Below are 232215 nucleotides of genomic sequence, written 5' to 3'. Positions count from 1 at the left end.
GTATCATTGATTTTGTGAAGTGAGCGGATAGGGCGATGACCGTGAACCAGCAGTTGATTTACTTTGTATACCTAACTCAATGCACACTTACTTTGTCTCGACGCCCTTCCCTCCCACGGGCATATGGGAAATCTACGCCTCTGGATTAGTTGCCAACTACTGCACAGAGAAAATAATTTAGAAATTACTCAGAAGTAGTCTATTACTTCTATGTTGCTTTCCTCCTAACATATACAGTATATTGCATTGTAAGAATATAGTATGAATAAAATACGCTGCTCCCCTTCATACCCTAATGATATTCAAATGTCTCATTGACCATCTTCCTTTTTTTTTCTTTTTGAAAAATATGAGCCACGACCCTGAAGCTGGCTTGGTGTGCATGCTGGATAGATGGGCACAAGAGTCATGGTTTTCTATGAAAGATGATTTTAAATTTGCTACAGCTCAGAGAAGGCGCTCTCAATGAAGAGGTGAAGTGGCCATCGATATTGAGTCATAGTAGCGCTTGTTCAATTAGTTGAGGAGAAAAAAATACAGAGAAATTAACAAGTTGAAATCTGGTGCTCTGTGCTGTCCCAAGTGTTTCCCATTAAGCGTTTTCGTGCCAAGATATATATGTCTCAGCAAATAGAGAGGGCCAGGATTTGACTGTCCTAACAAAATGCAATCTTGAGACTGCTTGTGCGCTATGGCACGACCATTTAAGTCCTCAAAGCTGCATCATCTGTTATACTTTCTCCTCTACAAAATAAGTGAAATGCAATTCACTACAAAAAAAGAGCTACAAAGTATGGAAATTAATAAATTAGTTACAATACTGCCAAAAATGTGAGTAGAACTATGTGGAAGTTGTTATACACTCCTGAATGGAAATAAGTTATATGTAATCTGTGCAAGAGTTCCTTTTTTTTTTCATGTGGCAGGGGCTCCTACAGGCGATAGTGCCTGTTGACGAACGTTTTATTGTGATGATGGTGTGCAGTGCCATGCTCGGTATAAATCAAATGCAGCAACGCATGTAGTCTGCATTTAAACATATAACATCATTGGAAAAGACATTTTATGGTGTGTTTATCTTAGCCAGTACAATTAATCATACTTAATTTTCTCCGGCATAGCACATTTAACCAGCTTCAATTGGAAACTTCAGCTAGAGAAGCAATAATTTAACATTTATTTGCGTGCGCCCCCAGCAGCGGCCGCAAGGCGACATGGGAAGACAGAGTACTGGCTGCCGCGGCGGCCAACGTTGCTAGAGTTTGCGCATACAACGCGCAAGTCTGCGGTGATGCGAACGCGTTGTTTCTAGGGTAGCGAGTTTTATAGACCTGATTCAAACTATTTTCACAGAACATGCATGCTTGAAGCGTGTGGATCACAATCAGGTAGCACCTTTGGTTCCTTAATTGTACATGCCAGCGTAAATGCCCACTACATCAGAAACATTGCACGGTCGTGCATGTAGTGAGCAGTCAGTCACACCTGCGTTTGGCTGGTTGATATTTCTTTTTCTTATCCATTTACGGGTTAGGATTTCTTACCGCTGTGTTAATAATTCTTTCTCGGCAAAATCGCTGTCAAAATGTGGCCGCGTGATGCGCTGGAGGTTGTGTCGAAAAAAAATATAAATTTATAAATTAGCTTTTTTTTTAACTTTTTTTGTTTATTCTTACATCTGTTCATTATTACTATTTTGTTACGTTTGTAGGCGCTGCTATCGCTAACAGACAATTCACACACACTTTTTGTTCATAATGAGGCTTCGGGGTATCTCGATCGTGCTTAGGGCATTGTCGTTTGCTATAAATACCTCCTATAAAAGGCTCGTTCTCTGTTTGGTGTGAGTAGCACTTTAGGGGCCTGGCTTGTCGTCCATCCACTGTCTCACGGTCACGCAGTGGTCAATACAGGCCTTAAATAAGGCTAACGATGCTCAAAACAAGCGCAAAATAGTAACAAGGTCTAAAATAATATAAACTACAGAAATAGCCAAGAATTAATCGCAATAATTTACCTAAAATCGCGAAAAACACATCTGAAACATTTGGCTGAGACCCGCGCAGCAGAGGGCGCCACCGCCTCGGCAAGCGAGGCAAGTGCGCGATTGCCGAGTCGGTGGCAAGCGCGGGATTGTCAAAGGAATCGCTGAGTTGCCTGTGCTACGCACTTCCTCAGGTTTCGCGGTAGTGGAGCTCCATTAGGCGCTGGATTTAGAACTATACCAAGACCTACACAAGAACGGCGTTAGCGCGGGATTTAAAACTGCACAAAGACCTAAACAATAACTACATTAGCGCTATTTCGTGTTCTCGTGACAGACTCGAGATAATTCGTGTACGTCATGAGGCCATACGTTCGAATTGGCATATTGGACACTTTTTGATGTAACATATGAAAACAGACATCGGCAAAGTGAACTGAACACCCTTCAAAATTTACCACGTGCAAGCTAGCATTATTGAGACAGTGCGTTAATTTTCATTTCGCCACGGACGTATGGGCCCACCATATCTTGAAGCCGCGTCGACGTGTTGTGATGAGAAAATTCGCGCAAAATGGCGCGTCTTTATGTATCTCGTCTCTCTCTCTCTTTCCGTTCGATAGCGCGATCGATAGAGGACGTGTTTTCAGACTTGAGCATTATATGCTAGGCATGGGCGTCAGCAGGATTTTGTCTTAGGGGGGGGGGGGGGCTGCAAACCTGTGTTGCGTCGCATTAGGGGAGGGGGGAGCGCTGGTGTGGCTTGGGGTGGGGGCGGGGGCAAGTGCCCCTTTAGCACCCCCCTGCCGACGCCCATGCTTACAGGGCTCCTGAACTACCCCTCGTGCTTGAAAACACAGCGGAAAGCAGACGCTCCTGTGAACAGCTCAGCCAAATATACATAGCTTGCATTGACGTCACCATGGCCGCCATCTTGGGGGACCAGCGGGTTGAGACGCTCCGTGAGCTTTTGTTCGAACGCGTCGAGCAAGAAACGGTGACGGCTCGTCATCAGATTAGTGCCGGTGCACCCAAGCATCTTTCACACCAAAATCCCCGCGTTCCTTTGTGTTCCCCCTTGGCGCGGCTGGCGAACAAAAGAAAGCGGGGAGAGCACAAAAGAGCGGGTGGACCGAACACCTGGGTGTCCTCCTCTGCACTGACACACTCTAATGAGATAAAAAAGTCTCGGTGGCCGCCATGTTGGGGGACCAAGCGCAAAGAACTTGTCTCTGACGTCACGTGCAAGGCATGTATTGCAGTCGTGCGCGGCAAGGAGCGTTTAGAAGCGGAGCGCAAAGTTCTCAAGCGCGCTGTCTTCAGACAGAGGCCCGTCCTCAGTCTCTTCGGTGGGCGCGGCGACAGCTGTATGTCGTCATACGCAGATTATACTGCTATTGGCCAATATATAGTTTTCACATTACGTCACAGACGGTTCTTTGCGCTGGGTACCTCAACATGGTGGCCACCGTGACTTTAGTGTCAGTGCGTGGGAGGACACACGGTCGTTCGGTCCCCGCGTTCTTTTGTGCTCTCCCCGCTCTCTTCTGTTAGCCAGCCGCGCCAAGGGGGAGCACAAAGGAACGCGAGGGGGCACTGGCACTAATCTGATGTCACCGTTTCTTTCTCCGCGCGTTCGGGTAAGAGTTCACGCAGCATCTCAAGCATCTCAGCATCACGCGCGCCTAGTACTCCAAGATGGCGGCCACGGTGACGTACGTCAATGAAAATGACAAACCAAGAGCACCGTTTGGATCGGATGCGCTTCTTCCCAAGCTTAACTTGATCATCGGTAACACTAAGGCTGGACCAGAAAGACGCGTAACCAAATTTCGCGCACATCCCTAATTTATTGAAGCGCTCGTCAAAATGAGATTACACTCCGCTCTTCGAAAAGTCGTTGCGAATGAACCGTTGCAAACAAATCAGTATACTGTCAGTCACTTTTTTTCCCGATGTGCACGTTTCTAATCAGGGTTGCCAATGGTGGCTACTTTTCGCCAAATTGGCGAATTTGAGAGGCCCGTGGCGATCTAAAATTATGGATGGCGACATGGCGAATTTTTGGCGATTTTCAGCTTAGGTCTCCACTGAGTTATGCATCCTAAGCTCAGTGCCTTCCCAACGAATGAGCGGCACTATTCTCTGTATTTTTGTGGGTTTTGAGGTGCACATTGCGCGCCGTTCTGTATGTCCGTCCTGTAACTCGTGTGTATCTCCTCAATTCATCTAGATGCTTCTAACTCAATTCCTCTAGATTCATCTAGATGCTTCAGAGCTTTGCTAAAGTTTCACTTCTGAAGGGGCTAGATGGCGGGTTGGTCGTGTGTTCTGGCCATTTGTTCCGCCAAAGCTCCAACTATTCTGAATAGCTTGGCGACCTATTCACCGCTGCAGTATCCCCTAATCGAGCTCGTATAGCGAAGATGGGCGGATACGCGGGTGTTCGTGCAATAAAAAATTATTTGTTCAGGCATTTTCTACTGTTCTCGGTGGACGTTTGCAATGAAAACAATTGCTATATAACATTTTACAATGTCTACCTGTTCAATTTTAACGCACTGGATTGACACGGGTAGATATAAGTGATTACATATGAAAGGGACAGTGGCGTCCGGTATCATATAGTTCACATTGAAAGGCATAAGACTCACTAATGAACGATACCTGTAAGAATTCTGTCTTACTAATTTCAATAAACCTGTTAATCATTTTTTTCATATGAGGGGATGTAAAGCTGTCTACAAACAACGCCTTCGCGGCTTTCGCCTAAGGTTTACCACACCTTTACCTTTGAAACGAGCGGACAGGGATGGAAGGATATCATGAGCGTTTTATCCTTTCATACTTGTGCCTCCTCGCACATCTTGCGGCTAGTCGGAGAACCAGGTGCACCAAGCACTCCCATGGTGAAGGGGCGATGCGCCTGGCATTGAGAAATGTCAATATACTTTAAGGGCTTTGAATGGCACTGTATTCTACGGGGCTATACATCAGTGGAAATTCTTATTACTAGGATATGCCGCACATATCTAGAATGGCGACGTTTTTGGCGAAATTCGTAAAAAAATGGCGACTTTTGGCGACTTTCTGCTTGTCGTTTGGCGACATTTACTCGAAAGTCAGTGGCAACCCTGTTTCTAATGCATGTCTTTGTCCGTTATTTCGCGCGTCGTTTGCTTCTTTCGGTAAACGATGAAACGACGCGTTGCTGCCTTTCCTCCGTGATGAGAAGCGAATTTTGGCAGACAACAAAAGCCAATGGACATCGCTTTTTTTCTTTTTCCGGGCTTGTGCGTGGCGGCGTGGCAACAATTTAAGAACTATGCGTCTCAGCGCGACGCAATGTGAGTGCTTGTTTCGGTTCATACTTAAAACCCTGGATCTGTTGTTTCAAGGCGCGCCCGCTAGGCGGCGAGCATTCAGTTGGAAAAATACCGAGGGTAAGCGAGTACAAGTACCTCGGAGTATAGGTAAATGAGGGGGATAGATATATGGAGGTACAAGAGAAAGCATCGGTAGCAAAGGGAAAGAGGAATGCTGCAATTATGAAGCACAGAGCTTTATGGGGATACAATAGGTACGAGGTACTTCGAGGGCTGTGGAAGGGTGTGATGGTCCCGGGGCTTACATTTGGGAACTCAGTGGTGTGCATGAAGTCAGAGGTACAATCAGGAATGGATGTAAATCAAAGGACGGTGGGCCGCCTCGCGTTGGGCGCTCACGGGAAGACGACAAATGAGGCTGTAAAGGGTGATATGGGATGGACAGGCTTTGAAGTGAGGGAAGCTCAGAGCAAAATGAGATTCGAAGAGAGGCTGAGGAAAATGAAGAAGAGTAGATGGGCAGAGAAGGTTTTCAGGTATTTGTATAGAAAAAGCGTTGACACGCAGTGGAGAAAAAGAACTAGGAGGCTCACCAGTAAATATACGGCTAGCAGTGCGGGCGATATGGCAACAAGGAGCATTAAGCGGAAGGTCAGAGGGGCGGATAGGACTTATTGGATGACAGCGATGGAAAAGAAGCCGGCTCTGAGTAACTACCGAAAGGGAATAAACACCATTTCCCGCTAAAGGGGACAATGAGGCGATGCGAAGCCGGAGCACTTGCACGATCGCGTTCCGTTGGCGTTCGTTGGGCATGCTACCGACCTCGCGTCGTGGAACGCGAAGAGGAACGCTACGCGCGTCTTGTGTTCCTTCTAGCCTGGCCGTTAATTCTCACAGGGCGAGCGGGGAACGCGGTCGACAGGCGTGCGAGAGGGGGGCAGCGTAGGAGAGGAGATAGAGGGGGGGAGGGGACGCACATGCGCTGGTGCTCATCGCGGCGTTGCGCATGAGAGAATTTCGGCATGTCTAGCCCGCGTTTCAGAGAAAGAGTGGAAAGGGGGAGGGGAGAGGAGAAGTGGAGAGGGGAAGAGGACAGGAGGAATGGTGAGGGGGTGGAGAGGGTATGCGCATGCGCAGTAAGGGTGGTCACGCCGCACACCACCACCACCGGATTGAACTCCGCTTAAGATAAGATACTTCGCATCTAAAAAACGAAATAAGGAGGGAAAGGTTTTATGATAATTCAAGGGGAAGCGCTTTACTGTTTGAAGCAAGGTCGGGCTGCCCTAGCACGCGTAGCTATAAAGCGAGATTCGGTAATGAAGAACAATGTACATGTTGCGGGGGAACTCAGGAAACCATGGAACATGTACTGATTGAATGTGGCGATATTCACCCAGGTATACGTGTTGGCACGAGTCTACATGAAGCCTTGAGTTTTAGGGACAACAATGGAAAGCTGAACACGTCCGCGATAGAAATAAGTAAGAGACGGTTAGAGTATTGGTGGCAGAAAAGTAGAGATAAAGTACAAAAATAAATAATGGGGGAAATAAGGTCATTCTGCCTTAAGAGGCAGAGAGATGGACCGTGAATTTATATTTTTTTGGTATAATAACACAGATTTAATCAATGTAAACAAGGAAGTTTTTTTTTTCTTCGAGCCTGGTGGCAGACATGTCACCGCCCCATTATAAAGGGGACGCTCATAGCATCCATCCATCCATCCATCTTCTGGTGGGACTATATACCTGTGCGCCGACGCGCCGCGCCGCCGCCTGTTTTTGCTCACGCCGCTCGCGCCGCCGCCGAAGTTACGAGAGTGATCACGCCCCCGCTGCGCAATAATTGCGGCGCGCCGCCGTTAGTCTTTTCATGTAACCCGAACGGGGAATCGGGACATAAAATACATCACTTCACCGAGGAAGCTCTTCTCGATGCGTCCATGTCCTTCCATGGACTGTCCATTTCGACCGCCGCATATTGGCTGGAGTTCAGAGAGCAGCGCACCTTTGTTTCCGGTCCTTCTTCCGCAACGTCATTTTACGTCAAAAGCTAGCCTTCCCAGCTCTCGACACAAATGAGAGAGACTGAATGCGCTTCAACGCAACGAATGCAGCCACCAGAGATCCGCTTTTGGGCGCACATATCTCTGCGGCCGTGACCGAACTCTGATCGCGCTCGGCACCAAACTATAGGTTCATTGCGGCGGCCCGTCTAACGCACCTCTGAAGGTCGGTACGCACTCCCTGCATCGTTCTCAAACATCTGGGACACATTAATATATGCAAGTTCAGACTTGACAAGTTCCTGTTGCTGTACATTTCGTCCACTTTTTCTTACGCTGGGAATGTGCTGGCGGGTTTGGTTTGGTGCGTCGACGTGGTTAAGAGCGCGGTGACGTCACGGCTCGTCGTTTTTCGAGTAACTGTATGCTCTCTGCCGAGAGGATTTTCGACATCCCCTTTAGATCGACATATCGAGAATAGCTTCCCGGAAGTTAATTGCCGTATCTTTCCTCCAGAAGTGTCACGAGTATTGTCTGACCTCAACGCTGCGGCTTCCTCCAGCCTTAGAGGTCGACGACCCAACTCGGTGGATAACATATTCGTGCAATCTTGGACCTACTATACTGTGCATAGATAAATAAAGTAGATAAGTAATATATACATTGTGTCCCAGCTATCACGCAGCACGATTTAAAAAAAGAGGAACGGCGTTACGCGAATCAAACCTACAGCATATTGTTCCTAGTAGACTAGAGTAGCCACTGCTATTTTTTTCGTTAATGAGGTTTAATTAATTAGTCATAATTATATTTCTAACTCGACAAGTACTCGCCTAATAGTCAAAATGTCAATGAGGCGTATGTAGGCATGTTCAAATGGCATCTAACTGCGCTACTTTCAACAACGTGCTAATTGCGCGCTCATTTTTTCCGCTTGATCAAGAAAGCCCACGAAATATGAAAAGTGACACGTGACTAGAGTGTTGCGCGCGTTGGGAACCAGCGCCCTCAAACAGGCTCCCTATGAGGCAGACAGTATCAAGGAAAAAATGAAGAAAGAAAAAAAAACGCAACGCCCTATCTGCCACTCCCTGGCAACGCACCGCTTGGCTTTACAGAGTCAGGCCGTAATCAGAACACCTGCCGCGTTATCAATGAGAACTGTCGGCCGTGAGATATGGATGATTGCGGCGTACTATCGAACGGATTGAATCCCAGCGAAATTGCACGCATATCGCTGGCGCCCGACCTGTACCCTTGCCAAAATGCGGAACGCTGTCTTTCGCAACAGGCAACAGGCAAAGCGGTTGTTTGCAGTAAGCTTATTTGAGGGCGCTGGTTTCCTTTGCGGGTGGGAGCGTAGTCACGTGTTATTTTTCATAGTTAGCGGGCTTTCTTTATCAGCTGGGAAAAATGAGCGCGCAATTAGCACGTTGTTGAAAGTAGCGCAGTTAGATGCCATTTGAACATGCCTACATATGCCTCATTGAAATTTTGACAATTAGGCGAGTACTTCTCGAGTTAGAAATATAATTATGACTAATTAATTAAACCTCAATAACGAAAAAAATAGCAGTGGCTACTCTAGTGTACTAGGAACAATATGCTGTAGGTTTGATTCGCGTAACGCCGTTCCTCTTTCTTTAAATCGTGTTGCGTGGGGACACCCTGTATATTGTTGCGTTAGTACACTTTATTCCTTTCATTTATACTCGAGTAAATCGATAAATAAATATATAAGTAATGGCAATGATAAACTTAGAATAACAGACAGCTGAGCTAGTTGGTAGGTATTCATGTTAAAGTGACAGGATGTCCAAACACGGACACAAAAGAGAAGTCAAGAGAGTGAACAGTTATTTCTCACGTAGACCCACGTGCACCTGATTGATAGGTATCGCCTCTTGCCTGGGAATGCGCAGGTAAGTATTTGTGTCTACCTTCTTTTCCGCAGCTGTATGGTTTTGCAGTTGTTAGGGGCGTTTGTGGTGTTTTGTATGCTCTCTTGGGCCCATGTTTGCACGCCCTGCATTTTTAAAGGGCCTCAAAACAGCCTCTGCAAATACAAAAAAACGAGCCCGTTATTCTCTCTTGGCGTTTCTCGTCTTTTTGGCGCACTTCGTGACGCCAGAACGGTGATTTATTATGATTACATACTCTCTAGTGGTCCATATACGAGCAATATCAGTTTGGAATTGTCTCCTACCCTGCTTTTCCTTTTCTCGCCTGACCATCGTGCGCGATCAACTGATTTCGTTTCATTTTGTGCGATTTCGACTGCATAGGCATAGATAACAGGGTGTAGTCGACAAGCGCGAAATCCTGATAGGCTAAACGCTTAGGGCTGACATTGTGCGCGTGCATTACGAAGAAATAAGTGGCGAGGGGATATCGCTAGTAAAAAGGGTAGTGAAGGCGAGAACGAAACCAATGAAAAAAAAAAATCCACGCATATCGACGAAGTGAATGATGATGAGCGGGCGAAGCACTGCGGATCGTTCGGTAACCGTGAATCTCCCGTTTGTCGTTTTTGCCGTTTTGCCGCCGCTTCCCGTGCCCTCGCCTCCGGAGTAGTATATATAGCTTGTCGCCGGCGTTCCCGTTGAGCCGCCGCATGCCGCGCCTTACGTTCGTTTTCATCCATGGCAGAAAGAGAATGTGTGGTCCGGAATGCGCTTACATATACGCATTTGCACCGCAGCGTGCTCTCATGTATTTTCACTCCAGCGTGCACTGTGCTGTCATATGCTTGATTGATGGGCGCTTAATGTCGGTGTTTTTATGGTGTTTTGACCTTTTTATTTTCTGGCAGAAAGATAATGTGTGGTATAGAACGCATCTCCACAAATTCAGTGAATGATTACGAGATGGGCGAAGCTAGGTCCTAAGGTCCATAATGTCTACGTTGTAATCGCCGACTAGTATAAAGGGTTTCTGCTTGTAGGAGTTTTATATTGTTCTGTACAATTATGATTGATATTAGTGTATTAGTCAACCTTTGTTTTTGTGTCTCACATATGTTACCCGAGCGTTGCCCCATGTAATGTAAATTGAGTGGCATAAAGTGACATAAAGAGTCGATGACAAAGCTCGGTCCTAAGATCCATAATGTCTGCGTTGAAATCGCCAACTAGTATAAAGGGTTTGTGCTTATAGGTGTTTTATATTTTTCTTTCGCCATTATGATTGATATTAGTCGATTGTTAAACCTTTTTTACGGGATTTTACGCGGTGCTGTGCCGTGAACACGGAAAACACCACACACCGGACAAGCCTAGACCTATAAGGTGCCTCGCCCCTAAAACGCGCCAGATTATTTGCTTCTTCCAACGGACGAACGCTTTACAGCGGAGACAATGCAGCTCTCCAGGAAAAAGGCGAACCCGTATCCACGGTTTTTGTATATTTAAATTTTGACTGCCATAGCAATTATATGAGGGTCTCGTTCTGGCAGACTTGATGCCTTCAGGTGGTATGCGAGGGATTATTAGTCAGCTGCCAGCTCGTAAAAAGATCACGTGCTACGTTACGCCAGAAAGGCAGAAAAAGAGTGTTCCACACTCGCCGTCATGGCTACTGGCGGCACTGACTGACGCTCCCACGTTTAAATGCACACATGTACCCTATAAAGTGGACGGGGGGATGGCCGCCGCGGTAGCTCAGTTGGTAGAGCATCGGACGCGTTATTCGAAGGTCGCAGGTTCGGTCCCTGCCCGCGGCAAGCCATCTTTTCGTCCACTTTTCTTTCTTCACAATTATCTTACATTTATTACTAAAAACATCCCCTATACTTTCCTTGGCATTATTGTCTGTTAGTTCTCAATAATATTTTGTATAACAAAGAAAACGAGCCCTTGAAATTAACACTTCTTTCCTTCATAGCAATTATATGGACACTCTCGACAGGTTTACACTGTCGCCGTGATGTTCCGTATCAAGTCCAAATCGATAACACCGCTCCGCGTGTCGTATGTTGTACCCGCGAATAAATGCTGGTGAGCGCTGGCGAGGCCTAAACGCGGCTGAATTAGAGATGAAACAAGCTGGCCACTCCGTCGCACGGAGGACGCATGCGACGCATGCATCAGCCCTCGTGCGAGGGCTGCCGTCGATTGCTCCTCAACCAGAAAGGAAACGCCACGTCCGTCTTTCGCTGGTTGAAGGAGCATGAAGGAACACCGGGGGAGGCGGTTTGCGTGGCTCGAGCAGCAGCTGTGAACTTTGACTATAAGGGCGCGGTCGCGAGCGCTGGCGCGCCCGCTATCTCGGCAGACATATACCCTTCTACGCGGTGTGATCTCACAGCTTCGTGCTGTCATGCGCCAGCATGCGTGACCACTGATGCGACAAACTGCACGAAAACCGCTGCTCCCCCGGAAGCGGCCGTATTCCAATACACCAGCGTTTAGTATATATAGTTACGCGAGATCAAATAAAAACATGTTGCTATCGCATTCACAGCTTCGCCCTTTCGGTGACACAGTTTTTTTTTTCTAAATTCGAGGGTCAAATTTCTCTCCCCGCCAATCCGTTGGATCTAACACCCCCCCCCCCTTTCCACGCCATGCCGCCGCCGATCCGATGAACCTCGCGCCATTCACGCACCGCCGCCGGAGGTCGAAACACCGGCCCGGCGACTGTGGGACCGGCATAAAGGTCTAGGTGGGACTGCAAATACCGGACCATGATCGTCGCATGCTCGCACCAACATCTCATATGCAGAGTGGGGAGTTCCGTCATAATTTCTTTTTAAAATCATTTTTACACTAATATATATATGCCACATATATTGGTCACAGAATAATATCTTTTCCTCCTAATTTTCCTTGTTCCGTATTTAAAATGGAAAACATTAGACAATCTAAACACCTGGGTATGTATTCACAATTGCTCCTCTGGCGTAAGCGCCGTCCGCAACCGACCATGCTCGCGGCGATTGTCCCGTTATACTAAGCCGGTCGCTACAGGAATGGTGGTCACCCGAATGCCGGCAGAATATGAAATGACTTCTTGCGAATGATATCCATATAGTCTGTGGGTATCTAAACTTCGTGTGAAAGTGCGACGTTGTGGAAATTTTGCGTGCTTTCATTTGTAACCGTTGCACGCACGCGCTGAGAGCACAAAATTCGGGCGAGCGTCTTCTGTGCGCGCATATATATATATATATATATATATATATATATATATATATATATATATATATATATATATATATATATAATATATATATATATATATACAAAGATCGCTACGGCAACCAGCCCTTTAATACGATTACTAAAAAAACCCTACTTTTGGGTGATAACGACATATCGCTCCAGTAAATTAACCGGAACAAACGTGAACAGTAATACTTAACAAGGAGACAAGCGCAAGCGTCAATGTTATTGCAACATGTCCAAAATGGAAAGGAAATGTGCGAATTAAAATGTCTAGGAAACATACAAAGAGATGATGTACTTATAACACACACACAAAGAAAACAAAATCAAACCACGTTATTTACAATGGCAGAATAGTCAGAACACATCAACAAGAAAAACTTTGTGGCTGAGGACGAAAGATACGAACGCATTGAAACACACACACAAAAAAGGGAAGTAAATGCGCATATAACATCACCAGTAAACTAACACACACGCATAAATACGGGCAGGAAGCAATATACAGCGTGTGTCAGCGTCGCTACAATGTGGCATTACTTATAAGCATTGGATTGCAGTCAACTTGTGCTACGAGAGAGAGAGAGAAAAAACGTTATTTCTGTCCTTGCTGGGGTCAAGGGAGGCGGGGGCCGGGAGACTAGCCCTGCCGGAGCGCCTCTTCCTCAGGCGGCGGCCAGAAAATGAGTGGAACACGCGGGTGATTGACAGCCTCAATCTCAGATGGGTTCAAGCAACGATGCTTGACAAGATTCTGATGAGAGGCTTCAAGATTCTTTACAAAGACAGTGCGTGTAGTTTAGAGAATGGCTGTTTTATTCTATCAAAGCTTAAGTGGCATATGGTTGTGTACTTATGCCACTTCACACACACGCACACAACGAAAGAAAGAAAGAAAGAAAGAAAGAAAGAAAGAAAGAAAGAAAGAAAGAAAGAAAGAAAGAAAGAAAGAAAGAAAGAAAGAAAGAAAGAAAGAAAGAAAGAAAGAAAGAAAGAAAGAAAGAAAGAAAGAAGCAAAATTAGGCCATTTAGTACAAAGCAGAATACAGTCAGGAGACGCATACAAACAGAACACCCAACGGTACAGAACGAAGTATACAAATGCGGGTTGAATTACAGAAAATGAAATACACATATAACGTCACCAGGGCACACTTACTAAAGTTGCGCATGCTCGCGTGTGCGCTTCTATATCCACACTCGCCCTTAGGTAACCAGGTCAGTCTTATTTATTCTTAACTTAAGGACTTACTACTATACTGTGTTTTCAACAGACGGGTCGTTGTGTGCACGGTAAAACAGAACAAGGACATAAAAAAAAATCTTTGTTCGGGCGCTGTTTCCTATGATGTCCTTCATGTTGTGTTACGTCCTATATGACACGACTAAGAAGCTGTGTTTATGATGGGCGATTTCAGGGGTGATCTGACTCTTTTCCATTATCAGTGACATGACTGAAAAAAAAAAAGAGCTCTGCACGTAAACGAGTTTTTAATTAAATTTGGTCGTGTAGACCTTTCTGCATTTTTCTTCTTCTTCCTCACTTTTCTCCTAATCGGAGAAGGTTCCATTCTCCGTGAAAACTAGTTCACGTGCTCCCGTACAACATTTTGTTCAAGCAATATGTTAGACAACTCATTAAAGATAGCCATGTAATTTGCAAGCGTGCGAGTTTTTCTGACTGCTCAGCTTATGTTTAGAATTTTTTTTTTAAGTGTGACGTGACTGAAGCCTAGAGCGGATCACCGGGTGTAATCTCACGTCTTCATTCGGGACAATACTTGAAACAGACATTATACTAGCACGATGAATCTCAATGTGCAATTTGTCACCTATAGCGGAAAATTATGCTGCTCGAATTATTCACGGTGTACCAGCGCAACTATACGAAACTGAAGCTTGCCAGTGCTCAGTGCGCGTCAAATTCGTGGAATACAAGCGGGTAGACACCAGTTGTGCGGCAGTCCCCTAACCGCACGGCAGTTAACACACCGGCTGCTTTTTTTTTTTTTTTTCTGTAAAACTGTACGGCGTATCCTGGGACGTGGAATGCCAATAAATTTCTTAGTTCAATTTGAGTACGCATGTTTTTATGACGTGGTGTTGGATCGCGGCACGTGCCCTAATAAATTTAGGCATTATCAGTTCAAAGTAGCCGAGTGTTCATTTACAACTCTTAATATATTGAACGGAATGAGGCAAACCCCTACAGGGAAAAATGTAGCTCGGGCTTTTCAAGTTTCACGACAGAACCGCGGGGCCGTTGACGTCCGCACGGCATCGTTTTCACTAATACATGTATAATAACCTTTTTTCCCTGTATTTTGATTTGTGTATTAATTCCGGCTGATTTTGTACACGCAGAAAAATTTCCCAAAAGTGGACAGGTTGAATGCTTACGCACTTTCTAACATGATAGAATTCTTTATTGACACACAATTAATTAGAAACCACCAGACGGTGCCAAAATCCAATGACCCCATAGGATCTGGTACAGGAATTGAAAGCGGCAACATCGAAATCATATTCTTGTTTCTTGATTGCCAAGCCTCTGTTTGTGGCTTTACTGATTATTTTAGTGGTGTAATCCGTCAGTGCACGTGAATTTCTCATTAGTGTCCATTTAATTGTAAGCTAGCGAAATCTTAATTATAGCCGACCATAGGCGGAGAGTTTTCATTTTACCGGAGGGGGCGGGGGCCCGACTGCTCTTCTTCCACATTTCTCGTTTCTCTCTCACTCTCCCTATATATATACATATATATATATATATATATATATATATATATATATATATATATATATATATATATATATAGAGAGAGAGAGAGAGAGAGAGAGAGAGAGAGAGAGAGGAGTCCAACTTCCAAATTAAAGAATTTAATGTAACTTTAGTCTCTTAGGTGCCCGCAATACCATAATGAAGATCTGTAAGTGGAAGACCCCAGATTTATTTTTCAGTTTACACAAAGGCATCGATCCACCTCGTAACTCTTGGCTCGAAGCGAAAAAGGTCGCCTTCGTTGACTGCGTCGCGTAAAATCGATTCACGCAATGCGTGGGGTTAGACTTTACTTTGTTAAAACATGCGCCACACAGGAGACAGTAGGCTAACGCTATCACGGGAAGCTTTAATTATATACCAGTGAGTTCAATTCAAGATGGCCGAAAGTAATTCTGAGATGGTAGCAAATACCATTTGCTACCAGTACACCTTGTGCGAAGCTGCGGTTATGAATCTGGAGTTGCTCATTGGTGGCCGAACTTTTAGTAAAACCCTTTACTGATAAATCAAAACTGCGTACAATCTTTTCCCGGCAGTTTTGTAAGCAGGCATGTCGAAGGGTACCAATAAGTAGGCAACCAAGAAATTACCCGTTTTTTTTATTGGCGAGTAAGCTTGTGCGAAAGCGTTCCCTGACTGACTGTGTCGGGATTGCTTTGTATTCTCAGTATCATTTTTGTGTTCTCAAAACCATTCACTACGGGCTTCAAGACAATTAGAGCGCAGCTCTTAGGCGTCCGTTCCTGCGTTGAGCGGCATCGCCGTTGGCGTCGGCGGCATAACCGATAGCGCGAACGACGACGAAAGAGAGCGAACGCGGAGTTTGTTGATATCACGGGATAGTGGCCTCTAACCTCGCTTTCCACCTCTGTCGCGCGCGCTGGCCCCTCCGTCGGAGCTCGTGCGCATGCAGGGCTGGCACGTGCATTGCGGCTGGCTTCGCTTGTCGTAACGGCGCTGTGGGCGTTTCAGTTGGTTCGCGACAGCTGCGATGCACTGCGTAGCAATCGAGCGCTGGCAGTTTCTGTGGCAATATGTAACGAATGTTACATTGCTACAACTGCGGATAGTCAAAACTTCAAACAAAGCTGGCGTTGCCCGAACACAAGGCTGCGCTCAGCGAATTAGGCAGTATTGTAATCGTCGGTGAATTTTTTTAATTTCTAGTAGCTTAAGTCGTCGCTTCAGTTGTTCATCAGCAGAACCTATTCAGCACGTAAAAATCCCTTTGAGGGGCATTTTAGGGGCGAAGCTCCTTATGCCGTGGGTCTGTCCATCCTCCGTTTGTTTGTAGCGTTGTAGTAGCCACCTCTAGCTCGTGAGAAGCGCGTGTTCTGGTATGTAGTAGAAGAAGAAGACGACGTTGACGAGTGAGACTCTCGTGCGTGTTCGCCTGTGTGGCGTTCTTTCTTCCTTATTACGTCTCGTGTTTTCAACGACACCCGTAGACAACATTTCAGAAGTAACGCGCCATGAGGCTCCCTCTTGGCACGCTTTCTCTTTAGCTCGGAGTCGCCAGATGGAAGACAAGGCTGCGGAACGGAGGACACGGAAGGCGGCGGCAGCGCGCGCTCGCAGAAAGAATCCTGAGGTGAGAGCCCGCGAGGCCGAAGCTGCACGTCGACGCCTCGAAGCAGATTCCGCCGTTCGAGCCCGCGAGCCGAAGCTGCTGGACAAGATGCACGGCTGCGGCGAGAAGACCCCGCCGTTCGAGCCCGTGAGGCCGAAGCTGCTCGACAAGCTGCACGACTGCGGCGCGAAGACCCCGCCGTTCGAGCCCACGAGGCCGAAGCTGCTCGACAAGCTGCACGGCTGCGGCGCGAAGACCCCGCCGTTCGAGCCCGCGAGGCCGAAGCTGCACGGCTGCGGCGCGAATCGGATCTTCAAAATGTGAAGGACCGTGAAGCGGCGAGAAAGCGCGCGTACCGGCAGGCAGAGCCCGAGGCTGTGTGAGCACGTCAAGTGGCTGCAAAACGCATCAGGCGGGCTCTGCCCGAAGGCGCCGACGCGCGTTTCCAGCGGGACTTCCTTGATAACAGTTTCGGCCATAGTTGCGGTGTGTGCAACAGATTGTGGTTCTCAAACAATCTAGTCACAATATCTTCCATCAAGAAGAGCACGCTCGCGCCAATGCCATCGCCGTGCTGCAGCGCGAGTTCGCTTCGCCCCAGTCATCATCATTCACCACGTGGATATGCTGTGATTTTTTTCCATTGAATGTTTGACTTGTCACTGGCCCATGTGCCGAACTTTGAATGGCTGAAATGAAAAAGAAGTGGGCATAAAGGACCTCCTGTGAAATAGCTACCAGACAGGACGACCCGGGGACCTAAGCCAAGCTCTTAAAAAATACCCTGGGCCGGCGCCAGGGGGGGCTCAGCCCTCCCATGAGGCAGTCCGGGGGGGGCCCAAGCCCCCCAGCCCCCCCGTACTCTCCGCCTATGTAGCCGACCGCACGTAGTACTATGTAACGCAAGTAATGTCTGCCTCTTCACGTTATTGAGTTGAAGTGACAAGATTGCTCTATCTTCGAAGTATTTCCGTGACAGCATGAGAAACAAGTGGCACTTTCGTTCGTATGCATATTACACAATACTTATGCATAAATAGAAAAAGACAGCGCGAAAACCACGGGACACACAGGAAGGGAACGCACGCAGCGCTGATCAGCGCTGTGCGTTATCTTCCTGTGTGTCCTGTGGTTTTTGCGCTTTTTTTAATCATGTAGCCCAGCTCTCCGCACTTACGCATAATTTATAATCAAACGTATGAAAAGATGTGGCCGCGAATTCACAAGGCTTTTCTTTCGCAAGTGCTGTTTTCCATTGGCTGGCTGCCTTCGCTAATACAACTATGTCCGCCATTGCAATTGGCTCGCATTTGATTGTAACATTTTTTAGCGTAAGAACCTTTCTGTGTGTGTATGTGAGTGCGCACCCTGATTTGTTTTTTCATCGCAACCTTGAACCTTACGCTGAAAGGTAAAGCTGAGGAACAGAGGAGTTGATAGCTAGCAAACAATTCAATTTGAGTGAAGAAAAAGGACATCTTACTTATACTATTTGTTAAGCAAAATACAACACAAAAAGCATAAGTTAAAACAACGGCTTTTATAAGCGTAAAAGATCACCTTCGTGGATGAATTGAAAATCCGTAATAACCACATCAGCATATCGTGCAATGCGTTCTACAAATGACAAATATTACAATTTTTTTAGCATGAGGAAAAATCTTTTTAATAGTATACAGCGTCACATAAATGAGTCAGTATCACGGTAAATTCACGCTGTTTCAGGCAGCCTTAAAACGTTCTGCTTAAGATTTACGAATTTCCTCTTCGTGTTGCAAATATTTCCTATACGAAAATAAATACGTGCCTTTTTACGCACGTTGATTTCCTTGCAAGTCGTTTAGGCGTCCGTTATAAGCCATATGCTGCCGCGATCTTGGGTCCGTATTCACAGAAAAGTTATTACCTTAAACTTTTTCGTAAGATAAGCTTGATTCCAGCCAATCGTGGCGGTAGAGATATATTAGCGAAAGACAACCAGCCAATGGCAAACATCATACATGAACGAAAGGTTTTGTGAACCCGGCCCTCTTTCTTCCTCTCTTCCTGTCTCTCTTTGTTATGGAAATATCGCAGTACCGCGCATACATGCCACACGAGAGTCCGTACCAAGCAGAAGGCCCATGGTACGATGCTGCAGTACACAATTTCACTACGAGACACCAAGAGGCTCTGCGCGTCAAAAAGCTGACAGCTCCAACATTCAGTTATTTGTTGGCAGCCTTGGGTACAGCAAGTCGTGCATTACATCACACGCGGAATCGTTCCGTGTGAAGCCGTCTAGTTGCATTACCGGCTGACTTCCGTAGAACCTCATAGCTAAACGGCAAAGGCACGTTCTAATCGCAACCAGACGAAGACGGCATTGCGGGCGCGCACCGTGGCACGGGCAAGAAGAGCGTCCACGGATTCTGCAGGAGAAGCGTGCTCGATTGTGGCGCTTCAGCAGCCTAGGATGCACGAGAAGCACACGTGGTTCAGTGGCACAAATACTTCGTCACGTTGCCGTAACAGATTTCACACTTGACGGTGCAGCACCAGTGGAATTGGCAGTTGCACTTGTGCGGGGTGATCAACGTAACCTTCCTGACGTTATGACCGCAGCTATGGCACAAGTTGTAGCAGCTGTCGCGTTCCGTCCGGGACACACCCCTACCGGTCCTCCTGCGAAAGATAAATTGGTGATAAATTAGAGTCTTTTAGCAAGTTACGGAAATACGGTACGCAAATACGGTAAGGCAGTACGGTAGCGCTCCTCCTTTCCCGCTGGTTGTGCTTTGGCCGCTCAACGACTGGGAAAGGAGGAGCGGTACCGTACTGCCTTACCGTATTTGCGTACCGTATTTCCGTAACTTGCTAAAAGACTCTATTAACGTGAGTAACGAACGCGTTACCGGCCATGCAAAGCTTTGTTACGCCCACTTCGAGCTGTTTCCGTCACACGAGCATCTGCGAAGCGCGTAGCATTATGCGACAGCATTTTCCCCCTTGTATGCTGGCGTGTGCGCGTGCGTTCATGCCATTGATCCGCGTTCTCTGATATGGTGAGCCCAAGGGCCGTGCTATTTTATTGCGATAGCAATTATGGACAGTCTTGACGGGTTTCTGCCGTCGCCGTCATGTCCCGTATGAAGTCCAAACTGATAAGATCCCCCGCGCATCGTATGTTCTACCGCGGGTAAAAGCGCGCGAGCGGAGGCGACGAACGCGGCCAAAGCAGAGATCAAACGAGCCGGCCCATTTCCGTTGGTCGGAGGGTGCATGCGATAACATCACCCTCGGGAGGACTGCCGTCGAAGCAGACAGGAAAGGCCCCGCCCGTCTTTAACGAGCATGAAAAGACGAGGGGGGTGGGGTGTCGCGCGAGCAGCAACTTTGAACTTTGAATCTAAGGGCGCGGTCGCGATCGCTTGCGCGCGCGCTACCTCGACAGCCATCACAGCGGGCGGCTCATATACCCTTCTACGTCCTGCGCTCTCAACGTGAAGTGACTATGCGGAGAGCATCTCTCCCTGGAGAGGCCGTATTCTCTTACACCAGCGTTTTGTAGTTACGCGAGATCGGATACAAAACAGTTAGCTGCCAGCCTCACTTCGTATAACACTACAATTTGTTGCTATCGCATTCATTGCTTCGCCCTTGCGGTGAAACTGTGACTTTTTTCACTACCGCGGCCACGCTGACTTGTGTTGCGTCAGTCGTTCAGTCCTCAGGTGTGCGGGCTCTTTAGGGCTGTAAAAAAATGGGCGAAGCTTGCACTAAGCACTAAGCCACGCAAGCCTTGAAACAGCGAAGCTGTACGATTATGAAGACTAATCTGGTTGCTTCTAGGTTGTTTCTAGGCCTTAGCTAGGTGATGAGGGTTGTTTCTAGGTTGCTTCTAGGTCGTTGCTAGGCTTTAGCTAGGTGATACTAGGTTGTTTCTATGTTGATTCTCAGCTCAGAGAGGTTCGAGTTAAACCACACATAGTCACTGTGGGGAGACGTCTGTTCGGTGTCCAACGATACGGAATTACTATAGTCGGATACAACTTAAGAAGACAGGAGAGGCCCCGCCCAGACGACCGAAGCGCGGCAACCGATCGCCTCCGCGACTAAAGAAAGAGTCCCGCTCATGCACGCGCCGATGTTCTCCGAAGGCGGAGCCACCGGCCGTCCCGCTCATGACGTCAGTCCCGAGTGCGCGCCCATTGGTGCAGGCTTGTGTTCATCCGCCTTTGAGGAGGAAATGCCGCTGCCTTCTAAAGTTGTATTCGAGCATCTAACAGCTTTGGGCATGCATGGAGCAAAACGATGCGAGTGAAGCCAGGGCGCCGTAGATGGGAACAACAAGCTCGGGGAATTGCATAGCTCTCCCCGCGAGCAAGTATGCGGCGAGACAGCGCTCACAGCTCGGTTCATATGTTTATTCAACTTTGTGACAGCAAAGCTTCAGAAGACGCATTGATCCATCATCAGCTTAATTTAACGAACTAATGTTTTCAACTGCAACTGGTATAGTCCACGCACAGGCAGAAAATACTCGAGTGTGCATGCAGCCACGCGTAAGTGCACTACCACCGCGTCGGTCTTGGATGCGCAAGTGTTATGGCCTATAACACGTATGCAGCCGCTGACCGCATCTGGCAGGCGCTGAATTCGGCGTGTCACGCACACAGTACGTATACGACGGGACTACAGTGAGACAGCATGCTATCTACGTCGTCCACGTAGATAGCAACGAGCGCAGGGAAGCGCATAGAGGCGAGCCAACCTAATTTGAGCAGCAACGAGCTCCATACATATCTCTGCAGAACACTGCCGGACACTGGTCGGCGCAAGCTGAGGATTTTCCCGACAGGCACACGCGAGGTTCTTTCAGAAAAAAACAAACACAAAAAAACCGCATATGCTGCACGCACATGCGTATAGGGGGTCGGCCCACCTGTATGTGAGTATACTGACCCCTGGAACAGCCCTCTCACTCCACCCCGTGTTAGAAACTAAGGCAATACACCAAGTTTCGATCTATATAACAATACAATATAGCAACAAAACAAACGTGACGGCACATTACATGGGAAAAATATTGCCCAGAAACAGCCCCAGGACAACTGCGAATAAAAAATATTCATTCGTTGTGAATGCCAACGGAAACCTAGAAAATATGATCAGATGCCTTGTAAGGTTAAGTGCTGATTTGGCAGCCACGCAAGGCTTTAACGGATTGCTGCGAAGTGTCCACGACAAATTATAAGGCTGTAACAGGACAAGACGCATCGCATAAAAGAATATCGAAGAGTGCAAAGGCATGCAGTGATGCACACATGTCCTCGCTTGCTGAGGTTTTCTTTTTTTCTTACCGTTTCATCTTCATTTACACGACAATACAGCAGACCTAGATATCGTGTGTCTGCCACCTTGTCTGAAATGCAAAGCACAAGAAACTTGGTTGCTGCTGCGGAGACACTTTCGAAAGAGAATATACAGGGTCATTGAATAAAGGGGACAAATATGGGGCAATGGGCGGCCGTTGGATGGAGCTCACAGAAAATGGAAGCCTTCCTTAGACGTGTTTGAGGACTGCTTTATGTCTGCGCGCCTCTAACTAGGTTCCCCAGATCGTGTAAACGTATTAACCCGCTTCCTCTGTTTTAGTTCTCCGTGTTTATTCAGCAGCTACAGCGTTCCGAATATGCATGGACCCACTGTACGATACTGGAAGTAATGCATAAATCAAGCGACCTATCACCAAACCGGTGCCTACCGTGAGCACTCTCGGCCGTAGGTGCCACCGACGTCGAGGCTGCGATTAGGCCGGCAGTAGTCGCTCGAAGGCACGGCGTAAACCAGCACTTTCTTCACCTCGGGCCATTTAGGTGCGCCGCGGTTAGAGTGGACAAGGTGGGCCCGGTCATACGCTTTCCGTAGCCTCCGTCCGACGGCCGACATTTCGCCCAGCTTCATCCAGCAAGTCTTCATGGTGCACGTGCCCGAGGGGCCGTGGCATTTGCAAGTGCGCTGCGTCGTCTTGCGCACAGCCTGAAAAGAAGAGCGCATCTGTCAGGTGCGGGTGTCGCGCTTTGCGGCAAGGTATATTTTGCACGAGGCTTTCAATTCTGTGAACAGACATTTTGCGAAACATAAAAAAAAAACAAAAAAAAAACAATGTGGCTGGCCTTCGCGTTCTTGCGCCCAAAAATTTGTTGACCCCCACCCCCCAAGAAAATCTTTTGGTCAACTGTCTTTCCTGTTCTCGTGGTAGTGCGATACACTACCAATTGAGACGCCATGTTTTCATGAGTCGTGCACCAATGAAACGTGACGTATATTATATTCTTTTTCCGCATGGAAAATTGACTGTAAGTGTAATAAGCGTAATCATGGGCCTCCTCCATTTGGTGAAGCCCTATGTTCGGTCTCTGTATTCATTTGTTTATTTATTTATTTTTTACATTTATTTTTTACAGCAATTTTTATCGTCTGATAAAAGCTATTTATGCTTCACACCCAGAAGCGGGCTTCTCCTCACACAGACTCTTATTGTAAAGAAGCCCACCATTGAACGCCGTTCGATACGTTGGACGGGCTGTGTTGGACTTGTAAATATATACTCACTGAATACATGTGTTTCGGGAAGACTAAGCGAACCTAATCGCACTGGCGGTTGTGATAAGAAAAGGGGAGGTTGTTTTCATTAGAGCGCACGAATAAAATTTGAAATTCACTTTGCGTCACTCGTAGAATCCGATCAGTGCTAAACGCATGTCTACTTGATGGGAATAGCTTGAATACTAACAGCTTCGAGGCATTCTATAAAGCATGCTGGTGCATCAAGTAGTTCTTGTCCCGCAATAGCATGGGAAAGTCTTTGTGGGAAGGTAATATGAGTAGCGCACGTACAATTTCTCGACACGTTTGCGTACTCAGCATGTTCATACATACTTGATGCATTGACTGCCTTTAGCTACGCTGTTGCAATCAGCTAGCGCAAGTGATCTCAGCTCCTAACCGCAGCTGCGCAAGTGTGACTAAGTCATCACACCAACGCAAGCCCGCTGCGAAAGATATGCGACTAGTTTTCACTCTTTGCACTTTACCTAGTTTGAAGAACTGGTTTATTTTTTCTACCTTTACTTGACAAGAGAGTGGCACGGATGAAATTTAGGCTCTCAATGAAACATACACCACAAAGAAGTTTCCTGAACAGGAGCAATAATTATCGATAAGGTGCATAGCATGGTTAATTATTATCAGGCAGCGCGCTACTACGCAGCGTCGGTTCTGTCGACTGCCTTCACTTCCGTCGTCTCGCTGGCATCTCGCGTGTAAGGCGCGCCTCACATCTTCGACTCGGTCGACAGAGAATCGCCAGTAGACAGTCGCGGAGGCTTCTCATTGACCCTTTCATATTAGAGTAATTTCAAAACAGCTTGCTTTCTCGTAAATAAGCTTTCTCCTCTTAGTGTGACCTCGGACGCCTTGTGGATCCTTCGCATCAATCATCGGCCACCTTCGTTGTGCCTGCTGGATAGCAACTCCAAATACCGTGACTTGTATTTACTCGAACGTTTGCGTGTACCTTGACTAAAAAAAAACGGAGCGAACGATCCCGGAAGAGGGAAATAACTCAGCAGTGATGCCGTGCCTTGAGGGTGCTACTTGAGGGTCCATTTGGGGGTGCTATTAAAGCTTCCTGGCACCGTCCCACAGCGAGGCCACCGGAAAGCCATGATATATTAACGATACCAAGCGTGCATCTTTATAGCGTGTCCAACGAAGCTCTGTCCGTGACCATGCCGCGTTGCAAGTAGTGTATACCCTTCTGTAGCACGGCTCTGCCCAGTCAGGCATAAAACAGGACACGTATACCTCAATACGAGCTGTCAGTTTATGATGTAAAATCGGAGCATTTGCTACCGAAGTCTGTTTCATCTGATCGCTAATCTGTACGTTGGGACATTGCTGTTTGGCATGCCAAGTTTCAGCAGTGGTACCATTACAATAGTGCGATATGCAACCAACGAATTATCCTGTGCTAAGTCGAATAACAAAAAACTCGGCTCTTATATTTCTTCGTGTACTGATCAGTCGGTACAGTAACATAGTGAAAATACGCGTGCCCCTGAACTTACGCGTGCCTCAATATACAAATGAAACTGCATGGTGTTGAATGTTTAATAACTAAAGCCAAAACAAAGCGAAACAAATGAGCTGCTTTGACATCAATGCATAACCACGTAGTGCAAGCTGCGTCCAAGTCGCGACTGTGTCTCATTCATGGTCGAGCACTTACCGCTGTGCCAACTTTGTTGTTGTGCGTATGCATTGCGGCGTTTAGGTCTTTGTTGGCTCCAAACTTGTCGAGAAGGACGTGGCGCGAAAAATTTCCTGCGTGCTTGATATCCACGCTGCAGCCACCCCAGGACCATGCTGCACCTGCACAGAAGGCATGGAAACGCTATGATCACTTTCAGTCACTCAGTAAATCTCAAAGTGTCTTTCGATAGGCACATACATCGTCTTTCATGAAAGAGAGCTTTCTCTCTATATTGCCACCAAGTGAACCGGAAGGTTCACTCTCTATATTGCCATCAAGTGAACCAAGTGAACCGGAAGTGACTGAGGAAGGACGAGAGCACACGCGCACGCGTAAACTATGTTTGTACTTTGATATTTAAACATTTAAAAAACACTTGTGCTGCCGATTTTTAACCGACCTTTCAGCTTTGGCACGTGATACTGTAACATACACGACTGCCACTATTACTGTGTGCAGTGTTAATGCTTGAAACGCGCATCAACAAGAGGAAATTTGTCGCTTGAATGCGTGACAAATTTTGCTGGAGGTGGTGTGACAGGGGGGGGGGGGGGCATGTCTCGCGGTATAGACCCACCCAGCCTCGTGCAGGAGCTTACACCCGTATATACCGAGCCAGCCAGAGAATTCGTGCGCTGACCCCGGAACGTTGGGATGCTCCCTGGAGAGACAGAGATAGCTGCGAAAGGTATCTCTACGAAGTGCTAGCTTCTGCCCTTCAAACCCCTGTTTGGCTTCGGTATGACCGCACATTGTAAACTGACTTTATAACAATGAAGTTGTTGTTGCTGCTGTCGTCGTCGTCGTCGTCATCGTCGTCGTCGTCGTCGTCGTTGTTGTTGTTGTTGTTGTTGTCATAGGCGGAGAGTTTTCATTTTACCGGAGGGGGCGGGGGCCCGACTTGCTCTTCCACATTTCTCTCTTACTCTCCCTATATATATGTATATATATATATATATATATATATATATATATATATATATATATATATATATATATATATATATATATATATAGAGAGAGAGAGAGAGAGAGAGAGAGAGAGAGAGAGGGAGAGAGAGAGAGAGAGATAGTGAGAGAGAGGAGTCCAACTTCCAAACTGAAGAATTTAATGTAACTTTACTCTCTTAGGTGCCCGCGATATCATAATGAAGATCTGTAAGTGGAAGACCCTAGATTTATTTTTCAATTTACACAAAGACATCGATCCACCTCGTAACTCTTGGCTCGAAGCGAAAAAGGTCGCCTTCGTTGACTGCGTCTAGTAAAATCGATTCACGCAATGCGTGGGGTTAGGCTTTACTTTGTTAAAACATGCGCCACACAGGAGACAGTAGGCTAACGCTATCACGGGAAGCTTTAATTATATGCCAGTGAGTTCAATTCAAGATGTCCGAAAGTAATTCTGAGATGGTAGCAAATACCATTTGCTACCACTACGCCTGGTGCGAAGCTGCGGTTATGAATCTGGACGAGTAATGGAGTTGCTCATTGGTGGCCGAACATTTAGTAAAACCCTTTACTGATAAATCAAAAGTGCGTACAATCTTTTCTCGGCACTTTTATAAGCAGGCATGTCGAAGGGTACCAATATGTAGGCAACCAAGAAATTACCCGTTTTTTTTTATTGGCGAGTAAGCTTGTGCCAAAGCATTCACTGACTGGCTGTGTCGTGATTGCTTTGTATTCTCAGTATCATTTTTGTGTTCTCAGAACCATTCACTACGGGGTTCAAGACAATTAGAGCGCAGCTCTTAGACGTCCATTCCTGCATTGAGCGTCATCGCCGTTGGCGTCGGCTGCGTAACCGATAGGGCGAACGACGACGAAAGAGAGCGAACGCGGAGTCTGTCGATATCACGAGATACTGGCCTCTATCCTTGCTTTCTTCCTCTGTCACGCGCGCTGGCCCCTCCGTCGGAGCTCGTGCGCATGCAGGGCTGGCACATGCACTGCGGCTGGCTTCGCTTGTTGTAACGGGGCTGTGGGCGTTTCACTTGTTTCGCGACAGCTGCAATGCATAGAGTATATAGTGTGCATAGCACTCGAGCGCTGGCAGTTTCTGTGGCAATATGTAACGAATGTTGTAACGAACTGCGGATAGTCAAAACTTCAAACAAATCTGGTGTTGCCCGAACACGAGGCTGCGCTCAGCGAATTAGGCAGTATCGTAATCGCCGGTGAATTTTTTAATTTGTCGTAGGTTAAATTGTCGCTTCAGTTGTTCATTAGCACAACATATTCTGCACGTAGAAATCCGTTTGAGGGGCATTTTTCTACTGAATGTTTGACTTGTCACTGGCCCATGTGCCGAACTTTAAATGGCTGAAATGAAAAAGAAGCGGGCATAAAGAGCCTCCTGTGAAATAGCTGCCAGACAGGACGACCCGGGGACCTAAGCCAAGCTCTTAAAAATTACCCTGGGCCGGCGCCAGGGGGGGCTCAGCCCCCCCATGAGGCAGTCCGGGGGGGGGCCCAAGCCCCCCAGCCCCCCCGTACTCTCCGCCTATGGTTGTTGTTGTTGTTGTTGTTGTTGTTGTTGTTGTTGTTGTTGTTGTTGTTGTTGTGTCGGTCCTTTGGGCCCTCCTCTGCAGCACGTACACTGGAAACCCTTTGAAGCACTACGTCAGAATAGCACACGCTGCATTGGCCATGCGCGTGCGACGTGTGAGCGTTGGCTAAAACCCGCACGGGCGCGGCCCAGGCGGATACGCTACCCGATAAGAACGCAGCAGAGACGAGGCCGAGGGCTTTTCGATACTGGGGCCAGGTGATGCGTGGGTGGCGGCGCGACGCGTCTAGCGTTTCCTGCGGGAGTGATGCAGAGCGGGGAAAAACACGGGGTTCGCAGCGTCCGCTAAGCTAGTTGTTTGATTGTTTTCCATTTGAGAGTGAATTTGTTCGCATACCGCATTTTATTCTTTCGCGTTGCATGTTTTGTTGTTTAACCGCAAGACTGGGATGATTGTCTGTCGTGGTAACTTCTGTCCTTTGCTTGTACGTCTTTGTGCCTTGCAATTGCGGCGTTTGCATGGCTACTTCTGTTATTGAGTGCCGTAACGAAAGTATTCTGATATTGTCTTGCGTTGTGAATTAAAGCGGGCCTCGTTTCTAGCGTTGCTGGCTCTTCGTCGTGCGGACCGCGACTCATGTACCCCCCTGAGTGAAGGCAGAGGCCTGGCGTCCAACGTTGTTTTCTCTCCTTTATGCTCTTCACTGTTCTGGAATATGCTTCCATACCGCGGAGACCAGGCGCACAAAGAAACTGCTTCCATCTCTGCCAATGACAACGAATGGCCTCTGCCTTCGATTATTATTATTATTATTATTATTATTATTATTATTATTATTATTATTATTATTATTATTATTATTATTATTATTATTATTATTATTATTATTATTTAAGTCAGGTCCGTGATTGACCGTCAGCCTTTTCATGACGCCCTGTTCGAAGACGTGGAGGAATAGCGGACCGCATCAACTTCTTAGCAGCGTATGCAACCAATGTGACGACAAATGCAAAGTTATGTAAGGGCATTTCGGCCTCGAAAATGGTGCTCGCACCTGTTTAGAGAGCCTCACGCGGAACTTCCGACTTCGTATAACGTGAGCTCTGTCACCATCTCACAGAGACTTACTCCAGCCTCGTATCAACGGCAACGAATGTTGTGTATCCATTGTTGATTACACGCAAATAGTTGTCTTCGTCCCAGTGTATCGCCTTCTATCCTCTTTCCTCGTTCCTTAAGTTTTCTGCCCGCCTCAACCTCCACGACCGCCGCTCAGATGTCAGCAGAGCAAAGTGGACAGTCACATGTCGCTGTCCATGGTGAAGCAGAAGTTCCCTCGCTTCTATTTTCTTCGTTTGATTTTAGAAAATACACAGCCAATCACTATTACTATCCAGTTTTCCCAGTATGAAAGTATGAATGCCGAGTGTAGTATGACAGCAATAGTACAACTTATAAAAAAAAAATATTGAATTATGAGGTTATTCCATAGACAGTTCTACTCACCGTATGAAATCGCTCGAGGCCGCTTGTCGCATCTGCAGTTTTGTAGGCCTCGACTGCAGTTCCTGGCGAACATGTGTGTGATGGCTGCGTTAACCATGGCAACGACGAACGCAGACTCACGGGTTGCTGCATAGAGAGCAGCGCATTTCAGTACGATGCTGCAGTCACTCTTTCAACACTAACTGAATATATTCTACGAGTCGTGTCTATGACACATAAGCTAGATATAGTATGCAGCTACAAAAATACAACACAGGGAAGGGTGGGGAAGGGCGGGCAGGCAGTAGTAGATATTTCCATAATGTACGTGTCATTTCTCCATTGAATGTTTACACATTAGCTTAGAGTCGGCGATATTTTCAGCATCCATGACGTATACCCCGTATATGCAGGGTGTTTCACGCAACAAGAACCAATTAAGGATTTTTTTAAAAAGCGGTTAATCGCAGCTAAATGAAACCAACGACATATGGTTCGCGGTCGTTTAACGCTCATTATGGTATTTTTATATTTCGCTCAGTTAGGTAATTAACTAAGATGAATTATGCAATTTTTTTTATTCAATTTAGGGCCTAGTGTGTTTCGTTACGTTGTAGAGGGCATTGCAAAGCGAGGCAACGTATACATGCTGCGTGGCGATTTTTTCCCGCGTTTAAAGAAAGCCCGAGCAATATGAAATAAAACCACGTGACTGCGCAAATGCGCTGCGGTATTCGCAGCGAGATCGGGCTACAGGTGGCAGCACCGTCGCCGCGCTAGTGTGGATAGGCGGTTGTCGGCGCGTATACAAACGCACACAACAGCGCTTCGTTGTGAGCGATTGGACCCGATTTCCGGCAATCAAAATGCGTTGGCTGCAGCTTTCTGGTAATATCTGTGCTCTTCATTCCCGAATTAATGCACGAAGCACGCCGAAAGTTACTATTACTAGTGAGAGAAGCGCATCCTGCCAACGAACGGGTTGCTCGCCTTCGGCAACAGTCGGCGTTTTCGCAATGAATGATGTTTTCTTGTTTTATTTGTACATGTGTTCCACTTACTGCACACTGCAATAGCGTGACTGAATTAAGTATTTACTTCTTGTTCATCTGGATACCCCCCAGCAAAAACAAAGCCCGTATTCCTGCACGATGACTTCCAATAGCACTTTGTGCACTGCGTGCTAAAATATTCATCCGCATTTCTCATTCAGTTCTCCATGAAATGTAGGACAGTTGATAGGTTTACTGAGGAAAGCTACGTGGCTGACAGCGCTTTAGCGCTACGGAGACGTTTAACACGCACACGCTCGTTTTTATTCCCGTAAGAGTACACAAAGGTACTCTTACGGAACAGCACGGAACTTTCTTCGATTGATTACTTGCACGACAGTAATGGAACAAAGGCCCGATTATTTCACTGGACCAAAGTACGTTTTTCATGCGAATAATGTCCGCCGCATTCCATCAGTTTATAACAACGGAACACAAACGCTCAAGATAATGTAAAGAAAAAAAAAAAGATGTGGCTTCGCGTGAAATTACTACGACATAAATGTGAAGTACGCCGCTTAATTGAATTTTGACCGTCAGGGTTTTTTAACGCGTACCCTAATCTAAGTAAACGGGTATTTTTGTATAAATTTCGCCACAAGTTAAAATTGCGCAAGGCAACTCAGTTTTGCGATTTCCGCGGCATTCCATTTTCTGTTCTTTTTAGGGAACAATTTAAGTACCGAAGTGTCAGAGATGACTTGACAGAAATATTTCTCTGTAGTGGGACACAACTAAAGCTCGTTGCGTAACCTATAAACGACAGTCCCGAAGTTATACACCTAACCACAACGCGCAAGTGCATGAGAGCCTTTTTTTTTTTTTTACCACCGAGCCGCTAAAAGGCTATACTCACATGAGCTTAAATACATCTCATCTTTAGGACAACGCCAAGTGCACTTTGCAATGCGCTTAAACCACAGAGCAGTACCTACACTGATATAACTCTCGTGAACGGAGGGTGCGACGACCACACACAGCACTCTCGACAAGTGCACTCACTGATCTTATTACAGTACATATACAGCCGATCAATGCCAAATGCTTCTTTAACCGCACGTACGTATGCCTAACACGATATAAAGTTGCACTAACGCAACGGAACAAACCGAATTTTGAGGACCTGCATGACGTACGCGCACATGCAAACACAACGTGGCTAGCAGACGACACATGGAGCAATCCACACTAGGCGCGGTTCAGCCAGAAGCCGCCAGGCGGCGACTCTGCTCGATCTCGCGTTGTCAACCGCACTTGGAGCGAAACAACCGTGCGCGGGAACGATCAACTTGTCACTTATTATAAGAGACGACGACGCTTCCTTGTCGTGTGCAACCGTCAAAAATGCGGACGCGCTGTTGAGCCGATGCCTTGAGCCGCGGCCACTCATTTCGCCACAGTCCGCGCACACCAGGGGCGTAGCCAAGGGGGGGGGGGGTTGGGGGGGGTTCAAACCCCCCCCGAAATTTTTCAGTTTTGCTTGCGTATATAGGCACGCACACATACAAACGCACGCACGAACATACATAAAGTATGGTGGAACCCCCTCCCCCCCCCCGCCGAAAAAATTTCTGGCTACGCCCCTGGCACACACGGCTCTTTCGCTCGAAGCATGGTTGATAGCGCTGCAATACGGGGCGCATGAGCGCAATCCAGTTGCTTTATTTCACATTTCGCGGGCTTCCTTTGAACGCCAGATAAAATTACCACGCAGCACGTATGCAGCCACAAGAAAGTGGATCGGTCGTTTTGGAATGCCCTTTACGACCTAACGATGTGCACTTGGCCCTAAAGTGAATACTAAAAGTTGTTCTTGGTTAATTAACAAATTAAGTGCAATATAAAATACCCTAACGAACGCCAGATGACGGCAAACCATATGTCCTTGGTTTCATTTAGTTGCGGTTAACCACATCCTTTTTAATTAATTCCTCCGCTATTGTTACGTTGAAACACCCTGTACAAATAAAAATGCCCTTCGATAGCAAGCTTTCCGGCAACTGTTAACGTTAAAAAAAATAAGGCTTTACTTTATCTTAGATGAAGCATTCTGTAACCTAATGAGATCAAGAAAGCCAGACTTGCAAGCGTTGTTGGGCGCAATAATTTATTACGCGCTTTGTTTAAATTCCCACACAGAGAGTAGCCTGTGACGTTACAGATGCCTTGGCAGCGCATAGAAGCTCACATATAGGAGACCCTGCCACCGATGGCGCCATATTGTGTCAACCGAGCCGTATGGCGCCCTGCTTTGTATACAAGTAAACAAAGTATATTCATACATAGAAGAACACCGCGCACACAAATATGAACTTTAAAATCATAAAACCAAGCAGATGCTAATTGGCGTTGAAATTTCAAATCTGACCTTCAGCAACACTTGAGCGGTTCCCCTTGCCTAACGGATAATTTTACGTTTGATCTGCATGGCCATGATAAAAATGTAGAAATACGGAAATAGATGTTTATTAGGATCACATTCAGCATTCAGGTATAAACATGCGCATTAATGTTTACATAAAGAAGTTAATGTAATCAGTTTAATTAGTGGACACATCTCTTTGGTTTCCCTTTCAAATGATGTACCGCCTGGGTGTGTAATTGACCTGCAGTGATTTAATTAAAGCATTTTAGGAGGCTATAATTAGGTGTTCAAATTAAGCGCGCGCGAACACGCACACACATGCAATGAGAGATGGAGAGAACTTGTGTGTGTATTTTGTGATGGCAACTGAGTACTTGTCAAGAACGAGCGCACACTTACCACACAAACACAAACATGGTAAGCCTGCATTCGTCCTTGACAAAAAATGCCACGCCACCATCGAAAAAAAACATGGTTGATCCCTCTGTCACAGGAATTGGTATAACACGAAAGTGAAACATGTCCTCACAGACGTTGTTGAGCGTTTGTTGCGCATTGTTTCGGCACAAGGTCGAAGGAATTAATGCTATAGCAGCAAATTGCAATGTCACGCGAAGAACGGCAAGTAGCTCGAAACTCGCTGCTTGAGCAGAAAGGACGCACGGGAAGAACATACACAGGATGAGCGCGAACTAACAACTGTCACAGCTCGACATTTAAAGCGCGCTGCTCAAACGCAAAGGAGGACGCACGAAACGAACACACAAGTATACACAAGATGAGCGCGAACTGCCACAGTTGTAACTTATTTGTGTGTGAGCAGCGCGCTCCTTTCGCAATAGGGGCCGCTGCAGTGAGTGAACTGACCTTCGTGCTCCCTGTAACTACCACGCAAACTTGCGGTGAGAGTACAAGACGTATAAAACACCCCCCATCAGGAGATAAGCGCGCGCGCACGAGCGACCGCGCCCTGTAGAGGCGCGCACGCATCGCAACGCGCGGGGCGACGACCTTTAAAGCGCGCCCTTCGCGCCATCTCGCTAGTGAGAACGAAAACATGCTGAAGTGCCACCGATCTCTGAGTACCGCCAACGGTAAACGGTGTGTATAAATAGCTTGCCGTTAGTATGCTGAAGAACGTGCCTTCTGTGGCCTAGTCGGTTCGCACCGCACGCTGCGGAGCGAGGGGTCGTTGGTTAGACTCCCGGTGACGGAACTTTTTCTTCTAGTTTTTTTTTGCCATCTGTTAGTGTATATCCGTCATATCCGTGACGGAAATACGTCACTGGAGTCGTGGTGGACCCCGGTATAAAACACTTTCGTGTTAAAATTGTGCGTGACGATGGTTTGATACTGATGTTCGGTCAGAAATTGCAACGTTTTCGTCATTTTTTACCCAAATTCCAATAGACCTTTTTCAAGCCCACGAGCGCCACCAACGGGCGCGCAACCTCTCATGGGAAAAGTGTGTACGCCGCAGCAGCCGCGAGCGCGCGGGCCTCACGCTCTAGCTTTCCCACCTGTGCTGTGCCAGCACTTCTCAAATCAAGTGGATTTGGCAAGGAGCAACGAATTACTGCTCAATTAAATCCCGAACTTCTGTGTTTAGTTGCGACGGCCTCTCTGCGATTTCCATCTGTCTAGCGTTTCCGCATGCTAGCTGGGCAACTCCGAAGCGTCCTTTTTTTTTAAATTTTTTTTGGCGCCGGTATGCCCTACGGCATAACTTAAGTTAAAGAATAAAAAGTTATGGCAGCTTCGCACTAGTGGTGCCAGGCCTGAAGGAAGAGCGCAGCTGGGTGGCCTTCCTTGTTCCTCTTTACTTTTTGCTCTCTTTCTATCTTTATTTCTCTTTCTTCCCTTTCTCTCTCTCTCTCTCTCTCTTTATTTCTCTCTTTCTTTCTCTTTCTGTCTTGCTCTCTGTTTTTTCTATCTCTTTTTCATGTCTGATTCTTTCTAACTCTGTCTCTTTCTATGTCTTTCTATCTTTCTATCTCTTTTGCTCTACTTCTTTATCTGCCTTTCTTTGTTTCTCTTTATTTCTCTCTATTTTTTTCTTCCTCTTTATTTCTATCAATTTCTTTCTCTCTCTTTTTCACGTGTTCGTTTTCGTTTGACACTCGCACCTGCTGTACACGGTTCATGATGATGATAGTTTTTTGCGACGGAGTATAAGTTACCGACAGCTTAAATAGCTTCGGTGTTAAAGGTGTACTTCCAATTCTTTTATACTCACCTAAGGTATTTAAATGATGAGCAGATAATAATATGCTGCAGATCTCAAACCTAACAACACGCGCTAAAATGTGCCGACGATCGCCATTTCTGAAGGCATAGGAAGCCGCGCCTTGAGTGATTGGCACTCGCTTTCGGCGTACAAACTGAAAAGAGTGAATATCGTGGGTACAGCGCAACATCATTAGGAAAAAAACGACACACAGGATGTTCCTACTGATGTTGCGCTGTACCCACGATATTCAGCATGAACCAACTCGCCCAAATCAAGCTCTTGTTGCTGAAAAGAGTGCAACTCTGGTTTTGAAGTTAAGAATAACATTCGCTGTACGCATTTGTGGCACACGTTTATAATTACACCATGCTGTTTAAGTTTGGTTGGGTGCAGGACATGCGAGCAGCGAGTGAAACCGTTCGGAAACTGAACCTGGAAGTCTTCCGTGATTGGCGATGACGTCGAACGCACTTTCCGGGCAGGTCCAACGGTCCCACTGGAACTGGGACTGGCATTCATCTAGCGCCTCCCGCATGCCGTCGTCAATGTTTCCCAGCAACGCGCGCCCGACCTGTCAAACAGATGAACATTGTAATCTTCGTCCATGGAAAAGAAGGAGAGAAGAAAAAATACAGAGTGAAGCAATGTTTCTTTGCCTTTCTTTTCTTTTCAGAATTAGCCAGGAACGACGTATAGGGGAAAAATCACGTAAGAAAGTTTTCGTAACAATACCCTCGTGCGGGAGGGTAATGAACAGCAGAAAATTATGGTCAACTACGGCGAAGAGGAGGAGGAGGGGAAGTCCGGAAGGCCAACCAGGCGCCCGTCCGGTTTGCTACCCTACCCTGGCCGAAGCGGATTAAGGGAGGAAAAGAAAGAAAGAAGGTCGCTATCAGGGTAGAATACGCGTGTCTGTTCATTACACGCCTACAATCAATCACTAAGCCCGGTCAATTATAAAAACAGTAGCAATGGCCGCATCGCTTTGCTGGCCTGCGACGCTTATAAGGCCATAATCCGAAGATCTCCTCTGAAAATGATCTGCGGTCTAGTTGGTTCAACGCAGTGCGAAGGATCATCGCATTGGGTGACAAAGCGACCACAAAAACACGATACAGTGAAACCTCGGTGATTCGATCACAGCTCATACGAATTGCGGGGTGATACGAATTTTTCGTTGGTCCCGGCCAAGACCCATTGGCCTGCAATGTAATGGAGTTTGGTTGTTGCGAACCGATTTTCACCCCGCGACGTTTGATACGAACGTACGCTACCGCCCAGTTACGAAGAGGTGCTGTCCGCGCTGTCGCGGAAGACACGTTTGAGCGCGGGAACGCAAGCGTGGGCATGAGCGCCGCACCACCAAATCGTCAGAATCACGGTGTAAGAAAAACATTTTTCTTAGGTCAGAATAAACCTTCAAAGACGCGTCACGGTCTCCGATATTGTGTGGACGAATCTTTGAGGCTCTTATGTGCCTCCGTGTGTTTTCGCTTTTAGGTTACAGGATTGCAGAGGACATTGGCGCCATGTTGTTTTTTTTTCTTACTTGTCGACGCGGGCTGCTGTCGTTGTACTGTGTTTACACGTGCCTGCCTCGTACATCAGACATCCCATGAAAGGTGGACGAGGACCGAAAGAAAGCGAGGACGGAGTTGGCGAAGGAGTCAGGCCTCACAAAGTGAACTTGCGCGATCGTTGAGGTCGCACTTGTGCGGTCACGGCCGTAAATCTCCCAAAAAACATCCCCAACACCTACGCGATAACAAAATCATAACACAGGACCGTGGTTCTGTAATTTTGTGTCCTTGATCCATCGCGTCAAAGCGCTTCTTTTGTTACTTTCGCTGCAGTATTCTGGTGTCATGCAAAAAAGCATACTAAAATTTGGAAGGGGCTACTGCTGTCGCGGGTCACAACGCACCTGGTTCATTAGTTAAATACGCGCGTACGGGCCGTATATTTATGAGTGCTGGTATGATTGCCGACATCTAAAAACTTAACTGGCAATCACTCAGGGTTCTTCCTGACGTTTCTGCGGCCCTGAAGAACAATAAATCAAAATGTACGCCAGCTTCTTTTTGTCGCATGCTAATTTTCCATGGTTTCTGGTGATACGAATTTCGGATGATACGAATATTTTTGGTGTTCCCGTGAGATTCGTATCACCGAGGTTACACTGTATGTGTTTACAGGGGTCACATCTGGAGGCGTCCGACATTCTATTGCGAAACAAGTATGCTTTCATGCAGGCCACTACTACTCAGAGCCGGCGCAGTAAAGTTGCGTCACGGTGGGAGATGTGCAATGGATTTTGCAGCTTCCTCGATTTTAGGTAGACGAGAGTTGCCGACAGGTTGCTCCACAAGGTTTGCGACATTGTGTCAGGAAGTGAATGAAGGCCCCTCGCAGCGTCTGTTCACGACAAGGAAAAAAAAGAAGCTAGAGCTTCCGAGAAAAAGTATATATAATCCCTAAATTATGGTCTCAAGTGAACAATATTCTCAGGAGGATACCGCGTTTGGGTCGAACTAAAAGGCTTCCAAGCGGTTTTCAAGGGCTAATCCGGTCGGTTTTGTCCCAGCGGGGAGCATATGCGCGCACACCACAAAGGTGACAGCGTTTTACGCCCAAGGTGGCCGTGCAACGATCTGCATTGAAGGTTTGCGCTTGTGTCTGTGGATGACACACTCGTTGGTGTTGTCTGCCTGGATTCGAATGCTCCGGTTATGTCGCCTCCCGCATCCTCTCTTTTCTATGTAGCAAGTGGCGTTGTGTGCAAGATAGCAAACATGTTGCTTTTGTCGGGCATATGCTCCTCAGCGTTCCAGGCCGTCTACTTAAAACACGTTGACAGATAACCGGTGCACATTACAGATCACACGCCACAAAGCCAAACTTCCTGCTTTGAAGTAAAAGTGTGCGAGGCGTAATTGCAGGCCTTGGAATTAATTCACAAAGCTTTACGTGCACCTTAGAGTTGAGCGCGTGTACAAAACTGCAAAGCGAGACGAACACACTCTTTCTGGAGTTCAAAAGCATTGTGATATCTGCGTGCAACGTACCCTTGATCCAGGGAGCACATGGTTCTTTACGGACCTGCGAGCGAATAAAATACCGGATATTAATTACGCACAATCCCTTGCGCATCCACTTCTCATGTGACACTTCTTTTAGTCTTTACCATTTCTCTCGAGCTACATCAGCAAGTTATAGAAACATTGAGTTCGGTTGCAGCAACAGCATATCATATATGACATAAGTTTACCTCATTTATATAGGACAGCTGGGCAACCTGCTGGATAGAAGAGAAAAATGAGAGCCTACCAACTCATACGGCAACATGATGACACGTCTGAAGTTACTGTAATCAGCGGAAACAAGCTTGTAATACACAAACAAATTGACCGCTCCATGAGTCCCCTCGAGGCTTTTGCTTGTGTCATTAGCTCGCCGTTTATGCTTTCGTTCTGTCACCGTTAATTAACGCTGCATGAGCGTGATTCGGAAACTTAGTACTATTCGCACAGTAAATAAAATATCATGAAATAATATGTACGACAACTTTTCTCTCGTCTTCGTGATTCGTTCACAGCTCTCCGCTCGCCTGCTGGAGACAGACACCCATTTCGCTTCGAAAGTGCCAAATGCACGAGTTCGGTGGCAACACGAGCGCACCCGTACCTTAACCAGTCTTATGTGTCCCTTCGGCCTCCATAAAAATTCCTCTGAATCGAATTATTTATTACTGTACCCAAAAAAACCTCTTGCATTCTAATTTGGTACACGATTAGAAAAACAGAGTGCACAATAAAAAGAAGAAGAAATATATACTTAACTCAGATAAGTGGGTGTGTGCTTTTTTTTTTTAATAGTTGCATCAGATATGAAAATGTTAGCATTGTGTCATGTCAGCACGCTCTACATGCTGACATAATATAATGCCAACACTTTCACGCTAGCATGTGGGGCATTTCAATAATTAATGTCTTTGTCAGGAGCGAACCCCGTTCTAAAACCTCAGTTGCTGTCCGTATCGTTCTAAATTTACATTTTGTATATACGCTAACAGAAGGTCGCACGGACAGTTCTTACTTTGGGACCTAAGCCTGTATAACATTTATTCTGTAATGAATAATTGAAACCAGTGAATAAACTTCAACCTGAACTGTCCGCATGCATAGGACGTTGGCATTTAATAAGGAATACGTAGTTACATTGACTTATAAATACATTAAAAAGCATAGGCCCTAAAACCGGGTGCACCGTGGCTCGCAATGATACGGTTCAGCTAAACACCCCGATACACGAATAGAATTTTTACGTTGACATAGGTAGTCCTAAAGAATGAAACAAAGAGTGGCTCTAATGTTGTATATTTATTTATCTATGCACCAGGAATAGAGGAATCATCGCATGAAAGCTTTAAAAAAATATCAATGTAAAGACAATCTGAACACTGTCCAGCAATAACCGGTACAACATTATTACACGATGTTGGTTCGTGTAACTTGTCCACGCATAAAGCCATGCTAGTGCGGTTAAATTATGCAGTCGACATTATAGAATCGAATGCTTGCTTTACACAACTTGAAAAATTCTGGTCAATGGCAAAAGCGGTGACACCGATCAGCTGTTCCGAACTGCCCCACTGTCACCACACATGCACTGGAACGACAACGGCAGTTTTCCACATTTCCGGAAACAAGGGCTGTTTTAACGATAAGCTCAAAAACAAATACGCACACCCTTTTTTGACGAAAGCTAAATAAGCTTTCTGCTTTAGTAGCCGCGTAACTGTCATCACCTATGGTAAAACCACCCTCCTTATAGTATATTGGAAATGCTTTTTCGGCAATAAAAGTATACCATCGCACATGTCAATCGCGACTGGCGTAAATAATAAATGAACAGGGTAAAAACAATACAGTTCGAAGAGAGGCGAACCAATCACCAAAGCTTGTCACGTCAACGATGCGCGCAATAAATTATTTATATTCATTCGCGTACTTCCCGAATTGCTCCGGTCAGCTCGAAAAGCTGTGAGGCAAGTAGTACATATTGCATTCATGTTATTTTTAAAGTTTATTAGCACGTAATAAAAGAGGATGGCGCCTTTAGGTGGTCTCATCGCCGGCAAGAAAAATACTATCACGGAGTTTGTCACAAAATGTACGTTTCACAAATGAATCACAAAATACAGACAGTTCGCATAAACGCGAAACATGAGAACAGGACCCCACAAAAAATAAACATGTATCTTTATCCTATATACATAAAAATCTTAGGTAAAGGCCCTACGCTATAAGTTCCCTGGGTTGGCGTCCCTCATAATTAAATAGTGGTTGTGGGACGTAAAACCACCAGCAACTAATATTATTAAGTTCTCTGGGCACATATTAGCAAAAATTTCTTACGATGGAACTGTTCGTAAAAGAAAATTCCAGCCGATCCGGATGCCTTACATATAATTAGGAATGCCTCCTGGACAATGGCAACGCGTGCTTACGAGCGAAAGGTTTAACCACAATTGTAGCGCACGCAAAAAAAAAAAAAAAAACATGGGCCGAATTCACAAAACATCCCTTTCGTAAGAGCATTTTCTCATCGGTCACTCGGTCAATGATATGTCCCGCAGCGTGATTGGCTAGAATATTCTTTTACGAAAATTTTTAGCGTAAGAATTTGTTGTGAATACGGGCCCATGAGTTCAGTTGGGCTACCAAGTAGAACTAAACCGAATCGGTATTTCGGTAATCCTGGAACGCGTGCACCAAGTAATATAGGCGTAGAACGCTTATTATACTTGATGCACACGTATATGGCAATTTGACGTTCCTTTACGACGAAAACTGAGCGAAAAAAAGGGCACAATGGCAGGTGCCTCCCTGGTACCCGTTTTTCTCGCGCAGTTTCCTTCGTAACGGAACACTCCCAGCGCGCAGTTCTTCTGAATTGACGTTCCTGTTGGCTTTGAGGTAAAATTGCGGGGTCGGTATATACTTACTGCACAATCAAAAGGGCTCGGTGCAATCTTTGCTACTCTTGATATTAAAATGTAAATATTGGCGTGGTTTCTGGTCATCAAGTGCACAAGTGAACTAGCGCGATCCAAACAAAACGGTACATCGCTCTAGATAACTATATATACATGTTCAACTCTTAACGAAAAATCACATCTACGCCACACAATTCTGTTTCCGAAAGGGAATCACTCGGCCATATTTACTTCATCCATTAGGCTAAAACCGAAAGGCCAATATCTAGAGCGTTTCAACATGGAGAGAAACACGTTATCACAATCTGAGGCCCCGCCCCATCCTCACAAGAGCACATGGCCTGACATGCACCAAGCCACGTGCTCATGCAAGTTCGGTGCACAGCAGGATGACAAAAACTAAAACAACCGGGTCTGTGTTTACAAGGCAGTTCATATGCTGTTGATTGCTTCGCCAAAATATGGGCATCAGTAAAACGTGATAGCTCGCTGACAATCGAAGGAAACAAGCGGCAAGGGCTGTTTACCATTGGCCAACCTCCCTCGCTAATAATATGTCCGACGTTCCGACTGGCTAGCATCTGCTCGAACGATTTGAGCGTACGAGCGTTCTTGTGAATGCGGGCCGAAAAGTTTAGTAGAACTCAGCCCACAATCTGCTACACGAGATGCCGCACGCGCATGCTCCGAGAAGAATGCGCGCGCGCACCTGAAACTTTGGTCAGCTCAGCACGCTTCGTTGTAGTGGATCGCCGTGGTGCATAAAGTACTCCCACAGAGTTCAGTATAGAAGGGAAAACTGGGCTAGTTTGTCTACGCTAAGCGTGGTCTTAAGTAGCGGCCCTAATAAATAAAACACAATAACTAAGAAGGGCGACAGAGCAACAAACAACACTCGACAAGTTCCCATGTGAGTTTGCCGAGTCTTGTTCGAGTTAATCATACGAAACAAACTCTGAGGGGAACCTGAGGCAGCCGTCAGTATGCTCTGAAACTAGGGGTAATTTCGGCTCCGGCTAAACAACTTTTAGAACTTTTATTTTATTTATTTTTTATTATTCCAAGATATTTTGTCAAACCCATACGCAACTTTTGTCGTAGCCACACTTTTTTTAGTAAATGTATGTAGGAGAGGCTGGTGTCTATGTGTTGCACCGGCTACTCCTCTTACATGATAGTTACCGTAAAATTTTCAACAATCGCAAAACTAGACAAATAAACACATTAAAGGGACACTAAAAAGAAAAACTATTTTTTTTTTTCATATTTGTAAATTACTCTTTCACGATTTCAAAATCACCAGGCTTGCCGCGAGAAGACGCTTGGTAAACGAGAAAACGCGCAAAAAGAAAATGAAGGTGGCGACGCTTCCTTGAACTTCCCGCACCAAACGCCGTGACGTCATATTTTGACTACATCTACTCAGTCCTACGTAGTGCCTAATCAGTAAAATGAAGTGAATTGTACTCTCAGGGGTCTGCAGACTTATCACACCAAGTTTCACGAAATTTCGTTGCGCCAATGTTGCTAAAATACGAAAGCACACTTACGTCACGCGTCGAGGTTTTCGGCGCGAGATTTAAAAATCAAAACTTGACCTTAATTTTCTTCTCTAAACCTACGGTGGTGAAATTAATGGCATTAGATTTCTCAGAGTATGATTTCTCAATCTAAACCGATTTATTGTTTTAGTTTAGTGTCCCTTCAACGAATGGGCGTTCACACACTCGGTATTGCAATATGTGTTCAGGCAACAGGCGAGTTCACACAGCATAAATGTCGAAATGCAACGGAAGAGTTCACCAAGATGTTCACACATTAGACACCGATCACTTGCAAATTGTCTCCTAATTGCCGCGCAGTAAATATAACAGTCATGTTCGCAGAAACGAATGCTGCATAAAAACGAAAGTACGAGAAACATGTAACCAAAGGTACCTATTTATTATTAACAATGATTTCTCTAGGTGTACAGAACTCTTAAACGAATTCCACGCTGCCGCCAGTCTGACTTTGCTCTGTTACCGAAACTGGGCTCGTGTTCACAAAAACGTCTTACGCTAAAAATTTTCGTGCGAGAATATTTCAGCCAATCACGATGCGGGACATATCATTAGCGAAGCCCGCTGACCAATGGCAAAAACGCACTTACGAAAGAGAAGTTTCGCGAATTCGGCCCCTGTTCTTTTCCATCAAAAACAAATATTTGAAATTGAGTTTGTCTATTGCTATTTCCAAGATGGACTGAGCCTTTGAAGACCATTATTTTCACTACAGTAGTCGTTAAAAGCTCAACCACTTGAACGGACACGAGAAAAGAGGACAGTTATAAAAAAAAAACTCAATGCTGCACTTACCAGGCGGCGGTCTTGTTGAGCACGAGGAACATGAAGGGTATCGAGAGCACGTACGTTATGACTTCCATGACTCGGATGTCCCACTACCGTCTCAGCTCCAGCTCGTGCCGAATCTTCGAAGACCTGACACTCAAATGAGCGTCCCGTGAAACTTAAACAGCTGTACGAACAGGTCCGCGGCGCCACATTGGCTCAGGCGAAACGGTGACGCACAGGTTCACCCCAGTTGACTGAAACATCTGGAAACAATTGAACCAGAGAAGGCCGGAAACAGTGTCGAAGAGGCAGGTCTCTTCGCCTGTGGCTATTACTGGGCCTCCCTTGCTTAGGTAGCGCTGGGTGGTCTTGTGAAGGACCCAGGCGAACGTACAAAAGAAGAGTGCTCCTTTCCTCACTCAGAGACGTCTGGAGGACGGGGAAAGGGGAGGAGGAAGAGAGGGAGTTTTACACAGACGCGTGTATGCACGGCGAGGCGCATCCATTTAAATATCACCCAGTCGAGTAGCCGTACTCCTCGCCACGGCGGATGGTGGTAGTCCAGGCGACAATCATGCTTCACCATTGCCAGTGAAGAATGACGCTGCCAGTGAAGAGTAATGTGCCATCATTCTGTAAGTCATGTGTGCACATGCACACATGCGTTCCTACACCGAGTTTGAAAAACGATGCAGAACAGTAGTGTTGTATACAGTCGCACTTGACACGCGACATTGACGAAAAATGGCACTTCTCGCATCTGTTACAGTGGAAGAAGTAGAGATAGCGCAACAGTATAAATGACTTTGCTAGCAGCGCTTGACCACACTTTCCTTTACTTTTTAGTCACCTGGCTATTGGTCTTTGTTTTATTTAGATACTCGTTATTCGAAGAAAAAAAAAGATCTTGTCAAATCCAAATTTCATGGCAGCGACATCAGAGGCCGAATTCGCAAATCTTTCACTGCGTAAGTGTGCTCGCAGTTGTCAAGCCGGCGTCGTTAACGATATGCCCAGCGTCGTGATTGGCTGAAAACTTCTATTACGAACAATTATAGTGTAAGACGTTCTTTGTGAACATAGGCACAGGTGTCTAATAATAATGATGCGAAGCAAATGCTTCAACTGGAGAGAAATTAAATATTCCATATCAAAAGATCGTCAGTATTTTTATTATTAGTTTACATTTTCTAGGGAAAACAGCGATGTGCGACCTGCAGAAGGTGCGCAATGATTTTTTTTTTTCAATAATAATAACGCAATAATATCTAGGGTCTTACGCGCGAAAACCACGATATGATTATGAGACATGCCGTAGTGGATCGCTCCAGAAATTTGGGCCATCTGGTGTTCTTTTACGCGCTCTGACATCGCACAGCACACGGGCCTCTAGCATTTTGTCTCCATCGAATTTCGTTGTCTTCGATGAAATTAATACAAATTTTATCACGTTTATATAAAATTTTATCAAATTTATAACGCAGAACAGTGGTCATGTAATATATACGCTAAAAGTTTTAAAAAAATATTGTTTTACATTTACTTTTTCCGGTCCGGTTGCTAACTAATTTTGCCGGCAGCGAGTAATGAAACATAGATAAAATAGAAATTTCTAGTGAAATTCCTATTCTTTAGCCTAGCACAGGCCGACCTCCCTGCCTTCCAATAAATGATCTCTTTCCCTATCTGGTGAAATAAAGAATTCGTAACCGGGAAATAGGCTTTCGGATACTACACGAAGTCGATAGCACGTATATCCTTTCGCAAACTGATTTCCGTGCATGTTGAATTATCGGCTTGATAAAACTATATTGTTTTTTTATGACTTGTGCTTTTATGAGCGAGCAGTTTATCCATGCCATACTGGCAAAACCACCGACTAACTGCGATAACTGCGGCCGTATAGAGAGACAGTGGTACAGATGTTACTTGAATGGCCCGCGTACCGCGACGAGATTCTGCCTTGAGCGTCAAATTAACACGTCCTGTCGCGCTGCGCTAGGTAGGTAGGAAAAACCTTATTAAGGCTTTATATGGCTCATCAGTAGAAAAATCCGGCGTCCGGCGATGTCGTGAACACGAATAGTTACAAAATTCTCGTGAAGTTCCGATGTAATGATTCCAAATGATTAGCAGTACAAATTAAAGTTAATCAAAGTACATTCAAGTGAATCAAGAGTTAATACACGCACATTAAAGTTAATCAAGTGAATCAAGAATTATTGAAGTGCATTTAACAATACCTCGTCGAGCATATGCTCTCGCCTGTGACCTTCTTAGCGTTAGCTAAAGGGAGCCGGTCACTTTAGTCAGCGTTAGGTGGGATCATTAGGTATGGTTTCTTCAGGCGGGGCAGATGGCTGTCAGACGATGCGTGCCTTTTGGGGAATGCTAGGTCCTACGTCCTGACCTTCAAAACTGTGGTGGGCTTTGGATCTATAGATCACATACCTCCAGGGCCGTAACTAAGGGGGGGGGGGGAGTTCTGACACCCCCCCGAAATTTTTTCATGCTTTACCTTGTCGGGTAATACTAAAATACTTCCACGCCTTCACAGCGACCACCAGTTGTCATAGCCGTTCTACACAGAAACACCCCCCGAAAAAAATTCCTGGGTACGGCCGTGCATACCTCCCACAAATTGTTTTTTTTTGGGGGGGGGGGGGATTTAGCCAACGCTGACTTCTTGTTAAAGCAAGGCACGAACTCTTGATGATCGTGTCACCTATAAATATCATTGTTCTGTTTACTCACCTTTCTTTTTTTCTCTTTATCTCTGCACGGAATTTTCTTTATTCTTCCTGCCTCTCACTACGCGGTCATACGCACGCCGCCAAAAAGGTATGTGTCATAAAACAGAGGATTTATTTGAAAAGTTGAACCGCCTAGGCTTTGGACCTAAAAAGAAAGCAACTAAAGCAGGTGAATGATGAATATTTAACTTAATTGGCAGGTAAAGTGAAATCAAACCCCAAGAAGCACGGCACTCTGTTAATTAAAAATAATGAAAAGGATACGGTCATCCCGATCGCAGTAAACAACGATGAGGCTTCAAGAAATGACCCGCGTAAAGCTGGATGTTTTAGCGCATATTTTCAGTCCGCTTTTCTGTGCCAATGTGGGCATCAACAGCACAAGGCGATACTGATAATACGGCAGTCGTGCAACTATTCCGGAAATGAGTGAGCTTGAGGTAGCAGAAGAGGTCAGCGGGAATATATTGCATAAACTGAATCCCCATTCTGCTCATGACCCCGATGGCATACGGAACCACACTGAAACGTTGGGTCGATAATATTGCTCCTTTCTTGGTTGTACTCTATCACCTCATTGCGGCAGAGAAAGCTGTTCCCTCGAGAATGGAAAATGGCCAACATTGCGCCCATACATAAAGGTGGTGATCGAGTACGGCTATGTAAATACAGACCGATATCGCTAACTTCAGTGTGTTATAAGATACTTATACACATCACCTATTCTTGCTTTTTAGAGTATATTCAAATAATATCTTTCGTCCATCCATCCACCCATGGTTTTCGCGTAGGGCTTTCCTGTACAGAGCCGTTAATGTTTAGATAAAAGTGTACAACTAGATGCAGTTTTTTAGAAGCTTTTAGTGTATGAATACATTACCTCCTTTTTTGCAAGTTATCCCATCTGGGAATTCCGGAATCTGTTGGCATAGTTGAAAGAGTATCTGGTCGAACGCCAAAAGTGTGTGGTCGTAAATGCTACGGCCTCATCATCCGCAGATCCGGTGTACGCACGGCGGTTCTGGGTCCCCTGCTGTTTCTTATATATTTCGTCAATGCTCACACGAGCCCTCCTGAAGTACTTGAAGGCAACAGCATTGAACGACCGCCTGTGAAACCGTGCACTGTGTGTGTGTGTGTGTGTGTGTGTGTGTGTGTGTGTGTGTGTGTGTGTGTGTGTGTGTGTGTGTGTGTGTGTGTGTGTGTGTGTGTGTGTGTGTGTGTGTATGTGTTGAAATGTGCCTCTCCTTCTCTCTCTCTCTCTCTCTTTTACTCCCTTATTCCCCTCCCCAGGTATAGGGCAGTACTAAACGTTTAGTCTAGTTAACCTCCTTACCTTTCCTATATACCTTCTCTCTCTTTCTCTCTCTCTCTCGTCAATGATTTTTAACAGCGGAGCTGTTGAAGCCGAGCATTGTCCGTGACGGGTGAACAGCAAGGATCATCATCTTGAACCGGCACACGGTCTCGTCGTCCTCTTCATATTCTGCTTCGCTCCCAGAACAAATGGGCCGATTTGCCCGGCGTGGGATGCAATAACTCTGATGGGCGAGAGAGCGAGTACAGAGAAAAGAAAGAAAGAAGGTAAGAGAGAAAAATTCTTGGCGAGGCAGAGCTCGAACACGCGTACCCACGATCCGTAGGCGAGCGCCCTAACCACTCGTCTATCCACGCACACTAGCGAATCATAGCATAGCCTTGTATAGCATAGTATAGCAAGAGGGTGGGAAAGGGAAGCGAGGGTGTGGAGGAGGGGAGAGAGTAAAGCGTAGCATAGAAAGAATGAGAAAGAGAGAGATAGAAAGGCAGAAAGAAAAAGAGAGAGAGACAACGATACAAAGAAAGAGGAAGCAACCGAAAAATAGAGAGAGAGAAAGGGAAAAAGAGAAAGAAAGATAGAAAGAGCAAAAAAGAGATAGATGGAGAGAGAGATAAACAGAAGTAAACAACGACAAAAAAGACAGAGAAACTGAGACAAGAGAGAAAAAGGAATAGAGAAAGAAACTAAAGAGGAACAAAGAAGGCCGCCCAGCGCCGCACTTTTATTTATTTATTTTATTTATTTATTGAGTACTGCAGACCAAGGACTGGTCCAAGCAGGACAGGTACATGAGGCAGGATATAATCAAAAACACATGTGATAACATAAGAATATATCACGAGAAATGGAATCGAAACACCTACTAACAGAACGCATAAAAGGTAACATGGCAAAAGCATTACATTAAATGGATACATAACACAAATTAACAGTGTATGTTTTAGCTCTAAGCAACAGCAAATTGTCTAAGATCAGTTAGGCAGTTCCACTCTGATACGGTACGCGGAAAAAAGGAAAACTGAAACGGGGTTAAAGAATGGGCGTGATGATGGCGTGTATGCCTAGTGGACAGAGGAGATACATATGCATGCGGGTCAAGGGCTAACTTATGATTAACAAAAAGATATAGAAAGTTAAGCCGGTTTCTTTTTCGCCGTAATTCAAGTGTTTCGATGTTGTTAGCAGTCATGAGTTCAGTCGGCGAGTCCGTAATTTTAAACTTAGAATAAGCAAACCTAACAGCTTTTCTTTGTACTGCTTCCAGTTTTCTAATGCTACATTTAGTAAAGGCTTCCTTCAGGCTTGGCACCACCAGTGCGAAGCGGCCTTAATTTTTTCAAATGGTCTGAAAATACGCATTAAGACTCTATGCCGGCGATTGTTTATTGTATTATCCGGCGAAATGGGTTAATGGCATTGCTAATAATAATAATCTCTGGGGTTTTACTTGACAAGACCACGATATTATTATGAGGCACGCCTTAATGGAGGGCTCTGGATGATTTGATATATACTGAGTATCAAGACATGTACTAACTATCAACGGATCCTTCTGGATGATTCTTTAACGTGCACTGACATCGCGTAGTATACGGGCCTCTACAGCATTTCCGCTCCATCGAAATGCGACCGCCGCGGCCGGGATCGTCCTTCGGGTCAGCAGCCGAGCACAGCTATACTGTGCCACTTACAGTCCGAGCTCCGAAAAGTTTAATCTTGGTGCGACGACTTGGACATGAACTTAAACGTAGCAAAATGTTTTCACGTTAAATTTACGAAGAATAAAACAAAACAATTATTCTTATGTCCTTAAATCTTATCCCTTAAAACTGGCTGATCATTTCAAATACCTCGGTATTACATTCACTTCTACATTATACTGAACGTATCAGTAACGCTTTTCTTTGGGCCAGTTGTTGCACTGTTGAACACATAACAGGGCAGCGCTGCCCTGTTAAGTGTTCATGAACATGTCACGTTGGTTACTTGCTGTCAAAGCTTCTAAATTGCTTCATTTTCTCGAAGAAATTTCAAACATGCTTCGAAAAAGTTGAAGGGAACATTGCGTTTAACGAATATTATGCTGAGATAAGTTAGAAAGGGTACAGAAACAGCCTGCAGATTTGTAACCGGTCATTATGACTTCATATTATAAGTAGCTCGCAGATTAACAACTGCGGTCTCGTCGACGACCTTAAAGGCTTAAGTTTCTCTTCAGCATTTATAATGCGCAAGCGGAAATACATAAACACAGGTATATTGAGCAACCATTACATGTATCAGCAAAGCGTGACCAAAAAAAAAAAAAAAATCGGGAGTACAAATGTCGCCTTGCTGTATTCAAGTGCCCATTATTTACTCATACAGTATATTAGTCCTAAAAAATGAGCTCCCTGTGGAGATATTTTTGATGCCTCGCTTCATAGTGCAATTGAGTCTGTTAAGAGACATATCCATTTCTGGCTGCACTTTTTCCTGATTCTATTCTATTGCGCCGATGCTTTTCTCTTTTGGCGCTTGTAATCTTTCTTCAAAGATATTTTTATATAAATTGTTTTAAATGTGCTTGACCCTGGTTGCCGATCTCCATGCCTTTTTTTAGTCCCCTACAACAATGTCTTTGAGCGATATACTATCATTAATTAATTAATTAAACACACACTACGAAGCTTTACTAAAAGTCTTTACAGTGAAACTGAAAATTGAAGAGGAACGAAACGACACGAGCGCTTGGGAATTGTGTGTCTTCAACTTACTTTGTACACGCTGGAAGTAAAGCTGAAATTGTTCGGACTTTCCGATATAACAGCGGTCCTAAGTAGACAGCCGCAGATAACGCCACAGCTGCTATTAATTTAACGACTCAGATAAAGGCAACAGCGTAGTTTTGCCCCATAAAAAAATTAGACGCATATCTCAGACTCGCTAAAGCATGCCAAACAACCTGCTCTCCCGGAGTTTAATCACTTCAGCGCTCTTTAACGCATATTTGCAGTTTTAACAATAAAATACTGGCATTTTTCGTGCCAAAACTAATATGATCACGATCGAGGCGCGCCACAGTAGAGGAATGCGGGTTAATTTTGACTACACGAGGTTCTGTAACGCGCGCCTGAATATAAGTACAAACGTTCTTGCATTTTGCTCCTATATCGATACAACCGGAAATAGAAACAGCGACCTTGGTAGCGCTGCGCAATGGCCATGTGAAACATTTGGCCCGGAATCACATACAAAAAGAATCTTATGCGACATTTTTTTTCGTAAAAGCAAATTAAGGCCACTCGTGATACTGGACATAATATTTGGACAGGCGAGCGGTCAATTACAAACTCCACTTATGAACTGAATATGACAATTGATCTCTAGCGAAATAGCTATAATTACTGCATTACAAAAACCTGCAATCAAAACGCGTAACGCACGTTTCCAATTATAAACATTTACACTGACCATTACATTCAGTAAAGTTATCTGAGAAGTAGTCCTCAAACATGCAACCGCAAGTTTCAAAAAAGAAAGCATCCTACGCATACTAAGAACTCGCGCCCGCAGTGCTTAAATCCCATAGGAAAATAGTAAATTCTGCGCAGCAAGGCAGAACTTTACTCCACCAGACTGACTAGACATGAAGACCACAACACGCAAGAAAGAAAGTTTCATTACCTGAAAGCATTACACCACTTAAATAATCACATCCCATATCCCCAAGAATACGAACGCGAAGTACCGCCAAGGCAGAAAAGCTAGAGCCCGGGCGCTTCAGAAACGCTACAAAAGTAACCAGACTGTCTCCTACACCGACGCCTACGGACCGCTCGACAATTGTTACGCCATATTGGCAACAGAACAACCTTAGCCACATCCATAAAGAACCCACCAGTCAGCACGGCCGAAACGCCTGCGATCGTTATGGCATTCAAGAATAGGGGTGCGCGAATGGTGAATTTTAGAACTGAATTGAATACGAATCGAATAGCGATGAGAGAGAGAGAAATGAACTTTATTTTTGACCAGGCTCTTGGTACTTGAGCCCTAAGGTGGGTGGCCTCCTCAGTCCAGGTAGCCATGGCTCGCTGCCGCCGCCCGAGCCCTGTTCACCAATCGTAGCGGTTGTCAGGGTCTTGCGTCACCAGCAGAGCCTCCCACTGGTCTTCTAGTTCTTTCTCTATGTCTGAAATTCAATCGAATATGAATGGATACGACTCGAAAAAAATGTTCACAAGCTTTGAGAAAGGAATGTTAAGATTGCTTTGAACAGACAAAAAAATATCACAGTTATGCAAACAGAGGTAAGCTCGTATAGCAGCGACTAGAGCCTTCGAGATATCTTGTAACCTTGGGTTAAAATACAGCAGTGACTACAGTATTTAGAAAGGTAGTTTGTCCCCAGCTTTTAAATAAAACTGAGACATAAAAATTAAACAATGTTCAATTGAACATCACACATACAGCGAAATATGCAACGAAACAGACAAACCAGTTATCGGAGAATTGGCCTTAGCATCAAAAGCAGGTAAACATTGTTGTTCAGTGCTGTGTCCGCAAGAACAATTTACACAAACGCAGCACTTGCGTATTTTGTTATTCATGTGAACGTGTACAAATATTACGCTTCTGAAGCTGAGCGCAGCCATATTCACCCTTTTCATTTATTAGAAAATGAAGACGGGAGCTGCCTAATGCAAAGCAGCTGCAGCGTAGTAAAATCTTTACACTATGACTCCTAACACAGTAAAAGGAACACATAAATAAATTTACAGAAAAGAACACGCAAGTACCTGTTTTCAATGATAACGCAAAACAAAATAAACTTAAGTATACCACCTACATAATATTCTGATGTATCGCTAAGTGCCCAACCAACAAAGCCACCCATCTCGTGATGACGATGGTAGACTGATGAAACTTACGCTTCGGCAACATTGGGGCCGAATTTTACGGGACTACCGCAAAAGCGTAGGCCGCATGCAACTTCGTAATTCAGTGATTAAAACAACAAAAATGACCCCTCGCTGGTTCCATGTTTCGGTTTTTCGGAATTTTCTCGTCGGTGCTGATTATCAAAAAAAAAAAAGTATTCAATATTTAGGATATGCGCTATTCGATTCGAGTATCGAATCAAATAGAACACTATTCTATTCGTTATTGGAAATTTTCTAATATTCGCACACCCTTAATCAAATCCCCAGAACAAAAGGGAGAATTGGCTTTCATCGTCATTGACTCTAAATTCGCTTGCCGGCAGTTTCCAGGCTCCAGGGCAATTTCAGGACGGCATTAAGAATCGTAAACACAAAACTACCCGCGCACACAGTTCTAGAGGGTAACGAAAGGGACGACCGGCTTTCTCGCGAAATATAAGCATCCGAGCACTGGCCGCAACCCTCGAGAAAACGCCATATCCTTGAAAAAGGGGGAAAAAAAGGTCTAGCCAGTTCCAAACCGTGAAATCCGTCGGACAGCGACGCTGTCGCCCCTTCCATTCGGTTTCTTCAAGTCTCTGTCTCTTCTTCCATTTCGCCCAATGAAGAGCTGTGAGGACCCCGCACACATCTTGTACTAGTTCAGTCCTGATTGGCTGAATGTAACCGTCACGCTCGCGCCACCTTTCATCATTTATCATACGCCTGATCCCTCTTTCGTTACACTCACTCTCCTTCAGCATTACGTAAGCTTCATCACGGGGCCCCTTCTCAATCCACTGCATGAATCACCCGTCTTACGTAAGCTTCACCACGTGACCCCTTTTCCCTCTCCTCCTCTCACCAGGCCCCTCCTCTCAACTTGTTCGCGTGACATTTTTTAGCGTGACCACGCCAACGATGCCGACGGCACATGGTCCGCATAAACAGCTTCGCTGCTAAAAAGAGAGAGAGAAGAACGACAATACAGATATTCAAAGCCAAACCTTACCGCAGAAAAGGTGCGAGATTGGCGTGAGTACAAACTAACACGTATACTAACCCACAATGTAAACGCCACATGCATAAACCCCATAATCAAAGGTGAACAAGCTTCGAAACGTCTGGCAGGGGAGTCGGCAGGGGTGTGCAAAAGAGGCACTTGTCTCCTTAACATCAGCACTTGCCCCCACCCACGGTGTAAGAATATTCAGGTGTTGACACTGCGCGCGCCTAAGCGGCCAGAAAATGTTCGGTCGTCGATGATGATGATGATGATGATGATGTCTGTGGTCTTCCCCTTTATGCCGGGGGGGGGGGGGCACCTTTTAGTGTCCTGACCGGAACGACGGTCCGTTGAGCGGTGCGCCATCTGAGGCGGAGAGCGCCCGCGAGCATAGAGTTTCCTAAAACGACCTAGAGGGAACTCTGGCGCTGCGATCGTTCAGCCACAATGGGAATGATGGGTAGTACACGGATTTGCCTAGTCTTCGTGCTTGTGGGCTTCGAACGCACTTGTGGCTTTGCTTATTGCTATGTTTTGGTTTTCTTTCGGATAAAAGAATGGATCGTTGTGAACTTCGTGACCAGATTTGAATCGGTGAGCCTAAAGAAGTTAAAGTGGTGAAGGGAAACTGCTGATTTTTGCTGAACTTCATTTTGCGACAAAGCGGATGCAGGCGACGCGGAGCCAAACGGAGCCGAAAGAACGAAGTTTAGACAAATCCGTGTACTACCCATGATTCCCATGCTGGCTGAAGCGCGATGCATTGCAGCTCCCATAGACACTAGCGCCAGAGTTCCCTCTAGTAAGTATTGTAGGAAACTCTATGCCCGCGAGTAGCCGAATCACGGTGGTGCTGCGTCATCGCCGCCGCTCTCGCCGTTCCCTCTCCTGTTGCTCTCTCGATTTCGCCCCTCGACGCCGCTTGGCGGTTGCACATTATCCAGCAAAATGGCACAAAAAAATGCACGTTATCAGCAGCATGCGCGTTGCTATGGAGACGACTGCCCCGCTTTTCGTAGCGCCCTCTGCAAGTCATCCGATATGAACCCGAACATTATCTGGACGCGCGCGGATTGCGGTTTCCCGTGCGTTGGGGGAAGAGTGTCATCACCTGAGTATATTCTTACACCGTGCCCCCACCCAAGCTACGCCAGCGCTTTCACCCTCCCCCAGGCGCAACGCAACACATGTTTGCACCCCCCGAGACAAAATCCTGCCGACACTCATGATGTCTGGTGATTAAAAATAAAATAAATTTGGTTGGAGTTTTCATTCCCTTTTAAGCTCAAACGCCATAATGTACGCGGACAAATGTCCATGGTACAGGGAGCGGCCAACTGTCGCTCACATTACGTGGCAATGCAAATCGAAGCACCGGGAAATCCATTCTCCCCTTTTGGGTAGACCTGGCTCGCTAACAGGGATCAAGGAAGTGCATGCTGGCTCTGCTTGACCAAGCTCAGTGAGCAACCCTGGACTGAGGAACCCACCTACTAGGCCAGAAATCCTATATTCAGTACAGTTTATGCTACTACTACGACTACTACTACTACGACTGCTGCTACTACTATACTACTACTACTACTGCTATACTAGTAGTAGCAGTCAAGGCCGTACCCATGAATTTTTTCGGAGGGTGTTTGTGTGTAGAACGGCCAACTTTGGCAACTGGTGGTCGCTGTGAAGGCGTGCAAGTATTTTAGCGTCACCCGAAAAGTTAAAGCATGAAAAAATTTCGGGGGGTGTCAGAACCCCCTCAACACCCCGTTAGTTACGGCCCTGGTAGTAGTAAGTATAGTAGTAGTAGTAGTAGTAGTAGTAGTAGTAGTAGTAGTAGTAGTAGTAGTAGTAGTAGTAGTAGTAGTAGCAGCAGCAGTAGTAGTAGTAGTAGTAGTAGTAGTAGTAGTAGTAGCAATGGTAGTATTTATCATCTCAGCAAAACGGCTTTCGGTAACTATCATCTGTAACTCGTCGGCCAGAACCAATTAAAGGGAAATGTGCAAGAACTTACCTGACACCCTCGTTGTAAATATTTCTATCAGGTTCACTTGCGCATTTTATTTTTTTTTATATTCTTTCTTTTTATTATTATTTCCTTCGCTCTCTGCTTTAGCATGTCAATCCCATTCCCCATCCCTACACAGAGTAGCATGCGAGCGGTATACAGACGCCGGAAAAAATCTCTGTTTTTCTAACAAAGAGTCTCTCTCTCTCTCTCTTTGCATGAACAGGAACAATGCGCTGGTTCGGAGTAGCGATTTGTTCCTGCTGCTCTCACGTCTTTCTCCGCGTCCCTTCATTACGCCGCAGTACGAACGAACGCAAACTTTATTCACCTTTGAATGGACTTTTACAGAGCAAGATACAACACGGACGACATTGAAGCACACACGCCAGCGCTTACCGTGTGTACTTCGCATCCGTTGAGCTGTACAAGTCAATTCAAAGATGAATCAAGACCATGCTAACGCGGCATGGTCTTGATTATACTTTATTTATAGAGTACCAGCGGAAAACAATTACCACAAGGGACTGGTAGCCGGAACAGCAAAATGAAGACATGCGGCGCTGTTGCTCCCGAGCGCGCCAGCGGCAAGAATGCCGTCGACGGCAGGTAGATGACAAGGCTTATTCTCTCTCATTATGTTGCGCGCAATTACAAAAAAAAAAAGATGCAACTTAGCAGTTCAGTACGTGTTATGATACCGTGAAGAAGTTTGAAAATAAATAGTGGATCAGCGCGGTTTCGTTGGCAGTGAAGAACTGGCAATGAATGAAATCCAACAGAGAAAAAAAGTCAAGCAATTTCCAGCAAAGCGATAATTATATATGCTTGGAAATTTTTGTTGGAGCCGCTCAGTGGTGTCACTGCTTGATTTAGGAATGCCATTCCATATCACAGCAGCATATTCAAGTTGGGGAAGGCAAATTGTTGAGTGAAATTTGCGGAAGGAGATTGGAGAATTGAATTTTCTCGATATCCTGCAAACGGAGCCAAGAGTTCCAAGACCCCACACAGCAACGCGCTTAGTGTGAGAAGAAAAATGTGAGGTTGTATTAAAAAAACACCGAGATCATTAATGTCACAGACCTTACACAATGGTACAGAATTAACAGACTTTGAAAATAATACGCCTATTGTTTTGTGAGTGGATGACGATTTTGGTCTCAGCAGTATTGAAGAAGTTATTATCTTGCACCATTCAGAAAAATAATAACGATAAGTATTAGGGTATTAACGATAGCTTGTGGGGTTTTACGCAATTATGGTACCAATAATTGTTCAGTTTTACATGCTATAACCACGATATGATGACGGGGTGCGCAAATTGTGTGTGGGGCGAGGGGAGTGGGAATGTGGGGTGCTCTGGGTTATTTTTTATCGCCTATAGGTTCTTTAACGTACAGTCGCGCTCAATATGACTTGCAACGCGGGAGCGCGTGGCTTCAACGTCGCCTATTTTCAAAACCAAATGATATTTTCTGTAATGGGGATCACCCCCAAGTGCGAGAACGGCGTTTATTTCAAGAAATAATGACAAGTTGAAGCCATGCGCAGTCTTTGAGCTCGTGAGGCCACGCGATCCCATGTTGCAAGCCATACTGAGCGCGACTGTACACCTAAATCTCAGTAAGTGGACGCTTTTTTGCACTTCGTCCCCATCAAAATGCAGCTACTGTGACCAGCATCCTACATTGTCCAAAGATGGTACATTCTTAATTTAAAAAATGAAAATGCTACTCCTGCTTTTTTTTTTTAACTTATGGTGCTCTAATGGATTCCACCAGCTACGTTAGCTTTGGTAAAGTGAACGCAACAATAACAAAAACCATCTTGTCCAACTGCACCTGCGAACCTCCTGGTGAGCTTTACGCTTGTCAGGGAACACGGAACTTACGAGGAGGGCCGTCTAAAGCGATAGTATTCTTTAAGACACGTGTTGGGCTGTCTACCGTATAACCGTATAACGAGAGCTGTACCGACCGTCTTTGTAACCGCAGAGGTCCCCCCCCCCCCCTCCCCCCCCCCGTTCACGCTCTTCTCGCATAGGCGACCCTGATCGTTTCCAGTTCAGGCGTCACAACAATCCTATCAGCACCACACACGCAGCCGCCTTGCGAGTCTACAGATAGCAGCCCCGCAAATGCGACAAAAGTGGACAAACGTGGCTGTGTGCAGCGTGATTCTATCCTTTCAATTTAGGGAGAGGGAGAGAGAGGTGGGTTCGAGGTAGGGAAAAGACGCTACTTGAAGCACGGCTCGGCGTCTTCAAATGAATGGCTAAACTGTGACCTGCTTTCACTTAGGCCCACTTCTCCGGTCTCGACGAGCGAGCTGTCTGACCCCGAGGCACCATGATCCTTTTATGCTAGGGACCGTCCTCCCCCGTCGCGTCTGTACTGGACTGTGTCGGAAGCCTCACGTCCGTGAAACCGCAATCTTTTCGAGGAATAGGTCAGTTCGCGCACCGGGCGGGCATCTCAGCGCAGGACTCTTTGGGCCCTCCTCTGCAAGGTCTCTCACCGACTTCCCGTCAATAACTGTAACGGAATTTACGTCATCGGTGTGCACATTCGAATAGGTAAGAATTATTTTTCTGTGCCGTTTCTGTGCCAATTTCTGTGCCGTTGAAACAGCACAAATGCGTGAGGTCCTGCCAACCGTTCCGCTTTTGCATTTGTTTCTTTTCGCGTTTTTGCCTAGTGTATATCTATGTAACTTCTACCTCTTGTCTTCTGTATTCACAAGAAGTTTATTTCTCTAGAACGGTTCATCAAACCAGGCAATAGCCAATCGTCGCATTGGACATATTATTAGGGAAAGCAGTCAGCAAGTAAATATTACGGAAGGAAAAAAAAAATGGCGAAGCTTGCACTCAGTCGCGCAAGGCTTGAAACAGGGAAGCTGGACGATTTTGAAGTCTAATCTGGTTGCTTCTATAGGTTATTGGCTAGCCCTAGCGAGGTGATGCTAGGTTATTTCTAGGTTGCTTCTAGGTTGTTGCTAGGCTTTAGCTAGACGATGCTAAGTTGTTTCTAGGTTGCTTTTCAGCGCAAAGAGGTTCGAGTTAAACCACAGACAGTCACAGATACAACACGGATGTCCAAACTCCAGAGGCAGAAACTCGCGCTGAAACAGAGCGTTCGCACCTCCCATAGACCTACGGGCACGTCGTCGTTCGCAGGGCTTCCATCGCTTCGACGTCATCTCGCAGCCGCCGTTGCCTTTCCCGTTCCCTAGTATTCTCTCATTGTACGTACCGCTGAAGCACTCCGTACAGATGCATCAGCGAAGTTGAAACGTGCGGCCACGGCGTTCATCACTGTGTTAATCCCGGCGGTTTATTAAAGCTTTTCTCAATTACTGGTTGCGTCTATCTAGAAATCTTAAATGGTGTTTGCCGCCGGTCTGTTGCCTTCTTCAATTTTAGTGGATCAGCGTTTAGTAGTGAGATTTGCCCAATTTCTGTGGCACATGCCCGTTCATTATGATGATAGTTTTTTGTACACATTTGTACACGCCAATTTTTTTACGGCCGGCCTAAACAGCTTAGCTGTTAAAAGTTATGAATTTGGTTGCTCGTTTGACTAGCTCTCGCAATTAAACATACACACAGCCCTGCGTTCAATAATTTTATTCTAACCTTTTTATTATTATTAATTCGTAGGTAAAAATTGGTTGCGCATTTCAGATAAACAATCGGGGAGAAAATCATGGGATCAATAGGATTCATTGTAGAGGCTATTCTAAATTGGTTCTTCATTCAATCCAACTTGAGCGTGGGGTGTGATATTTTTTTTATTTCGAAACAATTCACAACAATCAGCAGTTATCTTTTGCGGGGCATATATGCTGTTTTACCAAGCAATTTACACAAATTGCTCGGAAGAAGCATTCTCTGGCTCTTGAATGTTCTTCGCATTTCTCCCTTGCAAGTCCTTGCACATACGCATATCATGACGGTCACCAGTGGACCAAAACCTGACTCAGGAGGTGTGTCTGAAATACGTCTGGGATAGCTATTATTTCATATACCTTAGGTTGATTTTCCGTATTTTTGTGGAATCTGATTTGCTATTGTACCATCGTCTTGGAGTCATCTATTAAATGTGCACAAGACGAAAACATAAAGTCGAGCTAGATGTACTGATTATTCGTCTAGAAGTCTATGCAGTCCAACGCCTTCATAACCAAGGGCTCATCGTTATGCGGGTCCTTTCGTTGCACAAGCGTTCAATGAAAAGGCATTCAACTGCAGTTGTTTCCTGTCTTATGTCACTTTGTTGAGTAGAAAAGGAAGGTCCTGCCGTGGCTCCTTAATTTGAACAGCCCACGTCAAAACGGACGAGTTTACGTAATTTCCAGCTGACCTTTCCTATGTGGCTCTCTCTGTCAGTAAGCCAGTGCTAACGTCATAGCAGAGGTACCATCACCCATTATACCGGGTGTTCAAAGTTAAGCTTACTGGTTTTCTTGAAATTCAGCACTGTGAAGAACGTGAAAACAACCTTTGCAGATAAGTTATGTATCCAGGGGGACACAAAGTGAGAATAATTACCGCTGTATGCCCAATTAACTAAGATTCGTCGCGTCAGCGATACTGTAGTACTGCCGTTAAAAAACTTCGACTCGTATTGTTAAACGAAAGTATGTGCTAAATCTGTCCATAAGACCTGGCCTAAGCAAATATGATATCGGCCGTATACACTGAAGGCACGACCGACCAATGACAGAAAATATTTACGAGCGATAAAGTTTATGAATTTCGCCGTTGGGAGGTTCAGTAAAATACAGTAACTTCGGCTACGTGAAGTGAATTCAGCGACTGTATATAGTATCCTTACGGGGCTCGAGATGGAGGAAGAGGCAGCAGCGGTTGACGTGAACCAAGAACTACCGTAAAATCCATCCTTTATATCGAAGTATTTTCAAACACTAATATGCTTAACGTCAACGCACAGGAAAATCTACGGCTACATCAAACCAAGATAGCCGGAACACTTAATTGATATATCGAACATCGGGCACTGCGAAACGCCCCAAGAGGTTTGTTCTCTCTCACAAGAAGTTGGCTTTTCCTTACTTCCGCGTGCATTTGGGAGAGCGAGCGGTGTGATTAGGAAGGCGCTTCGCGGAGAAACTGCTGCTTGCCATCACGTGTTTTGTCCCTCGATATTCCTCGTCGTTGCGCCCGTCGCCCCGTCGTGTGGGGTCGCCAGGGTCGCTGTTCCCTTCTCTGCTCCCTTTGTTAACGCGATGGCTGCCGTAAAACAGAACAAAGCTGGCATTAATCAACGAAGTCGAACATGGAGAAAAGTATGACGTCGCTGCTGAATACAACATCCCAAGAAGTATACGCTGAGCACGATATTGAAGAACAAGGTTATGGCCAAGCCGAGGCTTAACGGGTATGCACAGCTGCGTATGAAATGTTTACATCGATACTGTACTTTGTCTCGTATAGCCGGTTCCTGCATCCCCCCCCCCCCCCCCCCCACAACAAACCGCGAAAAAATAGAAACTAAAAAAAAAAAAAAAAACCCTCGTATTGTCGTGAATCTGCCTTCCTCACATTCTTGTGAAGCAGTGCCGCAAAGCCAACTAATACAATAAGTTCTTTAAACGTTTTATATCAAATTATTGGATATATCGAACTAATTCCCTTATTTCTTGTTTTTTTTTTTCAGTTCAATAGATGCGAGTTCGACTGTATTTAGTAAACGAACAAAACATATTGAAGTAGACTGCACGAAGAACGACTAATTATTTTAACAAATGAACAAAATATACCGTGCAGGCTCTCTGCGATCGTCACTTACCTTGGCACCGGCGGGGCGCCTGCTTCGCGCACGCACGCTTGCCACGATGGCCGGGGCGGACTCTCCCCGAACTCTTCTCCGATGACAGGCACGAGCATACCAGTATATATGGCAACGTCTTTAAATTAGCATTTTAGCATTACCACATAGCGGCTGCTGCTAATTCACCTTGCAGGTTTTCTACCCCCTGGAAACTCCATGCATATAAGAATGTTTTCTCACATAGCAGAGCCGTGGACGCTCTTGACACCTTTGCGTCCATTGAGTTGCAGCACACGGTTCCTTGGGTAATTGACACATACGTTACCATGGTTGGCCACTGTGTATAGTTAATTAATGATCTACTTTCACATTTGAAAATGTGCGAACTTGCGCATGTGCAAGTGTGATCTTGAATATTGCTGCACTATTCCTTTTTCTTTCTTTCTTTTTTGTTTTTTTTTGTTTTTGTTTTTAAGTACGGCCGGTGAACACGCGTCCGCACACTAAGCGGTCTGTTTTTCACAATTGTAGTTTTCATATTTTCTACCACTCACTTAAAATCGCAACATTTCACCATCAGCTTGCTATTGACGCGAGCGTAATGTGTATGGTTCTGGCATTAAGGTAGCATCACCAACAAACGAAATTACAACCCTTTCTTCATACATTTTTGTGCGCGTCGACTAATAATATGAAAAAGTGTAACTAAGCTGAGCATTTTTTTTCGGCACAGGCTAAATTATCCTTAACTTTTCTTTTCTTTTTTAACGTACAAAAACTAGCGAAAGAAAGACTTACGTTGCGTGATGCTTGTGTTTACTGTGTTTTCCTTTATTCTGCGCATTTGTACATAAAAACTTGGACCTGAATGGCGAAGGGAGCCGGCCACCCAAGGGGTATGAAGCAGCGCGACAAACATTTCGAATCGCCCCGAGGGATGAGCCGTTCCTCCATTGTGCGTCATGTGGAGCCGCCCTAAAGCTGTGCTGTGTGGATACAATAGTGCGTGCAGTGCGCCTATCCGGCGCCGTGGCGGTGAACAGCGCCACGCCTGCCCTAGGCCGCGTGCTGACAGGTGTTAAGTGCCACCATATGACGAGGGCCCAACGACTCGGCGCCGCCCTCTCTCACCCGTGCACGACTAATAGATGAAGCCTTGAAAAAGGTTAAAGGCTCCTTGCGAACGCGGAATGCCACAGCTCGCGGAGGGTGGCCTCGTCCGTGTGTGTTTTTCCTTTCGTGTTTCGCGGCTGGGCCATTTAGATTGGCTATGTGGCCGTGAAAGCGGTTACAGTGACTACTGGAAAGTGGTGAAGCGCTCTGGAAAACGCCTTTCATGTGACGACCCGCCGCTTTTTGCATGTAGTACACAGCTTTAGGTGACAATAACTGCCCGCGGCTGTCTTTGAGCTACAAGCCGAGTGTGCAGATGATAGCATCCGTGTTGGGTCGCTTCGCTGCTGGAAATGAAAACGGAGAGGGGCAGAGAGGTGACACTGTTCAAAGGTTCATCCGCAGTCACTTAGTTGAAGCGATACATATCCAGTAGTATTGACAACCAAAAACAAACGAACCTTATTTTGGCTGCCTTTTCAGAAGCATTCGGTCGCGTATAATAATAATAATAATAATAATAATAATAATAATAATAATAATAATAATAATAATAATAATAATAATAATAATAATAATAATAATAATAATAATAATATCTGGGGCTTTATGTGCCAAAACCACGATATGATTATGAGGCACTCCGTTGCGGAGGGGTCCGGAAATTTCGACCACCTGGGGTTCTTTAACGTGTACTGACGTCGCACAGTACACGGGCCTCTAGGATTTCGCCTCCACCGAAATGCGACCGCCGCGACCAGGATCCATGGGCGTCCGCAGGGGTGTGCAAGGGGGGCGGCTGCCCCCCCTTGGAATTTCGGATAATATTTTCTATGCAGTAGCTTCAGGATTGCCAGCCAACTTTGCACGTTACACACTACTATTGACTAATCTTGCCGCTGATGTCACGGCAGTGAAAGAAAAGCTACCTGAGTTGAATGCGACCCCCCCCCCCCCCACACCGCTGCTGATGCACCCCCCTGCAAAAAGTTTTACGGACGCCCTTGCCAGGATCTAAACCGTTACCTCTGGGTCAGCAGCCGAGTACGGTGTCACTGATCCGTCGAGGCGGACACGAATGGATAAACGACTATATATACCTAACAATTCTAATCTTTATTATGGATTTGCCCGCCGACATTTGCGTCAATGTAAGACATTTTGGTGACGATTCTCTAAAAAGTAATTACTTCTTCTCTCGACCCCATAGCAACGGCGTAGCCAATGCCTGCCGGATAAATAAGTGCTTTTATCTATGCATCTTTCTTGTTTGTGAAGCGTTCGTTACAATATACAGAATACCCCAGTTAACTTTAGCCAGAGTTCATGTTGCTACCTACTGCATGGAGCAAGTCAACTATTTTTTGTGTTTTGCTCGATTAGGAAATACTAATTAAGAAACTTCTAAAGCAACAAAAGTGGGCAAAAAATTTCAACCAGAAAGTCGATAATAGATTTGCAAAACGTCCACTTACAGAGTTTCTAGCGTTCTATTAAATATTAGTGTTTTTTTTTTCTTGCTGCAGATTCCCGTGAAATAAAAATAATATATACCACGTGACATGTCCTCCTGCGCGCCGTTGCAGTATAGAGTGTTCTATTCTAGTTCACTGTTGCAGTGCTCTCTCACGTTTCGCGTGCAAATGAAGCGACGATGGAGGTGCCGTACAACCGCTCTGCTTATTGCTGTCGTTAACCGCTGCGAGGGAAGCATATCGTTTGCACGCGGAACGTTAGGGAGCACTGCAATCACGATGCGCAAGCGGGCATGCCACCTGGTACTCTCTCTTTTTTTTTATTTCGCGTGCATCTGCAACAAGTATAAAAGCACTAATAATTAATAGATACAAAGTTAAAACTGCTTAATTGGACGTCTTGCATAGCGGTCTACAACTTTCTAATAGGAATTAATCGCTCAGCTTAGTTGCGTCAGAAGTTGGTTAATTAATGTTGCCTACTCAAGCAATTGAACAGAACACAAGAACACTGGGACTTACTCCATGAAGTATAGTCAGCAACATTCATTTGGTCGTGCAGTCATAAAGTGCGTCAGCACATTTTTAAACTCTGGCTAAAGTTAGGTATCGGAAGATGTCAAGGTATTTTTCTCGCCTTTCTGGGCGAGAAACGAAAGTCCGATTAGCACCGCCGCCAAAATATTCTGCGTCAGGCAGTCTTGACAAAAGTAGTACATCAACACACAGCCGCAATGTAAGCCAACAGCCGGCTGAGCGCCGTGTGAGTTTTTTTCCAACAAGGGGGCGCTTTTAGTGAGTAAAAGTACGCAAAGGAGTGCAACTGACGAAGATAGAGAATTTCAATTGGAAGAAGGCCGAAGGAAAAATTCCTAAGCGCACTACTCCGGGCTTAGATGGGGTTCCCGTCAGAACTCGGACATAACACCAAAGAAGCACTGCTGAAAGCCGTAGAAAAGTGCTTACAGGAGAGGGAAATACCAGACAGTTGGCGGAAAAGTCGAATGAACTTAATCTATAAAGGCAGGGGAGAAAAGGATAACATTCGCTTGTATAGACCGCTAACCATTACATCGGTGTTATACAGGTTGGCGATGCAGGCAGTAAAATTAAAAATAGAAGCGTGGGTAGAACAAAATGATATTTTGGGAGAACTTCAGAATGGATTTCGAATCGACAGGCGGTTAGACGATAATCTGTTTGTTCTTACCCAGTGTATAGAAATATCGAAAATAGAAAACAGGCCCTTACACGTAGCTTATCTAGATATCACCGGGGCGTATGACAACGTTAATCAGGAAATTTTGTGGGATATATTGAAAGAAGTGGCCATAGGGGACGACTGTATACAGCTTTTGAGGGAAATATATCGAGAAAGTACAGTTTGTATAGAATGGGAAGGAATAAGTAGCAAGGACAGCGTTGAAATTAGCAACGGGCTGAGACAGGGATGTCCTTTGTCCCCGCTGTTATTCATGCTGTACATGGTGAGGATGGAAAAAGCGCTAGAAGGTAGCAAAATTGGATTTAATTTGTCGCACAAACAGGTCGGCACGATGGTTGAGCAGAAGCTTCCAGGTCTACTTTATGCTGATGATATTGTCTTATTTGCGGACAGTCAAGATGATATACAGCGACTGGCAGATATATGCGGAAGGGAATGTGAGGCTCTAGGACTAGGATTTAGTGCAGCAAAATGTGGATTGATGGTATTCAATGATCACGAAGACCATGCGGTCTTTATACAGGGCCAAAAAATACCGAGGGTAAGCGAGTACAAGTACCTCGGAGTATGGGTAAATGAGGGGGATAGATATATGGAGGTACAAGAGAAAGCATCGGTAGCAAAGGGAAAGAGGAATGCTGCAATTATGAAGCACAGAGCTTTATGGGGATACAATAGGTACGAGGTGCTTCGAGGGCTGTGGAAGGGTGTGATGGTCCCGGGGCTTACATTTGGGAACTCAGTGGTGTGCATGAAGTCAGAGGTACAATCAGGAATGCATGTAAATCAAAGGACGGTGGGCCGCCTCGCGTTGGGCGCTCACGGGAAGACGACAAATGAGGCTGTAGCGGGAGATATGGGATGGACAGGCTTTGAAGTGAGGGAAGCTCAGAGCAAAATGAGATTCGAAGAAAGGCTGAGGAAAATGAAGAAGAGTAGATGGGCAGAGAAGGTTTTCAGGTATTTGTATAGAAAAAGCGTTGACACGCAGTGGAGAAAAAGAACTAGGAGGCTCACCAGTAAATATACGGCTAGCAGTGCGGGCGATATGGCAACAAGGAGCATTAAGCGGAAGGTCAGAGAGGCGGAGAGGACTTATTGGATGGCAGCGATGGAAAAGAAGCCGGCTCTGAGTAACTACCGAAAGGGAAAAAACAAAATATGGAGGGAAAGGTTTTATGATAATTCAAGGGGAAGCGCTTTACTGTTTGAAGCAAGGTCGGGCTGCCTTAGAACGCGTAGTTATAAAGCAAGATTCAGTAACGAAGAAGAACAATGTACATGCTGCGGGGGAACTAAGGAGATGATGGAACATGTACTGATTGAATGTGGCGATATTCACCCAGGTATACGTGTGGGCATGAGTCTACAGGAAGCCTTGGGTTTTAGGGACAACAATGGAAAGCTGAACACGTCCGCGATAGAAATAAGTAAGAGACGGTTAGAGTATTAGTGGCAGAAAGGTAGAGATAAAGTACAAAAATAAATAATGGGGAAAAATAAGGTCATTCTGCCTTAAGAGGCAGAGAGATGGACCGTGAATTTATATTTTTTTGTATAATAACATAGATTTAATCAATGTGGATAAGGTATTAGGCCAACACAAAACAAGGAAGGTTTTCTTTTTTTTTTTTTTGAGCCTGGTGGCAGACATGTCACCGCCCCGTTATAAAGGGGACGCTCATAGCATCCATCCATCCATCCATCCAGCAGCGCTACCTGACCGAGGTTGAGTCTACAGCAAAGAGTTTGCAGTTCGCATTACAGTGCTGAAGTCATGCTATCGCTCTTATTAAAGTACTTTCAAAGCAAATGAGAGGGGCATAGCCAGATATTTTTTGTGGGGGGTAGGGGGGGGGGGGGTCCGAATCCCTTTTGTGTTTGTATGTATGTGTGCGCGTATACACATACAAAATGCAAAATTTTCGGGGACGGGGGGGTGGGGGCACGGGGCTTTAATTGCAATGCATCCCTCTAGCTACGCCACTGCAAACTATCGATTCGGGCACATAGTGTTCGTGAGCGCACGCTTGTGCTAATTAAGTTTGGTACTACGGCTAGCTGGTATATTACAGAGATTTAAACAGTGCTAGTTGGACAGACCCTAGGAAGAGAGCCCGCAGGATATCCTGACTGCGGGCAGCAATGCGGTCAATCATTTACCAGGTCAAGGTCGATAACGTTGATTGAACTGATGTTTGGGTACAGGCTGGCACACCCCAAGAGAGAAAGCAATGACAAATTTCTCTCTTATTCATTACCGAGACAACACGCCATGCGTAGGAACTTTGTGAAGCTATGTAGCTAGAGGTCGAGGTCGCAAAGTCTAAGGGGCACATTCGGAGCTTGTGAATGAGGAAATGTTCGGAATGGTATAGCCTGACTGTGCGTTACTTTTCTGAAGCCTAGCCTTCGAGTAGTCTATAGGCGCTGAGCTTAGGGCTTCTAAAATCCCAGCAATTAAAGAAATTCAGGATATGTACCTGGAATGTTAGTATGTATCAAGGAAGGTTAGAAACGGTGAAGGGAGAGATAGTAAGAACCAATATTTCTGTTCTATAGGAATTGGTAGGCTGAAATGAACAGCCACAGGACACATTAATTCTTAAGAGTTCATGATTATTTAATCAAGCTGCAAAACGATGAAAAGGGGTGGCATGACTTTTTTTTGTAAGCAAGGCAGTAAGAAATGAAATGACCAGACTATAAGCCAGTCAGAAATTGAATATTTTCATACAGATTAAAAACTAACCCAACTTGAAAAGCTAATGCATAAGTGTAAAAACTCTATAGCCAGCCACAGGAAGACGTATGTATAGTGCAAAAATAAGGATGCACAACATATATTACATGCTTTGAACAAGAAAGCTGGCAATTAACACCAGGTATTACACGAAAATTTAGTATGAGAGATCAGAATAATGTTCGCAATCACATGGTTAACTTTCGTTCTCCCAATAAAATCTTTTTAATCTTCAGGCAGCACCGCCACTGTAGAACTGGTTTGTACTTGGAAAATGGGTGGACATTCAAAGATTATGAGAAACAAACATGTTAACCTGAAAACTAAACTATGTCTGGTCAATGATCTAGTTTTTCCCATGGTGATGTACGGCTGCAAATCGCGGACCTTGCAGAAATATGGAAGAAAAATCTTTTGACTCTTTCAAGCTTTAACGCTGGCATAGAGTCTTCAGAGCTCCATAGACTGCCAGACATAGCAACCTTTTGGTCATAAGCGAGATTAAGCCTGATGGTTCTTTGAAGCAAACATCTTGAAACAAACTTTACTTTGGTCATGTCATATGCGAGCTTCCAGTTCAATGGAGCATAATTTCCTGCTAACCAAAGTGAAAGGCAACGGAAAACTTGGTCGCCAATGCATAAAATGGTTAAATGGGGTATTTGAAACCCCTAGGCGTGCGCAGGGTTCTCCATTAGGGGAAGCAAAGTTTTACAGCAGCGCCATTTCCCTCCCCCCCCCCCCCCCCCCCCCCGTTCGTCGAGCCCGAAAGAAAACAAGCTTCACAAGGCATGAAGCAAATGAAAATGAAGCGAATACGTGCTTCACACAACGGTTCGCCTTTGGTCCACGGCTTTCCTGGGGTAATGATGGGAGGTAAGCAGCTGTTAGAATGCAACATCAGCCATACTCGGCCGCCACTATCGTCAAGAGCCTGCATGGCCATAACCCTACACTTTAATTAATAACGGTACAGGTCCGACTGAGTAAAGGTATGGGGCAGACCTTACGCCCCCCCCCCCTCCTCCTCCTCCGTGGCAAGCCTATGTTCAAACCACAGGAAAGCGTGTCGGTGAGCTTAAAGGGCCCCTCACCAGGTTTAGGCATTGAACACAAACAAGCATGGTGCGTAGATCCCTCGGTATAGCGATCGTGTCGACAAATTATGAAGTGCCTGCGTGGCGCAAAATAGTAGAAATTTAAAACAGAATGCCGCACACCCTTCTTTTCGTGGGAGCCGCACTTTAAGGGGGCCCTGCAACACTTTTCCAAGTAATTTTCAAATGGCTTCATTAAAAAAGCTTATTGCCTCACGAATCAACTGCTGCAATTTTTTTAGAATCCGGCCGTCTAGTACGAGCGGAGTTACAGGGATTGGTCGCACTCTTCAAGCGCTTTCTCTCTCCTTTCGTACCAGCGAGCACGCTGAAAGCTAGGCAGGGAGGGGAATGAGAAGGGGGCAAGAAGATGCATTCGTTAGTCAACGCGCGTAATGATCTTGGGCACTTTCCTTTCTTTTTTTTTTCTTTTTTTTAGCCTCTTCGAACACGCGGCTTTTTTTTTTTTTTTTTTTGTGATCGCTAGCACGCGCGCGGGCATGTGGCGGCATCCCGCGGCAACTATGCAGCTCAATCAGCATTGACATCGTCTCAAATTAGCCAATGGCCGTGGACAGTTGGGTTTATGGCATCATTTGTTGAGAAAAGAGGGAACGATTTCTAGATGACTTTGAGAATTGTAAATTCCAGGCTGCGTGCTGCGCTGTAATGTTTGGCTCGCGTGTTCTCATTAGCAAGGACTACCGATCGGCAGAGTTTTCTGACCATGCTGTAAAAGTGTTGAACATATCTACATCAGCGGCATTCGTTGAACTGATCTGTGGTGTATGCTCTTGCCCACTGTCGTAGCCAAGTGGGAGGGGGATCACACACAGCTGGCTAAGCCAGTGGTGCAGAGCTTACACCACAGTTCACCACAGAGCATAAACCACAGATCATTTCAGGGGTTTAAACCCCGTTCCCCCTCCCTTCCCCCAAACTTTTCAATTTTGCATGTGTATATATACATGCGCACATCCAAACACACACGAATATACGTGAGTGGCTGACACCCCCCCCCCCCCCCGAAAAAATTTCTGGCTACGCTCCTGCTCGACACTACAGGTCATGAACGACCATGGCACGCGATCTCTGCTCTTTACCAATCCTTAGCGCGCTGCAACTACACCAAGAAACAAAATAGAAAATTGGCTCAGGCTTAACTATTGTGTAGTTTACACGAGCGAAATGTACCTTTGCTCTGGCAAAGACCACCCAGAGGTCGAAACTTAGTTGTGGCATACACAAGCATACAGCAAACGCTAGTGGAGTTGCGCGCGTTTGATAATCGAAACATGGCCCTGGCGCGTTTCGCTCTTTCCTTCACTACGCTCCGTTCGTCGGCTCGTCTCTCCACCTATCCGAGGTCTCCTCTTCGCCGTGTGAGGACAAAGAGAAGGAAACGTGCGCACCTGCTAGCAGACAAACAGGTTCTTGTTCGCCCACTCGACAGCGCCTGTTCCTCGTTACATCACTTAATCGGACAGGCGATGTCACTACGGCCGCCGGGGATAGCGGAAAGGCACGAACAGGGGCCCGCGAGTGTCTGGTGGTGGTTTACCTTCGCGCCTTCGCCTAGTCGCGGGGTACCGCAGCGGCGAGGCTCCGAGCGAGCGCAGCTGCAACGCCTTTCCGCAGCGGATCACGTGGCGTGACGTCACACCTGCCATATTTGCGCTCCGGCGGCCCAAGGTCATTGCGACTTGATGAGTGACCTTCGAAGACATGGCGTAGTACAGTTTTCACTCAAAAAGGAAGAGTAAAAAAAGGCCCTACTCATCAGGTTAACATAAAAGCGCTTCCATGCCTCCGGCATTTGAGAGTAAGTGGCGCTTGCAAATGCGAGCCGGGGCAAATGGAGAGCGTTGCCTTCACAGTGAAGCTCGCCTCCTGGAGGCAAGGTTGCGGACAGGTAATTTTCTTCAAGGAGTCCTGACACAAAAATTTTCGCCCGCGTTTTTTTGCTGCAATGTGTTGCTGGGGGCCTGTTAGTCATAACACGGCACATCGTTTGCTGCAGCGCGCGACGGATAATTAATTACAAGCTCCTCATTACCGACACAGCCTCAGTTTCGGTTTGACAGAGCTCCAAAAACGACAAGCCGCCCAAGGAGGTTAAAATAAAATTATTTAAACCTCCTTGAAGCCGCCGGGTGCAACTATCACCACCTAGCGAGTGAAACGCTCGGTCACGTGAGCACACAGAACAGTGACGCATTTCCGCGCGGTCTGTCGTTAGGAGGCGTTGTCTGTCGTCGTCGGGTGGATATAAACAGGGAGGTGCACAGGTGGGGCGGTTTCCAAAGAGACAGAATTCACTTCGATAAGAGGCTTGGTCATGAGGTGGGCTGGCGACTGGCAGGACGCACAGTAGCTTTTTTGGGGGGCACGCGGGCCCTTCAGTGCCCAGGGTAGCTGGTAATGAGGAAAACAACCAGGGGGACTCTTTGACAGGCAGTATAGCGAAAAACCAGAGAAAAGGTAAAAGAAGGGAAAAGGCGCGTGTTGCAATTAGTTACATAAACATGCAGGGTGGCAGAAAAAAGGCAAAATGGTTAGAGATTGAGGAGCAGTTAAGCAAGGAACAGGTAGGTGTTTATGCGGTTACAGAAACACACCTTAGAGACTTGGAAGAGCCATCACATATTGACAATTATATTTGGGAAGGATGTAACAGGATCACATCAGAAAGGAGAGGTGGGGGTGTTGGAATGCTAATCCATAGCAGAACAAAATTGGATAGAGTGAAACAAACGTGTTCAGAGCACATGTGGGTTTCGGGCACAGTAGGCGGAAAGAAAACGTGGCTAGGTGTAACTTACTTGTGGACGGGGAATAACTGCAGAGAAAAGAATCTGGAGATAGTGAAATGCATAAGCACCGATATTAAAGAATTTGGTCATGATGCCGAAATAATCCTTCTAGGGGACATGAACGCTCACATTCATGACCTTGACGGATATTCAGACACCAATGGCAAGTTATTGCTAGATCTCTGCGAGCAACATAGTCTTGAGATAGTTAACGTGGGGCCTAAGTGTGAGGGGCAGATCACGTGGGAAGTCTGAAACAGGCAATCGAGCACTGATTATTGTCTCATGACAGAAGGAATATATGACAAACTTAGAGAGATGACAATAGACGAGGAAGGCATTAACAGCTTGGGTAGTGATCATAACGCATAATATTACAAATGGGATATCAAACTGAAAATAAGAACATAGAATCAAAGTTTGGCAGCTTGTATCTAAATGACAAACAAATAACAAATATAGCCGCAAGAGTCGAAGAAAAAGTAGACGAACTACCAGGCAAAGACTGGAAATATAGTGAGCTGCTACATGTAATCACGAAAGAAATAGAAAAAGAGAAGAAAACTATTCGTTGGAAAGGAAAGAGAAAACCAAAAAGTTGGTGGAACAAAGAAATCCGGGAGGCGATCGAGAAGCGACGTGAGGCATCACGGGAGCACAGACAAGCAAAAAAGGAGAAGCGACCACAGGACGAAGTCAACCAAATATGGGAAATATATTTAGAGCAAAAATCCATTGTGCAGAAATTAGTGGAGGCAAAAATTAAAGGTGAAAATGAACGCTGGATGACAGAGATTCGCGAAAAGAAGAAGGCCGCGCCTAGGATATTTTGGAGCCACCTAAAAGCGCTGGGTAGGAAGTCTGTCACAATGCAACAACATATGGTAGATGAAGGAGGAAATCAATTGGAAGGGTATGAAGCGCTAGGTTACATCCGAAAGATAACAGCCGATTCGTTTAAAAACGTCGCCCAGGGGATTCCCCCGGTGAGTAAAAGTACGCAAAGGAGTGCAACCGACGAAGATGTAGTACTAGAGAATTTCAATTGGAAGAAAGCCGAAGGAAAAATTCCTAAGCGCACTACACCGGGCTTAGATGGGGTTCCCGTCAGCCTCATTAACGAACTCGGACATAACACTAAAGAAGCACTGCCGAAAGCCGTAGAAAAGTGCTTACAGGAGAGGGAAATACCAGACAGTTGGCGAAAAAGTAGAATGAACTTAATCTATAAAGGCAGGGGAGAAAAGGATAACATTCGCTCGTATAGACCGCTAACCATTACATCGGTGCTATACAGGTTGGCGATGCAGGCAGTAAAATTAAAAATAGAAGCGTGGGTAGAACAAAATGATATTTTGGGAGAACTTCAGAATGGATTTCGAATCGACAGGCGGTTAGACGATAATCTGTTTGTTCTTACCCAGTGTATAGAAATATCGAAAATAGAAAACAGGCCCTTATACGTAGCTTATCTAGATATTACCGGGGCGTATGACAACGTTAATCAGGAAATTTTGTGGGATATACTGAAAGAAGTGGCCATAGGCAGGGCCGTACCCAGGAATTTTTTTCGGGGGGGGTTTGCGTGTAGAACGGCTGCCATTTTTTAAGATTTATACTGGCTTATTTTTGTGAATAAATCAAGTACATCGCTTACTTGTAATAATTCGATGGTACTTTTCAATTATTTGTACCCAAATAAAGAAATTGGTATGTCAACCTCAAATTCTGGTTAAAGCAAGAAATAAGTTTGGACAATAGCACCACCAAAGCCGGGGACACCGCGACCAACGGCTCCTGATGAAGTAACACAATGTAACCACGGTACAAAAACGGTATGTATGTGTTACAAGCTGCCACTCTAGCGTCGCCAGCGCGAAGTCGGCGACGGGAATGGCAGCAGGTTAGGTCGTTCCGTACGTAAGCAGAGACAGTGAAGAGATCAGAGACGTGTGTGGGGAAAAACAAAACTCTAGTGATATTGCAGCACGAGGAATCTAGTACAACACTTAATACCAACTAACAAAATACATATAAAATCAATAAATCAGCTTACAAGAGAGAAGTATTACAAACTACACAAAACTAACCAACAATAAAACTACAGATGAGAAAGTCCGAAGGTATAAGCAGGTGAAGGGATACCTGTGATGACCGGCAGCTTCGAGTCCACGACGATCGGATGCAAGAAGTCAGAGAGAGTTCTGGCACAACTGCGATGTCGGCGGTGTTGCAGCGCTGGTGTTTCCGGTAGGCTAGTGCTTGAAGCCGATCTCGGGCAGGTTGAACTTACTCGAGATTCAAGTACCGATGCCTACGTTACAGACGTTAATTTCGCGTCACAACTAGACGAATGGCTAAGTTTAGGTGGCCAGCCGATACGGAGCCACAACCACTTAAGGGATACTTCTTGATCTCCTTCTACACCATGTTGGTCAGCAACTAGACTGCTTAGCAAGGCGAAATCCTGCGCTTAAATCGACCTCCGTGTCCCCTCATTCTCGTCCTGGGGGAAAAGAGACCTCTACATGGGTCCAATCATGCACGTTTCATTGTTAGAAACTCCACCCTAAAAATATATTGACCGCGTCCCTTTTTAATTAGGAGAGGGTCCTCAACTGAGCGAGAGTGACAACCTGTTGGGGTTCTCTCATACGGCTTGTCCACAAGCAGTTTTGCCCGTGGGAATGGTCAGTTTCCTTGGTTTCAGCCGGTGCGTCTTGCAGTCTACAGCTGGTTCGGGGTGCATCGCGGCCTTTGACGACCCTGCCGACGCCGCCGTAGGTACAAAGGATCAAACATCGGCGACTAACGTTTGAAGAAGAACACCCCATTCAGTACTTCCCTGCACTAAAGACCAGTCTTTTCATGAGCGAACGGTTCCACCGGTCAGCGGGGGAGTGCGGCGCCCGTTAATTTGCCGTTACGCCGGGTCGCAAAAATGGCAGTCCGTGACAGTATGTATGCAAGCAAACAAACAAGTCGCCCGACATTCCGATCTTCTTGTTACCGTTCGCACATTCTGCTTGCTGGATAGTTTCCTCGTAATTGCGAAAGAATAGAAGGGTTGAAGCTTGGGCTAGCTGGGTTTAGCTTTTAATCGACTCTTGAAACATAGAGGGAAGTTTAAACGAGGAAGTTTTTCCTTCTCGGCAACTTGCAAAATTCTGTGAGGACTTGTTCTGGGGTCACTTGAAGTTCTCGACGGATGCTGAGCAGTGCTAGTCCGGTCAATCTGTCGTTGTTCATATGATTTCGAAGGTAGCTCTTCAGCCTTCTCAGTGTGGAAAAAGTCCGTTCCGGGGTCGACGTCGACACGGGTAAAGTCGCCAGGATAGAAAGTAGGCTGTGGATGTTCGGAAAAAAGTCGCGGTTGCACATCTCTAAGGCCTGTAAAGCACAAGCTGGGCGATTCTTTTCTTCGATCTGGCAGCATTTGTTCACCCACAGTGTGAACTCTGCTTCGATGACATTAGCGGAAGGAATGTCGCCAAGGTAAAACTGCACTGCATCATCAATATCAGAAAGGCTAGCCGATGCGCAGAATTTCGGCAGCAGCATGTTAAGGCCAACCACGACCTTCTTATAGGCATCGAACCGGTCTCTTAATTGATTTTCGAAGTCAGCCAGCAAAGGCAAATACACATTCCTCCGGTAGTACTCTTCGGGAGTAGCAGAAGGTACGTTGCTTCTTTGCATCTGCCTTCCAGTGATGCGTGGTAGGGCCATCTCAACATTTGTGATCTTCAGCAAAGAGAGCGACTTCAGAAAAATCTTATTAAATTCCGTTTCCGCACTAGCCCGTTTTGTGGAAAGAACGTCTATAACATTCTTTACGTGATCGCACGCTTGAGCCAAGTCACAGTCAATTTTTTGAAGAAACTTGCAAAGTGGCAGTGTCAAAGAGAAGAGGTCGCTACAGATCTGAAGCGAAACGACAAACTCGGGCTTCGTAATGGCATTGAGCAGTTGAGAAGCTTTTGATGAAGTATCAGATGACGCGGCCTCTTCTTCCAAATATTCGAGGAATTGTACAATAGGCACGTACAGTTCAAGGAAACGCTGAAGTGCATCGTGACTCTCTACCCACCTTGTTTGGCAAAAGGAGAGAACTGATTTTCTTTTTTCTTGTGTTAAATCTTCTACTTTGTCTCGCAGTTGGTTCGTCCTCTGTGGCGAAGCTCTCACAAACGTACAGGTTGAGGATACAGTTCCCAAACAGTTGCGGATGCTGGGGAGTTTGCATGCGTGAAGCAGAGCAAGGTTCAACGAGTGGGCGCTACAATGCACGTACAACGCTTTGGGCGCTGTTTGACGAATGAAGGCTTGAACACCGTTAAGGTGGCCGCTCATTGATGCCGCGCCGTCGTATCCTTGCCCGCAAAGTAGGTTCAGGTCAAAGCCATGACCTCTAAGGCTGTTCAGGATTGTGCTCGCCAGCGCCTTGCCAGTGAGATCGTACACGGGAACGAAATCTACAAAATCTTCTTTAAGTATGGGCACTCCCGACGTGTCGTGTCCAACGTACCTTACACATAGGGAAATGTGGGCGGTGCGAGATATATCAGTGGCCTCGTCAGCTAGAACTGAAAAACACGAACCTGAGTTGACGTTTTCAACTATCTTTCTTTGTATGATTTTACCACAGAGGGTGATCAACTCATTTTGAATTTTTGGGCTCGTGTACAGCGCATTCGCCGGAGATGTTTCCATGTGAGCTCTCAAGGCGCATCTCCACATTTTGCTCTCATCCTAAGCAGTGCGCGGAAATTTCCATCATTTTTCAATGGCAGCACTTCAGACATATTTATCGGACCAGAGTCGTCTGTGCCGCGAAGCGGTACTTCTTGCCTGCCACAGAAAAGGATTGTTTCTATTATTGGCAGCAAGTTCTTGCGGTTTTCTTCCGCCTGCTTTTTAAGACCGTGGTCAAGTTGTGTTAAGATGTCATGCTGTGAGCGGGACCGGACTGCTAAAAAGTTCTCCGATAGCGTTGTTGACATGGCGTGATAACTGCTGGATGCGTGGCTCTTAAAGGCGTCCATGGCTTTCTTGTAATTGGTGAACTCCTTAGTTACAAAACAGCCCAAGCGCTGGTGCTCCCCTTTTCCTGCACACTCGCTTGCGAAGACTACGCAATATTTGCATAATGCTCCTTGAAGCTTCTCTGAATAAACAAGCCATGGGTAACGATCTACCCAGTGAGGTTGAAACTTCAGATTCCTTTTCCCTGTGGCTGGATAATCATAGTTAGCCGGAGGGGTCCACGGATTGAGCAGCAGCTTCTCCGTCGTCTCTGGATCATTTACATTATTGCTTTTCGAGACAAACAGTCCCAAGTCCAAAATATTCGCACTCGTCGCACAGAGGGGAGGCGAACCAGAATGTGTAGGTGCCATGCCACTCACCTTCCTTGGGCATTGCCCAGTGGTAAAGGCGTCACTTTGCCCAGCGTTGACTGTAGAACAAAGGTCACTTGGAGTTGCACTGCGGCCACCATCATTTTCCGGCGGCGCATGGGTGTCCTGCTTGTGTTCGTTCTCAGGTGATTCACATAAACCGGTGCATTCTCCTGAGTCGCTACAGAAGTTCCGACGCGCTTGGCTTTCCACCAGTGCTGAGGAGGGCGAAGTTTTATCCTTCGAAGGAGGCGGTTCTTCTCCGTCCGCTTCATCGGTTCGAACTTTCTTGAAGTAAGACGCAAGACTCCTTTGCTTCGTTGTTGCAGAGTGTCTTTTCATTTTGCTGCCGCAATCCTGTGCACGCACACAGAAGTGGCCAGTGGCTCCAAAAAGACGTTTGCGACTGCTTCGACTGCCTGGCGTGAACGGCGAGCGATGTTTTCTTCCTCTCTTATCCACTTTACAGTGGCTAGAATGTAGAAGTGTGATGAACGCGCCGGCTCCCGCGTGGCGCATGTGTTTTCTGAACGCCGCTACAGCTGGTGTGCATGCAGGACCATTATTGTACTCCCGCTGCAGCAAACTGGATTAACGCTACTTAAAGACCTTTTCACAGAAGACTCCATGGGCACTCCATACTCCCCTTAATATACGTGAACCCCCCAAGAATGCACTGCCGAGACATTTGCACTCCCGTGGTACAGTCCAGAAAGCAGGTGTTGCTCCGTTCCTGTGAAAAAGTCACCTTTTCACAGACGGCTCCCTGGGCGCCTGCATAATTCTCTCTGGGCTGCGCTAATTAAATAGCCGTGACCCCCCAAAAATGCACTTTGTAGGCTGTGACGTCAGCCTCTGTACTCCCGCGCGCAGCCCAGCTTGGCGGCGTTTTTTCTCTCCTGTGAAAGTTGACCGCTGGTGCCGGATTGTGTGCCGGCTGTATCCTCGCTTTGTGTGCTTTGTAGGGAGGCGCATATACCTTGTGTGTACAGAAGAGGTAGATTTCCTTGCGTGTGGTTAAGGTTGTTCGAAGTTGCTCGGATATGCCAGTCTTTCAGTAGATGTCATCTTCGATGATTCGTTTCGGTGGCGAAGACTACAGTTTGAGAAAAGTTTACCCTGCAGCCTGCGTCCTCGGAATGCGCCGCTGAGTTTTTCCGCTTAGGGGTTTCGTTCCCTGGCAAATTTGCGCACGTCGTGTTGGTGTTGCCGTTGCTGTCGAACTGTTTACTTTCACAGAAGGAGACGCGCTTTTCGTAGAAACCCAAAGCCGACACGTGCGGTCCGCACAGACGGATAACTTCTCCAGCGGCAATGCACAAGGAAAGCATCTGGAATCAATAAAGGAGCTGCTACGGGGTGAAAGACGAAAAAGAAAAGACTCGAAGGAACGCGAGGGCGAAGTGCAAAGCTGTACAAATAGGGCAGGTGCGCGTGCGGGGGAGGGAGCGCTGAGGTGTTCTGGTAGGTTTGAAGAAAGGAAGAAGAGGGAAGCAATGCCAGGAAAGTTGCAGTGTAACTTTGGCAGCTGGGGGTCGCTGTGAAGGCGTGTAAATATTTTAGTGTCACCCGAAAAGTTAAAGCATCAAAAAAATTTCGGGGGGGGGGGGTCAGAACCCCCTCAACCCCCCCCTAGTTACGGGCCTGGCCATAGGTGACGACTGTATACAGCTTTTGAGGGAAATATACCGAGAAAATACAGTTTGTATAGAATGGGAAGGAATAAGTAGCAAGGACAGCGTTGAAATTAGCAAGGGGCTGAGACAGGGATGTCCTTTGTCCCCGCTGTTATTCATGCTGTACATGGTGAGGATGGAAAAAGCGCTAGAAGGTAGCAACATTGGCTTTAATTTGTCACACAAACAGGTCGGCACGATGGTTGAGCAGAAGCTTCCAGGTCTATTTTATATTGATGATATTGTCTTATTTGCGGACAGTCAAGATGATATACAGCGACTGGCAGATATATGCGGAAGGGAATGTGAGGCTCTAGGACTAGGATTTAGTGCAGCAAAATGTGGATTGATGGTATTCAATGATCACGAAGACCATGCGGTCTTTATACAGGGCCAAAAAATACCGAGGGTAAGCGAGTACAAGTACCTCGGAGTATGGGTAAATGAGGGGGATAGATATATGGAGGTACAAGAGAAAGCATCGGTAGCAAAGGGAAAGAGGAATGCTGCAATTATGAAGCACAGAGCTTTATGAGGATACAATAGGTACGAGGTGCTTCGAGGGCTGTGGAAGGGTGTGATGGTCCCGGGGCTTACATTTGGGAACTCAGTCGTGTGCATGAAATCAGAGGTACAATCAGGAATGGATGTAAATCAAAGGACGGTGGGCCGCCTCGCGTTGGGCGCTCACGGGAAGACGACAAATGAGGCTGTAAAGGGTGATATGGGATGGACAGGCTTTGAAGTGCGGGAAGCTCAGAGCAAAATGAGATTCGAAGAGAGGCTGAGGAAAATGAAGAAGAGTAGATGGGCAGAGAAGGTTTTCAGGTATTTGTATAGAAAAAGCGTTGACACGCAGTGGAGAAAAAGAACTAGGAGGCTCACCAGTAAATATACGGCTAGCAGTGCGGGCGATATGGCAACAAGGAGCATTAAGCGGAAGGTCAGAGAGGCGGAGAGGACTTATTGGATGGCAGCGATGGAAAAGAAGCCGGCTCTGAGTAACTACCGAAAGGGAAAAAACGAAATAAGGAGGGAAAGGTTTTATGATAATTCAAGGGGAAGCGCTTTACTGTTTGAAGCAAGGTCGGGCTGCCTTAGAACGCGTAGTTATAAAGCGAGATTCAGTAACGAAGAAGAACAATGTACATGCTGCGGGGGAACTAAGGAAACGATGGAACATGTACTGATTGAATGTGGCGATATTCACCCAGGTATACGTGTGGGCACGAGTCTACATGAAGCCTTGGGTTTTAGGGACAACAATGGAAAGCTTAACACGTCCGCGATAGAAATAAGTAAGAGACGTTTAGAGTATTGGTGGCAGAAAAGTAGAGATAAAGCACAAAAATAAATAATGGGGGAAAAATAAGGTCATTCTGCCTTAAGAGGCAGCGAGATAGACCGTGAATTTATATTTTTTTTGGTATAATAACATAGATTTAATCAATGTAGATAAGGTATTAGGCCAACATGAAAAAAAGGAAGCTTTTCCTTTTTTTTTTTTCTCTTCGAGCCTGGTGGCAGACATGTCACCGCCCCGTTACAAAGGGGACGCTCATAGCATCCATCCATCCGGGCTCATCGTCGTCTGCTGGCGACGATTTTCTTGCGGCGGGGATGGAAGAAATTTTCGACGTGGCGAATCACTTCAGGTTTGACCCGCTAGCGAGGAGCGATTCGTCGGGAAGCGCGTCAAAACAGAAATGGCGGCTACGACGTCATCATAACTTGTACCGGCTGCAACGGTTACGTAGGGGAAGTAGGGGGGTCACCTCGGGTCACCTGGGTGTCAATACTTCTAGTACACTGTAGCGTCAATGCACTAGGTGCGGCCCATAATGCTGGATCGCGCTCGCGAACTTCAAAATTCATATAAAATACCTTCCAAGCTTTATTCGCTGTCGATATTTTGCAGACGGTACACGCACGTACACGGGAATCGATCCAGCAGGTTATCTCGGCCGCGAAATTTTGTGTCAGTGCCCCTTTCAGACGCGTTCAATAATGAAACGATTCGAAAACTTATTTCACTAAATTCCTTCCCAGATGGCACCTCCCAACTTCCAGTGATTAACTAAAGTTAATCGCCTAGACTAAGTTAAGCGACTAGACGCTACATAGCAAAAACATTGTTTGCAATCGGATTAGAAAAATCATACCTGCTTGACAGGGGCGTATAGTTGAACCCCGCAATAACAAAATTGGCGGGGAAACCGAAAAATTTCGCTATCGCGAGAATTTAGTTTTCGCGAAATAACACAACTAGGGAAACGGTCCGCAAAACGAATATTTAATGATCAAATAAAGTTAGCTTGCCTTATTGGCTCTTGTCATCTTCGAAACGCAGCGCCATCGTGCGTTCCGAGGAACGTCCGAATCCCATGCATTAAAAAAAAAAAAAATGGCGAAGCTTGCACTAAGTCGCGCAAGCCTTGCGCGAGCACTCTCCATAAAACCAACTCTGAAATCGGAAGCCCTTCCATTGAGAAGAGGGAAAAAAGTGAAAGCTGCTTTTCGCTTCAAACCTCCCCCCCCCCCCCCGAAAAAAATTTCTGGCTACGCCCCTGCAGGACGCTCATGTTCTACAGTGCTTTTTGAAGGAGGAGGAGAGGTTGAGGAAAGGAAAAGGGTTGCAGAAGTTGCGCCTTTTCGTTTCCTCAACCTCTCCTCCTCCTTCAAAAAGCACTGTAGAACATGAGCGTTCTGCAGGGGCGTAGCCAGAAATTTTTTTCGGGGGGGGGGGGGGGTTCAACCATACTTTGTGTATGTTCGTGCGTGCGTTTGTATGTGTGCGTGTATATATACGCAAGCAAAACTGAAAAATTTCGGGGGGTTTGAACCCCCCACCCCCCCCCCCCCCCCCTTTGGCTACGCCCCTGGCGTTCTGAAATGCTAAGGGTTACTTTTTCTGTCCCGCAAATCTTTATTACGGCGGGCCTTGAAATGCAAAGTAAATAAAAAATTCCCGATCATCTACCGTTACTTTTTATTTACGTCGACGATTTCTTGGAAGCCATTGACAACGAAATATGAATGCGAGTGCTCGAGTAAGGTTTTTTTAAAAAAATCACCGGTGATCATAAAAGTGCTCTACAAGAAAGTTTCGAGAGGTGGACCGTGGGAGGTTATTTTTAACAGGCATACACAACGGAGAGTGGAGCTGAAGAAAAGCTGTACTTTTAAGTGTCACAACAAAAAGCTGTCAGCATCTTCATTTTATGGATTAATGGCGTGCGCACGAGGGGGGAAGGAGGGGGGGTCGCCCCTCTATTTATCTGAGGGGGACGTCAAGTCTGTCCCGTACGTTTACTTAGTCGGATCTATCCTGTCATTGTTTTAAGTGCAAGATTATGGCCATGCAGGTTTTTGACGATAATGGCGGCCGAGGGCCACTGATGTTGCATTCTAATTTGGCAAGAGCCGTTTACTATCCCGTTTTCTCCCCCGGAAAGCCGGGGACCAAAGACAAACAGTTGTGGGAAGCACATCATTGCTTCATTTTTCATTTCTGCATCCACAGCGAAGCTTGTTTTCTTTCGAACGCGACCAACGCGGGGGGTGAGTGGGCACAGCGGTGACTTCGGTCCCCTTAATGGCGAACCCTCCACACGCCTATGTTAGCTAGAAATATCCTAAAGCCTACCTATGATCACTAGCACAGGCGTGTGCGGGGGGGGGGGGATCCTCTAATCACGAGCACAAAGTCTGTCCCATATCGTTACTCAGTCTGACCTAGCTGCCCCGTCACTGTGTCATTGTTTAAAAGACCACGCATGTTTTTGAGGATAATGGCGGTCCAAAGCCCCTCATGTTGAATTCCAATAAGTTTCTACTTCCCATCCTTACTCCCAACGGACTAAATGATGATGATGATGATGATGACCTCTTACTAGTGGCGCTTACCCACAAAGGGGGATGGGCCAAGAACCGGGCGGCAGGATTTTGAGGTAAATACTTGAGGCTAAAGATAAACGTTGTAATTTTTTACTGAAATAGATAAAAAAAAAAAAACAGAGCTAATACTTGAAAATTCTGCAGAGCACACAGTCAGTCTATCAGGTGTGACGTTTGACGGATGTAACAACGGTTGGAATTAGTACTGAAAATAAGCCAATATAAACTAGCATGGTAATCTTTTGGTTTCCTGTACGTAAGCAAACACTGCAGAGTGGACCTCCCTGTGGCTATAACCTAATGTAATGCCACCAAATGATAAAATTTGCGGAACATTGATTTGTAATCCTAACTTTTGAAGGGGAGCGACGAGGCATCTTTTTCGCTGATTAGAATACCGGTGACAGAATAAAAAGAAATGCTCTATTGTCTCTATTTCACCGCAAAACTGACATAACGGAGACGCGCTGAGTCCAGCTTTGTGTAAGTAATAATTCAACTTCGGAATTCTGCAGCGTAGTCTGGTGAAAGTAACTTCTACTTGCCATGATACACACCACTGCTTATTCCAGCCAAATCTTAGATGTGCGAAGTCGCTGAATTGATCCCATGAAAATTTGCCTATTTCATTAAGCAGACACGCATTTCGAAATCTTATTGCTGTCGCGTAAGCAGTATCGGGTATAATCGGTGTAATGGGGGGTCCCCTTAAAGATATTGTGGCTAATGTGTCCGCCATCTCATTTAAATATATTCCGCAGTGGCCTGGTACCCATAACAGCTGAATTTTTCGCAAGTTTGCCGGTACTAAATGATGAAACATGTTAATGAGCGGTAAGTTTGTCGCCGAAGAGAGCGCTGAACATACTGAAAGAGCATCTGTAATTATAACTGCTTCTGATTCGCTTGGAGGAAGCTTTCGTAGAGCCAGAACAATAGCAAATAATTCTGCAATGAAGATATGTGTGTAATCTGGAAGTCTAACAGGAAAAGACCAGTCAAGAGAAGGAGAGAAGAAGCCTACCCCAGCCTTTTCGTTTGATACGGATGCATCAGTCGCAATTATGTTGTTAATTGTCAGGTGCGCAATGTAATCTTGCAACTGATCATTTAAACACCGTAATGGCATATGTTTCGCATTCGGAGGAAAAATATTATCAAAATCTATGTCAAGTTTTGAATGACTTATACGTGTTGAGCCAATATGTTTTAATTTTAACCTTCAATGGTTCAAGCAGCGCCTGAACGAATATAATTTGTGGGGTGTGTAAGCGCGACCACTGTTTTTCAAAAAATAGGCTTGGATCTTTCATAAAAACGTAAAATAACTGATTTTGAGGCGAATTATAGATGTTTAAAAAGGTTTGAACTGTAAGGATTTTGAATCTGTTCATCAAAGGTGGTATTCGCGCTTTGATATATAACACATTATTTGCCACAAACTTGGGAAGACCAAGGCACAAGCGCAAAGCTTCCCTTTCTAGTAGTATTAAGGGTCTCATTTTATAATTCGCGCTTCCAGAAAATAATACACACCCGAATTCCATAATAGGCTAAATGCAGGCGATCGCAAGAAGCACGCCATCACTTCATTCTCACTTTTTTTTCATCAATTGTGAAGCTTGTTGCGTTGAACTTGACCAATGGGGGGACAGGGGGCTGCGATGAAAACATTGCCCCCCCCCCCCCCCCCAATGGGTACTCCTGCGCACGCCTATGGTCACTAAGAAACTAATTTCGCCATGCAACGTACGCTGCTCAGTGCTGTTTTCCCCGACGCGGCGCCGACACCCATACTCTTTTGTTTAGATTTCATTACAAAGCACAATTTCAATTTTTATATAATTAAATATGAAACCTACATTTATAATAACAAAAAGGCCGCCGTCGCAGGTGTGTGTCCCTCCTTGTGATTTTTCTGGATTTACGCTTTACGCCACTGACCCTGCTGATATCGTAGACGAAGATGGCGGTGCCCACACATGCGCAATACCCAGTGTATAGAAATATCGAAAATAGAAAACAGGCCCTTATACGTAGCTTATCTAGATATCACCGGGGCGTATGACAACTTTAATCAGGAAATTTTGTGGGATATATTGAAAGAAGTGGGCATAGGGGACGACTGTATACAGCTTTCGAGGGAAATATACCAAGAAAATACAGTTTGTATAGAATGGGAAGGAATAAGTAGCAAGGACAGCGTTGAAATTAGCAAGGGGCTGAGACAGGGGTGTCCTTTGTCCCCGCTGTTATTCATGCTGTACATGGTGAGGATGGAAAAAGCGCTAGAAGGTAGCAACATTGGCTTTAATTTGTCACACAAACAGGTCGGCACGATGGTTGAGCAGAAGCTTCCAGGTCTATTTTATATTGATGATATTGTCTTATTTGCGGACAGTCAAGATGACATACAGCGACTGGCAGATATATGCGGAAGGGAATGTGAGGCTTTAGGACTAGGATTTAGTGCAACAAAATGTGGATTGATGGTATTCAATGATCACGAAGACCACGCGGTCTTCATACAGGGCCAAAAAATACCGAGGGTAAGCGAGTACAAGTACCTCGGAGTATGGGTAAATGAGGGGGATAGATATATGGAGGTACAAGAGAAAGCATCGGTAGCAAAGGGAAAGAGGAATGCTGCAATTATGAAGCACAGAGCTTTATGAGGATACAATAGGTACGAGGTGCTTCGAGGGCTGTGGAAGGGTGTGATGGTCCCGGGGCTTACATTTGGGAACTCAGTGGTGTGCATGAAGTCTGAGGTACAATCAGGAATGGATGTAAATCAAAGGACGGTGGGCCGCCTCGCGTTGGGCGCTCACGGGAAGGTGACAAATGAGGCTGTAAAGGGAGATATGGGATGGACAGCCTTTGAAGTGAGGGAAGCTGAGAGCAAAATGAGATTCGAAGAGAGGCTGAAGAAAATGAAGAAGAGTAGATGGGCAGAGAAGGTTTTCAGGTATTTGTATAGAAAAAGCGTTGACACGCAGTGGAGAAAAAGAACTAGGAGGCTCACCAGTAAATATACGGCTAGCAGTGCGGGCGATATGGCAACAAGGAGCATTAAGCGGAAGGTCAGAGAGGCGGAGAGGACTTATTGGATGGCAGCGATGGAAAAGAAGCCGGCTCTGAGTAACTACCGAAAGGGAAAAAACGAAATAAGGAGGGAAAGGTTTTATGACAATTCAAGGGGAAGCGCTTTACTGTTTGAAGCAAGGTTGGGCTGCCTTAGAACGCGTAGTTATAAAGCGAGATTCAGTAACGAAGAAGAACAATGTACATGCTGCGGGGGAACTAAGGAAACGATGGAACATGTACTGATTGAATGTGGCGATATTCACCCAGGTATACGTGTGGGCACGAGTCTACATGAAGCCTTGGGTTTTAGGGACAACAATGGAAAGCTGAACACGTCCGCGATAGAAATAAGTAAGAGACGGTTAGAGTATTGGTGGCAGAAAAGTAGAGATAAAGAACAAAAATAAATAATGGGGGAAAAATAAGGTCATTCTGCCTTAAAAGGCAGCGAGATAGACCGTGAATTTATATTTTTTTTGGTATAATAACATAGATTTAATCAATGTAGATAAGGTATTAGGCCAACATGAAACAAGGAAGGTTTCTTTTTTTTTTGTTTTCCTCGAGCCTGGTGGCAGACATGTCACCGCCCCGTTACAAAGGGGACGCTCATAGCATCCATCCATCCATCCATCCATCCATCCATCCAATATGGTGGCACTTCAAGCAATTTAGCTGCTAAGCAGATATTTGAGCGCATTTTTAAGTGCGCTGGCCTTGCGCTAGCCGCTAATGTGTGGGGAAAACACAGAGTCACTTTTTGTTGTCGAGAGATGCGAGATGCTTTGAATCCTATGGGCGTTCGCCGCGGACAGGAAAATATTTCGTAGTCGCGAAAATTTCGTTGTTGCGCTATTTCGTTATTGCAGGATTCGACAGTACTCGTTATTTTTTAGATATGATCAGTGTAGCCAGTAGCAGGCACGCAGCATAAGCGATAAAAGTTAAAATCGCGCTGGCAGCACCAGCAAACTAATTTACAGTTGCTTCATGACCACATTACTAATCTTCTAACATCCACAAACAAAAAAGGAGGTAAAAAGAGGGAGAAAGCAACTATTGTGGAACAGCTCACGTGCCATGTGATCTGTTCCGTGATAGCTGCATTCTGCAATAAATATGAGTTGGCATGAAGTAGTTGTAAATAGCAATGACACCAAAGATTATATTTCTAAAACCATTCTGCACTTAAGATTGGCGAACTTGTCAGGGTTGCAAGTGAAATAGTAGTGGGTCAATTGCCATTTGGGGCCCATGGTAAAGCCACTGACTAAGACATTACTTGCGATAAATTATATTTGGCACTTATAAAATTTATCAATTACTTTTTTATGAAAACTCAGTAAAGCTCAATGCAATTAAAGTACTTTTGCCAATAACCAATAACATGTAAGCAGTTACATTACTGACAAGACAAGCTTCGACATGCGACACAGCTGCGAGCACTTGAATGTGGCGAGAACTACACAGAACACCCATGGTGGCGTTATGCAGCAGTCTCATGGATGTGCATGCTCAGAAAGGCTAATCCGAGTACTCAGTACTTGTTTCCTCATATTAAAGCTCTGCCCGATGTTGGCTAATGATTTGAATCAGCACTGTTATGTGCCTATATATAGCAAAGGCCACATTGGATATTAGTGATAAGAAAACTAGTCAATTTTTTTTCCGCTTCTCACGGAACTTACCAGAAGTGGTAAGTTCGGTGCCGCAGCAACAGAAGTGCTGCACTTCACAGAGAACACAGACATGAACATCTCACGACTGAGTAATAACAATATTATGTACAAGGTGCTCATATGTTGCATCACCCCCAGTTGAGATAAGGGGCATGTAGAGTATATTGGTGAAAAAAGAAAAGGAAACCATAGTTGCTTGGGTTAGACAAAGTGCTGAAGTGCAAGAGAGACAAGACTAGCCATTGCAGACTAGGCACCTATTTGCAGCCACCCCATTTCAAAGGGGATAGCACCACTGCAGGCCATAAAATACATTGCAGATGGTTAATGGTAACACACCTAGTCCTTGATCGATAGTTGGTGTGAAATATGTGCTTTTCCATCTGCCTTTTCATTTGAATTTGTAAACTAACTTTTCTTTACCAGCTTCTGTAACTATTTTTCTGCTTACTTCAGGGTCATAGAGGATTCATTGTGGTACAACAGTAGGTGGTAAACGATGTTGCAGGACACCTTTAAAGGCACTGACAACTGGCCAGAATGTGCAACTAGATCCTAGTTGAAATGAAAAGACCATGAATTATAGTGACAAATTCAAGCATCCTCTTCGCGATCAGAGTAGGATTTACATTTTTAAATAGCGTTTAAAAGTCGCAAAATATCAATATGTTGCGTAGCATAGTGGAAGAGCCTTGAAGCTGGGTTATGGAGTTGTTCACATTGCTGTACATAGTCCAATGCTTTCATGCGCACCAGAATGAGGGCTCAGAATTAGAGTATGTATATTATTATCCATCCCCATTCTATTTTGTGCTGCTTACAAGATAAAAGAAGTCTACGCTGAGAAGCGGCGTTGCATTTGCATTAACTAGTGGAACATGAAGAGCTGCGGCACATGTGCCTGGAGTACACGCATACGCAGCAAACCACACAAACACGAACCGCTTCCGTGCTCACCGCCCACTGTTTGTAGCATGAGTTGTGTGTAAACTTCATAGTCACCGCATATAGAAAAATTCTGATTATATAAACCTTTCACAGTATTTCCCACATCACCATTCGTGATTAGACACTCTGACCGGTAAGCTTTCTGTTGCACTAAAGAAAACAGGTACCATAAAAATTGGCCGTCAGTCCCTCAAGCTATTAGAAGCAGCCGTTATTGCTCACACTTCTGAATAGTATTTTGTTGGCTTGCTGCACATCCATGTCGTAACAAAAAGCAATTGTTGTACCAACATTAGTTGAAATAAGCCACAATAAATATGAAACCATAATGCTTTAGCTTTATATGCATGGCAATAGTCACCTCGTATTGATTGTAACTACTACATCACTGAGCAGGTGCAACTGGTGACTGAAGGTGGCAAAATATGAGGTAGGAACACATATTCCTTTGTATTAAAGAATTTCTTTGTTTCATAACTGCTGGTCATTTGAGCAGTTATTGAACCTCCACCCCTTTACCTTCATGCAACATCAAAAAGTTATGCTAATCATAATCAGCACTGTAGGGCCCTTTAGTCTTTTTCTATGGCTATAAGTGTTTGCAACAAACACTAGATTTTAGTCATCAAATAATCTATAACACTTAATGAAAATGCTGCACATCTTCCAATAAAACATAGCTTGCTTTATTAAAGGCCTGTTACACATAAATACCAACAGATAATGCTACTTCTGATAGCTGCCAGAGCCACAAGCATTTCACCACTTTCCAAAATGCGGCATGAAAGTAAAAGGTTTAAAAGCCAAAATAAAAGCACAATACCCATCTATGCAACTAAAAAAAAAGTATGCAGTACACCTGGGGCCTGAGACTACACTAGTGAAAAAGCTGCTTTCATAATATTTATAAAACAAATGGTTTACATGTCTCATGAACCCTGTAGAGAAATAAGAACGACAACAGAAGGACAAATAAGAAGCTTAATGAACTTTCTGTGAAACAGTCTTTTAAAAAGGCAGTTGAGGCAGGTATTATTCTGTCTTCTGTACTCTAGGCCAGAGCTTGATGCTAGCATAATCAGAAGCACAGCTCCATCTAAAGACAAATGTGGGAAACACATAAAAGGCAGTGCTTAGTTCTGGAACAAAGTGCGGGTGAACTCGATATAGTCGTAGGCGCCGGAGATGGATCGGCCACTCTTTGGATCCACGTAGGGTTTCATACGCGATACACAGTAGTCGGCCATATCCTTGGTAAGGTTCTGCAAAAGAAAAAAAAATATATGTAGTTCCTGACATGTATGCCATGCGTAAATCAACTTTGATATTTAATGCTTGATTTTACAAATTCTGCGACTACAAAAACTTTTTACACTCCCCAATTATATATGCATTGTGAACTCTGCAGTTTTGATTTCACAGAATCCACTTTCATCATATTCATGTACCTTGAGCGCTTGCAATGACCAGAAGAAAAACACTGGCTGACCTTTCATGCATGCATGTGAAAATATTGTTGGCAAGGAGAGAAAACCAGACTATTCAGCGGCGGATAAAATACACATTGCACCGTTAATTATGCCAACACTGAAATCATAATGGGCGAACTAATCAGGCTAGTGGATATGCTCCTGAATGTGCCAATGGCCACTCAAAACAGAAAAGCTAAAATGAAGTGAGCTCATGAGTGAAGGCGAAGAATCTGCATTGTCTTAATCACTGCACCATGTTACGTCCACATTGTTATGCCAATGAATTCTGCAAATGACATCAGAGTGATAAATATGAAAAAGTAGCCCTCACGTTGGTTGGCTGTGATGAGGGCAATATGAATAGGCACTTGAGTGCACCAATGCGTGCACAAGTGATGAAGTTTAAAAAAAAGACAGACTGATGGGCTAGTTGGTAGTGCATAATTCAGAACAGTAGCGCAAATCTGTTTAATCTGTTTATCGGAAAAAGAAATGGTATTGAAGTCAGCCGCCTGTCTGATTTGCTGGTTCGATTACCTTGTGTGCCCCTTCCCTCCACCCCACCCTTCTCTCTTTTTCCTTCACGCGGTGTTGTGCAATCACATGCAATAAACACCGAGTTGTTAGTTAGTGCTGCGTCCAGTCTTGATCTGTCACCGTCCGTGTGCTTCTTTGTGCTGCGGTTCCCAATCGATGGAGTTTAGGAGGAAGTCAAGCAAGGGTTGTATTTTAGGATGATCACATTCAAAGATGCTTTCACTTTTACTAGGCATTTAGCAGCCTATGGGCCATGGCAGTCTGGCACTGTCCCAGACATGCTAAGACAATGAGCCAAGAACCTTGTCACTTGGAGACTGTGACGCACCCAGCAATAACCTTGCGAAAGTGAGAGTATTGCTGAAAATGAGCGCTTGAGGATACCAACCCAGGTGCAGTGGTCAACATCTTCATCGGGTGTAGTGGCATTTGATTTATTGTGAAGATATATACAAGAGTGACAGCACTGCAGGTGCTCGAACGCCTTGATCAAAGCTGAACCGCTTCCTCGAAGAACGCCTCGTTCACCACTACTTTGATTTTTCAATATTTTCCTCTTCTTAGTACTTCAATTTTCCGACTCTTACAATTTTCTTAGTCCCATGAGAAACGCATCGGTGGGGTTCTGCTACACATCAATATTTGAATGCATAAATCAGTGAAAATATGGAAATAGGAAAGCTAACTTGCGAATATGTACAGAGAGGCCGAGTAACTGGATACTATGGAGGAATAAGCTGGATTGCTGAATTGCAGTTCTGAGAAATAAGAAGGGCCAGGCTCGTTTGGAGATATGGTACACCAGGAAAGGAACAAAAATAAAGGACTGCTGGGAGCACCACTTTGAAGCTCCTGCACTATCTCTCCATGATGTCATACATTTTTGCGGTGTCTTCTGGGGACTAGCTACCTAATATTTAAACAATAAGAAAAGGGTTATATATTGCATTTTAACATAAACTAAAGGTGCTACATAATCAGCTTTGATCATTTTTAATGCACAAGAATGACCCTAACACAATGTAGTACTCTCAAATTTGAAAGTACCACACTGATGTATCTGTGTTGGGGTTCCAGTTCACAAAAGAAAATTTAAGCCATGCACTTTTGATTTCTCTACTAGGAACAAAAATTTTTCCATGGAATTAATGCAGTAGATTTTTGGAAGAATACTTTACTGAACTGAACTAAATTGATTCACCTTTGCTCTACTAGTTGGCTGTAGAAATATTGTTTGCCAAAGAAATTTCACTTTAATTGTGGTTTTAATACAGAATTTATTTTGAAATATCTGTTGCCTGCATTACATCTGTGCAGGAAATGAACATGTAGCACAGAAGGAACAGTCATCTGTGGGACTTTGGTAATGTGAAAGTTAATAAACAGTAAACTTCCAGCTTTAGGTGGAAGGCAAACACAGAGACAGAAAGTAGTCCAAGTTGAACTCACCGCATAGAGCTCATCGGCAGTGACATATGGCCGCTCGCCAGAGGTGATGGCGCGGAAGGCATTCTCAATCTCCTCAGATGATCGTACGTTCTCAGTTTCTCGTGAGATCATGAATGCCATGTATTCCTGGAGAGACACTTGTCCATCTCTGTTGGGGTCAACCTGGTCAAGAATGGCCTCAAACTCGGGGTCTGGCTGGCCCTCTTCTACCATGGGCAGGTCATAGCCCAATGCCCGTAAGCAGGACTTGAATTCCACGTGGTTCAGCCGGCCGCTCTTGTCTTTGTCAAAGTGCCTGCACGTGTCCAATGTGGGTCAAATTAAGTACTCCTTGACAGCCTACCAAAGGGTACCTGTAAAATGCTGCACAACATATTTCAAAGAAATTTTGATTTAAACCAGAAGCATGCCAAGCTTAAACAGGTGCTAAAACTGAAGAGCATGCAGTCTGTCTTTCAGAGGCTTTCCTTTTGCACGTGTCATTGAAAATGCACTGTATTTTACAGGGAGGAGTTAGCCTATTGCAATGGCCACAATAATAGGACAATCATGCAAAACCACACTCTACTTTTGCCATACCTGCCACAGACTTCTGTATATTCAAGTATTGAAATATTTAGCAAGGGCTGACTTCTGGCCTTGTTGGTATGACATATCTTAAGTGTTTAGAGCAGGCTTATCAAGACTGGACAAGACGAAGGGGGACACACACAGGTGCTAACTTTCAACAAATGATTTATTTGAACCCAGATCACACACAATTATACATTGAAAAAACCAATACTCGGGCATGCGCAGGTACAGTTGCATTGAGGAAAACTAGTTCTTCGTTTGTCAAAGATAGTGAATGGGTACTAACGCAATCTCGACCAAGCCTATGAATAGTTGCCAATCAATGATTAATCAAGTAGTTTCGTCAAAGTGCCTACGCACAATTTTGTCAAAGGGCCTGCGCTTTTTGATGAGTGCTTCATTGTGAGTAGACACTTTGACAAAACTACTCGATTAATCATTGAATCAGCAACTATTCATAGGCTTGGTCGACATTGCGTTAGTACCCCATCACTATTTGACAAAGAACTACAGTAGACTCTCAGTAAACGGAAATCTGTTAAACGGAACTGCCGCTTAAATGGAACAACTGAATCTGATATGATTGGTTTCGTACATGAATTATGCACCCCTGTTCATCTCTCAGTAAATGGAATTCCTGTTAAATGGAACACATTTTCCTGCAGAGCTTCCGTTTAATGAGAGTCTACTGTAGTTTTCCTCGATGCAACTGTACCTGCGCATGCCTGAGTATTGGTTTTTTCAATGCATAAATGTGCGTGATTTGGGCTCAAATAAATCATTTGTTGAAAGTTAGTGCCTGTGCGTGTCCCCCTTCGTCTTGCCCAGCCTTGATAAGTCTGCGCTAAACACTTAAGATATTGAAGTATGTTGCTCAATTATATGGAACTTTACATACTAGTTAATAGCATTTCTAAACCTGGTACACACTGTTACCGTACTCAACAAATTTGTAACTCGAGTCTACTGTTGTACAGTGCCTTCCAAAATTAAACATAGAAATTATTGAGATATTAAACATTATTTTGGCATGTAAACAACCTTTGCTTTTAATTCTATGAAGAGGTCAGAAAATCTGAATTCGATAATATTCAATCTAATTAAAAAGTTGCATTTCGTAGTTAAGTGTTGGGGACTGCATCAAAAAGTCTCATTTAAACAATCATATTGTCTTCTTATCAGGAAGGGGCCACAGTTAGGCTGCAAAACATTAATATTTTTCTGCTTCCTTAACCCTTTACTGCCGGTTGTTGCGAATTCGCGACATACCGAAAAACGCCGATTAATTAACAGACGAAACGCGTTGATGCCTTCACCGGCGGCTGTCACGTATTTGCGGCGAACGTAGCTTTCAGCACGAGACATCTAGCGCCATTGCATGTAAGGTATTGCAAGCTGGAACCCAGTGTTGTGTATCAGTTACCGGAGAGCGCGAAGCACGTGCAACAGCTCTCACTTCTTCGTTGTTTTCTGCGCGAGAACGTAAGTTCCATCTCCTATAAAATTTTTGCGATGTGCACCCATACAAGAGGTTGCACACCACATGTCACGTTCTTTTGAAGTACGTTATTTCCTGCGCAATCCCCGCTTCTGTGGTATGTCGCGAATTCGCGACATCCGGCATTTGAGTCAGTCAGTGATGACTGCTGGTATGACAAGTTCATGATGGACTTCGCTCATTTTATGGGGAAAAAAGGCTTCGCATGCGCTTGCCACCTGAAGATAAAAGTGACGACAGCTGTCTCAATGACAGCGAAGACGATGATGTCAATCCTCATGCACAAGCACAAGTGTCTTCATCAAGCAGTGAGGATGAAGACGAAGATGTGGTAGACCAGCCAAGCTAGTGCCTCTCCAAAACATGCAGTGCGGTGGAAAAAAAAGACTGTCAAGAACAGCGGGAAGTGCCACACTACAAAACAGCTCATCCTCAATGTGACACTGTCCGAGCTCCTATTGAATCTTTCAAGGAATTTTTATGACACCTTCGCGGAACACATCGTTCAGCAGAGCAATCTGTTTACGACGCAGAAAAATCCGAACAAAGGACTGGCTCTGTCTCGTGGTGAGCTAGATCTATTTCTCGGTGCCATCACCTTCGTGTCATTCTGTCGGCTCCCAAGAAGTCGGCTTTACCGGGCGGCGGAGTCTAGGGCACACAGGGTGGCCGACACGATGTCACGTGATTGGTAGGAGGAAATAATGTCAAACTTGCATTTACCAAAAATGACGATGCCAAGTTACGTCGCCCTGAAGAGATCCGCTTCATTGATGCGGCGATGTCATACTTGCGTTGCATTGAACATATTGAGCTACTACTATTGGCTTAAGTGCCGGTTGTCGCGAATTCGCGACATACCTAAAAATATGCATTAACGTTGCATTTTGGATAATACAACTGCTGATTTAAGTTGAGGGTGCTATTTATAGCTGAAAAATGAAAAACAAATTTTTTTCTTCGGCGCTTTCATAATTCAGGCAATAAAGGGTTAAAAAAAGTGATGAGACATTACATGTTCTGTGACATCAACTGCTCAGTGGTTGCATGTCAAACAAATGCCATGCTAACATTTTTTTTTTCTCCATACACTTTGTAGATGCCTCACCTCCTCAAACTTCATTCCCATTGCTGCTGGTTGAGTGACTCCACTGAGATTTGTATTGCTGAGAGGTTGATATGTTTTCACTACTTTGCCAAAAATTCCACTCAAGTAGACTAAAAAAAGGCTTAGTGTTCAGTTTTATTAGCAAGCAACATTCCTAACCAAAACCGATAACACTGAATTAGGTCAACTGTTTAAGACTAGAGTATGCCTGATGAAGTAATAACTACATGCACTTGGTGCAGTCTATGCTTGTGCCAGAAACACTACCAAAGTTCACAAGAAGATACACTTATTGCCTGCAGCTAATTAAAGGCTTTGTCAGAACCAAAATTTCTGCCCTACCGAAACAGCTTATTATGGGAATATGCACAAAAGGGTTGAGCTACAGAAACTGACGAATTGCCATGCACTGGTGCAGTGTCTTTACCCGCCTGTGAGATTTCTACACAAGAGCCTTGGCGTTTTCAGACTGCCATTATGAGAGAAGCCATAGTAGAAGGCTTTGATTAATTCTAGCCACCAGGGGTTTTCTTCAACATGCGCCTAAATCAGCAAGCACAAAGCAATTAACACTTTAAATTGTCAGTAGCAGAAGAAATCTGTATTTCAGTTAATGAAGTTTTACACATGGCAAGACTATGCAACCTTGCAGAACTATTGTGGTTTGTTGTTTCTATGAAAAAAAAGATCCAATATAAAACAAATCTCAATGTAGTAATACTGTACTCAAAGACAAGCAGCGTCAAGTGCGTGGCAGTGCAAAATGTCTGTAATACTGAACTACGTGACAACAGAGAAATTGGAGCAGTGAAAAAACACTGCTACTTACTTGAACATCATGCTGAATTCCTTGAGGGCATCTTCTGTGACACCACTCTGGTTTCTAAACAAATAAGAAAGAGAAAAAAAAGGGAATGTTCATATGAGAAGAAAGCATAAAAGACTAGAGAAATGCATGTTTCGCATTTGAGCATCAAACTGCGATGACTCTGCCTCATTTAAATCTTTGACTAATCTTTGCAAGACAGACATGAAGAAAAAAGCTCTGATATCCCAAGTGCTTTCTGACAACAGTTCGGCCACCCGGCAAGCTAAGCAAAATAATTCCTCCCACCAAGTGGGCATGACTGCACACACCTTGCTTGTATTTGCTGCTCCAGGTTGTGCTGCATGCGCATTCCAAGCTGGTCAAGCTGGTCCCACTGCTGGGCCAGTCCGACAGTACCATGCTCGGTGTACCGGTTGTCGAGAATCAGCTGCTCCTCAAGCAGAGCCCCCAGGTCCTCGATGCGCTTCAGGTCACCACGTTTTCCACGAACCTCAGCAGCTTTACGCTGAAAGAGCCCAGGGAAAGTGTTCAGCGCACTGCCATAACCAGTTCCTACTGATCATGTCAATAAATATTTTTCAACTGGAACGGGTTCCAAAAGGACAATTTTTTTTGTTAATATGCTACCTGACCAAAGAACTGGCTATGAAGCTTTTAATCTGCTAGTTTATACCCAATATCTTACCTTTGTTGCTTCCAGTTGTGCTTCCAGTGAACCAGATCCTTCCATCATTGAGGACCTGCAAGAAGTGGTACAAATGTACGCTGTCTTAGTGCTTTTTCAATGGGTTTTGAAATGTTTTGTAGAAAAAACAAAATAAACTAATAGGGAAAGGAAAATTCATTAAAATAAACTGATAACATTTCAACTACACTATATCCACAAGATAATGAAAATGAACACATGTGTGCTTTTTTTTTAAAAGAAAGCCACACACATATTCAAATATAGCTGCACAGCGTATTAAAATATTAAAAAATAAATGCAGGATAGCTTTGTCAGTGAAAAACAAATGCTGAAATTGAAATATCAAAGAAAAATCCTAGGGAACATTCATCCTGTTTAGTGGGACAGCTTGGCCAAAGGAAGGTACATATACTATCACACAATGATTCTTATTAAGTTAAAATCCTACAAGCGCACTTTAAAAAATGCCTACTATGTTGTAACAACCTGCAAGTGGCTTTTATATGTTGATTAAAACTTAAATGCCATCACACCCAGCAGAAACAAAGCAGTGCAAGCTTCTGCAGATATATTCATTGCTTGTGCAGTGAGAACCTTTACTAAATCTGCCCATAACTCTGAATCCATGCAAGGACCTTCACCCAAAATTGAATCACATGTCTACATTACTGCATAGCTAAAAAAAGCACTCAATGTTGACATGGTGATTTTGAAACGAACTTACCCATCTAGCAGCCACATCCTGTGTATTGTCAGACCATGTAAAAGAGAAAGTACATATGTTAGAGACTTACAATGGGATGAAAGCATTTTGAAATAAATTGTTTACAAATACCTACCGTGTGTCTGTCAACCACTGGTGTAATGCATTAGCATGCTTGGCGAACTCTCTACGAAGGTGGTCATTATCTTCCTGGCGCTGGGCTTCCTTGGAAAGCTCGATATCACGTTCCTGCATGGAATCAAAAATAAGCACTCACAAACGTGAACCAAGCAAATGTGAGCATTATTTGTTTCAGTGTAAAGCAAGTTTCAGTTTGCTCTAAAATTCCAACTAAAAGTCCCAGCCACCATCTGTACATTTCAGGTGCTGACATTCAGTTGCTGAGGTTCTGATGTGAAATCAAAAAATGAATCTGACCTTTAGTTTTGCATTTACAGGTGAATTTATTACAGCAAAATTAGCAACAATAAATTTCTCAGTGTGAATTTCTCGCCCTAAACCAACTTAGTGCTTCTCTTTATAGCGCCTTTAACAGTAATTTAGCTTGGTCAGCATGGACAGCTGAACCTTGATAACTTCAATGACATACATAACACTACTCAAGTATGCATCCAAGTACTGAGACAGAATGCATCATCACGTTCAGAACAAATGACAAATGGGCATTTTTCAGTTTTTGCATCCTTATTACAGCACCAACAGAAGCTTTGGGTTGGAAAGTATGGAAAAATTGTGAGACACACTTAAACTGCACCTTGATTATTTTTTGCAGGTTGCGCCATGTATCTTCCAAGGCCTCCATGGTGAACCATGTGTAAGGGTTTGGTCCAACATTGAAGCTTTTTATTTGTCGGTCCAGCGCAGCGAGGGCTTCAAAATCTGCCTGTGCTGAGCCCAAGGAGTTCTGAAACTGTGCGTGAGCCTCTCGCAAGGCACGAATTTCTTCCACAGAGTTGCACCGCACAGGGTCAGTCAAGTCTTCCTCGGCATTCTCAAACCAGCTATTGAAGGCAGATGCTTTCTTGGCAAATGTGAGGAAGAGGTCTTCAATCTGCATGGGGAGGGAGGTGGGTGAAGAAAAGCATGTTGGACATTAAGCAAAAATACTTCATGGCTGCCCAGAAACAAAACAAGCACAGTACAGATGAACTCACTTGCTTGAACTGATCCAACATGTGCAGGAGACGAAGTTTACGGGCATTTGAAGCTGCCAGTAAATTATTCCAGCTGAAAATTTGAGTTGCATGGTTACTCCACATGTACTAAAGGTGGCATTGAATAATGGTGCTCTTCATCATGACAGAAAGAAACATCAATACACACTCCTCTGCAGACTTTTCAGTGAAATGCGTGCACAATTGCATAAACATGACAGAAGTTGCTGATGATGAGGGATTCTACTGCAGGCCATATAGTATTGGTATTAAGCCCGCTGGCCAATTTAATCGCAGCATTGCGTTGTCGTCCAGCTAACTGCTAGAAAAATAGCTTGGATGCGAGCATGGTAGTGAAAGGCAGTGTACAGATAAAGACAGGGGCCTTTTGCCATGGTCACATTGCAAAGGATGTCATGATGGTCTCTCACTGTAAGCACTAATCAGTCACGCAATGACAAGAACTGCAATTTGCAGATTTATTGACTAACTCAAGGAGCATTGATGCAGTGAAGCATTCGCTTACTGGTCTCTTAATACCCTTGATAACACAAGACTGTGTTAATTTACCCCCTTTTCCCAGTCCTATGAATTCTGAATTCATGACATTCTACTGTGTATTAACCTAAAAGTCAGCGGACTATTTATATTCTGGCAATTTTTATAGTATGTACAATTTATTGAGCATTACTTAAGGAGCTAGAACTGATACAACTTTACAATGGTATCAATTATAAAAACTGCCTCACCTAACCATTTTGCCTTACCCAACCAATAAACGCTTAAACTAAAGTATGCTGTTATATGCAAACAACAGAGATGGTGAACTGCTTAGAGTACTCAAATGCGTATCATACACGAATGGGGCTCTATTCATGGGAGGAGATAAGGATACAAAGGCAACACACTTGCATAAAGGTGTTAAATATCACTGAACAATTGTATCCCTTCCATTTTTTTTGTTCCAAAACCTACCGGGTAAGAACATCATCATGTCTCCTCATTATGGCTGCTGTCTGATCATGATTTGCAGCAACAAGTTGGTCTTTGAGCTGTGTTATACTCTGAATGCCTTCTTGTTCAAAGGCTCCCAAGCCAGCATCAAAGGTTTCCTAAGAGAGAGAGAGAACCGAATTTTGAATTTTTGTAGTGAAAACACAGTGTACACATGATTACTGCAACAGCCAAGTGAAACTTGCTTATTATATGTCTGTGTGTGTATGTGTGTACACACACACATACACACACTACTGTTCCAGAATGAGTAGTCCCACACGCTTAAAAAAGTGTTCTTGACATCACTGTGGTAACATGCCATGATATTTTAAATACTGCTGTGAGAGCCAGGTCTAAACTAATTCATTTTAACACACTAACTCATAATTATATCTTAAAATACTTTATAAAAAATGCAAATAGAAAAAAAACTTGACATTAGCTTGTATGAAAGGTATTGAATATGTCTGGAAATGGGTGTTTCTGCAGAAACATTTTCTACTGTTTTTCTTTTTCCAACAAATTTGCACAGAGTTACTTGTGGCAATCAAAAGCTGCCCCACTGCCATGCCCTTGTAGCATTCTCTACCTTTTATCATTCTAACTATGCTAGAAGCTGTACACTCGAAGAAAAGAGTTTACCTCTAGGGTTTATCCCCAAACAGCAATAGCTGTCTCGTGTACCTTTCCTTCCTTAATGCTGTGCACCCACTACTTTCCGGTGACAAATGACATGTGCACATCTACATGAAAGAATGTTCTTTATAGGAAAACACTGTGTGTAGAGTAAAAAAAAAATTGGGCACACGATACACCCCAAAGAGTGAAACATTTACACAATGTACTGCTGCACCAATTTGGAGTAATGTCTGCCATGCTGCCAATGTAATCATGCTGAAATTTGCTATGACCTCAAAAATGGGTAAGACGGCGATTTTGTGAGTGACTTCAGTAAGGGGGCCTGTTACTTTACACAAGTGTGTTCGGCTTATGTGACGACTTAAAATTGATGTTCTTTGAGTGTCATTCTCAAGTCGCCGCAAAGGTGATACGTAAGCTTTGGATGAGCAGAGTTCCCTTCATTTGCGGCAATATCCCCATTCTCGAAGACATTTGGAATAATGGAGTGCGTCCACTTAGTTTTCCTAGCGCTGCATAGATGGCTGCATGGTGTTAGCATCCAAAAGCCACCTTTATTGCTTTTTTTATATTTTACTGTAAAAATTACAGCACTTTTTTGCTGCTTAAGGCAGCACTTAGTATCCTTGTCCTTTACAACATCGATGACAGCACTATGCAAGCGCAAGAAGAGCACATTCTTGAAATGACCAAATGCTGCTTGGCACAAACAATTGATTATGATGCAAGGTAAAAAAAAAAAAAGGCCTTTTTTGGTTCCCCCTCCTGTGCAATTCGTGAAAGTGAAAAACACATGCACACTCCTTAGTAATGAGATAAAATGAAGTTTAGATGCATAAAGCTTCAACGACATTCGTTAAATATATGCCATAAAACTGGGGGGGGGGGGGGGGGGGGGGGGAAGGGGACCCTTTTGGTCAGAAAAATAAAGCATTAAGGGAGTCAACACCTGCAGCATTCTTAAAGACTTCTTTACATTAGTTATAAAACCAACTTTGCAGAATGAAGAAAAGCAACTGCTCCGTTCCATTTTCTAGTAGTACAGTGAAGTACAAATCATTTCAATACCTGTGTTCTAAACTCTTGATCTCATCCACTACTTTTCCTGGAATATATTGCCCCAATATATTCCATATTCCAAATAAATAAATAAATAAACGTAAATTGAAATTTTGATCAGATGCTTCGGCATGTGCTGGCGCATGGAATTTATTTCCCTACCCCATGCTCTGGCTACTCTGGCGCAGCAACAGTGTATACTAGAGGAATTACTGCACAAGGTGTGAACCACATGGTATGGCACTAGGAATACTGTTCCTTCCTCGTTTGGCTAGATACTAGTTCCTTTGCATGCTGCAGGTGTTCTTCCAATAATTTGTCTATAAATGCTTCGTAAGCAAACATTTTCTGCCATTGGCAACAATTTTGTAAATTCACAGGTTTGATGCTTCCCCATGAATGCAGCTGATACAGAGAAGTCGAAAAGCAGTACAAAAGGGGTTATATTATTGTAACAGTACAAATTCTTGAAATGGCTATGAACTAGGGATGGGCGAATATTCGGGCGTTTCGAATATCCGAAACGCCGGAATATTCGAACGAATATTAAAGTATTCGAATTCGCTTCGATACGAATTTAGATTATTCGAAATTTCGAAGTATTCGAAATGAACGAATATATGTATACATTTGACCGCACATGACCCCCTGTAAAGGTGGCTTCACTGCAGCGTCTGGTTGCTGTGCCATGAAACAACCCATCCAGGGGAAATCTGCACTGCCGCGAAGCCACACTTAAAGGTGAAATGCATATATTTTTTTAAGTTTAAAAGCGTGTTATATGGGCTAATATGCGCTAAGTATAGTAATTTTTAAATTGTAACGTATTGCACCACTTATAACTTGCACCCTACTGCTATTCAAATCTTAATACTATTCAAGGCTGCTTCCACTTCATTTCAAACCAAAAAAGTGACATTCACTCATACCTAGCTCGAATCCTTTCAAATATCGTGCAAGGGTCATGACAAAAAAGCTCATTTTTCTTAATAATATGCAGTAAATACTATTCGATTCGAAATTATTCTACCAAATCACTATTCGCTTCGGATTTGCTTTGAACCTCAAATTTACTATTCGCCCATCCCTACTATGAACCACTTGTCCTTAGACTCAAACATGACTCGTGCATTGTTATGGAATTCCTCGCAAGCAGCACGCAGCACATTTGAAGCTTTCACATCTACTTTTTACAATGCATAGTTCCACTACTGCAAGTGAAACAAATGCCCACATATAAGACAAACAATGATTTCGATGGGAATTAATAGCAACAACTTGAAACGTCCTTTAAACGTGTCGGCCTCTAGACCAAGTGTGACTTAGCCAGCTGAACACCTTCATCTATCGGCCCCGCTGGCATAAACTATTCTGTGTCCACCATTATTTATCATACTTGCAACTGAGAGGGGGTGCTGTAGACTAATGCAGTGACACCCAATAAACAGAGTGAGGTTAACAATTCCCAGGCAATACCACCCAGGTGTCACTTTCCTCTGAAACCAGTTTGAACACAAATCTTCTGTGGCTGCTCAGCGTGTTGTAGCTGCTTGGGTGCAATACGAGGCCTATTTCAGTTTTGGCACTGCTTTACCACCCCCATGCAAGCAAACTATGGCACAAAATTGCTTAGCTAGTCATTAATTCCTGCAGCTATGGCATGCTTTTTTTTTTCTTTTGAAAAAGTGGTGATCCAGCACCACAAACAGTGTAACATGTCCAGCTTTAGAACAGAAAAAGTATCTCTGCCATGAGTGCACTTGACATTATAAAGGAATAGTGCCAGAATGCTCATGCTTGAGCACATGCTCGATGTCTTCCCCTACAACTTTTTTTCAGTCTGCACGACATAAAAAGTGCTGGTGTGTGTTCTAAAGTGTTATACTACTGAACAACAGCACATTTTTCTCTAACTGGGGACACTAATGCTGCATTGACAGTTGCAGTTCATTATCAACAATAACAAGGTTATTATACATGCGGCTACTGCAAGTGGGTAGCATACCTGTTTTGTAAGCAATGTTTGCACAGATGAGAGGTCCCGACCAAAGTCTTCAGAGCGCACGTGGGCTTCTTTGTCAGCTGGGAAAGTTGAAGAACATACTAGTTAAATTGTGGCTTGAAACATTTTGCAGAAATTTTAAATGTCTTTGGTAGGAAAATAGTACCTCATAAATCTCCTGAGATATTGATACACAAACCTGTCACTCTGAATAGCTAATTTTGCATTCAGAGACACAAATCGCATAGCAAAGCTGTGCTCAAGAGTGATGCAGCTTTTTGTGGAATATTGTTCTTGCTATAAAATGACAGTGACAGTACACATTTCTGTCCAGCTGTCAGACTGGTACTCAATGCGGGGAACAATGTAGCACTCTGGCACGAATCCCTGCTGACACTCCCATTTCAGAATGCATAATAAGCTACAAAGAGTTAAAAGTTTTCACTTGCCTAAAGATTTAACTGTTTCAAAGTCCCCTATGTTTATACACCTCTGACTACAACCTTCCTTGCAGAGTGCTAAAGAGCCTAAAGCATAAGATATTAACAATAGCATTTAACACATAAATTGTTTGCACTGCTAGAAAACGAAAGCTCTAACAAAGTTTTGGTTACATGAAACATTTTAAAACACTGTTTCACTGTAGAGTGTCACAAAGAAACACGATGCAAAATGGCCATTGCTTACCAATCCAGCTCTCAACGACATCAGCCTTCCACATGAATTGAAGGTAGGCTGAATTGTCCTGGAGCTTGGCTCGACGACGAGCAGCACTTGCCTCCAAGGCATCGAGCCTTTGCACTAGCTGGTCCAGCCGCTGCTGGATGCTCTCTTTGTGGTGATTTCCCTCCTGAACAAGGCCTTGGCCAGCTGCCACCGTGTCTCCGCATCTCTCTCGGTGAACAGCAAAGTCTGCCTCAAATGCCTCATGCTTCTTCAGCAATCCCTGCAACAAAACACGCAAGAGAACACCATGTTGTGACGCCACTTTATAGAAGCTATTATGAAGAGCCGGTAGAAAAGCCACTATGAAAACAATTATTTTGCTTCAACAGCAAAAGCAACCATGCTGGTCTAACTATGCAAAGCTGCAGTTAAACTAAATCACATAAAAGTGGTGTGCCCATCTTCAATCTTTAGCTGCAAGTACATGAACATGAACATGCACTTCCAAGAACAAGCAAAAGGAAGTGCCTTACCTATATTGAGAACTATGCGAATGCATTAGCTTAACCGAGGTATTAACAATGGACGAAGCAAATGATGACGGCCACTGCTGAACTGTGGGACATCAAAACAAACATGGCAGTTGAAGAAACAGGCTGCATGCAGTTTCTTTCAAAAGTGAGGGCTTTCAAATGGGAAACTAGGTAGCGTTTACTTGCTGAACAGCAACACGTGCATTTATCTATGTGGTGGTGTATGAAAAATATGCAATACTGTAAATTAATATAAGATTCTTATGCATTCATGTAAATGCTACCTTAGTACAATGTAGGTACAATGTGACACAGGGTTTTGAAATGAGCAGTCTTTTTGAATCGTTCATTTAGGGATGCCGGCATTAGATTACCGACTTCAGCATCTGAAACAAAATTTGTAAAATAAGTAGTACATATGGCAGTAAATTCTGTTTTTGCTCATTTTCATGTAGCGAAGATATGGAGTAGCCTCTGTACAAAATTTCGCGTTTACAAATATGAGCAGATGCATTACGAAAGGCTAGAAAAAGCAAATAATTTCGACACTGAAACTGACCAAAACCACTTTACAGTCGAACCCCTCAAAAACAATATTGCCAGGGAAGCTATTTTTCTTCGTTCTCGTGAGAATTTCGTTGTCACGAAAACAGAAAAATACAACCTTTGTCCGTAAAGTTTCGAGACTGATTTACTTTCTCTAGAAATGATTCCCCAAAACAAATCTTGGTGCGTATGTGTAGCGCCATCTTTTCGGGACCTGAGCTATTTATGTTAATTGCTGTGGCAGCCACTAGATGGCACTACATGTAGAAAAATACGTTGTCACTAGTCTGCGTATTTTACTGAGAGTTAAAATGGAGAGATGGGTGTCCACCTCAAACAGTGTGTAAACATAAAATTCTGTGTAAAGCTTGGCAAGACAGCCACACAAATGTATGAGCTCCTTTGTGACGCTTACAGGAACAAGACATTATTTCGTGTGCGAGTTTTCGAGTGGCACAAGAGGTTCGTTTCGGGGAGAACGTCGGTGGAAGACTACACAAGGCAGGGGGCCCTGCAACCTCATGGAATGAAAACAACGTGGCTCGGATCAGGGAGATCGTACAGCAAGACCGCGCCGTTACAGTCCGCATGCTATCGGATGCTCTCGACATTAGTAAGACAACATGCCACTAAATTTTGCGTGAGAACTTGGGGAAACGAAAGCTGAATGCCAGACTTGTACTCCCTCACACAGGACCAGACGGACACGCGGCCATCAGTGAGCGCTCATTTGCTCTCCAAGGCAGAGAAGGATGTTGCATTCGTCGACAGCATGATTGCTGAAGACGAAACATGGTGTTTTCAATACGATCCTCAAACAAAGATTCAGAGTGCCGAATGGCCGTCCACAAGCTCTCCGGCGTCGAGAAAGGTGCGGCGACAGAAGACCAAAACAAAGACGATGCTGATAGTTTTTTTCGATGCCAGAGGTGTCATACACCATGAGTTCGTCCCACAAGGGCAGACGGTGAATCAGGAGTTTTATATCCGCATGCTCCAACACGTGTGATGCACTGCAATGCCGTCACCCTGACTTATGGACACCTGGACGATGGAGCCTTCTCCACGATAACGCAAGGCCGCACACTGCTCTCAGCATGACAAAATTTCTCGCCAAGCACAGCACTGCTGTACTTCCCCATCCGCCATACTCGCCTGACCTCTCCCCATGCGATTTTTTCCCGTTTTCTCACGTGAAGAGAGCCCTAGTTGTGCAACCGTGTTGTGCACCCGTGTTGTACCCGTGAGCGCCCGTGTTGTGCACCTTCTTTTTCTCTGTCCTCGTCCGTCAGTGCGCTACTTAAATCATGATGAATCCGTACCAACTAGCTCAAGTTTCAATTCTCATGAAGAGCCCTAAAATGTCGCTGGATGGGGAGCGTGGAGGCCATTCAAGACGCCATGACAGAGGACCTGACAGCTCTGAGAAAAGAAGCATTTTCCAATTGTTTCCAAGACCTCAAGAAGCGTTGGAAGCTGTGTATAGACTGCAAGGGAGACTACTTCGAAGGGGTGCTGCACAAATGATTTCAATGTTAAACGCATTTTTTTTAATGGACCCTGTCTCGGAACTTTACGGACAAAGGTTGTACGCACGCCAATTCGCACGACCAAAATTATGCTGTCTTTCGATCTGAGAATTCTAGACAGCGAGCTTCACGGGCTGCAATGCCCGCCATTTTTCTGCCTTTCACAGCTTTGGCGATGATCCTAGATTTCTCATGAAACGTCTAAAACTTAGGCGTATTAATAGGAGGAGGCATCTTTCGGAAAGGCCAAACAACACTGCACGTAAGCAAAGCGTGGGAGATCTCAGCGTGCACACAGAGAAACACGAAACAGCAAGCAGTCAGGCAGTCTACAGAATGTCTGTCGGCATGACATCACTTTAGTGGGTGTCGTCACTTGAAACGTCATGTGTCGACGTCATGTGCCGACGCTGAGAACAGTTTTTTGCTAACAGAGACATTAGCAAAAAGCTGTTCTCAGGTAGAAAAAAAAATACAGCCAGCTCCACTTCACGAACACTGTCGAAACAGCGAAGCTTATGCCCGTCCCCCATCAGAGTATATTGTACTTCTATGTTTTTCAAGTCTTCCGTTCGTTGGTGCTTAGTTTTGGCCTCTCTTGCGCGAACATCACGGTTGGCTCGGCGACGACATGCCCGTTCTCCCATCAGCTCTCGCTAACGCTCATATCAGGTGGCTTCTTCATCGGAAGAATGAGAAATGCTTGCCGTCCTGAAAGTGCAAACTCCTTAATACTGACACTGACAAGCTATACTACACTCCACTGCTCCTCACCGTCACCCCATCTTGGCGTGTTTCTCGAAGGTTCACCCCTTGACATTCTCCGCCCTCGCCTCTCGCAGCACACGCAGCTCTCCCCTTCCTACCGAGCCTCACTCTCGCTACACTGCGAGGCCACGTGGTCAGCACTACCACAACGGCCGACCTGAAAGCCTCGACTAAGAACAGCGTCGCTGTTAAAAAAAGTCTTGTGGCTATCATCATCATCCGACCGAATAAAAACAGCAATGGTCACATCGATGCTTGTTGGCGAAAACATATGCGCTCGACTTGTCGAATGAACTTCTGGGTTCCCAAATAGCTCATGGATTGAAAAAAATGTTGCGGATCACTAGCTGAAGTTTTTGTTATTGCGGGAGTTCTTTTTAAAATCTCTTTGTCAAGAAGGGGCAAATGCATCGAACTCTATGGATGTTTGCCGGGGATGCCAGATTTCTTCGTTGCCGCGAGAATTTCGCTCTTGCGGGCTTTCGTTAATGAGGCATTCAACTGTAGTAGTTTCTCAGCACAGCCTTTGATATTAGCTGCTGCCTGTGGAGTGCTGAACCATCTTGGGGATGACATACTGGGACTTGCATTGTATTAGTTACTATGAGGTATCTGTAGCTTAGGTGCCATTTAAGAGGGTATGGTAGGGTAAATGGGTCATCTTGGTTTCAGCATTATATCAACACTGTTCTATGTTTTTTAATTGTAAAATTTTGTGTGTTGAATAATAATGCCTTCGCCTTTCACGTTGAACAATTCCTATCACTGCAGCCTTCCTTACTTTTTTTTTTGTATTTGAGAACCAAATTTTATGCCGAAATGTAAAATTAGATGCATTTTTTTCTCAGAAATAAAAAACAGCATGACTGTGAAACTTTGCAAGCTAATTCCATGATAGTGGCTCTAATCCCTACCTAAAAAAATGGCTTCTGGCACTTATTTCACAGGAAAAAAAAATATTGCCCTCACTTGTCATGTAAAATAAAAGAGACTTTCCAATTAATCTTTTCCTTCTAAATTATAACTTGCACAGCTTTTCAGTTTTAGGTTCAGACTATGTGGAAGGTACTTTAGTATAATCTGAGAAAATTTCAACGTAACTGGTTGGATAGCTTCCCAGAAAAGGTACATCAAGTTTCAAAAACTTAAAAAAAAAGTGATCTTGAGCGAAACGCAACTTTCAGTTAAAAACACATAAGTGCCAAGTTGACAACAAAAACCAATGACTACAGCATTCCTGGAGGCAAAACTTGAAATCAAAACTTGTGAGAATAGCAGAAATTAAATATGCTTAAATGATCTAGCCTTATTTATTACTTAAAAAATACATACATGCAGAAAAATGATGCAAAACATGTAAATAAATCCTCACATCCATCAGGAAGCAGTTTTTGGTGCCATTTTTAAATGGCTGGGAGCGCTCCTGCATACTTGCCACTGTGTGGTTTCGTTCTGCACAGTGTATTTTTTTTAGTAATGAAATTTAAAAAATGAGTTTTTGGTCAAGTTGACCTACTATACCCCCTTAAAGGCGGCTAATATGAGAATGAGGCAATCACCAGCCCTGCAGCTTCGCCAAGATTATGTCGGTAGTATGTGTGGGACATTTTTTTTTAATACTACAGCTCAGACCACTTATAACGTAACCGCTTACAGTGCAGTACCGGCTATAATGCGGTTTTTTCTGACTCCCGTTTACTCTCCCATAGAACTCCATGTATACCCATACCGCTTATTGTGCAGACCCCCGAGATGAAAGACCGGTTATAATGCGGCTGCCGGAACATTCTCAGAGATGCGAGGGTGCGAGCGTGCTTCTCAGCGGAGATGCGCCGGCGGGGGAGAGAGCGGCGACGGCATTACAAAGGAGGAGGGGACGCGGAACGAACGAACAAGGAGCGGGGGGAGAAAAAAAAAAAGGGATGGCTGTGGGGGACAGCAGCCCGGCGCAGGTGCGTGGTGTGAGGAGGGGGAGCGGTTGCGCGGCCAACGGAGAAGCCTTTGCCCCCTTCGGCCGCTTGACATGCGCGCTTCGTCGTTGCTTCGTCGTAGAGCGCAGATATCGCGCGTGCAACCTCGATTTCCCCGCGAGTAACAATGCTTTGAGATGCGATTGAGCTTTCGCCTTTGCCACCAACAGGCGGACTTACAAGCTTGAAAGACTTTTTCAGGATAGTTGCCGCGGCTGTTCTCCCGATCGCGAACCGAAACTTCATTTCACGCGTGATGCCCTTGGTTTAGCTCGCGAGTGCGATCTCTTCTACTCCCGATCTCCGTGTTGCCTAGGGCAAGCTTCTCGCGGTGGCATGACAAGTTGCAATGCGCACGCTAGGCCTAACGAGCGCTAGCTGCCATGTCGGCGGCCGCGGACTACAGAAGTTGCGGTTTGGTGCCGAGTCAATGAAACATTTTGCAATTGTTGCATTTAGAAGGGGTGACTTACATCTTTTACGAAAACACGGGCGTGCGTGTGAAACACTCGAGTGGTGGTTTGTGGTCGCCACCGTTTTCGACATCGCGGACGCGCAGTGTGTTACCGCGGCGACTTCCCGTGACGGCGCATTTTTTCCGCGTTCGCTATGTCGGCACCGCAGGTCCGCGGACGCTAACAGTTCAACATTTTCAAATGTAAGCAGATGCAAACTTACGCCCCAGTCGCATGCCGCGATAGTCGGAATCGCGCGCCTGCCTGTTGGTCGTGTTTTGTACACGTGCAACCTTTCAAAAATGTTGTTTTGGTTATAGTGCGGTACCGCTTATAGTGCGGATATTCGCGACTCCGGCGACTTACGTTATAAGCGGTCTATGCTGTATCCAGAATTAAAAATATTGTCTGTGACCAAAAGCATATTTGTCATGTTTGAGCTCCATTACCTAAAGTGCTGAACATTACATGCATGAAAAGCCAAAATACATAAATGTTTCCTAATGAGTTTTTCTTAACTCAACTACATTAGAGCACATATTGCAATTTATGAAACGTAGCCAATGAGCTTGCCAAGTACTGCTGAATGGGCAAGTTGGTGCATTATGACATCGTATTGGTATAGCGTAGCTCAGTTTGAGCATAAAGAAAAGAGGCTTCAGCGAAGAAGGAAACACAGGCAACAGGATGAGCGCTAAACTTCCAACTTTTTGTTTATTGCATGACCCTAGAGCACATTATATGGCTCACCTCACAGCACACGTGATACCGCTACCTGACCAAAAAGCCAAACATGTGGCGCAGCACACGTGACCAGAAAACGCAGTTTACTCAAATATCACATTAACTATACCTCACTGCACATGCTCAAGAAAATCGATCTCTTTTTCAGATAAGGCTATAGATGGCATACTCACACACAGCTTCACACATTTCGCAATAGAATTCGCCTCGATGATCTCACGTGTCGCCTGATTACGACTGCGGCCCAAAATGACACAACGGTCAAACAATGGAGTGCATGCATACGTCTTACAATGCATAGCCAGGAAACTGCCTGAGGAATCCTTGTTTTTTACATTGCAACAATGTTCGCGTAGGCGGTCATTGATGGTCACATGTTTGGTTTTTTGGTCAGGTAGCGGCGTCACGTGTGCTGTGAGGTGAGCCATATAATGTGCTGTAGGGTCATGCAATAAACAAAAGTTGGAAGTTTAGCGCTCATCCTGTTGCCTGTGTTTCCTTCTTCGCTGAAGCATCTTTTCTTTATGCTCAAACTGAGCTGCGCTATACCAATACAATGAGCTTGCCAAGCATACCCTTTTAGAACAAATTCTGCAGATTGTGCTGGTTCTAACGGCATATGGGCATTCAAAGTGTTAAAAACGTACTGTTTTACTTAGGTACTTTTAAAAACAAACCGCCAGTTTGTGACCCGATGCAGTAAAGTAACTGAAACACCAATGTATTCTATTGCACACTTTTGGAATGATCATCATTAAACTAGTGTCAAACGAAGAATTTGACAATCAAGTATGACTTGAGAACTCACTGGCTAAAATTCAGAAATTGCAATATGTGCAATTATAATGTTGATTAGTGAATATTGTTAATTGGTCATTTAAGTACTTTGATTTCTCAAGCAAGTAATGCCTGCTGCCTTAAGTAATCAAGCTCAAATCCTACAATTATGCCACCTTTCACAAAAATCCTGCATCTAAAAAATAATGTAGTCGCCATTTATTGAGCGCAATTTTCCTGACTTATCCAGTCCACTAGTGCCCACTGACCTGTACAGCAGCCATGGTGTCTCCACAGTCTTCTACAGACAGGAGCTGCTGTTTTTCAGTAATCCATGCCTCCTCCTCTTCTACCTTAGCAAGGAACTGCTGATACACCAGAGACTCGTCCAGTTTGTGGCCACGATCCCCGGCCATCTATTGTCAAAAGGAAAAGAATTGTGTCATTTGGCATGCCATTGATGCCTATAAATGCTACAATGCAAGATGCAACCTACAAATAACACAAACAGATGGCTCACATTCTCTTGAATCTACAAAATTATTCTACCTTGATTACAAACTACAAACACAGCACTCAAGGAAATGGTGATAATGCATTCTGCCCAATTCATAAGCATCAAAAAGTTAGATGCGAATCAGACATCTAGAGTGTTTCTACACACAAAAAATACCCCGATAGTTTAATGGTGGAATATCTTGCATATTTTACGTTTCTCTTTTCATCTTAATTTTCAAATTATTTTGTCCCTTTATGGTCCCTAAAAAAATTACGGTAATTTATTTTCGAAATGAGTCACTCTGAAAATGTTAAATCTGCAATAAAATAAATTGACCCTCAAGGCGTTAAACTGAGGTACCCTCAAATGTTAGAGCCTGACATCTTTAGTCTTGATGGTACTAAATGCCTACAAACCTGCTTCAATTCCCGCCATGAGAGCTCCAGGGCCTGCAAACGCTGTTCAATCTCAGGCACGCCCAAGTTAGACTCTGCCATAAGTTTGTGGCCAGCTTCCTGGACAGCCTGAATAGCTGGCTCATGGGCGCCAAGCTCAGAATCTAAGCGTTTGTGCTTTTTCCTCAGGTTTTGCACACCAGTCAGGTCTCTGCCATAGTCATCCGAGCCCACCAACAGCTTCTTTTCCCTGAAAAACAAAAAAAAGAAAAGGTCAAGAGACAAGCTGATTCAATGCATCACTGAACAGCTCTAACGTTTTCAATAAATTCATCACTTCAACACGTGACAACTGCTCACATTGCTTGTGCATGATCAGTGTGGAAGAGCAATTTAACGCTTTCGTGACCGTGCCTATAGAATGTGGGTCACTGGTAACCCGAACATGCTGAGCGAAAATATAAAAGTACCAGCACTGCAGCCCACAAGGCAGTATTATGCGGCACCGGCATGACGTCAGAACACCCACCCCCTTTCCCCAAGTAACCGATGAGCACCTCCCAACAAACCAATGAACACCTCCACGACTTTCTGCGTTTGTCGGTGAACAACCCTGATGTGTATATTTGCGAGTTGGCTGAGAATGTCCAGCGCTAAAAGACGCAATGAAAGAGTTTTTTTTTCCTAGTAACCCGTGTTTATACAGTGAAACCGTGAGACATGCGTGCTGAACATGATTTCTATTCAAGTGTTTACATCATTATTGCCAATTCGCCGAATTTTCTCTCTTTGCCTGCAAGCCGGCTAGCCTCTGACTGCCAGGAGTTCGAAAATCGAAGAGCCCCGCTACGTTTTTTTAAGAAATGTTTTTTGCCCTTGCACTTCAAAATGGGCTTGTCAGACCCAATTTTTACTGGATTCGGACCGTACTTTTTCCCAGATACGCTCAAACCTCATTATAACGAAGTCGCATCTGACACGAAAATAAGTTCGTTATATCCAAAAATTCGTTATAAATATGCATTTGTAACACTGTATATATGACAAGACTATTCCTCACTTACTTCGTTATAACCGATAATTCATTATATCGAGGTTTGAGTGTAGTACATTTATTTTTCGTGTTTTTTTTTTGGAACTGTATCAACGAGGTTGTACCGTAATATGTCAGATCGAAACTTGAATATGCATCTCCCATCTGGAGCCCGCATCAAACGTGTGTTTTAAATTAACTGGAATCTGCACAAAATCGTGCTAGTACTAGGCTTACTCATTCTTGACATAGCTCAAGCGTCCTCCAAGTTTTTTTTTTATTACAGCTCGCTGAATCATGCCCTGTACATCACACTTCCTTCACATATCTCATCCCACCGATCATCCACCTCAAGCTGCACGCATGTGGGCCAGGACCACCACTTTTCAAGAATTTTTGTTTTTATTTGAGCAGCAAGACTGGAATGGCACTTGCACGCCATACAGCCATCACAAGCTCATCTGCATTTTCTGAAGCTCTTGTCAACCATATTTCATTGTGAACACCCATTTCTAATTTTTTTTTTTTCTTGCCACCCCTCACGTAACACCCTTCTATGTAATGGGGTCTATAGAGTGAAGCAAAGTTAAAAAGCAGATGCATGTTACATGAACACAGCAAACAACGGTACTGTTTAGTTGTTCAGCATTTCAGCTTTTCTTCAAGTGTAACATTTACAAAATGTAACTGGTAAAAATTAACTACCATTGACTTAAATGGAAAAGTCTCAATGCATAAGCTGAAGTGAACTGAGAAGCATTTAAACTGTGTTTTTTACATGAAGATATCTGCGGCAGGCTCATGCCCCAACAAGGTTGTTGGACCTACAGTGATACCATTTGCGACCCCCAGCCCTAGGCCTTAGACCATTTCAAGCTAAGGAAAAGTATATAAAAGCAATCGCTTTAAATGAACTAAAAAAAATGTGCACAAAAGCAGGCCCAAATAACATACTTGATCCAGGACTCTTCGTCTGCGATATCGCGGAAGAATTGGTGCAGGGTGTTAGCCTCATGCAGCTGAGAGCGGCGGTAGGCAGCCAATGTGCGCAACCGCTCGTAACGTTCGTTGATTGACGATCGTTTCTCTTGGATAGGCCCCGAATGGAACTGGCCAGATTCGACCAGGGAGTCCGCAAGCGCATTCAGGTCCTTGACCCTGTCTTCATGGGCTAAGATGTCTGCTTCAACCAACTGGTGCTTCTTGGTCAGGTTCTGTACTGATGCCAAGTCTTTGCCGCTGTCCTCGCTTTTCAGCAATGACTCCACCTACATAATGATAGCAGGCACCACTCAGTGCATGAAACTAGGAACACCTATCTGTACAACTTTACACGTACACTATTTGTAGCACCAGCCCAGAGCCTACTGCCAAGTAACAGCTGCTATCATTAGCAGTAATTATAAAGGGTTATTTCATATGACTAAAACATACTTTTTAAGGAAATTTATTACAACAGCTGGATGAGTTGAAGAGGTGAAAACTAAACTTACAAGGCTAAGGGTGGAGTGACAATAACTAAAAAAATTTTACTATTTTCATAATTATTCTGTTGGGTGATTCCACGAGAGATCGAACATGCCTGTCCGGTCGCATTTTTTGTTTTGCCTGGGTTTTTTATATGTTATGTGGGCACATTCAAAGTGCACGGAACTGAAAAATTTATTTCCAAGAAATGCTCCCAGCGCGCCAAAAAAATATTTGAAGGTGGCGGCGCATGCCTCCTGTTTTTGCTCACTGCATTGTTTTCGGATTTCACGGCCGAATTTAGCGCGAACTATAAGTGATGTGTCGAAAATTTCTTTTGCTGGTTTTAATACGCATTACTGTAAATTACATCCATGCTTTTTTTATGCCGTCCTCAAAAAGAAGAAAATGTGAAAAAATGGCAAACACGGCCGAAATCAAAAAAGGGTCCCAAGTTTGAGGCGCCTTGGCGCCTTTACTATTGCAAACAGAAACTTGAAAACAGTGTCAAATATAGAAAAGCGCCTTTGCAACATTTATGCGGAAGATCATTTTCCTACGGTCAGCGCAAAAAAAGAAAAAAATTGTTAAATAAGCGAGTTTTTTCAAAAAAGTACATTTTCAAAAAATAAAATAAAAAAAACTCCGGTCTCAATTTTGACGGCAATTTTTTATCGAAGAGCGCTTATGTCAATAAACACACGGTTTTAATATCATATGTCCTCATTTGCTTTGTTTACGAGATATAACTGGCCAAAGTGACCCTTGCTGTGAGTGCTCACTTCAGTGCGACTGATGGTTGTTAATAGCTTGCATTGTGCGTAAATCACAGTTTTATTTATTCTGCTGCAGCAAAACCTTGCTCTGGTGGCTTTTCATCAAGAAAAATGTGTTCTCAGATTTTATTTGTGTCTAGCGTGTGCAAAAGTGGGCTGCTGCCGCCCTCTAAATGGCTCACGTGTAAACAGTTTGCAGCCTACAACCTCGCCTACAATCATCAGAGGAAAGATGGGCGCGCCTGTTCAAGATATCAGCCGCTTCTTCTTCCTGAAGGAATGCCTGGTCTACCTCATCGCGGTTAGATGTAGACAGGTTTTCCTTGAGGAGCCTAAAGCAATGCAAGCAGACCTCGCAGGTGTCGCGAAGATCCTCAGCCTATGACAGTAGCTTCTGGAGGTAGGCAACAACAAAAAGAGCAAAGAAAAAAAATTTGCGCAACGAAAACGTTTTCCTCAGCAATCTTCTTTTTGTGAACGCGTAAATAATCGGCACAGAACAATCGGACGTAGCCATGGGCCGCGCGCATCGCGTGTAGTGAACAGCTAGACCTAGAGCAAGCCGAAACGTTTATACAGAACGGCGCCGCACAAATTATCTCACATCTGCGCAGCTGTCATGAATGCCTTTCCAGAACTGCTTACGGTTTAACATTTTATGACTAAGGGTGTCTAAGCGCTTTGGGCTGTAATATTTAATTTGTAGGCCGCACTCATTGTCAAAACTAAGGGTAATGTCCGTCTGGTGCCACCAATGACCTTTGCTGTCCTCGACGTGGGAAAGCACTTAAGTAAAGTAGCAACAAAACATCATCAATTTGGAAGCTTCGGCCACTCATGGCTTAATCATGCCGCACCGCACATTTTCTGGCTGCTGAAACGCTGAGGTAAAGGTCGAGATGATACAGGAAGACGTTATCTGCGACGCCGAAAACATGTGATTGCGGGAAGTGAAATAAACGGCTCGGAAATCATTGAGCTAACTTTTTTACAAATGTTGTTTAGGCACAATGTACGTCGAATGGGGAAGATGGTTAGAGCGTACAATGCATGTAATGGAAGGGAAGCAAGCAGGCAGTGAGAAAACAACTGCATAACAGCGCGCCTGCTGATTGTGGCATTTAGTTACAGATTAAGTTGGCCTTCGCTGCATACAGATGCTTTATTCTGTGTGCAAGGAGAGTTTTGACAAAGTGACCTAAACCATGTGTTCGCGGTGTCTCGCGTGCTTCTGATTAACGAATACTGGCGGGTAAGTTGAGGTTGTAAGCTGCAAACTGCGTACGCGTTCGGCCTTTAGAGAGCGGCAGAAGCCCATCCCCACACACGCTAGACATAATTAAAGTTTGAGAATGCATTTTTCTTGACGACAAGACACCAGAGCAAGGTTTTACTGCAGGAAATAATTAAAACTAGATTTAAGTGCAATGCAAGCTGATGGCAACTATCGATCGCACTGAAGTGAGCACACACAGCAAGGATAATTATGGCCCGTTAAATCTCGTGAACAAAGCAAATGAGGACATACATATTAACATGGTGTTTTCACTGACATAAGCGCTCTTCGACAAAAAAATGTCAAAACTGAGGCCTGAGTTGTTTTATTTTTCGAAAATGTACTTTTTTGAAAAAAACTCGCTTCTTTAACTATTTTCTTCTTATTTCGCGCTGCCTGTAGGAAAACGATCTTCCGCATAAATGTTGCAAAGGCTCCTTGAAATACTTGGAAAAAAGCATGGATGTAATTCACAGTAATCCGTATTAAAACCAACAAGAAAATTTTCGACACATCGTTTATAGTTCGCGCTAAATTCGGCCGTGAAATCCCAAAACATTGCAGTGAACAAAAACAGGAGGTCTGCGCCGCCACCTTCAAATACTTTTTTGGCACGCTGGGAGCATTTCTTGGAAATAAAATTTTGGGTTCCGTGCACTTTGAATGTGCCCACATAACATATAAAAAACCCAGGCAAAACAAAAATATCGACCGGACAGGCATGTTCCATCTCTCGTGGAATCACCCTTTAGAGGGCGGCAGCAGCCCACTTTCGCACACGGTAGAACCAAATAAAATCTGAGAACACATTTTTCTTGACGAAAAGCCACCAGAGCAAGGTTTTGCTGCAGCAGAATAATTAAAACTGCAATTTACGCACAATGCAAGCTATTAACAACCATCAGTCGCCCTGAAGTGAGCACTCACAGCAAGGGTCACTTTGGCCAGTTATATCTCGTAAACAAAGCAAATGAGGACATATGATATTAAAACCGTATGTTCATTGACATAAGCGCTCTTCGATAAAAAATTGCCGTCAAAATTGAGACCGGAGTTTTTTTTATTTTATTTTTTGAAAATGTACTTTTTTGAAAAAACTCGCTTCTTTAACTATTTTTTTCTTTTTTTGCGTTGCCCGTAGGAAAATTATCTTCTGTATAAATGTTGCAAAGGCTCTTTTCTATAGTTGACACTGTTTTCAAGTTTCTGTTTGAAATAGTAAAGGCGCCAAGGCGCCCCAAACTTAGGGCCCTTTTTTGATTTCGGCCGTGTTTGCCATTTTTTCACATTTTCTTCTTAATGAGGACGGCATAAAAAAAGCGTGGATGTAATTCACAGTAGTGCGTATTAAAACCAGCAAAAGAAATTTTCGACACATCATTTATAGTTCGCGCTAAATTCGGCCGTGAAATCCGAAAACAATGCAGTGAGCAAAAACAGGAGGCATGCGCCGCCACCTTCAAATATTTTTTGGGTGCGCTGGGAGCGTTTCCGTGCACTTTGAATGTGCCCACATAACATATAAAAAACCCAGGCAAAACAAAAATTGCGACCGGACAGGCATGTTCGATCTCTCGTGGAATCACCCTGTTTAATGAACATTCCAAATGCATGAATGACACCAAGCAGTGATGCAGTAATCGTAATTTTAGTATAAACAACATACTTAGCAACACTTCTGACAAACATGCCTCCAAAATCTATGGCAAAATGCTTTATGTCATGCCCTCTACTTTTCACCATTTTTCAAATATGCAACATATTTTCCAAATACTATGATGCATTAATTATTGCTTGTAAAGCATCTTCAAATCAGTGAACACTAGAAACTTCTAGTGCTCATATAATAAACAAAATTTCAAATCAAGTAAACAATTTCAAAATCTGGAAAGTCTGAAGTACTAGTAGACACAGTTCCATCTTTCATGATACTTACCTCTCCAAGCCAGAAGTCAATGTCCTTGACAGCAGCATTGAATGTTCTCTGTTTGTTGGCCTCCTTGAGCTTCATGCTCTTCTCAGATGACTTTGTAGTCAAGTGTTCCCATTGGTCAGCAATTGAACCAAGGCGCGCTTGCACAGCATCTTCAGAGCCAGCACACTTGCGCTTGTCAATGAGGTTTTGACCCATGGCAAGCACGGCTTGGATACGGTCAGCATTGGCAGCCAGCTCTGCTTCAAATGCTTGATGTTTCTTGTGCTTGCTCTGCATCGTGAAAAATCAATCAAAAATGAGAAGCGCTGACCCCATAAATGTGTTACGTCGGTAATGCTGAATCTATTGTAAACATTGCTATTAGCTGACTATTGCAGCAGGGATGCTTGAGGTTCTTGATTTTATTAATGTGCTGATTTGGAGCTGAAAACACAGGACACAGGCAGAAGGTGTCCTACACATCAAAGCAGTGCATTAAGTAAATTACTAATATGCATCCAATTAGCACAGTGACAGCACTTCTAGATGCATGAGGCAATATGATACCCCTCAACAATTTTTCTTCAATGTGGAACTGATGTGACCGACTATAGCTAGATGTGACCCTTTAGCTAGGTAACTGGGAAAGATCTTGCCAGGCACAATGTAGGTACCACTTCTTGGATAGCTTTGCAGAATTCACCAATGCTCTTTTAGTTCCAGATAAATAGACACCTACAATAAAAAGGAAGGGCTCATGAGTGCTTTCAATCTTTCTCTGATTTGTAAATGCTCACATACCCCAACAAACTATAGGGAAACCTGTGTACCTAACTGCCCCATCGAATGACATCATTCCTTTCCACAAATTCCCCACTGCCATTTTAAGTGACAAGAAATGTTCTGACCCATTTTGAACATAAAGTAAAATGATATCACCAAGCCTTGAACTTACAATTACAGTCGCCGACCGATAAATCGGACACCGATAATTCGGACATGCTCGATAATTCGGACAGTCGCGCGGCATCGCCGATGATCCCATAGAAGTAATGTGTAAAGACGACCGATATTTCGGACAGCTGCGAGATCTACATTCGATAATCCGGACCCTGTCCGAGACTGTCGCGCACGCCGAATCGCCAGCCATTATCTCCTCCGGCACCCGTACCATACAAAGTATGGCCTCAGAAATCAAAATGAAAGCTAATTGGAGATCTATGAGGCTCTATTTCGATCGCTACTTTATGCCTCAGATTTGGGATTGGAAATGCTGATCTTGGAGGCACTGGTCAACTGTGGGAAATCGTATCGACATCGCGAACATCCTACATTCCGGTTCCTGTATCCCCGCGCTGCGCTGCTATCGCCGCCATTTTGTCGAATGCGTCTGCGGTAAAGCGTTCTGCGCGCGCGTTCATTTTTATCTTGAAACTTGCTTTATTTTACGCTCTGCTGTCTCAAAAGATCTGAGTTAAATGGTGCCAACGGTGCCCTCACAGCCAGCGCCAAAGGCCGCGCCGACGACAACGAAAGGCGGCAGATACATTCAACTGCCGATTTTTCGGACGCCCGATTTTCCGGACATGCTCGAAAATTCGGACGCTTTCGCGGCACCGTCACCAGCCCCATAGACGTCAGTGGTCAAGAACGTCAGAAATTTCGGACGCTAAAACTCTTCGGCGTCCGATTTTTCGGACTTTCTGCCCAAATTGCAGGTTCGAAAGGCAATAATTGAAGCCCGCATCTCTGCCGCGTCTATCATCTCGTAGGTTCGAACCAGCGCTTTCGCGATTCGGCCTGTTTGCGACAGTAGCAGAGTCCGAAAGTCAGCTTTGTCGCGATGCCGAAGTGTTATGGAGTGAAGCGGACCGGAAATTCAAAGGGGCCGCTATCACGGCGCCGTGCGGCGATGTCTTTACGGATAAGCAGTGGAAATGCACGGAGGCGTGATGGTGGCAGGTGGCAAACGCGACAGTACGGCTCAATCGCTGACGAGCCTTACAATAAGCATCTTCAGTCAACTGCTCGATAGTGCATGTGGCCTGGGGCAGTTGCATGCGTAGTGCACGCATTTAATAGGCAAGAACCCAAAACACGCTGCGCCGCCATTCATGCTGCCTCTTTGTGGGACCGCTAAGTGCGCCGCACAGACGCGTTGCCTTCACGAGCGAAACCAGCTCGTCATCGTACAGCGATCACATCACACTGGCGGAGATACAGGCGGACTTGGTTGCACGTAAGCGGAAGTGCGGGCAGCAACGCATTGACAACTTTTTTCGGCCACCGGGACCTTGAAGTGTCAATAAAAGTATTTTTTTTTTCTGGCGCATTCGTTTTTTCGGACATTCGATAATTCGGACTTATTTACGTTCCCCGTGGAGTCCGAATTATCGGTCGTCGACTGTATCCCAATGGGGCCCAGCGCACAGTAGCCAACAACCAGACTTGAACTGGTTAATCTCGCTGCCTTTCATCTCTTGTTTTTATCTCTCCCTCACAAATTGAATTTAACAGAATCCAGAGAGTCAATAGCATTTCAAGGTTTCACAAGCTGAATCTTAAGATGTGCAATAGGGAAGCATCGAAATCCGTTTTCCCTCATTTCCACAACTTCTCAGTATGACGACAAAGTTTAGTAATGCATGTTGTATTCTCAAAGACCCGGCTTACCATATGCATAATTCGCTGGTCATTATAAGCAACCTATGGGGAAGCAACATGCTAGCCTGTCACTCATTACTGTGCAATTTAAGGGTCCACAGTGTGCCTACTGGGCCTTTTTCATGTGTAGGACAATTTGTGAGCAGCAATCAACACGGAAGTTTTGCAAGTTGAGAGCTACTTCACAATTAGCAGCATCTTCCTTGTTGATTCTTAGTGCCAGTGGGTGACTAACGGACATGTGGTGCATGTTCACATGAGACTATCAGTGCAGGAGTGTTTATCTGTGCAGGCACAGCACAGTTTCGATAGAGGCTGGTTTACTACCACACTTCAATGGTTTCTACAATGTGGTAAACAAAAATGTGCAGCATACACTTCAAAACAAGCATGGGGTATCAATACAGGCTACTGTAGCTGTACGCTGGGTGTGGCAGACTATTAGCCTCAGCATAGCAACATTTGTGTGCATAAAGTTAAACAACCTTATATGTTCAACACTTGGCTTCCCATAGGACAATTTATCGTGGGCAGTTTCTACAATGTAGCCATATAATTGGGACGTGCTGCATGACTGTGCTCTTGCCGAGTTCTTTAGTCAAGAAGGATGGCCTCTAGAAAATAGAAGGTAACATCTGAACCCTAAATGTTCAAGGCTACTTAAGGCAGAGGTGCTACTTTTAGTTCTGACATGGCTCCCATGATCGTGAAGCTGATGACTGAGTTTCTGGTGCAATTTTAAATCCTGAATAACACCACAAGACAGACAAGGGCGGAAATGATAAGTGATGGGACTGCGCCTGTCTGCCACTTCTTACACTTTGTCTTTGTCTGTCTTGTGTCATTACCAAAGATGAAGTTTAAATAGCTCAAATGTGAGTTCCGTTCAATAAGGTTTAATTTTATTTAAACATGTTGATCGCATGAAACCCACCAAGATGACTATGGGTGCACAAAGAATGATAATTTTTAAAACATCCCCACCTTAATCACACAAAAAAAGGTTCACTCAATGCAGTTTCCAACTGCAACTACGATGTAATGAGGGCTGAAATGCACAATAGGCAACCTGGGGTTGAATAATAGGTAGTGTGGAGCAACACAAAGATTATCTTGTAGGTGATCCAGTAATTCATGCACCTTTCTACTCTCATCTCTACATCATATACTGTGCGTAACCACTCAGCCAAATGTAATGCAGCAATTGTGAGTCCATGCATAAGCACATTGACAGAAGGAAAGGGGAGGAGTCCCGTGGCACTCAGGGAATGCTGGTGGGGTACCCCAAAGAGAGAGAGCTTTGAGAATCCTCGACTGATAAGACAGAGCATTTTTATTAGCACTAGTGTGATATTTTGAGCAGGAGTGATGCTAGAGTGTTTGGTATATATGCCTGTTCAAACTTCCCTAGAATAAACTGGTGATATTTAGTGCCCCGTAATGCTTGCATCTCTTTGCCTACTGTTGCTAAAATGCTAAACAGGTGCAGAAGGTTAGCATATGAGGTTTTTGGATGAATACGTGCTTTTAGCACAGTGCCACCTTTGTCACACTGTGAAGGTCACAAGGCCTTTTCCCATTTAACTTGAAAGGATGTAAGAGGTGGGCATGCTAGTATTGATTCATGGTGAAGGTGGCAGCGTGCAAATGAGCCACACAGAAAAAAGGATGAGAAGAAGCGTCCATCTCCCATTTTCCACAAGCTGCTTTAGGCTACCTTTTTAACGAGGGGTCTGGAGCACTATAGCTTGGCTAGGCTTGACACATGCCAACTAGCCAAACTTCACATCCTTGTAATTAATCTCTAAAATTTCTAGAGTGAATACCATAGCCACCTAATTGTCCAGCCTTGAGGCCACCTTTTCCCTACTTTTGCAATGAAACTACCAGAGTTTACAGAGTGACCTTTCACACACCTAATTGAGCACTGCGATCTCACACTTTTATTTATTTGCAATGGCTAGACAGTGCCCACACTTGGCACTATTTTCTTACCCTTCCATTAGTGTTGTAAATTTCACAGCTGTTTCCCCTTTTGTTCTTATGAATTATGAATCCTACCCTTCGTTCTATTACTAGCAAGAGCCTTTGTAGAAACTGATGTAATCATTAGTGAGCATCCTATATACGTGGCTTTCTTTGTCATTAGCACGACACGCCAAGTTCAAAGCTCACCTGAATGTTAGCTGGGTCCTTGTAGGATTCATCCATTGCCATCTGCAGTTTCTCCGCAATCCAATTTTCGATCTCATCAGCATCTCTGCTGAATTGTTGCAGGGTCTGAGACTCTCCAAGCTTAGATCGCTTCTCAATCAAGGCTTCCTTGAGGTGCTTCCATCTGTAAAAAGATTTCATAAGTACATTTTATGATGCACAATACTGAACCTTCTTAGGCCCAATTACATATATGGAGGGCGCCACGAACAAGCCCAAACGGTCGATGTCGTACAAGTATGGTGCCATTTATATGTTTGAAACACATGCCACTTTTTCATCTCTTTTTTTTGCCCGTCAAGTGCTGTCACCTTGCAGGGATGCATGGAATTCTTTCCTTGCACCGTTGACCTTTGGTTTACATTCCAAGGTTTGTTCAGGCCTGCGCAGTGGCTATTGCTCGCAAATGTCCGCGAGCACATGGCAGTATGTTTGGGTTTGTTTTGCAGGGGATTTTGGTTTGTTGCGCTCACAATAACTGATGTCTATTTACTTTATGATCTCTTAAAAGGTTACCGCGTGATAGTAGCTCATAGGGGTGCGATTTCAGCTGTTCACAGGAGAGCGTTGGTATATACAGTCAAACCTCGTTAATACGTACCCGCTTTAAACATACTAACGGTTAAAACGTAGTTGCGACAAATCCCCGACCGAGTCCCATAGAGCCCAATGCATTCGCTGACCGCTTAAGCCGTAGTGGTTCGCCCTATGCCTACCGGTTAGTGCGTACCCTGCGTACCGCGATAACTTTTTGTGCCATAAAATTTTACTGTGCCGCTCAGCTTCCAGACGCCAGAATGTGCCGCTCTTCGTCCTTTTTGAGAAGTGCGCAGATCAGTCGATCCCCGATTCCGACTTCCGCGCGATTGCGGCGACGCCTCTGCGGTTAAGCATCGGGAAAGAACGAAGGCGCGGTGGCGGCCACCGACGAACGCGCCGACATGACTTATCGCCGACAACCTTATCACAATAAGTATCTTCAGCTATCTGCTCGGGCACGCGTGCGGCGCAGCGCTACTTTTAAGCCTACTGCACGCTTTTATTAGGCGACAACCTGAACGCGCTGGGCCGCCGATCGCTGCCGCTTCGTTGTGCGCGGCCGTCTTCAAGGCTGAAGTTGAATTAATGGCACAAATGCTCGGGCAGGGTCGAAGAACTTCAGCAGCCATGTACGAACTAGCCCGACAGCAAACGCTACTAAGCCGTCATCAGGCGCACACCGCTTAAAGCGAAAGCAGATCGCTGTTGCGTAGTTAGCGTTGCGGGTCGCGGGCGCCGAGAAACCTCGCTGCATTGACGCTATCACACTAAACGCACGTGTACGATAAAGCAAGCGTAGCGCGGTTGTAACCATACTGCACGCTTTTATTAGGCGACCACCCAACGCGCCTCCGTCCGCTGCCAGGGCCGCTAGAGAATCGCGGAGCGCGCATCGCTTGCATGAAGCTCGTCATCGCTGCGTTAACCGAACAAGCTACTCGCCGCATCTGTGCACGATCTGGAGCGAAGTGGGTACGAACAACATTCGCACGATAAATGCGCGCGGGCGGCACAGCAAGCGGCCCGGTAGTGACGGCGTGAGCCGAGTAGGCGACGCGCTGCACGCAACTAGCCGGGAGACGATCGGCTCCACGCGGCCGTACCGCGTTTCACTGGAACTGCGTCAGTTTTCGTTTAGTGGCAGATCGCGGTTAGACGCACACACATATACCGCAGAAATCACACTGTCCGTTCTGTCGCTATGTCGGTCACTGCGTTGACCGCGTGTCAGGGACCCTGCAATAGTTTCGAAATGCTCTTCGGCGTCGCCACTACACGTTATCGGGCGGTCGTGCGAGTGTGCCAGGATCTTTTCTCCACATTGGCAAAAAGAAAGAAAAGGCTTTGCGGTGGGTACTTTAGGCAATATTTGCTGTGTCACTCTATTTATTTGCTGGCGGCAATGGCGTACGCTAGGAGATGCAAATTTGTACTTGGTGTTTAATGCATACTACCGTTTAGTGCGTAGTTATGCTGCGTTCCCGGCAGGTACGTATTAACGAGGTTTCACTGTACAAACAATGCTACCATGCCTGTACATTTTCTTTCTTGCTGTGTGCATTTTTCTTAGCCAGTAAAACATTTGTTCCAATGAACATATTTTTTTTCTCCTTAATATAATTTTCTTATTTTAATTTCTATTATTTCTGAATAAGCAATGCACGTATACCCACGGAAATTACTTAATTACTTTTTGTCACCTTAAGAAAACTAAAACAATTATGGCAAGTTTTTTCAAGATATTTCACTCTGAACATATTAAACGTGCAAAAAAAAAAGACCCCGAGGAGTCACCTCTGGCAGAAAAAAATTGGCCCTCAAAGGTTTAAGTCTAAAGCTCCGAAATTGTGGTAGAAGCTACCTTGTATACAGAGCTCCATACAAAGTGAACAGCAACACACATTCACTTTTTGCTTCCCCACTGGGACAGCTCAACTGCCAAAGTGCAGTTCACAGATGGCTTCAGGTGAACTTCAAATTTTATTTTCTGAAACTTCAGCTACGTGCACTGTCCAAATGTGAAGCAACACTTTAAACTGTGCATGATCATTGCATTGCACGTGAAGTTATGAAAAAAAAAATAAGTAGTACACCCACATACATTAAAGGCTGCATGTGGGTAAACAGAGCCCACTGCCCAAAATATTGAAGTGTGGAGAGCATTCACACACACCTGTTCTGGGCCAGGGGGAAGGCACAACAAGACAAATCATAGTCTGTCGGGTAATTGCAAATTGTAAACTTCAGTGTTATTGTTACCAAGCTTCCCTCTAATTACAGGCTATCAATGGTAAGAATGACAAACAGATCAAGAGGAAGCCCAACACACAGCATTCTATAAATCCATGTGTCAGACCAATATAGTGAGCAGCTACTGCCATCTAAAGTGCAGTGGCAGGGCCAATGGACATATAATGTTTCTTGAATATTTTTGCCATAAATATGAGGTGCCACACTTTTCAGAAGAATATATGGCACTTCCTTAAAGGTATAAGGGGCAGCTATGCACGAAATGACAATGCATTCGATGTAAGCTTAATATATCGAAATGAGGCTAGCACTATCTCAAAAAAAGAGCTACAGTGCAAGGGTAGCATTTTTGCTAAGCTCTGAAGGAGACAATGAACTCCCGATGGCAGGCATGATTGCACATAGCTGAACATACTGACAGTGCTAGCAAAATGATCTGGTGTAACTGGTAATTGCTGTTTAACACTAAGGCCATTTACCTGTTGAGCACTTGATCTTTCTTGTCCTTGATGTCATTGGCTGCATAATGGTCAGAACTCACCAGCTTGTCAGCAAGAGCAGCCAGAGCAGCTATTTTCTCCTCCTGAAATACATTTTAAATGCCTTGTTTGTACACCGACATGAACAAAGGCAAGAGTATGCTGCAAGTTAGCCAACTTTGTGCAATGTCCGCTGAAGATCTCATGAATTTATGTAATCATGAAGACAATTTCCTTTTGGGCAATGAGCATACTGTATTTGAACACAGCGAGAAGTTATGCACGAAACTAATTCAGTGCTCCCCTCATTTTCCCAAACGTGTGCTCTGGCCAGGAAGAAGAAAGTGCTTCCAAGCTTTAATCCTCACTGAATTTTCAGTCAAGTGCAGGGGCTCAAACAAGCAGCAATGAACTACTTTTAAGCATTACATGGATGTATGACGTCTAATTCGTCAGTAACTGGTTTCTAAAGGCTCTGTTATATTCCGACGTCCGACACGAGCGCGTGCGAAGACGTTGCGTTTCGTCACGCCGAGCCGACGACGCTACGCCAGGCGCAAATCGGCCTCCGCTACAGTCGAGCCGGCTCCAACGCGCTGGTGCGATCGCATCTAGAGGAGCGCATGCGCAGTCAAGCGAAGAACGCCCGCACCACCTGTCGGGAACAGACGAAACAGCCTGCGAAGCAGGTTCCTGTACATGCGAGTCCGACGCGTCTGGCGCGAAATGCAGCAGGATCTATTCGGAGCCGAGCGACGCCCAAGCGCGCCAGCAGCCGTCGGCTGCGTCGGCGGTCAGCCGACGCCGGACTATAGAGGGCTGTTTCTTGCTGACTTAACGTCGCCGTGACGCACGCACGCGCGCGTCGACGTTACGCTGGAGTATATCAGAGCCTTAAGTATGGAGCATCCTCAAATGAATGTTTTGTTGTAAATCGTGCTGCTGTTACAATGCAGGCGAATGCATTGAACAGAATGCATTGAAGTAGTTTTGGAATAGTTTATGGTACGACAGTTGCTCGAATGCAACATTCCCTTTGTTTTTCCAATAAAACGAGTCCGAAAACTGCCTCCGTATTAAATAGAGTGCAAAACTGCAACCACATTCGTGGCGTTCGCTACGGCCTGCCGTCAAAGGGGACATATGCTGTGTCATCGCCGTCACACAATGGTAATGGAACAAATTCTGTTGCAATTTTGCGTAGGTAGGTTCATTTCATGCTCGACTGCAACCTGTGTACATTTTATCTGCTCCCAGTGAAGCGCAAATTACGATGCACCGTTTTCATTAAGAAAGCTCACGTCAAGGGAATGTTATTTTGCATGCCCAGTAAGCACTTGTGTTATATGGGAAGTTTTGGCCCAAAAGATGGTCCGGTCCATAAGTGCAAGAATTTTTGTTCAAAGTAACTTTTGGGCCATCAGAGTGAATTCGTGGGAGTTCTTTTACAACTCAAATAAATACAGCTTTGATGAGACTAATCATGCATTTTGAATTATCGGTTAAATTACCAAGGATCTACTGTACTACAAAGCAAGGCCAATGTGCAGAATGATACCACGTGAAACAAAACAACTCAAGCTGAAGAGACTTGCAAGCAGGATTTTTGGATTGTGCCTAATCAGTATTGGCGGTAAAATATTATGAAGCTACGTCAGCGCGTGAAAGGGCTTAAAAAGGGCTGCATTATTTTAGTATCTTTTTTCATTACACTTTGCACTTTTTGGGCTGTGCCTGCGGTAAGCACTGCACTTAGCCGACATTATCAATGGGGTCAGCTGATTGTGACTGGCGGATGATAAAAGAGGTATAGGATTGAGTGAAAGGCATTGCTGAATTATACCGGCCCTATTATGAAATAACAGGTGAAATAGCAAAACTGACTGGAATACATTATTTACACACTTCTTTCCAACCCCTTGAAAGATGTTTAAAAAAAAACTGTCACTACCAGGTTGTGTCATAACCCTACAGTTGTGATAGGACTGATAACAATGAATAAATACCACTATGAGTAAAGATTATAAGCCCAAACTCAAAAAGTGAACATAGAGAGACAGAAGTTTGAGCATCCTAGCAACGTTACTGCAGTTCTAGCCTTAAGTGAAGAGAGCTTCACCTGAGCACTAATGGCCTTATCAAAGTCTTCATGTTTCTTTATCAGGGCTTCCACATTGTCTCCACCCATATCATCGGATCCCAAGAAGGCTTCACGGCTGGCCATCCAATTCTCAGCTTGCTCACAATCCCGGTAAAAGAGTTGCAGATCCAAACATTGGTCCACCTTGACTCGTCGTGCAATCCAAGCTCTAAACAAACAAAAAAAGAACAGAAAGTGTTTTCCTTCACCTTGGCAAGGATGAGACAAAGGTCAGTGAAATGTTACATGAATATAAATCATATCACTGAGCATCCCCAAACATTCACTATTACTTTATTATCCATAGAAACGATATTTTTTAGCAGTGTGCAGGTATGCATATTGTATACGCAGGATGTCCAAGCTAACACTGACCAAAATTGAAAAAAAAAAAAGGAAGCCAGAGGCTCTAGAAAAAATCGTACCAACTGCAAATTAACGGTAGTCTGTGTACTTGCAATTAGTAATTTTCATCACGAAGTGCTAAGTAATTAATTTTAACTATACAACTTTTTTAATTATTGCTTGAATCGCTAAAATATCTATTTTATGTAGTAGGCCACAGCAAATAGCCTCGAAATCAAGCATTTATTTTGTGCTGAAATCTGCCTGCTTGTCTTTTCCTAGAACAAAAACAAAAGCCCATGAAACTGGCGAATTATGAAATAGATGCATACTTGTGTGCTGCTACTCAAGCAAACTTTGAAGGATACACTACTGTATTCATTTATTGCTCTATCATACAGGGCTTCATCATGTGAAATCGTTCTATAGGCTTCACGACCTACCTGGCGGTGAAATAAGTGTCGGCATCTGCTGACGTAACAATGTCTTATGCCGTACTCGGCATACCTTGAGAGGAGCATGCCAATTGACAGTCGTATGTATGCCATAACTGTTTCCTTTGCTTTTAAATCACAACCTCTGATGCAAGTACACACGACTACCACTAATATGCCGCTGGAACAATTTTTCTATCACTATTCTTTTTTTCTAATCTTTGTCGGAGTTAGCTGGGACGCCGTGTATATACCCACATGTGTATATGTATGTGTGAATGTGTAACCAAGATCTGCTGTAATTACTACTGCTGCTTGTAACCTGCAATTTTAACCCCTTTGCAAAACAAAAGCCTTTCTGGAGGAGCTACTTACTTTTCTAACTCCTTGCGAGCTTCAGTCATCATGTCAAGTTTCTGCTGAATCTCAGCACTCGCATAGTGGCCATTCTGAAGCAGTTGCTGTCCAAACATCTCGAAGGCCTGGAATGTTCCGGCCCGAGCATCTATTTCGGTGCGGTGCTCCTGCAGAAATTATTTTCTTCAGATGTTGCTGTAGGAGTTTAGTTGGCCAAACAACAAAAACATGAGCAGAAGCTACCTTTGTCAACAAAAATGCTAGATTGAAAAAACGAAAAGCTACCCTAAATTTCATTAAAATTTCATAGGGGCACATATGACAAATATTAACTCCAACTAAAGCCATAGATTGCAGTTAAAAAATGACTGTGGCACTCTTGCCCACTAAGCAAATGAGAAAATTAAAAAAACGCGACTGGTTCTGCATTTATGACGCCTTCTAACTTTTGAAATTTTGGTGCCAACAACTGCCACTTTGAACATTTTTACTTTGAAATTGTAGAGCCAACCAAAAATTACACATAGCAACTCATACTGTGTCTCCACCTTTCCACCAGCCAATAAAGGCCACGGAAATGTTAATGGATCTAATCTGGGCTGGAATCAAAAGCTCTGAAGTAGGTGCTGCATTCCAGCAGAGACAATGTGGGTGAACAAGTCCCAGAGTTGGGGTACATCTTAGTGTACATACCAATATAAATGATTATACAAAGCATGATCTTAATCCAGCTGTGAACAACCATACTTAGTTTCCTTTTCATATACCCAAGTTATTTGTATCAAATAGCTAAATTTTCATTCCTGAACTACATTCACAAAAACTGCAGATATTTAAAACGTAATATCAGAATTGCAATACTATGTGACATGGTTTTAAAGCGGTGGGCATGTTTCAAGCTCATGGCCACTTAGCATAGAAGGTCACACTGATGCTTTTAGCACTGGTCTATGAACAGTAGTTATGGGAGTGTGTTGCTTTGATTGCACTGCACTCTGTAATGGGCAGCAGAACATAAGCTCCAAAATAATTGGTGTAATGCAGGATTTTTTTTGATAAGCTGATGCAGAACAGACAATGTGCATATGGGCCACTCATGAAAGTTTTTAATACATAGATCTAAAGTTGTGCCATCGTTAACTTTTCTGTTACCAACAATTCATTAATATTTTTGCTCACAAATGCAGAGAATTTCTAGAACCACAATCTGTGACTTTAACTGGATTTATTTACTGCTAGTGTCCCTGTAAACATTAAGCGCATTTCAGAGTCCAACTTGCAAAAATAGAGTGAGGCAATTGGTCTATGATATTCCAAAACAGAGACAAGACAGGCTTTTATGTACGTAAAACAACTATTAAGCAAGTGAAACTCTCACACAAAAAGGCTGCAGTTTCTCTTGCCACCAGTCAAATGATTGCAACAAAATCAAATTGCAAAAGGGCCAAAAAATATTTATATACATGAAAAATAGACAAAGGAAACTTGAAGAAAAGTGACACAAACAGGTGCCGAAAAAAAACAACTTGCTGTCAAGCTTAAGCTTGCCCAAGAAAATGTTGTAAGACTTGGTGCTAATGTCTACAAATAACAAAAAAGGAAGCTGCTATTGGTCCTGTCTTCCCTGCCACACAACTCACTAAGCATTATGTACACTGAATGCACAACAATTCCAAAACACAACTTGCACAATATCCAGATATAAAAGTTAATGTCGCAAGGAAAGCATGTTACAAAATACACCTTCTGAAGGATGTGCTTTAATTTAAACATTAAACAAGCATTTTATTTCATGGCAAGCAAACAAGAATTTTTTTTTTCATGGTAAGCACTTATTCTGGCAACCATTTTCTTTTTAAATTGATGCCAGAATAAAAAGAAAGCTTTGTAAACAAAAAGTGAGAATATAGACTACTGTACATTCAGAAGATACTTTTGTGGTAAAATATCCTGAAGCTTTATGCCAATGGTGCAATATAACTATGTATAATTATGGCATGAGAAATCGTGGGTATACCATACAAAGTTAACGAATTTCCAGGTCTATATAAAACCAAAGTTCAAAAAGAACTCATTTAGAAAGGGAAAAGCAAATAAGGCCAGACTGAGAGCCCAAATATTTCATATAGTTCACATACAGTGGTGCAAAAAACCTTTTATAGGTTGTTTGTGAAAAACAAGACATCATTACGGTCCTTCAAAAGGTGCATTTAGAGGCAAGCACCCTAAGGTATTTCATGGTGGTTTTGACAGCATAAAATGCGGTGCAAAATGGCACAACTCCATTCATGCTGTGCAGACTCGAAGGGCTGTGAACACTGCCAGCGGTGCAGATGTGGTATAAAGCCAGACCAGACAACAAACATGCCACTCTGGTTAAAATGTTAACTGACAATTAAAGCAGTAGCAGAAACACAAACATTAAGTAATGTTCTGCAACTAAGAGTATGTTACAGGCATATACAGCAGTGCTACAAAAAAAAATGTTACACTGTTCATACTTCAAGTACTACTCACAAAAAGTTCATGCAACTCTGATGTATATGACACCTAGCTAAGCAGCATTGTTTCTAAGCATAGCAAACTAATATGAAACACAAACATCCCTTTCTAGAGTGTAACCCCCATATTCATAAACATGCCTCAACTTCAATCCCTTTCTCAAATGCTTATGTAAGACTGCGCCAAACATCTAGTGGACCAAAGTCGATATTGCCTATACCGTATTTACTCAAATGTAACGCAAGCTTTTTTCCAGATTTTTGCTACCTGAAGTCTGCCCTCACGTTACAATCGAATACCAAAATTCAAGTTGTCCAAAAAGTGCAATGATGCACCGAATTCTAGACTATACTACGGTTTTGGCCATTTTGCGATTTATGTTGGCAACATGTACCAGCCAAACGCCATTTGGATCTACTGAATGTCAATGACCATCCTCTTTGTTTCCTCTCTGTGACAGCGTGCACTTTCGCATTTGTTTTTGTGTCGTTGTGTGTGATGGTCTCGAGGACTTTGGTTGCCCTCGGGTGTTTTGACTCCCCTTCGGCTCCCCTTGCGATGGGAACGTGTTGTGCTTAGTACAACGCCCATTTCAAGAGGCATGCTATTTTGACGGCTGAATAAGTCAGCTGCTGCCCAAAGCGCCGACGGGAGTGCGGTGACCATCTGCAATTGGCGGCTCCAGCAGGAGCTCTTTTTCAGGCGCGAGCACGGCTAAAAATGGTTTCCGTGGGCCTCGTCATGGCTGCCACTTTGAATTGGAGCACCCATATGCTAATTTTGTCACAGAACAGTGCAGTCGCCTTATGGCGGTCAGTGTTGAACTGATATAGTTCAAAGCAACCGATGCCACTTGACAGATGGCTGTCCTGTGAACAAACCTCGAGAAGTGATGTGGCTGGGTGTGAAATACCACGTTTAGAGACGTTTAAAAAATAAATGCGCTTTTTCATGCCTCCACTGGCCTTTCGTTACTTTGGCAGTCTTCTTTTTTTGTGGGACACAACAAAAAGTCACCCCTTCCGTTACTTACGTGGTTTTATTTTTTATTCCTGGACGCAATGAGAAGTCGCCTCTCGCGTTAAATCATGGACGCATTACAATCGAGTAAATACGGTAAACAGTCCCAGGCAATTCTACTAAGTTATTGAGAAACATCTCTTCATGACAGTGCTTTCCCACAGCTGACAGTGCAGGGTAACCAAATTCATTAACTGAGAAGGTGTGTTACTGAAGCACAGTGGCAGCTTCAGTTAAGGGTCAGCATTGCCACCTACATTCTGGGAAGTGGAGCATCAAATCGCAGAACATTTAAGAATATGGGGGTAAGGAATTTAACACATTTACTCCAATTATTAACTTGACTATTCAAGCATTCAGCCATTAAACCAAAATTAGCACCTTACAGCATTTGTAACAAAATGGTGTGCACCAAAGCAAAATGACAAAAACTATGACCTACAGAAATGAAATGGCACACTGCATAATATAATTAATCTAGCAAAGACCCAAAAGTTGGGCATTATCCAATAACAGAATGACTTGTTAGCCGGTCTTCCACACAGTAACACCTTGCACTACTAATTAGTGATAAACAAGGGCAGGAAAACATGACCATGCTTTTTCAAAGCAAGATCGAAGGTTTACAAAAATCTCCACAGAAAGGTATCACTTCTGCAGCTGATGACCTGGTGCTCAGCAGATTTCTCTCAGCAGATTTCCAGTTGGGCTGGCCAGCTTTCATGCAGCACATGACCGCAAGTTCAGCACAGTGGCAGAACACAACTTGAGCCAAGAGTAGTAAGTAAAGCACACGACGGCCACACACACAGTAATAAAGGAAAGCTGACACACACACACATTAGGAATAAACAAAGAAAGGAACTTCTGGGGAACAAAAGCGGCAGCAAAGAGACAAATTAAGCACAGCCTTTTATAGGAAAAGCAATGGAACAGCCCATCCTGCAGAGAGCACAACAATGAACTTAAGTACAAGAGGGTCAGTAAGCACATCGAAAAGGCACTCCTTGTGAAAAATTTCACCCTCTGCGGAGAATGCTGGAGAGAGCAGTGGATGTACCTGAGGAATGCCATACCGGGCGTCTATTTCAGAGCGGTACGTCTGTCATGAGAGAGAAAATGACGTGACGAATACGAAAAAACGAATAAAGGAATGTGACAAAACGGAAAGAACAATAAGGCTATGGGAGTGTCGCTGAGGGGGGCATGAACCAACAAAAGCACTGAACACCTCCCAAATCCTGCAAACAAGAGCAGCCAACAAACGTAACACCACGGTTTTACACAGAAATGACACACTGATAACCAACATAATATGCAAACTAATTAATCATAGGTTTGTATGGCAAATTCTAGAAATTTATGTAAAATGCACACAAATGAAAATAGCTCATGATGACCAGTTTCATGCCTCTTGTGTTGCGACAATGAGCAGAAAGACACAAACACAACTTGAAAAATTGGTCACATATGGCTGGATCATAAAAGTATATTTGCCACAAGATCATATGTGACAACATCTGTGGCCAGAACAGATGCTCTCAAACAAAATCTTGTGGCCATGTCTATAGAACCTGTTAAATAAGTCAGTTTGCAGGCAGTTTGCAGGTAAATGTTATATAGCCCAAGGGGCATTCAGCACAATGGCATTACGTACCAGTCAGGAAGCATCCATAATGAGCACAACAATTTCTTGCAAGCTCTTATAAGGGCCCAAAAGCCCTTTACATTAATTCTTCATGGCAGTTATGCAAAAATCGTGCAGAAATCTTGCCAACGTGATACTCTTACAACCTCACTGAGCAGGAAATAAAAAAAAACGCAAACTAAATCACATACCTATGTGTGCTGAAGGACAATTCACCTTGACACGTTATAAAAGCCAGTGAAATCCAGAAATACAAAGTGCAGTTAGGCATTTAATTAAACCACAGGTTCATTACATGGCATGACACAGTGACAAGTTCCCACAATTCTCGTTTGAAGCTAGTAAACACAAAACTCACCAGATGTCGTTCCAAGAGTGCTTCAGCACCAGTAACATCATTTGCCAACTCGTCAGAGGACACTAAAGCCATCATGCTGTTGATCCATGATGTCAGGTCTCTGTAAATGTAAACCATGCACATATACTGCCTCTCTCATATCGCTCACACCTACATTTTGCACATATTTATGCAGACTACGTACAGCATGTGCTTCTCAGCGGGCCATTTTAAAAGTGTTGGCAATTTCAGAAATTATAGTTCCTACCAAAGAGCCAATACAAATGTGTACAATGCAATTTACTTGCAAAGACTTGTGAAGTCCCTGAAAGTACTCTTTTTGTTATTGCAATACAGACTACATGTACTGGTACATTTTCATTTTGCATTCAAGCCTCACAGGCATGCCTACACTGCGCTGCACTAGTTGCAGTAGCTACTGATTAGAACTAGAGCTGTGCGAATAGCAAAATTTTGGGTGCGAAGCGAATTTGAATATTGAAGTGTGAGTGCGAATCGAATCGAATATTTTTCGAATATTTCTCGAATATTTCTCGAATATTTCTGGAATATTTTACGAATACTTCAAAGCAAAATTGCTGAAAGAAAGTTAGAGAGGATTCCTAAGCATATTCTTATGAGATAGCAACATGAAAGTGTTTCTTTTAGCTAGGTTGATGAAGCACTGGCAGGGTGGTGTTTCATAGTTGTCTTATCAAGGATGAGGCAATGTAGAGGCCGAATTCTATTTATGTACATGATTTGGTGCGACCAAAGTGTTGCCGACAACACTTTACACGTGATAGGCAAAGATGCCATTTCCTCAGCCTCTCCTCCTCTCTCAACTTCTGTGGAAGCCCAACTGATGCGGCGGACAAGGGTGTGCTCCCTTCAAGTCCAGAGTTCGAAATATGCCTCGTAGACGTCGATAGATAAAAACATCTGACATTTTGGATGCTAAAAAGCTTTGGCTTCCGATTTTTCTGACTTCCTGCCGAAATTTCAGGCCCAAAACAGCATTAATGAGCCCCCAACTCTGCCACATCTTTCACCTCCATGTTGAAAACAGCGTTTTCTCGAGTTAGTACATTTTCGACCATAGCAGAGCTTGAAAGGCAGCTTTGCTGCAATACCGGTGTGTGATCAGGTGGAGCATACTAAAAATCTAGGGACAACTTCCAATCGGACATTGACTGTCTCTTGACAAAGTTCGACCGTAACGGAGCTTGAAAGGCAGCTTTGCTGCAATACCGGTGTGTGATCAGGTGGAGGTGATGAGGTGAAGCATATTAAAAATCTGAAGGGGTCACTTTTAATCGGACGTTGACTGTACTTGTTTTTGGGAAGTTCGAATAGTTCGAATAGTAAAATTCCAGTGTGAATCGAATCGAATAGCAAACACTATTCGAAAAATATTCAAGATTTCGAATATTCGCACACCCCTAATTAGAACAACTTACAAAGTTCACTAGTCAGCTTACAATTACTACATTAAAGGCCGGCATTAAAACAGCAGAGTTAGGGCTAGTCATTTGAGCCCATTTCATTCTTCTGGATTCCTTCAGCGATTATGGATTCTCATGTGCTGTTATCACATATGGACTCAGTTTTATGTAGACTGTCATTAATTTTGAAATGAATTATTAATGAAAACATCATTTGATCACATATTTATTAAACTGGCGGCACAGATCTTGCTGAATTAAATGTCATTGGATTCTACACATGCCAAGGAGTGCAACATGCGTAATTTTATGGTTCTAGCTTTCCTAGAAGAAAAGGTATGCAGCATCAAAATTCTCATTTAAATGACTGAGAAAAAGCGCTTTTCTTATTTCTCCCTTTCTAAAAATTCATAACTCGTTACAGTAACATTTGGCACCCTATTGCACTCCCACTCAGCTTTTCAGCAAGACAAAAATGATCAAAACTGAGTTTGCCAAAGCTGAGAAAAGCTTCTCAGAAGATTAACAGAGAAAATAGCAATGAACAATACGCCATCAGTCACTAAAGGCTGTTATGGCTAAAATAGTGATATAGGATGCATGAAAAGTGGTGAGGTTATGCATCAGAATCCAAAATTAACATTTCCAAAAAATTGTTTTTTTTTTCAATTTTTTGTCCCAAAAAGCAGCTTTCCCCCTTAAGACAAAACTGAGGTTTCACAAAATTCACCAGTTTGAATCTAGAAAAACAAAGCATGTCACTGATTCTCCTTCAGCTTCATCAGAGCCAGGGCAAGCCCCCTTATTTTTTTTTGGAATGTTTTTCCCAAAACAGCTGAAAGGGGTCCAATATCATCTCATTATCCTCCCACGAGGATGAAACCACAAAATACAGATCAATTTTGCATACACAGAAATGCTGCAAGAAACTCAAGGCTGCTGTGGAATGTTACAGCAATAAAAAACTGCTGCATCATGCTTTATGGCAATGCTTCTGTTAAGCAGAGTTCAAAGTATGTCAGCTACCACACCTGTAGTCAGCAAGAAACCGCTGGAGGTCGTAGGAGTCGAGCAGCTTCTCCTTGCGTGCCTTGGCCTTGGCAGTCAGCCGGGTCCACTCCTGAATGATCTCCTGCTTCTTGGTAATCATGGCTTCCGTAGACTCTGGGTGCGTGTTCACCAGGCGTGCTGCCGTGTCATCTAATTGGTGAATCTACAAGAAAAAAAGAAAGCCGTACAGTTGTACCTTAAAAAAGCTGCATACCCACGGGCTCTTAATTTCCCAATTGATTCCTGAAATTCACAAAAAAATATATAACATAAGAATACAACTGTTGCTGTGTTTAAAAGAAGAATCCAAGCCTTTTTTCCTACTCACACACAGACACCACGATTTTTAAGTGCTGCACAACTGCAAGGTACAAACAGGCGACAGTACTATAGTGGCATAGGGCTTTGATCCATAAGCATTTTTGCAGGGTGCTGCGAGGACTGCCTAGGCATATATTAGGGTGTGAGGACAAGTACTCCGTGAGAGCAAGGAGAAAAAACCAGGGCAAATCGCCCTGGTTGAGAGCGCGTTTTGAAAGGCTCTCACTTTTGACTTTCGCCTCTTGATTGCAAATAGTTTGAAACTGTTTAGGGCAGTTTATTATAAGTTCATTTTATAGAGCAAAATTACTAAAATGGCATCTGTAGCCAAAACTAAAAAAAGTTGCTTGCTGCATTGCAAGCAAAACAATGGTGTTCACTCATGCAGAGTACCAAAAGATAGCTATTTGATGGAAAAATAAAAAAATGATAAACTTCATGGTTTCATTGAAGCACTCAAGGCTAGCCTATTGCTAGAGCTTAAGTGCACAGACCCTTCTGTTAACGGCAAGGCTTAGTAACTCACTCTGTCTCCCAGAGCAGTCAAGTCTCGCTCAAGGCCCTCATGCTTGCGCTGCAGGGTCTGGACACTGCGAAGATCATTGCCACAGTCATCTGCAAGAAGGGCCTCATCCTTCTCTTGGATCCAGTCCTTCGTCTCATCCACATCACGGTGGAAGCGCTGCACTTCATGGGCAGAGCCGAGTTGCTGAGCACGTTCCTGTGTCACCTCCTGCAGGTGCTGCCACTTCTGGTTCAGATCCTGCAATGACAACCTTTCTATTAACACATCTGTTATATAACCAACAAGCCCAAGCATTAGGTGTCAGACAGAATCAAAGAACAGTACTCTCCACCGGATATTGGAAATCAGTTCTGTGGAATCCCACAAGGTGGCGGAAGGGTTAAGAAAGGGAAATTGACAACCACCGGTTTTTGGCCAGAAGCCACAAGGAAATCCATACAGATTTCTCAGAAAGAAAGCTTCTCAATTGCCGAAAAAGTTTCGGCAACTTAGAAGCTTTCTTTCCGAGAAATCTGCATAGATTTCCTTGCGGCTTCGTGCCACAAACCGGTGGTTGTCAATTTTCCTTTCTTAGTCCTCCCCCACCACACCATACAATCAATCCTTCCTCCCTCCCTCCCAAAGGAAAGAGATGGGCAGCAGGAAAATTAAAAGACTGAAAAATGCAATGTGTGTTGAGCTAATGACAATATCCTACAGCCGCAATAGGCATTCAGCCAGGAGGCTACACATACACCAGCACCAAACATCGGGATAATAGATAGCCTCGAGATACAGGAGACATTCGTGCTAGTGCTAGAAAGGTAACCTTTGATGTAAGCTGTTACGCCAGCACCTTTATCTGTAAACTCCACATAACGAGCGCTAATCTACCCTAATTTAAATACGAGCGAGATTCCATAGCCCATCTATCTGTTGCTATGCTTAAGATGATTCCAAATGTTTTTTTTTCCTACTGGCACACAGACACCATGCTTTTGAGTCACGTACGTCTGATAGAGACTTACCTCGATTTGTGTCTGAATCTTGACAGCGGCTTCTGTCTGACCCAAGGTCATAAGCTTATTGGCAATGTTGTTCATCTCTCCCAACCGCACCTCGTTGCCTTTGAGATCAGCCATAAAGTCATCAAACTTCTTCTGGAGAACTTCCACTTGTTCAAGATCTTCACCAACTTCTTGAACTTGGGCAACTTGCTCCTGCATTAAAACAATGATAATTTTCAAAGACATTAAAAAACTTGCCAGAACAAGTGAAAATTGCAATCCTTATGTTCAAAGAGAGCAATTACAAAACTGGTTCTGCAGTCGACAAAATATATACACGTCTTTTCAGCACAGTTTATTGGAGCAAATTTTAAGCCACGCATTGCAAATGAGATACACAAAGACAGTACTTCAAAGTTTTTAACTGGATTCAAACGCATAATGAGCACAAGTGGACTGTAGTACAGCATTATGAACTGTCACATTCAGACTTCTCTCAAGGCCTCATCTGTATTGTGTGATTGGTCGATCGGGGTCACTGTAGCACGCAGGTTCCGCTGGTTCTTCTATATATATATATATATATATATATGAATGAAAGGTTAGCGACATCCCTCCTGACTTCGCAAGCAGCTGTCACTACAGTAGGGCGATGGCAGCTTGCGCAACAGCATACTTTACCAAGAAACCTATGCGGGAAGCACGTGTGCTTGTCACGCCTTATCACCAATTATGTAGTTGGACACTTGTTTTGTGCTTGTTCTTTATTGAAACAAATGCTGTGCTGTATGTTGTATGCATGATACCAAAGAATGTATGCACTTTTCACTTCAATTGCCTAAGGCTTTTTTCTTGTGAGGACGCCGCCACAATAAATCCCTACCAACTAGAGGTGAACAGCTTTGCAGTAAAACATATGCTCAGACAAGTGACCTTCCCTTCGACCTTGACAAGAACCGTAAAACTGATCAAATTATCCAGTGCATAGAATTGAAAAAGATGAAGAAAAAAAGCACAAACACATTGCTACTAGTGGTGTGTGAACATTCGAAACTCCAAATACGTATTCAATTTCAATCACTCAGTATTCGATTAGATTTGAAAGACACCAACTAAATGAAATATTCGAACGACCGAAAATTTCATGATGTATTCAGGACATGTTTCAACTGGAAAGCCACAGAGGAATTACGCCCTTCTTGAACAATGCCGTACTAGCTTACTTAGTGTGGTTTTGCAAAGGCTGAACCAATGTTCTTCTGTAGTTGAAAATGTGCATGGAGCCCAGCATGCCATTACAACCAAGTGCCGAAATTATCCCAAAGGAAACCACCAAGACAAATAAGCAGCCATCACTACTAATGATGCTAACATCACAAAATGCAAAAGAAAAGCTTTAGGATAAGAAAACCTAGCAATAATCTGGGCTAACCAACGAGAAAGCACTTGCGATGAACATTGTGCTGATCGTTTGTCTTCACTCCTCCCAAATGTGACAGTGTGTTTCAAGGATTTGACTATAACAAACCAAAACACGTAAGCACAAGTGTGTCTGGTGAGCGGCTGTTTTCAATGCCTGGAGGGTGACATGCAGGAGAGTGTCGCTGCTTCCCTAAGCATGTCAAGGAGCTATGCTTCTGTCATGACAACAAATAACTGCAGTTGTGATACTGCCCAAAAACTGTTTAGGGAAAGCCAGATGATTTGTGTGCGCTGCCCCCACGTTCCCCATCAGTTTCGAAATGCTCCTTGGTATCATCAGTGCTTTTGCAAGGTCATGCGAGAGAGATGGGATTTCTTTCCCAGCTTTGAGTTGTCCAGGCTCTCGTCAGTAGTACCGCTATTCACTCTTGACTCTTCTTCGGCTACTACACATTTTGGTATGCTTACTAATGAGATGTAGGACTATTCTAGAAACCTGTGAGGTTAATTTTATTGTGGAAACTTCAGAACCCTTACTTAACAAAATTCGCTATATAACAGCTATATAACAAAGTTTTCAGTTTTATTGAGGTTTCACTGTATTATCTCTGCAATAAGCTTGTGACAAAAAGAAAAAAAAAGAGAAAGAAAGGATACCTTGTCCTTGATCCACTGGGCGAGCTCTGCAGCCTCTCGCACCAGCTGGTAGGCACGCAAGGATTCCGCCAACTTGTCACAGCGGCTGCGACCCAGGGCCATCAGGTTGCCATACTGCGCTTCAATCTGTGCCTGGCGTGCACCAATGCTGTTGCCTTCTGCCAGGTGTTGTTGGCTTGCCGACAAGCCAGCCTCGACCTTCTTCACATAAGCTGCTGGCACAAAGCCCTGCCGGTCATTCACTTCCACCTTCCACCAGTCCTGCATAAAAACAAGCCACTCCATGCTCAGTATCTGCACTAAATTGAACAAAAATGCATTTGACTGGAAAACGACAAGAAGAAAGGACAGGAATTAGAATCTATACTGAAGGTTACGTGCATGTATCAAGCAATGTAAATGAGTCTTGTTGATGTCCAAGGCATTGAAGCCTCATTACGAGCGAAAAGCAAAAGAAAAGCGTGCACGAGCTGTCTGCCAGTGACACCAGCACTTACTAATGTAAAAAGAAAGCAAATGAAAAACGAATTGAAAACTTAAGTTTCTGCATAAATCAAACCACGAGCTCTAGCACAGAAGCCGAAGACTAAACATTACGCCATAAATGCAGCCATTGATGCAGCTGATAGAATACTCTTAAGATTTTTTTTCATGTGTGAGCTGGCATGCTGAGACACATGACGCATTTTCATTTGACTACAGATGTATTGGCCCCACCTATCTGTAGCTGTGTCAGTAGTGCGGCAACAATTCACACAATGCTTCACCAGCTGACAGATGGCACACTATCTGAATAAAACATTATGCTTAGGCATTCCAAGTTACTTCACCATGAACAAGCCTTAATTCTGTACCACATGAACTTAATACAAAATTGAACCATTATAATGCAATAAAAAGCTTCTTTCTTTTATGATCTTTTTTGTTTCAACAACCCATGCAACACCTTAAAGGGGTCATAAAGCACCCCTTGGGCTTGTTAAAAAAACACATCCTGTGGAAAGCTGACACGGCTATGAACTGCTCTGCCAAATATTACAGTCGTGCGCGCCGCGTAAAGGCCACAAGCGGAGCGCGAAGTTGCCGTTTCCCCAGGCACCCTCTTTTCAAACAGAGGCTGGTTCTCACTCTCGTCGGTGGGCAGGGCGTCTGCACGTTGACGTCACGGATCTGCCAGTTTACGTCGCAAGAGACATAGCATGCTTATTGGCCGATAGCCGACGTAAATCGAGAGCGGCGTTCCGATCAGATGTGCTTCGTGCCACGGGGCGCCGCCACTTGCCGGAGCCGCACTCCTCAGTACATGGTAGCCGCACTCGCGCACGCGAATCACAGCGGGAGAGCGATCGAGTTTCACGACGCGCGCTGATGTAACTTCTTTCCCCCGTGCCATCCCTCTCTATGTAGCTTCCAGTGCGCTCGTCGGCCCGAGAAAAGAGAGAAAGCGCTGAGAGTGTACACTAAACCCCCGTAACTCCGCTCATTCTTGACGGATTCGAGAAATTTTTGCGGCAGTCGATTCGGGAGGCAGTAAACTCCGATACTGAGGTCATTAGATCATTACTTGGAAAAGTGGTTCATGACCCCTTTAAGTGAAAGGGTATGATCTTGTAGCCGTTCAGAATGTGGACTGTTCACTTGCCCTTGTGCGAATGATCAGAACTGCATTTATGTCAGAAGAAGCACCATTCTAAGCACCATTACCATGCAAGGGTAATGCAATGGTCCATTTTCCAGACCATTTTATGATCACAAGTGCTGCTGCCTGCCTCTTGATTCTTTTTGGAAGTAGTACCACAACACACGAGAAAATGAACAGCTGATTCAGACCCAGAGGGCAGGCCTTTTGGTACAACTCAGGGTCTGGAGACGCTGAAGCGGGATAAAACACAGTTGTACACATAATCACAAGGAGTGAGGTATCACAATGGTAAAAGCGGCATTCAACCCATCTAAATTGGAACATCTGGTCAACTGAAGTAAACTCATATTATTAAAGTGCCGCTCTTATGCACCTATTCGTAGTTTCATGCCGTCTTAGTGCATGACCAGGCAAACGATTTGCAAAGGGAAGGATGAAAGGTGGCAAGCGCAGAGCGCAGCTCGCATAACAAAGAGTGCAGGAGCTCATGCCTGCGAACTTGCGAAGGCTTCTGCCACAAGGTAACGATTGACACAGATATGGATGAATGATACCAAGCATAGTGTGCAGCTCGTAGAACGCAGAGTGTAGGTACAGTTCTAGTACACTCTAGTGTAGGAGCGCTCATTGCTATGGCTTTTGGTAAGGCGCCCTGATTCAGGCTTTTTTCACATGTGCAAGTGTAGCCTCCTTCAACTTTCACCCTTTCATTCCTTCCAAGGCGCACACGGTGGCACCATGTGCCTTGGCACAGTTTAGGTGCAACTGGTGGAAGTGTTTTACCTGACTCTGCTGCGAAACAAACTGCTTGAGCAGGGGCTCAGCATTAACAACGCTTTAATCCTGCTGCATTCTAATTTCACATCAGGAAGTATCAGTGTGGTTTTACCAAAAACAAGAAAATGAGCCCTGCAACAAAAGTGGGGGACATTAGAAGCAGAAGTGATGTTCTGACCTCGAATTTGGTCCCCAGAGTTAAGACATTAAGGTAAAATATCTTGGCAAGATACCCTCATATTTTATGCAAGAAACTGCAAAAAAAAAACATTGTAAGGTCAATGTGTGTTTTTATCAGTCCAGATAGATACTATAACGAAAAGTGAACATAATGATACGAAGAGCATTTCCCACTGACCACGGACTCGACTGCAATACAATACTAATGCTGAAAGTGCAGGCTTCTGGCTGCACTGAACTTTATTAAATAAACCTACTAAAATTACTAACCTTGTTGTTGCTGTTCAGTAATGCCAGAACGTCATTCTTCTTCATGGACACTTCACGGGGGCTCTTCTCAGTGTAGTCGTACAAGGCCATGACAAACTCTTTTCCAGCTTGGTCTACAATAGGGGCTTCTTGCTGCTGCAAAACACCCCATCACCACCAATAGAAAAAATTTTCCACCCCGTCAAACGAAAGAAAGAAAAAAGAGAAATACTTAAACCTGCTGCAGATTCATGTTTACATATGGTACAGTGAAATCTCGGTATAATGAACTTCAGGGGACCGCGGAAAAATGTTCGTTATTATGAAAGGTCGTTATACATGGCTTGCACGTGACGTCACCATTGCTGCGGTCCTACTGCGGCGGCCATATTGGTGAACAGCCGCACGTACCAGCCGTACGACGACTACAGTGTTCAGTACGACTAGCCACCCTAGTACGACGAAACCGCATTCCCACGGTCATTTTCTTTTTCGCGAGCCGTTTCTCGTGCATCATGCCGCCCGTTGGCACAAGGCAGCCGTTAAATGCGGCGTACTATTCAGAACTGATAGGGCAAGCGTGTTCTCGCTATGAGGAAAAGGTGCGGTTGTGCGACGGAGTGGATCCTATACACGCTTCGACTCGGAACGGACACGACATCGAACATCTCCGCCTTCCCAGATGTGTCGCAGGTACGGGGACATCGTGGACTATTTGGTTTTCAGCACTGACCTGGTTACTCTGGGCGAAATAAAGGCGTACGAACCAATGGAACCGCACGAGTACTTTACCAGCGGCTGTGTAAAGAGCCTGTCTGAATACGAGCTTCGCGACCGTAAATTTGATCGTGCTTGCAAGGTAAGTTGAATGGTTCATGAAAATGGCCCCTTCGCCAGCCCCGAGTTATGAAATAGCGACGCACGAACGCTGCTAAATCAACAAGTGCTGATGTTTGCGCTTAGTTCTCGTGCGAGTGCAGCGAGGTGCACACACCGCAGCGCGTTTTTCGATCGCGCGTCTCCTGTGCTGTCCAGTTTGTCATAAACATAGAAGGATGTAGTACGTGTATGTGAACGTAGTGCTGATGATTTAGTCACTGCATGCGGACCGCCATCGGAAGCGAACCGCATTCGGCTTCATCAACACGCATCAGCCTGTGCTCGGCGCCGTTCGGCCTCTGCTTCCCATTTTTCATGACGCCGTTTTTTCGTGCACTCATGTCGCGCAGCGCCTGCATGCTTGCAGCTGTAGCCGAGCCGTGGAGACAGCGGCGCCCAGTCTGGGTTCGTCTCGTCGAACAACGCGGACGGCTTTCCTATGAACACAAGAGCATCCATGCTAATCAGTGTCTTCATATCTCCTCTCTTTTTCGCTTACATCCTACGAAGAGCGCTCTACACACACGAACGTTGGGGTTTTGTTCGTCGAAATTTGCACGCCTTCTGCGCGCCAGCCAGGTCCTCTGACGGTTCGCGCTGAGCATTTTCGTACGCTCGCACTGACCTTAAATAATCTCTCGTATTCGAAAGAAGCTCATACTAGTGGGCTGCTTCTTTCTTCCGCAGCTGTCGCTACGATTAGAGCAGCCTACAACTGCGCATATAACCATAGTAGAGGAAGAAACTCGCAGGTGCTACCAGGCAGCGCTGAACAAGATCTAACCGCTGTTCACAAATATGGCCGACTCGCTCCGAGCAGTGACGTCAAGTGACGTAGGTGCAAGCCATGTATAGTGAAAGCCCAAAAATTTACCATAGTAGAATTTCAGTAACGCAAACGTCCTATCTTTGCAACGGTACTTCCTTGAACTCGTTTCTCACAACAATGCACACGTGAACGTCAGACAAGGCACGTTTATTTGAAATACTAGTACGTGATCGTTTTTTGACGGGTGCAGCACAAACTCTGCGTCACGAACGATTCTAGACCGTCCGCATTTTTATGCGCCGCTTCGGTCGCTGTGCCGCTTTTTTCTATGAATATGCGGAGTTTCCTCAAGTAGTCCAACGCATCTGTGGCCGACACGGACTCGTCGCGATCTTCGGGTGCTACCGTGACATCGTCGGCCATGTCATCGCTGCAATCCTTTAAGGCCCAACTGCATGCACGCGAGTTTTGAGCGACGGCCGACAGGATTTGCTGTCGCGGAGGGCCATCCATCACCGTCGCTTGTCGTGTCGCAGGTTTCTGGAAAGCCAGAGAACATCGCTTGTCGCCCGAAAGTGAGCATGGCAATGTCGGCAAAATGGCGGCATCTCTGACCCCCGCTTCGGTTGCAATTTGCTCGTGATGCTTCCAATCGGCGCGTACTTCAAGGAACGCAAGTTATAGACTACCTTCTTTACAGCCCCATCTCACGCGGAGAACGAGGCAGCGGCCGTATTTTGTCGTAATTTTGATCGACGGTTCGTTCTGATGTTTCGGTGGTAGCTTGCTGCATTGGTGGTAGCTTGCTGCAATGTCAACATCGTCGTCGTGTGAGGTTGCCCTTCTCCCTGCGAAGCAACGATGTGAGGCGCTGCGGCTTTTCTTAAACGTTCTATGACAGCAAAAGGAAATGTTGTCGAGATGCGCCTCGTGGACTAACCCCAACATAACGCAGTTTGCGAAGTGCGACGTAGCGTAGGCAGCGTACGCTACCGGGCGCCCCATGGGATCACAGCAGATACTACTGTCGCGGTTAAACATAAGATTGCGAAAAAAGGAAGTCACGAAACGCTTTTATGGCACCCTTATCTCAAACAAGACAATAATAAATTTGGTATGTTGTCATTCATCTACTCTGTAATTCTTTTTCATAATTTGCCTGCGTGCACGCAATAGTTTTCAATCGAGCACCCGTGACACTTTGTCGCGGTTGGCGCGAACATGTGGGTGCTGCCGTCGCGACGGAGCCCGTTTGTCGCAGTCGCCTTCGCTCGAGAGTCGAAAGTCGCGTGCACTGCATGCGGTTGGGCCTTTACAAAACCTGATGCGAAAAAAAAAAAAGTTCTCCGCCCGCGTCTTTCTCCTCCCGCGCCATCTCAGGCTTTTGCGGGAGGGCGTCCGCTCTTCGCGCTGCGTCGTCTGCTACCTTACAGCTCCGACTGCCATGACCGATACACTGAAATCTAAGAATCCTCGCATTTCGGGATATAAGTTCGTAGTACTGAGGTGTTGTTAAGATTACACGGGAATTAAATAACGATCGTTATTCTGAAATGTTCGTTATTCTGAAGTTCGTAGTAGTGAAATATAGTGAAATGTTTTTACATTGAAACTATAAGCAGTCGGCACGGGATTTCTTAAAAGTTCGTTAATTTGAAATGTTCGTTAATGTGGTGTTCGTTGTAACGAGGTTTGACTGTACAACCAAAGCGAAAAGGGGAGATAACAGCAACCAGCAGTCACACAATCCATAGTAAAGAGCAAAGAGCCTGAGCGTCTTGCATCCACATCAAGCACTGGTAATCTGGCTGGCCTTGTACATGCAGTCATTACATAAAAATCAATTTACGTTACATAAGAGCAGTCTGCTGGCGAGTGCCTGTTGAATTCACTGACATCGCAGTGCTGTTTTAGAGCTCTAAAGGCATGGTTCTACGATTTGGAGCTGAGAATGGCCACAAATGGGCAGCGTCTGCTAGCTCTCTGCCTTCGCCATTTTCAGTCTCTGCACTGGCCAGACTGGCATGCTTTGCGTATCTTCCCAACTTCACACGAAGGAGCAGTGCTTGGTTGAGCTTAGGTTTAGTTTTTGTGCTTTCTTGCTTATTTAAAATTTTTGAATTTGCTGAGCATTTCTACTATCAGATGCATGAAAAAAAGCACTACAGTTGGGCTTTAATGTAATTTTCTCTATGTGCTGTCACACAACCAAAACAAATGCCTCCTGTGCTATGGCTTAAAAACCTTACAAAACCTACATTTAGCGTGTTTATATCCTTGAAATAATTGTTTCTCATAATAAAAAGCTGCTTCTAATGCATATGCTTGCCCATCTTGCAAAATTTGTCACGGCTGCGCAACATAAGCCAAATCAAGCCAAGAACCAAATGAAAAACAACTTAACAACTTAGTCAATGTCATAGTGAAGTTTGGCAGCAACACTGTTCTTTGTAATTAAACTATTTTTAATTGCACAGATATGAGTCATTACATATCTTTGTAGTATGTCCATGGAATCGACACAACGCATTAAGCCCAAAATATGCAAATGAGTTAAGTAAACTCAATCAATTGAAAATATTTTTATCCAATGTCATTAGTTTTATCATGTGACAGAAAACATATGACATTATAAACAAATGCCATTTGTTGTAAATTACATTAGATTTACCGTATGCCAGGGATATTCAATTTATTGTACTTAAACGTGCAATCTATTTGCTAGCATGCAGAATCCAGGTATAGTGGAACCATAATTATGTTTTGTACCTCTCTGAAGAATGGTCCTCACATTTCAATTTATTTATACATTTATTAGTGATGAATATTTACAATGTACAAAAGGACATATCAAAGCACCAAGGGAATTTCATGTGAAAAGTGGAATAATCTGTAATGGTGAAGCAAATGTAATAAGAAGCATGACTACGTAGTGATAACAGAGAAGGATGAAACATTACATTTAAGGTTGTGTACAACTATGGAGAACAAATCATGTAATATACGAAATGCAAATTGGTATAGCTAAACTGACTATACCAAAGTCAGTAAATCAAAAACGAAAATATTTTGTGTGTCCCTATATGGCATATTTGAGCAAGTGAAAACAGAGTTCCAAAAACTTGAAGCCCCAAAAGAGATGTGCAGCATTTTTGAGGCACTGCAAGCATACTAAAAACTTTTGTCTATCACAACATTTTGTTCTCGTGCTCTGATGAGAAGTATACTGTAATGTTTATCATTTGCATTTAAAAAAGGGGCGTAATTAACAAATAAATAAAAAAAAAGATGAAGCCGTGAATAATCAGATGAGATTAGTATATCAAAGATCAGCCATGCTCTCACCCTGCACAGCTGAGCCTGTTCTTTCAAGGCTTCCACCGAGTTGCCAAATGCATCCAAGTCGGCCATCAATGCTTCATGCTTTTTTAGAAGGGCCTGACAATGAAACAAAAGCAAGTAACAAGAAATGAGAGGTCAATTCTTTCTGAACACCAGCAATTAAAAGAACCACAAATTGGACAGAGAACTAACTATGCAAAGAAGTAACTGTTTCCTGTGGGAAAAAGGGTAAGCATTTTCTACCATGACCAGTATTCCGAGTGTTAAACGTTCTCAAAAAAATCAAAATAAGGCTTTATCAAAATTCACCAGCAACATACATCAATAGTGGATTAATTTAACACCTAGATATACACATTAAGAAAACTTAGAGGAAAACATAGCTGTGTATGAAGCTGGAAATGGAACTCTACAGAAAGCTGCACAAGCCCCTCTTACAGGCTATAAAAAAATAAATAAAGTGGAGTGACTTAATGAGGGGTAGAACTAGAGATGGCACTTTGCTTAAACTTGAAAGGGAAAAATTGTCACCCATCTGATAATAAAGTCAAAACTCAATATAATAAAGTCATATTTGCAGCAGAAAACTCTCTTGCACTGAATTTTATCAAGGCTCCCATGTTTGAACAACAAATAACCTCACAAGTTTTTAGGCTAGTTCTGCACCTCATTAGTAAGCATACCAAAGTGTGGCAGCCAAAGCAGAGGTGATAAGTGTGAATGCTTGCTGTGAAAACTGAGATGAAATTCAATATGCAGAAAAAATTCCGGCTCTCTCACATGACCATACAATATGGTGGCAATACCAAGGAGCATTTTGAAACTGACAGAGAGCATAGCTCATCCGGCTCTCAGAATGCATGTGTGCACATTTGTAGAGCAATCTGCTACTGAACGAAAACCAGTGCCAATTCACCGAAACAAGTTACCTGCTGCTGCGGCGCACTGATTGTCCCTACCTGTGTTGCTTGCTGCGCCATACGTAAACACGTATTTGCCATGGCAGTGTCTGTGCAATGAGGTTCCCCCTGCCCGCATTGCTAGTACGTGTGCATGGTTATTACGTGCATTTTCTTAAGCAAATGTGGTGATAGTGACACTGCTTTCATTTGCGGCATGCCATGACACGCATTTGAAGTGCAACAACAGTTTGGCACAAGGAAGTACTTGAAAATTGCACCGTGACACATTTGGGTTGTTGCCTATCAAAAGCACTTTACAACAGTGCTACACCACACCATCTGCTGTATGCTAAGAAGATAGTTGAAGTTGCTTGTATTGCCGTATGATTGTCAGTGATAAGTTGCAATCATGCATTTGTCAGTGGCAGCCATCACGTGTCGGTGCATTTTCAATACTTATCTGTTTATGCATCGTGCCAGAGTTTTAATCATTGGTCGGCAAGCTTTTGCTACCAAAACTGTGGAATATCTCATGTGGCACAGCATGGCGTCAATTCTCTCTTGACTGATGTTTATCAATCTCCTTTGTTATACACTCAAACCTCATTATAACAAAGTCGCATCTGCCACGAAATAATTTCGTTATATCCGAAAATTCGTTATAAACGTTTATTTGCAACACTGTAGCTATTTTAGAAGAACTTCTTGCTGGGCGAGTTGGTGCATGTTCGTGGTGGGAATCGTTGCGCATTCAATCGGACGAACACAGGAAGGAAGGACAGAGTAAACTGAAAGAGTTGATAGTTTGCGCTCTTTCCGTTTACTCTTTCCTTCCTTCCTGTGTTCGTCCGATTGAATGTGCAACGATTCCCACCACGAGCACTGTAGCTATGACAAGACTATTCTTCATTTACTTCGTTATAACCGATAATTCGTTATATCCGTGTTTGTTATAACGAGGTTTGAGTGTAGAAGGACCAGGCATATGTATGCAATGCTGAGAATTTTGTTAAAATCGAAACTGCGGTAGAAATTTACTTCACCAAATCACAACGAAAAAATAGTTTTTCACATTGTAGATTTTGTTAAATCAATGTGTGTTATATTTGAAGTTTGACTGTAACATGAAGCCATGAAACTACGATGAAAATGCCTACGGGTTTCTCCGAGAGCTTCCAAATTCTGGTCTGGGGATCATACTTGACACTAATGTCTCGTTGGGGTGTTCACTAAACCATCTAACCAGGAAGCTAGCAGGTGGTAAAGCAAGGCTAAATTATTGCAGAACCAAAGTGTAGAGCATTTTTTTCCTTTTGGTCCTGGATTCTTTGCAGTTTCGCCCTACCTTAAGGTGGGTGATAATTTCTCTCATTCATGAAACTGACAAAAGGACAGTGTTAGCAAGCAGAAGCATACCTCAGCAGAGTCCTCATCCTTGCCATAGTCCTGGCTGCCAACAATGGGCTCTTTCTCTTTCATCCATGATTCTGCTTCATTTGCATCAGCAAAATATTGGTGAGCCTGGAGAGAGTCCTCCAGATCCCGTTTCCGTTGTAAGGCCTTGTCCTGCAGAATAACAAAAAAGGCAATACAATGTGAGAAGTTGGAATGTATTTGCAATGGCATAAAAAGCACAAATGTAACAAATTTTGAATTCAGCTAGATGCAAAGGAAAATGCAACCTCAGGCATGTAGCATGAGCCATGTAGCATGAGTGTATCAAAAGTAAATGATGTACATACATGGTATCCATAGGCGTGCATAGGATTCTCCATCAGGGGGGAGTGGCTCATTTTCACAATGGTGATACTTTGAAGTTATGTGAGCGAGGCAAGCATAACCAGTGCTTAAAGCATGACATTTAAAAGTAATTAAAATTCTCGTTGAAACCAAATCGTAGTTCACTGCATGGCCATGCAAGTGTGGTAACACACAAAAATTGTTTGGACTACTAAAGACTGATTCCCCATGAAATTTTTTTTTGTAAGGAGTGGGAATGGCCGAACATTCGAGGGCTTCGAATATTGGAACATGTATTACAGTATTTGAATTTGCTTCGACACAAATTTAAATTATTCAAAATTTCAAAGTATTCGAAATGAACTTCTAGACACATTTTACCGCATGTAACTCCCTGAAAAGGTGGTTTCACCATAGCAGCGTGGAGCTGCTATGCCGTGAAACCACCTTTCCAGTAAAAATCCGAATTGCCACGAAACCACACTTCAAGGATAAAATGTACACCCGTGAGCAAAAGCATACGGACCACAGAAGCATGAGCCGAAATCTCTGGCCATTAGTTGCGAGCCGTCTGCTGTCGAGAGCATTGCTTTGACGGAATAGCTGTCGACAGCATTACTCTGACAGAATTTGTCAATGTGGCAAATTTTAAAACTTAACGTGTTTTACCACTTATAATTTGGGCACTATTGCTATTCACATGCTGCCACTATTCGAATTTGCTTCCACTTCCCTTCAAACCGAAAAAGCGATGCACAAGAGTTCTTAGGTGGGCTAGTTGGTTCATGAACATTGAGGCAGAACAGCACCAAGAATAGAACAGTGAACACACAGGACACAGCGCCAACTATCAATAGAGTTCTTAGTCAGCGCTGCGTCCTATGTTTCACTGTCCCATTCTTTGCGCTGTTCTGCCACCATGTTAAAAAATATGACACTTGAACTCACTTATTTCCAATTCTTAAATATATTGTGCAAGTTAGTTGGGTCATGACGAAAATGCCCATTTTTTTTTTTATATGCGATATATACTATTTGTACTATTACTATATTACTATTGTGCTGTAAATAGCTCACTTAACCACTCAGATGCACAGTGAGTTTTACGGTAATGCTCAAGGCCGCATTACACAGCACACTACAATGCCAAAGTCAATCACCTCCGCCATATCACCATGTTAAATATGTCTGATGTGAGGACATTGTGCCAACTCATATTTCGAGGATTTGGGTGGCTATTCAGTGAAAAATCTTGTCTGCAGTTGTTATTACGTTCACTACTGTAGAAACAAAAATGTGCAGCCAGATGTCATTTAGGCAACACTTGCAGAGCTCTTCTAATAAACAAATTTACTTCTTGTATATCTTAACTGCTGCACCTCTAACCACAAAACAACCAAACTATTGATGTAAAGAACTACAGTATAACGACATCCACGCTTAACATTGCACTACTCTGCAGTAGCAGATGCAAGAGTGCAAAAAGATGACAATGCACTACTTTTTAAAAAGAAAACCCTCCAAAATACAGCACGCAGAAACAACACAACAGGTCTGAAAGACTCACTTTGAGTTGCTGCCATTTTTCACTAAGGTTCTGAATCCGCTTGTTAATCTCATCATGGGCAAAGTGCCCATCTGCAACCATGTTCTCCCCGGCCTCACAGACACTGCGAACACGGTTCTCATGATTGTTGATTTCCGCAAGTACGGCCTGGTGCTTCTTGATGAGGTTCTGCACTCCAATCAAATCGCGTCCTGAAAGAAACATTTGAAACTTCTCTTAAACAAATGTGGCTTATGTAGCAGATTACTTAGTTCTAGTAAATGACTGCTGGCATATCTCAGTGCCAGCAAGCATGATGTTAGGCAAGCAAATCCCCTCAGACACCACCTCTCCTATTCCTTTTTTTTTAAGGGCCCATCACTGCATTAACTCTTGGAAGAGGGGTCTTTGAACACAATTGCTGTAGTTTTCAAGGCAATATTCAGTTTCGGGTAGCTCCTAAAGCTGTCAGTATCAGAAATGGCCCACTTCAAGCTGCCTGCCTGTCTGCAACATGTGAAATGCCTGGATGTTACCACGTGCCTCTTACGTAACAAGAACCCTTTTCCCTCAATTCTTCATATTTTTATGATGAGGCTTTCAAATCATCACGCGACATTGCCTCCTACAATTTTTTATCAGTCACCAAAAATATATATAACATGGAGACAAAAAAAGTTCCAATGTGCTCATTGTTGACAATTAAAGATGTATCAAACGGCTTCAGGGCTAGCCATGTTGACAAAAAGTGCATTTTATATTACACTTTAAACACCTCCTTCAAAATAAGTCACCTAGTGAATAACACATGGCTCCTTGCAGTACTAGCCCTGTGTGGAGTGTGGCTGGATTTTAGTGTAAGCAAGTCTATAATCCTTTGAGATTCTTGCTGCACGCCCAGAAATCTTCAAACAATGACTGTCGCTGGAACCAATGCCAGCAGTTGTTGCCCTGAGGAAGACAAGTCTTGTCATAACATTAGCTCTAGCGGCGTGTTTTGTTCGACGATTTCACATCACTTCAAGCCTCCATGTTCTGCTGAACTTCTGGTTTGCTGCGCGCCAGTGCTAGTGTGAAAACAGTGACCAAAAATACTCAAGCAAAGCATGAGCATTCTTGAATATCCCTGCCCCCGCCACCAATGGAATGAGACTGTCATGGCCAAGGGCTGAAACTGCAACCTCCTGTTCAGCAGTGAAACAATAGCCACTGAGTAGGGATGGGCGAATATTCGGGTGTTTCGAATATTCGAACGAATATTACAGTATTCTAATTCGCTTCGATACGAATTTATATTATTCGAAATTTCGAAGTATTCGAAATGAACGAATATATGTGCACTTATGCACTTATACACCTGTGCACTTATTCTTTGCTTGTGTCCGTGTCTCATTGCGCTACCTGCCTTAACATGAGTTCCCACAAACTAGCCCAGTTATCCGTTCTCGTAAATATATGTATGTTTGACCGCACATAACCCCCTGTAAAGGTGGTTTCACTGCAGCGTCAGGTTGCTGTATCGTGAAACCACCTTTACAGGAGAAATCTGCACTGCCGCGAAGCCACACTTCAAAGTTAAGTGTACATTTTTTTTTAAAGTTTAAATCGTGTTATATGGGCTTATATGCGCTAAGTATAGTAATTTTCAAATTGTAACATATTGTACCATTTCTAACCTGCACCCTACTGCTATTCAGATCTTGATACTATTCAAGGTTGCTTCCACTTCATTTCAAACCAAAAAAGTGACATTCGCTCATACCTAGTTCCAATTCTTAAAAATATTGTGCAAGGGTCATGACAAAAACACTCATTTTTCATAATAATATGCGCTATATAATATTCGAACTATTCAATTCGAAATTATTCGACCAAATCACTATTCGCTTCGAACCTCAAATTTGCTATTCGCCCATCCCTACCACTGAGCCATCGTAACAGGTAGGAGGCAATTGCTTAGTACGAAATTCAGAGTGTGAGTTTTTCTTTTACAGAAGGTACCTCTGTTAGTGGAAGCAGCAATGGGCTCTTTCTCGCGAATCCAGGCTTCTTCATCTTCAATGTCACGGAACAGTTGCTGCACGCGCAAGGAGTCTTGCAGCTTCTGGCGTCGTGTTGCCATGGGTGCCTGCAGTGCGTTGTATCGGTCCACGAGGGCTGCCTTTTTGGCCATGATGGCAGGTGCATCAAAGTGGCCCTTGTCTGCAAACTGTTGTGCCTGGATCATCACGCCATCCACACGATCCTGCGTACACAGAGACACAGTATGCAGCACTTTTGAAATGACCAATCAGCTTAAATGTTTGTCTTTTTTTAATAAGCACAATATTCACCAAAAATATGCAATAGCTATCCGATCATGTACAATATGATGACATAGCTTTTAAAACAAATACTTGCAATCTACAAGGAGGCTGAAAAGCAAAAGAAAGTTTTTGGTACGAAATATACAAAGGCCAAGGAAAAGTAATTTACTCACGGAATGAGAAGCAACATCAGTTTCCAGAAGCGCATGCTTCTTCAGAAGGTTCTGAACACTTGTAAGGTCCTAAAAGAAACAACCAAAGCCATCAGTAACTGCACACTGCTGCATTAGTAGGTTTCTGCATAAAATTCTTGATATATAATATATATTGAGCATTAAATATTTTACAAGTAACTTATGTTTGCTGTCTATAAGCGCAAAATCAGCTCTTGCACTCTGCACATTCTTCATTATAAGTTACATTGACAAAAATATATCAAGAATTAAAAACAGTGCCATGTACACCATATTTTTAAGTAGGAAATCCCATATATTAAATCTGAATTAGTACTTTTATATAGTACTGCACCTTTTGGCTGGTCGATAATTTCTAAACTAGGATGCCATACATTTTGTTGCAGAATCTGAGGTCTTGAAAATCAATAACTCAATACGCTACTGCATTACATTTGCGCTCAGAATCATTCTAGGTTTGTGGAGAATGACATTTCACTGCTTAAATGAAAGTGAGCCAATGCCTGAGCAACCATTTCTGTGCAAACACTTGATCCCCTCATATAGACACGGAGAATCCTCAGCAAATGAAGACAATGAACAGATGTTACAAAGTTGTTTTGTGTAAGTAGACTTCTGAAGGCCAACTAACTAAAAACAATAATACATGAGTAAAATGAATTTGAACTGAAGAAATATCGCTTTTTCAACATTCTTGCTTCAAGTGCTGCCAAAATGAACAATATGTTTCCATTGTAGTAGCTGCAATTATTCCAGTATGCTTGATGTGGTAAGCAAAATGGTAGCCTATCTCAAGGAACACCATTACGTAATGTGTTGAACACTTCAACAAATTTAGCTTTAGGGGAATGCAGCAGCACCTCTTGAAACTGCTGAAACAGTCTCCGTCCACCAAGCAACAAGGAAATTCAAAAAATGACATTTTTGGCCAACAAGCAAATTTCAAAAATGAAAAACTGATCTGAGAAGCAATGATATGCCATTCATCAGCCTTGACATCTAGTTTTCATCAAATAGGCAAATAGACATTCTTTAAGAAAGGCCAAAGGCTGCAAAGAAAGCCGTTTTGTTACATGCACAAGGGCTATCTCAAATGCCAAGAACATTTGCCAATTTCAGATGCCTTTGTATGCTACTTGAAGGCATCAAGCCTGCTGGAGATGATGCCCTGTGCTATGCTATGCCTGCAAGAAGCATACAAGGGTTTATCAGTTCCCCTTTATGTGTGACACCACAGGGAAAAATGATGTTCCACATCTAGAACCATGGCCACAAGTGGCAATGGCTGACACTCACAGGGTCATATTTTGAACAAAAATCTAATTACCCAAGAATGTGGATTGGGCAAAAAGATGTTGCCTCAGCATAACTGGTACTACAACACACATGTGATGAGGAAGTTGTAGGTTTGGCTCACACTAGTGGCAAGTTGATTTTTCTAAGACTTTCATTGCCCTCTAGCTTATGATTTATGCAGTTCAATTAAAATTGCAAATAACTGCTTCTATGCTTCCTTTGGCTTCATGATCTCTTGGCTTCATTTACATGAATGCCCACACAGAGCTGTATAGGTAGTTATAGTAGTACCTTGCCACAGTCTTCAGACATAAGTTGTCCTTCAACTTCAGAGAGCCAAAGCTCAATGTCTTCGACCCCTCTGTTGAACTGCTGTTGGGCTGAAGCCTCACTAAGCTTCGTTCCCTTGGTGTCCGCAGCCTTGCTCAGAGACTGCCACAGGGTAATGATTTCTTCCATGCGCTGGCTGCAATGAGAAAGGAGTTCTCAATATGTACTTTGATACATGACTACAAAGAAAGAAGAAAAAAAAAGACAACTGAAACACGGCAATTTGCAAGCAAATGCACAGCTGTAGCTGCATACATCACAAACATTTACACTGAGCCCTGTGACCTGCAGCAGCTTTACACCTTGAGCATGAAGTTTCGGTAGAAAAGTCAATATAAAGGGGAGAGTACTAGATATATAGGGGAGAGTACTAGATAGAAATCATGGTACTCAAAGAATCAACCTAATCTCCCTTCCCTTTGGTTCTGCAGAATTAATATTTCTACAGAACCTTTATGATGAGATGACCTGTGGCTATGCCAAATATTCAAGTTTTTTAATTGACGAATAACTGAATTATTGTTACAATATTCTGTACCTTTCCTACAACTAGGACCACTTAAAATGTGAAACTTCCTACACAGTAAGCTACTAACATTACAAAGAAAATTGAAGGAAATAACCCACGAAACAAAAACCTCTATAAAACGTCTTATAGTGGTTTATAGAGGTTTTAAATGTTTTAAAGACGTTTTATAGAGGTTTTGTGTTTCATGGGTAATCCCATTCTAGCTCATCTCTCTAAGTGACTACAGGTGGTCACTTGGATTTCCTATAACTATCGGTTAATTAGAAATAACAGACAACAAAGCCAAGGAAAGTACAGGGGAGGTTATTTTGTAGTAGAAAATAAAGTGGACGAAAAGATGACTTGCCGCTGGCAGGGACCAAACCTGCGACCTTCAAATAACGCATCCGATGCTCTACCAACTGAGCTACAGTGACGGTCATCACCCCGTCCACTTTATGAGGTATACATATACAGTAAAAGCTCATTAATTCAACATCGGTTAATGCGGAAAATCGGATAATTCGGACGTGTTCTCTGGTCCCGGCAAGCTTATGCATTGTTTAATGGCATTAAACTCTCCTTAATACGGTCATATTTGGTCACAACCCGGTTAATTCGGGCATTCTTCGGAGCGCAGCGTTTACGAAGCGCCGAAAATGTGCAACTCAAAGGAGCAAAAACGGGGTTCGCGAACAACTGAAATGGCCGCAGGCCAGTACCTTCGTTTTGACTACGGGCAATGCGCATGCAATGTCACAAAACGCATAAATGTTGGAAGCTGTTGAAGATGAAGAGCTTCATGCTGGCATAAAACTCGCTTGCCACATCACATTGTGAATGTAGTCGCGAATAACAAAAATTGTGGCTTTTACACTCCTTTTATGTAAAATGAGTACAAGGTTTACATATCCACCAAGAAAATGAAAATGCATTGATGTAATAGACACTTGTTTATTGTTTTCTTGATACTTTCGATAATGTAAACATGTAAATGTAAGCATGTAAACTTTTTGGTCAGCTGCTAGCTCGTAAAAAGTTCACGTGCTTCGTGGCGCCAGCAGGCAGAAAAGGAGTGTTCCACACTCGCCGTCATGGCTACTAGCGACGCTGGCTAACACTCCCAAGTTTAAAAATGCACATATATACCCCCTAAAGTGGACGGGGGGATGACCGCCACTGTAGCTCAGTTGGTAGAGCATTGGACACATTATTCGAAGGTCGCAGGTTCAGTCCTTACCAGCGGCAAATTATCTTTTTGTCCACTTTATTTTCTACTACAAAATAACCTCCCCTATACTTTCCTTGGCTTTATTGTCTGTTATTTCTAATTAATGTTGTGTCTAGCAAAGAAAAACGAGCCCTTATAATCGCCCTTCCTTTATCTATAACTACAGGCTCTGATAGGCTCTTTATGTCACATGAAAGGCTAAATATAATTTCACTTTCATGATTTTGGCTGTCAGGGTTCTGTGTGCAACAAAGATATTAAAAGAATGAAGCTCTTTTCATTAAAATTAACCACTTGTCAAACTGAGCAGTAATGACATCTGCAAAGCAAGTAATAGACGAACTTATAGTGAATGTTTCATTTTCAGAAGTTGGAATCGCTGAATCAATGTCCTAAATGCTGCAGTACACCAAAATGGTATGCATATTGATCACTGGCATTGATTTCACTGGCGAAAGAAATAAAGACACACACAAGAGATGACACGTAGACAGGACGGGCACTAGACCTACCGATGACATTTTTTATGACATGCACCAGCTTCTAAGGCACTCCACATATAAAGATTTCATATTTATTGCATGTCATCCAATTATTTCTGCGTGACAACTCATGTATTGTGTCATAGCTAGCAGACACAGCATGAATGCAATAAATTAATGGTCTGCCAAAATAAAATTCAATACCAAGGGTTTGCAAGCAGCGCACTGATAAGTTAAATCCAACCACTGGTGAAAGACAGACTAGAGTTTCCAGCTCTCACAGTGAACATACAACTTTTTTTTTCAGTGTCATATTTTTGACAGTCATAGCAGTTTTAGCAGGATACCTGAGTATGGAACAAAGCAAAGACCATCAGCCAGCTTGTCAAAAGAAAATTTTCCAGGGAAAGGCCCAAAAATTAGTTGTGAGGTGTAATAGACAACACAAGCTAGAATGAAAATTGCTAAAGTAAGAACCTGATACGGTCCGACGCATAGTGGTTTGCATCCACCAGCTCCTGGCCAGTACTTGTGATGTCCTCCACACGACTTCTGTTGGCGTTCAACTCCTGAATAAAGTTCTGGTGCTTCTGAACTTTCCCATTAAGGTTGGTGGGATCCTGAGAAAATAATAAAAATATAGTAAAACCAGCAAACTCAACCCACACCCATGTTACACTGCATGGCAGAGTTTCAAACTACACATTATAAGCCGAGGTTAAAAAATGCAAATACAGTAAACCTTCACTGGAACGAATCTGACGGGATCACGTGCAACAGTATACGTGTTGTCAAAACATACGTAAAAATCAAGAAAAGTTAATTTAGTAGGGGTGCGCAAATAGTGAAATTTCATCTCGAATCAAATTCGAATCGAATAGTGCCGAATAGTGGCCAAAAATATCGAATATCGAATAGTATATTTACACGAAATGTGTGCCGCCAGTTACGGCAAGACAAAGGAAAAATCAGGGACGCTACGGCGTGCTGACAGCTTCATTACGGACTTGTTCGGGAGTGGCTTTTGTTTCAGCCTTTATGGGCGCCCAAGCGTGTTGATAGGAGGAGGAGAAATAAACTTTATTGGAAATAAATGGGAGTGGGAATGCTGATTATAGAAGAGCCGCCATTCCAGTCAGCAGCGCTAGTCCTAACCTCCTAATAGAGGGGTGTACGGTAGCTAGTTTTCGTTCCCTATGGTCGCGCAATACGGCTCATCTGACAACGGTAATGTTGTGCTTCATCGCCATGTGTGCTCCGGGCCCAAAAGTGTTCGGGCGCCCGTTCACAGCAGCGTTTTAAGTGCGCGCCGGAACGATGGGATTTTCTGAACTAGTGGTGCGGTGTGGCAGTGGTGACTGCCCAGCGTGAATAAATTTTTACATGCAAAGCCAATCACCGAGGGTTTCGCAGGCCAAAGTTAGGTCGTTTTCGGCGCTTGGGGGCATTTGCGACCGATCTACGCCAGAAGTCCGTGCCTTTGTTTTTGGAGCGATGTTGTGAAGGACTCACCAGTTTTCTCATGTGTTTTTCTACGTGCGAAAATACCATAACCTCCTTTAAGATCAACATGCACTCGCTTTTGAACCAGGATGTCGGTGAAAGTTTAACGAACAGTGACGTTAGCGTTAGTTTTAGCCCCCCCCCCCCAACCAAGTTGCACCATTGGCCTTTGTCGCATTTTAGATATTCGTCCTGTCGAATTATTCGAAACTTCGAATACTAGCTATTCGAAAGTCGAATCAAATTATTCGATTAGGAACTTTTCGATTCGAATTCGAAACTCGAATATTCGCGCACCCCTATAACTTAGTAGTTATGGCCTAAAGAATTCAAGTGTTTCTGGACTGCATATGCTGCTCCAGGTGCGAGGCAACATAAATCAGCCTGACCGCAACCATCTGGCGCATCTCTTAACTTGCGATTATGCAACCTACAACTCAAGACACGCAGGAAGAAAGCTCAAATCGACCGTCTCATCCAGTCTTTGCATCTGTACAAGACTACCAGCAAGATAGGGTGTGTAGGCTGCCTATGTGCTCAGGCACGTGGAGAGCCAACCGAGCTACGACAGCCAGGTATAGGGTCATAAATGTGTGCTAACCTCCCATCATGCCCTCTGGTGGGTGTTCTATCACAGTGCCACACACTATCTCCCATCTTGCATACTTTATTGCGTTACCTTTAACATTTAGTGTGAGAAGACTGCGAATTGGAGTGCATGCCTGCTTTCACGCTAGATTAACACAGCACGCCATTAGAGCTTCACTAGCTGATGTCATACTCTCCCACACTTTTTATATTCCTACCCTCCGTAAATGCCATGCATAGGGCTGGTCTACTCGACAGAGTGACCAATGAGACTGTGCAGCCATGTGACAGCTGCTTGTGTGGCGAGCTAGAGACTACAAGAGATCTGCACTGCCATGGCTTGTGAGTTCGTGTGAACCGCAGTGACACAGCAAGAAGCTCAGGACAACTAATGTTTTGTGAGCTACTACAATTGAATCGCTTTATAAGAGACATGCAGTGGAGAACAGTTCGTATTTGTCCCTTATATGAGGTGTCTCTTATAAACAGGGTGCCACGCTCTCATTTTCTGATCAACCTCTCTCTCAATGTAGGCACACTGGTGTCTCTTGTACCCAATTGTCTGTTACATCAGCGCCTCTTATAAGGGTTCAACTGCATAAGCAATGCATCTCTGCCAGGGAATAGTGGGAATTTATATTGCACTGAAATTCATACCAACCACAAACCATGAACCTGGGTTTTACTGTTTCCCACTTTTTCACTCAGTCCGATGTTCCCATTTTTTTTCACTCAGTCAAGCTACTATGTAAAACAATGCTGCCAATGGCTACAGGTAATATTTCTGTTACACATCAGTAGAAAATGTGCTTAATCATTGTATTTTGAGCAAAAACTTGTTTCTTAAAAGACGCTTACAACTTAAGCATAGACAACAAAAGTGCGAATTTCTAAATGGCACACATATGTTTCGACTGTTCCTCCGCACCAGCTCTATTTCTTTTTCTTTTAATTGCATGTTGGCTGAGTGAACACATCATGCAACATAGCAGCTGGTTCTTTGTTGTCACTTGCTCCCAATACAGAATTGATAAACAGTTTTTAAATTCTTTGCGGTGCATGATACAGAAATGCACGCATGCAAACCACCGACACAAGAACATTAAGAAGGCCAACACAAATGCCAACAAGTACACTCAAACCTCGATATAACGAACTCGGATATAACGAATTATCGGCTATAACGAAGTAAGTGAAGAATAGTCTTGTCATAGATACAGTGCTAAAAACAAACGTTTATAACGAATTTCGGATATAACGAAGTTATTTTCGTGGCAGATGTGACTTTGTTATAATGAGGTTTGAGTGTATCAACCGAAAGATGGCACAGAGGCCCCTATTATGAGTGTGTTTTGTGCCTGCATTTCTTTAACTTACCACAAAGGGAAACAAACACAAGGGTGTAAAATTTGTGCACCATCAACACAAGATCACAACTTACCAGATAGCTTTCATCCATGGCAATCTTGAGCTTCTCATTGATCCAACCCTTAGTCTCATCGCAGTCCCGCTCAAACTGCTGCAGACGATACGACTCCTCCAGCATGGTATGGCGAGTGTGAGAGCGCTCAAGCAATGCATTCCTCCGCTCCAAAAGCTTCAAAAAGAAAAGAGTAAAGAGAATCGGTTTGTGATTACATGACAGCTTTCAAGCAATGTGCACAAGGTATTATCAAAGATAATAATGAAGCACTTACAGCCGCTCTCCTTTGAGCAACATCATCTGCGGCATAATGCTGCCCTTCAATGAGCTTGGTTGCAAACTCGTCCAATGCCTGAAGAAAAGAAAAGAGAGTCAGTGGGTCTTAGCACAAGCTAGTTTACCATAGGCTTAGACTGGCTGGCTCATTAGTACTGCTCTTGCTTGTCCCAGTAACAATGTGAAGAATCATTCATGTAACATAATAGGGCAAATTCAGGAAAGCACGCCAAACCTTGATCTTTTCCTCCTGTGCATTGAGAGATTTTTCGAAGTCTTCATGCTTCTTCAAGAGAGCTTCAACAGAGTCAAGAGAGTCCCCAAGGTCTTGGTTGGCAAGGAAGGCCTCCTGCTTAGCCATCCATGTATCTGCCTGCTCTGTATCACGGTAGAAAAGTTGCAGATCCATACACTGCTCATATAAGATGCGTCTCTCTTCCCACAGGGCCAAGAGTACACTCTTCTCATTTTCCAGGACACCCAACTGCATGTGGGAAATGAAGAATACAACTTAGTCTCAGAGACAACAAATATCTGGTCAATCATTCTACGAAACCAAAAGCAAACAGGAACCTCATGGCTGCCTCATAAAACCTTGATAACTCATGTTATCTCTAGCATAAAAGGTAAATCACAAAATCACACGAATAGCTTGTGCAATTCTGTACAGTTATACACAAGATATCAGGTACTAATCTAGAATTTGAGAAGTCCAATGTACATGAAAGCCACATGAGGTAGTGGGCAAGATAAATAAACAGCTACAGTCAAAGCAGCAACGAACAAGGTAAAATTTTGTTTTACTTACCTTCTCTTTGACCTCGTCAACAGCATAGTGTTTCTGGTCGAGCAGGATCTGCCCGGCTTCGGCAGTCGAACGGAAGCTGTCCTCTCTGGCATCAATTTCACCCTGCAGCCAGACAGCACACAATGTTTACACTGGATAAGTCCCTCTTCAAGGGCTTGGAAAACAACAATGAAATACATTAAAAAGCACAGCGCACCTTGTGCTCCTGGTGACGTTCCAGCAAGGCTTCTGCACCAGCAACATCCTTAGCCAATTCATCTGCTGAAATGATGGCATTCATGTCATGAATCCATGACACGAGATCTCTGAAATCTGCCAGAAAACGGTGCAGCAGGTAGGATTCATCCAGGCGTCGTCGTCTTTCTTGAGCCTAGAAAAACATTGTAATAATTTAGGCTTTCATGACAAACTATAGTGTAACACAGCTGAAATTTCAATGAATAACAGAAACCATTAAGTATAAATCAACATTACGAAAGGTATCGAAATTTGTTCAATAGATAACACACCATTTAAAACAGAGCCTCCACAATGGTGTGACAGAACAGGCACAAAAAATAGTTTGTGCTCTGTACACTCCCCTAGAATGTGCGAATGCAACTGCATACACTAATAGTTTCGACCTTTATTTACAATCATGGTATCTACAGAGCTAATCTCCATAAATGACTTATCACAAGTACAGGAACGGAGACGAAGCAGATTCACCAGACTTCCAGCTATGAAAACATTAAATTTGGAAAACAATAGCAATCGACAAATCTTAACATTGTTCGTCAACAATGCGCAGTCTAAATGCTCCCTTTTCTCACCTCTTTCATATTGCATAAAGAATCATTTCTAGTTTCTAGTTTATTGTAAGATTTTTCTCAGAATAAATTTTTACTGAAAAGATGCTATTCACAATGACTGACTATTCAAGAAACTTGTGAAATTAGTTTCCCTGCTGATACATAGAAATTTATTTTAAATGAAATATGCTATTATAACAAGGTTTTTTTTTTCCGTTAAGCACAAGTTTTCAATAGCAAGGTTTGGTTGCAGAAAACCTGACTGTCCTACAAATTGTCGAAAGGGGATACTTGGCAATAAACAGCAGTTACGTTACACACTGACTCCCATTTACTGTAGTAGGGTACGCATTTGGGCTGGTTGGTTCATGATTACGAGTGAAAAACAGCGCTAAAAAGCGCCGTGGTCCCGTGTCCTTTATTGTCCCGTCTTTTTAGCACTGTTTTTCACTCGTTCCCATTTACTAACAGTTAAGTACAAATGCAAAAAGGCATGTAAAGGAAAGAGCAAGTTTACAGGTAGCAGGGCAAAATAACTACATTTTTCAGTAAGCAATGCAGAGGCTACACTTGCCTTTCTCTTGAGCATCTCCCATGTAGCCATGATTTCAGCATGTTTTCCTCTGATCTGGCTCCCATGGTCACTGTGAATGCTGCAGAGCCTGTCAGCTTCTTGGCCCAAGGTCATCACCTGCAAATAAAGGGATGTGCCGTTCACACCAGCCCCCTCTAAATCATCAAGAAAAGCAAATGTTTGCAAGGTTCAGTATTTACAACATCCTATTACTTATCAGGACAGCAAAGATTTGCTGACCCTACCTTGTCTTCCAAGGCAGCAAGGTCTCTCTCGATGCCCTCATGCTTGCGCTGGAGAGTCTGCACGCTCACCAGGTCCCGGCCATAATCATCAGATGACAGCACTACATCTTTTTCGGTTATCCATGTAATTGTCTCGTCAGCATCTCTGCAAGCACAATAAAACGAAGTACCTTCAGATAAAAATGAAACACTCAAAAGTAATATTTTCCACAGGGAGAAAAAAATTGATGTCCAAAAATACATAGTGGGAGTGGTGCATACATTTCAAATTTAACAATACAGTCAAAACTCATTATGTATTAATTAGACAGCTTCACACTCTCACTGCACCCTGTCATACTAGAAACCATAATACAGGCACTGCACAGAAGGATGTTTGGCAACTCGCACAAAACACCAAATACACCCGCAGAAACGCTGTTATGTGTGTCCAAGCACACAACCCAATGTGATAATCGTGATAGCGCTGAAATGGAAGTCCAAAAGGAGGAAAGGCGTTGTGCACACAGCATGTAGGATCGGCTCCTCTGCTACAATTTTAGAACTCCATGAGACTAACAGAAGTGAAGCACATGGCAAACAGAACTGCAACTCTGGCTCCCTTCACGAGCCATACACAGTTAAGCTAAGAGGGATTAATGTCTCAATAAAAATTTGCATATCCTTTGAACTTTACACTGGTGGTCGGCAAAAAATGTGGAGCTCACTCAGACTCACTCACGAAACATATCTTACCCTCAGGGCTCACTCGGACTCAGATTCACTATAATTTTTCTCAACCGGACTCACTCGGACTCAGACTCACCAAAATTTTATTCACTCGAACTAACTCAGAATCAGACTCACGGCTCGATCTGAGTCTGAGTGAGTCGACTCATGAGTCCTTTAGCATTTAATTATCTTTTTTCTACCATAATTTGAATGCTCTTTAACGCCAATATCTCGCATAATTGGTGCGCTACTTAGCACCTTTTGATCTCGTACCTTCAAATACGAGTTATCTTAGTTTGCAGTTCAATAAGGACCTTTTTATTGAAAGTCATGACTCACATGAGATATTTTTGTCAGTAACTTCCCGTGAAAAAGTTTGCGGGGGGAGGTCGAGGCACCTCCCCCCCCTCTCCCTCCTCAACTCACGCCTCTGATCAATAAATATTGAGCTGACGTATGAACGGTAGCGCGTTGAAGTATGCGGGAGTATACCAGGAGTATAAACGTGAGCTGACATAGCGCTGATAGTAATGCTAAAGTTGAGTAGATTGGACCATAGGTCGGCAAAAAATGTGGAGCTCACTCAGACTCACTCATGCAATATATTTTGCGCTTAGGGCTCACTCGGACTCAGACTCACCAAAATTTTCCTCAACCGGAATCACTCGGACTCAGACTCACCAAAATTTTTCCCAACCAAACTCACTCGGACTCACGCTCACAAAAACTTTACTCACCCGGACTCACTCAGACTCAGACTCACGTCTGAGTGAGCCTGAGTGAGTTGACTCATGAGTGAGTTTGCCGACCTATGCTGACACATCATGTGCCCATCAACATGTTGTGGGGGCCGTGGCAAAGTCACTGGCAGACACACCGTCCGCAGATTGTAAAGAAGCACCAAGCTTACAGGTAAAAGGCAAAAGAACTGCTTCAGTACTAGGACAAGCCTTCCTACACAGTTTGGATAGTTTTCAAAAAGATTAGCAAGAAAGCTGGCATTGGAGTGGTAATGTCAGCTCATCTAAAACTATCCAAACTGTGTAGCAAGGCTTGTCATATTCCCAAGAAAAGTCCCAGTTTCGCCACAAGGGCGAAGCAATGAATGCGATAGCAAGAAAAGCGGCTCGTGATGGACGCGCTGCTACGCTGCAACAACATCTGCCGCCTGCAAGAAATTACTGCGCGAGCAGACAGCGGAAGGGCAAGGTTCTCCCTGCGCAAATATTAGAAGAAGCAAGCAACCTGGCCGACGACTTTTAAATGCGCCCATTGCGCTCCTCGCGCCATCTCGCTGGTAATGAAGAAACGCTTATAAGCGCCTGCCGTCTCTGAGTCCTGCCAGCGGTAAAGGGTGTGTATATAACGCCCACCGTTAGCTACTTGAAGGATCTGCGCTTTGTGGTGCAGTGGTTAGCGCCACGGGCTGCGGAGAGATAGGTCGCTGGTTTGATTCCGCACTTCGGAAGCTTTTTTCTGAATTATTTTTCTTTGGGACTTTTATATATATATACATACTTATACGGTGCATGACGGCGGCGGCAAAAACCAGCCGAGACTGTCCATATAATTGCTATCGCAATAAAAAAAACAAAGACGTGGCATCAACCATCACAGTAAGCACGTCCTCTGCACACTGGGTGTTTATAAACTTCCATTGTCTTATGGTCAAGGTTACATTGCGCAAATGTGTTAATGAGTGGCCTAGGTAGCATGGCAAGTTGCAGAAACGTGTTGAAGGGCACTTGGCAATTCACTATCATGATTGTGGATGTACACCTTATATTGATAACACTATAATTGTATATCACAACAAGGAGTTGTAATCCAAATTGATAGTTAAGGCTGCAGAAATGCAATGGGAAGACTGAATCTGCGAGTGCGCCGTCATTTTGCACATGAAAAAGTAACTTGCGATATTTAGATGGTGTGCAGGACAGAAATAGCCGAGATGTGATTGGCTTGGCATGAGGAGTCGTTTGTATCATTCCTTCATTTGCCGTACCTTTATTTGTAAGTGCTTCCTGAAATAAACTTTCAATTGAAGTAAGCACTTCTGGCTTGTTTTTCTTTGGTTGTATTTTTATTGAAAATTCATGCTACCTACAATTATGGCTCTGTACCAAATTGCCCAATCGAACTGTCTGTTAAGTTACTTTGTTACAGTCAATAAAGCGCTACGCCTGTGTGTTTTACCGATGTTCGACTGTATAATGCTTATAACTGCTGCAAGCCTTGAGGTGGTCATGACTCAATGGCTGTCATGCCTTCCTGCCGAGCGTGAGGTTTCAATTTCGAGGGACCGCTGCGAATGCACTGAGATGGAGCTGAATGCAAAAACACTTGCAAGTCATGCTTTGGATAAAAATGCAAAGTACCTCAGGTGGCCAAAATTGCTCAAGAGCCCTCACCTACAGCATACCCACACTGTGAGGTTTTGGATCCCTAAATAACCCACAAGTTTAATTTTTTACTGTATGATAGGAACCTACAAATTCCAAATCATGGTAGCATTTCTTACAGTTCACACGAAACACTGCACAAACCTGTTGAAGCGCTGGATCTCGTGCGCGCCAAACAGCCTCTCCTGCCGCAGCAAAGTGAGGGACTTCAATTTGTTCCAAGCCTCATTCAGCTCCTGGAAGCAATGTTCAAATGTTCAGTTTTAATACAAAAGGTGTATTTCACCTAAAAAAAAATCGAGCACAGGTGCAGCTTGACAAGTAAGATACTGCAATGCTATAAGCAATGGTGCTTTGAGAATTTATGCCACATCTTTTTCAAAGGCTACAGTACCCAAAATAATTAACTATTAAGCATTTTTAACTATTTTTGAAGAGAACCTGCTAAAGAGAACCCTTTCCAGAAGAAGGCAACAGACCAAGAAAGTACACCAAGTTACAACCACAAATGACCTAAATTTGGTGAAGTTTTTACAACAGTAATATTGCAATGATGCCTATGAAAAAGCATCAAGCATAGCAGCACCAAACAATAATAATTTAGAAACCAAGACAGCCTGAACATAACCAACAAATTAAAGAAGAATACTATTAAACAAAACCTCGAGCAGTCAAAAAAAAAGGATTGCGATTAAGAGGAGCTCCATTTATTAAGAAATATGTGCAGAGATGCAGCAATGCCTGTCATACACACTCTCTACATTGATAGGCATGTTAAACATAAAAAAGCTAGTTTGTCCCATGACATGCGGCATGAGTCATTGCTATTTGGACTAAGCTTTGCTAGTCGCAGTTTCAGGGCAGCACCGGAAAACATAGCTCCGATTGGTGGCCAAGTAACACGCTTTTGTGCATGGAGAGTCTGCCACTGTTTATTGGACATAGCTTTCTGGATAGGAGACAGATGCCACAAGAATACACTTCCGACTGTCCATACTTTGTTGAGAAACATCTTTCAGAGCTTGCTTCCGGGGTGCTCCGTTTACTTAGTTTTGAAAGCTTTTGTTTCTGGGTAACGAAGCTTCTTTTGCATTATGCAAGTATAAAACCAACCAATTAAAAATACTTGTTCTGTTCAAGCAGTGGTCCCATCTTAACCTTTAAGCAATTTCAGTTTGTCAAGATTTTACTGTAGTATGTTCCTTGAGAGCATCTGCATTAGCACTGTAAATGTAAATTGTTTACAATTAAATTCTCTATTGGAAAATCCAGACATTTTATGTTTTCTTTGCACACGGTTGCATCATTCTCCAATAAGGTGCCATAATATATGACCCACTGGAGTACAGCTACAGAGTTCCTTTCTTACGACTAAGACAAATTTATAAACATTTCATGCTTACAACGGAACTCTCACTACCTGCCAGAGGCAAACTGTGCCACTCCTCTGCAAGACATGCCTTTTCAGATTATTTAGTTACCTCCATCTCAGTCTGGGTTATTAGTTACGTAAAAGCTTCCAAAAGCAAGTCATAAAAACGTTTTAGAAGATGAAAGAAAAAAAAGAAAAAAAGGGGGGAAGCTGCTGAGAAAAACCATGGACTGCTATAAGCATTATGTGTAGTACCAGGAATATTTGCAGCAGCTGTGATAGATGCACGACACCAAAGCGAAAGTATACCTGAGCTACATGCACATGCTGTGCATGGGCATTTCAACTATACAATGTTTCACTAAGTTTGTATAAGCACTAGTGCTTGCATTGGTTCTACATTGTACATGGCTACTGATGTTGCAAGTACAATCTGACTAGAACAATAAAAAGCATTCTAAAATTTTCCAATACACCAGTGCATGGCTTGTGCTGAGCAATAGTACATGCAACAGCTTTAGTTGGTGAAACCCAATCACAGTAAGTATAAATAAGTACGCATGTCACTATTACTACAATGTACTGTTTGATGGCTTGTTTCTAGGGCTTCAATTTGAATATCTGTTCTACTGGGACTTGTATTATCATAATCATAAATATCAGTGTACTACACTCAGATATTGTTCAGGTCCTGCAATCTGGCCTCAACTGTGCACATCTGGCAAATAAGCATCCCACCAGCTTAAAACATTTTTGAAATTTTAATACTAGTACTTGATCCCAGGAAGTATGACAGAACCTAAATTATCAGCTCACTGTAGCAACTGCAGTAGTGTCTAAAAAGAAAGATGCATTAAGCATGAACAAGAGAAACAGCCAATGTTAAAAAGAATTGTCTTGCAAAATCAAACTTTCACGAATGCTGGATATACAACTGTCTTGGACAAATTCCTACCTCTCGTCTTTTTCTGATCGTTTCTCGTTCGGGGTGGTCATCGTTGATCAGCTTCTCCGCCTGTTCGTTCACTTCAGTCACTCTGAACTCTTGGCTGGCCATGTCCTATTTTTGTTTAAAAAGGAAAAAAGCATATTTTACACTGAGGAATTCACATTAAAAAAAAAGGAACAAACATCACAAAAACTGCAGAGAGAAATAACTTGTCAAAAAGAAACACACAACACCTTTTGGAATTCGTCAAACTTGCGTTGAAGGACTTCAACGTGCTCCAAGTCCTGACCGAACTCATCAGCCATCACGAACGTTTCCTGCGGACACAACCAATTGGGTATCGAAACAATGAACAAATTCAGCCACAACAGCATTCCCATTATAGTACCTTCTATCAGTGAGCATTACAAGCCCTGTTAAACTACAGCTACACATTAAGAAGTATAGCACTATGTGTAAACTGCAGTTTCGAACCAACTCTTATTTCTCAAGTGTTAGTTATATTCAGTGTCACCGCTGTGAGCTTCACTATAGCTGCCTTAGTTAGGACCAGGCTACACAAATCCTTGTCACCTAAAAGTTCAATGCAAAGAGATGTCTGCTAAGGTGTCTAGCCAAAAGTGAACATGCACTGGAGTTGTAGATACTAACTGCCATTCTTTGTGAGGTGCAGCAGGTGCATAGCAGCAAGCTGGCTCACACCTGCATACACTAGCAACTGTATGAGGTCTGTCTCAAAAGTAAAGACTGGGACTGCTGTGTGGGCTACAGGCAAAATAGGGATAGCCTTTAGTTCTGACAAGTTATATGCTGTTTTGGCGGTATAGGACTAATCTCAGTTTCTCGCAATCATAAGCATTTTTTAAGCCCAAGTCAAAAGTGAAAATCATTAAATTATTTTATGTCGCAGACATCGTCCCCTTTGGGTTTTTGTGGCATGGCGAGATGAACGATAAGGAAGTTTACTATGTTTTTGCAGCATTTGCTTCACTCAGTAGGCGAGAAGAGACCAGATCTGTGGTGAAAAAATAGAGGCTGCTGCATCAAGAAAATGCACCAAAATACAGCACCCTCAGCATCTGGCAGTTTTTGACCAAAAGGAACATTGTCGTCCCAGAAAAGACTACCTACTGCCCTGATATTGCCGCCTGCATTTTTTTTTTTAATTCCCCAAGCACAAAGGAATTACGAAAATTTGCTGTGAATGCATGGAGGCCATCAAGAGGGCCATAATGATGGAGCTGCAGATCATCCCAGAGGAATCCTTCTAGCAATGCACACAGGGGTAGATGGAAAAGTGCATTAAGCTAAAGGGGAATCACTTTGAAGGGGACACCATACGGTTTTCAGACAGGCACAGAAATAAATTATCATACTTCAGTCCTGTTACTTTTCAGAAAGACCTTGTATGTGTATTGTATGCGTTTAAATGTTTAGGCCACCAGAAAAATATACTCTACAAAGGAGTAGTGCAAATCATATAGTGTACACACTCACCTTGTCGTTGATCCAGAACATGACCTCGTCACAATGGCGCAGAAACTGGACCAACACCAATGCTTGCTGCAGCTTCTGTCCCTTGTCTGCCAATTTTCTCAGGAGAAGCTCCCAGAGCCGATGAAGCTCATCAAGGCATTGCTAGCACATTGAGAAGAAAAAAAAAAATCAGACCTGTTCTTTCCATGACCTCTCTCTACGTGGCACCATGAGCACAGACAACGCAGTCAAACCATATATCAAACTTATTTATCCATAATAAAAACTAGAAAATATGCCTATTTGAAGTTTATCTAGACCTCTGTATGTCTTGGTCACTCTCAAAATAGTGAATTTTAGAAATTCATTGGTTTGTTTCGCCAAAGCCACATTAAAGGCATTAAAGTTTTGTTATTCATTTTTATCCATGCCTTCTTCTGGAGTGCTCATATCAGACTGATGACGAATGGCCACATCTTGTTTGCTTCACTGCATGGCAGCTGAATATGCTTTCCCACATTACACAGCTACTTTGCAGTGCAGCCTACTAAAGCAAATTTGTCCTTATGGAGCAAATAAAATGCCTGAGCTGCATGAGCTATCCATATTTTTCAGTATAGTGCTACACTTTCACATGGGATTTCTAAGGGGATGTTACAATTGTTAGACATAGCAAATAATTAGATGTGTAAAACACGTGAAACTACATGTCAGCAAGCATCTGCTGTGCAGTCACTCATTCAGCACAGCTCACTGAATAGCAGCTTCCACTGTGGAACACTCAGCACTGCACATGTAACACAACCCTGCAAATTCTGGAAACAGCATTCTTTTGCACTGACACTTAATGCAATGTTGACCTGCATGCAAATTGTCCTTGTAGTGTTATGGCCCTAGCTACAGTAAAACCTCCCACGTCTTCAGCAATGCATGACCGCCATTAACGCTATATACGATTGTGTTGCTAGCGAACATGATTTCACCAGCAGTAGATGCAGTGCTCAGCAGTTTGATTATGACTCCATGAAGTGCAAGCGCATGTCACAAATATGGCAAAAACTGTCGAGCGTGAAGAGCAATTCTATTGCAGTCTGCATGCTAATAATAATAATTACTGGGGTTTTATGTGCATGCTGCCACCATACTTGCCCAATTGCCATGGCAGCGTGCATCACAATGTAGCCAGCAAGCTCACTTCTAGCCAGCAAGAAGAAAGGAAAGCTCCTCTCAAATGAATATTTTATAGTATTTTCATGGCACTTCTAAAATAACCATAATAGCTTAGCAACTTACACTAAGCAGGCCATATAAAACAAAGCATAGTTTAACAGAATTAGGCCAATACACTAATTGTGACTCTTGAGTGCCCCCAAAATATTTAATTATGAATTTCACATAGGTCAAGACACTTTTACAACTCTGTTTCAAACAAGCATGTCAGCTATAATGCATAGCACTGACTGATTGCACAGCACATCTTACCTTGATCTTTTCCGATTCGAAATGACCATAGCCAATCATCTCCATTCCTGTATTGTCGAGTACCACGATGGCGTTGCCATGAGCAGCAACTTCTGCTTCGAAAGCTTGATGCTTCTGAATTTTGGCCTACAAAAAAGAAAGTAACGAATATACAGCTTCAAGAATACTATGAACAACGAACCTTGTGCCTAATGCCTTGTGTTACAAAGGCCTTGCATAGGCAGTGACACTAATTACCAGGGGCAGAGGAGCAACAATGTATAAATATTCTTTTGGCACCACCTATTGCACTATTTAGATATATTTAGTACAAGAGGCAACTGCTGCATCACTGAAAAAGGGGTAATCAGTATGTGGTGGCATTGTCAGCAATGCATGGTTCAGTCATTAATAGCATAGAATGGCATAGTGCTGCTGCTTGCATCTCAATGATGTAAGCAGCGATGTTGCTTCTAGGGTTGCCCAGCTATGTGCATGCATCAGCTTTCCAGTTTAGGTTTGTACAAAAATGTGTCAACATATCAGCAGATATCGGCAGATTTAAAGAATGTAAGGTATACTAGACTTATCAAAACTCAAAGTTCAAAGGGCCATACGAAGTCTTAGAGCACGATAGCCTAGGCAAGGACCCACTGGCAACCGAATTTGAAAACTTGTGCTTCCTAGCTGCATGAAAGATCTACGATTTTTGCCACATCTAGCAGTTTTGGACATGTAATTTCCTGTTACTAAGAAGCAACAGAATGTTTCACTTGAAGTTGCTAAATACACTAATGCAGGAATTAAGTGCTTGCTCCATGTAATGCAACCCCAAGGGCGCTATTTTGTAGCGATGCTTTATTGTTAATGGCAAGCTTAAAGGAGTGCCGACATGATTTTGAGGCATCACAACGTCAGTTTTCGTTTCCTTGGCAGGTAGCGTTAACTTCACACACCAGAGCCAGAAAAAAAACCTGTAAAATATTTTAGTTTGACATTAAAGTTTTCATCACCCAGCCCCATCGCAATGGACATCATGAAGAGTCAACACAGTTCACTGGGGTTTCGAACTCTGCATCCTGCATGCGACGAAATTTCTGTCAGAGTCACTGGACAACAATTCACTCATCATTATGTGAAACTGACAGCAGACGACAGAAGTGCTGCAAGTATGTGGCGAGTTGCTGTCCCCACGTGACTTAGACCTACATTAGACTGTGTGCACATCACTGTGAAATCGCGCTCTTGCTATTGAAACGGAAAGTACTTTTTTAAGGTAGAGACATTAAAAAATAGATTCAATACATTCTGAGGCACCACGATACTCTTTTTCAGATTTTTGACATCAGTGTTTATTTAGAGCAACAATACGAAAATTTCTAAAATTCATGTCAGTACTCCTTTAATAACACACGGGAGCATTGCAAAAGGCATCACTACAAAAGAGTAAGCCATGTCTGGATGACAACCTGAAGATTTGTTGCATCCTTGTAGCTCTCGTCCGAGGCTGCCTGCAGTTTCTCGTGAATCCAAGACTCGAGCTCGTCAGCATCGCGCTTGAAGTACTGGAAGCGGCGAGACTCCTCGAGTCGATCCCTTTTGTGGCGGGCCTCACTCTTGAACTGGGAATAACGACCCAGGACCTGCTCACGCCTCTCCTGGATGTCATCCACCGTTTCCAAAATCTTGATGTCCCTTGGTTGGACATCCATGGCTTCCTGCGTCTGGTGGCTTCAGCCTGCCAGGGAATCGCCTGAAAAGCAAAACAATTCCACTCACTAGGGTGAGCAAGTACACATCTGCTTATGGGAAGCGATCAGAACCAGTGGCCTATAAGTATTTCATTAACCAAATTAAACAGAATGGCCACACTGAATAGCAACAACATGTAGAGAGGGCAAATGTTAGGTGTTGCAGAAAACATCAAATGGAACTCAAGTGGCAACAGTGCCTTGACACTCATGGAACTACTCCCCATGATGATGTTATTAAAGAGATGAATTGCCAAGCCTAGTTAGCTGTGATGGTTCAGATAAAAACTTATAGCGCACAAAAAAAAAAAAGACAAGTCAGTCAATTTTTCGAGACAGTTCCTGCATAAAGAAACGTGTAAATAAAATTAAATTCAGGGGTATTACAAGATGAAATCACAATATCATTATGAAGAACGCCGTAGTAGGAGCTCCGACTAATTTCCACCACCTAGGATACTTTAACGTGCACCGACGTCTATGTACACAGTGGTCCACCGGAACGGAGCTGGTGGCGGCTGCTCGGAGACACCACCAGTCAGACAGCTGCAATGAGCTTCACGCCGGCGCAGTGCGTGCTGTCAGTAGTGTTCTTCTGTCATCTGCTACTCTATGCTGCCACACTTCACAATGGCGCGAAGCGAACTGTTCGCGTTACAAAAGAGCAATGCACACGGTGCTCAATGTGCCTGCACGAAGCTCATTGCAGCTGTCAGTCGACCTGATGTTCCCTTTAATGATGTACCGTTGTGTACATGGGCATTTCTGCAATTTGCCTCCATCAAAGTGAAACTGCCGTGGTCAGTAATCAAAACCTCGCCCTCACGCTTACCAGCGTAATGCCATTACAGCTGAGCCACAATCATGGGCAACCTAAATAAATGAAAAAGCCGCCAAATTTGAAATAGTGCGAGACACCACCACCACCACAGTTGAAACACAAAGTGCACAAATAAAGATGAAAAGAAAAAAGGGAAGTCGTGCACTTAATAAGCAATGCAATCAATCAATAAGCGATGTTTTCAGCAAGAGCATGACAGAGTTCCAGAAAAGCAGTACATCAACTGACTTGAGATGAAAATACAGACTGCGATTCAGTTTCCATCGAAGAAGTAGAACTATACTGACTACGAGCTTGCTTTTTGCTCAGGTGACCCCCCCACCTTTCAATACCATTAAGTGAAGTTTACATTTGTAATAAATATACAAAAATAGGTAAAAAGTGACTTTAGGGGGCCAAAACTGTTCAAAAGCTTCCTCCAATTCAGAAAACACCAATACAACTTTGAAAGAGCAACAAAACAGCACTCAATTTTATTGTTGCAGTTTCCTTGGTCAAAGCAAGATTTACACCCATCAGCAAAAGTTTATGGGACGCAGGCCCCACTACCAAATGCACATTTCTCCTCTGTTATTGCGCAACACTTCTACTCAAGCTGGTGACTGTATCGTTTGCAATATGAACTAAAGGCTGGAGTATTTATTAGGATTTCCTGTTCCCCCCAGATAAAGCGAAAATATAGCTTTTTCGAAAATTTCGTGTCCCGTAAACTTTTGCTGATGGGTGTACATCTAGCGTCGTAACTAGTAGCGTTTGGTACAAGAGTCAAACTATGCCGTATGTCAAAGTACTTAACTGTATTTAAATTTTTTAACAAAAGTACAGGCAAATTGCAATGGCAAACACCATTTTTTTCTTTTTGAATTTTATACAACCACAATTTAGTTGCACCTCATTTTATTAATATGATGGGACCATTCAAAATCGAGAAACTCGAGTTGGCTGCAAGCCTATTCGCACTGTTCGTCTTTCCAACATGGGCTAGCAAATGATCTCATGTAGGTTTTTAAACTGTGCCAGCCAACCAGAGCTGGACTTGAGCTCGTTGTAGCCAAGCAACAATGCAATTTAGGCTGAAGTACTTCCTCAATAACTGAAAGGTTTCTTTAGCACCCATCTAAAAACTACACACAAATAAACCTTCACATTTTTTTTAAGGGTGCTGAACAAGCCTTCAGTGCACTTGCAGCTGAACTAGGTTCAAGGCTGGCTTCCTTATCCCTTAGAACTAATCACTGAAGGCTACTCAACACAATTAAGCTTGCATCCGCAACATTTCTTCCACCTGCCTAGATTTCTCGACAAACCTTGTTTTTCTGAAGGCAACCCTTTAATTTGTAACAATTTTTTCTTGCTATGGAAAATTTTCTCTAACATAGCTGGAAAAATGAGAAGTGCAAGGTACTATCGTGCTCGGTATGAGCTACGCCACGCGAGCGCGTGGCTGAGCGCTTTGCAAGGTTGTACAGGAGCGCCGATCATGACATATTTTCGAGTTATCGGGACAGAGTTTGGCTGTCCCTGCGAGCGCGTAACGCCTCCACTTGCTTTCACCCTCGCCCTCGTTTTGCCCTGCGGTAATATCAGTTTCGAAAATGACAACTTTGATGGTGAAAGCAAGCAAGTGGGGGCAATGCACGCTCGCACAAGCAGCCAAGCTCTTTCCCGATAACTAAAAAATATGCCGTGATTGGTGCCACTCTACAACCTTGCGAAGCGCTCGGCCACGCGCTCACGTAGTGTAGCTCATACTGAGCGCGATAGTACTTGTGCTTGTACATATTCAACTAATTTCTACATGTAGGAGCCGAAAATTAAGTTAAAACATGTATCACGTAGTTTCATGCACTTTAGGTTTGTCTATATGTTCATACGTACAACATTATACCTTGCTTAAAGTGAAGTACTAATTCTATGCAATCTTTGTCATTTTTGTCAGATGAGTGTTGGAGCCACAAACAATGTTGCTAGTCCTATGCAAGCACGCCCACATAATTCAAGATAATACTCCTTTGCCTCAACCCCCCTCCCCCCACAACACCTTGACATTTGACACGCTCCCTAACTTCAATTTCTAGGGAAACCCCTGCCCGATCTGCCACTTATGGAGCACTACCGCTAATGCTACTCTAGTTTTTCATGGCAGACTTCAGTTTTGGGCAAAACATGCAGGCAAGTCATGCAAGCAAGCAGCAATAAGCACACATGCCTGAATGTGGAACTATATAGTATTTTTGAACAAGCTTAAAGGACCAATATTTTTAACAGCCACTTTTCCATACATTCTGCTGCATGCAAAGTCATTCTTAATATACTAATTATGCTGCATTTCCGAGCTTACAGAACACAGGTAACACAATGTTGCTTGCTGCAACCAAACAGTAACATTAACAGCACCAGCATGCCACGTCTTGCAGTATTAGATCTGTGTGTATACGAGGCCTGACAATTGAGAGTAACAATGTTTTAGAGACTTCATAGAGCTACAGACCAGTTTACTGAAATGGCCAACATGTTACTGAAAATAACAATAATAATAATAATAATAACAATAAAGAAATTAAACGGTATCTCCCTCTACAGGAATTATCTAAGATATGCAAAGCAATGCATTAGTTCGGCTTGCTTTTGATGCTGTAGTGGCTGCTTTGTACACCTGTGGGCAAAAGTATACGGACCACGGGAGCACATGGAGAAATTGCCATCTGTGCCACCTAGTAGTGAGCCGTGTGCTGTCAAGAGCAGTGCGCTGTCAAATGCACGGCCAGAGCAATGCTCTCAACAGCAGATGGCTCGCCACTTGACGGCCATTTCGGCACGCGCTCCCGTGGTCCATATACTTTTACTCATGGGTGTACATGTGTTGTGGTAAGAGTGATATGCCTTAAACTTCGTCATGTTTCATCTTAAACGTATTTTGTACCAGTATAATAAGTACAGTTAAACTACCCGGGATATGGGCATTAAAATGCGACGTGTAATTATGCACCGTCCCGCCACACCTATTGGCCGCATACAGTGCAAAACTGTGCATTCTGCCACTGTATTGGGAAACGGGTCAATACCAGGCCACGGGTTGGCCATGTATTGCTCTATGTGGTAAACCTGCTTTATCTCCACCACAGGACAAACAGGTATTGCACTGTCTTTAAGAATGGCCCATGCTCCCACTAGGTGGAGAGCCTAACTCTGCCATGGGTCGAACTGGTACTGCACTATCTAAAATTAACACTAGCACTACCTACAATTAACCCACCATCTGATCTTAACAATACACACCCAACAGAGCGTGCTGTTAACTTGTTCTCAAATTACCACATGCTACTCTTGTTTGTTATATTTCTTTTGTGAACTTTGTTACCAGTTACTTTTTATTGCACAGTTTTGAAGCGTGATGTATTCCTCTCCTTATGTAATGGCTTCCGACCCTTAAGGTGCAATAAGCGAAAAAAAAAATGAAAATAAGCCAGCGCTCACTTTAGGTGGAGAGCCTACTTTAGCTCTGCCATGGGTCGACCCAGTGTAACACTATCTCTGGGATCAGCCAGTGCTCATTTCGGTGGAGAGCCTGCTTTACCTCTGCAATGGGTGGTCCCAGCATAGCACTATCTCTGGGATAATACCACACATTTTTCAGCCACAAAAAGGAGATAATTCTTGCACCGAGTCATGTAATAATGCTACGCTTTAAAACAGTGTCAATTGTTGCTTCAGCATGCGACCTTTGACAAATGCACAAGCACCGGCACTGTCAAAGTATGCTAATAAACGGTAAAACTGGTATAGGCTAATAACCTGAATGTCAAGAAAAGCACAACAGGACCGAAGTGCTTTAAATGCAGCGTCCTAATTACGCTACTCACAGTGAAGGTCAAGTGCACAACAAGATCAAAACTATTGAACAAGCCATAACCACCATGCGCTGCCATATGACGTGTTAAGACTTGCCAAGCTATAGCAGCAGCATTACTAGTTCAACCCTTCCCATCATCCACCGAAACCTAGCCTCTACAATAGTTTTACATTATATTAAACCGTAGGTATCTCACAAAACAATGCCGAAAGATTTTTAGGCTTCAGTATGCTCTATAAATTAGGGAGCTGGGAGAAATAAGTGCAGTTCTCATTTTGCTCAATGCAGCTCGGAAGTTAACTTCTGCTAATGTGTGCTTCATGCACTGAAGCGCTCATCAAAAGCCACTCTTATTTCAACAACTCCATTTCGCGGTCGTAAAGTGTAAAAAAAACATGTTATATGTTGGTAACGAATTCTTAAGAACACTGGTCTACAGTCAACTCTGATCTCCCTTTTTAAGCACAAGTGAACCATAGGAATGTTCTCATTAGACAGCCACTGAAACAACTTGAAATAAATTTCTTGCACTTTAATAGAAAATTAATATTCTACCATACCAAATGCTGAAAGCCCAATTCTCATTTGGGCTATCCGAGATTCCAACATATTACCAAAAGTTGGTAATTACACATGCATCAAAACTTTTAGAACTATGTCAAAACCAACAATACATAAATTCTACAAACTATATTAATTGGATTACCTAAAGCAGACAAATGTGATGTATTATAGTTTCCACCCTATGCAAAATTAATACTGAGCCCAGAAGCAGTGCAAAAGCTCCATATACCCAAATTACAGAAATACTTCAGAGAGGTGTATAATATCAATTTTGTCCACTATGTTTCAATATGGTGACAATTTTAGATGCCGTGGTAAAGTTGCCAGCTCGATGCTCCATTTTTCTCAATTTTTTCGAAATTTTCGTAGAAGCTCTCTAAGGCAACAAATGTGAAAAAAAAAAATTTTTTTTTTCAGTGCATGGTGAGCAAATAACTTCATTCTAAATTATTTATATAGGAGCTTCAGAGGTGAAACTTAACGCACAACACTTAAATGACTACTGCTTCAATGTTCTCGTAATCAGAGGTGTGTAGTTTGAAAACATTAGTGCACACAAGCACCAGTTTTCATCGTGACTTCAATTGGGGCACACTTATGTCCAAGTTGTACATCACTGCAATCCGGCTGTCCGCGTGCGCCTAGAGCGGCAGACAGCGGAATACGCGGCGACCGCACTGACACACCCACAAGGGAGGAGGCTGGGGAGGATACTCCCATCGGCGGCATTCCTGATAGGGGCCAGTGATCTACGGCGGAATTCCAACTGATCGCTTTATCGCCCTACTTATTAGAGGACAAAAACAGAGTACGGTACTAGAGCTACATTATACGACATTATAGTAAACAAATTCATAACCAATAAAATGACGTTAAAAACCTTGTGCACGTTAACGCAGCCTGCAGCACCCGCTCTACTTAAAATTTCCTTCGATAACTTACGCAATCAATTATGAAACGGAAATGATTTCGAAAAAGTACGTTGTGTTAGCTGTAACACGTCAGCAACTTACTAGATGGTCAGAAATCGGTGCACAAATTATCCAACCGAGCGGTAGAGTAATTTCGGAGACACACCCCAAACACCGCATCGTGTGCGATGATGGTGCAAGCGATTAATGCATTCCATAAGGCTTACTAGCGCTAGATCTTACTTTAAAGACCACAGCTTGCGTAAAAAATTACCGCTGTTGAATTAAAAACGCACAAACTGCAGTACAGTCGGAAAATCCGCATTTCCGCCTCAGGTAAGTCACACTACCCGACCACGATCCCGGAAGACCGGCCACGAACCGTTACATGGCCGTGGTAGTACTACTTTCAGAATAATCCCTTAACGCTGTCAAACTGATATTTACCTACCCTACCTGTTCATTTACTCATCCGGGTCTAAAACGCCCTAGGATAGCACACGAGAAAAGTACACACACTTACAAGAAATAAGGATTCACAAAATGGAGCGTCAAGAGCTTCGCTCAGCTACAGCTCTGCAACTTGCGACGAGTAAGGTCACTGCAGCGAGTCCTCGTGGATTTGACACACCCCAGCACCTCACCCGCACAGGAAAACAGTTCAAGCAAAACCTATCCACAGATAGCCGTGCGGCAAAAGCAGTCGCTCGAATTATTTTAACGAGAGAAGCCGGGTTTTTAGGGCGAATGATCGTGTTGAACATCCCCGATCAGGGCGTTGCCAGCCGTACTGCAACCACCTCTACAAACACCACTACTGCTTCACGCAACCAATATTTGCCAGATTGCAACTACAGGGGTACACCTCATTTCTTGTGCAAGCATCGGAACATGTTCTCAAGTTGCGCAAACTTACTTTCGAGGGCAAACGTAAGATACCCACCGGTATTGATCACCGAAAAATGGCGACACTCGACGAGGTCAATCCGCAGCCGTGCAACGACGCTCAGTCTGGCGCCGGGCTTTTTTAGTTCTAGTTTTTGTTTCCGCACGCGCCGCTTGGTGACACTAGCGTCTCAAACCTACTTTTTGGTGTCACATAAATAAAAAGCCGCATAACAAGCTGTTTTTTATATAAAACGTTTTCTACGCTGTAAATAGTTGTTTATGCGCTTAACTTGATTTTATAAATTTATACGTACGAGCGTACGAACTGGAGCGATTGGCAACCTGTGCATTACAGGTTTTGTAGTTTTTCTAGTTTTTCGTTTCGTCGTCAGTGATGATGTGCTGCTGATCTGTGCGTGTAGTTTAACTTAACGTGAGAAATGTCGCGGCGGCTATTTTGTCGACAAACGAAGTTCAAATTTATTTGATTTCTCTCCCGCGTCTTCTTTCTGTTAAGGTGTGGACGTACAGTTTTTGTGTCAAGTGTCAGTCCGCTGTTCGGAGCACCGGAATTGTGAGGCGTTGACCTATTACTCTTGTTTGGCCACCGTCCTAGCGAGGCTACCGTAATTTTATTCACTCTAAGGACAGCCTTTCGGGTGCAGTAACTACATATGACGTGGTTTTATTTGATGTCGTGTGTTCAAGTCACCGAATGAGCGCCAAGAGGGCTAGGGAGGGGTGCGCTGTGCGATGTAAGACCTGAGGAATATGAACGATATTCGTTGCTTTCGAAGCACCATGGGCGAAATACTGCACACGGATCTGGACAGTTCAACGTCGCCCGCGAGGCTGGAGTATACTTCTGAAAAGCATTCTAGGCACACGCTTGAAGCCATCAATCTGCTTCGGCTACATCGAGAGCTTTGCGACGTCGTTTTGCTTGTGGGAAACAGGAAGATATTCGCTCACCGAATAGTGCTGTCGGCATGCAGCCCATATTTTCACGCAATGTTCACCGGGGAATTGGCAGAAAGTCGGCAGACTGAGGTAAGGCTTGCTGTTTCGTTTACCTATGGAATGAATGTATAGTTTATTTGCTAAACTACACGAAAGGCGGCTTTATTTGCAGTGCTCTCAAAAGAATGCGACATTCAAAGACCTGTATCCCTGTTTCACATGTACTTCAACCGTGCTTGAAACAATGCGATGCAGATTGAGCGCTGCTGCATGAAGCGCTGTCGACATCAATCGCGCACCGCTTGGAAATGTTCAATATGGGATCAAAATATTGGGGGATCCAAACGCTGTTTATGAAAAAAACGGCATGCCACATAAGCGCGAGAAGACGTTCACAACCATATGTTGCTCGAAACACCTTAACTGCTGAACCAAGCTGCCCTTTCGAAGTTTCACGTTCAGAAGAGTGTGACTATGGAAGAGAGAAGATATCACATTACTTGACCGTTGTAGCTGCTTGTATTTCTTTACCCTCAAGAATGTTTCGTTTGAAATAATTCACGGTGCTTGTGTGCATTGTCATGTTTACAATTTGACCTTTTGCAAACAGAACGCTGTCAGCATAGCAAACACTGCAGAAGATAATGCTTGGTGTCTGTTAAGCTGTTCTGACACGTGCAGTCTACTCAAGTGAATTTGCCCAGGCAACTGCTGGAGAGGCTGGTTTAGTGCACTTTACACATGTGGGACTGATGGATTGACCATTGATTATAGATTGTCTTTCTGTGAAAGGGCTATACATTGCATTTTCTTTAAAAAATACCTATAACGAAACACGCAGCAATGCTTTGACATTTTGTTACATAAGTGAGTACACAAAAAAAGATAACTTAGAATAACATAAAGCAAGTAATTGGGGCGACTCAGTTTTAGTTGATATTGTGCAGTGCTGAATGAAACTGGGAGCAAATTTATGACACGACTGAACACAGTAGACATGGACAGAGAGTGCAGCTGTTCACCGGCCTTGTCTGCTGTGTTCAGTCGTGTCTAAAATTTGCACCCTGTTTCATTCAACAGAGCAAACAATGAATTTCAATGAAATGCTAAAATTGTGAGGTCAATAGTTTTTTGTAACAAAGAATTTGTCTTTGGAAAGTTGAGTACGCATGCAGACTGACGGCAATCCTGTGAATTTGATTTCGTTTTTCTTCTACCCTCTCTTGTTCAGCTTGAAATGCACCATTCACAATAAATCACACCAGTGTGCCGCCAACATGTATCCTTCTTGTGTATTACTTCGCTTCAAGCATTGCGTTTCCGTTGTTACCCAAGCACTTCGGAAAGTCACCAACTAGCAAAATCCATCACATTTCAGTGGTGCTAGAATTATATTTGCCATATTGGCAAGGAAATATATATTATTGCAGGTCATAATTCAGAATGACCACCAAAGAGTCAAACAGTGTTCAGGAAATGAATATGTTTACATAAACATGTCGCTGAATGTAATTTGCCATATTATATTTATGGCATTGCTTGGCCCCAACCGTTTACAACATCTTTCACAATTTTGACTGTACTGTAACCATAGGTAGGCACAGGAGTATATCAGATGCACATGTACCATTCTTTGTCTTGAATCCAAGAGCTTGTGTCGTTTGAGGGAACACAAATACTGTACGGCATGCAATGCAGGTCCCACAAATTTTGCCCCTTCTAAATCAGCCCGACTAAATGCAATACTTTTGTTGCTAGGTTGTATGTATGTTTTATGTTTAGAAGTGGATACGGTTAATGCTTATTTATTCTACACTTTAATATTTCGCCATTCCTTCAAGTTGCTTTGACAGCAGTGCTGTTGGGGTCCAGGTGAATATTTGAGGTAGCATAGTCATGGTTGAATTCCTGTAACATTTTTTTTTTTACCCTGTTGTCCAAAATAGAAGCTAAAGTTATGATTTTTATTTGTTTAACTTTGCTGCATTGAGTGACTGCTTCATTATTTATGCTTATTCACTTCATCTAGGTGACAATACGAGATATAGATGAGCACGCAATGGAGCTGCTTATGGACTTTGCTTACACATCACACATAGTGGTGGAGGAAGGCAACGTGCAGATGCTGCTGCCAGCGGCCTGCCTCTTGCAAATGGCAGAGATTCAAGATGTCTGCTGCGAGTTTCTCAAAAGGCAACTGGACCCGACCAATTGCCTTGGCATCCGTGCATTCGCTGACACACATTCATGTCGTGAGCTTCTGCGTATAGCGGACAAGTTTACGCAACACAACTTTCAAGAGGTATGCTTATGACTTCTTTGCTTGTGAGCACTCTGCCCTTATCATACATGCACTTTAATCGGAGTGTGACTTAGCACCTGATCTGCGGGACACTTGTGTTATGAAAATCTAATTGAAACTTATTTATTAAGTGTCAATTAGGTTTTCTCAGTTATTTATTAACTGAGAACAGTTACATGTGCTGAATCATTAGCAGATGCTAACTTTTAAGTTTATATTGGTGCTCTTTGCATATGTAATGACATATAATCTGTGTTGTGGGATGGGTTGAACAAACTATCTCCGGTTCGTTCAACCTATCGCACTCCGTGTATCCATCTGTCGGCTCCCTTCTTGACTTTGGAGATATAAACTATGTTGTAACACAGGTAGGAAGAACACAATGAATTTATTTAAAGAGACATAACATGAATTTCAGCTTTATATTGCCACGTGCATACTGTTAGACAAAGGCTACGCAAGAACTCTTTAAAGAAGCCACAAAGGCAAAGGAGGGAAAGTCGCTAGCGTGCTGTATTAAAAAGACCAACCTGTTGCTGTTACTCTTGCTATGTGCATTACGCCCTCTCTTTTGATGTTGCGACAATATGTATGCTGTACATCGCATTGTACAGGCTGTTGAAACACCGTTCTGGAGCATGCCAGAGCTATATGGTAGAGAAGAGACAGCTGGTGGCTACATCAGTACTTGCATAAACTGCCATCAGCCATTAGTCAGTAATAACAATCATGTTATTGGTTGATACCATCATACTTCAATGCAATCATTGTTTCATTACATTTTTGCTGAAAGCATACCCATGCCATGCTTAAAGCTGCAATGCTTGAAAAAAGAATAGAATTTTAAAATTTGCAGCGTCAGGGCCCAGATGAACAGCTCATGTGAAACATGTTCTTGGTCATTCCCTATTAGTGCATTCTTCTGTCATGTAGGATGTGGCAGCTAGGTGGCAACACAATTCTGTGCCATGAAAAAAAATATATATGAAACAGAGAATGAAGCATTGCAGGGTGACATGGTCTGCCCTCTTTTGAAGTCGGAGGCACACAAATCAAAATTAATTTCTCTAACTCTTGCTTAGGCACGAAATGAAGCAAGAGGTCAAGAAAGCAGACAGCTATACAGTGAAACCTTGGTGATACGAATCTCACGGGACCACCAAAAATATTCGTATCATCCGAAATTCGTATCACCAGAAAGCATGGAAAATTAGCATGCGACAAAAGAAAGCTGGCGTACATTTTAATTTATTGTTTGTCAGGGCTGCGGCAACGTCAGGAAGAACCCTGAATGATTGTCAGTTTTTAGATGTCGGCAATCATACCAGCACTCCACCACTCATAAATATACTGCCCGTACGCGCGCATTTAATTAATGTACTAGGTGCGTTGTGACCCACGACACTCGGAGGCCGTGACACGTCTCTGGAAGTTTATTCTGACCGTAAGAGAAGTGTTTTTCTTGCACCGTGATTCTGACGATTTGGCGGTGTGGCGCGCGTGCCCACGTTTGCGTTCCCGCGCTCGCACATGCTTGGCGCGTCTTCCGCGACAGCACGGACAGCACCTCTTTGAACCTGGGTGGTAGCGAACGTTCGTATCAAACGTCGCTGGGTGAAAATCTGTTCGCAGCAACCGTACTCCATACCATTGAGGCCAATGGGCCTTGGTCGGGACCAATGAAAAATTCGTATCACCCAGAAATTCATATGAGCTGTGATCGTATCACCGAGGTTTCACTGCATACAAAGTAATTTGAAGTAAAAATATTCAGCCTGCAGTCATTAAAGAAGAAGTGGCAGAAACGGAGATGCACGAGAAATCGTTCGAGCAACATTTCCTGGTAAACGATTTCTCATAATTTGTGCCTCCATCTTCCCCTGAACTTCTACCTTGCTTGAAAAACAGAGACGGTAACTTGGATTCAAAGAATGAAATGAAGAAAGTCCATGATGTTTCACAAACACAGGAAACAAGAATCAGCAGAGAAAATTTCTAAAGGGACGCAGAGCAGTGCCTTGCTGTTAATGTGCAAGCTGGCTACCCGAGAATGAAAACATACACAAGTGCAAATATTTGAAGCGAAATGAGACCTGTGTCAGCTGTAGAAAAATTGAAGAAATAGCTCAGCACATTGTAATGCAGTATCATTAATTCAGTTGAAGTTTTAAAGAACATCTACATCCCAGAAGCACTGGAATTCAAAGCCTGGGCAGTGTAAAAAATAAAGAGATGCTTTGAATATTGGTAAAAGAAAGCAATTAAGAGATGCAGACAACATCATTGTAAACATAGACAATTTTTCATGTATAGAAGAGGAACAGAAGATGCTAGATTTGTTGCTATCCTGATTCATAATGGGTGCTGTTAGTATCCTTTTTTTTTAATTTAATTTAAGAACAGTCAAGAATGCTTAATTGTGCACTGGGCCCTGACATGGAGATATGCTTACTGGAGCTGGGAGCTATTTTATTCTGCCGTTTGTGCATGCCAGAATAAAATAGCTTGTGAGCTGCTGCACTTTTTCTTGGCATGCAGAAACAACACCCTCTCTATCTTCACCTTTTGTGTACACTCGGAAAAAAGCTTCCCAAGGAAAAAGCCATGTGCCGAGTACTTTCCATGCAGGCATTCTCTTTGCATCAGTGAGTTATGCAGCCTATCAAATGTGCGGTAGCCTGCGGTCAGCTATGACTTGCTCTAGAATGGTGTTTTTTGTTTTTCTGCACAGCTGGTCTTTTCTGCATATTGCGGGTGAAAATGCAATAGAGAATGGTTATCAGCCAGCGCTATATCTGTTGTTGCATACTGTTGTTGTGCTGTTTGTTCCACTTCATTTTGCACAAACCAGCCAAGTTCAGTACCTTCCTGCTTATCCCTCTCTATTATCAGCTAAGCCAATATAATGAAGCTAGGTCAAAGGCTCCTTGTGGCCTCAGTGAAACGTATTGTGATAAATTCAGTTACAGTTGATTGCTATTCTTGCATCACTGAGAGCATAAGCATAAACAGGCTTGGTTAGGGAGCTCTGCAATCACGTTTAGCCCTTTGACACGCTATGTACACAATTGTGTACACCACTTGTTTTTGCCATTTGTAATGACTAGGGGCTAAGAGAGAGCAAGATACATTGAGCTTTGGATGAAATGAACCTCCCGCATAATAAATTTGTCTTCATTTAACTTCATTTTGCAGTGTACTGTTGTATATGATCAGTTTGCTAAAGGCGCTACACTGTTCAGCATGCCCCTTCCCACAAGCCACGTCAAAAGTATAATTTTTCTTTGCTCCAAATGGACATACCCGAAAACTAATTTGCACTATATTTCTGTCATATAATTTCATTCAATTAATGCAAAAATGGAGCATGAATGACTTCACAATAAATAGATATTTAATTATTATTGAATTGAATTTAATTACTATAGCACACATAAGTCAACGTATTATGACATTATTTTTGTTGCAATAGAGTATTAAGTGCCTTGAAATAATGTTGTATTGATTTGATGCATATACAGACATTTCTTCATAGGTGGCGTTTAAAAGGGTTAGGGAGCACTGTTTAGGGAACATAAGGGAGCACTGCAATCACGGCGCACATATGCGCGCAAGTGGGCATGCCACATGCTATATTTTTGTATTTCATGGGCATCTGTAGTAAGCAGAAAAACACAAATACCTAGCAGATATTAAGTTAGAAACTGTCTAACCTGGCATTTTGCAAACTGATGTACAGTTTTTTCACATGAATTTTTCGCCCAGCTTCATTGCTTCAAAAGTTAGTTAATTAAACATGCCTAATTAAGCAATTGAGCAGAACACAAAAGATGCTCCATGCAATAGTAAGCAACATGCAACAGCAACATGCAACATACACATGACTCGTGTCAGCATATTTTTAAACTCTGGCTAGTGTTAGCTGGGGCACACTGTATATCTAGTGTCCCCTTAGCTGCTGTGGCTAAGTGGCTGCGGTGTTCTGCTGATGAAAATGAGGCCTTAGCTTTCGTTACAGGCTGCAGATACCACATTCAACTTGTATAGTAGTGCAAGAACACACGTGTAATTGATTTTAATGGACAGTCGGCGTCAAAAGTTTACGAGACCACTAGGTCTCGGAAACCTTTGAATTTCCCTGCAGTTTGTTACAGTATTAGGTCAAATAGCACAGTATATGTTGTTAGCGCATTTTCGAACAGGCCGGAAATCTAAATTCAAGGCTGCCTGCTGAAGCAGCAGGAATATTCGGTGCCTCATGGTCTCTAAACTTTTGATGCTGACTGTACATTTATAAACTCCTGGTGGCTAAGATTACATCAGCTTTTCTTTATGGAATCTCTCCTAACACAGGTGTAGCTTTGAGATGATAAAAACAGCCTTTCATTAAGCACAGTGTTTGGTAAACTCTCATAAGAAGTTCTAAAAACATGCAAAAAGCATTGTAAACTTGTGCATATTGCGTACTGTCCTGTGTGAACAAAGGCAGGGGAACTTTTGAGATGCTCATTTCTTTTGTTGGAAACAACCTAATGAATCTGACTGACAGTTAAGCCAAGGAAAGCATAGGGGACATTATTTGTTATTTGTAACTGTGCTGTGGTAATTATGAGATTAATGGAAATGAATTAAAATGGACGAAAAAACACCCTTGCTGTCAGTGGGGCCTGAACCTGCAGCCTTCGAATTACTCATCCAGTGCTCTACCATATTAACTTTAGCACAACAAAATGACACAAGAAAGACAGCGGGCACAGTGTTCCCTGGTCCAATTTATTGGGTATTTCTGTGCATGTAATGTGGAGTGTTAGCCACCGCCATTCACAATTAAGGCAGCAAGTGTGGAACACTCTTTTTGCCAGAGGGCATCACATAGCATGTGATCATTTTTACGAGCTGGCAGCTGACCAATAAACTCTCGCGTGCTACCTAAAGTGATCAAGTCTGCCAGTTCCACCTGCGGCAAAAAGAGTGTTGTAACAAAAAAATTTTGTAGAACACCTAGGATAAGCATATATGCTCATCCTAGGTGTTCATTTGTATTCAGTAAAATGTGTGTAATTGAAATTCTAGTGGAGAAGAGAAATTGTTCTGTTTATCGAAAGCCTTGTTTAAAGAAATGACAAAACATCAAGAACTATTTTATCGAGCCCAAAGTGTCTTATTACTTCTATTGTCTTATTACTGTCTACTACTTATTACGGAGTACTAATAGACGTTATGCTATGCTCCATATCTTTGTTTGCACTGAAAGGCCAACTGCAACAAAATTTTAGACCAATAAAAAGCCCAGTTCCACGTAGGGTAGGTGTAGAGGAGCCTCTGCACTGTTTTATGCTTGAAATAGGAGCGGAAATGCCTCGAAAAACTTGTAAAAATGGCCTTTTTTTAATACTTAAACTGAAAAGGCCATATCTATTGCCATTCACCGGGGTTGATGCACGACCTAAAACATTTGGTTTTCTAGCATAACCTGCAAGACGAGTTGGCGCCCATGGTTGTCCATGGTGCACTGAAACATCTCGGAGGCAGTGGGCTGGGAGGTGTGTCATGACGACAGCCATTAGAGGCATGTGTCATCTGCTTAGGTGCTGCTTAAAGGGGCCCTGCAACACTTTTTCAGCATGGTCAGAAAACGCTGCCGATCGGTAGTCGAGGCTCCCGAGAACACGCGAGCCAAATATTATAGCGCAGCACGCGGCCTGGGATTTACAATAAATTCGCAAAGTCAGCTAAAAAATGCTTCCTCTTCTCTCGACAAAAAATTATGCTTACGGCGTACCAGGCAGGTTCCACGCCATTGGCCGATTTTAACATGGTGCGCTCGGTAGTTACTGCGGCCACCGCAAGAGGCCGCCACTCGTGCGCGCGATCGCTCAGAAAAAAAGAAAATGTGCTCAAGGTCAGGAGGCGGGTTACGTGCCTTCTTCCCCCGTGCAATCCCCCCCTACTTAGCTTCCAGCGCTTTCGTCGGGACGAGAGAAGAGAGAAAGCAATTACAGCGTGCGACAAATCTTTGTAACTCCACTCGTACTGAACAGATTCTAAATTTGCGGCGTTCGATTCGTGAGGCAATAAGTTCCTTTAGTGAAGCCACTCGATGGCTACTTGTAAAAGTGTTTCAGGGCCCCTTTAAAGGCTGCTAGCAGGAAATCTTATCAGCCTCGTGGGTTTGTCCACTTTGTTTCAGTGGTATATGCCACTCACTCAAAACAAATTTAGCGGAATTGCTATTCCACTGCAGTTAGTCTTTAAGCCATTGGTGCCTGTTTTAGATGCAACCTTTGCTGCATTCTCTCAACATGAGACAACTGGTAGGAAAATCTATCGAAAGGAGCTGCACATTTGCCATTTGTATGCGTTGGGATTTGTACATTCACATTGTGGCCCTTCAAAAATATGCCGTTCTTGGCAGCATTCATTTCCTTCTTAGTCATTCATTATCTCTGCAAGGACTTCAGAATACAAAAAATACCATGCTTCACATGTTTCATGGCATCCGTCTCGGTAGCTATTGTACTCTTGCCTATTGACTTGTGCCATCACGAGCACGTAATGTGAAAACTATACAGTGTGATCGCCACATAGTAATCGTTGTCTCCGCAGCACCATAACTGTTTGATGGGTTCGATCTACTTGACTGTCTGCATTGCTCTTTTACATGGTCGTTAGATTTTTCATGTTTGTATGCATTATAACAGCCCATAAAGCATATGGTAGCTCATTTTCAGTTTCTGCAGTTCACATAGATGTGTTTTAGTTGAGTCATGTCTGTTAAACAAACATTGTGCTTACAAGTAGCCAAGTGAAGTTACTAACCTTGTTCCATTTATCTGATATTTCGATTTAAGCAAGTTTCGTTTATTCAGAATCCACTGTACCAGTGGTGTAGCCAGAAATTTTTTTCTGGGAGGGGGGGGGGGGGGGGGGCAGGGTCTGACTCCCCCTTTATGATTGTTTGTGTGTTTATATGCGTGGGCATATATGCTCATTCAAAATGTACAAACTTTGGGAAATGAGGGGGGCTGAACTCCCCAAACCACCCCCTTGCTATGCCAGTGTACTTGTGAGAGTGGTTGGTGCCCTTAACTGATGGGCCTTGAGTTGTTTAGAGATAAATGTTAGAACCTTCGGTGTAAAGAATGAAAAAGCAAGTGAAAAAGAGCCATACTTCTACTGCCTTGAGACTTTCATTCTATTTTCCATGCTTACTGCTAGTTTGGTGTTGTAATATCTTGCTGCAAGTGTAATACCTTGCTACAACCAGTGCCTTGTTTTTTTGATTGCAGGTGATGGAAAGTGAGGAATTTCTTCTTTTACCAGTCAACCAGTTGGTGGACATAATATCAAGTGATGAACTCAACGTCCGGAGTGAAGAGCAGGTTTTCTCAGCGGTCATGTCTTGGGTGAAATACAATGTTACAGAAAGGAGACAGAACTTGGGACAGGTTAGGCTGATAGCATTCATTTGTCATTCTTCAATCTGCAGATGTATTTAACTAGACAAGAAATTGAATTTAAAAAGACACAAAGATGCTAAGTCAAGCTAAAGTGGTAATACAAGCTGCTTAAAGCTTTACTTTCACCAGGATCAAAGCTTCAGTAAATAATAATGTAAACATAGGATATAATGGATGTCACCTTAATGGTGCCAGCTCCCGTGAATATCTATTATTTACTATAATTGGCAGTGTGCAGTTAGCCACTGCTGTAAAAAATATTACTGAACTTCACAGAGGAGCAAACTTAGTTTGGAACTTAGTGTGATCGAATTTTGTAATTAAACAGAACCTCTCTAGTGCTGTGCCTTCCCTCAAAAGAACTAACAATGCTACTTTGTTGGAGCATGGTGTCATCCTTTGCTCAAGCCAGCAGCTGTGCATGGCTTCTAAGGTAGCAGCATTGCATGGAATCCAGTGTAAATGGCCCTGTTTATCAGTGGACAATTCTTAGGCTCCTTCAATCACAATTTTCTTTGTGCTGAAGTTGTTCCTTGTTATGAAAGAAATGTGGGGTTTCTTGAAGTCTAATTCAGCAGTGAGATTTATTCACTCATTGCATTCAGTGTTCTTTTTGGGTCAGTAAGAAGGCATTTCATAATGCAAAAAGCTGTTACCTCCTCACTAACCATGTGCTGAAAGCACCAATAATCATTTGCTAATTAATCTTGATTGCTCAGTAATAGTAGATATTGAAAAGCAAACTAAAATGGCCTTTGGTGCTTAAGGAAATTTAAGGGACACTTTGCTTTACAACTTCTTTTTAAATTCTAGATCAATTTTGATTTAAAAAACTTGCTGAGCTTATGTATATTTGCATGCTGATTTCAAATATTCAATTGCTTTATAGTAAAATGCATAGTTTCTAAAATATAAAAAACATTTCATGTGCCTTTTTGGGAGCTAGATTTTTCCTAAACTGAAAAAGTTAAAAGTAAATCAGCATATCACAATAATCTGGGATAAGAACTGTATGCAGTAGAAAAAGAATGGATGTTCTAAATCCATTTGAACAAAAGATATGGTTTGTTGAACATTCGTGAACTTGACATTGACTCATGAATAGGTTCTGTGTGTTTGCTACGTTAGGGACATTCATTCCAGGGAGCTGTGGAGGTTGCGTGTCTAACTTGGTAAAAAAGATAATGGTTGCAAATGGCCACTTTGGTTGAAGAGCAACTCTTTTGTGCAGTGCTTTCCTTCTCAGTTTTATAGTTCTGCACATTGAGTCACAAAACTACTGAACCAGTTGCCAGTGTTGGAATATGTTAGCGCCTTGTAGTATATGACTTTCTGTGAGTAAAGACACATGAGTGAGTAGTCAGTGGTGATGTCAATGTGCTATGTTTCAGAACAGTGCACTAAATTCAAAATATGTGATGAGAGCCCAATAATAAAAAATAAAAAGAAGCGAGGCAAGCTTATGTGCAGCAGTAAACAAATTCGAGGGTAGCTGGTTGATATGAATGGCAGAAGTTTTTGCCTCCATGAGTTATGTAATAAGATGCAAGCAAACTGTTGATGTCCTGTGTTTTCTTTCACACTGTTAAATAACATAGAAATGCAAAATCTTTCACAATAAGCAAGCATAAGAGCACTAACAGCACCCATTTGAGGTGGCACCTCTCACATAATTTTTGCCAATGTGAACATCTGTATTTTTGAGTTACCTTTGGTCAGCAGTCCCGGTAATTCACGACAACTATGTTACTTGTCAGCACGAATGCATCTTTAGTGCTGTCTTGATAAGTAAAAAAAGATGAAAAAATTGTAAAAATTAAGCCAGCAGGCCTATGTGTGACACTCAAAAGCATTTGGCTTTATACCTACAGCAGGTCGGTTTCCAAGTAGTATGTCTGGTGGAGGCATTCCTCTACACTGGGCATGATATTTAGCAGTGCACAGTGACCTGTATCTTTGCTCAAAGAACTTTGTCATTTTACAACAAGGTTGTATTTATGGCCTGCATTATGTAAAACACTTGATGTCATTGTTTACTTGATTCAGGTGGATTTTAATTGCTGACATTCAGCCAAACAAGTCCATCATTCTGCAGAAGCTTGTTTTCCAGTGGCAAAGGCACTTATGTTTTTTTTTTCTTCTTTTTCTTTTTTTGACGAACCATGTAAGCAGAGATACCAAGTGTATTATTGCACAACATAAACCAAAAGATGCATCTTGTTGAGAATTTACAGTAAAAACAAAACTTTGGTAAGCACAAGGCCTTTTTTTATGCATTTCTTTGTATTTGTAATGCTCTCAAAACCCTGAGGTATATTCTATTATGGTTAATAGAATTTAAAAAAAAAACAATGAAAATTACTGTGTTGTCTAGGCCTTGATGCAACCTGTTGAGTAGTGGCACTGAACTTTACAAGGCTGTACAAATCCTTGCAGGTTCTTCAGCACGTTCGACTTCCTTTGCTGAGCCCAAAGTTTCTCGTGGGCACAGTCGGTTCAGATCTTCTCATTAAGAGTGATGAAGTGTGTCGAGACTTGGTTGACGAAGCCAAGAATTACCTGTTGCTGCCCCAGGAAAGGCCACTCATGCAGGGCCCACGCACAAGGCCGAGAAAGCCTGTGCGTAGAGGTGAAGTCCTGTTTGCAGGTAAATAAAGTTTTATGTGTGTATGCTTTTTTTAATGTTCCTTTTTTGTTATTTTTTAGTGTTCTTGTTGTTAAAGGCATTGCTTTTTCACTTGGCTAACCTTGGCTGCTTTGCTTAATGCTTTGTTGGTTAGGTGTACCACATTATTCTTCATGGCCAGTGTTACATTTATGTCCCACCTCCAAAAGCCTGCAGGCCATCATGACTATGCTGAAGTTGGCTTGCACCACAGCAGTTGGTTTTTGCTTGCCAGCGTACTCTACGAGCATGTCTTCAGAAAATGAGAATGCTTCTTTCGCCCTTTCCTATTACTGACAGCATAGTTGCACAATACAAATAAGCCCCTGATTTCTTCAGAGATGCAATCGCCTCGTTCTCATTTAGGGTGGTGCACCTCACAGGTGAAAAGGGGAGTAGGCAAAATGATTCTCTTGCTGTCCTTTTGACAGTTCTGGCAAACACAGGGCATGTTCAAGGCATTGTTTGATATGCTTGCCTTATCTGCCACTTTCGAGAACTGTAGCATGTGTATACAGTAAGGCACAAAGCCATGTTCCTGGGGACTCAGGTACAAAAAGATCAGTCACAGACTCTCTGAGGCATTAAAGGTCAACATTCTAAAGAAGAATTCTTGATGTGAAACAGTGTGTTTATGGTCACCTAACATGACTCTCAAAGCTTTTGCCCTTGAAAAAAGCAAATGTACACTTATTTTCATTTCAAGACAAATCTTCACTGTTAGCATACCTTGTTCTCTTTACACTGTCCCTGCTTGTAAACAGGTTAGTAAACTGTAATGTCACCACTGTGGACTTAAAAACACAAAGCTTAAAGACCCACTGCAGTGACATTTCATGAACACGCTTGCGTGTAAAAAAACACTGACAAAAAAAAGGGAAGTACACAGAATGGGCGCAATGCTATTATTTCACTTTAATTAAAGCTGTGAATATTTTGTTGATATTTCGCTTTGACTAAAACTTTGAATAAGTTTGTTTCTCTGATATGGTGTGCTGTTGTGTAGATCACTAGGCTGTTAGAAGCCACTGGATGATAAAAAATTCTGTCTGTCACTGGTTTATGGACAGTGCTGACTTCATATCATTGTGGTATATGTGAACTTGAACTGTGATAAATAAACCATGAGCCATATGAGGAAGTCAGTGCTGACATCTCCATTCAGTGTCTTATCACTGTGCAAAATTGCACCTGCATGAGTCCACGCTTGCTAAGTCGTGGGAGTTTTTTCTTTTTTTTTTCTGTAATTACTGTGCGACAGTCTGTCACCTGTTTTGTCTTAGTCCACCTGTCATAATCAGTTTCTTCATCTCTGCCTTGTAAGATGATTAACACTGTGTGTTTTCTGAGCATTATTGACAGTACTATTTGTTTTTCACACATCCATGCTGCACTGTTGACAACCTAAATGCACGACCAAGTCACTTCAGAGGAGCAGTTAGTGGTTGTGACAACAGTGGTGTCAGTATCACAAATGCATAGATTCTCATGGTACCTTTGTTGTTCAGCCAGTACACTGCTATTATAACTAGTGAGCGGCACACCAGGGTGTTCTTTCATAGGTGCACAGTTAAGTGGTTTTGTTTTTATTACCGTGTAGCAAAAAAACTTACGTTTTTCAACAACACTGCTCAAATTTTTTCTGATCTGATATAATTGTAACTGTTTTGCAAATGAGTTCATGCAAAATTAAGTTTAAAAGCAGCTAGTTGTACAGAAAAATCAGGTTGGTAAAAAAAAATTAAGTGTTGTATGCTTTTTTTGTACTTAGTAAGTCATTCTAGCTCATTCACAGTATCTTTTTTTTTTCTCTTTCAGTGGGTGGATGGTGCAGTGGTGATGCTATTGCTAGTGTGGAACGCTACGATCCTCAGGCTAACGAGTGGCGAATGGTGGCCCCCATGAGCAAACGTCGGTGTGGTGTTGGTGTTGCAGTGTTGAACGACCTTCTTTATGCTGTTGGCGGTCATGATGGCCAGTCATATCTTAACAGCATTGAACGGTTAGAATTTGTATTATTGCTTTTCATGGTGACTCATAATGGGTAAAACAAAAAAATCCATTGTAGTGCTTATTGTTACTGCACCTCATTGAAATTCATAATTGGTAGCATTGGCAAATTGCATGCATATGAAACAAATGGGCTGAAAATTGTCAACAGTTCTATGTTCTCCCTGCGTATTAAAAGGAAAAAGTGCTTGGCTTTCTCCAAGCAGTGTTACGTAATGCAGAAATGGGTCAGCATTGGCATTGACCTAGCAATAATGTTTTTTTTACTGCAGCTTGTGCTGACAAAGTAATCGTTATGCAAGGCCTATAACATCAGAAAGTTGTGATGAATTCTTTTCTGAGTTGTGATAGTGAATCAGAACACGCACACAAACAATGGAGTTATTGATAATCAGAGCAGCATGCCAATTTGTTTAATTTAGTAGCTTCATATTTTCAGAATATTTTTAGTGAATTCCAGTCTACTTGGAGCAGTATAGTGTGTAGAGGTCTCATGATTAGGTGTGTCTGTCGGGACTTTCAGGTCAACTAGTAAGACCAGCAATAGCACGACAAAAAAAATATACATGAAAAGCAAACAAAAATTTTTAAAAATCAGCGTTCGGAAGTAATTGAATATGCCTTTGAAGAAATATTAGGCATACAGAAGATGTATCTAAAAAAATGCTAGTGACATACCTATGCTCAGTCTTGCAACTCCATGCAGTTTAGTGAAACCTGCCAGTTGCATTAACCAGTCAGAACAGAAAACCAGAAGTAGGACTCTTTCATTGTCTACCTCCATGTAAAACTGGCTGAGTGAAAGCATTACAGAAGGATCAATGGCTCACAGTGGGTAAACATAGAGTTTTATTTAGAAGATTGCCTGTTCTTTCCTTCAATTTTCTAGAAACCATACCTTGGCACACAAACAGCTTTTTGGAAAAAAGGCTCACAGGAGAAATAGTGCTCTTTCTACTCTATACGTTGCTTCCAAAGAGCCATTTGTATGCTGCGCCATGAGCTACTATCAATGATAGGGGCAAAATGCCTGTGTAATTCTTAGATTTATGTGCACATTAATCTGGAGTTCCCCATTTACTGTGGCATGCATACCTCATAACCATATAATTTTTTAGCATGTGCAGCATTTATTTATTACGGTCAACTAACCAAAGCTTCCAACTTTTCACTCTACCTATTACTGGAAGGTCCCTGTGCACTTTTAAACATGCTATTGGTAAAATTTCTGGAGACTATTACTAAGTAGTGCCTCTGGCTAAAGGAAAGATGAGAAAATGTAATTATTGCTTTGGCTGGTGGTGGTGTTGTAGGACGATACCACCCTGCTGGTATTATGTCTCCAAGGCCAGGTTGTGTAGGAGTGTCAGATTGCACACTATGTTGTTACAGAAGCTTGATTTGGTAATGTAGAATGCATAGCAAACATTTTTTTCACAAGGGCATGACAACACAGCTTTGAGTACACTTTGAGTGATCAATTGAAGGGAAAGGAAATCTGAAATTCAAATTAAAGCAAGGTTTGACTGTATTGGGCTTATGCCCGTTCAGTGAAATCACTACTTAATTGCTGCTCACTGCTCCGAGCTTTACTGCTGTTGTACACACTTTCTAGTTTGATGTTTCTGTGGTTTAGTCAGTTTTTCTTTTTTTTGGGGGGGGGGGGATACGAATAACAATCATGTTTAGTCGTTAGCACTGTTATTTACATTGTGAGCTCTACTTGTATCCTGCCAATGCATCATTTCATCTTTGTTGTAGGTATGATCCCCAAACAAATCAGTGGTCAAGTGATGTTGCCCCGACAAGCTCCTGCCGTACAAGTGTTGGAGTGGCTGTACTTGATGGTTACTTATATGCTGTGGGAGGTCAAGATGGTGTGTCATGTCTAAATTTCGTTGAAAGGTGTGTGTGCTACTTATGCCTGTTCAAGTGATGCATTGCTACATGATTGACGAGTGCCACAAGTCTGTGACAATAGTTTGCTGTGGAATATTTTCATTCGTATTTGTTTGTTGCTTCAAGTAACTTTCATGCATGTAAGTTGTATTTAATGAGTTGAGCCTGTTTGCGTTCATTTATCAGATGAGTAGGGTAGTGTGCTAGTAGCTGGGATGGTAGATACATAGAGATACATGTCAGCAAAGCAACATGTTAGGAAACAAGAACGTGCCGCTTTTATTTTGAAGGTGATGACTTACACATTCAGATGTATATGACTGATATACATATCAACCCACTATTGCTCTCAGGAGATGAGTAGCGACTTGCCTAATCAGCTTGAATGAATTATAAGACACATTAGGCATGTTTTGATGGCTTACAATGCAAACTGGCAAGAACAAATTAGTGTTTGTTGTAACTTAGTACTCTTTTTTTTTTTTTAGATACTGTGCAAGTTAAGTTTCATATGGTGACAATTTATAGCTATTGGTAGCATATTGTTAATTAATTTTTCTAAATTGGGATTCTTGTTTAATTACAATTTGGTGCGACTTTTCCTGCCACCAGTTTGTGTACCATGTTGTTGGGCCTTTATGTTAACTGTACCCGTATGTTATTGGTAAGTGCTTGAATATTGCTAGTTTCTAATTTACAAGGCAGGTTGAGAAAAAAGCTTGTTGTAAACATGAAAATGAGTAATAAAAACTGGCAGTGAGGAAGTAGCCAGTTATAGCTCATAGACATCTTATTTCTTGAGTGATTAAGGCCCATTAACCAACCGCCGTGGTAGCTTAGCACGTAAGACGCTGCAGTGCTAAGCTCGAGGGCACAGGATCGATTCTCGGCCACGGCGGCCGCATTTCGATGGGAGCGAAATGCAAAGAACACCTGTGTACTTTGATTTAGGTGCACATGAACCCCAGGTGGTCACAATTTCTGGAGCGCCCCCACTACAGCGTCTCTCATAATCATATAGTGGTTTTGGGGTGTAAAAGCCCAACAATTATTATTAAAGGGGCCCTGCAACACTTTTTCAGCATGGTCAGAAAATGCTGCTGATCGGTAGTCGAGGCTCCCGAGAACATGCGAGCCAAACATTATAGCGCAGCACACAGCCTGGGATTTACAATGAATTTTTAGTCAGCTAAAGATTACTTCCTCTTCTCTCGACAATTGATGCTATTTACTCAAAATCACTACGTCATTAGCTCAAGTTCCAAGCCATTGGCTGATTTGAACATGACGCCCTCGGTAGTTACTGCGGCCGCCGCGGAAAGCCACCACTTGCCCGCGCACACGATACATTGCACGTTCGAAGAAAAAAAAGAAAAAGTGCTCAAGGTCACGAGGTGCACGTGACATACCTTCTTCCCCTGTGCCATCCCTCCCTGCTTAGCTTCCAGCGCTTTCGTCTGGGCGAGAGAAGAGAGAAAGCAATTACAGCGTGCGACAATTCTTTGTAACTCCACTCGTACTAGACGGATTCTAAAAACTTTTGCTGCGGTCACTTCGTGAGGCAATAAGCTCCTTTAGTGAAGCCATTCCATGGCTACTTGGAAAAGTGTTGCAGGGCCCCTTTAAGGCCTGTTAACCCTTTGATTACTGAAATTGTGGAGAACCTAGCTAGGCAACCTGAATGTTTGATTTTCATCAGCTCTTCATGGACCATTAATTAATACAATCTGACCCTTTCCATGCCAAAATGGTCAACTTAGCAAAAGATTTTCTTGTCATATGCTGTGGTAATGCATTCTCTAAATGAAATGAGAGCTAAGTGCTGATGTTAGTCCACTTAAATTGGACACGCATACTACTGTTGGCAAATTCCATTAGAGAAGTACTATGTATGCCACCTGGGCAGATTTTTTTAGAAGGAGCTGCTCTAATCGGACAACCTTTGTCTAACTACTTTCCATGGCTGCACAGAACATACGAAAGTTGGAAGTTGGCAGAACCATTCCTGCCCACTTGTCCACATTGCACTGGCATAATCCATGCATGCAGCAGCTAGTGCACAGAAGAGATCTTTCTTTTTCTTCTTCTTCTTCTGTGTCTGTTTGACTGTATATTCAAAAGGTTAAAACCATATCATGATCATCAAGATTTGCATAAGTATTTATTTATTTATTTATTTATTTATTTATTTATTTATTTATTTATTTATTTATTTATTGATTTATTGATTCATTCATTCATTCATTTATTAGTACCCTCAAGGCCCAAAGGCATTGTAGAGGGGAGTGGTACATGGGAGTAAGAATTGCATGGTGCAGTAGAGGCTTTCACATTTTTGTGACGTCCTTATGGAATTGCATCTTCAAGGCAGTCTGTTTTGGTGTATTGCTAGCACTACTGCCTTTGTTCGTCTTTGTGTCATCAGTATACATGATGGCAAGGTGTGCTGTGAAGACACTGCAGTTTGATTGCAGGTATGACCCACAGACAAATCGATGGGCAAAAGTGGCACCTATGAGCACCAAAAGGCTTGGGGTGGCTGTGGCAGTGTTAGGAAGTTATCTTTATGCCATGGGTGGCTCAGATGGCACATCTCCACTCAACACAGGTGAGATACTGCACCGCTGCTTTATATCTATTATTGTAAGTGAAAAATAGTATCTGTGCTCCGCATTAATGTCATTGCATACCGTGTCATACCTGCCAACTCTCCCAATTTGCCCGGGAGACTCCCGCTTTCTGACTTGTCTTTCCAATTGTACGATCGCGGTTATAAATCTCCCGATAAACTGCCTCAACCCAATTTCGAAAAAAAAAACTACAGTAAAACAAAAAGTGGTGATTAAAACAACACAAACATATTTATATGACACACCAAAGAAAAGGGGAGGTCCACACAGCTTGAAAGGTTCGCTGGCCACTGCTGTTTTCTGTTGTCCGCCGGGCTCTCCTCCTTTCACCAGAAACACGCACACACCCCAACGACCGACACTGCTGGGCACATCTCCTGTTTTATGGCCCAGTTCGGAGAGGGCGCAGTAAAAGTAAACAGGCCGGCACGCTTCTATAGTAAGAGCGTTTCAGTCAGGCCACAGGCCCGCTTTGAATGTTCCAAGGCGACTGGCGCAGGGGCCGTATGCTGGACAATTTTGTTGACCGATCTCAGGCGTCGGCCGAAATAATTTTTTGTTACTTAGTTACATTTCCTTTCACAGCCGGCATCATATCTCCATCTCAGTCAATCTCAGATATGCTTCATAGCTGTAGAGAAAATGTATTGCGGTGAAGCATTCTCATAGCGCCTGCTTGGGGTCGCGATACAGGGTCAGCATTCAATGCTAATGCATGCAGTTGCTCCGACGCTAGGCGTATGCATTTTCCGATTATTCGTGCGCCTTATAGTTAAAAATTGGAGGCAGCTCTAATCCTTGACTTAGGTGTCTGGTAGTGGCACTCGCATGTCGGCGTTTGTGTACCCTGGTGTATTCCTTGGATGACCTTTGCGTTTCGTCGCGCTACCAAAGTGGATCTCATTGGCCACATAGAAAGAAGCGCATGGTTGAGGTCTGCTCCGCCAGGTGTCGCAACAATCGCAGCTGCTCACAAGAAAACAGTCTGCTCTGTAAATGAACTCACTCAATTATTTTTCATTAATTATTCCAACTGTTAATTGCCCCTTAAGTAAACTTGTGGTTCGATATCGTATGTATTCCATATAACTGTGAACTTGAACCAGAACCATCGATTTTGTACCAGTTTTATTTTTTACAAGACTCTTTCTGGATTGAGGAGAGCTATAAGGTGGGCTAGTTGGTGTTGTTTCATCTTCAAAAGTGCGCTTTGCTAACACATACTCAGGACGAAAAGAACAGTTTTCTGGATATTCGGAAAACCGGAAGTTCTCGACCCGAAGTGCTTGGGAGAGAAGGAAGTGCGTCACTCAGTGCTCGTGTGACTAATAATAATTGAGTACGATGGAGGATCAGCCACAGTCAGTTGTGGCAATGATAATATGCACTGTCTACGCAGGCAGTTGCAAAGAAAATGTTCTCATTTGCAACGAGCTTTTCTTCTTTCTTTTTTTTAATTGGTAGTCTGCTGGTTTTCTGGTTAGAATAATTTTTTCTGTTTAGAATGGCCTTATGACACCCGTCATTCGCAGAAACCGTATGTGCCATGGTCACCTTGTCACTAATCCTTCACTTCATTCAACTCATATCTTGTACAGTGCAGTGAAGCCAGCATGTGACATTCTTTCGTGTTAAAAGCCTGATGAATGGCTGCTCTCTGTTCTCTGTCTCCTTGTTACATCGCAGCTGCATTTCCTGTATGCACACTAAAAAGAATATTCTCCAAAAATTTAGACATGTGCTGCTCCAAACCTACTCTGAAACATGTTTTTTTCGGCTGCAACCCTGCTTCAAAACACAGTTCCTTCTGCTTCAAAACAGCCTTTGTTCTGCTCCAAATCCTAAACTGGATGGACCACCACTGAAGGCAGACCATACGTATAATGTTTCAAGTGGGGACAATATGCTCTAGACATACTAACACACTATGATTTCCTTAACTGTAGTTGTGTCTAGAAAAAAAAAATGGTTCCCTCAATTCATTTCCCTTCCTTCATTCATTTCACTAGCCACTGGTTACTACTTCTAGAATTATGCAGGAACTGATGAAATTAAATACTAGTTCACTTCATGGTGTTAAGCTGTTGGAGGAAGGAGCTGCTAACCTTTGCTAAGAATAAAAAGAATGATGAAAAATCCCCCCCATGAATATGTGACGGCTGAGAAACCTCAATAGGTCAGTGGGAACGCTTCCGAGCATATACATGCAGAGTCTTTGAAGGCACTGGTAAAAAGGGGCAACACTAAGACCTTTGGTTGTATTTATTTAAAAGGACTTGCGGTTGTATTTATTTTAAAACACAATTTCTCTTTCTGAACAAGACTTTTATAAAAGTACTTTTGGTTGTATTTATTTTCGAACACAATTTCCCTTTCTGAACCAGACACAGCTGTCATTTGTTCATCAGCAATGCCTATCAATGTGGTTAGCTACTCACAGTTTAAAAAGAACTGATGTCCTAGCCACATTCACCAGCAAAGTCTACTGAAAAGCTCTGCACCATGAGACATGCATATCATGTGCACTGAACATGCATCATCGTGGTGCTGGCAATATGGCGCTGTAACATTTATTAGGGTAAATTAAGAGCACATACTGGCATCAGTGGAAATTTTGTGAAAATTTACTTTTTAGTAGCAATTTTGTGTGAGAGCTGGGAGCTGGTCAACCTGGATTTTAACCATTTTAGACGCCACCTATGAAGAACTGTCTGCAAATTTGTGAAATTGACAAAACATTATTTCAAGGCACTCTACACTCTGTTGCAACAAAATTAATTTCATAATACTTTGATTTATGTGTTTTGTAACTAATTAATCCTAATTAAATTGTAATTAATTATCTATTTATCCTGAAGTCATTCATGCTGTTTTTTTTCATAAATAGAATCAAATCTCAGGCTAAAAATGTAGTTCAAGTTTGCTTTCGATGTTGTTCATCTTGAGCAAAGAAAAATTATAATTTTGACGTGGCTCGTCGAACATGGTAGTGCCTTCAGTAAAGTGATCATATGTAACAGTACACTGCGAAATGAAGTTAAATAAAGACAGGTTTATTAGGCAGGAGGTTTAATTCACCCAAAGATCAATGTATGTTGATCTGTCGTAGCCCCTAGTCGACACAGCTAGCAAAAACAAGTGATGTACACAATTGTGTACAAAGCATGTCAAAGGGTTAAACGGGGCGTTTTGGCTATTCAATGTATGTTATTGTCGTGATGGTGGAAAGCCAGTAACGTTTGATTGCATTTCTCAGTTTTGGATTTTGCCTCCCCCTCCCGTTCACCCCTTTGTTTCTTGTTTTTTCAGTGGAGCGATATGACCCACGAACCAACCGCTGGAGTTCGGTGGCATCAATGGGCACTAGACGCAAGCATCTGGGCTCGGCTGTATACAGCAACATGATCTATGCTGTTGGTGGTCGTGATGACACTACAGAGCTTAGTAGCGCAGAACGCTACAATCCACAGTTGAACCAGTGGCAGCCAATAGTGGCCATGACTTCACGGCGCTCTGGGGTCAGTAACTTCAAATGCTGGTTGAGGTTAGCTTGTCTATATGTCACAGTGTGTTGGGTTTGTGTCTGCTAGCTTATGCACCATCTATGGCTGCCACGACCTGAATGATAGGCGACGTAACGATAAGGGAGCCCTGTCAAGTTTTTTGAGCTTGCTGCTGCAGTGGTATAGTGAACTTGTAGCAAGAACAACCCTAGCATTGCTAAAATGAGCATGCTTTATTGTATCGCAATAATGACTCCAGTTTTGATAGTTTAGCAGGAAATTTGCTTAAAAATCATCCAGCCAAAACATTTTTGGGAGTGGCAGGGAGAGATGTGTTTACGTGTTTTTTGGGCCAGATAGATTTTTTTTTATCAGATAACCTTGTGGCCTGCTTTTTACTCTTGATGTAAGGTGTTCACTTCGTTCTTTGTAGATTACACCACTGGTATTGTTTAGGCACTGTAGAAGCCATAGAAATCATAGTGTTTACACCATAGATTGTGCTACTTTTGCAGGTTGGACTTGCAGTAGTGAATGGACTTCTTTATGCTGTGGGTGGATTCGATGGCACCACATACCTGAAGACAATTGAAGTGTACGACCCTGAACAGAACCAGTGGAAACTGTGTGGAAGTATGAACTACCGGCGTCTTGGAGGTGGAGTCGGTGTTGTAAGACTTCCACAGCATGAGGCACACTACTGGTGAAAACAAGCCAACTCTTGGAGCTGCTCACAACCTTTGTGTGGGCCCATGAATTCAGAGACATTGAATAGGTTGAAAGGTTCCAATCTTCATACATACGAAGACCTTGGTGATTTTAAATTGTGTGCGAGTAATGGAAGTTGGCTAAAAGGCTCAGCTAAATATATTGACTGGCCAGTTCTGCTGTTTACAACTTCGTGTTCATGTTTTCAGCCCAGATTCATAGGTACTGACAGGCATTAATGCTTACTTTCTTGAGTTGCTAAAAAAAATTTTGTACCATATCTGCACAAGCTTCTTACTACTGTATATTTCTAAAGTGTACATTTGAGACTACAAATCAATTGAGTATCTTGTCCAGCTGTAGCTCTCAGAGAGCAATGTTATTGCAGTTTTAAAGAGATTGCACTTTGTTTGCCACAGATGGCTAGGCCTGCGCAATTATTGACAAGCAGCTTTAAATACTCACTACATCAATGCTGTTAGTGCCTGTGAAGTGAGGGTTCAAAAGCTGTGTATGACGTGTATGAATGTTCTTAGAGTGTATGGAAATGTTTTTAAGCTTCCCCACTATGCACAACCAAATGTACTATTCATACTGTGACAACCACAGTCTCAATTTTGGTATACTTTTTTCTCCAGTACAGGTAGTGCACCACTAGCTGTGTAGTATTTGGCATGTTGGGGAGCTAGTTCTGTACACACTAAGCCACTTGATTTACCTTCTGTTTCATAAACAATAAAGATCTGCTGAAGAGAATTGCTTTCAGTGTTGACCGTTTTGGACATTGCCTTATGAGGGAAGACAATGTCAAATGAAGTGATTGAAAAATGCATGTACTGGTTTGCCATTACAGCACATCAGTGTTGAATTTTTGTGACCAAAGCATCAGCATGAAATCGGAGAACATTTAACGGTGAAATTCATGATCTCTCATCACTGAAAAGAGTAGTTGGAGGTAAATGACTTTGTATAAATTTCAGGTTTAACCGCTTTTTTTCTATCCTCTCAAATGCACTTTAACCCTTTAAGGGGTATTCAGACAAGGCAAAAATGCTCAGGGGATAAAGGAGGAGCCTAGTGACGTCAGCTCGCGAGGAGAAGTCTCCACAAATGCCCCCCACTCACACGGACGAGGCGAACGGAGGGGGAGACCAGTGTTACTAGACCACTCTGATGGCTTGCACCACCAGTTTGACGAGCTGCTGACGACTGTACACCCGCTCCCGCTCTCTGCAGGAGCAAGTGCAACAATGTGGCCAAACAAGAGCCCGAAATTCCGCCATATCCCCCACCTCCGGAAGATCGTTTGTCCTTTCGGGGAAAAGGTCTCAGTCTCCCCCGAGGAGGCGCGGGGGGAGTCATGCCCACTCGCTAATCCGTGACGTCGCGGTCACGTGATCCGCAATCCCCCCGTCTCCCCCGAGCATTTCTCCCCCGTCTGAATACGAGGTCTGCCACACATGCAACATGCATAATTATGCATTTTTACAACATTAACTGCATCTGCAGTTCCAGAGATGATCAAGAATACTTTTATGCTCTAAAACCAGTAGCACAGCCTCAATAACAATTCAGAAAGACAAGCAAGTGGCAATAGTGCTGGATGTACCATCTGGAACACAGTTGAACAAAAAAACAAAGGTCTATAATAAAAATTGCAGCATCTGTACCTTTACCTCACAAAGTAAAGGGAACTACTGCAGTGCATGGTACAAACACTAGAAAGAACATTTTCTTAATACCAAAAAAAAAAACATTTGTCCACTGACTTTTTTTAGAACAGTTTTCTTGGTGCATTTAGCTTAAGATTGTAGATATAATTATCATATAATACAGGGTGTCTACCGACCGGGAAAACCGGGAATTCTCGGGGATTTTGGATAGTCTGGAAATACTCGAGGAAAACTCAGGAAAATTGTGCTCCCATCATTGAAAGGCAACGGAAGTCGTGGTTACGCTGGCTCGAGATTTTGTTAACGCATTTTTCAAATCGAACGGCCGCTGTGGGGAAGGGGTGCACCTCGATGCTCTCCGATCGCCCGAGTCAGTGTACTAACTCTATGCCGATCGCCTTCGGAGCGGTGGAGTGGGAGAGAATCCGGCTAATGCGTGGCATGCGGGAACCATGAACCACAAACCACGGCACATCGTATCGCGCAATGTTGTCAGGGTGTTCTGTGTCTACGCCATGTAATTCTGTATTCTTTGTCGCGCGTGCTGTGCGTTAGCGCCCGATATGGTGTGTTTTTGTTATCGCCGCTTGTCAAGTAACAAGCATGATTAGTTGTGGAAGCGGTAGCAGTAGATGTAACGAGCTTGAGTTATCTTGCAAGCGATCGCGATTGTTCAGGAAGCGGATCGGATAGAAAAAAGACGACTATGCTTGTTGGCGGTTTTCAGAGAGCACACGCGCTCTGATCTTGAGCTTCAAAGATGCTATTTAGGACTCTTTCAAGAATGGAATAAATTACTGCAGGCAAGCGCGAGCGTAACTAACAAGCCCAACTTGCTGCATGAGACCAGTGGCCACGTCCCGTGCAGTAAACCGGGGGTCCTCCTTTTTTATCCCTAAAATCCAACTTGCAAAAAAGCAAAAAAAAAAAAAAAATCCCGGCCATGCATTATGGACCTCGCTGGCCTCTCTATCACGTTTAAGGGTCGGTCTGTACATTATTGCATCCATTGGTTACAACTGCAATGGTGGGCGTGTCAGTGTGAGCCTCCATACACCCATGATATGACATCATTACCGGCAGTGCAATTCGAACCACTAGTCTTTTGGGCACGAACTATGTTTTAGCGGTAACCACATCCCTGTATGACTTCTGTTTTTCTAAGCGAGCCCGCCAGCAGGATTCGAACCAGCGCCCTTTCGGTTGTGAGCCGAACGAGTTACCATCTCGGCTACAACCGCGGCACAGAAATAGTTTTTACGTTGCTCTGCACATTATTGTAGCGCACATGCTAAAATTAAACGCTGCGCTTGCGCGTTAACTCCTACGTAAATTCACAGCTTCACAAACAAAATCTGGTGTCATTTGTGACTATAAGGTACGTAAGGAAATCTTGAATTTCGGAATTTTTGAAAGTTGTGTCGCATTCTGATGGAATAGATTTTGTGTGAATTTTTGACCGAGAGCGTAAGCCAAAAATGATGCCTTCGGCAGTCTTGAGTTTCTGGATTTTTTTAAAGTTTCGTCGCATATTTTGAAGAAATCAATTTGAAGGTAGAAGAATCTCGGAGTTGTCAGTTCTTTAGCAAAGAAATTTGAGCAAAGGAGGACTATAGATGGGACACATGAACACAGGACGAGCGCTTCTCTTTCTGTTGAACATTTCATCACAAAATGCGCGATATACTTGTTGCAGGAGCCACGCCCTCACTGGCTGGCTTAGCACCACATTATGCGCATTAGTGATATGCGCGTGTCCCATCCTGTGCCCTTGAAATGCGGCCGCCTTCGCGCAGCCCAGGGAGAGGATCATTGTCTGGCTTCCAACAAAACCACACGCTGCCTGGAGTTGTTGCTCGCCTGTTTCTCATTTTCTGCCTGTCCTGCCTTGCGCATCTTCGGTCGTCGGGCACGAGTGAGCGTTCAATAAATTGCTGTCCGTTGTTCTGTGAAGCCTAGCTACTTCCTTGGTTTAACTACGGACGGGATGCAGCAAGCCCAATACCCACAGTGTGTGCTGTGACAGTGATGGCGTACTGAAACGACTGCATGCGCAGGGTACCCCATTAGGGGGTGCAAAGTTTCATACGCTGAAACTCTTCGGCGTCCGATTGTTTCGGACTTTCTGCCCAATTTTCAGGACCGAAGCGGTATTAAAGGCCCGACCTCCGCCGTGTCTATCATCTCTTAGGTTCGAATCAGCGCTTTCGTGAGTCGATCCATTTGCGACCGTAGCAGAGCCCGAAAAGCAGCTTTGCAGCAATGCTATAGTGTGATGGGGTGAAGCATATCGAAACTTTGAAGGGGCCACTGTCGCGGCGCAGTGCGGCGATGTCTTTAGCACCGGAAATGCGGCAAACGCGCCGCACAGACTCGTAGCCTTCACGAACGAATGCAGCTCGCCATCGCCGCGCCCGGTAAGGAACGGAGTTACGGAGTATGCATCACGAACGAATGCGTGCGTACGGTACAGCATATGACAAATGCGTGCGTACGGTACAGCAAGCGCCCCGGCAGTGACGGCGCCAGCATAAGTGGCGATGTGCCGCACAACTAGGCACGATCGGCTTCACACGGCAGCAAACGCTGCGTATCGGCGGAGATTCGGCGATGCGGTAGTCGGACGAGGCGTCCGCTCGTCTGCTTTGTGTTCCGCGCACGGAGATCTCCGTGGTTCCGCGTCATCGTTTCCAAGTGCTCCATGCGATAGAGCCGTAATCTATTCCGCGCTTTGCTGGTATCAGCGGCGCTCATCACGAGACGCAAATTTACAATTGGCGTCTGGCACGTAGTTAAGCGGAGATCGTGGCAGGTACCGAATGTATTCACGAGAGCCTGGGCGCGCACCAAAATGCCCGATAAGAGTACTGGGAGGCATTAAAGCTATTTCGGGAGTGGCTGTGGCGATTTGACCGCTTGAGCGGAATAAAAAGAGCATGAATTCGTTTTTTCGGACTGCCCGATTATCGCACGTTGACGGTATTAAATGCGAAGCATTTCTTAGCGAACTTCTGCGACTTTGAGCGTATCTATCTATCTATCTATCTATCTATCTATCTATCTATCTATCTATCTATCTATCTATCTATCTATCTATCTATCTATCTATCTATCTATCTATCCATAGCCGCCTACGACTTTGTGCTCTCCTGGTCGCTTAGTTAATCGAATGTACACCAAAATTGGTATGGCGTAACATGACTGTATGAAGAACATAAATGACAAGTCATAACATGAAAATCATGACACGCATGTCATGTACAGCATGATTTACATGCCACGCTCATGGTGCGCTGGCGGCCGTTTTGCTAGCTTGATATACACCAAAATTGGTATCTCAATTGCGACGCGACTGTGTCACGAACATAAATGACGCGAGTTAACATGAAAATCATGGCACGCATGTCATATACAGCATGACTTGCGTGCCACGCTCATGGTGCGCTGGCGGCCGTTTCGCTAGCTTTATATACACAAAAATTGGTATCTTGCGACGTGACTGTGTAACGAACATAAATAGCCCGAGTTAACATGAAAATCATGACATGCATGACATGTACAGATGACTTACGTGCCACGATCATTGGGCGCTGGCGGCCGTTTCGCTAGCGTGTACCCCAAAATTGGTGTTGCGCGACGTGACTGTGTGACGAACATAAAAACACGAGTTAACATGAAAATCATGACACGCATGTCATGTACAGCATGACTTACGTGCCACGCTCATGGTGCGCTGGCGGCCGTTTTGCTAGCTTGATATACACCAAAATTGGTATCTTGCGACGCGACTGTGTGACGAACATAAATGACGCGAGTTAACATGAAAATCATGACACGCATGTCATTTACAGCATGACTTGCGTGCCACGCTCATGGTGCGCTGGCGGCCGTTTCGCTAGCTTTATATACACAAAAATTGGTATCTTGCGACGTGAATGTGTAACGAACATAAATAACACGAGTTAACATGAAAATCATGACATGCATGTCATGTACAGCATGACTTACGTGCTACGCTCATGGTGCGCTGGCGGCCGTTTCGCTATCTTGACCTACCCCGAAATTGGTAATGCGTGACGTGACTGCATGTGTGACGAAGATAAATAACACACGCATTAACATGACAATCATGACACGCATGTCACGTACAGCATGACTTTTTATCTTCTGCAAGTTCGAATACTTCGAATAGTGAAATTCCGGTGCGAATCGAATCGAATAGCTAACACGTACTGTTCGAAAAATATTCGAAAGTTCGAAATATTCGCACACCCCTAGTTAAGTCAGCTATCATTATAAGTGGGCTTGATGGCACTTAAAAATTTGTGATGCCAGCACTTATGTGGCCACTTCAATTTAGATATATGAAAACCTACATATGTATAAAAGTATGTAAAAATAAATTTTGAATATTACAGGGTGTCGGCCGAGTTGACATTTCTAAATTCCCTGAGTTTTCCAGGTTTTCCCCGAGTGTTTTTGCTGAAATTCCCTGAGTGAAAGAGAACTTTGTCTTATTTCAAGGTAAACACCACGTCGCTCGATGATGTCACTCTCTAGTACGCACGCTAAAAAATAAAAATGACTTAATCCCATTTGAATAGTACAGAACAGACTTAAACCTCAATATAGCGAAGTTGGTAAATTTACTTTGTTATCGAAACATCGTTAAACTGAAATTTGACATCATGCAAGGCATAGTTACCGATCGGATTAATTTTAAACTGAAAATGCCACAAGGGTTATCATATGCGATCAGGTAGTGGGGGGGGGGGGGGGGTACAAAGGCTGAAGCCACCACCTCAGCAGTGCATTTGGTGGGTCACGCATATTTACAACAGCTCAGAGGGGATTATGGCGGCACCTGAGAAGCCTTAATTCGTTGGAAATGTGCATAGGGAAGGAGGAAATAAGGGTAGAGCGATGAGGAGAGATCAATGGTACAAAAGTGCTCGGCACGACGCTGGCCCAAGGTCATTGGCCAACCTGGCCAACCTCGGCCATAGGTCAGCTGCCGACGTCGGCCCACGTTTGGGGATTGACACTGGCCTCAGGTTGGCCGATGTTATGGCCACCGTCATTGGGCCGACCTAAATGGCCAACCTGGCCGATTGCCAGCCACCCTGGGGCCACGTTTGGCCCTGTGAAAATATGCTCATGGCCAGGCGCCAGCCAGCCTAGTGCCAAGCTTGGGCCGGTGAAATGGCCAGTTGCCAGCCACTGTGGGACCACGCCTGGCCCGGTGCTTATTCGCGCGCATACGGCCAGCTGTAGGCCACGTATACGTAGGACCCAGCTTGGCCTTGATTTTTCGCGATGCTACATTTTCGTACATGAAGCAAGCCCCGTATTGCACACCAGTAAAGTCGGCAGACACAAGTACAAAATGCAGGAAATTCTTTTGACCATTTATTGAAGAATTTTACACATCAAAACAGTGCAGAAACACACAGTTAACTAAGATTGTCTGTGTAGGAACACAAATGCAGTTCACCACATCACCAGCACATGGACGTAAAATGGCACAAGAAAGTTTGCACAAGTCTATTGCACAAGAAGATTTACGGCGCGAAAACTTTCACGTTGATACATGTAAGCTCGCTGCCTAGCTGCCGCCTCTGCGTTCCGCCATCTTCTCTGTTATGCAGTGTCAGGCAAGCAGATAAGCCCACCTCTTCAACAGCTCTCACACAAATTTGGTCGTGACTATCATGCTTTATTCGCGTCCCATATATTTTCTTCACTTAGTGTAGTGTTCCAGCGTGTATTGCCGCGATGATTTCGAGTTTGTGTCACGTAAATGCATGTTATTTCTTGAGAGTGGATTCCGACGTTGTGTTCTTTTCTTGCGTCGCGGCAGAGTGTGATTTGCTTGTGTTTAGTTTGAGTATTCCTTGGTATGTGATCACTGATTTCGGGGGCGTGGTTTTCTTTTGTTAAAGAGTGTATATTTTGACGTCGTCTTCCGTCCGATGCCCCTGGCCCGCAGGCGATCAGGCGTGGACCTTACCGCCGGTCAGCCTGTCGAACAACCAGCACTCATATGTGGATGGAATCGTTGTCGCCGCATCCCTTCCGGAACGAATACTGCAGATAATTCAATTAACATATAAAATAGAAATTACACATAAAGGCTGATTTTCTGCACTATTCGTTCCGCAAGGAATTGGCAACAACTCCACCCACGTGCGTTTGCTGGTTGTTCGACAGGCTGACCGGCGATGAGGTCCACGCCTGATCGACTGTGGGCCAGGGGCATCGGGCGGAAGACGACGTCAAAACATACACTCGCTTTAACAAAATAAAACCACGCCCCCCGAAATCAGTGATCACATACACAGGAATACTCAAACTAAACACAAGCAAATCACACTCTGCCGCGAGGCAAAAAAAGAACACAACGTCGGAATCCACTCTCAAGAAATAACAATTACGTAACAGACACGCGAAATCCCTACACAGACAGAATATTCGAAAAAGAAACACGAGATGGTTAACCAAAGCAAAGATTGAACGCGATTAAAGCAAGATGGTCCCGACGGAAGGTCCGAGAGCTGTTCAACAACAAGTAGGCTTATCTGTTGTGGAACGTCCGTATGCTGGTGGTTTGCCGCCGTACACCGCTGCCGACAGTTAGCAGGGACACGAATCACACGCCGCTGCCGAAGGTGGAGATTTGATTCAAGCCGTGGGTCCTGCTACGGGAGCACGCTTCAGCTGCCAGCTAGCAGTTCGAGTCTTCGCCTCGCGTGCCGCTCGGCTCGACGGTTCAACAAAGTGTTCGTTCGTTCATTCTCCTTTGGAGTCCCTAGTCCCATGCTCATCCCCGCTCACCCACCGGTCACTCTATATATAGTGATTGTTAAAGGAAGAATAAGGCACTTATTTCTGTCGTTTCACCCAGTTTCACCTGCACTTCGTGAACCGGTTCACGGTGGCGCTGCACTCCAGCATTCGTTTCACGAGTTCAACATGGCGGCGTCGGCACCGCGGTATTCGTTTCGAAAAAGTGCAGCCGTCGTGCAAGACCAGTTCACGAATTCCCTGCACTTACTCGTGAGGTAGTGCCGAGTCCGTGCAGCACAAGATGGCTGTAACCGCAGCAGACGACGCAGCCGACTGCATTCGTGGCTATTTTAACGGCGCCCAACGAATACTTCAGTCAATGTTTTCCGGTAGTTTGAAATGCCAGGCAGCGTAAGCGGCGGCCACTTTTACGAATCACAACCTCCACAATTCGCGAGACAGCCGACCGTAGCAGAGGGCTTGCACGACATCTGCACTCTCGTATTCGTTTCGACATCTCGTTGCTGCTGCACTTTCTGAAACGTTCCCTGCACGACGACGGCACTCTGACGTCACCACCATGAACCAGTTCAGATAGTGCAGGGTGAATCGAATGGACCTTTGGTCCCTCTCCCCGTGTGCCGGCTGCCGCGAGCAAGAGGAACCGGTCCACCATGTGAAGAAAGAAGGGGGTGTTCGCTCCCCTCCCGCTGCGCACACAGCAGTGTCACAGTGGTGGAGCTTGTCGAGTACGCACACTTTGAAACCATTGGCATAGCTGGGGGGGGGAGGAGGGTCCGAACGCTCCTAAATTTTCTCAATTTTGCATGTGTGTATGTACACGAATTAACAGGTATAAATGGTGGCTGACCACCTCATCCCCCCCCCCCCCCCCAATCTTCCCCAGAAAATATTTTTATCTACGCCCCTGTTAATGGCATATAGATGTACACAAACTACCAATTTACACCGCGATTCATGACATACCACTGCCTGCCTCAAAAAAAAAGGAAAAAGAAAACGCAGCAGGAATATTCGTTGCTACTTACACAACAGGCAAATTGACGAGCGTCAAGCACCCGCGTTCTAGCATAGCACACCAATCTGAAATAGAGGTCGGCCCACGCTCGTGTTCCGACCAAGCCCGGGTGGCGTTGGCAGAAGGTAAACAGGCGACGTCAGGCCAAGCGCGCTGGCCAACTCGCTGCCGACCTGGTCGATGGCCAGTCACGGGCCAACCTCTTTCTTTGGTTGTATGGCCGACTAGATTGGCCAACGACTGCTTCCCAACACGTTGCCAACCGTCGGCCACTGGCCATAGATATGTACATAAACTGCCAATTTACACCGCGACTCACGACATACCACTGCCTGCCTCAAAAAAAAAAAAAATGAAAAAGAAAACGCAGCAGGAATATCCGTTGCTACTTACACAACAGGCAAATTGACGAGCGCTAAGCACCCGCGTCCTAGCATAGCACACCAATCTAAAATAGAGGTCGGCCCACGCTCGTGTTCCGACCAAGCCCGGGTGGCGTTGGCAGAAGGTAAACAGGCGACGTCAGGCCAAGCGCGCTGGCCAACTCGCTGCCGACCTGGTCGATGGCCAGTCACGGGCCAACCTCTTTCTTTGGTTGTATGGCTGACTAGATTGGCCAATGACTGCTTCCCAACTCGTTGCAACCGTCGGCCACTGGCCACGTCCCCTTGGGTGTCCCCTTGGGAGACCTCCAAGTGTCCTAAGCTTCGCACCGCAGCGGCACTGTAGCACCACCCTGAAGCCCGCTTGTACCATACGATACCAGTGGGCGGCCGGCCGGCACTGGGGATCGAACCCGGTACCTTCCATATTGGAATCGGATGCCCAAGCGTTTCGCCACCGCTGCGGTGAGGGTACCAGTAAACAATGCGCAAGTTATTGGTTCCATGAATATGCGACAAAACTTAAAAAGAATGAAATAATCTAGGAACCCTCTTGCTGCAATTTCATCCATTACCTTTTAGCCTTACCTTTTTTTTTTGTAGAAATACACTCGAACCACCGCCCTTTCGGTTTCGAGCTTAATGCCTTAACGACTCGGCTACTGGAACGGCTCATGCCAACAGTGCTTACAGGTTGGTCTGTACATTATTGCCGCGCCTAATCTTAATATCAATGCTAGGGCTGTATGTCCAAGCCTCGCCGCAGGTGCCACTTCAAATTAATGACGAAGACTTAATGTTATATTCAAGTCTTTTATTTTTCGACTTTTCGAAATATCCATGCATTACGATAAAACAAATTATAGAAGCATTTTTTACCAAAAAGGCAAGCCAAAAGCCTCATCTCTTGGATGGAAAATACCCCCCAAATCAATTTTAGGAAAATTGAACAAAACATTGGAAAGTAGGGAAACTAAATAAGCCCAAGCTCCATTTCATCAAAATCTGACGAACTTTTGAAAAATTGAAAAGTACAAGATTTGCAAAGGCTGTAAGATTAATATTTAGGCCGCAAATGGACCCAAGATCGATTTCATCTTAATTCCGACGAAACTTTGAAAAATCGTAAAATACAAGACTTCCCCAAAAATGGTCCCAGGTCGATTTCATCTGATTTCGACGAAAATTTGAAAAATCGTAAAATACAAGACTTCCAAAGGCACAGGACGTTTGGCTTACTATTTAGGCTGAAAGTGATCCCAGATCGATTTCATCTGATTTCGACGAAACTTTGAATTGAAAAATTGAATTGATAAAAATCCGACGAAACATTGAAAAGTAAAAAAAAAAACAAGGTTTCCCAAGATTTCCTTTGTGTCCTAAAACGGAGGGAAAATCGATTTCATCCAAATTCGATGAAGACTTGAAAAATCGCAAACTACAAGATTTACGAAGGCTTTAGGCTTACCAATTAGGGCCGAAAGAAGACACAAAATGTTGAAAAATCGAAAAACATGAGATTTTCACCTTTTTGGTCAAAAGTACTACACCCCCATTCACAAAGAAACTGCGCAGTACGAACAAACGACTACAAGAGACGCAGAAAAACGGTACGAGCGCTGATGTTACGCTGAATGTACTCTTTCTTTGAGAAAAATGTGGTGAATATGTGACTGCGCACATCACCCAAAAATCGGCCGAAATCTGCCAAGAAATCAACGTTCTTCTTCACTTGTGATAGTCATGGCGTTCTGATTTTGCTTGTACAAAGGTTAATCAAATATGATTAATATTATGCCGTCCGAGGCTAGGCCGATTTGAAAATGTGGCCTTATGCAAAAGAGCAGCGTGCAAGTGACCACAAGCTAGACGTTAGGAACAAACATGTAGGGATATTCCTTTGTATCGTGAACAGCGTGAAAGCACTGCCTTTTTCCATACCACAACATTTTTTCAACGAGCGCATGATAAGCTCTAACGCCTACATTGAGGCATATTTCCTTAAACTAGAAGGAAGTAGTCATTACAGGCGTGTGCACGAGGGGGCAGCCCCCCCCCCCCCCCGATCACCAAGGAGGGGGTGCAAAGTCTGCCTGATATGTTTACTCACTTATGGCCACGCAGGTTTTTAACGATAATGGTGGCCGAAGGCCCCTAAGGTTCCATTCCAAGAACTGTTTACTTCTCATCTTCACTGCCGGTTAACTAGGGACCAAAGGCGGGCCATTGTGAGAAGCACGTGAGTGCTCCACATTTGTTTTTATCCGCTGTGAAGCATGTTGTCATTTGGGGTCGTCCAACATGGGGGGGGGGGGGGCGCTAATATGAAACTTAAATTTGCCCCCCCTAATGGGGAACCCTGCACACGCCTATGGTACCAAATCATGTAAATAAATACAATTCGGCCTCTGCATTGCTTCATTCTCGATAAGACAACTAGGGAACACCACCCCTCCAGCACCAACCTAGCCAAAAGAAATGCTTTCATGTTGCTATCTCATAAAAATATGCATATGGATCCTCTGCAACTTTTTTCTGTAATTTCGCTTTGAAGTATTAGAAAAATATTTGAGAAATATTCGATTTGATTTGCACTCAAATATTCGAATTTGCTTTGCACCGAAAATTTTGCTATTTGCACAGCTCTAGTCTTAACTATATATTCATGGGGTAATAAACCACTTAGTACTACAAATTTCCCGTGCTGCATTGCCGGTTAGGGAAATTGAGTCTGGTTATCTTCATGGAATGTACAGGCTTCACACTTAGGGGAAAACTCGTAGCATGTTTAAATGCGATCTGAGTTTTCCCCTAAGTGTGAAACAGCCTGTACAAGGAACATTAAATGCCAGAAATGAGTGAAAAAAGTAAAACAACCCGTTGCAACCATATTCACGCCACACACACACACCATGTGTAAATAGGATGAAACCTGTTTTCCAACCTTCTCAGCACCACCAGCCTTGCGAACATGGACTGTGTACTGCCATAATGTTCCATATCAAGTGTATGTGCAATAAGGTGCTTTCACACGCCGGAAGAGCTACACATGTGGGTTCAAGGGAAAGCTTGCAAGGGTGGGCTGTTAAAGGTGGTGGTTTGACACACGCAATCTTTCCACATGCTCCGTAAGTGCACAGGGGACAGTGTGTGTTTGGGCTAGCTGGTATTACATTGTGAAGAAACAGCGTGACAGCAGACATTGGACTAATGGAAGGAGCAGAGACAGGTGCTTTCTCAGTTCCCTGTTTTAGTACATCACCTGCTGTTTATCCACACACACACACAAAAAAAAAAAGACTGAGAAGAAAGGGGGGATAAGTGCGCATCTACACCACCAGCTAGCGTAGCAGTGGCAGCACCTGCCCCCGGTAGCTTGGCCAAGATGTTGCCCTGCTAAGCACGCGGATACAGGTTAAATTCCCAGCCAAGCAGCTGCACTTCATTTTAAAACCTCAGAATTTAATTTAGCTGCAGTACCTGCACTAGCCCTCTACATAAGCACACTAGAAGCTAGTGCACCCTCTCTTGCAGGCAATCTGCAATAGGTGCAAAGGCTGAGTGAGCCAAGATGGTTTGTGCCTTTGTATCTGCTCATTTCCTCTGCACAGTCTTCCTGAATGTCTGTTGTCAACAGGTTGCATTCTCCCTGTTTTTGAGGGGTTCAGAAGCAAGAGGCAACACCACGCATTTGCTCACCTCTGCCCGCCATTCAACTTGCCAGCACTAAGACAAGTGTTTGCCTTCTGCATAGGTCTGTTCCTGTATGCCTGTGCACATATTCCACTATGCTTATTCATTTAATTAGATAAATCTTCAAACCTTACTTTGTGTAGTTGCTCAGTACATTGCTACCAATATCAATGTTCTGCCTTTCGGGCAAAAATGCAACTTTTCTAGCTTTTTTGGGGCAACCCAAAGTGATGCCTTTGCAGACATCATGCGTCATGGGCCATCCATGTCTCCTCTCAGCACTTGCTGTAGCAGTCAAATTGTGGAACAAACTAAAACAAATTGTTCCTGTATAGGCACACCACTGGAATTTCGGGACGCTTTGCAGGTTTTCAAAGCCGGGCATTGCAGTGATTTTTATAGCACACGACAGATGCAACCAAAAATCCCAAAGCCATGTTCCGAGAATGTTTAGATGTTGGGACAGCTTATTCTGCTTTATAGAGCCAAAAATGTTCAGAGGCAGGGTGTCATTGCGCTAGAGATGACAGGACACCTTGCAGTTTTCAAAATACAGTTTCAAAATTTAGAAATGCCAAGCAGTTTTAAAAAAGTTGTAAAACTTCACTATATGATAGCATTGTCTAGGGTTATAAGAGTTTTGCTTTGTAGACCCTTAAAGATGGTCGTTTGTGTGCAGTAACAGGATTCAAAGCGATGGCACTCTCAGTTTTGATGTTACCTATGGATTTAGCATGCAGAACCGTTGCTGCCAGACCATTATAGAGAATTTTGTCAAACAGTGCAACATGTGTGTCCCATATACAAGTGAGCGTTCCTGCACAGCGTTAAACCTCTCTTTTTCCTCTTTGTATGATTCGTAAAAGCATATTAAATTTGTTTTGTGTGTGTGATTCATGATGGGAAGCCTTTCACTTAATCTTTATACAACTCTTTTCCTGGGTTGTTTTTTCCATGTAACTTCTCAAACTCTGGTAGAAAGTGTCTTTTGATTAAAGTATTTCCAACTTGCATTGCAGCACGCACTGGAAAAGCCCAGGTACAGGCTGTTTCACACTCAGGGGAAAACTTGAAGCGCCTTTCAATGCGCTCCAAGTTTTCCTCTAAGTGTGAAACAGCCTCATCTTTTTCCCTTGTATGCTTAATGAAAATATGACTGGATGTATCTTCACTTATGAATTAAAGTTGTCATGAACCACCCCTTGGGCTTGGTGAAAAACACATCCTGCGAAAACCAGACATTGCTATGAAGGGCTCAGCCAAATATTGCAGTCGTGCGCAGCAAGGAGAGTTTAAGTTGCCACTTTCTCAGGCACCCTCTTTTCAAACAGAGGCCTGTGCTCACTCTATTCGGAGCTGCTGGTACCTGCTGTTCGACGTTAAATAACAGATAGCATGCTATTGGCCAACAGCCAACATAAATCAAGAGCAGCGTTTGGATCAGATGCGCCTCCTTCCACAGGGGTGCCGGCATTGCACTCTATAGTTTGCTAACATTACATAGTTAGCCACACTAGCGTGCACAGGAGGAAACACAGTGGAAAACAGTGTTCACGTTTCATCATGCGTGCTCAAGGTCATGACAAACTTCTTTCCCCCATGCCATCCCTCCCTGTGTACCTTCCAGTGCGCTCGCCAGGACAGGAGAAGAGAGAAAGCGCTTAAAGAGCGCGAAAAACCTGTCTCTCTACTCGTCCTCGAAGGATTCGAGAAATTTTTTGCAGCAATCAATTCGTGAGGCAATAAACTTAGATCTGAGGTCATTCAATGACAACACAATCAAGTTTGTTTAGGGCTGTGACTGCTACCTTGTCCAAACCCCTTAGTGATGGAAAAATGGCAGAACTTTGGACTCCCTGTTTGAGCGAATACTAGAGAAACATGCTTTTTGTGCAGAAATGGAAAACAGTGGTCTGCATCTTTAATTTAGCTCGAAAACATATTTTATGCTTACTGATAGCTTGCTCACAACATTTGGTGCATGACTTTATAAATATATATATATATATATATATTACAGCTGTGCGAATAGCAAAATTTTGGGTGCGAAGCGAATTCGAATAATAAAGGTTCAGTGCGAATCGAATCGAATATTTTTCGAATAATTTTCGAATATTTCTCAAACATTTTTCGAATACTTCGAAGTGAAATTACAGAAAAAAGTTGCAGAGAATCCCTAAGTATGTTCTTATGAGATAGCAACATGAAAGTGTTTCTTTTTGCGAGGTTGATGAAGCGCTGGCACGGGGTGGTGTTTCATAGTTGTCTTATTAAAGGGGCCCTCTAACACTCTTCAACCCCCCATTTTTTACTCGTGGATTGCGTAGACTGAAGTACGGACGAACTAGTGCAGCAAGAACGGCAGCGATAGCGGCACGCAGTACGAAGTTATTCAATTTAGAAAATTCAAAATACAAGAAAAAAAATGCCTGCCCTCAACTCGATTTTCGCGGGGTCACGTGACCACATTTCACTCTCTGCTGTGACGTCGGATGGCGCTCCAATGAAATGGGCTGAAAGCTCTTACGTAGGGGAAGCTCGCACACCATTGTTGCTTCTCCTTTCCAACGTATTGTTGACGTCGTTGCCATAGTAACAAACGGGGTTCCTCCTGACTTGTCAGAACTTGAACGGGCGCTACTGCTTCGTAGCGAGGCTGGGGAGGCTTTGTCTGCTGTTCCTTACAACGACATTCCCTGTCATTCCCTCTTCTCATTCTGAGAAGGGAATTTGTGGAGTGGCATGGGCGGTTAAACACGGTCGCCCCTACGCGGGTTGTTCGGTGAGCAGCCCGACGAGTTACAAGTGTGCAGCGACAACAATTTTGCACCGTTTCAACAACAATCATGAGCCTACCGCACATGCGGAAAGAGGCAGCTCGCAAAGGTACAGACGCAAAAAGAAGGAAGAGGGGCAAGCGTTTCATATGGACATCCGACCGGCGCAGGCAAAAAAAAAAAAAAAAGAAAGCCGGCGCAACCAGAGGCGAAATGGCAACCGGCGCCTCTGTCGTACTTTGTGGTTGTAGTGATATTTTTTGTTGCGACGGCGGCTATTTGGAGTTCATTGAAAAAGCACAGAAAAGAAAAACGAAACACAATAGTAATCTCAACTTTGATGCAACGCCGTTATTACTTCTAACGTTACATTTATCCAATCATAGGCCAGCGCCCATCTTCGTCATTTCCGCCCGCAATAGTTCTGGCAAGCGCCACTACGCGCTGATGCGGTCAGCAGCGATGTAGCGACTTCAACGCGTGATTAAAATACTAAATAATTTGATATCGGTGCTTAAACTTATGCTAAAATTATCCCCAGCCATCAGTCTACGCAACCCGCAAGTAAAAAATGGGGGGTTGAATAGTGTTGGAGGGCCCCTTTAAGAATGAGGCAATGTAGAGGCCAAATCGTATTTATGTACATTATTTGGTGCAACCAAAGTGTTGCTGACAACACTTTACACGTGATAGGCAAAGATGACATTTCCACAGCCGCTCCTCCTCTTTCAACTTCTGTGGAAGTTCCACTGATGTGGTAGTTCCACTGAGTTCCACTGGTGTGCTCCCTTCAAGTGTGGAGTTCCAAAGCTGCCTTGTAGACGTCGATATATATAAGGACATTTGAAATTTCGGATGCTAAAAAGCTTCGGCGTCCGATTTTTCGAACTTCCAGCCCAAATTTCAGGTCCAAAACAGCACTAATTGAGCCCCCACCTGTGCCACATCTTTCATCTCCATGCTGGAACCAACGTTTGCGACCATAGCGGAGCTTGAAAGGCAGCTTTGCCGCAATGCATAGGTGTAATGAGGTGAAGCATATTGAAAGATATAGGGACCACTTCGAATCGGACGTTGACTGCGTCTTGGCTAAGTTCGACCGTAACGGAGCTTGAAAGGCAGCTTTGCCGCAATACGAGAGTGTAATGAGGTGAAGCGCATTAAAAATCTGTAGGGGTCACTTCGAACCTGACGCTGACTGCGTCTTGGCTAAGTTAGACCGTAACGGAGCTTGAAAGGCAGCTTTGCCGCAACACGAGGGTGTGATAAGGTGAAGCATATTGAAAATCTGTAGGGGTCACTTTCAATCGGACGTTGACTGTATTTGTTTTTGGGAAGTTCGAATAGTTCGAATAGTAAAATTCCAGTGCGAATCGAATCGAATAGCAAACACTATTCGAAAAATATTCGAAATTTCGAATATTCGCACACCCCTAATATATATATATATATATATATATATATATATATATATATATATATATATATATATATATATCTGCACTGTTTAATGTAAATGTCGGCATTACTGCTTGCTTGCTTGCTTGGCTTGTCTGAAAAGAAAATCACCATCTTCATATGAGCATAAGTGAGCTGCTACATGAATGTGTTTCACCATTTCTCAGCAACTAAAGAACCAGTTCAACAGAGCAACTAGCGATATCATGGTTGATATGAAATTCAGTTTCATCTTTTCACAAGATGGTTTCACATTACCAAAATATGAAGCAACATGTGAAGTCCACATGCCCAGGAAGTTGGCCTCTGCATCTGCTGCATCTGTTATCCACACCAGTTCTTTTAGTTGTCAGCATTCTGCAAGACCAGTCTATGTACATGCAACAGGTTGCTTATGCTCATATGGTAATGGTGCTTTAGTTTTTTTTACTGATTAATATCAAAAGGTGTGATCTTGCAGCAAGCTTTAATTATAAACAACGACTTTCTACTCCCCGAGTGAGTTGTCAGTGCAGATTAAAGCGCACCAGCTGTGCTCGTTATCCACTGTTGACTTAAAAATACTGTATGTGCAAACAAACTGAATACCTTCCTTATTGGTGGCAAAAATGCAGCAACACATGGATGTTCAAGTTCTAGCACTTCATTTGTTGCCACCGGTACACATTATGGTAGCTGCAGACATTGTAGCTGCTGTTTATTCTTAAATGAAATTTTCACGTGTAAATCGAAAGCCAGAGACTGTACAGAGTGTGTGTTTACTTTTCTGTGCTATAAATTAGCAGCTGATGTGGTGTATGCTTGGACTCTTCAAACAGTTTTATGGGGTGATGGGAAAATGAATGTGATGCTTTTTCACCAAGCTGTTAGGCTGGCCTGCAGTGTTCATAATTGTGTATGGTTATGTGGACTAGTGGAAGCATGACAAATGTATACCACTGTATTCAGTTTTGTGCCTCATGCTTCCCATCCTGCATGCTTTTCTTGACATCACTTGCTGAACTCACTTAGGTGCCGTTCTCCACTTTCATTTGAGGAACCTGGTGCCAAAAATGCATCAAAGCACTATAAACGCTTTCTCACTTTAAAGAAAAATTGTTGTGTCGATGTGTGAATGCTGCATGTCTTTTTTTAGATGCCCGTAGCAAAGTTCAGGATTGCTGCACAAATCTGCTTGCTTCATGCATGTTAACAAATGTACGTCATGAACTAGTGTGGCAATGTAGACCGTCTGTTGAAATTACTACACGATTAAGCTATTTTTAGCAATATCAGAAAGCCACCATTGGGCCAGGGTTGTGAGCTAATGCAATTAAACATATTTCACATAACCTTTTTCATTATACACTTCTCGTGTTGTTTGAAAATGGCTGTGGCAATGTTCCAATTGAGAAATCTCCAGAGAATAACTTATAGTTACAATATGCCAGTACTAGGTTTGGAATTGTTCACTCTGGTTCATGCAAGATACATTCTTTTTAATGGTATAAACTGGGGCAAAGAATCCTTGCTGCTTGCAAGGATCATCTGGCAAGAGCAACTTGCAGCTTAAGCACAGTGCATGGATAAGGTGGCAAACCAAGAAGGAACTGCATCAATTTTTTTTCTTCTGGTTTTATTGCTGGTAACCACAAAACAGACAATAACGCAAGGTTAGTGTAGTGACAGAAGTTTTTGCAAAAACATTTCCTCCTACAATGCTTGTCAATGTGCTACACAATATTGTGGCCCCTATAGTGTGAAATTGCTTGGCAATGTTTGGTAAGAAAATGCAAACACAAGCATGAAAATTTTTGTTTCAGAACCGGCCCATTTACACTGCACACCAACACGGTATATAAAGTAAAAGGAAAAGCAGCAAAACTATTCAAACACACTGGGCAAAGAGAACTCATTTGTAATGACATTCACAGTAAGTAGAGGTGTGCGAATATTCGAAATTTCGAATATTTTTCGAATAGTGTTTGCTATTTGATTCGCACTGAAAATTTACTATTCGAACTATTCGAACTTCCGAAGACAAATGCAGTCAACGTCCGATTGAAAGTGACCCCTTCAGATTTTCAATATGCTTCCCCTCATTACACTCTCGTATTGCGGCAAAGCTGCCTTTCAAGCTCCGTTACGGTCTAACTTAGGCAAGAGAGTCAACGTCCGATTGGAAGTGGTCCCTAGATTTTTCAATATGCTTCACCTCATCACACCCCCCTATTGCGGCAAAGCTGCCTTTCAAGCTCCGCTACGGTCGCAAATGTATTAACTCAAGTAAACGCTGGTTCCAATATGGAGATGAAAGATGTGGCAGAGTTGGCGGCTCAACTAATGCCGTTTTGGACCTGAAATTTGGGCAGGAAGTCCGAAAAATCGGAAGCCGAAGCTTTTTTGCATCCAAAATTTCAGATGTTCTTATATATCGATGTCTACGAGGCAGATTTGGAATTCCGGACTTGAAGGGAGCACACCCTTGTCTGCCACATCAGTTGGGCTTCCACAGAAGTTGAAAGAGGAGGAGAGGCGGAGGAAATGGCATCTCTGCCTATCACGTGTAAAGTGTTGTCGGCAACACTTTGGTTGCACCAAATCATGTACATAAATACAATTCGGTCTCTACATTGCCTCATTCTTGATAAGAAAGACAACTATGAAATATGACCCCACCAGCGCTTCGTCAACCTAGCGAAAAGAAACACTTTCATGTTGCTATCTCACAAGAACATACTTAGGGATTCTCTACAACTTTTTCTGTAATTGCACTTCGAATTATTTGAAGAATGTTTGAGAAATATTCGAAAATTATTTGAAAATTATTCGATTCGATTCGCACTCAATTTTTATTATTCGAATTCGCTTCGTACCCAGAATTTTGCTATTCACACAGCTCTAACTGTAAGTTAACTTTACTTCTTTTGGCTGAACATGTGCTGCTACTTTCATCTTTCATATTAACACGTACACTTTAAACGAATTACTACTATTGCAAACATTTGCAACAAAGTATATTTTTTAACAAACTAGGCAAGAGACTGGTTTTCATGGTGCATTTGCCTGGCTAAACTTATCAGTGTGAGGTGCTGAAGCAATACAATTTTATATGACAATTTAATGACACCAACAAGTACCTTCTCTCACTTCACAACCTTTCATGCTTCTTTACCCTGATGTGCCAGCCACCTTGAGTCTCTGTCTCTTTCCTATGAAGTACTATTAACATTGCTGATTCAAGCTCCAGCAATGTTTAGGGCTCATAACTTGCAACTTTGCATGTGTTCCATCATTCTGGTAATGTGCTATCACAGCCTGTGCTCTTTTCAATCAGCCACTACCAACCACAAGCAAAATGACACCAACAGTATCAAATGAACTTCAGCCACTTAAGGTTTTAATGCCTGAAAGCTGCCACAATATATATCAACATTTTACTTTTTTTATTAAGAAAAAGACAAGCTTTCCTTCTGTTCGAAGCAGCCATCTCGTGAAGGTATGGCATGGCAGGTGAAGATTAGCATGTGGTCATTTTTTACTGCCAAGTGTTACTATTAAAACACTCTTTCCAAAATAAAGACTAAAATGCACAAAAAAAAACTTTTCTATATCTGGCCCTGAAGTGCTTGCAAGCATAAAAATGCTCTTTTCTCCATAATGATGCCTCTCCATGATGCTTCTTTCAGAGACAAGCTACTTGAACGGCATCACCACCCTTTTTTGCTAACCGTAACTTAGAGCACTGCACCGGCTCGGGCCTACCCGGAAACCCGGGCCGGGCCAGGTAAAGTAGCTTTCGCGGCGGGCCCGGGCCGGGCTCGGGCCTGAAGCTCCGGGCTTAGGGGCGGGCCCGGGTTTGAGGTGGCGGGCTCGGGTCGGGCCGGGCTTGGACTTTGTTCGGTTCTTAAATAGACACTATAGTGAAGCATTGAATCATTTTAGATTGATAAAGTGTACTCGAAGTCAATAGGGGCCCGCAATTTGGTGATAAAGAACTCGAATGTGATTTATTTCGCCATCATAACTTTATTATCAGACGAGAAAATGAAGGTCCAAATTCAATTTTTTTAATTTCGCGCCGAAACTCCGAGCATGACGGCTGGGATTTCAAACTGTATTAGTCGTATTTGGAGGATATTGGGATCTAAAAAATTTCCTGACACTCGGTATGTTAAGACTACGGCCCCCTCAGAGGTCAATGTACTTCATTTTTAGTGATTAGGAACTACGTAGGCCTCATTAGACGCCGTCAGAATCTAAGATGTCACGGAGTCTGCTGCGCGAATTTCAAGGGGGCGTCGGCACCCGCATTTATCTTTTTGCGCGTTTTGTCACTTGCCAAGAGTCTTGTCCCAGCGAGCGTGGTGATTTAGAAATTGCAAAATAAGATTTACTGATAATATAAATATTGTTTTTCTTTCTAGTGCTCTTCAAGGTTGTTCTACATACGTTGTGCATACATATATGTTTCACATTTTCTCTCGAAAAAACTTTTTTTTTTATGTGGGGCAAGCTATTTGGAGAAATTTTATTAGGGACAAGTACTGAACTTGTTTTGCTCCTTGATTTAACTTAAACGGGTGAATAGATATACCAGGCGCCTATATAGTTAAAATGTCGTCATTTTGTGTTTTATTTTCATTCGTTATCATTTTATATCTAAAATGCTAATGCGGGGAGGGGCTAGGTCGTATCAAATGTCAGCTAACGTGGCCATTTAACTTTCCGATATATCACATATGCGTCGTTTCTAAAAGATATTTGGCGGCAGGATTCCAACAACATATCAATACCAGTCTTGAACATGACTAAAATCTTTTTTTTTCTGGGGTTTAACGTCCCAAAACCATATGATATGATTATGAGAGACGCCGTAGTGGAGGGCTCCGGAAATTTCGACCACTTGGGGTTCTTTAACGTGCACCTAAATCTAAGTACACGGGCCTCAAACATTTTCGCCTCATGACTAAAATCTGGATGCCAATTTTGAAATATAGAGTTTTGTTTCACGGTTAGGTATCAACACATGGTAGCAGCTGGGGATGCCTCACGACAGCAAAGCTTTAGACCTGTCATGCCTGTGTAGCTTAAAGGGGTATTGACACCATTTTTCGAAGGCGAATTTACTCTGCCATACGAAGCTCCTGTGTGCAGAGACGGCTCTGAGCAAGTGTGAAGCTCAGCAAATGCTGATAAAATATTTTATTTTGGTATTAAAGTCCATTTTTCCATGGTGCACCTACTGACATCGACAATAGCTTGACGTCAGGCTACAGTACAAATTCTGGTAACTTCACGCAGCAGTCTGGCTAGTTGTGATGACATTAGGTACCAAAACTTCCAAGATCGCGCTTGTGCGTCATCAAAACTTCCAAAATGGCCGCTTGCGCATCACCAACGGAGCCACGGTGCTTAGCAGCCGTGGAAACGTCACTACTATATGTTGTGCCAGCACGTGACGAGAAGCTCATACCGTGTGGTGACGTCAGGGTACAGTAGGAACGGAAACTAGCTTTTAAAAACATACTGTAATTAATTTTTCAGGGCGCACTCGCGCTTAGCACTACCGTTTCTAGGCTCTTGAGGGCTTGACCTTTCATTTGACGCAAAACAAACGACAACTGAAAATATTCGTGTGAGTATCCCTTTAAAACATACTTATCAAGAAAATAAAAAAAAAAGGGACAAAGACAGTCATGTGTGGGCCACGGGTACAGTGTAGCCACGGGCCTCTAGGGAGAGGCCAACGCCTCCTCTAGCAAGATGCCTGCCACGTGAGCCAAAAACCTCCTTCCCTACCCTTTCCCTCCTTCACCGTTTCTAATGAGGGCAGTAGCTGGCGATCCTTGCGGTGGCCGCTTGCAACACACATTTGCGCATGCGCACATTACCCCCCTCGACGTCACACCACGCCAGCCCCACTGAGAACAATAGGGGAAAATGTGGCGCCATCACTCGACAAGCGACCACAACTCTAGGCAGGATGGCTACAATGGGATAGCCAGCGACTCCGCAGGCATTTTTCTAGAGGAGGCATTGGAAAGGCCCACGGGCCGCGTGTTTGGGCGGCCTGCGCTATACAGGTATAGTGTGAGAGCTACATGGTACTGCCGCAACACCGTTGGAATGTGCAGGAATAGCATAGGTTCAAACTGCATAAGGCGTCAGGCAAAATATATTTGCTTGACGAAATATCATGCTTGAAAAAAGGCAATTACGAATTTTATGCCGGGTGATGTCCCTTTACCTCGAAACATATGCATCCAATGAGTAAGCGCCGAGAAGCTTATTCAAGCCTTTATTACCAAAGTGTAACGAACACCGAAAATAGATCGAAACCGCTTCGTCCATCTCCTGTCAATCCTACTCGCATATTCCAGTGATGACCTTCTACCAGTACAACATCGTTAGGATGGCATAGAGCATTGTGATATAGAAAAAAAAAAGGGCGTGGTGCAAGCTGTGCATAACATACACTGCTGAAAACTGCCAGGAGAAGCCCTCAAAGATGAGCTTTATAGGTGATACTGAATAGCGGCACAACATTCAGAAACCATAGAAATGAATGGATAAGCTGCACAGCTGCGTTCATTCTGCAGAGGTCCACAAAGACATCCTAAATTTGCTCCTGTGGTGGAAGTTAAGAACAACGACTGCCGACACCTTCCGAATTCGCAAGGCAGATGTGCACCCCTGCGGCAAGCGCATGCAGTGCGAGAAACTCTAGCGTGGCAGGATATGTGATGCAACGGTGCATGGCGTGCTTAAAGCCGGAATGTCTAGATAATTTGATTTTTTGCACAATAACACGTGAAGAAATAAATTATAAAATATGCCACAAAAGATTTATGGACTGCAGTGGTGCAGTCCTTAAATCTTTTGTCCATAAATCTAGCAGCAGTGGTGTGATATTTGAAAAGAATTCTACCACAAATACTTTTCTCGTCCTTTCGGCTGCCTATACGTATTTCTAAAAGTGGCACACATGATTCATTATAATTTTTATCCAGGTTAGTGTATTTACAGTAAGGTAATAAACTTGGCTTTCTCCTCTATCT

General features: G+C 43.7%; 3 protein-coding genes across 6 annotated transcripts; 1 reads left to right on the top strand and 2 right to left on the bottom strand.

Annotated features, from left to right (window-relative positions):
• Window positions 1–19318: 19318 nt before the first annotated feature.
• Window positions 19319–43208, bottom strand: LOC119379890 (protein Wnt-8a). The gene is made up of 7 exons (XM_037648959.1): window positions 43141–43208; window positions 37851–37884; window positions 35218–35356; window positions 29160–29285; window positions 25117–25259; window positions 22588–22862; window positions 19319–19505 (listed from the first exon to the last, which is right to left on the bottom strand). The coding sequence occupies exons 1-7, from the start codon at window positions 43206–43208 to the stop codon at window positions 19319–19321; spliced, it is 972 nt and encodes a 323-aa protein (XP_037504887.1).
• A 45511-nt stretch (window positions 43209–88719) lies between these two features.
• LOC119400763 (spectrin alpha chain) lies at window positions 88720–183423 on the bottom strand. 4 transcript variants are annotated; one of them, XM_037667728.2, is made up of 48 exons: window positions 183285–183423; window positions 175891–176174; window positions 174443–174568; window positions 172982–173122; window positions 171718–171801; window positions 171491–171595; window positions 169308–169399; window positions 166051–166195; window positions 165806–165922; window positions 164637–164810; window positions 164441–164542; window positions 163868–164116; window positions 163631–163708; window positions 163375–163530; window positions 160320–160462; window positions 157583–157757; window positions 155975–156043; window positions 155497–155740; window positions 153517–153707; window positions 151626–151775; window positions 149311–149403; window positions 144339–144473; window positions 141470–141730; window positions 139412–139603; window positions 138405–138641; window positions 137539–137720; window positions 135084–135183; window positions 134138–134179; window positions 129574–129722; window positions 128399–128588; window positions 126280–126383; window positions 122972–123134; window positions 118154–118423; window positions 113653–113966; window positions 111687–111915; window positions 111041–111187; window positions 103471–103729; window positions 102787–102863; window positions 99063–99199; window positions 98088–98160; window positions 97688–97984; window positions 97049–97161; window positions 96934–96951; window positions 96207–96261; window positions 95830–96026; window positions 95522–95575; window positions 91514–91808; window positions 88720–89317 (listed from the first exon to the last, which is right to left on the bottom strand). In XM_037667728.2, exons 2-48 carry the CDS (start codon window positions 176131–176133, stop codon window positions 89189–89191), a joined length of 7296 nt encoding a protein of 2431 aa, XP_037523656.1. In that variant the 5' UTR covers window positions 176134–176174; window positions 183285–183423; the 3' UTR covers window positions 88720–89188. The 4 variants fall into 4 exon arrangements, with proteins under 4 accessions (XP_037523656.1, XP_049273275.1, XP_049273278.1 ...); XM_049417318.1 differs by lacking the exons at window positions 163868–164116; window positions 164441–164542; window positions 164637–164810; ... (4 more) ...; window positions 171718–171801; window positions 172982–173122; XM_049417321.1 differs by lacking the exons at window positions 163868–164116; window positions 164441–164542; window positions 164637–164810; ... (4 more) ...; window positions 171718–171801; window positions 172982–173122 and having other exon boundaries at window positions 183258–183369.
• A 181-nt stretch (window positions 183424–183604) lies between these two features.
• LOC119400748 (kelch-like protein diablo) lies at window positions 183605–208113 on the top strand. The gene is made up of 9 exons (XM_037667720.2): window positions 183605–184279; window positions 186219–186491; window positions 193781–193939; window positions 196388–196598; window positions 198435–198618; window positions 200388–200531; window positions 203000–203133; window positions 206465–206673; window positions 207174–208113. The coding sequence occupies exons 1-9, from the start codon at window positions 184001–184003 to the stop codon at window positions 207363–207365; spliced, it is 1785 nt and encodes a 594-aa protein (XP_037523648.1). The 5' UTR covers window positions 183605–184000; the 3' UTR covers window positions 207366–208113.
• Window positions 208114–232215: the final 24102 nt, after the last annotated feature.

Source organism: Rhipicephalus sanguineus, chromosome 1, assembly GCF_013339695.2.
Source record: "Rhipicephalus sanguineus isolate Rsan-2018 chromosome 1, BIME_Rsan_1.4, whole genome shotgun sequence".
Lineage (NCBI taxonomy): Eukaryota > Metazoa > Arthropoda > Arachnida > Ixodida > Ixodidae > Rhipicephalus > Rhipicephalus sanguineus.
This window is presented reverse-complemented; position numbering and strand designations above follow the sequence as displayed.

Coding starts and splice junctions, on each gene's coding strand:
- LOC119400748 (XM_037667720.2), top strand. CDS start 184,001: ATGAACGATATTCGTTGCTTTCGAAGCACCATGGGCGAAATACTGCAC. Junction 193,940..196,387: donor GGAGACAGAACTTGGGACAG/GTTAGGCTGATA, acceptor AAATCCTTGCAG/GTTCTTCAGCACGTTCGACT. Junction 196,599..198,434: donor AGGTGAAGTCCTGTTTGCAG/GTAAATAAAGTT, acceptor TTTCTCTTTCAG/TGGGTGGATGGTGCAGTGGT.
- LOC119379890 (XM_037648959.1), bottom strand. CDS start 43,208: ATGGAAGTCATAACGTACGTGCTCTCGATACCCTTCATGTTCCTCGTG. Junction 29,286..35,217: donor CAATCACGGAAGACTTCCAG/GTTCAGTTTCCG, acceptor CTCTCTATGCAG/CAACCCGTGAGTCTGCGTTC. Junction 22,863..25,116: donor ACAACAAAGTTGGCACAGCG/GTAAGTGCTCGA, acceptor TCTTCTTTTCAG/GCTGTGCGCAAGACGACGCA.
- LOC119400763 (XM_037667728.2), bottom strand. CDS start 176,133: ATGGATGTCCAACCAAGGGACATCAAGATTTTGGAAACGGTGGATGAC. Junction 160,463..163,374: donor CCATGGATGAAAGCTATCTG/GTAAGTTGTGAT, acceptor TTATTTTCTCAG/GATCCCACCAACCTTAATGG. Junction 153,708..155,496: donor TGCTGCTTCCACTAACAGAG/GTACCTTCTGTA, acceptor TGTTTCTTTCAG/GACGCGATTTGATTGGAGTG.